Genomic DNA, 247,788 nt, shown 5'->3' with positions numbered 1-247,788 from the left:
TTATTTGTTTTTATTGAATTTATTGAGGTGACATTGGTTAATAAAATTATATAGGTTTCAGGTGTACAATTCTATAACACATCATCTGTATGTTGTATTGTGTGCTCACCACTCCAAGTCAAGTCTCCTTCCATCACCATTTATACCCCTTTCACCCCTTCTTCCTCTCCCACCCTGCTTTCTCTCTGGTAATCACCATGTGGTTGTCTGTGTCTATGAGGACTTTTTCTTAATTCTTTCATCAACTTTTTCACTTAGCCACCTAACCCTCCTTTCTCTGACAGCAGTCAGTCTGTTCTCTGTATGAGCCTGTTTCTATTTTGTTGAGGACAACACATTTCTGATAGCTAGATGATAGCTAGATAAAACTTTTTTGAGAACAAGAACAACCTCTCTAAACAGTTACTCAATGAGCCTATCCCCAGTCTTCACATTGCAGTCTTGGTCATGAAGCAGATTCCAACAGCTGCTTCAGAGAAACAGTGGCCTCCGCAATGTTCCTCTTCTAGCTTTTCCTTGTCATGCAAAAAAATGCGTAATTCGTTCCATTTCTCTTGAGGGTGACAAGCTTTCTTTTAGCCTTTGGTAGCGTGTATACAAACACACATGGAAATGATCTGTTATGTAATTATTTTATTAACATGTAATATAATCATGTAATGTTATATATTATAATTTTGTATTTAATTTATCTTTTTTTATTCTGGGCTTTTCAGTTAGGATTCCATAGAGGTGGGAAAGGCTGCTTTTTTTTTTGCTCTTTTTCTTATTCAAGGTTTCAAAGACAGAACTTTAAGCAAAAGCTTTCAATTTGGGTGTTGATTACACTGAACAGTGTTCAAGTTGGGAGTGGGTAGTTATATTATGGCTGGTATTTCAATGGATGATAAAAAGTTTTGGAGAGGAGAGGGGTTAATTGGGTGTGTTGAGATCTAGGTCATCAGACGAGAGGAGTTTAGTTTTGTTTTTTTTAAAGATTTTTAAGATTTGATTTTTAGAGAGAGGAAAGGAGAGAGGGAGAAACATTGATATGAGAAACAGATCGACTGCCTCCTGCACACCCCCTACTGGGGGCCTAGCCCACAACTGGGCATGTGTCCTGACTTGCAATGGACAGCAACCTCTTTGTGCATGGAATGACGCCTAACCAATTGAGCCACACTAGCCAGGGTAAGGGAGGAATTTAGTTTTCATCACCGGATTCTGTTATGGATCCATCTGCAGATTAGCTTGTCTGGCTGGTTTTATAGGAGTGAATTAGATGTTGATGGAATATCAGATTCTTCACTAGTGAATAGAAGTAAGAGATTGTTTCTCTCCTCCAGTAGCTCTGCTATGTTAGAATTGAGCTTGAACCCTGGCAACTTCTGAGCTGCTCAGCAGGAATTATTTAGAGCCAGAGAGATTCCAAATGAGAGGCAATAATCATAAGAGTGACCCTTTGCTGAGCACTTATGTCCCAGGCACTGTACTAAGTATACCCCTTACTGGAACCTCTCAGGAAAGCCTCATCATACTCTATAAGGTGGATAGTGTCTATAAGCCCTTTTTACAGATGAGAAAACAGAGGCATAATGAGGTCAAATGATTTGCTACAGTGTAGCTAGCTTCTCTGGTTTCATCTTCTCCAAAGGACAAAAGGAGGTGGTGTTTGGAACCTAGACTGCTCTGCAGACCTGGCTCCTGGCCAGGGCTCTTTGCAATGGACAAGAACCCCTACTGAAGCTGCTTGGCTCCCTGAGACCACCCAAGAGGGCACTGGGGAAGAGCAAGCTGGTTGCATCTGGCAAAGGGGCAACGTCCTTTTATAAGTTTGAGGACACAGCAACAGGCAAGAGCAGGGAAGGAAGCTGAAGCCTTCAAGAGGCACTGGCCAGGATGCTGGGCCTCAGAGCTCTCCCCAGGATGAATCAGCTCTCTTCTGGCTGCTGCCAATTTTTGAAGAGGAAAGAATTAATGCTGGGCAGAGACAGGGCCAAAGCTGATGGTTTTAAGAGAAGCTTCCCTGATGTGCATCCCTTTAACCCAACAGCTTCGAGCTCTCTGGGCTTTGAAAATGAGTCTGGGAAGGAAAATTGTTTACAACACAAACCGTCCCCTGACATGCATTACCTCCCTCAATTCTCACAAACACCTGGGACGCAGGGGCAAGAATTCCACTTCTACAGAGAAAGCAATGGAGACTCAGATTAAGGAAGCTTCCTAGAGTCACAGCCACCAAAGAGCATCAGTGGAGAGCGAAGTGTTGGCTGTCTGTTCTTGCCTCAGGCTGCCACAGATGGTACTAATTGTTGGGCTACAAAGCCTGGAAGAAGAAAATCTGTTCCCCCCAAGATTTTATCATCCTCTAGAAGGGTAAGACTGATATCCAAATGACCAGTAGGAATGGTGGACATTAATGGAGAGCTTTCTGGAACTGGAACTGCCTCATGTTTAGTAGCTCTAATAGGCTAACCATGGTTCTGTGAGGAAAGAATTGTTCCCATTTTACAGATGGAGAAACCGGGGCTCAGAGAAGCTAAGAAAGTTGCTCAAGTTTCCACAGCAAACAGTTGTCCCTTCCCAGCCAAGGGAGGCATCCAGAGAAGCACAGACAAGCCCTATGGGTGGAGATGGTTACATGTGGTGTGTGTGCAGCTCTAGCGTCATTCCAGACCTGAAATTAGTCATCTGCAAGTCACAGAGCCAGCCCCTCTAGACACACGATGAGGCTGTTTTATATATTAGGCAGAGCTGGGCCCAGAGAACGTGGTTCTAAGCAGAGAAGATGGCCTCATTCCAAAGGCATCCCCTCTATGGGCCCATGGGAGCTGGCCAGGCCTGGTGACCCTCGGAAGAGGTGATGCTGGGCTTCTTTCAGCTAAGAAACCCGTTGGCCTTCACCCGGTGATATGAACCAGATGTGGGGCACCTCATTCTGCAGGACAGAGGCCACTCCAGGACACCTCTCACCACCTCCCAGCTCCTCAGTGCCTGGGGCCCAGCCCCCCCTCTCCTGCTACCCTCACCCCCATATCCCATTCCTCATGGGCACCTTGCATCTTCCCTTCCCACCAACAGGAAATGACACTGGACAGATCTCAAAAGTCCATATGTCCTGGACAGTCTCTCTAGGAATTTTTTTGGCTTCCAGTTTCTTCTATGTGTCATATCCTTTCCACTCACGGCATTAAAAAAAAGAAAAAAGAAAAAAGAGTGAGTGTTCTTGCCCCCTTGTGATGTTGGGCAAATAATATTTTTATGTCTGCATGGACTCCTGGAGTCAATCGGTTACCATCCATTACTCTCATTACTTATTTTGTTAATGAAATTATTTCCATTTGGCTGGTTGCAGTGTCCTTTGGCTATAATCCGTCATTCTTTGAGCTTTCTAGCACAAGCTGTTCTAGGCTCATCTTGTATTTTTCCTGGCCCAGCCCTGGAATCAGTCGTTTCTCCAAGGAACCTGGTTTGGTTTTAGTTAAAATGGTATTTAGAAGTCAAGATCTGGATGCTGGTGTGCTCACTGCTATTAGAGGGAGACCTCCCAGTCCCTCTCAGTGGGCAGGGCATGGGAATGTGGCTATGTGTACACATGCACACACAAAATGACACACATGACACACAATCATTTACATCTGTGTTTAATGCTATTTTAAAAAAATATGTTTTTATTGATTTAAGATAGACAGGAAGGGGGAGAGAGAGAGATACAGAAACATCAATGATGAGAGAGAATCATTGATTGGCTACCTCCTGCATGCCCCCTGCCTGATATTGTACCCGAAACCCAGGCATGTGCCCTGACCGGGAATCAAACTATGACCTCCTGGTTCATGGATCTACACTCAACCACGAGCCACACCGGCGGGGCTGTTTATTATTATGATTTTAAAATATATTTTTATTGATTTCAGAGAGGAAGGAAGAGGGAGAGAGAGAGAGAGAGAGGGAGAGGGAGAGAGAGAGAGAGAAACATCAATGATGAGAGAATCGTTGGCTGCCTCCTGCATGCCCCTTACTGGGGATTCAGTTAGGTACCCTTGACTGGAATCAAACCCAGGACCCTTCAGTCTGCAGGTCGACGCTCTATTCACTGAGCCAAACCAGATATGGCTGTTTGTTATTTTTAAAAATTGTGGTAAAATACACAAAACATGAAATTTACCATCTTAACCATTCTTAAGTGTACAGTTTGGTGGCATTAAATACGTTTATGTTTTTGTACAACCATCGCCACCATTCATCTCCAAAATGCTTTTCATCTTGTAAAGCGGAAACTCAATACCTATTAAACATTCATCTCTAGGTTTGTTTTTAAATCTATCTGTATATACAAAAGCCTGAGTTCACACTGCTATGTCCAGTGTCTATCCAACATCACAGGGCTCATTCCAGCCTCTTCCTTTATGTATTTGTAACTCCCTTCTCTGACAGAGATGCTTTACCCCTCCATGGCCATGTCCTATGTGGACACTCTTCTCATCTTGTTGGGCTCTGCCTCACTTCCTCCCTGTGTGGGCACCCACCCTGGATTGCCACAGCTCCCTACCTCCTACCTTGGTTGCCTACCTTGCTTTGTCCCACCTACATTTTATTTTATTTTTTAAAATATATTTTATTGATTTTTTACAGAGAGGAAGGGAGAGAGATAGAGAGCTAGAAACATCGATGAGAGAGAAACATCGATCAGCTGCCTCCTGCACATCTCCCACTGGGGATGTGCCCGCAACCCAGGTACATGCCCTTGACTGGAATCGAACCTGGGACCCCTCAGTCCGCAGGCTGACGCTCCATCCACTGAGCCAAACCGGTTTCGGCCCACCTACATTTTAGGACTGTCTTCTTCAGGAAGGGGAAAGGGATATGAAGAAGAGCTATTAGTCTCATGATCTTTAAACGAAACTTACAGAATTGATGCATATCTCACCAGTTCTATCAATGGCCTCATTCATCCCAAGACCCAATCCAGGATACCATGTTGCATCGAGTTGTATCTTCATCTCCTTCACTATGGGACATTTTCCCAGTCCTCCTTGTTTTTCTTTATCTTGACACTTTTAAAGAGTACACACAGATATTTTGCATAATGTTCCCTAATTTGAGCTCATTGATGTTTTCTCATAATTAGACTGGGGATGTACATTTTTGGAAAGAATACCAAAGAGATGAAGCTTTATTCTATCATGTAACGGAATATGTGATATCAATGTGTATTGGTTACATTTTAAAGGTGTAGACACTGGGGCCCTGGCGGGTAGTTCATTTGCTTAGAGTGTTGTCCTGATATGCCAAGGTTGCGGGTTTGATCCCCTGGTCAGGGCACATACAAGAATCAAACCAATGATATGCATAAATAAGTAGAAGAACAAATTGATATCTCTCTCTCTCTCTCTCTCTCTCTCTCTCTCTCTCTCGTTCCGCCTTCTCTCTCTAAAATATAAATCAATAAAATAAATAGAGGGGTATACATTGGGATTCCAAAGCTGTCACCTGCCTAGAGTCCCACAGCAAGCAAATGGTAGAAGGAGGATTTGAAACTGAGCCATTCTGAGCTTTGTGCCATTTCCTTAGTTTGAGAGGAAGAGCTGTCTGATGGAGATGACTCAAGGCCCCTGGTATTGACGTGGAGGGTAGAAGGTGGGAGGTGGGAGACTTTACATCCATATTCGGTCCTTCAGCCAGAGCTGATTCACCTCTGTGGCCTCTTCCCAGTGCCCGGTCCAGTCTTGTCTTAAATTCCCTCTGTCTGCAGCAAGTAGCTCCTCTTCAAGTAGACCTGGCAAGACCATCTTTTGTCCATTAGATGAGATTGCCTGGTCTTTGTGCCTGTGGTGCCAGGATGAAAATAATCAGGTAATTCAGAAGAGATGTATTTTTCAGGAGCGTGGAGTTATAGGGGAATCCCATAGCAGTCTTCAGGCCATCTGGTACCCCCACCCCAGCCTCAGAGCTCCTGCCTGCACTTTGGGCTTCTCTCAGTGGCATGCCTGAGGAAGAAGTCATCCATCCACATGGGCCTGGCTTAAGGGTGTTGGTGACACTAGCTTTCCTTTGCCTGCTGTTGACCCCTTTGCCCAGCAGTTCTCAGCAAACTCACTGTCACTACATCAGAAACATCTGGGAGTTTCAGAGTAGATGTTCCAAACATGTCCTCTGAGCAGTGGTCACCTAGCATATGTGTTTCGTTTGGCCCTCACTTAATAAAATTAAAAATTTGTTTACAACATGAACAAATCAGGAGCTCATCATAAAAGTCTGCATTTTGGCTTCTCTTGAAAAATCAGATGTGGGAATAGATGGTCCACATTCCCACATGGCAGCACATGGCCAGAACGGAGCAGTGTCTGCCCCTTGAGGTGTGGCACTCGTGACCCATTTCACTCTCGTCCTCACTGCTCCCTACTGTTTCCACCCTCAACCTCCTTCATTTGTACTGTCTGCCTGGCCTCTGATGGCATTTAAGTCCACAACCCCCGTGTTAGATGTTTGCAGTTCACTCACTCAACAAACACAGAGCCCCCACTCAAATCAAGTTTTCTGCTGGGCTCCAAGATCAAGGGCACATACACTGGGGATTCTAGAACTGCATGGTAAGTCTCTGATAAGTCTATTGATGTGTGAGCATTGAAGAGGGACCTTGAAAAGTTCACCTTCTAAATTCAAGTGAGGTTTAGAGGGGAAAGCTGCTCCCTACACTTTGGGAACCCCTGTCCTGTGTTTATCTCGGGACCTGAGGTTCCAGGGAATGTGAGAAGGATAAGTGCAGGTTGCTTAGCTGTGGCACGAGTTGACATCAGGGCTGGAATGACCTATTATGTGAGTGATGGAGGCTCCATAACGCAGAAGACTTGGAGTCAGACAGGTTTGGTTGAAGTCCTGGTTTTGCCACTTACCTGCTATGTGATCATGTAGGGTTATTGACATTCACTGGGTGTCTGTTTCCGCCTCTAAAATGGGAACAATACTGTTTAATCACAAGGTTACTGTCAGTATTGTGTAATGTATGTAAAGTTCCAAGAGTAGTGTGGGGAATGTGGTACTCACCACCAAATAGACATTTATCATCATTTAAAAATAACATGTACTCCTTTTAAAAAAAAATGTATTGATTTTAGAGAGAGGAAGGGAAAGAGAGACATTTCTTGTTTCACTTATTTATGTTCATTGGTTTATTCTTGTATGTGCCCTGACCCGGGGTTGAACCTGCAACCTTGGCGTATTGGAAGGACACTCTAAGCAACTGAGCTACCCGGCTGGGGCATGCTCCTTTTATTATTATAATTTTTTTGGTGTGTAGTTCTATGAAATTTTATCACATGTGCAGACTCAAGTAACTATCCCCACAATCTGGATACAGAACTGGTCCATCACTACTAAGAAAACCTGTGTTAGTTACCCCTTCATAGTTGCATTCTCCCTCTAATCCTAACCCCTGGCAACCGCTGATCTAGTCTCTATCACTATAATTTTGTCACTTAAAAAATCAAACAATATGTAATTTTTTTTTGCAACGAACATATATTAGTTTTATTAAAATTAAAAAATGAGTATCTATACCAGGCAAAAAGGAGCAAAATAGCTTAAGGGCAGGGTTTAATAATAAAAAAAAAAAATGTATCTACACTAATAAAAGAGAAAAATGGTAATTGGCATACGACGATACCCTTTTCATTGGCTAATCAGGGCTATATGCAAATTAACTGCCAACTATGATTGGCAGTTAACTGCCAACAAGATGGCGGCTAATTTGCATATGTAGGCACAATGCAGGGAGGCGAAAGAGAAAGCAGGAAGAAGCCCCCTGCCACTGACAGTGATCAGAAACCCAGGGGGGAGCTAAGAGCTGGGGGGCAGGGCAAAGGCGGCCCTGGGGCCACCTTTGCCCTGCCCCCCAGCCATGATCGGAGAATCAGGTGCCTTTGCCGCCCTGGCCAGTGATAGCAGGAAGTAGGGGTGGAGCCAGCGATGGGAGCTGGGCACGGTCGAAGCTGGCAGTCCCGGGAACTAGGGGTCCCTTGCCTGGGCCTAAAGCGGAGCCCACGATCGCGGGGCCGCTGCAGCTGCGGGTCCCCGCTGCCCGGGCCGGACGCCTAGGCCAGAGGCAGTAGGCCTGGGCAGGAGCGGAGCCTGCAACCTCTTCCGGAGGCCTCAGGCCTGGTCAAGGGGCCGATCCGGTGATTGGTGATCGGAGGGTGATGAGGGTCAACTCCTCTGGCCGAGGCATCAGGCCTTGGCGGGGGGCTGAGCCGGGGATTGGGGGGATATGATGGTCCCCTTGCCCAGGCCTGAAGCCTGGGTCAGAAGCGTCAGGCTTGGGTGGGGGGTGGAGCAAGCAATCAGAGGGAGATGGGGGTCCCCTGCCCAGGCATGATTCCTGGGCCAGAGGCCTCAGGCCTGGGCAGGGGCCAGAGCCAGTGATCGGGGGGAGATGGGGTCCCCTGTCCAAGCCTGACACCTCTGGCGGAGGCGTCAGGCCTGGGCAAGAGTCCGATCAGGCGATTGGAGGGTGATGGGGACCTACGCCTCTGTCAGAGGCGTCAGGCCTGGGCAAGGGGCCGATCCTGCGATTGGAGGGTGATGGGGGTCAACGCCTGAGGGCTCCCAGTATGTGAGAGGGGGCAGACTGGGCTAAGGGACACTCCCCCCCCACACACACACACAGTGCACGAATTTCGTGCACCGGGCCCCTAGTATATATATATATATATACACACATACACACTAGGCCCAGTGCACGAATTCATGCACCTTGAAAGGAACTGTGGGCTGCAAGGCTGCAGTGGACACAGGGGTGGGTCTCGGCCCATCCTCCATGCCCCCCCAGCCCCTCCCGCCATGGCCGCTGGTCCCCTGTCTGCCGGCAGCCCTGCTCCCACTGCTGCTGCTCACACCCACTGAAGGTGCGGTGCAATTGGGGCCAGCGCCAGCAGCAGGTCAAGTGGGGCCAGCAGCATCAGTGGGTGCAAGTGACAGCTGCTGCCCTGATCGCCCCTCAGGAGTAGGGGGAGGTGGAGAAGCCCTCAAGGGCAATTGGGGCTGGCAGCCGCCATTCGCACCTGCTGATGGTGCTGAGCGATTGGGGCTGGCGCTGGGCACTGGCAGTAGGTGCTAGTGGTGGCTCTGGCAGCAGGTGTGAGCACCGGGCTGAGTGCCAGGCGGGACCGCAGTGTGCAGGGAGCAAAGAATTTTCTGTAACCACCAGAGGCTGGCCCCGATGACAGCATCCCGTGCCCCGCCTTGGTCTGGCACCCCCGCTCACCTGCTCCACCATCCCACCACGGCTGCTGCCCACCATGTTCTGCGCATGCCCCCTGGTGGTCAGCGCATGTCATAGCGACCGGTTGTTCGGTTGTTCTGCCTTTTGGTCTATTTGCATATTAAGGTTGTATGTGTGTGTGTGTGTATATACACACACACACACACACACACACACATACTAGTATATATATATATTTATTTCAGAGAGGGAGAGGTAGTAACAAATGATGAGAGAGAATCATTTATTGGCTGCCTCCTGCACACCCCTATTGGGGATCGAGCCCGCAACCTGGGCATGTGCCCTTGACTGGAATTGAACTCGGGACCCTTTAGTCCACAGGCCAATGCTCTATCCACTGAGCCAAACCAGCTAGGGTTAATTTATTCTTTCTTTTTTTTCTAGTTTTGTTGAAGTATGATTAAAAAATAAAAATTGTATATATTTAAGGTGTATGTAATGATTTGATATGTATGCATTGCAAAGTGATTACTGCAATCAAGCTAGTTAACATAGCTAGCATCTTCAGTATGTAACCTTTTGAGATTGTTTTTTTTCCACTCAGCATAAAGCCCTGAAATCCTCTTAAGTTGTTTCATGTATCAATGGCTCTTTCTTTTTTAATGCTGAGTAATATTCCATTGGGTGGATGTACACTGTTTGTCCATTCACCTGTTGAAACATTTGACTAGTTTCCAGTTTTTGACTTGTGATGATTACTATCATGTGTCAACTTGACTGGGCCATAGGAGGTGACTAGATATTTGGGCAAATCTTATTCTGTGAGGGTGTTTTTGGATGAATTTAACCTTTAAATCAATAGCTAAGTAAAGCAGATTGCTCTCCCTAATGTAGATGGGCCTCATCTAATCAATTGAAGGCTTGAATAGAACGAAAGGGCTGACCTTCTTCCAAATAAGAAAATTCGTCCTAGCTATCTTGAGCTGGGACACTGTTTTTTTGTTTGTTTGTTTTTCCTGCCTTCAAACTGCAACTGAAACATCAGCTCTTTCTGGGTTTCAGGCCTTTGGACTCAGACTGGAACTACACATTGGCTCTCTTCAGTTTGTCGACTGCAGATCTTGGGACTTGTCAGCCTCTATATTCACGTGAGCCAATTCTTTATTATAAATCTCTTTACATATTTACACATGACTGTTATAAGTAAAGGTGCTATAAACATTGATGCGTAGGATTTTGTATGAATATCAATTTTCATTTCTCTGGGATAAATACCCAGGAGTATAATTTCTGGATCTTATAGTAAATGTATGTTTAACTTTATAAGAAACTGACAAACTACTTTCTAGAATGGCTGTACCATTTTACATTCCCCATTGCTTTTATTATTTTCCTATAGTAGTTAAATTAGTTAACTTTGAAATGGGCTGGCATTTAGAAGGCTGGTCATACAGGCATTTTTGCTCACGTGTTCTATAATCATGGCTATCATGCATCCTTGTTTTAACTTTCATATTTATTAGCCAAACACAGAGGTCTGCAGGGTTAAAGACTTGAAATAACAAACCTGGCTGCCTCAGATTTTCTTGGCTGGCACTAGGTCTTGCCAGGCCTTTGAATCAGCTGGGTGCAGGGAAGGGTCACCAGGAAACTCAGGCTGCCGGACCCGACAGGAAGCGTGGGATGAAGCTTACTCGGGGTCTGGCTCGTGGTCAGCCCTGCTGGGGCCTGAGGCTTGCAGGCCAGCTCGCTGTGCACCGTCAGGAAATGGCCCGGGCTCTTTAAATCACCCCACCCCCGAAAAATAAATTTACAAACAAGGAACCTCTGAGCTCCTTCCTTTAAGAAATAGCATCTTAAAACCTTAAAGAAAATTGACTTACCAAGCAATTATGACCGTGTGTTCCTTGGGCTCAACATACCCATAAGTCAGTGACAAGCAGCTCTGGGGCTTCTTTTCTTGGATAAGCCTGCTGTGGCGTTATTTGCTGTTAATGCCATGGCCTTCTCCCTTCTACCCTTTCTGCATGCCTCCCCCAACTTCACATGGACAGAAGTATTTGTCTTGCCTATATCTATTATTGCCTAACACTAGAATTTTAGCACATTGCATTGGAGGGTTGATTCATAGATTCCATCAGAAATCACAACTGTGTGAACCTTTCTAGTTTGATGTCATCTCGCTGGAGTCTCCCAATAACTAATATGTGCAGGTGAACTGCTAACTCCATTTTATTAGGAATTTCCCAGCATGAGGATCAAGATTTACAACTATTAAGGCACTTTCCACAGGTTCTATGGTTTTAAGTGGGGGAGCTGGGGCCGGAAGCCAGGGGACCAATGCTGGTTCAGAGCCTCACTCCTCCTAGCCTGGAGCTGTCCAGTATGGAAGCCACGGATTGCGTGTGGTCCTTAAGCCTTTTTTTTTTAAATTGACTTTTTAGAGAGAGAGGAAGGGAGAAAGAAACATTGCTGTGAGAGTGAAATATCAATCAGCTCTTGCTGCATGCCCCCTATTGGGAGGGAGCCCGCAACCTGCATGTATGCCCTGATTGGTAATTGAACCTGCTCCCGTGCTGACCACACCCAACCAACTGAGCCACACCAGCCAGGGCCGCCATTGAGCCTTTTAATGTGGTGAGTCCTAATTGAGCTATGCTGCTAGTGCAAAACTCACATTGGCTTTTGAAGGCTTTGTATGAAAAAAATAATGAATGTAGACTCTCATTAATGATTTTTTAATACTGTTTACAAGCTGATATGATGTTTTGGATATGTTGGGTTAAAAAAATATCTTGCAAGAATGAATACCACCTGTTGTTTTTTAATGTGACAACTAGAAATGTAAAATTATACATGTCCCATGTTGTATTTCGATTGGACAGTGCTGCTTTAGACCACATCACAGGCAGTCTTTTTCATAGAGGAGCGTTTTAGACATATGATCTCATTATCTTGTAAAAGCATGTTCATCCCCAGTGTCTGCTCTCCGATGGCATTTATGCAGATTTCTCCCCACCATCTTTATTTATTTTTTTTTTTATATATTTTACTGATTTTTTACAGAGAGGAAGGGAGAGGGATAGCGAGTTAGAAACATCGATGAGAGAGAAACATCGATCAGCTGCCTCCTGCATGCCCTCTACTGGGGATATGCCAACAACCAAGGTACATGCCCTTGACCAGAATTGAACCTGGGACCCTTCAGTCCGCAGGCCGACGCTCTATCCACTGAGCCAAACCGGTTAGGGCTCCCCACCATCTTTAAATGTCACCCTCTCTGATAAATGTGGGGGATGGGAACTTGTTTCCTGGCTGTTCTGAGTGGTTACCTTCTTTTGTTTTGTTTTGTTTTTTATTGTATAATTTATTTTAAGCATTTTTATGTGTACAATACATTAGCATTAAGTACATTGTTTTTAAAAATATATATATATTTTATTGATTTTTTTTTTACAGAGAGAAAGGGAGAGAGATAGTTAGAAACATCGATGAGAGAGAAACATCGGTCAGCCGCTTCCTGCACACCCCCCACTGGGGATGTGCCCGCAACCCAGGTACATGCCCCTGACCAGAATCGAACCTGGGACCCTTCAGTCTGCAGGCTGATGCTCTATCCACTGAGCCAAACCGGTTTCGGCAGTACATTCTTAATACTATGCAACCATCAACCTGTCCATTCCCAGAACTTTTCATCATCCCAAATGGAAACTCTTTACTCATTAAACAGTAACTGCCCACTCCTCTTTCCCCGGCAGCTGTCAATCTCCATTATGTTTTCTGTCTCTATTAATTTGCCTATTCTAGTTACGTCATATAAGTGAAACCATATAATAATTGTCCTTTTGTATCTGGCTTGTTTTACTTAGCATAATGCTTTTTAGTTTTATCTATGTTGTAGCATGTATTAGAATTTCATTCCTTTTAAAGGCTGAATAATATTCTATTATATATACATACACACACACATGAACCACATTTATTTATCCATTCATCTGTTGATGGACATTTGAGTTGTTTCCACCTTTGGGCTATTATGAATAACTAGAGGCCCAGTGCACGAATTCATGCACAGGTGGGGTCTGGCCAGCCCACCCCGATTGGGGCTGATTGGGCCGGGCCAGCCAGGGGGAGGGGCCCTGGGTGGTTGGCGGGCCGGCCCTGCCCCTGATTGGGGTGTGGGGAGCCAATAGAGGGTGGGGCTGGCCGGGGGGTGCCCCTGAACTCTGGTCAAACTCCCAGTCAAGGGGACAATTTGCATATCACCCTTTTATTACATACTAGACACCCGGTGCACAAAAATTGTGCACTCGGGGGGGGGGGTCCCTCAGCCTGGCCTGTGGCCTCTTGTAGTCTGGGACCCATCGGGGGATGTCTACTTGCTGACTTAGGCCTGCTCTCGGGGGATCAAGCCTAAGCTGGCAGTCAGACGTCCTTAGTGCTGCTGAGGAGGCGGGAGAGGCTCCCGCCACCACCGCTGTGCTGGTAGCTGTCAGCCTGGCTTGTGGCTGAACAGAGCTCCCCCTGTGGGAGTGCACTGCCCACCAGGGGGCAGCTCCTGCGTTGAGCATCTGCCCCCTGGTGGTCAGTGTGTGTCATAGTGACCAGTCATTCCCAGTAGTTCTGCTGTTAGGGTCAATTTGCATATTATCCTTTTATTATATAGGATAGAGGCCTGGTGCATGGGTGGGGGCCGGCTTGTTTGCCCTGAAGGCTGTCCTGGATCAGGGTGGGGGTTCTGCTAGGGTGCCAGTCCAGCCTGTGTGAGGGGCTGATGGCTGTTTGCAGCCTGGCCACACCCCCCAGCAGGGACCCTCACCCCATGGGGGTGTGGCCAGCCTGGACGAGGGGCTGAGGGTGGGTTTCAGGCTGGCCACACCTTTTTCAGGGTGTAGATTCCTGCTGGGGTGCCTGGCCAGCCCGGGTGAGGGGCTGATGGCCGTTTTCAGGCTGGCAATGGCCGCGGGCTGGAAGCAGGTATCTGGGATTTATTTATCTTCTATAATTGAAACTTTGTAGCCTTGAGCGGAGCTCAGGGATGGCAGGGCAGGCGGGAAGCTTGGCTTCCTCCATTGCTGGGGGCAACCCAAGCCTCCTGCTCGCTCCAGCTCCGTGGCCGCCGCCACCTTAGCTGGGTTAATTTGCATATTTGCTCCTGATTGGCTTGTGGGTGTGGCAGAGGTATGGTCAATTTGCATGTTTCTCTTTTATTAGATTAGATAATGATGCCATGCACATCAGTGTACAAGTGTCTGTTTGAGTCCCTGTTTTCAGTTCTTTGGGGTTTATAACTAGCAGTGCAATTGCTGGATCATATGGTAATTCTGTGCTTTATTTTGGGGGGACCATCATTACTGTTTTCCACAGTGACTGCATCATTTTGTATTCCCACCAGGAAGGCATGAGGCTTCCAGATGAGTGGTTATCTTTCAAAGCATCTTTATTCTAAGTTCCAAATTAATGCATCCCCATTATAACAGGTCTAAACTGTATAGAAGAATAAAAAGGTAAGCGTTACTTGGTGGTCACTTCACTGAGTGTTGGCTCTGTTTCCATCTGAGCTTTATCTGTGCTTCCCCGTAGAAGGCTGTGTCACTCTCCCTGCCTCCATTCCTGTCCCCTTACACTGTATCCTGTGCACAAAGTCACAGTCGGCCTCTTAATACAAAGGGGAACTTATGGCTTCCTTCCTTGGAAACTTTCATGACTGGCACCTAGCCCCTAGCACCTAGCACCTAGCACCTAGCACCTAGCACCTAGCACTTAGCATCCAGCACCTACCATGGCTGGCTCCTAGCACCTGCCTGGAAACTTCCACGAGCGGCAACAGTCATCTTTCCAACTGCATCTCCCCCCTTCACTCTGTTTCAGCCACATTAACCTCCTTGCTATGGTTCAAATGCACCAAGCTTGTTCCCACCTCTGGATGTTTGTGCTTGTTGATGGCTGCAGAGATTATTATAGCTCCCACTCCTGTCATTGGTTCTCTGCTCAGTGTCATCCTCTCAGAGAAGTGGACCCTGAATGTCCCATCTGCTATCTGATATTTGATTCCCTCACCCTGCTCTTTTTGCCAGTATAGCATTTATGATCACCTGCCTCATGTGATATATGTTCATTTTCAGTCTCCCTGATCAAAGTAGGGCTTGTTTCTGTGTTGTTCATCTTGCCCTCCCAGTGCCCAGAACAGTGCCTGGCACATAGTAGGTACTCATTTGTTAGGTGCATCTATTTGTTAGAGGGATGGATAAATTAATGAATGCACACATGTATAATATGCACATTTTTGCTTACAAGTGTTTTAGATATTTGAAATAAAACTGTACTCATATCTGCTTGCAAAAGAAGTGAAAATGATTGCATATCAACAGACTATCACCGATCATTGTGACATGACTATGGCAGTTTTATAAGTAAGCTAGAGGCCCGGTGCATGAAATTCATGCACGGGGCAGTCGGGGTGGCGGGGAGAAGGTCCCTCAACCTGGCCTGCATCTTCTTGCAGTCCAGGACCCCTCAGGGGTGTTGGGTCTAAACAGGCAGTCGGACATCCCTCTCACAATCTGGGACGCTGCATGTACCAGTGACCATACTTTTCGTACAGGTGAAAGGCATCTTACTGTTGTATGGGCAGCTACTTTTTTTGCCCTGATTATAAAAAATAGTACATAACATGATCCTTCTGAAGCAGTAGTACCATTTCCCCCATCTTATGGGTGGAAAAACTGAAGCAGAGAGAAGTTAAGTAATTGGTTTTGTCACACAATTATAAGTATCAGAATCAGGGCTGACCACAAAATGTGCAAGCCAGAGTCCATGCATGTCATTGCTACATCATCCTGTTTTTTCAGTGTTAGAGTAGTCTTGCCAGGTTTTAATTTTTAAATCTAAGAGAATGTTCTCAATATATAGGGTAGGGTCCCTAGGCCTGGCTGGCAATCAGGGCCATCTGTGGGGTGACCGGCAGGCGGGGCTATCAGGGGGCCCCCTGCTGGCACCCACCTTGGCTGGCGGCCTGGCACTGCCTCCCCTGATCACTGCCGCCAGTAGGCTCCCTCTCAGGGGGCAAACACTCAAACACTCCCTGGAAAGTTTCCAGGGAGGGAAGCCATAAGTTCCCCTTTGTATTAAGTTCCCCCAGTTGGGGGCATCTCCTGTGTTGAGCGTCTGCCCCTGGTGGTCAGTGTGCATCATCATTGTAACTGGTCATTTCGCTTGTTGTTCTGCTGGTCGGTTGATTTGCATATTAGGGTTTTATTATATAGGAGGATTCAGGGCAATTGCACAGGTCAAAAATATGCAGAGACTTTTTAAATCATCACATTCCCTCCAGAGATCATTTGTTTCCTGTAATCAGCACGTGTTTTGCTTGGCTATAGGATAAAGAGGCAAACACTCTTGATGCCATACTGCAGCCTGTAAAACAGGGTTCCAACTTCATTTCCTCATGGTCTTTGTGGGAGGACAAGCCTCTGAGCAACTGCCAAGTCATGCGCCCATATGCTGTCCTGACCCCCTCCAGGGAGACGGGGAGGAGCAGAGCAGGCCACAGACTCCAACGCAGGATCTTTAATGTGTTTTCTTAAATTGAAGTATATTCATGTACCATAAAATTGACCCTTTTAAAATGTATGATTCAGTACTTTTTGTATATTTACATTTATGCAGCTATCACCACTATCTAATTTTGGAACATTTCGTCACTCCAAAAAGAAACTCAGTGCCCAATTAGCAGTCACTCCCCACTTACCCTCCCCTCCAGCCATGTCTATGGATCTGCCTATTCTGCACATTTCATACAAATGGGATCAGACAGTATGTGGAATTTTGTGTTGGCTTCTTTCACTTAGCATAATTCTTTCTAGGTTCATCCATGTTGTAGCATTTGTCCATTCTTCATTTATTTTTATTTTTATTTTTTTGTTAATCCTCACCTGAGGCTATTTTTCCATTGACTTTTAGAGAGAGTGGAAAGGATGGGGGCGGGGGGGAGAGAAACATTAATGTGAGAGAGAGACATCGATTGGTTACCTCCCACATGGCCCCAACTAGAGCTTGGGATCGAACCTTCAACCGAGATATGTGCCCTTGACCAGAATCGATCCCGGGACCCTTCAGTCCACAGGCTGATACTCTATCTACTGAGCTAGGGCACTTCTTCATTTATTTTTATTGCCAAATAATATTCTATTGTACTAGAGGCCTGGTGCATGAAATTCATGCATGAAATTTGTGCACGGGTAGGGTGCTAGGCCTGGCTGGAGATCAGGGCCGATTTGGGCCTTCTGGCTGCCCACAGGGGCATTCCTTTTCTCCACGCCGCCCTCTGGTGCTTAGTGCATATCATAGCAAGTGATTGAACTCCCGGTCTCCCAGTCGAACTCCTGAGGGGACACTTTGCATATTAGCCTTTTATATATATATATATATATATATATATATATATATATATATATATATATATATATATATATATATATATATAGACTAGAAGCCTGGTGCACAAAAATTCATGCACTTGGTGGGTCCCTCAGCCCGGCCTTACCCGCTTGCAGTCCAGGACTCCTCGGGGGATGTCCACCTGCCAGCTTAGGCCCACTTCCCGGGGATCGATCCTAAGCTGACAGTCAGAATCCCTCTGGCAGCCTGGGAGCCCTTGGGAGATGTCGGACATCCTTAGTGCTGCTGAGGAGGTGCTGCACTTGCAGCCATCAGCCTGGCTTGTGGCTGAGTGGCGCTCCCCCTGTGGGAGAGCACTGACCACTAGGGGGCAGCTCCTGCATTGAGCGTCTGTCCTCTGGTGGTCAGTGCGCGTCATAGCGACTGGTTGTTCCTGGTTGTTCCTGGTTGTTCTGCCGTTAGGGTCAATTTGAATATTACCCTTTTATTATATAGAATGGCTATATTACATTTTGTTTATCCATTTATCAGTTGATGGACATTTGGATTATTTCCACTTTTTGGCTATTATGAATAATGCTGCTATGAATATTTGTGTACATGTGTTTATGTGAACATATGTTTTCAGTTTTCTTGGGTATATAACTAGAAGTGGAATTGTTGAGTTGCAGGGCAACTCTATGCTTAAGATTTTGAGGAACTGTCAAATGCTTTCCAAAGTAGCTGTACTACTTACATTCCCACTAGCAATGTATGAGGGTTCCGATTTTTCCACATCCTCACCAATACATCTTATTATCCATCTAGCTGAGTATAGCCATCTAGTGGGTGTGAGGTGTATCTCATGTTTTTGATTTGCATTTCCCTAATGACTATTGATGTTGTTAGTGTTTTCCAAGTGCTTATTGGCCACTGGTATATCTTCTTTGGAGAAATGTCTATTCAGATTCTTTGTCCATTTTCTAAATGGATTATTTGTCATTGTATTGTTGAGTTGTAATAGTTATTTATATATTTTGGATACTAGGCCCTTATCAAATATAGAATTTGCAAATATTTTCTCCCATTCTGTGGGTTGTCCTTTCACACCCACCCTGCTCCTTTGTCACCTGGATTCCTGCTGCTGTCACTTCTTTCCACTTTCTTTTTTGTTGTTGTTGTTGTTGTTAATCATCACCAGAGGATATTTTCCCATTGATTTTTAGAGAGAGAGGAAGGAAGGAAGGAAGGAAGGGGGAGAGACAGAGAGAGAGAGAAACATTGATGTGAGAGCAACACATCAATTGGTTGCCTTCCACATGCACCCTGACCGGGGTGGAGATCAAGCCTGCAACTGAGGTACGTGCCTTTGACCAGAATCAAACCCAAGACCCTTCAGTCCACGGGCTGGCTCTCCATCCACTGAGCCAAGCCTCCTTGAAGGAAGCAGTGGGCATGGAATGGGTCAGGTGTCATCAATGGGATTTGGTGGCATTATAGTCATTCAACTTATCAGGAGTGGCATGGGATGAAGGGCAGGTGGAAGATAAGGCTCTAGGACTTGGAGTGACTCGGGCACTTAGATACTACGTCAATAATGGCCATTATACAGCTTGTGGAGTCTCTTGTGTCTACTGTCATAACTAGGAAGAATACGTAGGGAAAAGGAAAAACTGAAAGCGGTGGATTTCGAACTGAAAATGCAGTGGACAGTGAGAGAGGCTTGGTGGCAGCTGTGAAGGAACCCGATCCTTTGCCCTTACAGAGTGTATATGGCTGAAGACTGGGCCCATGGCTTCACTGTACATGTAGCAGAAATTAAATGCTCAGGGGAGGGCCCAGCAGGGAAGTAGTGGGACCCCAAGACTTACAATGGGAGCACCTAGAAAGTCACAGACAAGGCTGAGAGGTTTGAAGTCTCAAATCCCCCTGAACGTCCCTATCATCCAGGGAACCAACTGGTCCTGCCTAAGAGCCTTCCACGATTGCATTCAGCACAGTTGTTTCACAAAAGGGATGTCAAACCTCCTCCTCAAACCTCCAAGCCCAAAAGGAGAGTTTGATCCCAACGTAGCCCAGATGGGGAAGTACAAGCCCTGCTCCAGGAAGAGATGGACTATATTTAGGGTGCCTCCAAAAAGGTACACACACACACTTGGAATAATTATACAGGCAGTGTTTATTAAAATACATTTCATTTTCAAAATTGAGCTACCAGCTATTAAAGTGTGTATACATTTTTTGGGACACCTTATATGTGGAATGAGTTGCAGGACCTAGCCAATTTAAATCCAGAGTCTTGAGAACATGTCTGGGAATGAACTCCATGCATTATAGCTCGAGGAGGATAAATTCAAGGCTTGATTGGGCTGAATTCGCTGACATGGATATACTCATCCAGGTTTGGGCATTGGAGTTTGGCATATATAATCTCCTGCAATGAAGAACGCTAATTCTAATTCAGACTAGATTCAGTAGTGACCTAAAGTTAATGAGGTTGACATGCTGAAAATTCCCTGGCATGCTGTGTGCAGAGGAAGGAGTCTGAAAGCTCAAAGAAATAGGAATGTCTAAGTGCATTAATTCTATGCGACCTCTCAGCCATCCCTGACCATAGCTCCCTTCCCCCACCCCAAGGCCTGAGCATATTTCCTTTACATCCTTCGGGAGTGCTGTGATGCCACTGTGGGCTGGAGATGAGGTCAGAAATGCTATGAAGAAATCAGAGTCCTTGATCTCAATGAGAATAACCAAGTTCCAGGAGGGTAGAGGCCAGGTGGGATGCTGGGTTAATAAACCAGGCTGCTTATGGTGGGAGACACCCACCAGGCCAGGCCTCCCCTGGCTGCCCGAAGAACAGAGGGGGGGGTCACCTTTTTGGCTCACCTGTCATTCGTTTGCCCCTAGATGTGGCTCTTTTGACTTGTCTATACAACGTGAGGAGAAATAATGTGCTCAAACTCCCCGGCTGTCCCTTTTCTTTTACATGATTATTTAGAAAATTACAAGCAATGAAAGGCACCCATGGGTCACGTGTGACCCCAAGTAGGCAGCCTGCAGCTCCAAGGCAATTACTGATGAGCCTAGAGGTTGTTGGAGTCACACAGTCTTGGGTTCAAATCAGATTCACGATCCTGTGGCCCCCAAGGTGAAGACTTGAACTTCATTGGTCTCAGTTTTCTTATCTGTAAATGGTGTGAGGATGCAAGGAGCAATGATAATTAGATCTAGGGCGTTCCGTGGCCCAGAGGAGGGCTTTGGCACACAGAGGCTGCATGTTGCTCTCCGTCTCCCTCTCTGCCTGCCTTTCCTCCTCCTCCTGTTCTTGCTGTGCTGTTCCTCCTCCTTTCCTTTCACTTTCTGGGTTGCTTCTGTCTTAAGCAGGACTCAAGTGACCACTAGTGAGTTTTACCTAAGGCTGCCTTTAGGAGGCAGACTGGGGTCCCTGGCCAAAAATGCTTCTCCCTCCTACAAAAATGCTTCTTTAAGAGAGTCTCTCATCATGGGGCCACTGACTGCAGAGAAATTCCCACAGACAGTTGTGACTAAGTCCGACGTTGTGACCCGTCAGGCCGTCTCTTCAGTGTGGCCATCTGCCTTCTCTTTCTCTCTTTCCCCCGGGCAGCCCAGGACAGGGAGCTGGTGCCCTGGTGAGCCAGTGGTGAGGCACAGCCAGCAGGGGAGAGTGACAGCCAGGGCTGTCCCTGGCTTTTGGGACATCAAATCTTGACGGAAGGCCACCCACTCTTCGTGTTACTCTGGGGAGCTTGTTCCTGGGGGTTGCAGTCCATGGTTAAGACTTTCTTGGAGAATGCATGAGGGAATAAAAGAAAAACAGAGAGGGGAGGACACAGGAGCCAAATGGCCCTTCTCCTGGAAGGGAGCTGAGGCCCCCAACTCTGAGTCCCTCTTTCGGCAGCGGGGAGCCCGGCTTCCTGTGGTGGCCTCCCTTCTCAGACGCGAGTTCCTCCCCAGCTCTGAAGGTCCCAGATCACCTCACCCCTCCCTGAGAATGCAACCTCTTGTGCAGCCACATAAAGGTAACCAGTGTCTGGTGGCTTGACGGGACAGACTTGCAGGGACTTCCTGCCTTTGATGCATGCCATTCCCGTGAGTTGGGCTGGGCCTCTGAAGATGAGAGAACCCTCTCGACTTCCTGAGTGTCTCAGCATGCAGACTCCTGGGGTTTGTGGTCTGAGATGCTGGCATGAACATTGTGTTCTATAAAGCGTGCCCTCTGGGTCCTTCAAGTTAACAAGCACAGCTTTGTGCAACGCCCGCCCCCACCCCCAGCCCCTGCCCTAACCAAACTGACTAAGAGGGTCTGAAAGGCCCTTGACCTTGCTGACATTGGGGGAGAATGAGTGAGCAGCTGCATGGATCAAGAGGCCAGGGAAATTGCCTGGGCTAGGGGGTGGGGACAGCATGCCCCTCTGCCGAGCCAGCCCCTGCACTCCTCTCTGGCACCTCAGAGCAGACATATGTCACCACATTCCATTCCTCTTCCCACTTACAGATGAGGAACTAGGGCCCAATTAGGTGAGGTGACTGCCCCCAGGACACACAGAGGGAGGACTGGAACTCAGATTCAAGGTTGTTGTGCCTCAGCAGACCGCCTCCCCTCAGTTTTGTGGTGTCCAGCGAAGTCAGGAACACAAGACACGCTCTTTCTTCTGGAATCACCTGGCTGAGGTCGTGTTGTCAGGTTTCTCCATGTAAAGTTACTTTTTACGCCCTTTCCAGACTGTGCCCTTTGTGAGGAAGTCACGATGCACAGTCAGGAACCGGGGAGTTCCGCTCCTCTGCCTGGGTGTGGAGTAACTACATCAATTATTTGGAATTCCTCTGTATGGGAAGTTTAGCTTTTGTTTTCCATTCATTTATTTATGCAATAATTTATTTTTTAAAGTGTCTGCTATTTTTTAAAAATTGATTTCAGAGAAGAAGGGAGAGGGGGAGAGAGATAGAAACATCAATGATGAGAGAGAATCATTGATCGGCTGCCTCCTGCACATCCCCTACTGGGGATCGAGCCCGCAACCCGGGCATGTGCCCTGATCGGGAATAAAACTGTGAGCCACACTAGCTGGGCAAAAGTACCTTTAAATTGAAATTATTGGGTTTAATCGTTAAGCCAAAAAAGTACAATATGTGTACCACAGAATATCCAGAAAGTCTGAAAACACAGGGAAATTTGTGTATTATGTATTTCCCCATTGGTTTAAACATAGAGTTATTCAAACATGTGGAGCATGTTATTTGAAAGTGTCCCTGATTATACTCCTTAAACGTACGTTTATCCTGGTCTCTGACTGTGCAGGCCCTGAGCGTGTCTCCACGGGGAAGGAGTGGAGTCCGTCCTCCCTGTCAGTGGCTCCTCCTCTCCTGGGGTCTGTCTGGTTCCCGTTGGAGGATACCAACACTCAGGTGGGAGAAAAAGCTGCAGGTCTTCTCCCAGGCGGATCGTTTTCCTGATCCCACAGACTGGGCTAGGGGAAGGTCTGGGAGCCACTTCATTTGGTGACACATTAGAGAATCTGGGGAGAAGCTGTGACTGGCTCAGACACGTACAGGCTTTGCAGAGCGACCTGAGCTGACCCCCTTCCTGGTGGATGGCTCTCAGCCTCCCAGGCATCCATCTCCCGTCCTGGCGATTGTTTCCAGGGTGGGTTTAAGCAGGCTCAGTCAATGAGAATCTCTGAGCGTGCCTTCCAGAAACTTCCAGCCTGACCTTGGTGGATCTGTGAAAAGGGGATCTCCAGCAGCTTAGTCAGGATTGACCACACCCTCCCGACCCCATAATTCTGGGAATAGGGGGACCAACCCTCCTGGTTTCACTGAGACTGTCCTGGTTTTAAAACCCAGTCACGTGTCCCAGGAAAACCCTCTCACTTTCAGGCCAACCAGGAGGGTGGTTCCCTCTGCCAGGGAGATGATTGCTTTGCCTTCCATCTCCAGTTCCTAAAAGGAACAAGTGAGGTGGGAGCAAAGTGAGGGGAAGTTGCGAGAGCGGGAGCAATAGACAGCTAAGAGGGGGCACCCTCCCCACCTTTTTTTTTAAAAATATATTTTATTGATTTTTTACAGAGAGGAAGGGAGAGAGATAGAGAGTTAGAAACATCGATGAGAGAGAAACATCGATCAGCTGCCTCCTGCACATCCCCCACTGGGGATGTGCCCGCAACCCAGGTACATGCCCTTGACCGGAATCGAACCTGGGACCCTTCAGTCCGCAGGCTGACGCTCTATCCACTGAGCCAAACTGGTTTCAGCCTTCCCCACCTTTTTGACTGTCACATGAAAGAGGGGGTTCAGACAAAGATGGGCCAGTTTCTGCTTCACATGAGAAAGTGCTGGGGTGGTGAGCCCCTTGTGTGGGGATGTGAACAGGTCATTTAGCAGAGTGGATGTCTGCTTGTGGGCCCACCTTCAGGCCACCCCAAGATGACTAGTTTCTTAGTTTATAGGAAGCACATAGAAGGGTGTAGATGTATATACAACACATATACCACCAATATATATATGAGCTCACCAGGCATTGCTTAAGCAAAAAAACCAGGTTGCAGGATGGTTTGTGCCATCTGAACACTTTTCTGTAAACAAAAAAGCAGCCTGCAGGATGACACCTCCTGCTAGCTTTAATCTCTTATCATAAACAAGCTTAAAGATGCTTGTTTTGGTTTTCAGAGAGGAAGAACAAAAATGCTGCAGCTTTTATGACAGTAATTGTAGTGCTCATAAGTCACCTTCCCAGCTTTGAGCTGCTCACTGCATTTCACCATAAACAGAAGGCCCAGAGCTCATCTGGAGATTTCTGTGGTCACACAGCGTGTGGGGAGTTTTTTTTTTTTTTCTTTTTCTGTTCTTCTGGGAACTTAAATTGATGCATCTGCCATTTCCATGCTGAGCCCTGGGTTTGTGGTTTTTTTCTTAAACAGCCACGTTGTTTTTCATCAAGTTTCCTGCTATGGGTTTTATGACATTAATGCCTATTGGCCAAAACGCAGAGTCCACATCTTAGCGCCCACCAAGGCAGAGCTGCTGTGGAGAGCCTGTAGGCACTGTTTCTCTCGCTTCTGCTGCGAAAAAAGACGTCAGGCCACGGCCTCCGTGGTGCTGAGGCTGGAGAACCTCCATAAAGCTGGGAGAGCCCACTGCCGGGATGCCTGAGCGTGAGGTCCCAGGGATGGGCAGGCCATGCTCGCTTCTTTGCCCACTCCTGAGGAAGGTACTGAAAGCTAGAGAACCCCAGGCAATAGCTTTCTAAACCATCTAACCTCTGACCTCAAATCAAGGAAGACAAGACTGGTCAGAGAACCTGCCAGAAAGCCACTCCCTCTGACAGTTCCTGCAGAGCCTTAAACACAGGCGCTCTTTCCTCTCCCTGGCCCTGAGTATTCCTCTCTGCAGCAGTAGGCACGGCATTAAGACCTGCTGCCTTGCCCAGCCAGTGTGGCTCAGTGGTTGAGCATCGACCTATGAACCAAGGGGTCACAGTTTGATTCCCAGTCAGGGTACGTGCCTGGGTTGCAAGCTCAGTCCCCACTGTGGGGCGTGCAGGAGGCAGCCAATCAATGATTCTCTCTCATCATTGATGTTTCTCTCCCTTCCTCTCTGAAATCAATAAAAAGAAAAAGAAAAAAGACCTGCTACCATGTCAAGTGCTCGTTTTCTCATCCCCATCATCCCGGGAAGATGCTGGCACAGAAGCAGGTTATTCTCTCAGCCCACCTGAGCTGGCTGTGGGCTTGGCATGGGCATCCTCTCCCTGTCAGCATCCAGTCACCCAAGCTGGGAACCCCAAAGGAGGAAACACCTGTCTGCTCTGTCTTAGGGATGGGCTGCGAATTCCCCGAGATACAGACTGAGTCACCCCGGGATCATGCAGCGGAATTTACTCATCCCCCAGGAATGGACCCTTGGAAGGCTCCAGAATGACTGGCCTCAAGTGTTCTGTCTCAGGCACAGCGTATTTTCCCCCACCCCGAACCGTGTCTGCAGTCACTTCCTCTCTGGACACATCCTGTTTCTGGGAGCAGGCGACTTGCCAGGCAGATCGCAGGCTCTGCTGCTGGGAGCAGACGGGCGGGCGGAGACATCCTTCCTCTCATTTCTAGTTCCTAATCCCATCTTCCTCCCCAGTCAGAGATACCAATCAGCATCTCCGCTTTTCCCAAGTCCCCGCACGCCAGGAAGGGAGAGTATAAAAGGAGCATGTTTCTATTGGCAACTCGAACTCACTGGAGGTGCTGAGAAACCACTGCTTCTCAGGCACAGGTAATGAGTAAAAGATCTAGGGCAAGGATCCCTCCATCCGTTCATTCATTCATACAATAAATATTTATTGTACCTACTACGTGCCAAACCCTATTCTAAATGCTGGGCTACGGAGGTAAACAACAAAACATAAAAATCAATGTCCTCATCGCCATTACGTTCACTGGGAAGGACAGCTGATAAGTAAGATAAAAAATATAAAACATTATGGCATGTAAGATAGTGATAAATGCTAAGCTGAGAAAACAAAGCTGGGGAAACAAATACAAAATGTTGACGATGGGAGGAAGCATGGAACGCTAAACAAGGTGGCTGGAGACATCCTTGCTGGGAAAGGATATATTTGCCTTAAATATATTTTTATTGATTTCAGAGAGGAAGGGAGCGGGAGAGAGAGAAGGAGAGAGAAACATCACTGATGAGAGAGGATCATTGATCAGCTGCCTCCTGCATGCCCTCCCACCAGGGATTAAGCCCACAATCTGGGCATCTGCCCTGACCAGGAATCAAACTGTGACCTCCTGGTTAATAGGTCGGCGCTTAACCACTGAGCCATGATGGCCGGGCAGGAAAGGATATTTTGAGTAAAGATCTGAAGGGAGCAAGGGAGCAAGCTGTGGGAGCAGGGACATTCTAGGCAGAGGGAACAGCAAGTGCAAAGGCCCTGAGATGGGACTGTCTGGTGAACAGGAGACAGGCCAGTGTGGCTAAAGAAGAGAGGGGCAGGCAGAAGAGTTAAGGAGCCATATCATGCTCTGAGTGTAGTATGTTCACCCAGCGTTATGGAAAGCCACAGGAGATTTTAAATAGAGAAGGGTCAGGATCTAACTTATGTTTCAACAGGATCTCTTGACAAACTGCACAGATAGTAGCCTGAAGAGGTGGAGGCAGGATGTGAAAGCCAGATAATGGTGGCCCAGAAAGGTAGTGGCAGGGGTGTGATGAGCAGTGGTTCCAGAATATTCTGAAGGTAGAGCTCACAGGGTCTGCTGATAGATAGGATATGAGGTGTGAAAAAATACAAGGAAATAAAGATAACACCAATTGCACCAACATTTTCAGCCCAAGTAAATGGAAGGACAGTGCTGCCATCAGTTAAGATGGGAACCCTGTCGGAGGACTTGGCTTTGGTCATAGAGAGTTTGAGGTGCCTATTAGACATCCTCATGGAGTTGTCAGGTGGGCTCTGGACTCATGAATCTGTGGTTCAGAGTAGTGGTCCTGGCTACAGATACCAGTTTGGAGTCATGCTTTTCATGCTGGCACTGACGAGCTTGGGTTTCATTTCATATGAGCATTTTAAAAAATGTAATCTTAACAAAGGTCTAAGGTGATCCTCCTGTAAAGAGGTAGGCTAAGTTATGTGATTTCTCTACTTTAAACCTTCAAACAACTTCTCTTTCTCCTCAGACTAAAACTGAGGAGGGTCGGCCTATGGACGGAAGGGTCTTGGGTTTGATTCCAGTCAAGGGCATGTATCTTGATTGCAGGCTCCTCCCCGTCCTGGGCCCTGGTCAGGGCACATGCAGGAGGCAACCAATCGATGTGTTTCTCTCATATCAAATAACATCCCCTACCACTCTTGTCCCTTCCCCTCTTTCTTCCACTCTCTAAAAATCAATGGAAAAATGTCCTCAGGTGAAGATATAATAAACAAACAAACAAATAAATAAATAAAATAAAATGCAATGTCCCAAGATAGTTTAGCAGCATCTTCTGAAGCCCAGTGATACCACCCTGAATATCTACTCAACTGAGACGCACACTCAGGTGCTCCAAAGACACGGATAAGAATACTCATAGCAATATTATTTGAAATAGCCCCTGATGGGGGGCGGGGGGGGGTGGTAAGAGATCAACCGAAAGACTTGTATGCATGCATATAAGCATAACAAATAGACACAAGATACATGAGGGGTAGGGGAGGCCAGGGGATTGTCAAGGGCGAAAAAAAAGGAGACATATGTAATACTCTTTGTAATACTTTAAGCAATAAAACAATTTTAAAAAGAAAGAAATAAATAAAAACAAACAAACAAACAACAACAACAACAACAAGAAATAGCCCCTGAGTCTTAGCCAGTTTGGCTCAGTGGATAGAGCGTCAGCCTGCAGACTGAAGGGTTCTAGGTTTGATTCCAGTCAAGGGCACATACCCGGGTTGCGTGCTCCATCCCCAGTGTGGGGCATGCAGGAGGCAGCCGATCAATGATTCTCTCTCATCATTGATGTTTCTATATTCCTTTCCCTCTTCCTTCCTCTCTGAAATCAATAAAAATATAAAAACTAACAAACAAAAAGAAATAGCCCCCGAATTGAAAGCAATCCAAATGTTGATCAGTGGTAGAATGGAGAGATAAATTGTGGTTTTTTATACAGTGCAATACTACACTATAATGAAGAAAAAAAAAGAGCAATGACTATACCCGAAGACATAAAGTAATCTCACAAACAAAACATTAAGCAAATAAAGCCAAACACCAAAGGGTAATATTGTATGATTTCATTTACATGAAGTTCAAAATCAGGTAAGATTAATTTGTGGTAATAAGCATTAAAATAGTAGTTATCCTTGGGGGATAATGACAGAGGAGGCAGAAGAGAGGCTTCAGGGCTGCTGGCATTGTTCTATAGCTCAGTTGGGATGGATATTTAAGTAGGTGGTCCACTGAGTGAAAATTCATTGAGTTGTACATTTATGATGTGTGTGCTTTTCTCTACATGTGTTATATTTCCTTTAGAAGCTTACACAAAGTCCTTGTCCTGCATGATAATGCCACTCCCTCTCCCCAACCCCATTTCCAGCTGAACCCCAACTTTGCTCACTCCATTCTTTTTTTTTAATTCTCACCCAAGAACATGCTGAGAGAGAGAGAGAGAGAGAGAGAGAGAGAGAGAGAGAGAGAGGAGGGAAGGGAAGGGGAGGGAAGGGAAGGGAAGGGAAGGGAAGGGAAGGGAAGGGAAGGGAAGGGAAGAGAATGGTTGTCTTCTCTATATGCCCTGACTCGGGATCAAACCCACAACCTAGGTATGTGCCCTGACCGGGGGAACCAGCAACCTTTTGGTTCACAGGAGCCCACCGAGCAACTCCCGCTGGGCTCACTCCACTCTTATGACAATTTTCTCATTACTGTTCTCCAACATATCAATGTTGGTTGTTCCTTGAGGATTTTGCACTGACAGCTCCATCTATTCCCAGATATCCCTGTAGCCCACTCTCTCGCCTAATTCAAGTCTCTGCCTGAACTTCTCTTTATCAGAGCAATTTCTCCTGATGAACCTATGTGAAATAACATCCCCTGCCACTCTTGTCCCTTACCCTCTTTATTCTTCTTTTTTAAAAAAATATATTTTATTGGTTTTTTACAGAGAGGAAGGGAGAGGAATAGAGAGTTAGAAACATCGATGAGAGAGAAACATCGATCAGCCGCCTCCTGCACACCTCCCACTGGGGATGTGCCCACAACCAAGGTACATGCCCTTGACCGGAATCGAACCCCGGGACCCTTCAGTCCGCAGGCTGACGCTCTATCCACTGAGCCAAACCAGCCAGGGCACTCTTTATTCTTCTTAAGCATTTTTCACTGTTTCACATATTATGGGTTTATTTGTTCATTTATTTATTGCCTGTTTCTCTTACTGGAGTCTGAGCTCTATGAAAATAGATACTTTGTTCATTGTTGAATCTCCAGTGCTTGAATTAGGATCTGGCACACAGTGGTGCTCAGTAAATATTTACTTGATGAATGAACGTAATATGCAGCAGCAAATAAGACAGACGTGGTTCCTGCTTTTCTCAAGAAAAGAATACTTAGATCTTTAAAAGATCTATGAATAGTCTAGCTGACTCTGAGATGGGAGTTGTATTTCTTTTTTCTTTCTTTGTTTTTTTTTTCCATAGGGTCTAGGACAGGGACTGACCCATACAGTGGAATTTCAGTGAATGATTATTGTGGTCTTTAAAGCTATGTTTCTGAGCTAAGAAATTTATTCTTTCAAAGAAAGAATAAAGACAGCTGATAGAATGAATGAATGAATGAATGAATGGTTTTAGCTCTATTTGGTTTTCAAGCCATAGAAAAGAGGCTGGATCTAAACCCACCAGCAGTTTCTTGAAATCAGGTGTGTGTGTGTGTGTGTGTGTGTGTGTGTGTATGCATGCACATTGCACTCCTGAGTAGATGCAACTGCCAACATCATCAATTTATTGGAGATAATGAAATTGTACCACATTTCTATATCTTGAGAAGACCATTGCATTCTGAGCAGCAACTCTAGGGCATCAGAGCTCCCAATACATGGAGACTGGACTTGTCTTTTTTGTTGTTGTTAATCCTCACCCAAGGATATTTTTCCATTGTTTTTTAGGGAGAGTGGATGAGGGAAAGACAGAGGGAAACATCGATGCGAGAGACACAGATTGATTGGTTGCCTTCTGCACATGCCCCAACCAAGGCCTGGGCTGGGGAGAAGCCTGCAACTAAAGTATGTGCCCTTGACCAGAATCGAACCCGGGACCCCTTGGTCCACAGGCCAACGCTCCTTCCACTGAGCCAAACCGGCTAGGTCTGAACTTGTTTTGATAAGTAGGAGCAAGGCAGGGCAGTGAGGGGTTCTAGATGAGAGTTTAAGACAGGGCTCCAGATCTGGGGATGAATAAGGGTACTGAGTGGGAGACCAAGGAAGACATGTGACTGGCTCTATAGGGAGTAGCTGCCCAAGGATGTGCCTGGGCTGGCGTCCCGGCTAGGAGTCTTACACCCATTCATAGCTGCACAGTTGACCACACCTGCCCTGTTCTTACAAAGATGCAAGCATTTGACCAAGCCTGCTTTAGGCTGCACCTGCAGCTGCCCAGCTAGAAACCCGAGTGCTGACCTTCTGGGTGCATGAGAGGATCACAGGATTTAAAGGGTTACTTGACTGGTAGTAACCCTCCTCCTGCCTATTGGATCTTTTATTCCACCAGCTCACATACATTCTCAAACAGTAATTAACCTCCCCGCAGCCCCAAGTGGAAGCTAGAGATGTTAAATACAAGTGTTCCTTGTTCAGTTGGGAGAAGAGGCAAGAGCACTTCTAAGTGTCTTGGCTCAAGGGCACACACAGTGAGTCAGAGATGTCTCCCAGGAGGGGAGTCTGGAGTCCTGTCCACAAGTGACATGTTTTATTTTAATCACCACCCCACCCAGCGTCTTCTGGTTCCTTCACAGTTCTGTGGTGTCTGTGACCACTCCTCCATGAGCTTGCCCTCTCCCAAAACGTGTTGGAATTTTTCAACCATGAGATCTTTCTCTTCTCTCTCTCTCTCTCTCTCTCTCTCTCTCTCTCTCTCTGTAAGTTTATAATATTTTTATTTCTTTACTATCATATTAGTGAGTTCTTCAGAGGGGAAAAAAACCATGTGGACAATCTGCCATTATTAAAAAATATATTTAAAAATTATGCTGATACCACCACTTTACAGAAAATTCAGAAGAAAAATGTGGGGGGGGAATCTCTTGTCTGTCATCCCAACAAAACCATTATTATCCTTCTGGTGTATTGCTCATGTGACTCTTTGCTGCACATGCTTTCTCAGTGTGGTCATTCTCAGTTTGCATTAAGTTTTTCTCTTTCCGTTTCCACTTGTCATTTGCATCAGAAGCATTTCCCCTGTGTTTTGACATAATCTTTAAGGTGTTCCTGATATTGATTTAACAATGTAATGGAGAAGGGGGATGAAATGAAGTGCCTACACCCAGTATTTTTTTAACACTCAAGTAAAGAAACTATCTTTTAATGTTGCCAGTGAAATTTAATATAGGATAATGGTGTATAAATTAGTGGGAAAATGTAGATAATTTTTAAAAAATAGTGTTGAGGACAACTAAATAGCCATCTGGGGGAAAACACTTAAAACCATATCTTTTACTGGGATAAATTTCAAATGCACCAAATATTTAGATGTCCAAAACCAAACCAAAACAAAACACCACAAAATAAAACAAAACAAAAACACACACAAAAAAGGACTATTAAAGTACTTGAAAATCCATTGAAGAATATTGTTTTATTTTATAAGTGGAAATGTTGTCCAAGTATGATACTAAGTCCAGAATCCATAAAATAAAAATGGATAAGTATGATTACATAGCCCTACCGGGGTGGCTCAGTGGTTGAGCGTCAACCTATGAACCAGGAGGTCATGGTTCAATTCCAAGTCAGGGCACATGCCTGGGTTGCAGGCTCGTTCCCCACTATGGGGCATGCAGAAGGCAGCCGATCAATGATTCTCTCTTATCATTGATGTTTCTATCTTTCTCCCTCTCTCTTCCTCTCTGAAATCAATAAAAATATATATTAAAAAATATCTTACATAATAAAAAGCTAATATGCAAATTGTCCCCTCAACCAGGAGTTCGACCAGGGGGTGGGGCTGGCCAGACACTGCCCTCCACCCGATGGGGTGGGCTGGCCGGACCCCACCCATGTACCGGGCCTCTAGTGATTACATAAAAGTCTAATTTCTTCATGGCAGAAATTACTATACATGCAATCAAAAGACAAGTGACAAACTAGAAAAAATTTTTTAATTCCAAACACAGAAAGGACTAATTTCTCTAATATACAAAGCATTCCTGCCCTAGCTGGTTTGGCTCAGTGGATAGAGTGTCAGCCTGTGGACTAAAGGGTTCCAGGTTCAATTCCAGTCAAGGGCATATGCTTGCCTTGTGGGCTTAATCCCCAGTAGGGGGCCTGCAGAAGGCAGCTGATCAATGACTTTCATCATTGATGTTTCTCTCTCTCTCTCTCCCTCTCTGAAATCAATAAAAATATATTTAAAAGGGGAAAAAATCTTTTTTAAAAAAAGAGTTCCTACAAACTGGTAAGGGAACAAACCAATAACTGTGGAAAAATGGGCAAAGACTATGTACAGGCAATTCACAGAAAAGGAAACACAAATCATTTTAAATATATAAAAAAAAGTGTTCACTTTCTTTCACTAAGAGAAATTCACATGAAAACTATGCAGACATATTAGTATTATTTCTCAGAATGGCAAAGGTCAGCTAGGCCATTTCACCTAGTGGTTAGAAGCCTGACTTGTGGCGTGGAGGACCTGAGTTTGAATTCAAGGTTCGCTACCTCCAGGCTAGGTGAGTTATTAAACTTCTGTGGAGAGCAAATTGGTGATGTCTACCCAAATTTAAAGTATATATACCCTTTAATTGAGCATTTAATTCATTAATTTATCACGAGCAATGATGCTTTTGTGATATGGTGATTTATAACATAGAAAATATATTGGGTCTTTTCCCTGTTTGTGATACAGGGCTGCTAAAAATCCCTTAGAATTCCCTAAGTGATGAAAGCAAAATGTGTCTTTTGATATGTTAATAAGATTACTTTTGCCCTATACCTAAGGATGGGGCCTGGTTGGTACAGGAGACTCAATCATATGATTTGAGATTAGAACTTACCTGGTATAGTTTGACCTCCAGACCTTCCAGGAGAGAAAAGGGGCTGGAGATTGAGTTCAATTACCATTGGTCAATTATTTAATCAATCATGTCTGACCTGGCTGGTGAGCATTGACCTATGAACCAGGAGGTCACAGTTTGATTCCCAACCAGGAGGTCACATACCCGGTTTGCAGGCTCATTCCCCAGTGTGGGGCATGCAGCCGATTAATGATTCTTTCTCATCATTGATGTTTCTGTCTCCCCCTCTCTAAAATCAATAAAAATACATTAAAAAAAATCAATCGTGTCTATGTAATAATATGCATTTGAGTTGCCTGGCCATCTTTTTAAACTGCACATTTTGGTTTAGTAGGTCTAGACTGGCCCTGAGATCCAGCACTTTCCTAATGGGTTCCCAATTCCTCCATGCTGTGGTTCCATGGCCCACACTTTGAGGAGCAGGTTCAGCGCCAGTATATCTTCTGCTCATTCAAACTACTAAAAAAGCCTTCCTTTTATCTCAAGGTCTGTTCTTAATAGAATTCCAATCCTAGTTTCAGCACACTGGTCATAGTTCGTCCTGTAAAAGTGCATGGACAAGTTTAATTCACCGGAATGTGTTATTTTAAGGCAGCTGATGTGTTCCTCAGCTTTCTTTCTCAGCTTTTCCAAGCATTCTGCATGGGACATGACTTGAAGCTCCTCAGCATTTTAATTTTTTTATCCTCACCTGATTTCTGCATTGATTTTTTTTTTTTTTGGAGAGAGTGGAGGGAAAGGAGGAAGGAGAGAGACAGAGAGAAACATCGATGTGAGAGAGATACATTGACTGGTTGCCCCCTGTATGCCCGCAACTGAGGCATGTGCCCTTGACTGGGAATTGAAACCAAGACCCTTTGGTCTGAGGGCTGATGCTCTAACCACTTAGAAAACCAGCCAGGCCCCCCTTAGCATTTTTTATTCCATTACCCCTTATCCTTTGTATAGTACAGCACCCAAAGTATTGCTATAGTGTGGACTGATGGGCTACAAGTAGAGGGGGACTATAATGACCCTCATTCCCAATAGAATGCTGCTCTGAATTCAGCTAAAAGTCCATGTCACTAGAATGACTCATGCTGAGCCCATTGTCAATTAAGATCCTGAAGTTATTTCCACAGCTGCTGTTGATTCACATCTCCCTCAAGTTGTACTTGAGCAATTGATTATTTGGACTCAAGTTCAAGTTACCCAAGGAACCCCTCTTAAGCTCCAGTTACTCTATTGAATTTGACATGGGCTGTTCTTGTCTCAGAGAAAGATGCTATGACTACAGGAAGGGGGCAGTGTTGAGTCAGAGAATCCCACCACCATTTGGACCAATATAAAGGTGTCACTGGTATTTGCAAATTATACCTTTATTGGCTTATTTAGGAATCCTGCTACTGAAAATCAGACATTTCTGAAGAAAGAATCTATAGCAATTGATGATAATGCAGAAGTTTTTATTTTTAGTTTATTGAAAGGACCTTTCTCCTAACTATGTAACCATTTTTTTCCTCCTGCCCATTCATTCAATATGTGGTGAGATTATATACATCAGTAATATATAGTATGATTTTAACATATGCCCTTTGTGGAAAATTAAGAAAACATCAAAGTTAAAGAGGAAAATGAAAATCCCATGTGATGCCATCATCTAGTGGTAACCATTGTTGACATTTGGTTCATTTTTTTAAAAAAATATATATATTTTATTGATTTTTTACAGAGAGGAAGGGAGAGGGATAGAGAGTTAGAAACATCCATGAGAGAGAAACATCAATCAGCTGCCTCCTGCACACCCCCTACTGGGTATGTGCCCGCAACCAAGGTACATGCCCTTGACCGGAATTGAACCTGGGACCCTTCAGCCCGCAGGCCGACGCTCTATCCACTGAGCCAAACCGGTTAGGGCTCATTTTCTTTATTTGTATAATTTTAGCTTGCTAAAACCCAATATTTTTACTGTGTTATTACATGTAATAGAGGCTTATTATAGAAAGTGGAAAACACAAATATATGAAAAAAGAAGAAATAGAAATCCCCATTATCTAGAAAAAACCTCTAGTTACATTTTGATGTGTTTCTTTTAAGATGTTTAAATATGCATTTATTTTGTTTTTCTTTTAAGAAATGAATTTATACAGTAATATTATAAAGCTTTTTTCTTTTGACAGCATGCTTAAAGTATTTTCCCATGTCAAGAAGTAGACATATTATCACTTCTCAGCCTTTTGGCTACAATCAAGTGAAGAAATAGACATATGACTAATATGTTTATATATTATATATGCTATGTATCTTATACTTAAAATATATTTCTATAATATTTTAATGGGTGTGGGTATTCTATAATATGAATGTGCCATAATTTATTTAACTGATCCTATATGATTAGATATTCAGATAGTTTAAACTTTCTTGCTGGAATACAACCTTTTTATTCTAAACAGAATCACTCCACTAGGTCATGTGTTTTTAACTTCTTTGTTAATACTTACTATTAACAAAGAAGTTAAAAACAACCTCATAAGTCAGTGTGTAAAACCTAACTCAATGATGCCTAACTCAATGTTCTTAAACATTTTTATAACTTTATTACAAATATACATTTCAGTGTATTAATGTAGTTTAACGGCCCATATGGCCATCTTTTAATGGCCCATATGGCCATCTATTAGTTGAATATATCATAAATTGCTTAGCTGTAACGTAATCATGAATGGCACATTAGAAATTGCTGTTTTCAACAAGAAAGTTCACAATGAACATTAAATAATACAGTAAATGTCTTTTGTTTTTATTTTCTATATTTCTATATTCTATATATTTTCTATAGTCATATTCATGAACATTTTCTATATCTGTGCCTCTTCTCAAACTGCAGAAGTAGAGATAATTCAAGCCAATAGGACCTCTACTTTCAGGCTCCTCTACCTGAGGGCTAGGTGATTTGACCTTGGTTTGCTTGAGTTCTCTCATGTATCTCCCGGATAAGGAAGCAGGAGAGGAATTCCCTCTGTAGTAGTGACTCAATCACTTTTCATGGCTTCGCTTCTACGGAAAACTATTTTAGAGACCATTTAGTGAACTTTGTATGTTTTCACATTGTGAGGATTTACTCTGTAAGAATATTATTTCACCTGTATGTAGAGAAAGTTGCTTGTTTTGGCAATTCCTCTTTTGTTATGAGAATTCGCATGAGCCAAATTCCACTTTCAGAAATGCTGTGGGCCAAGCTTCATGCTGTGTAAGTTCATACCTAGACTGTAAATTTCTGAATGGGTTCATAAGATGAAATTCAACTTGCTTGTGCGCACTGCCTTTCCTTAGAAATTAAGGGAATGTTTTAAATGCCTACATACAACCATAGATTTAAACTGCTAATGATAGCAGTGGATGAATTCAGAAAAAAGATATCAATATTTTCAGATAGATTAGACCACATGTTTTAATAATTTTGCACATAAAGAAATTCTGATATTAGGGAAAACTTTCTTGGTTCCTAAAAAGATAACACAAGTCCTTCTGAAGGATATTTTTAAAGACAGCAACTTGATAAGTAAGAATTTATTCATTTCACATTTGACAGAGTTTGTTACAAAAAATATTTGCTGGATGAATGTATAGCTTATATTTACCAGGATAGTAGAAAATATGTCTCTGGTCTCTTTATTATCATATGGAATGTTTTTTGGGGGAGGGTGACACAAATTGGTGGTGCAATTTTGTCCTTGGGTTTAAATATTTGGCTTGCAGATGCTCTCCGCATGTTTTCTTATCCCAGCCTCAATCCACAGTGCTGCTTTTCTAACACTCTATACTAAATCCGTGTCCCACCTTTTGATGTTATCTGCCACGTCTAGTTAAGAGTTTTTGTCATCTGGGAGTCTAGATAATGTGTTGGTCATAAAATAGGCCAACCTATTTAAACTACAAATATGGGAACGGGGCATAATGTCCAAGTGTTACAGCATCAATCTTTTTGTGGAATGAGGAAAGAAAATCCTTTTTCACCTCAGTCCCTAGTCAAAAAGTTACTCTTCCTAGATCTGAGCTAGTTCTCAGGAGTTCTTACATATTTTCACTCTCCTTCTTGGCACTCTGCTGGAGAATGAGAGACCACGTGGAGCTAAGGGAAGCCATCTACCTGAGGCCTTCTTAGACCAGCCAGTCTCCAGTTGATCTGCTAGCTAACTGGCAACTAACCAAAGATGTGTGGGTGAATCCATCTGAGCCCATAGCCCAGTTCACATTGATGACCCATATAATTGTGAACTGAGTAAATTACTGTGGTTTTACACACTGTCTTACGAGGTTGTTTGTTGTACAGCAAAGGCTCAGACCTGTTAGGGAGGTCTGGTCACATCACAGGTTTAATAACTGGCTCAATTTTACTTGATTATGAGGCAACCTTTGGAGCTATCCTGCTCTTCCCTAACATCTTCAGCTCTACAATAGCCCTTTAGTGTGCTGGTGGAGGAAGTGCGCACTGTAGTCTCAGACCTGGAACTGAATCCAGCCCTTTTTACTTATTAGTTGTATGACCTTGGGCAAGTCACTTTCCTCTCTCTGAACTTTATTTTCTCATCTATAATAATGAAAAAGAATATCACTAAGTAATATCAGTTGTGGTTGCTTATGCAATATCCATTCCTGGTTTTTAACAGAACCCTGATTTCACTCAGGTATTCATATATCATCCACATCCTCCTCAGTACTCTACATAAATAACCTAGATCAGGAGGGGATTCCTCATTCGTCTCAGCTAATGTTGGAAAGTCCATTGCTCTTTCCAGTGATTAGTTTGAGAGTGGGCATATGATCAAATTCTGACCAATGAGAGATGAGAGGGAAAGATGCTGATGTGGAAGGGGCTTCTGAAAAAGATGTCTTCACTTGTAAGAAGCAGAGAGAGGAAGAGATGATCTGTTTCTGCTGAATATTGTTTTGTTGGGATGAGAGGTCTGGGACTGCAGTAGCCATCTTGTGGTCATGGAGGGAGTTACCTGGAGGCAAAGCCAAGCCCAGAGGAAGGCAGAGGCATGAGATGGAAAGAACCTGGGTCCTGAACATATCACTAAACCACTGAAACTCCAATGATGGAATCAATCTATCCCAGAACTACTTGTTATATGAAATAACAAGTCTTCTCTATTATTTAAGTTTATCTGAGCCAGCTTTTCTGTCCCCTGCTAACCAAAGCATTCTAAATGATACGTTCATTAGCACAGCATCTAGCACACAGTGAGCCCTCAATAAATATTAGTTCTTTTTTTAATTGTATTGGCTTCTTTCCCTAAATTATTAAATGGCTTCAGAGTTCACAGATCTTGGAAAAACACTGAATTCTACTGGCCCTTTCTTCCAGGAATGGTACTGGTCTTTTTACTTATGGCTCTAGATCTAGAGCAGGGGTTGGCACGATGGCCAGCTGTCCAAAACTAGCCCACTGCTGGCTTTTACAAATAAAGCTTATAAAACTATGCACATTCATATATGGATGCTTTTGCATTACAACAGTTGAGTAGTTGAGGGGCTGGTAAAGCCTAAAATATTTACTCTGGTCCCTTATAGAAAAAGTTTGCCAGCCTGTGTTCTCCAGCCAAGTCTTCACCTCCTCAATGATTATTCACATGGGGACCTAGTTAACAATGCAGATTGCAGCTTCCACCCAAGATTCTGCTTCATTGGATGTGTTAGTTAGAACTCTTTGTGGGCAAGTGACTGAAAATTTGACCCAACTACATGGTAGCTTTAGGAATGGCTGGATACAGGGACTTAGATGGGATCATCAGAATCAAATTGCATTCTCCATCTCTTGGCCCCCCTTCTTCTGTATTGACTTCAATCTTAGACATTATCTGCCATGGAGGGCCACAATATGGCATAGCAATTTCTGTCCTTTCTAGCTCGTGTCTAATGTGAAGAAGTAAAATCTTTCCTAAAAAAAATATTTTTTAATTGATTTCAGAGAGGAAGGGAGAGGGAAAGAGAGATAGAAACATCAATGATGAGAGAATCATTGATCGGCTGCCTCCTGTATGCCCCCTACTGGGGATCAAGCCTGCAATCCAGAATTGAACCCAGGACCCTTCAGTCCGCAGGGTTCAATTTGCTCTATTTACTGAGCCAAACCAGCTGGGCGAGGTAAAATCTTTCTTAACATTTCAGTTAAACTTTGGAGAATCACTGGGATTGTTTTGACTTAAACATTGAAAATACACTCTAGAAAGCAACAGATAATACTGTTTTACTCTTTGTATTTTATGTATTGTTTTCTTGTTGGTTGTCTTCCTCCACTAGTTAGCTGTGCTCAACAGCTAACATATGCTTAGTAAACATCATTTTGAATGAATGCATAAGTATATTTATTTAAAAATTGGGATCATTCTTCACATATATTTTTGTTTTCTGCTTTTTGAAAGTTTATATATTTAAATCATGAACATTCCTTTATGTCATTAAAGCTGTTTGGATTGGCTGCTAAAGGCAATGAGCAGCCATTGAAAGTTTTTAAGCAATGGTTGACATTGACCCATTGGCTTATGAGCCATGTTGATCTCATTTTGGCCCATAGTCTCTGCATTACCCATGAAGACTGCATCATACAAGTATTTCCACATCTCCTCCCATCCTGCCCTTAGAGAATCGTGTTGTAGCTACTACAGTTTTTATTTTGAAGATGATTGGATATGAGTATTTTTTTGTGCCTGCTCATGTTGCTCAGTTGTCCAAAGTAGTTGCAGTTGAGTGATGCGCCCGCTCCCTTTCCCCCGGGGGCTGGGGCTGCTACCTCATCCTGAAAAGATGTGTTGTTTCACGATATCAGCTTACAGCAAACCATGCACAGATAACTTCTCAAACATTTAATTGTAATACTTCCATGCTTAAATCACCAAATTGGCTTTGGGAAATATGCAAGCTCTTCAAATTATATCCTCTTTTAACTCAGAATTCACAATGTAACAGGGCAGTCGGCATACTTAAGACATTTGAAAATGGGTGCATAAAAATGGCCTAGGTTTACAGGGTTTTCTATTTTTTAAGAAGCACAGTATTGTACATGCAGCAAATAATGAAAATCAACGATGCTGTGTGCTTTTTCACTTGTACTGTGTATAATATAATACAGCGCGGAAGGGACTTAGAGGTTGTATTAGTTGCCGAGGGCTCCTGTGACAAAGTATAACAAACAGGATGCTGAAAACAACAGAAGTTTTTACTCATAGTTCTGAAGGTCTACATTTCAAAATTAAGGTGTTGGCAAGACCATGCTTTCTCTGACACTGGGTAGATTCCTTCCTTGCGTCTTCCCAGCTTCTGGTGGTTGCCAGCAACCCTTGGTGTTCCTTGGCTTGCAGCTACACACTCCAATCTCTGTCCCTGTTGTCACATGACATTCTTCCTGTGTGTCTCTGTCTTCACATGGTGTTTTCCTCTTATTATAGAGATACCAGTCACATTGAATTAGGACCCACCCTACTGGCCTGATCTTAACTTGGTTACATTTTCAAAGACTTATTTTTCAAGTAAGGCCACATTTACTGTTACAGAGGATGCAGTTTAGAATTTAAACTTAACCTTTGAAGAATATCTTCCCATTCTCACTGGGGTGAGATAGTTACTGTTGAACTGACCTAGCTATAGAAATTGGTTGGAGGGCTGGGTGGGTAACATAAGGTCTAAAGAGTGATGCAGGGGAAGTCTGGTGCTGGGCAGAGCACAGAGCCCACTGATGGGGGAATCCAGCTGGTGGCAAACATTAAGGAGGTAGATGGGTGGGATGGTCATCATCCTCTAGATCACCACTGTACGATTGAAGTATAAGTGAGTCACAGTTGTAGTTTCAAAATTTCCAGTAGTCATATTAGAAAAAGTAAAAAGAAATGGGGAAATTAACTTTAATATTATATTTTATCTAACCCAATATATCCCATATATTATCATTTCAATGTCATCAGTATAAAAAAATTAAAATATTTTGCTTTCTTTTTCCCCCTACTAAATCTTCAAAACCCAATATGCATTTTATACTTGCAGCACATCACTAGGCATATTTCAAGAGCACGAGAGCCATATGTATTAGACTGCTCTAGGTTCTAGAAGTGCGGCCCCTCGGTGGGAGGATCCAAGTCACCAGCTGGGTTGCAGGTAAGGCTCAGCTCTGGGGAAGAACACAAGCAGAAGCAAGGCAAGTGATTGAGGGTTTTTGGGGAAGAGCTTAGAACAGGCCTGAAGGTGAAACAGGCCCAGTGTTCCAACTAGAGACAAAGTGAATGCAAGGGACAGGGATCCACTGAAGCTTGTCAAAGTCAGGGGGAGGGGGAGTTAGGTGGCCATTCTGCACCGTGAGATCCCTTGGAAATAAATTGTAAGAAGGCACACCTGGCCCAGGAGTATGGGCAGGAAATCTGTCAGACAATCACTCTCTTTGTCTCCCTCTTTGGGGTTATGAAGTCTTTTGTCTCCACTTTTCTCTGTCTAGTTTTTAGTATTTTCTACACACTCATTTCCTCTTTGGTTTATCTACTTGAACTTAAAATGGCTTTCTCAGCTGCTACCTCTGTGACCTCTCAACCCAGCTGCCCACCACTAACTCCGTGTCCCAGCGTCCCCATTTCAAGTTCCAAGGAGAGAAAATGTTATTGGCCTCTTGGTGAGCCATCCACCTTTGGCTCAGTTAGTTGAGGCCAAGCTGAGCTATTACAAACAGAGCCGTCGGAGTTCATCCCCGGTGTAAGGCAGTGGTTCTCAAAGTAGGGTTTCCCCACCAGCAGCATTAGAAATGCAAATTCATGGGCCCCACCGCAAGCTGTTGAATCAGTAACTGTAGGGATGGAGCCTAGGACACTATGTTAGAGCAATAGATGGGGACCTCTTTAGAAGAGGATGTGGGTAAGGACTACCATCTTGGTACGCCAAGGTAGAGGCTGAGAAGCAAGAGCCAAGGAGAGTGGCATGGGGGAGCCCAGACACAGGTCTGGAGAGACACAGGTCTTGGATGTGACCTCAGTTTCCGTCACTGGGGACCAGATCTGCAGGGAAGGGGACAGGGAAAGGGTCACAGAAAATGGCCTGGAATGTGACCTAATCTTAAACCATGTCGGGACAGGGACTGCACATGAGGGTTTTTGGTGATCCTAACTTTGAGGGCCTGGGAAGGCAAAGGAAATCAGTGGAAATGGGGAGGAAGGGCCCGATTGACAACTGCAAGTACTTGGGGGCTATGCTTGGCTGCTTCATCAGTTATAAGCTGATTTGGAGGAAGCTAGAACTAAATATTAAATTCAATTCATGACATTTTAAACATTAAAGAAAGATGAATTTTTCAGCAGGGGTAGAAATTGCTGCGTGCCTGATGTTTGCTTTTTCCATGGCACATAAATGGCATTAAATTTGAAATTTGTACTATAAAAATAGCTTCACAGGAGTACCGTTATTAACATAACCTTACCTCAGACAGATTTTTTATTACTGGAGACAACTCTTTTATGTAAAAAATATATTAATGGCTGGAGCAGAAGAAAAATACCAACTACAGATGGTAAGCATTTGCTTGCAAAGTTACATCAAATTTAACATTAGCCTTGGAAAATAGACATGTTTTAAACAAAAGGTTTTAAATATTCTTATAACCTGGTATTGATTTTTACCTCTGGTTTAGGATACATCATAAAGAGTGCAACATTACGTGATCAATAATAAAAAAGTTGAAAACTTTTGCTCAAAAATGCTATTTAATGAGTTGTTACAGCATTTTTACTGGAAGGTTCTATGTAGTGACATCCATGGAAAAAGACATTTTATCGGTATGAATTAGGTGGAGTTTGTGTAATTGAGACAGATGCCTAAACCAATGGTTTGATAAAGGCACACAATTCAACCGAGAGCAAATTAGAAGAAATAAGGGAATAAAAAGGCTTTGAAATATTTTCTGTAATTCCCATACCCATTAGTGACATGTATAGGTAGTAGGTTTCTATTTCAGGAAGAAAGAAAAAGGTAAATTTCCTAAGAATTGTTATTCTTCCCTTTTTTCCTTCAAAAATATGACTAAAGTTATGATGATGCCAATGCTACACATCTAATGCTAAAACTTAATTCAATGAAAGGTTAGCTCTCCTTAACGTATGAATGGTTTTAAAGTATTCTTATTGGAATCTTTTGTTTTAAGCAGTAAGATTTACACTTACACATAGGCAAGCCTAAACAGAGTCTTCCCTGCATATTAAGCATGTGTGCGTTTTTCTGCAGTGTCTCTTATAGCTGAATGCACTGCTTTGAATTTCACAACAGACTGTCTCCCCAGCTCTCCCATCACGTTCTGAAATCCCAACTTCTACCTAATACAAATCTGCAAATTACTTTAGTGGGTGGTTGGGAACCAAGTGTTTGCCATAAGAATAAGGCAAAAGTGTATGTGTATATCAGTTTGCTAACTTTTACTTCCGTTATCCATCTAGTCTCTTAAATTGTGATAGCGGCTATTGTTCGAATTGATTAGTGTATCTTCAGAGCTTCTGTAGTAAAAGAAGCACTTAAAAAGGGTCTTGTTCACTCTTTGGCACATGGTAGGCATTTAGTATTTGCCTAGTATTTCTAGAGCTTGATATGATTTTTGGATCACTTTAATTGCAGGTTGTACTCAGACTGATGCGATGCTTTTGGAGGTAACTTCATCTGCATCATGAAGTGACATCACTGATGAGTTCGAAATAACTGACACTAATTTAAGATGAAAAGATCTTAGACTTTATTAAACATTTAAAATTGCATTAATGTTATACCAGCCTTAAACAAAGCATACAAAAAAAAAAAAAAACACACACACACACAACAAAAACCACTCCATGCTGTAATCCTTAGTTTTCACTGTGCTGGACACTTTTGCATGCATACACATAACTTTTTATTGTGCTTTTAAACTCTGATAATTTGTAAACTCTTCCATAATATATGATCTTTACAACTGCCATGTGAATGGCTGCACAAACCCCCATGCGGATGATGCAATATAATCACCAGGCTGTTTGCTCAATCCACCTTTTGTTATGAACCAAACTCTGCAAAGAACATCTTCTGTATTATTATTCGTCAAGAATAAGTTTCTAAGAGTGCAATGACAGAGACAAAAGATAAGGTACACTTATTTTTGTGTTGCCCTCCTGAGATGACGACACACAGTACTGTATGCCAAGCGTTTCCCACATTTCTCTCCAAGGTTTGTCTTGTTAATAATCCGGTAAGGAAGGCAGTGTCATTATCCTCCTATCCTTGCGCTACAGCTGGAAAGAGCCCGAGCAGGCAGGTATCCTGATCTCTCTCACCAGGTGAGTCCTGGATGGACGTGGCAGCTGCGATACCAGGAGCAAAACACCTGGGGGCATTTGCTGGAATCCGCGGTATGGAAATTGTGTCCCTTCCCTCCGCGACGCTACGCCCCCAGAGCGCAGCGGTGCTAACTCTGTTCGCCCCACCTCTCGGCGCGCTGCACGCAGTGGGCGCCTGGTGAATGCAGTCCGCGTCGCGCGGACAGAAGCGCTCCCTGACGTGGCCCGGGCACGACGCCGCTCCTGGTGCCGGAGAGCTGTGCGCCCACACTTTCTCTGCGGGGGCCCCTCAAGTTCGGCCTGGGACCCGGCGGACCGCGGGCGCCCGCCCGGGCAGAGCCCAGCCTCGCGCCCCGAGCCCCCGCGCGCGCCCGCCCATGCCCCGCCCACTCCCCGCCCATCAGTCCTGACCCCGCCCCCGCCCCTTCCTCCCCCCGCGTCTGCTCCCTGCCCCCCGCAGCCGACGAGTGGCCGCGGCGGCCGCAGGACCCGGTTCGCTCAGACAAGAGGGCGGGTGGAGGAGGAAGCGGCCGATCCCCGAGTCTGCTCCGGCGCCGCCGAGCACCGCCCGCCGCAGCCGACCAGCCCCATCGGCTCCGGGTCCCGCCACGCCGAGAGGAGGGACAGGCGCAGGCGGCTGCGTGGAGGCGGCGGGGGCGCGGGCGCGGGCCGAGGCGGCGCGGCCGGCCGCGGCTGCCGCTTTGTTGTGCGGCCGGGGCAGAGGAAGGAGAAGTGGGAGGAGGGGGGAGCTCGGCGTCCCGCTCCCTCCGCGGCTCATGGCGACGACGCTCGGCACATCCGGGACCCTCCGGCCGTGGCGGCCGCGGCGCCGGCTGCTCGGGCCCCAGCCCCGGCCGCTGTGGTGACTCCGCCGCGCCTCGCCGTCGCCCCCGCCCGCCGCCCGCCGGCCCGGGCCCCGCGCCGCGGCCGCAGCTCCGCCGCCCCCGCCGCCGGGGACATGTCTAACCCCGGGGGCCGGAGGAACGGGCCCGTCAAGCTGCGCCTGACAGGTGAGGGGGCAGGGCGGGCCCGGCTGGGCAGCCGCGGGTGGGCGAGCCGGCGGGGGGTGCCTGTGGCCTTGGGAAGGGCCGGGGTCGCGATCAGTGGTGAGTTGGGGGGTCGGGGACGTGGGAAGGCCTAGCTCAGGGAGAGTGAGCGCCACACCACTCGCCCTTGTTGGGAAATTCCTGAGAAAGCTAAAGGTGACTCGGGGTCTTTTGTTGAGGGGAGGGGACCCGGTTGGCATTCCAGGCGGATCTGAGGGCGAAGAGCCATGGCCGAACAACACGACTCTCCCCCGGGCCTCGGGGAGCGGCCCTGGGAGGCGGCCCAGGTGGGGTCGGCGCGGGGATTCCTGAACCCGGCGGCGGGCTGCGCGCCGTCAGCACTCCTTAAAGATGGAGCGCTTAACGGGAGGGGGTGTGTGTCCCCGGCGGCTCGCTTGTTCGCCCACTCGTGGCTCCGTGCAAACCCCGCGCGCTGCTGCCAGCCCGGGAGCCCGTCCACACACCTGGCCGCACGTCCCGGGGAGGGAGGACACCGCGGGGCACCGTCCGGCGTGCCCGCCGCCCGCCGCCCCGGCTCCTGCACCCTGTGTTTTGGGAGCGTTTGATTGCAGGGCGGCGTGCTCGGGGCTGCTCCTGTAGGCCGCACAACTGTCTCCCTGCGAACTCCAGGCCGGCTTTACAAACACACTTTCTTTTTTGTGTGCACGTCTAAGTATGTGCTCATACACACTTTCAACCGAAGTTTCCTTTCTCTCCTCAACCTCCCCCCCTGCCCTCCTCTAGATGGAAAAGAATGTCCGGAGGGGTTGCTAGATGGAAGGCTTCCCTTGCAAAGTGTCCATGCGTCCAGGGTCACTGAATCTTTAACATCACAGATCCGTTTTGCTCACCATGCCATTGTTGGCATGCTTACACAGCCGTGTTACACGTTTTAAGGAAACATTAATTCTTGGTTTGAAAAGTGTAGCTGAAATCAGCGTCGTTATCCGCGATTTACCATTCACTTATGCGTACATTCCCCACGTTGATTTTCGGATGTGTGGTGAGAAAGATGGTTTTTCCTTAATGTGTGTGTGTGTGTGTGTGTGTGTGTGTGTGTGTGTGTGTAAGAGTAAACTGTAATTATGTTTGCCTACACTAGACTTTGAGATTTATATGGACTAATTTTTGTAATTGTATGCTTGTGTGTCACATCCCAGACCACTGGCTGAACTTTCGAGATACAAACTTGCAGTGAATTTGCTATTTGAGAAGTTAGCCTCTGTTGGCTGCAGTTTAAAAAATATATTACTTTAATGACAGTTTTACTTTCCCTAGGGAAAATTGCAAAGAATCATTAACTGAGTGGTTCTTAATGGAAAACCTGGACTGGGGGAATGCCTATCTGTCTCCCCTGTTTCCCCCATTCAGCTTCCTTATTTTCTTATGAATCAATGGAAACCTTTATAAGGGATCTTTGTTGCTTTTTTATCTACTGCTGTTCCTCTCCGAGTCAGTCCTGAGTCAGTGATTATGAAAAGAACCTGTGATTCCAGGTGTGCAGAAAGCATCAGAAATAGGCTGTTGGCCATTTACTTCCTTCTAGTCAATATACATGATGAAAAAAAGAGGGAGAAAACAGGGATTTTGATTTTCTGCAGATAAAATAAGTTTGAGGTTTTTGTGTGTGACTCATTAGATCTCAAAGTATTTATCTGTGGTTTCTTGACTGCATATGATATATTATAAAAATTCATACACAAAGTTAGGAGAAAAGATTACTTATTATTTTTGGGGGGGAAGAGGGAAGGACAGGAACACTGGACTAAATTTATAGAATGATTTTGTATTTTTAGATTTTTCTGAGGAATTTTAAATATACTGTGTCCCCTTACTAGTAATTGTAAAAACAGTTAAGGTACTCTGAATTTCATAAAACCATTGGGAATTTGTCTCTGTCGTATTTTAAGAGAAAAATATTCAAATATTAAAAAAACACTGCTCTTTCCCTTTTGGTTACATGTGATGGATTTTCTTCTGTTTTGCCAGGAAAGTTAACATATATTTTTTTCTTTTTTGTTCATTTACAAATTAGATGGTATATATTTTAACAAATAGATCTCAAGAGCTGGATTCAATTAGCAGCTTTTTAGGACATAAACATTAAAGGGTTAGATGGAAAAGATTGTTTTGACTGACTGGATAAATGACAGGGCTGTGTTTGATGTGCGTCCAGGAATTGGTCTGGAGCTGGTGCCCAACTTTTCAGTCCATCTTGAGAAGCCAAATAAAATATTTAACCTAGGCCTCATTTTGTTTTCTGGAAAAAAAAAAAAAGTTGGTTCTTTGTTAAGACCTTAAGAAATGTTTGGCATACCTTTAGACTAAGTGTTTAACAATTCATTTAGATCCGAATTCCATAATAGAGGAAAATCGCTAAAAAAAAAAAAAAAAAAAAAAAAAAAAAAAAAAGGCAGATCACACAGTGAGTTTTTATACGTTTTACAATACACTGGATCTGTTAGATGCTTTAGATTATTGTTCTTTGCTTTATGTTAATACAATACCAGCATTTTAAATGTACAGTGTCTTTGATTTCAAGGTGCTTTATGAACTGTAGTTACTCAATTATATTGTTAATGTAGAGATGCCCCTTTACTGAAAGGTGTAAACAATTCTTACGTGGTGACACACACCCTCACTCACTTACTAGTACACATACACACAAACTGAAGGAGAAGAAATATTTGAAGTATGAGATCTCTGCCCGCAACAGATATTAGATTTTTCCACCTATTCTGAAGACCACATCAACTAGTGAACAGTTTGGTACTTGTTGATGCTAAGAAGGTAGGGCTAATTTAAACCCAAATTTGAGATTCCTCAGGCCATTAGTGGTTAAAATCAGATTGAGTCCATTAAGCTACTTCTGATGAACTTTATGACGAATTAATATTTGTTCATTACAATGAATTCTGTGGTAAAGATATCAATTTTAACAAGTATTTCTAGGCCAAATTGATTATAAAATTTATATACAGTACACTTATGAATATCTGATAACAGGCTTTTCTTACATATTCTTTGTATTTGGTTATAGTAAAATGTTGGGGGTACTTTTTTAATATTTGTTTTTTTTCCATTCATTGTTTTTGAGAACCAACGAATGTTTGACCCTAGCTATTTGGAAAAAGCAGTTTAATATAATTGTAATATTTAAAATTCTTAGATATGGAGAAGTAATAGATGACGTTTCCAGACCTTTTTGTAATTTAAATGTTTTTGTATGCTGCTCCTCAATATTATTAATTTATAAAACCCTTGGCAGTAATGAGGTTAACCTTGTCTTGCTAATAAAAAATTAACTTTAGCCCTAGCTGGTTTGGCTCAGTGGATAGAGCGTCGGCCTGTGGACTGAAGGGTCCCAGGTTCGATTCTGGTCAGGGCGCATGCCTGGATTGCGGGCTTGATCTCCAGTGGGGGGCATGCAGGAGGCAGCCAATCAATGGTTCTCTCTTTCCATTGATGTTTCTATCTCTCTCTCCCTCTCCCTTCCTCTCTGAAATCAATAAAAATGTTTAAAAAAAATGAAAAGTTAACTTTAAAAACCTCACTTTAGATATGCTGGTATGTTAGTATTGTTTTCCTGCATATTTTATTGATTCAAGACTTTAAAAATTACAATCTGATTATATCTCACAGGTTTCTGAGTAGGAAAGTGCCTATATACCATAATGAATTATTCTAGTGGTATTAGTGATTTGAATATCCCCAATTCATTTTATTTTCTTGGTTTCTGAGGAGGAAGCCAATCTAGTTTACCTCCTTCCTTTTCTCTTTAAGTTATTTCGTCTACTCTAACCTTTAGACAGGCCTAGCTGCTACATGTAGTTTGGTTTTCATTGGCATGTAAAGTGTGTGTGTGTGTGTGTGTGTGTGTGTGTGTGTGTGTGTGTGTTTTAATCATGGATTGTACTTTTTTCCTCTTGGTTGAATTTTAACTATCACAGCATACTAACGTGTCATTTATTTAGCATATAATTTAGTGTATTTCTCATATCACTAAATTTTCAATGTAAATGAAGGACTATACTTTAGGCAACAAGATTTTTATTTTTGCTATTTTTTAAAAAATATATATTTAATATTTTTACAGAGAGGAAGGGAGAGGGATAGAGAGTTAGAAACATCGACGAGAGAGAAACATTGATCAGCTGCCTCCTGCACACTCCCTACTGGGGATGTGCCCGCAACCAAGGTACATGCCCTTGACTGGAATCGAACTTGGGACCCTTGAGTCCACAGGCCCACGCTCTATCCACTGAGCCAAACGGTCAGGGCTTATTTTAGCTATTTTTGATGTCTTAAAGATTTTGAAGGCTTTTAAAGATGTAATATGTCCTACTCCTTAAAATAGACCATACTTATCAGAACTTAGTGTTTTCTTTATGATTCATGAGTATAAATTATTTATCAGGGCTACCCTGGTCTTGTTTACTGTTACTTCTTTGTTCTAAGAGTGCTGGACCCTTGAAATATACTTTTGTAATCAGCATTGTTATGTTTCCATATGACTGACATGTATTGAATGCTTATTAAGTGCCAGATACTGTTATCAGCTTTAATTCTCACAATAGCTCCAAGAGATAGAAAGTTGGAGAGGTTAACTTGGAATTGTCTATATAGAAAGTCTCTTACAAACTTACAAGATTTTGTGTGGAAACACAAATACTTTCCATTTATTTGGAATTACACTTGCCATCCTTGCCAGTCTTTTATTTTATTTTTTAAATATATTTTATTGATTTCTTACAGAGAGGAAGGGAGAGGGATAGAGAGCCAGAAACATTGATGAGAGAGAAACATTGATCAGCTGCCTCCTGCACGCCCCCCACTGGGGATGTGCCTGCAACCAAGGTACATGCCCTTGACCGGAATCGAACCCAGGACCCTTGAGTCCGCAGGCCGAAGCTTTATCCACTGAGCCAAACCGGTTCTGGCCTTGCCAGTCTTTTAAGATTCAAGTTCAGGATTACCCTTATCCTTATAACTTTTCTTGACCTGAGTTGACCTTTCCTCTGTAACTCACAGAGGGGCATTTGTTGTTTCTATCTGTAAAATCCATGACGGCAGAATCCTTGTTTCAACATGGATTAAGAGCATTTTGGCATTTTATTGAACCAACTAGTGGCCCGACGCATGAAAATCACTCACTGTGTGTGTGTGTGTGGGGGGGGGGGCGCGAGGGGAGAAACACCCCTCAGCCCAGCCTGCACCCTCTCACAGTTGGGACTCTTTAGGGCAGCGGTTCTCAACCTGTGGGTCGCGACCCCTTTGGCGGTCAAACGACCCTTTCACAGGGGTTGCCTAAGACCATCCTGCATATCAGATATTTACATTACGATTCATAGCAGTAGCAACATTACAGAAGTAGCAACGACAATAATTTTATGGTTGGGTCACAACATGAGAAACTGTATGTAAAGGGCCAGAAAGTTGAGAACCACTGCTTTAGGGGATGTCCACCTGTCCGCAGTCAGACATTCATTCCTCTTATACTCCGGGGCTCTTGAAGTCCGGGCTGCCCCTCCTTACTGCCCACCTGCAGCCGAGGCAGGAGAGGGTCCCGCCACTGCCTCTGTGCTGGCCAACTGTGAGCCCGGCATCTTGCTAAGTGGTGCTCCCTCCGTGGGAGCACACTGACCACTAGGGCGCAGCTCCTGCATGGGGCCAGGGAGGGACGTGGGAGGTTGGCCAGCAAGGAAGGGACTGTGGAGGGATCCAGGGCGTGTTCGGCCCATCTTGCTTGGAGCCGATTGGCCAGACCCCAGCAGCGAGCTCACCTACCGGTCGGAGTGTCTGTCCCCTGGTGGTCAGTGCATGTCATAGCGACTGGTTGACTGTCTCCCTGTCTCCCCCCCACACACCCCCCCCCCCCCCGTGGTCAGTGCAAATCATATGGAGCGGCTGAGTGACCTTAGCATATCATTAGCATATTATGCTTTGATTGGTTGAATGGCCACCCAGGCACTTAGCATATTGGGCTTTTATTATATAGGACTAGAGGCCCGGTGCACAAAAATTTGTGCACTCAGGGGGGAAGAGGGGGGTCCCTCAGCCTGGCCTGTGCCCTCTCGCAGTCTGGGACCCCTCGGGAGATATCGCCCTGCTGGCTTAGGCCTGCTCCCGGGTGGCAGAGGGCAGGCCCAATCCCTAGGTGCAGCCCCTGGTCGGGCTCAGAGCAGGGCTGATTGGGGAGTTGGGGCGCCGCCCCCTGTCATGCACAGAGCAGGGCTGATTGGGAGGTTGTGATGCCACCCTCAGTCACGCTCAGGGTAGGGCTGATTGGAGGGTTAGGGCACCGCCCCCTGTCACACTCAAGGCAGGGTCGATGGGGAGGTTGCAGCGCCACCCCCTGTCATGCACAGAGCAGGGCCAATCAGGGGGTTGGGGTGCTGCCCCCTGTCATGCACAGAGCAGGGCCCATCAGGGGAGTTGGGGCTCCTTACCCTGTCACGCACAGAGCAGGGTCGATCAGGGGGTTGGGGAGCTCCCCCCTGTCACGCACAGAGCAGGGCCCATCAGGGGGGTGGGGGAGCTTCCCCCTGTCACGCACAGAGCAGGGCCCATCAGGGGGTGGGGGAGCTTCCCCCTGTCACGCACAGAGCAGGGTCGATCAGGGGGTTGGGGGAGCTTCCCCCTGTCACTCACAGAGTAGGGCCGATAGGGGAGTTGGGGCACCGCCCCCTGTCATACACAGAGCAGGGCGGATCAGGGGGTTGGGGCGCCGCCCTCTATCACCCACAGAGCAGGGCCGATCAGGGGGTTGGGGCGCCACCACTGTCACACTCAGGGCAGGGCCGAATGGGAGGTTATGGCTCTACCCCATCACACACAGAGCAGGGCCCCTGGGAGGGGGGTTGGGGCGCCGCCCTCTATCACCCACAGAGCAGGGCCGATCAGGGGATTGGGGCGCCGCCACTCTCACACTCAGGGCAGGGCTGATGGGGAGGTTATGGCTCTACCCTGTCACACACAGAGCAGGGCCCATGTGGGGTGGGGGGGGTTGGGGCGCCGCACCCTGTCACACACAGAGCTGCAGGGCGATCAGGGGGTTGGGGAGCTCCCCCCGTATCAGGCACAGAGCAGGGCTGATCAGGAGGTTGGGGCGCCTTCCCCTGTCACGAACAGAGCAGGGCAGATAGGGAGGTTGTGGCCCCGCCCCCTGTCACACACAGAGCCGCAGGGCGATCAGGGGGTTTGGGCGCTGCCCCCTGTCCCACTGATCCCTGTGCCGGGAGGCCTCTCGGCTCCGCTGATCCTGGTGCTGGGAGGCCTCGCACCTCTGCTGATTCCAGTGCTGGCAGGCATGTTACCCTTTTACTATATAGGATAGAGGCCTGGTGCATGGGTGGGGCTGGCTGGTTTGCCCTGAAGGGTGTCCTGGATCAGGGTGGGGGTCCCCACATGGGTGCCTGGCCAGCCTGGGTGAGGGGATGATGGCTGTTTGCAGCTGGTCACACACCCTTCAGGGTGGGGGTCCCCACTGGGGTGCCTGGCTTGTCTGGGTGAGGGGCTGAGGGCTGTTTTCAGGCTGGCGGGTGACTGAAGCTCCCAACTGCTCCTTTTTTTCTTTTTTTTTTTTTTATTCTGGGCCAGCTTTAACTCTGGCTCCAGCTCTGAGGCCTCTGCTGCTGAAAGCAGGTATCTGGTTTGTTTGGGTTCTATAATTGAAACAATGTATCACTCCAGCTCTGAGATCCTGGATCGCTGAAAGCAGGTTTCTGGGGTTTTGTTTAGCTTCTATATTTGTTACAATGTTTCAAACTGCAGGCTCAGAGGCCGGCAAGGCAGGCGGGGAACGTTGGTTTCCTCCGTCACTGAAGCAAGCAAGCGTCATGTTAGTTTCAAGCTGCCTGGCTGCTGGCGGCCCTCTTGGCTGGCAGTTAATTTGCATATCTTGCTGATTAGCCAATGGGAAGGGTAGCGGTCGTACGCTAATTACCATGTTTCTCTTTTATTAGATAGGATGATGGAGACACAGAAGTGGTTCTATGTAATTTTCTATGTGTTCTTTGTGACTAATGCATTGAATGTGAGTGGCAAGACATGAAGCAACAGATAGGGACAAACCCATTTAAGACCCTGTTATATTTTGCCAAGAAGTTTGATTTGTTTTTTAAGGTGGTGAGGATTATAAGCTTTGGTATATTTGATGTTTAGTAACATTAATCTTGGGGCAATAAGGAGGATGGACTGGGATGGGAATGGTGAAGACTGATTTTTTAGGATAACCAGTTAAGAGGATGCCACAAAAACTATTGTTCATGAGATTTTCTTCTTTTCACTTTTATTTCCCAATGTTGTTATTACAGATAATTGCTGTAAACATCTTGATGTAGATAACTTTTTGTTTTAAGGATTATTTTCTTAGGATATTTTATAGAAAGAGTGCAATTGTGTTAAAGGGTATGGATACTTTTAAGGTTCTTGATTAATTTTTCTCAGTCTGCTTCCTGAAAGAATTGTGCCTATTTTAGAGCAGCAATGGATAAGTAAATCTCTCTTTTTATTATTCTATTACAAGCATTAACTCTTATTTAAAAAATTAAAAATATCCTCACCCTTTCACTTGAGGACAATTTTTTATTGATTTTTAGAGAGAGGGAGGGAGGAAGGAAAGGAGAAATAAAGAGAGAAAGAAACATAGATCAGTTGCCTCCCATATGTGCCCAACTGGGGATGGAACCCACATCTTAGGTATATGCCTTGATTGGGAATCGAATCCACAACCTTTGTTGTTGTTGGTATGGATGATGCTTCAACCAACTGTGCCACCCGGTCAGGAGTTGGCATATAGTTTTAAACATTTGTGAAGTTGAATATTTTCCTTTCTGTTTCCTAATTATATTTCTCTTTGTTGACTTGTTTGGCTTTGTCCTAGTTATCTGTTAGGGTTTTAGTTTTTTCTTATTGATTTGCCTGAGAATTAAAAAGATATTAGTCTGTTGTCATATTTGCTACAAACATTTTCCCCAGTCTGTTATTTGTCTTTTAATTTTGACCATTTTTGGACACGCAGAAATTTGTTATTTTTAGGAGTCAAATCTGTCCAACTTTTCTTTTGTTTTTCCTATTATTTCTATACTTAGGAAGGCCTTTTTCTTCAAGAGGCTTAGTAAATATTTAAGTACGTTTTATTTTAGTGTCTTTTTTTTTTTTATTGCTTAAAGTATTACAAAGGGTATTACATATGTATCCATTTTATCCCCCCGCCCTAGACAGTCCCCTAGCCTCCCCTATCACCCAGTGTCTTATGTCCATTGGTTATGCTTATATGCATGCATACAAGTCCTTTAGTTGATCTCTTACCCCCCTACCTCCTGCCCCCCAACCCTCCCCGGCCTTCCCGCTGCAGTTTGACAATCTGTTTGAGGCAGCTCTGCCTCTGTATCTATTTTAGTGTCTTAAAAAAATGGTTTAGGAGGCTCTTTCCTCCCAAATTGCTATTTAGTCACCTCATCATTATTTATTAACCAGTTCTTCCTTTCCACAGTGATATGATATCTTTTTAGTTACGTTAAATTAGTTATGGTAGAATCAGGTTATCTCTTGTTCTGTGCCATATTTTTTCATTATAGTAGTTTTATAATTTAGTTTAATATTTTTTGGTATTTTATATATTTGCTTTTCTAGATGAATATTAAACTTGTTAAATTTATAAAGAAATTTCATTGGGATTGTAATTAGAATTGCATTACTTTGGGAGAAGGAGGTATTTAAGTGCAGTTTTTAGTTTTCTCACCTAGGAGCGTTTTATGTTTTTATACTTACTTAAGCATTTGTCTGTATTGCTCAGAATAGTTTAATAGTTTTCTTCCTATGCTTTTTAAAAATATATTTTTATTGATTTCAGAGAGGAAGGGAGAGGGAGAGAGAGAGACAAACATCAATGATGAGAGAGAATCATTGACTGGCTGCATCCTGCACGCCCCCTACTGAGGATCAAGCCCTCAACCCAGGCATGTGTCCTTGACTGGAATTGAACCTGAGACCATTCAGTCCACAGGCCAACAACACTGTAGCCACTGAGCCAAACTGACTAGGGCTCTTCCTATGTTTTAATGTAATTCCAGCTAATTTATATTTGTGGCATTTCATTGTATTTTCTGGTCTTCATTATGGTTTATATGTAGGAATGCCATCATGCATATTTCTGCTTCATTAGAGTTTTGCAGAACATGAAGCCTCTTAATTTTTCACTTGATGCCAATTGTCTGGGTATCAGTATCTGGCAGTTTTTGCAGTTGAATGTTAACATTTTTCTTCTCTTTTAGGTTTTCCCACTAATGTATAATTAGTATAAAAAGAGGAATTTTATGTTAATTTGTTTTAGAGGAACTTCTGAAAGTATTGAATGCTTTAAAAAAAAACTACATTGAACAAGGCTTTAAGTATCAACATGTATCTCAAGTTTGGCAGTTTAACTTCTTACTAAAAATTGACAGCAGACATAAAACTTCAGTTTTAAAATAAATCTTGCATTCATTCTAGTAGGAATTACTACATAGATGATTGCACAAAGGGTATTTCTTTCTTCCCACAGAGTTTCCTTGTGCCCTCGCATAGCCAGTCTCCTTCTCCCATCTCTAGTCCTTGGCAACCACTAGTTTCCTTTCTGTCACTAGAGTTTTGCTTTCTCTAAAATTTTATGTAAATGGAATCGGGCTTCTTTCACTTAGCATAGTGCTTTTGAGGTCCATTCATGTGTATCAGTTGTTCCTATTTACTCCTGAGAAATGTTGCATTGTATACATATATCCCATTTTGTTTATTTGTTCACATATATTCACAGACATTTGTTGTTTTGGGACTTTAGACATGAAAAGTCACTATGACCTTTTGAGTACACCTCTCTTTATGAATGTTTTTATTTCCAATGATTAGGATTGTTGGGTTGTATGGTAAATATGTATTTAAGTTTAAAAAAATTTGCTAAAGCCCTAGCTGGTTTGGCTCAGTGGATAGAGCGTTGGCCTGCAGACTGAAGGGTCCCAGGTTCGATTCTGGCCAAGGGCATATGCCTGGGTTGCCGGCTTGATCCCCAGTAGGGGGCATGCAGGAGGCAGCCGATCAATGATTCTCTCTCATCACTGATGTTTCTATCTCTCTATCCCTCTCCCTTCCTCTCTAAAATCAATAAAAATATATTAAAAAAATTGCTAAACTATTTTTCATAGATGTACAGTTTTGCATTTTTATCAGAAGTGTATGAGAGCATGGGAAAACATACTTGTCAGTGTTATATGAGATAAGGGCCTAATCTCCAAAATTTATAGGGAACTCATACATATTAACAAAAGGAAGATAAGCAATCCAATAAAAAAATGGGCAAAGGACAAATAGACACTTTTTGGAAGTGGACATATGGAAGGCCAAGAGACATATGAAAACATGCTCAAAGTTGCTAATCATCTGAGAGATGCAAATCAAAATGACAATGAGGTACCATCTCACACCTGTCAGAATGGCTGTCATCAACAAATCGACAAATGACAGGTGCTGGCGAGGATGTGGGAATGCTGGTGGGAATGCAAGACTGGTGCAGTCACTGTGGAAAACAGTATGGAGTTTCCTCAAAAAATTAAAAATGGAACTCCCATTTGACCCAGTAATCCCACTTCTAGGAATATATCCCAAGAGATCAGAAACACCAATCAGAAAGGATATATGCATCCCTATGTTCATAACAGCACAATTTATAATAGCTAAGATTTGGTAACAGCCTAAGTGCCCATCTGCAGATGAGTGGATTAAAAAACTGTGATACATCTACACAATGGAATAGTATGTTGCTGTAAAAAAGAAAGAAATCTTACCACCATTCGCAACAGCATGGATGGACATGGAGAGTGTTATGCTAAGTGAAATAAGCCAGTTGGAGAAAGCTAAATATCACATGATCTCACTCATCTGTGGAATATAATGAACAGCATAAGCTGATGAACAAAAATAGATCCAGAGACAGAAGCATCAAACAGACCATCAGACTTCAGAGGGAAGGTAGGGGAGGGTGAGGGTTGGGGGAGGGGGGGTAAGAGATCAACCAAAGGACTTACATGCATCTGCTGGTGGGAATGCAGACTGGTGCAGCCACTATGGAAGACAGTATGGAGTTTCCTTAAAAAACTGAAAATGGAACTCCCATTTGACCCTGTGATCCCACTTCTAGGAATATATCCCAAGAAACCAGAAACACCAATCAGAAAGGATATATGCACCCCTATGTTCATAGCAGCACAATTCACCATAGCTAAGATCTGGAAACAGCCTAAGTGCCCATCAGTAGATGAATGGATTAGAAAACTGTGGTACATCTACACGATGGAATACTATGCTGCTGTAAAAAGGAAGGAACTCTTACCATTTGCAACGTCATGGATGGAACTGGAGAGCATTATGCTAAGTGAAATAAGCCAGTCAATAAAGGAAAAATACCACATGATCTCACTCATTCATGGACAATAGAGACCATTATAAACTTTTGAACAATAATAGATACAGAGGCAGAGCTGCCTCAAACAGATTGTCAAACTGCAGCGGGAAGGCCGGGGAGGGTTGGGGGGCAGGAGGTAGGGGGGTAAGAGATCAACTAAAGGACTTGTATGCATGCATATAAGCATAACCAATGGACATAAGACACGGGGTGATAGGGGAGGCTAGGGGACTGTCTAGGGCGGGGGGATAAAATGGATACATATGTAATACCCTTTGTAATACTTTAAGCAATAAAAAAAAAATAAAGTTAGCAATAAAAAAAAAAAAGGACTTACATGCATGCATATAAGCATAACCAATGGACACAGACAGTAAGGGGGTGAGGGCATGTGCTGGAGGGAGGGAGTGGTCGGGGAGAGGTCAATGGGGGGAAAAGGAGACATATGTAATAATGCTATATGTCAATGGTTCTCAATCTTCTGGCCCTTTAAATACAGTTCATCATGTTGTGACCCAACCATAAAATTATTTTCGTTGATACTTCATAACTGTAATGTTGCTACTGCTATGAATCGTAATGTAAATATCTGATATGCAGGATGGTCTTAGGCTACCCCTGTGAAAGGGTTGTTCGACCACCAAAGGGGTCGCGACCCACAGGTTGAGAACCGCTGTGTATGTAGTACTTTAAACAATAAAGAATTTTTTAAAAAATGTATGAGAGTTCCTATTGCTCCCAAACTTAGCACTTGCTGTTGTCAGTCTTTGATTATAGCTATTCTAATTGGTATGTAGAGATATTTTAATATAGCTTTAATTGTAATTTTCTTATTGACCTACAGTGTTAAGCATCTTTTTCATGGACTGGTTATCCTTGTTAATAGCTATTCAAATCTTTTGCTCATAGTTTAATGTGCTTTTTAAAAATTTATTTCAGAGAGAAGAAGGGAGAGGGATAGAGAAATGGAAACATCAATGATAGAATCATTGATCGGCTGCCTTTTGCACGCCCCCTAATGGTGAACAAGCCTGAAACCCAGGCATGTGCCCTGACGGGGAATGGACCCATGACCTCTTGTTTATGGGTTGATGCTTAACCACTGAGCCATATCTGCTGGGCTTTTGCTCATAGTTTTAAAATTGGGCTGTGTTCTTACTGAGATTTGAGAATTCTTTTTGTATTCCAGATATAAGTCCTTTATCAGATATGTGTTTTACAAGTATTTTCTTTTATATTGTGACTTTTCCTCCCTCAGTAGTATCTTGAAGAGCAGAAGTTTTGGTTTTGACTAAACCCTGTTTGTCATTTTTTTCTTTTATGGTTTAGCTTTTTATGTCATAGCTAAGAAATTTTTTCCTAATTCTCAGTGCTAAGGATTTTCTTCTATATTTTCTTCTGCATTATTTAGAATATTAGTTATTATATTTAGATCTATGACTCTTCTAAAGTTAATTTTTTAATATAACGTGAGAGGTAGGAATCACAGTTCTTTATATATATATATATATATATATATATATATATATATATATATATATGGCTGGCACTATTTGTTAAAAATATTTTTATTTTCTCTATTGAATTATCTTGGCACTTTGGCTGAAACATCAATTGATAATATACATGTAGTTTTATTTCTGGACTCTCTTCTGTTCCTTTTATCTATAATTCTATTTATAAGTTTATCATTTATAATCCACACTTTATTTTTGTAGCTTTCACATAAGTCTTCTGATTTCGAACATTGATGTAGAAGCTTTTCATAAACATTTTTATAAGAATAGATTAATAGCATAATTGCATCTTTTAAATTTAGAATCTTATAATGATTTAAAATCTTGTAATGTTCTAGAGCCTTTATTTTGTTTAATCAGCCAACAAATGTTTACCAGTTTCTTTTTTTTTAAAATTCTTTATTAGTTAAGGTATTACAAATGTGTCCTTAACCCCCCATTAACCCCCCCCCCCCACTCATGTTCTCATCCCCCTGTTGTCCGTGTCCATTGGTTTGGCTTATATGCATGCATACAAGTCCTTTGGTTGATCTCTTCCCCTTCCCCGCTCCCTCCCCTACTTTCCCTCTGGGGAGTGATAGTCTGATCACTGTTTCTCTGCCTTTGGATCTGTCCCTGTTTATCAGTCTATGTTGTTCTCTATAATCCACAAATGAGTGAGATCATGTGGTATTTATCTTTCTCTGACTGGCTTATTTCACTTAGCAAGTGTACCAGTTTCTTGACATGTGTCAGACATGATATAAGAAATCAGAATATACCTAGATTGGATTCTCTTTTTCTTTTCAAAATTTCTATTAAGGACCTTTAAAAAATTTATTAATTTTTTTCTCTTGCTGGCTGAAAATGAATTGCAGTGGAGGAGAAACTAAGATGGCAGCATAGGTAAACACCTGAAATTGCTGCCTCGCACAACCACTTCAAAAATACAACTAAAAGACAAAACGGACATCATCCAGAACCACAGGAAGGCTGGCTGAGTGGAAATTCTACAACTAGAAGGAAAGAGACAAGCACACTGAGACTCAGAGGAGATGCAGAAGTAAAGTGCAGAGCTGGGCCTCATCTGGGCACCTCCAAACCCCAAACAAGAGGAATCTGCAGATCTCTCCGTAGCTCCTGCTGGATAGCCTCAGGCAGAGGCTAAATTAGCACCTCCTTAGAGATCCAAGAGCCAGTGTACCCAGTGGTCAGAGTGGGACCATCCAGATTACAACTCCTCAGAACCATAAGGGACACACTCGGGGGCAGACGCAGAGAGCACCAAAGCCCCACTGAAGCAAGTCTTGCCCCATAAGGGTGTCTCCAGCACAGACGTTCTCCCACTGTAGACACAGCTGAATCTTACAGCCAGTTGGCCTGGAGGTCAATTCCTCCCACTGATACCAACAACAATCAAGGCTTAACTACAACAAGACTGTGCACAAAGCCCACAAAGGGATGCACCAAGAGTGTCCACCTCAGGTAATTGGGGAGTCTGAGTCACTGGGCCCTATAGGACACCTAGCACCGAGAGCCACGCTATCAACACAGGGAAGCAGCCAAAATGCAGAGACAAAGAAACAGGTCACAAATGACAGAAATGGAGGAAAGCAAACTACTGGATATAGAGTTCAAAACCACGGTTATAAGGTTTTTCAAGAATTTTCTAGAAACCGCCGACAAAATTTAGTGAGACCCTCGAGGATATGAAAAAGGACCAACTAGAAATTAAGCATACACTGACTGAAATAAAGAATATTATACAGAGACCCAAAAGCAGACTAGAGAACTGCAAGAATCAAGTGAAAGATTTGAAATACAAAGAAGCAAAAAACACCCAACTGGATAAGCAAAAAGAAAAAAGAATCCAAAAATATGAAGATAGTGTAAGGAGCCTCTGGGACAACTTCAAGTGTACCAACATCCGAATTATGGGGGTGCTAGAAGAAGAGAGAGAGCAAGATATTGAAAACGTATTTGAAGAAATAATGACAGAAAACTTCCCCTACCTGGTGAAAGAAATAGACTTACAAGTCCAGGAAGCGCAGAGAACCCCAAACAAAAGGAATCCAAAGAGGACCACACCAAGACACATCATAATTAAAATGCCAAGAGCAAAAGACAGAGAGAGAATCTTAAAAACAGCAAGAGAAAAACAGTTACCTACAAGGGAGTACCCATACGATTATCAGCTGATTTCTCAACAGAAACTATGCAGGCCAGAAGGGAGTGGCAAGAAATATTTAAAGTGAGGAATAGCAAGAACCTACAACCAGCCCTGACCAGTTTGTCTCAGTGGATAGAGCGTTGGCCTGTGGACTCAAGGGTCCCGGGTTCGATTCCAGTCAAGGGCATGTACCTTGGTTGCGGGCACATCCCCAGTGGGGTGTGTGCAGGAGGCAGCTGATCCATGTTTCTCTCTCATTGATGTTTCTAACTCCCTATCCCTCTCCCTTCCTCTCTGTAAAAAATCAGTAAAATATATTTAAAAAAAAGAAAAAGAACCTACAACCAAATTTACTTTACCCAGCAAAGCTATATGAAGGTCAGATAGAGTTTCACAGATAAGAAAAAGCTAAAGGAGTTCATCACCACCAAACCAGTATTATATGAAATGCTGAAAGGTATTCTTTAAGAAGAGGAAGAAGAAGAAAAAGGTAAAGATAAAAATTATGAACAAGTACATATCAACAAGTGAATCTAAAAATCAAGTGAATAAAAAATCTGATGAACAGAATAAACTGGTGAATATAATAGAATCAGGGGCATAGAAAGGGAGTAGACTAACAGTTCTCAGGGGGAAAGGGGTGTGAGGGGATGCGGGAAGAGAATGGACAAAAATCGTACACCTATGGACGAGGACGGGGGGTGGGGTGGGGTAAGGGCAGAGGGTGGTGTGGGAACCGGGTGGAGGGGAGCTATGGGGGGAAAAAAGAGGAACAACTGTAATAATCTGAACAATAAAGATTTAATTAAAAAAAAAAAGAAAATGAATTGCAACAAACATGACTTAATAGGATTTGCCTATTTACCTGTTATCCATCCTCCTCAATTCATATTTGGAAAAGCTGAGATAAAAGAATAAACATCTCTAAAATGTGGCAGTAGAAAAGAAAGGATATAATTGTTTTATTAAACATGAATTGGATTCTAGTTTTCAAATTTGTATTTTATATTATGATCTACACTAATAAAAGAGAAACATGGTAATTGGCGTAGGACTGCTACCCTTTTCATTGGCTAATCAGCGAGATATGCAAATTAACTGTCAGCCAACATGGCGGCCGGCAGCCAGGCAGCTTGAAACTAGCATGAGGCTTGGTTGCCTCAGTGACGGAGGAAACCAAAGTTCCCCGACTGCGGCTGCAGGCCTCTGAGCCTGCAGTTTGAAACATTTTAACAAATACCACCGGACTTCAGCCAGCAGATTCGCAACATTGTATGCAAAGGCCAGAAACCTACTTTCAGGAGCGGAGGTCTAAGAGCTGGAGCCAAGCCTCCAGCTAAAGCTGGCCCAGAATAAAAAAAAAAAAAAGGAAAAAAGGAGTGTTTGGGAGTTCAGTCACCCCCAGCCTGAAAACAGCCCTCAGCCCCTCACCCAGACTTGCCAGGCACCCCAGTGGGGACCCCCACCCTGAAGGGTGTGTGACCAGCTGCAAAAAGCCATCATCCCCTCACCCAGGCTGGCCAGGCACCCCAGTGGGGACCCCCACCCTGATCCAGGACACCCTTCAGGGCAAACCAGCCGGCCCCCACCCGTGCACCAGGCCTCTATTCTATATAGTAAAAGGGTAATATGCCTCCCAGCACCGGGATCAGCGGAGCCGCGAGGCCTCCCGGCACCGGGATCATCATGACGGGGCAGCGCCCAAACACCCTGATCGGCCCTGCTCTGTGTGTGACAGGGGGTGGGGCCACAACCCCCCCCCCCCCCCCCCGGCCCTGCTCTGTGTGTGACCGGGTAGAGCCATAACCTCCCCATCAGCCCTGCCCTGAGTGTGAGAGTGGCGGCGCCCCAATCCCCTGATCGGGGATTGCTCTGTGGGTGATAGAGGATGGTGCCCCAACCCCTCCGCCCCCCCATGGGCCCTGCTCTGTGTGTGACGGGGTAGAGCCATGACCTCCCCATCAGCCCTGGCCTGAGTGTGACAGTGGCAGGGCCCAACCCCCTGATCGGCTCTGCTCTGTGGGTGATAGAGGGCGGCGCCCCAACCCACTGATCCGTCCTGCTCTGTGTGTGACAGGGGACGGTGCCCCAACTCCCCTATCGGACCTACTCTGTGAGTGACAGGGGGGAGCTCCTCAACCCCTGATGGGCCCTGCTCTGTGCATGACAGGGTACGGAGCCCCAACCCCCCTGATGGGCCCTGCTCTGTGTGTGACAGGGGGCAGTGCCCCAACCCCCGGATTGGCCCTGCTCTGTGCGTGACAGGGGGTCATGTTGCAACCTCCCCATCGACCCTGCCTTGAGTGTGACAGGGGGTGGTGCCCCAACCCCCCAATCGGCCCTGCTCTGAGCCTGACCAGGGCCTGCACCTAGGGATTGGGCCTGCCCTCTGCCACCCGGGAGCAGGCCTAAGCCAGCAGGTCGTTATCTCCCGAGGGGTCCCAGACTGCGAGAGGGCACAGGGACCCCCCCTTCCCCCCGAGTGCACAAATTTTTGTGCACCGGGCCTCTAGTCATGTATGTTTTTCTATATGACAAAAGAAAGGAAGAAACTTAATTTTATTAAAATTCAAGTAGGCTTTTATTTGACCACTTTGCATTTCTCGGAACTGTCAAAGCAGATATCATAATGTAGACATCATCTTATTTACTGTGAAAGATATAGGTGGTAATTTTGTGGGAGGCAGTTGGGATGTTGTAGAAAGAATGTAGAACTTGGAGGCAGAAAATTTGGATTCAGATACTAGTCATGCCACTGATGAGTTTTGTGCCGTCAAGCAAATCACTTACTTTCTTGGTGCCTCTGCTTTTAGTTATAAATGCATTCTTTAAATTACAGTATATTTATTTTAGAATTCTAATGGGAAAGATATAATGTATATGAAAAATATTGTTTAAGCTGTAAGGTATCATGTTAATGTGTTTTGTCATTTTTTACCAAAGACTGTGTTTTAAATAATTTAGTCGTAACTAATTATATGCTGTGTTTTATAGGAGCAAGTACAACATTGATGTAGGTATTGATTTAGATGATATCAAGTCTTATGACAGAGGTATAAATGTCTTACCCACTTTGGGGTATTAGTGTATCATAAAGAATTTATATAATTAAATTAGCTATTGTGATAATTTTTATCTTTAAATAATATAGACAATGCTTAGAAAATTAACTGTATTTTCCCCTCTCTTTTTTTTGAAAGAAAGAACAGTTTGAATGGCTTAGGATTTTGGAGGTGGGGGAACTGTTTGGACCCAAGTCTTAAATACATTTCCCTGTAGCTTGTTGGCACTTTCAAAAATAGTAAACTGATGAACAAAAATAGAGCCAGAGTCAGAAGCATCGAACAGACCTCAAAGTGAAAGTGGGGGAGGTGGGAAGGTAAGAGATCAACCAAAGGACTTGTATGCATGCATGCATATGAGCATAACCAATGGACACAGACAGTAGGTGGGAGGTGAGGGCATGTGCTGGGGGGTGGGAGTGGCTGGGGAGAAGTCAATGGGGGAAAAAGGAGACTTATGTAATTCTTTAAACAATAAAGAATTTAAATTAAAAAAAAAATAGCCTGTAGTTTCACCTCTTCCCAGTAGATGGGATTATTTCTGTACAGGTAGGTGTCAAGAGTGAGTAAAGACCTATAAAACTGGGACTATCTAAATGAGGGTACGCACTTCAAATAAATGGAGTTGGAGAATTGAAACTACCAAAGGTGATGCTAGCTTCTAATACAAATTCATACTTTAGGATAAACTTTTTTATATAAACTATATGCTACATATAGTTTTTATTATATTCTTATGTCATTAGGCTTTAAATATAACTTTCTTGCCCAGCTGGAGTGGTTCAGTGGTTGAGCATCGACCTATGAACCAGGAAGTCATGGTTTGATTTTCGGTCAGGGCACATGCCCGGGTTGCTGGCTTGATTCGCAGTAGGGGCTCGCAGGAGACAGCTGATCAATGGTTCTCTCTCATTGTTGATGTTTCTGTTGCTCTCTACCTCTCCTTTTCTCTCTGAATTCAATAAAGATAGCCTATATAATAAAAGACCAGCGACTGAATGGTGGAATGACCAGAACAACTGGTTGACCAGTCACTATGATGCGCACTGACCACCAGGGAGCAGACATTCAATGTAGGAGCTGCCCCCGATGGTCAGCGTGCTACCACAGTGGGAGTGCCGCTCCGCTGACCGTGATGAGCAGCTGCTCCCACTGCAAGCCCCTGGTCGACGGGCGATCGTGGCCTCCTCGCCCTAGGCTCCTCCGCCTCGCTCCCTGCCATCTCCTCCAGATACCCACAGGCTGTTCAGCCTGGCGGCCAGGCTCGTAGAGCTGACCCTGGAGGCTGGGAGGTGGGTTCATGGCTGCCGCAGGACTGAGGCCTACTCTGCTGCCTCTCAGTGCTATTGTCCTTGGGCCAGACTCTGACCGGGTCCCCTGGAGAGGCGAGTGCTCTGGCTCCACAGAAGATGCCGGACCAGGGAGCAGCTTCTCAGAGGGCAGGTCCATAGCTTCTTGGCTGACCAGGATGAGTGGCGCTTCCACAGTGGGCTGATCCCCGCAAGCGATGCCCCCACACCAGTGCATTAATCCCGTGCACCAGGCCTCTAGTATTTTAATAAAAGAGAAGTCAAGTAAATGCTATTACTTTCCAGAAAGTTAAAAAAATCATGATACATTATTGGCATATAAATTAAAGAATTAAAAATATTTGACATTGCTATAATAAAACTCTCCTGCTTATTTATGTGAATTAGTTTTCTTAGCACTTATATTTATAATAATGAAAAATAGGAGTAGAATAGGAATAGAGTATTTACAATAAACAATATTTACTCATAGATACATGAACTAATGGAAAATAAGAAAGCCTTATCCATCTCATGAAGAGATGCATTTTAAATTTGTTTCCTCCTCTCCCCCTTCCCATATTTGAATAATTGGTTTGTTCCAATTAGAATACAGAAAAGGTCTATTTGGTTGGTATGTCTCAAATCTCCTTTAAACTATAGCCTCCCCCCTTTTTTCTTTGAATTTTCTTTGAATTTATTTATTACAGAAACCAGGTCTATTAAATACCTTAATCTAAAAACTTTATAATTTGATTCTAACATTGTTTCTCATTATATCTGTGTTCCCATCATACTCCTATGTTACACCACTCTGAACTCACCTTTTCTTATTCTTTTCACATTCTCTCATGTCTCCAAGGTTGTTGTTTTTTAATTAAAATATATTTTTATTGATTTCAGAGAGGAAGGGAGCGGGAGAGAAAAATCAATGATGACAGTGATGACAGAGAATCATTGATTGACTGCCTCCTGCACACCCCACACTGGGGATCAAGCCTGCAACCCAGGCATGTGCCCTGCCGGGAATTGAACTGTGACCTCCTGATTCACAGGCCGACACTCAACCACTGAGCCACACCGGCCAGGCTGTCTCCAAGTTTTTGACAGTGTTATTTCCTTAGACTCTATTACCTTCCTTCCTTCCTTCCTTTTCTGCCAAATCTACTCTCTTTTAGAGTCTTCCCAGACTTTTCCAGTCTGAGTTAGGTACCCTTCTTCATTAGTTAGGGTTCAAATAGGAAACAGTTAACATCCCCACAATAGGTGAAAGGGAATGTCCTGAAGGGACTACTTACAGTGAATGGCAGGGATAAGGGAATCCAACAAGGAAGTGCAGCACCCAGGAACTAGCAAAGATAGGAAGGAAGTTGTACCATCTTTGGGCCAGCATGAACAAAAGGAGCTAGTATTACGGGAACCAGAAATACCTCACTGTTGCTTCTGATTTACTGAACCCAATTTGAATCCAGAGGGCAAGGGAGCCCTGTTTATGTAGTTCATAAAGGTAAGCCTCCTAGGACACTAAGCATTGGATAAAGGAAGGAGAATGGTTCTGGAGGAGCAAGTAAACATCCAGCACATCCTATTTATACTCCTGTAATACTTTAGCATACTTCATTGTATCGTTTGTCATATTGACTGAAAATTCATTGCTTGTATTAATGTTTCCCCATAGCACCATGAACTTCTTTACAGCTATGAACTGTCTCTTACTTATATTTGTATAACCACAGTACTCATTAGATATTTGTTAATTAAATGAATGAAAGTATAAAAAAGATGGATGAGATGCATAATTTAAAAGGTCTGTCTTACTTAGTGGTAAAGTGTGGTCATTCTTTGTGTGTGGTGATTCTTTGTTCAGAAGAGAGTAAATCTAATAATATTTGCTTTGTTTGGCAGTTTTGATGCTTCTGCAATAACTGGCTCATTCATTTTGGTTGAAGAGAGGCCAGAGATTAATTTAGGCCATAATAGGTTACTACATTTAGAAGAATTATAATGCAGGACTCTGAGTTGATTGCTCAGTGGCCTGGTTAGTATATTTATGCACTTTCTTTTCTATAGAAAAATCATGATGCAGGAAAAGAATCTGTAGAGTCTGTAAGATAAAAATGTTGACTTCAGGAAGAGTGTGCCTTATTACATAGCTTTTTCAAATCTCATAAATATGTGAAAGCTGGTCTCTATCTGGAAAATTCACCCCTATTGAAAACCACCCTTATTGATTGAAATTCTTTCCTCCCCCCAAGTAGTTGAATTAATTATCATATATTTGCTATAAAGGCTTATTTTTATTGCATGAAAAATTACTCCAAAACATAGAGGCCTAAGACAATACTTTTTATTATCTCATAGTTTCTGTGGGATATAAGTTTGGGAAGAGCTCTGCTGGAAGTTTTTGGCTCAGGGTCTCGTCTGTGTTTTATTCAGATGGTGGCTAGAGCTGGAATAGCTGAGGGTTGGCTGAGCATTTCTCTCTCTTCAGGTGGTCTGTCTGCATGGGCTAGTTTATGGCAGTTACACTGCTAATTATGGCCGGCCCAGGGCACCAACACGAATTGCCCACTGAGCAAGGTGAAAGCTGCATCTCCTTTCCACCTTAGCATAGAAGTCCTTGCCATATCTTATTGGTTACAAGCAAGTTAGTTAGTTACAAGTTCTAGAGTCAAGTGGCAAGAGGATAGACCCCATCTCTTTCTTTACAAATAGATTTTTATTGATTTCAGAGAGGGAGAGAGAGATATATAAATCTCAATGATGAGAGAGAATCATTGATTGGCTTCTGCATGGCCCCCACTGGGGATCAAGCCTGCAACCCCGGCATTTACCCTGATTGGGAATTGAACCGTGACCTCCTGGTTCATAGGTTGATGCTTAACCACTTAGCCATGCTGGCAGGGTCTTTTTTTTTTTTTTTACCCCATCTCTTGAGTCTGCAGGCCAACGCTCTATCCATTGAGCCAAACCGGTTAGGGCTACCCCATCTCTTAATGGAAAAAGTATCAAGAATTTGCAGTCATTTAAAAATATTATAGCCCGAGCCAGTTTGGCTCAGTGGATAGAGGGTGGCCTGTGGACTGAAGGGTCCTGGGTTCGATTCCAGTCAAAGGCACATGCCTGGGTTGCGGGCTTGATCCCCAGTAGGGGGCGTGCAGGAGGCAGCAGATCAATGATTCTCATTATTGATGTCTCTCTCTCTTTCTCTCTCCCTCCCTCTCCCTTCCTCTCTGAAATCAATAAAAAAAACAAAAAATAAAAATTTTATAGATGGCAGCAACAGTGGCTGCTGCTACTGCTATCTTTTGATTTTTGGGTCAGACTACATACTCTTTGGTATCCTAATCTAATAGATACCATTTCCAAGATTTTATAATTTAGTTGTTATGTTCTGTCTTTGAAGTTTCTAGGAATTTTTTTTTATAGAGCACTTTAATGGCATAAAAAGTTTTAACATCTTTTAGAAAAGTTATGATAGTTTATTATTAAAGTATAAAAATCCATAAATTATTTTGGTAAATAATAAAGATACTCAATGGAAACAGAAGCAGACTGGTAAAAAGAAAGAAGGCATACATTTTTATTCAAATGAAATAATTTTATTCAAATAAAATAATTCTCTGTAATTATTTTTATAATTAAAAATATTATAATTCAGGCTTAAGAATAAAATAATTGTAGTGCTTCCCCATTGGGTCTGCGTTGTTTTTCTTTAGCCCTCTACAATCCATTCTCCACAGAGCAGCTTCATTTAAAAAAAAAAATTGGCTAATTGGGTGCAGGTGGTATATGAAGCTGAAAACTTCTGTACATACCTCAAAGCAGGCAGCCTGGTGACTGTTCTTCCTCAACCCTCACAAAAAATTAGACTTATTTTGTGGAGGAAGTTAACCAAACTGGTTTTAGACCCAGGATATCTGGCACTGTAGAAGGTAGGAGGGTAAGGGCTCACCTGAAAATGAGGGGACTGGCAACGTCTTAAATAGTGAAACTTTCAGCACTTTCACTGCTCAGCTTCAAGAACACTAGCAGCCAATTGTGTCTTTTATCCTTTATGGAAAAAATGAGACAATTAACAGAAAACACTTATTGCCCTAACCGGTTTGGCTCAGTGCATAGAGCGTCAGCCTGCGGACTGAAGGGTCCCAGGTTGGATTCCGGTCAAGGGTATGTACCTTGGTTGCGGGCACATCCCCAGTAGGGAGTGTGTAGGAGGCATCTCATCGATGTTTCTAACTCTCTATCCCTCTCCCTTTCTCTCTCTAAAAAATCAATAAAATACGTTTTTTAAAAAAGAAAACACAAATACTGATATGTAAAGTCTCCTTAGCTAGATCACCCCGCCAAACACCCCACAGTGAAATTTATCAGTTCACAGGTGGGGATCGAGAGTCCGACCACTCAGTCTTTAAACTTCATATGAACAATTAGAAATGGCCCTAAATTCTCAACAGGAGTAAGAGAGTGGAACAATGCCTTCAGAATTCTGAGGGAAGATGATTTCTGGCCTAGAACCCAACCATTTGATCAGTCAAGTGTGAAGGCAGAATAAAGGCATTCAGATCTCAAAACGTTATTTCCACTTGTTCCTTTTTAGGAAGCTACTGAAGGATATAGTATCTCCCAAAGAGAGGGAGCACACTGTCAAAGAGGAACACACAGATGATTGTATCCCTGTACACAAAGGAAAAGGCAGAGAGAGGCGAAGGGAAGTCCCAGACAATGAATCTAAAGTTTAGGGCAAGAGACTGAAATTCTATGCAACATTTTGTATATATTTTCTTGGGAGACAGTCTGCATTGGGGCTCTTGTTAAGGATGACCAAAAGCCAAACTCATGCATTGCCAGCCATGAACATTATCAACTTTTTAGTTTTTGACAATTTTGTGGGTGAGTGAAATGGTATGTTTAAAAATTTGAGTTTGAAAGTCTTTTATTAAAAGTTGATTACTTTCATTATCAGCTTTTTTTTCTTTTTATCTGCTTTGCCAATTACTTTATGGATATATTGCTAAAATACTCATAGAAATGCTCAAGTTTTAGAGCTGGCTGAGAAACAAGTGGTTACCTTAACCTGGGATATGTAGACCTTTCAAAAATCTGTGGATTGGCTCCTGGGACTGTGTAGAATTTATGAATCCCCTGGGTTGTATGTAAATTTGTATATGCGGACAGGTTTTTGTTCTCCCCCCCTGCCCCCCCCCCCCCATGGCATAGGGTTCAATTTCAGATCACACAAGCTTAGAAAGGTTCAGGGGCTTACTCAACAGTGATGTTCTGACTCCTATTTTGATGTACATTCCCTGTTATATCATGCTGTCTTCAGGGTTCTGAATTAGTATAGTTTTTGTTGCGTGATCACTTAAATTTCTTGAACATTGTATAATAAATAAGATGAATCTAAGAACCAATGAGTTTCTTTTGAGTATTATAGTACAATGTTAAAACACCTTAAAGTTAAAAAAGTGACAGCCTAAAATAGACATTTCAAATAGTCCTTAGCATTATGGAGAACAAAATTTTTACACGTTTCTGTTTGTGAAGGAAAAGAACTGTGAAGAAAAATTCCTAAAGTATTAAAGTACACATCTTTCTCACACACACATTTTATAAATATATTATAGAATTGTTGAAGAATGAGTATTTAGGGACAACTTGGGTTGTCTTATCTGCTGTGTTGAAATTTTTTCTAAAATGTAAATCTCCTTTTTTGCCCTAGTTAGTAATGTCTTCAAGGCTGTTCCATGATCTCCCACTCTTGCAGTTTGAATGTCAGTTTGAATACATGTTAGCATTGAGGCCTTAAGTAATGTAGGAAATTGGGTTGAATACATGGTGCAGATACATTTTAGAAATTTTGAAAATTACTGTTAAGTACTAGAAAAGTAAAGTAAATCATTACCCCAAGATTACCTTACATTTTGGATTATATTTAAACATTTTCTTTGTTTAATAGTTTTTGGCCCAGAAATGTTCTTGAATGGGGAAATTATGGTACTTTTCCCCTCTAAGTTTAAAAATAGATTTATATTGATATGCAGTCAAGAAATTTCTTTTTTTCTCCCTCTCTATTTAAAAGTTTCCTTCCTTCCTTCCTTCCTTCCTTCCTTCCTTCCTTCCTTCCTTCCTTCCTTCCTTCCTTCCTTCCTTCCTTCCTTCCTTCCTTCCCTCCCCCCTCTCTCTCTCTCAACTTTGCTACACAGTGAGCGAGGGAAGGATTAGAATTATCTTGGGGTAATGTTTTTTTGGCTTGAACTATGTTCTTGATATTGTGATTGAGTTGAGGTGACTTAAAAAAGTTGTTACCCAGTTTCTGTGTCTTTCGTGCACGATTTAAAAAAGTTAAAGAAATAGAATAAGCTAAAATGTTTATATACATGGCAAATTTAGCTTGTACAGAGACTGTACAGTGAAAAGATTAATTTATATGTGTGCCTAGTTTCTCAACGTCCTCCCCCAGATGTAATGTTACTAGTTTCACCTACTTTGCAAATTGCTAACTGCTAAATTAGAGGATGCTTGTGGTTTTGCCCCTTCTGTTGGTAACTTATTCTTTTTCTTTTAGGAACCTCTTCTGTCTCACTCACAGTCCAAGTAATTCCACTGGTCTAAGCCCACTTCATTGACTCAAGCTGTTCTAATCTCCAGGTGTAGAGAGATGCATGAGCAAAAAAAGCACAAGCTATAAAATACCAAGTTATGTATATGGAGTAGGCGGGGCGGGGTGGTGGTGGTGCAAAAAAGGAACACCTGGTCAGATTGTACAGTGACTTGAATGATAGGCTAAGGAGCCTGGATTTTATCCAGTAGGTAGCCAGGAGTTAAACATTTCCAAACAAGGGGAAAATTTGTAATTAATTTCCCATTCCTCTCAGCCCTAATGGTCAAATCCTACTTTTTCTCCTTTGAAAACTCTCTTAACGTATCCCTTCCTTTTCCATTCTTAATCATTCCAATACCATCATTCAGTCCTTCTTATATCAGACAGATTGCTGTCGTAGTTAATAAATGATTTCTCAGCTTTAAAGCCCTTTGTCCTGCAGCCCATTCCGGACACCAGTATTAGATTAATCTTACTTAGAGCTTCATTTTGATCATATATTTCTCCTTCTCAGAAACCTTTAGTATCTCTCCCTGTTGTTGATAGGATGAGATCCAGACTTCTTAGCCATTCAAGGCATTCCAAAAATTAATCCAGTCAACCTTTTAAGCCTTACCTTTCCCCTTTATTTAACCTAGATTTTAGCGAACTTGGAATTATCCTTTTACCCTCTCATGTTTCTAGCCCCATTCCATTTATTAATTTTGTCTATTTCTTTCTCTTGGGTCATCCTTTCTCTAGTCTTATCTCTACTGGTTAAAAATTATGCCTATCCTAAGAGTTCAGTTAACATTGTGCCTCCTTGTAGAGCTTCTTCAAATAATTTGGAAGCTAATTTGAGTTCTTTGCTCTGAAATCTCAGAACTCTTTGCTTGTACTTAAGGCACTTGTCACTTACTGCTTTCTATTGTTGCTTGTCTTAACAGCCTTGCTAGATTATATAACATTAGTGGCCCAGTGCATGAATTCGTGCACATTGAAAGGAAATTAATTAGAAGAAATATTTTAATATCGCTATTCGCCCTTTCTCTATAATAGAAGTGTCAACCAAATTCACGATCGACAATGACAGATGGAAACACACATGTATGACTGGCACCAGTGAGAGCTTTATATGTATCATGTATGTGAGAATTAACTTAGCCTTTTATATATATAGAATAAACTTGCTTAATTAGACCTGCTTTCTGATTTAGCTAAACTTTTTCCAGCCCAGTGAAGCATGCAAACTTCTCTTTCAGGTAATTGTCAGCAACACAGCAGTAAATATCAGCATGAAGCAGATTATTATTGCAGATCATGCAGGGAGAACAAAGGGTAAAATATTTAACTGTGGCAGCGTTTGACTATATTCTGCGCAATGAGAAAACCTGAAGTCATTTTCAAGGTCCACCATTTCTTACTTCTTTTTAGTCGGGTCAAGTTTCTAAGTTTTCTAAATCTCCGTTTTTTGGCTAATGAAAAGAAAATAGGATTCCACCAAATCTCCTATTTACCTACTCCAGGACTTCTGTGAGGGTCAAATGAGATGAGGCATGGGAAAACGCTTCACAGACATTTGGTTAAAGTGTGGAAAGTTTGTACCTGGCTATAAAGCAAGTCGTGTTCCTGGGCTGAAGAAACTGCAAGGAGGCTAGTTGTCGCTAGGGAGAGGAAGCTGGGTGTTGCTATGTGACGTCATTACCCGGATGGACACTTAGCATATCCTATCTAATAAAAGAGAAACATGGTAAGTAGCATACGACCGCTATCCTTCCCATTGGCTAATCAGGGCAATATGCAAATTAACTGTCAGCCAAGATGGCGGCAGGCAGCCAGGCAGCTTGAAACTAACATGAGGCTTGCTTGCTTCAGTGACGGAGGACTCCAATGTTCCCCGCCTGCTGCTGCCGGCCTCTGAGCTGCAACTCTAAGCAACTATGTTACAAATATAGAAGCTAAACAAAACCCCAGAAACCTGCTTTAGTCTGTAGGGCTTCAGCCAGCAGGATCGCAACATTGTTTCAAATACAGAAGGTAAACAAAGGCCAGAAACCTGCTTTTAGCAGCGGAGGCCTAAGAGCTGGAGCCAAGCCTCAAAGCTAAAGCTGGCCCAGAATAAAAAAAAAAGAAAAAAAGGAGCGGTTGGGAGCTTCAGTCACTCGCCAGCCTGAAAACAGCCCTCAGCCCCTCACCCAGACTGGCCAGGCACCCCAGTGGGGACCCCCACCCTGAAGGGTGTGTGACCAGCTGCAAACAGCCATCATCCCCTCACCCAGGCTGGCCAGGCACCCCAGTGGGGACCCCCACCCTGATCCAGGACACCCTTCAGGGCAAACCAGCCAGCCCCCACCCGTGCACCAGGCCTCTATTCTATATAGTAAAAGGGTAATATGCCTCCCAGCACCGGGATCAGCGGAGCCGAGAGGCCTCCTGGCACCGGGATCAGTGTGACAGGGGGCAGCGCCCAAACCCCCTGATCGCCCTGTGGCTCTGTGTGTGACAGGGGGCGGGGCCACAACCTCCCTATCCGCCCTGCTCTGTTCATGACAGGGGAAGGCGCCCCAACCTCCTGATCAGCCCTGCTCTGTGCCTGATACGGGGGAGCTCCCCAACCCCCTGATCGCCCTGCAGCTCTGTGTGTGATAGGGTGCAGCGCCCCAATCCCCCCACCCCCACAGGCCCTGCTCTGTGTGTGACGGGGTAGACCCATAACCTCCCCATCGGCCCTGCCCTGAGTGTGAGAGTGGCTGCGCCCCAAACCCCCAATCGGCCCTACCCTGAGCGTGACTGAGGGTGGCATCGCAATCTCCCAATCTGCCCTGCTCTGTGCATGACAGGGGGCAGTGCCCCAACTCCCCAATCGGCCATGCTCTGAGCCCGACCAGGGGCTGCACCTAGGGATTGGGCCTGCCCTCTGCCACCTGGGAGCAGGCCTAAGCCAGCAGGTCGTTATCTCCCGAGGGGTCCCAGACTGCGAGAGGGCACAGGCCGGGCTGAGGGACCCCCCCCTCCCCCCCGAGTGCACAAATTTTTGTGCACCGGGCCTCTAGTTAGCTTTATATATATAGATAGATAGTTATGGTGTTTATTTCCCATGCACACTTCTTTTATGTACTTGTGGTTGATAAATATTCTGTTAATTGAACTTTTCTATTTTGGACTACCTTTTGTGCACTAAATTGATGGTAGTTTTATGTCTTTTATTCTTTTTATTTCAAATATATTTTTATTGATTTCAGAGAGGAAGGGAGAGGGAGAGAGAGAGAGATAAAAACATCAATGATGAGAGATAATCATTGATTGGCTGCCTTCTGCATGCCCCTTACTGGGGAATTGAGCCTGCAACCCGAGCATGTGCCCTTGACTGGAATCAACCTTGGGACCCTTCAGTCCGCCTGCCAACACTGTCCACTGAGTCAAACCAGCTATGGCAGGTTTATGATTTTTAATCATGGCTTCTCTACTAGACTATAAAATTCTTAAGGGCAGGAAATATGTCTGATGTATACTTTCAGAATCCTATAATGTATACATAATATACTTTTAAAAAGCTCATTTTTAACAGATTTTTAAAAATATTTGCCAATTTGGTTGGTTAAAAATGTTATCATTAGCCCTGGCCAGGTGGTTCAGCTGGCTGGAGGGTCATCCCATGCACTGAAGGGTTTAGGGTTCAATTCCTCGTCAGGGCATATATCCAAGTTGCATGAGAGAGGCAACCAATTGATGTTTTTCTCCCTCTCTTCCCCCTGCCTCCCTCCTTCCCTTCCTCTCTCTCTAAAATAAATAAGCATATCCTCTGGTGAGGATTTTTAAAAAAAAGATATTTAATTTCTTTGATTCTTAGTGTGGAAATCATGTTTTTATATTTTTATTTGTCATTTCTACCTCTGTGAAGTCCATGTTTTTATTTATTTATTTTTATTTTTTTGGCAGAATTTTATGATTTTATTAACACAAATACAATGTGTACACAATCTGTCTACCATTTTCTTCGCTGCGCAGCCTGGCATTGGGATTAGTGACTCTGATGGCCAGCTAGCCTGCTCTTTTCACAGGGGCTTTGCGGTTCTTTGAGGAGACGTTGTGAGCAATCACAGCATAGTGAGATTTATTGCACTTCAGCAGCACTTCAAGCTCCTTGACGTTATGGACCAGAAACTTCCGAAAGCCACTGGGCAGCATGTGCTTTGTTTTCTTGTTGCTCCCATAACCATTGTTGGGCATCAAGATCTGGCCCTTGAATCTTCTATGCACCCTGTTGTCAGTGCCTCTGGGTTTCTGCCAGTTCTGTTTAATTTTGACATATCAGTCTGACTGGTGCCGGATGAACTTCTTGGTCCTCTTTTTGACAATCTTGGGTTTCACGAGGGGTCTGAGGGCAGCCATGGTGCCAAGTAGGAGATGGCTGCCACCTCCATAGGCAACGCCAAGGAAGAGCTGAAGTCCCTGTATGTATGTGTGTGTGTGTATATATATATTGTTGTTGTTGCTATTATTGATACTCACCAGAGGATTGTAAATAAATACTAAGGGATTTATGGAAATGGTTATTTTAATATCTTTATTATTACTAACAATAAATTTATTATAATTTACATGTTAATAATAATAAAGTTACTATTTTTACCCAGCTAATACAAACATTTCACCTGGGATGGAATGATACTTGGGTGGGTGTGGAGGAGTCAATGGGAAGGGAGTTTCTTGCCTCTATTTCTGTTTTATACACTTTGAAGTTCTTGTCCCTTTGCTTCAATTTAAGGGATCCTGATCAACTCCCAATACTTGGGATACAGAGGAATCTGTCGTTAGGTATTCTTCCTTTTATTATAATAGTAAATATCAAGTACCTCTATTTGCCGACTATTAAATTCTTTACCTAAATCATTTCATTTAATTCTCAAAGTAATCCTATGAAATAGGTGGCTACAAATATTAACAGCAAACACTGATCTTAGAGAGGTTAAGTAATTTGTCCAAGGGCTCAAAGCTAGTAAGTGGAGGGAGCTAGAATTTGAAAACAGATGTGTTTTTCTCTCATTTCTAAGCTCTGTGTTACACTGTCTCCTAAATTGTTTAAGATCTCTTGACAGAGAGGTCTGGAGGCTTTTGAACAGTTTTTCCGCCTAAGCAGTTCCTTTTTGTGTCAGTTTTCCCTCCAGCTAAAAAAAGAAAAGAAAAGGGAGACAGAAGCGTTTGTAACTTCCTTAGAACCAGGTTTTAGGTCAGATAGGCTGAGTGAGTGTTTTGGATTAAGAGAAGTTTGTTTTTTCTCTGCCCATGTCTCTTTTGACAGCTGACTGAATGTTAAGTCAGTTGGAGATTCATTTTGTTTAACTGGCAAATATTCCCTGGGAAGACTGATTGTTGGAGTATGTTGGGGTGTGGTGAGTTATTAACCATGTGGTGTGGATTACACAGGATACTTTGACCACTGTACCTTTAGACTTCTAAGCTAATGGAGACATTTGTGATTAATGTGCCAAAACTTAATCAAGTCAAAGCTTGCGGAGATTGAAAGTGTTGCCTATCCCCCCTTTTTAAAAAAGAGAGGCTTAGAGGAAAACTAGAATGATGGGTAGTTAACAGATAGTCACAGTAAAGCGCAACCTCACTGTGTGGCTGTTCTCCAAACCTTATTTTTCTTTTGTAGAATGGGAAAAATATTATTAATCCAGAGAACTTAATGAGCTAATCATATATAAAGTACTTGGGAAGTAGTAAATGCTCAATGAATATTAGTTATTATTGTGTAAATACTTTTTACACTCAATAAATAGGGTGTGAAATGAGTTCAGAAGTAGAATTTAGGATCTTGTGAGGGCATTGGTTAAGTGCATTTGGTGTCATGAAAGAGTAGGTCATAGGAACATGAGTGGGTTTTCAAAGAACACCTGTCACGGTGTGTTCCACATCAAGGCAATTAATTTTCCTTCTGGGATCTGGAACTTTGCCCTATCAAGTACATTTTTCTATTTCTTTCAGAATTTAAATATTCACATGTGCTTTCCATATTAAAAAGTCCTTCAGGCCATTTTCTTTAACTCCTGCATTCTTTTTTAAAAATATGTTTTTTATTGATTTTGGTCGGGGCGGGGGGGGTGGGGAGAGAGGAGAGAAGAGAGAGGAGAGAGAGAGAGAGAGAGAGATATCAGTGAGAGAGGAACATTGATTGGTTCTGCCTACTGCAGGCCCCCTCTCAGGACTGAGCCCGAAACTTGGGCATGTGCTCTGACCTGGAATTGAACCAGTGTCCTCTCAGCACATGGGATGACACTCAACCAATTGAGCCACACTGGCCAGGGCTTTTGTGTTTATTCTTTTCAAGTTTGACTTTTAGAAAAGAGTAGTCTACTCTCATTTCTATCCACATTTCCCACCTTTCATTTAAGTGCTAATTCAGTGTTTGTTCGGTACTCTTATAAAGCTGCTTTTGGTGAGGATACTAGTTCCCTCATTGATAAAATGTGTGGAGACTTTTCTGTTTTACCTTTCTTGACCTCACCATGTACTTCGTTTGACTAGTAGTTGCTTTTTAAGGTCATCCTAGAGCTAGTTAAGTGCTGTTGAAAGTAGGGCCTCAGGGGGTATTTAAAATTTTCCCCAATCATCCAAGGAAAATTCTTACCTGGATCTTTCAAGGAGCTTGTAAAGCAACTTATTCTTATCTTTATCAGTTCAGCTAATGAGAAGCAAACTCTGGGTGCTTTTATAGTTTTCTAAGGACAGTTTAAAAAAACCAATTTGGCTCAGTTTGTTTCAACTGAGGATGGACCATCATTTGTTTTCTCTCCCCTGATGATTGTCTTAGAGCCTGTAGAAATTTTAGGTGGAACAGTATTAAGAGGTAGTTCTGTCTTACTGCTTATACCAACCTGTTGCACCAGTTTGGGTGTGGTGGCAGCAACTCATTTATTGTGTTTGGGCAGATTAGCTTTCTGCTCACTTGCAGAGTAACATCTTTTGTGACATTTAATTTGATTGGGATTGTATATTTTAGAAATTCCCAGTTGACTGAAAATCTCTCAAGTGAAGTGGTTTTCTACTTGATGCAGGTATGAAGACTTTGGAAGTTTATAAAATAAATTGACAAACCAGCAAAAGCTTCTAAGATTTTTGCTGTTCAGTTAATCTGCATTAAGTTTATATTTCACTACCTAAGGGTAAAAGCAGATGATTATTCTCTCCAATCACCTCAAGTGGCTGGTCTTTCCTTGTCATTCATTATCCCTTTTTGTAAAACCACCCTTTTCACCGAGATCAGGTAAACAGTTAATCTTCATATTACTAGAGCATTTCTGGGTTCAAACTACATATACTTTCATGTCTCTCAGGTTGACCCTTGTTTCAAATATTAAATAGTTCTTTCCAGGTACCTTTTGTGATTTCTCAGGTCATTCTTCTAAACCTAACTAACACTTAAGCGTTATTGTCTTTATAAGTTGTCTCTACATCTTCTGGGCCTAACCCTTTATTTTCTCTACCAGTAGTCTAGGTTTCTGGATAAGTATTTTTCTTGCAGTCAATTCATCAAATTAATTTCCTGTAGACTTTAGGCCGAAATTCTTGTGTCAAGGCAGCCTTTTTGGTGAGTGTTCTAGGCTCTTTCAGTAGGAGGTTTCTGAATAGACCTACTTTGGTTCTGGATAGTTTACCTGTTTGTTATCAAGATTGCTTTTCCTGGCCTCTGTTCTCTTAGCTCTGTTTTTCTGTTTGCTTCTGTTTCCTTTTGCTGTGTTTTTAAAATTCTACTAACATGCTGTTCATCTTAGCCTCTTTTCCTATTAAAAAAAATGTTTTTATTGATTTTTTTTTTTTTAAGAGAGAGAAACATCATCGATCAGCTGCCTCTTGCATGCCACCCACAGGGGATTGAATCAGCGGCCTCTTAGTTCTGTCAGGCTTAGCCTCTTTTCTTAAATTTCGCTTACCTGTCGTTCGCTCTAGCCTTTTTACTGCAGTGTTACTAAAAAGTTGTCTTCAAGATTCTGCCCTGGGACATTAGTCTCAGCCTCTAAGATTCTTTCCCAGGACATCAGTTGATTCCTTTAGAAACTTCATCTCTTTAGAAACTCGTGGTTTACCTTGGTCTGGTTTTTCTTTTAATTCCAGTGCAGTGATAATTGCTCTAATTTGCCTTATGTGTTCTTTTTTTAAAATATATTTTATTGATTTTTTACAGAGAGGAAGGGAGAAGGATAGAGAGTTAGAAACATCGATGAGAGAGAAACATCGATCAGCTGCCTCCTGCACACTCCCCACTGGGGATGTGCCCGCAACCAAGGTACATGCTCTTGACCGGAATCGATCCTGGGACCCCTGAGTCCACAGGCTGACGCTCTATACACTGAGCCAAACAGGTTAGGGTGCCTTATGTGTTCTTAAATACCCTTTACAATTTATAATGAGGTTTTGGGTGGGGATAAAACAGTACATGAAGGGAGCTATTTTCTCTCTAGATTCTACCTATAAATAAACAGCTAAACATAATGGGAAGAGTATGGATCTTGAACTGAGAAAAATTTGAATTTATATCTTCCTATTCTACATGGTAGTTTTGAAACTCTGAGTCTCAGTTTCCTCATCAGTAAAATTATATATTCCTCATATAATTTTTGTGGGACTAAAAGGACAGTTTATATAAAAGATGATGTCTAGAAGATACTGAGCATCTACATACAAAAGGTTTTATTCCCTCTTGAAAAATGGACCTCAGTTAACTAAGCTTTCTGTGGTAATTATTTTGCAAAATATATGTATATTAAATCATCATGTTGTACACCTTAAACTTACACAATGTTATATGTCAATAATGTCTCAATAAAACTGGTTGGGGGTAAGAGAAACAGAGACAGTCTAGCATACTGAGAGCATCAATCAGTAAAGAATTATTTATTGGGTACTTGTTAAGAGTCAGGCACTATGATAGCAGAAGAGGTTTAAGAAGATATTATCTTTGATTTTAAGGTAGCTTACAGTGTGGTATTTTAATATGATAGAGATTAAAGTACTGTGAAGAGACTAAGAAAGGAAGAGTGAACTTGGCCAGGTTGGTAGAGGTCTGAGTAGGTGTTAAGGATCACTTTTTGCTGGGAAGTGATGGTTTTGCTCAATTTTTAAGGCTTAGTAGGATTTAACCAGGTATGTAAGTTGGAGGTTAGTGAAGAAGGCGTTCTGTATTGAAAGTGTATAGTGGATGAAGGGTGTTTGTGAGTGTGTAGGAAGATTAGGCTGGACCAAATTATAAAGTACTGTGTGTGCTAAGGTGTTTTGGCAAGCCATTGAAAGATTTTAAGCAAGTAAGTGATGTAGTCTGAGTTCTGTTTTAGAAAATTTGCTATGGAAAGTATATGGATAATAGGTAAATTTCTAGGCTTCCTTGATGACTATGTGTATTGGTGATGCTGTTAAACGAAGGAGAGAGGGAAAGATGAATAAGAATTTAATAGTGGGGAACCCTAGAAACAGTTACTAAAGAGAAAAACAAAGGCTATTAGAGAACAAAAAATAAGCATTGCCAAGCAAGGAACCGGATCTAGCAGAGTCTAGGTAGGCTGGGGACAACTTTTTGGGAAGGAGAAATAGAGTAGCTAGAAGACCTTGAGGTTCTCTGGTTTATATAATTCTCTGGTTTATATATTAGGAAAGCAAAGTCCCTGAGTGTTTTTGATAGGCTGGTGACATATGGATTTGTTGGTCAGACAAAGAGTGTATCAGCCAGAAGTGGTCTGTGTATATGTTTTGAGTATATACATATGTACCTGTCTTGCGATTATGGTGTATAGGTAGCTGCCAAGGCACAGGCTAATCTGAAAACACGTTTGAAGTGTATCAGGAATTAAACATAGTTAAGCTCATTTCCACTAAACTAAGAGAAAACAACATCACTTTATATTTAAATTAAATCACCAGAAAAATATTATAGCAGTCCTTTTTAATCAGTTAACTGCCACGATATTTTGAATTTAATTTAAAAAGAGCCGCTGCTTGCGTCTATAGGTGCTTATGGCATACAGATGGTTAAAAAAAAGAACATATAATTCTGTTGTGTTCCAAAATCTTGTGCAGCATCTGTCAGTATATGTAGTTATGAACTTGAGCTGGTTGTGTTCCAAAATCTTGTGCAGCATCTGTCAGTGTATGTATTATGAACTTGAGCTGCAGTTTTGGGGCAAGTTGTGTGTTTCTTGGAGTCATCTGCTTCCGAGTCCTTTTAATTAGACTCAGTTTAAGATCACTTGGGCATGGAAATCTGGTGGTCTGGATCGGTAGCTTGTTTTTACTGTGACACATAAACCTATGTGTCAGCACTTTGAAGCTTGACTGTTGTAGCTGTTGACAGGAGGACCTGAAAATGATCCCTTTAGGTGAGATCCTTTCTAGAGAAGAAAGGTGTAACTTACACTTGTTCAGTATAAGACTGAGTAAATCAGGTTAGTCTCTGACATTACTTAGTTAGGTTTTCATGTAAGAGTACAGAATAAGTTTTTAGTGGAATTGATCCCGTTTGCATTGGGCACATTATAATGATTTCATAGGTAGAAATCATTCCCTCAGCTCTGAGGGAACAACTACATGGCCATTAGTGCAAGTGGCAAAACTTCAGGCTGGGAAACATGAAAAGTTTCTGAAACTTTGAGGATGATATGAACAGTGGAATTTCTGTGTTAAGAGAGGCTATTACCCAGTTTGTGGTTAATTAACTCCTCCAGTGAAACAAACTTCTTGGTCATTTGACAGGAACGTAGGGACTCCCCAAGTTTCATTAAGCAGTGAACCTGCTTCAGAGGCTGCATGTTTAATGGTAACAGTGTATCCTGCACAGGAAATGCCCTTATTTATTTATTTTTGGTTATTTTAAAGATAAGTCATTCCACAGACAATATTAAATCAGAGGTGACAATAGGAGGTAGTTTTAGGATTAGAGCTGGGCATATTAATTTTTGAGTTATTGCTAAATAATCATGTAGTTCCTGTTCATCTAAAGAGGGAGTACTGTTGCAAAATTAAGTTTTGAATAAAGAGTTGAAGAGTGCTATGCAAAGTGAACAGAAAAGGATTTAATAAAAAAGGACTTCAGTTGACAAATTATTGAATGTTGCTTAGAAGTAATAAGAATTGCATAGCATGTGGGATCCATAGAGTGAGTAGAAAAGTGCCACCAAATGCAAGCAGGGAGGGTATGTCTTAGCAAGATATGCAGTAGGCTTCTGGTGTGAACACTGCTGTTCGATTTCTTATGGAAGGAATGGAGGATCAGGAGGGGTTTGGTTAAGAGCTACAGGAATTCTAAGCATCACAAATCTTTTGATTGCCCTGAAAACTTGAATGAGTCTGTAGTTTTTTCCATTAATTTTAAAAAAAATAAGTTTTATTGATTTTTTACAGAGCGGAAGTGAGAGAGATAGAGAGTTAGAAACATCGATGAGAGAGAAAAACATAGATCAGCTGCCTCCTGCACATCTCCCACTGGGGATGTGCCCGCAACCAAGGTACATGCCCTTGACCGGAATCGAACCTGGGACCCTTCAGTCTGCAGGCCGATGCTCTATCCACTGAGCCAAACCGGTTTCGGCTCCATTAATTTTCTAAAGGAGCAATAGGGGAGTATTACAAAAGACTTATTACAATAAGCCTTTCTTCTAATAAAGACTCAATGTGAAATTTATTCCTGATAATCATTTAAGGTTTAAATGAATATTGGAGCAACCAAGCAGAGCTTTGTAAGGATCAATTTGAAGTCCTAGTAGGGTCAGCACCATATATTCTATCATAAGATATTTAGTCCAGAGTACAGGTATTGGATGCAACATTGGGTTGGGAAAGGCCAATATGCACAAGAAAACAAGGGCTTCTAGGGCTGCTATAATTTTGTTTTGTGCTCATTTTTCCTTTGGAATCTCTAAATATATGCCTCTGTAAAGCATTTAACTTGACAGTGCTATCTACAGACAAGCCTTAACCTAGTAAGTTAGCCAGAGTAAAGGTCACACTATACAAATGTGTCTTCCTTTTGGTCAGTAGTGAGTAGCTTTCTTTTTCCTTACAGAAACTATCTCTAAAAAATAAGCTGTCACAAATTATTTAGTCAATATTTTAATTAAATTGTAGATACAAAGTTTAATAGAACCGTCAACACTAATAAAAGAGAAAAATGGTAATTGGCGTACGAGCTACCCTTTTCATTGGCTAATCAGGGCTATATGCAAATTAACTGCCAACTAAGATTGGCAGTTAACTGCCAACAAGATGGCGGTTAATTTGCATATGTAGGCACAATGCAGGGAGGCAAAAGGGAAAGCAGGAAGAAGCCCCCTGCCACTGACAGTGATCGGAAACCCAGGGGGGAGCTAAGAGCTGGGGGGCAGGGCAAAGGCGGCCCTGGGGCCACCTTTGCCCTGCCCCCCAGCCATGATCGGAGAATCAGGCGCCTTTTCCACCCTGGCCAGTGATAGCAGGAAGTAGGGGTGGAGCCAGCGATGGGAGCTGGGCACGGTCGAAGCTGGCAGTCCCAGGAGCTAGGGGTCCCTTGCCTGGGCCTAAAGCGAAGCCCACGATCGTGGGGCCGCTGCAGCTGCGGGTCCCCGCTGCCCGGGCCGGACGCCTCAGCCAGAGGCGTCAGGCCTGGGCAAGGGGCCGATCCTGCAATTGGAGGGTGATGGGGGTCAACGCCTGAGGGCTCCCAGTATGTGAGAGGGGGCAGGCTGGGCTGAGGGACACTCCCCCCCCCACACACACACCCAGTGCACGAATTTCGTGCACCAGGCCCCTAGTCTTATTATAATCTTGGCTTATTTTTGCATGTAATTGGATAGATTGTGGAAACATGCCTTCAAATTGTAATCAAACCCTATACACATAAGACAGTATATGTTATGCTTTTTTCTTTCTACATATTTACAGATTTATAAAAAGATATTGATAGGTTTCAGGTGCTTTATTTTACATGCATACTAACTGGGTGTTTGAGGGGGCATTATGTATAAACAGGTATCAGTGAATTTCTGGCACTTTCATTGTCAGTGATTTTTCTTCTGCCAATGTTGATAAGAATTTGGCATTGTGCCTTTCATTTAAACTACACATAGCAAGTTAAAATGATCATTTGAATAGAGCTTGGGCAGAATGATGTAAATGGCAGTATGCCATTATAGAAAAAAATCTAGGAAATGTGATGCTTAGTCCTTTGCACTGGAAATTTTCCTGGGGAATACTTAACACACGTTTGGCTTGCAGTGGAATAAGAGGGAGGAGCAGTGGAAAAAGGAAGCCTTTTGTTTACTGTAAAACAATGCAGTGAATTAGACATAGCGATGTTAGAACAGGAGTCTAAGTATGATAAATCTAGGCAGATTCCATTGGAATGGCAAGTTATGTTGTGACTCAATCCTGAGCCCTGCTATAGAGCTTTAGAATGTCTGAGACTTTGGTATCTATAGTAGTTACTGAATTGTGTACTCTGTGCATGGTGTTTTAGGCTCTGGGGATGCAATGGAGTTAAAAATTAAGTTCTTGACCTCATGGAGTTTAATGTTGTAGTTGAGGAAGACCTTAGGAACTGAAGGGTTAATATTGGCTTAACTGTTCGTTTGAAAAATGTGGGTCTTTATGAATGTTTAAATTTGGTAATTCCTCGGCCCTCCTGGAGAAATGACTGTTTCCTGGGCTGGGCCAGGGAACATATGAGATAAGCCGATAGCTTTTTCTAGAGTTAGAAAGCATGGAAGTGTGCTTCTTTCTCCCCAGTGATGTGGGTATGTCAAAGGAACACAGGAACCAATGGTAATAGCTCCCAATACCAAAGTTAAAATAATTTGAGCAATAAAATAAAGTAGAATTGGATTATAACCCAAAGTATAAAATAAATATTTATGAATCTATACTGATATAAATAAGTGATTGAAAAAAAGTAGATAAATGGAAGAGGGTAAACAGATTTCCCATGCAGAATTACAAATAATTTATGTAGCCATTTCATTGTTAAGGAGGGGGAGAATAACTCCCTGGTTCTTAATATGGACTGCACATGGTGACTTCCATCCAAAGAGTACAGTATGTGAAGGAGGATAAAAGGATAACTTTACAGTGGAGAGACCTTAAAAACACAACTTGAGTCAGGTCAAAGTTAATATCAACAGTGGTAAGTCATGTTGATAGTATATACCCTTGATAGGATATTGTGAAAACGATACTGTTACCTTTTGTGGTTTTTCCTCTAACCTATGAACCCAGAATAACCATGAAAAATCAGACAAATTTAATTGAGGGGCATTCTACAAAACGACCATTGTTCTTAAAAACTGTCAAGGTCATTAATAACAAGTCTGAGAAACAATAAAAAAATCTGAGAAACTGTCATAGCCAAGGGGAGTCTAAGGAGACATGATGACTAAATGTAATATGGTGTCCTCATTGGGATCTTTAAACAGATAAAAGATGTGACAACTTAGGACATTTGAATAAAATATGAACTTCAGTTAATAGGTATCAATATTAGTTCATTAAAGTGTGACAAGTGTAAAATATTAATAGGATAAATGGGTGTGCGTATATGAAAACATTGTACTATCTTTGTAACTTTTCTGTAAATCTAAAATTATTCTAAAAGAAAAAATTTATTAAATTTAGTAATTCCCTATTAACACAGGAAATACTTCAAAATCATGAAGTTATAGCCTGGCTCAGTGGTTGAATGTTGACCCATGAACCAAGAGGTTGTTGGTTCAATTCCCAGTCAGGGCACATACCCAGGTTGCAGGCTCAATCCTTAGGGGGGAGGTGGGGTGGTGGTGGTGGTGGTGGTGCAGGAGGCAGTCGATCAATGATTCTCATCATTGATGTTTTTATATCTCTCTCTCCCCCTCTCTTCCTCTATCTGAAATCAATAAAAACATATTTTTAAAAAGTATGAAGTTAAGTTTTTTTTGAATATATATTTTAAACAACAAAAATGGCTCACTTATATCAAATGTATGAAGATTTTAGTCAAAAAGTTTCCCAGTAAGTGTAGTTTTTAACTGAATAAAACTGAAACAAGATTAGGATATACACAAAGCTATTTTTAAGTTAAGTGCAAATTTATTAACTTTCTCAACACAAAAACAATGCTCTACTTTGATACAATAAATGCAGATATAGTTTATTCTAGCCAGCCACAACTGTAAATGGTTACCTTATAGAGATCAGAGGTAACTTTAAAAGAAAGCTTCTCTTAGGAACATAATAATCACGTTCTGGTGTAAATTCACGTTAAAAAATAAGGTTCAGCTAAAGCCAAGCAAGACATTCAGCACGAAATAAATGCAAAGCAAGTAGTCTAGGTGCCTGGCATATAGCAGGCACACTGTGGAAGCTATTACTGCACTATCTGAAAGCATTTCAGCTATATGTCTTGTAATTCTGTAACTTCATTTCTCCAACTTGAGGATGAAAGCACGTAAAAGTACTTTCATTCACTATGACTTAAGAATCTCCTATGCTAATTGTAGACTGAACACTATCCTGACTAGTGCTATTGGAGACTCAGCCACTCACCACCTTCTCTTTACTGGTCACCTTCATTCAAACAGACCCACTTCCTTATTGATGACTAGAGACCCGATGCACGAATTTGTGCACGGGTGGGGTCCCTCGGGGTGGCCTATAGAGATCGGGCCCCAGCTTGTGCCCCCAACCTCGCAGCCCCGCAGTCCCGCCTGGCACCCGGCCTTGGCCTGGCGCTGCTCCCTCAACTGCTCCACCATCCCGTCTGCGGGGCAATCGATTGGGGCCACTCCCCCCACCCCATCTCCCTCAGTGCCTGGGAGCTGGGCAGTGGCCTCACCCCCTGCTGCCGCCATTTCTGGGACTATTGACAGGGCGATCAGACCCTCGGTTGCACCCGCCTTGGCCTGGTACTTCCTGCTCACCTGCTCCACCATCCCACCACAGTCCAGCTCTCATCAGGGCCCTATCGGGGGCCAGCAGCACCTCCACTGCTGCCCACTGCCAGCACTGTGTCGCTGATGCCCACCATGGCCCGCCCCCGCCCCCTAGTGGTCAGCACATGTCATAGCAAGTGGTTGAACTCGGTCTTCTGGTCAAACGACCGCCTGAGGGGACAATTTGCTTATTAGACTTTTATTATATAGGACTAGGGGCCCGGTGCACGAAATTCGTGCACTGTGTGTGTGTGTGTGTGTGTGGGGGGGGGGGGGGGGAGTGTCCCTCAGCCCAGCCTGCCCCCTCTCACATACTGGGAGCCCTCAGGCGTTGACCCCCATCACCCTCCAATCGCAGGATCGGCCCCTTGCCCAGGCCGGACGCCTCTGGCCTAGGCGTCCGGCCAGGACAGCGGGGACCCGAAGTGGCAGCGGGTGGAGCTGCGATTGTGCAGGCTCTGCCCCTGCCCCTGCAGGACGCCTCCGGCTGAGGCGTCCGGCCCGGGCAGCGGGGACCCACAGCTGCAGCGGCCCCGCGATCGTGGGCTTCGCTTTAGGCCCAGGCAAGGGACCCCTAGCTCCTGGGACTGCCAGCTTTGACCGTGCCCAGCTCCCATCGCTGGCTCTACCCCTACTTCCTGCTATCACTGGCCAGGGCGGAAAAGGCACCTGATTCTCCGATCATGGCTGGGGGGCAGGGCAAAGGTGGCCCCAGGGCCGCCTTTGCCCTGCCCCCCAGCTCTTAGCTCCCCCCTGGGTTTCCGATCACTGTCAGTGGCAGGGGCTTCTTCCTGCTTTCCCTTTCGCCTCCCTGCATTGTGCCTACATATGCAAATTAACCGCCATCTTGTTGGCAGTTAACTGCCAATCTTAGTTGGCAGTTAACTGTCAATCTTAGTTGGCAGTTAACTGCCAATCATAGTTGGCAGTTAATTTGCATATAGCCCTGATTAGCCAATGAAAAGGGTAGCTAGTACGCAAATTACCATTTTTCTCTTTTATTAGTGTTGATGACTGCTCAAGAGATTTGATACAGTATATCTAAATTTAGCCACACAATAATTTACTTTCTTCGTGGGAACACCAAGAGAAAGAAACCTTATATGATTCAAGTAAATAGTTGCAGTGAAGCCACAACACTATTCTATATGTAGGGAGGAAATTGCGTCACTTTCTGGCCATTCCTAAGTTTTTCTCCTTTGCCTTCTTTTTCTATAGACACTCATAAAAGACAGCATAGTTTAGTGTTAAGCTATAAGACTATATAAAGTTAGCCGAAACCGGTTTGGCTCAGTGGATAGAGCGTCGGCCTGCGGACTGAAAGGTCCCAGGTTCGATTCCGGTCAAGGGCATGTACCTGGGATACAGGCACATCCCCAGTGGGAGATGTGCAGGAGGCAGCTGATGGATGCTTCTCTCTCATCGATGTTTCTAACTCTCTATCTCTCTCCCTTCCTCTCTGTAAAAAATCAGTAAAATATATTTAAAAAAAGAAAGACTATATAAAGTTAAACACTTAGAGTCAGATGCCTGGGTTTTACTGTCACTTATTAACTTGTGACCAACTACTTAATAGCTCTTTATCTCAGATATCTGTAAAAATGAAGATACTATGAGACAGATACCTAAAATAGTGCCGATTTAAAGATTAAATAAATTGAAATATAAAACACTTAGAATATTACCTGATATACAATAAGTGCTCAATAAATATCAGCTATTGTTATTCCTCTATTCTAAAATTTAAAATAAAATTAATCCACCAGGTTGCAAGAATCTTAAAGAGCAAGAAAGGGATCTTCTCACAACCAGGCGAGAAGCCTGTTTTCGTTTGGGCTGCTGTAACACAAAGGTGGCTTAACATTTATCTCCCACAGTTCTGGAGGCTCAGAAGACCAAGATCAAGGTGCCAGCAGATTCAATGCCTGGTGAAGGCCCTCTTCCTATTCTGTAGACAGCCACCTTCTTGCTATATCCTCACGTGGCCAAGAAAATGGTGACCTCTCTTAAGTCTCTTCTTATAAGGGCACAAATCCAAATTTAAGAACTTCACCCTCTGGACCTAATTACCTCCCCAAAGCCCCACCCTCAAATGTCATCACATTGAGGATTGGGGCTTCAACATATGAAATTCGGGGACACAAATATTCAATCAATAACAAAGTTTATGCATCTTGTAAGCTTTCAGTAAACATGAATAAGTACATCTAAATCTATATTTCTCAAAAAAACACAAAACTCTGTATGTCTAGCCTCACTCCTCTCTCAAGCTCAGAGCCCACATTTCAAATCGACTACCACACACCCACTTTGAAATCTCACCAGCACTTCAACTTATATTTATTCAAAGTTGAATTAATCAGCTTCCCTAGTGAACCAGCTCTTCTTTCTTTTGACTTCTCTGGTTCTGTGAACTGCACCACATGCTTCCCATTATCCAGAAAGCAAATGTCTTCCTTATCTCTCCCTCTCCCTGACCACCCCACATCTAAAGCATTTGCCAGATTACATCAAGTATCACATATCTCTCTGCCTATTTCCATTTCCAGTATTCACATTTAAATAATATATCTATTTTATAATGTGCCAAAAGACCTCCACACACAGTTTCTTGCTTGATCCTTAAAAGTTTGTGAGTTATGTTTAATATCCACAGAAAAGGAAATTACAGCTAAGAGTTGTGGCTTGCCCTAACCTGTCACCTAGTAAAAGGAGCATTCTGAATCCAGGCTCCATCCTCTTTTTCTATAGATTCCTCACACAAAAGGCTATCAATGATCCCAGCCGTCTCTCTCATAAACCTCTAGAGTGAAAATCTGAACCTCTTTGTTCCCACTAATAAGCCCAGGACTTTTCTGCCTTTGCCTTTATTCAAAATATTCCCCTCATCTCAAGTGCTATTATTCTAACCACTGACCTTCAAAATCTTGTCCATTTATTATTTTTTTGGTTTTGTTTATTAATCCTCACCTGAGGATATTTTTCCATTGATTTTTAGAGAGAGTAGAAGGAAGGGGGAGACACAGAGAGAAACAAGAATGTGAGAGAGACACATCAATTGGTTGCCTCCTGCATGAGGCCTGGCCAGGGCTGGGGATGGAGCCTGCAACTGAGGTATGTGCCCTTGACCTGAATCAAACCCCGAGACCCTTCAGTCCACAGGCCCACCCTCTATCCACTGAGCCAAACTGGCTAAGGCTAGAAAGGTCATTTTTAATTGGTTAACTTGAGAACCAGTTTTGCCTTTGGTGAAATATTTAAGTGCTGATATTGCTTATTGTTTTAGTAAGAATATTTATCTCATTGTGGTAGAACCTGTCTTTTAATACATCATCTTATACACTAATTAAATTACCTGCCAGATACTAAGTACAGTAAGTTAAACTTAGAGGTCCAGTTTGTTTTGCAGCATGAATTGCCTAAAATTCCTTGATTAGATGGCATTGTAGCAAGATATTTAGCTAAAAGTAGGTCTAATATGGTTATAGAGGGTAAACTATTATATCTATTGAAAGAGGAAAATTCTTAGGTGTTTTTTAAAAATAATTTATTAGAGTTTATTTGAGCCAAACAGAGGGTATATCTGGAAGCAAGATCTCAACAGACTGAGAACAATGCTTCCCAGAATAACAGTTTGCAGTTTCTTTTCTGCATTTGGAATTAAGGAGGGAAGATTACATGAAGGTGGGAGAAAACTCTTATGTTTTAGAGAAGGCTCTTCTGCAATCTAGGTTTTTATTAACCATTTTTTGAAACTGTATCACCAATAATTGCTTTAAGTTGCTTTGAAAAGGAAGAGCTGACCTTAGGGACTATTTCATTTTATATATGACTAGGGGCCCGGTGCGCGAAATTCGTGCACTGGGTGTGTGTGTGGAGGGAGTGTCCCTCAGCCCAGCCTGCCCCCTCTCACATACTGGGAGCCCTCAGGCGTTGACCCCCATCACCCTCCAATCACAGGATCGGCCCCTTGCCCAGGCCTGACGCCTCTGACAGAGGTGTCAGGCCTGGGCAGGGGACCCTCATTTCCCCCCATCACTGGTTCTGCCCCCAGCCCAGGCCTGATGCCTCTGGCCCAGGCATCAGGCCTGGGCAGGGGACCCCCAGACCTCTCCGATTGCTGGCTCTGCCCCTTGCCCAGGCCTGATGCCTCAGCCAGAGGCGTAGACCCCCATCACCCTCCGATCACCTGATCGGCCCCTTGCCCAGGCCTGACGCCTCTGCCAGAGGTGTCAAGCTTGGACAGGGGACCCCCATCTCCCCCCGATCACTGGCTCTGGCCCCCGCCCAGGCCTGAGGCCTCTGGCCCAGGAATCATGCCTGGGCAGGGGACCCCCATCTCCCTCTGATTGCTTGCTCCACCCCCCGCCCAAGCCTGACGCCTCTGACCCAGGCTTTAGGCCTGGGCAAGGGGACCATCATATCCCCCCAATCCCCGGCTCCGCCCCCCGCCCAGGCCTGATGCCTCGGCCAGAGGAGTTGACCCTCATCACCCTCCGATCACCAATCACTGGATCGGCCCCTTGATCAGGCCTGAGGCCTCCGGCAGAGGTGTCAGGCCTGGGCAGGGGACCCCCAGCTCCCCGCGGTTGCAGGCTCCGCCCCTGCCCAGGGCTAATGCCTCTGGCTGAGGTGTCCGGCTCGGGCAGGGGGGACCCGCAGCTGCAGCGGCCCCGCGATCGTGGGCTCCGCTTTAGGCCCAGGCAAGGGACCCCTAGCTCCCGGGACTGCCAGCTTAGACCGTGTCCAGCTCCCATCGCTGGCTCCAACCCTGCTTCCTGCTATCACTGGCCAGGGCGGCAAAGGCGCCTGATTCTCTGATCATGGCTGGGGGGCAGGGCAAAGGCGGCCCCAGGGCTGCCTTTGCCCTGCCCCCCAGCTCTTAGCTCCCCGCTGGGTTTCCGATCACTGTCAGTGGCAGGGGGCTTCTTCCTGCTTTCCCTTTCGCCTCCCTGCATTGTGCCTACATATGCAAATTAGCCGCCATCTTGTTGGCAGTTAACTGCCAATCATAGTTGGCAGTTAATTTGCATATAGCCCTGATTAGCCAATGAAAAGGGTATCATCGTACGCCAATTACCATTTTTCTCTTTTATTAGTGTTGATGGTTAAGAGTTTGGGTTCTGTAATTAAATTAATTTGACTTGGAATGTAAACTCTAGAACTCAGTGTAATCTTTGGCAAGTCTTTTATGCCTGAACTTTAGTTTCTTTATTTCTAAAATGTAGGTGATACAAACATAAATAAATAAAATGTAGGTGATACTATTGACTTCACAGAGTGGTTGATATATACTTGCACATAGTAAATATTCAGTAAATGTTATACAATCTTTTTATATTCCCTACTAAAATTACATTGTACTAAATGTACTATTTGTAAATGGACTTTTAACCTTTTTAAAAATGCTTTTATTGATTTCAGAGAGAGGAAGGGAGAGGGAGAGAGAAATAGAAACATCAATGATGAGAGAGAATCATTGATGTGCTGCCTTCTGCATGCCCTCTACTGGGGATCCAGCCCCCAACCTGTGCATGTGCCCTGACCAGGAATCAAACCTCCTGGTTCATGGGTCAATGCTCAACCACCAGACCACACCGGCCAGGGTTGGACTTTTATTCTTTTTTATTTTTATTTTTATTTTTTTTATTGCTTAAAGTATTACAAAGGGTATTACATATGTGTCCTTCCCCCCCCCCCCCCGCCCTTGACAATCCCCTGGCCTCCCCTACCCCTCAGTGTCTTATGTCCATTGGTTATGCTTATGTGCATGCATACAAGTCCTTCGGTTGATCTCTTACCCCCCTCCCTCCTGCCTCCCCAACCCTGCCCGGCCTTCCCGCTGCAGTTTGACAATCTGTTTGAGGCAGCTCTGCCTCTGTATCTATTATTGTTCAAAAGTTTATAATGGTCTCTATTATCCATGAATGAGTGAGATCATGTGGTATTTTTCCTTCATTGACTGGCTTATTTCACTTAGCATAATGCTCTCCAGTTCCATCCATGCTGTTGCAAATGGTAAGAGTTCCTTCTTTTTTACAGCAGCATAGTATTCCATCGTGTAGATGTACCACAGTTTTCTAATCCATTCATCTACTGATGGGCACTTAGGCTGTTTCCAGATCTTAGCTATGGTGAATTGTGCTGCTATGAACATAGGGGTGCATATATCCTTTCTGATTGGTGTTTCTGGTTTCTTGGGATATATTCCTAGAAGTGGGATCACGGGGTCAAATGGGAGTTCCATTTTTAGTTTTTTGAGGAAACTCCATGTGGAGAAAAAGGAACACTCGTGCACTGCTGGTGGGAATGCAGACTGGTGCAGCCACTATGGAAGACTTTTATTCTTAATAGCATGTTAAGAAAATATTTTGTCAGTAAACATATTTACATAATTTTAATGGCTCTGTAATATTTCAAGATGCTGCTTGTTATCCTTATCTGTTTGATTATTATTGGGCAAATAGGGTTGTATCTGATATTTTTGCTCATTGCAACATCTATAATAATAAAAGGGTAATATGCTAATTAGACCAGACATCTTCCGGACATCATTCTTAACAAAGCCCGGCTGGAGGGAAGCCAGCCCGGGTCCTGAGTGCCTGTGGGCAGCCTGAGGGAAGCCAGCCCGGGTCCTGGGTGCCTGCCTGCGGGTGGCCAGAGGAGGGAAGCAGCCCGGGTCTTGGGTGCTGGAGGGAAGCTGGTGCCGGCAGCTGGGGGAGGGCCTACTCTTGCACGAATTTTCGTGCATGGGGCCTCTAGTTTTATAATAATGCTCTTGAATGTGGCTCTTTGTGCAGTGCCTCTGTTTCAAGCAACAATAACTACTAAAACACATACCTATAAAAATTATACTGTGTACAATTTTCTGTAGAACTTATTTCATTTTCACTTCACATTTAAGAGTTGAGGTAGAGGTTGTTTCTTGGAGCAGAAAAATCTAAATTGCTGTTATGTGCCAGCAATCAGGAAGGGTGCATATTAGTAGACATTTTTAAAACACTAGCCCATCTTGTTGGAATTTGCATAGGAGTGTTATCCTGAACTTCAGTTTTATTTTACAATGATAATATAAGTTCAAAGAAAACCCAGAGAATTCTACTCTGTTCAAAAATTGCCTGTACAACTTTTGAGTTGCAAGAACAGTATTATAAAATCTGTTTTTGTACAGTGAAGGAAGACGGGATGTCTGAGTGTTTCTTTTTCCTCTCTCTCAAGCAGTCTCATTCCAATCAGCAGTGTAATTGGAATGCAACTCCAATCTGGAGGAGGAAGGGGAATTTTTGGCAAGAAGACATTGAGCAGTTGGGAGTTTTATTCAGATGAAGCATAGACAGCCATTCATTATGAGTACAACTCAGTAAGAACAGCAATAGCATTCTATTTCTACAGCTGGGATTTATACTCTGATATTATTACATAGTGTTTTGCATGTAGTAACTCCTTTTCATCCAGAAAAGAATTATTGACTTAAGTGAAATGGTAATATTTATTACATCTGCACTTCTGCAAATGATTTCCTCTAGTTACTGCCTCAAATAAAAGTTACTAAAAGGGGATCTTTGCAAAATTTGAGAACATTTCTTGAGAAAACAACAACAAAGCATTTATAGAATATTTGAATTATACTTGACTTACAGGCTCTGAGGGCAAAGGACTACATCTTATTTATCTGTGTATCTGCAGAATCTATCATAGCACTTGGCTCGAAGTGGGTGCTCAGGAATTGTTGAATGAAAGAATGAATGCCAGCGGTTCTCAACCTGTGGGTCGCGACCATCGGAAAACACATATAGCATATCAGATATTTACATTAAAATTCATAACAGTAACAAAATTACAGTTATGAAGTAGCAACGAAAATAATTTTATGGTTGGGGGTCACCACAACATGAGGAACTGTATTAAAGGGTCGCGGCATTAGGAAGGTTGAGAACCACTGATAGGCAATGCTCCCTTCTCATTAAGCATCTCACGATGGTCACATCAGCATCTGTGTGAAATAGGAGTTACCAGTATACCAATGAGGCCAACCTTAGCTTATTTTGATAATCTCCTCCACCTATTTCAAACCATCTATCTGTAGAAGGGGTGATTAGAATAGCTAGAACAGGATAGGTTTAAGGAGTGTAAACTTAAGAATGAGAAATGCTTTGAAGGGATTTGAGAAAGGTACACGATTAAAGTAGTCTAGTAAGATTAATCTAGTGCAAATCTATAGGCCATGTGAGACATGGTCCCTAATGGATTCTGGAGTAATGGCGTTGTGCTGGTGTAATGCCACATTTGTAGTTAGCATTAATCAAATTGACACATGACTGCTACATAAATATCTAGAGTCCAGTTTAATGTTTTGTTTTAGTACAAAAAATTGTGAAAATTTATTGAATTATATACTTAAGATTTTTGCACCTTTCTGTATATGTTACTTCAGTAGAAAGCTTACTAAACATTAAAATTATTCAAGTATTGGTAACTATTTAGGAGAAAGTCTATACTCTCTAGCCTTTGCTCTGGCCCCATCTACCTTACAGGCTTTCTCTCCTGTTAGTCCCTTCTAGTAGCTTAGTCTGGCATTTCTCAAAATTACTTTTACCTTTCTCCTGTAATAATCATTTAGAAAACTAAAATGAAAGTTCTTCCACACTGCTACCCCTCCCTAGCTCCATGATTTCCAATCTTGTTTCAACTTTCGATAGTATCTATTACAAAAGATGTTAAATTTACAAATACAAATTTATACAAATATAAATATAAATTGTTACAAATATAAAGTTACATTATAATATGATGCATACATTCCCCAGGAGCAGTGGTTCTCAACCTGTGGGTCGCGACCCCTTTGGGGGTCGAATGACCCTTTCACAGGGGTTGCCTAAATACATCCTGCATATCAGATATTTACATTACAATTCATAACAGTAGCAAAATTACAGTTATGAAGTAGCAACGAAAATAATTTTATGGTTGGGGGTCACTACAACATGAGGAACTGTATTAAAGGGTCGCGGCATTAGGAAGGTTGAGAACCACTGCCCAGGAGATTCTGATATATACAGTACCTCCTTAGTTGAGAATTTATTATGGTGACAAATTAGATTTGTCCTATTAATACATTAACTCTCGCCCTAGCTGGTTTGGCTCGGTGGATAGAGCATCAGCCTGTGGACTGAAGGGTCCCAGGTTCAATTCCGGTCAAGGGCACATGCCTAGGTTGTGGGCTTGGTCCAACCTGCAAGAGGCAGCCAATCAGTGATTTCCCCTCAGCATTGATGTTTCTATCTCTCTCTTCCTCTTCCTTCCTCTCTGAAATCAATAAAAATATTTATTAAAAAAATACATTAACTCTCTTGAGTATTATCTGAGCTCTTATAATTGGTACTAAGGATGGAAAGAGCAATGGGCGCTGGTTCAAGTACCCAGAATATAGTCTTAAGAAAAAGAACAGTGCAATAAAGACTCCAAGGCATGAAAATAATTTATCTATGCAAATAAATTACCAAATCTCAAATTATGTTTAAGAATCAGTCTTTTGGGACCCTTTACCCCTCCTCACGTGGGAGTCTGTACTTGTTCTTTAATAAATTTCCACCTTTGCTATACCGCCAAAAAAAAAAAAAAAAAAAAAAAGAATCAGTCTTTTAAAATATACAACTGAGAGGTTTTTTTTTTTTTTTCTTTTAGAGTATAAAATAATTTAAGGAAAAACTGGCTGGCCCTGGTCGGTATGGCTCATTTGCTTGGGCGTCATTCCATGCAGCAAAAGGTTGATGGTTCGATTTCTGGTCAGGGCACATGCCTGGGTTGTAGCTCAATCCCTGGTTGGGAATGTGCAGGAGGCAGTCTATCAGTGTCTCAATGTTTCTCTTTCCCTCTCCCCTCCTCTCTCTCTGAAAATCAATAAAAAATCTTAAAACAAAATTGGTTGGAGCTGTCTATCTAGTGTTAAGGTTAGCAGTCTGACCAATCCTGGTATTTCTTTATGTTTTAAATTAACCTTTAAATGAACCTCTCGTAGGACCCTGTTTTATCTTCCCTGGTCTCTGGGTTACTGAAATTCAGTTTTTCTTCATAAACTTTAAACTTGATTTTAAAATTCTTTGTTTTGATTTTTCAGTTGCCCTTCGAAACTTTTTTATATATTAGCAACATCTTATTTGTGATTTTTAAAAGAAGATGAGTATGTTTTAAATAAAGGAATACACTAAAAATAGGATTTCATAAGTCAAAATCATGATGATTTGAGAATTGGTAATTTATCATATAGAATAAAAGTTCCTCTTTCAGTGAAATTATTTTAGATTTTTTTGAAGTCTGTTTCATTCATTCAACAAGTATTTATTGAGGGCCCATCAAATGCCTGGCAATGTGTACTTGATGCTGGAAGTACAAAGAAATGAGGCAGACATGGAGTTTTGCTGTATGGAGTTTTCCAGCTCTATAGTTATAAGCAACATTCTACACTTAAACAATTATAATGAAGTGTGATAAATGCTTGTGATAGCAATGGGCTTCTGTGAAAATACAAGTGGGCGGAGGGTTGAGAGAGACATGTTCTAAAAGGCTTTCTTCCCTTTTGAGACCTAAAAGATGAGAAGGTGAAGCCTGAGAAAAATGTGTCAGGCCTGGGAAGGTTGTGGGTGAGAGAGTGTACATTTAAGAAAGTGAAAGTTTAGAGTGGCTGGATCTTGGACTTGAGGGCTTGGAAGCGAGAGATGGTGATGAAAGCTGAAGTCAGAGGGGTAAGCAGGAGCCAAGGCCAGAAGGGTATTGTAAACCAAAGTAAAGTTTGGGCCTGAAGACCTTGGGAATGTTTTAAGGATGAAGGTCAGCAGAGGAGAGAGAGACAAGGTCCCTAAGGAAGGGATAGGTTGGGTATGAGCTACAGAGCACAGGCAAAAGGATAGTTTTGAGGAATGCTTTAAGGATGCTTTGGAATATTAGAAGGAGGGGAAATGGATGGAAGGACTTAATCATATTTTTAGGAAGATCACTTTGGGTCCAGTGTGGAGAACTGATTGAAGGGGGGTGAGGCAGGAGATTGATTGGGAGGCTACTGTAATGACCTAGATCAGTGATGTCGAACCTATGACACGCATGTCAGAGGTGACACGCGAACTCATTTTTTTGGTTGATTTTTCTTTGTTAAATGGTATTTAAATATATAAAATAAATATAAAAAATATAAGTCTTTGTTTTACTATGGTTGCAAATATCAAAAAATTTCTATATGTGACACGGCACCCGAGTTAAGTTAGGGTTTTTCAAAATGCTGACACGCCGAGCTCAAAAGGTTTGCCATCACTGACCTAGATAGTGGTTGATGTGGCCTGGACTAGGGTGGTGGCACTGATAATAGAAGTGGCCAGATGAAGGGTATTAGTTAGAAATGGAAATTGCTGGGAGGTGAGGTGAGGGAGGAGTAGTGAAGGCTGCTGTGAAGGTTTTTGTCTGAGGCAATGGAGTGGAAAGCAAAGCTATTTATTGAAAAAAAGTAAATGGGAAGTTTGGGGGGAGAGGGACGATGGGGATTTTATTTTGGGGATATATTTAGTTTGCCTGTGTGGACCTGGAGTTCAGGAGAGAGCAAAGGTTTGGGTTTATAGATTTAGGTGTCATTAAAATGGTACAGACCAGGGAGGAATATATGGGAAAATGGCCTTTCAGATGTATATTTTGAGAGGGAAGAGACTTGTGAGTCTATTAAAGTATGAACTTCCTCCCAGAAAAAAAAAAAGTGAGTTCTTTCATGTACATATAACAGTTTACAAATAATTCTAATGTTTACAAATATGAGCATCTGTGTTCCTCAGGTTATAGATTTAAAGAAACTTAGGGCAAAACCATGAAGAGCCTTAACTTTCATGGATGGTACATAGGAAAAAAAAAATCTGGCAAGGGAGACTTAGAATGAGTTTTATGACCTACTGTAAAACCAGGTGGATGTGGTGTTAAACAGAACCAAAAAGAAGAGAGAGGTGCCAGAGGAGGGAGTAGTCAGTAGAGGCAAATGCCCTTCAGGGAACAAATGTAATAAAGAATGAAAAGTGTCCATTGGATGCATTTAGTTATTAGGTTCCCAGGGCTTTGGAGAAGCAGTGTAGGGAAATGGTGGGAGAGGAAGCCCTATACAGTGGGAGGTAAAGAAGTGGAGCCACAAAGTGTAGACAGTTCTTTAAAGTAGTTTCATTATGAAGGAGAAGAGGTTGGATGGTGGCTGGAAGTAGGAGACATGGGTGAGACTTGAGTATGTTTAAGTGCTGATGAGAGGAGAGATAATATCCTTGAGAAAGTGGTGAGTTGGCTATAAGAGCCAGAGCAAAGGCAGTAGAGTAGAGTTAGGCGGGAGAGTAGAGTGGACATTGTAAGTGAAAGGAAGAAAAAAAAAATGAGTATCAAAGCATTAAGTTTGTAGGCTTAGTAATGAGAAGTTGAGAGAATTTGCATATTTTTCTCTTTCTCTGAAGTAGGATGTGAAATCATTTCGCTTCTTGAATTATGATCACCTCTTTAATACTGAAGATTATAATTTGTATTTATATTGTATATGTGTTGATCCTAAGTATTCTATTTAGTTTATATGATGATAATAAAAATTTGGAGAAGACTTCCAATCAAGTTTGTGATTTGGTACTTAGTTATGGCCATAGTTTTCATGATTGAGTTATTATGATTTGAAAAATAAAACTGTTTCTAAGAGACTTTGCTTAGTAAATCTGTACCTTGTGCTTACTTAATAATTTTATTCATTTACTAATGGCCTCTGTCTTCAAAATGACTTTTATTTGAACTTGAAAAGTGATTAGTTATATTTAGATTTGTTCCCAAGGTTTATAATGTTAATGAATTTTTACACACTGAACTTCCAATAATTGTAACTAATTGAATAGACTATTTAATGGTGAGTAGAAGTAGGTAGAAATTAATCAGCCATTACTTTCATAGATATTTTATAAATTGTAAACCATAAATACATGGAAATTGATGTTTCCCCTTCACTTGTATTGGGCTTGAATTAAAAAAGTGAAGTTTATGACTCTGTATAGGCAATAATGTTTTAATTTAAATATAATTCCCATGCTATAAAATTCACCCCTTTATAGTGTGTAATTCAATAGTGTTATTTTTTTAAAATTGATTTTTAGAGAGAGGTAGAGGGAGGAAAGAGAGAGAGAGAGAAAGAGAAAGAAATACCGATGTGTGAGAGAAACATCAGTTGGTTGCCTCCCATATGTGCCCCGACTGGGCGGTCGGACCCACAACCTAGCTGTGTACGCAGGCTGTGAATCGAACCCCAGACCTTTTGGTGTTATAGGATGGCACTTCAACCAACTTGAGCCACCTGGCCAGGGCTGCAATTCAGTGGTTTTAATATATTAACAAGATTGTGCATCTATCACCCTATAAATAATAATTTAATACAACGTAATCAAGAGAATGTAGATTTGGGATATCTAGCTCAGTATATTAACTTTTATTTTTTGTTAAGATATGGTAGATCTATCTTGTCACCTATATATATAAAAGCCTAAGTGACCAGCTGTCCATTCGACTGTCTGACTGACCAACTGGCCAGTACATCTGACATGCACTGGCAATTTAAAAAATAAATGTTGAATCGTGCTTGCGTGATACATATAAAGCTCTCAGAATGGATATTATTGAAATCCCCTGTGAAATGATTTGTAATGGATCTATTGTTGAAGCTACCTTTGGAAATAGTATACCTATAGATAATATTAAAAATATATTTAAAGATGCGATTCTTTGTCCTAAAAATGAGCACGTTCATAAATTAAATGAAGACATTTTGGATATACTTGGAGTTTTTCACACCTATTTGAGTGATGATTCCATTGATTCGACAGATGATGCCAGAATGGAAAATTTTCCCATCGAATTTCTTAATAGTATTACCCCTTTGGGAATGCCGTGTCATAAATTAAAATTGAAAGTGGGTGCAATCATCATGCTACTGAGAAATCTTAATAGTAAATGGGGTCTTTGTAATGGTACTAGGTTTATTATCAAAAGATTGCAACCTAACATAATCGAAGTTGAAGTATTAACAGGATCTGTGGAAGGAGAGGTAGTTCTGATTCCAAGAATTGATTTGTCCCCGTCTGACACTGGCCTCCCATTTAAATTAATTCAAAGATAGTTTCCTGTGAGCCAACATTTGCAATGACTATTAATAAATTACAAGGACAAACTCTAGACAGAGTAGGAATATTTCTACCTGAACCCCTTTTCAGACATGGTCAGTTATATGTTACTTTCTCTCGAGTTTGAAGAGCGTGTGACGTTAAAGTTGTAAATTTCATCACAAGGGAAATTAGTCAAGCACTCTGAAAGTGTTTTTACTCTTAATGTGGTATACAGGGAGATATTAGAATAAGTTTAATCAATTTATCAGTCATTGTTTTTATCAGTGTTTTTATATAATATTTTGTTTTTATATCATGTTTTAGTTGTTTTTATATCATGTCTGTTGTTATGGCATGTTATTGTTTATTAATCAATTTACATTTTATTATCATATACATTTTACTAATTTTCTTTCATTTCTGACACTTCTATTATAGAGAAAGGGTGAATAGCGATATTAAAATATTTCTTCTAATTAATTTCCTTTTAATGTGCACAAATTTGTGCACTGGGCCACTAGTTGAGCTGGTAATTTAGAAGGTAATTTATCTCTCCTGTAAAGTTTCTGTGGCATTTAGATGCAGGGTATATAACAGTGTTATTTTTAAAAAAACTCATCTATATCAGGGAAGCTTTATTTTATTTATGATCTTCTTAAGCATAAAATTATCTCCTAAACTAGTGGTCGCCAATCCTTTGGACCTCACAGACCACCAGTGGTCTGCGGACCACCAGTTGACAACCACTGTCCTAAAATATATGCCAACCCGAATTTACATATTTCTGCCTTAGAACTGTTTTTCCCCTTGCCACCAGGCTACCCTGAGAACAGATCTTGGTGGAAGATAGGAATTGGGTTGTTATTAGAATACCAGATTTACAAACTTTTTGTCCTCAGCTGTTACATTGCTAAAGATGCAACCACTGGTTCAACTGTCTTCTGCTAGTCTTTTAATGAAAGTTTGTGATCATATTTCATACATTGCTGTAGTTAGTGTTTATTATTCAGTGGTGTTTTCAGTGTTTAAAAATGACACTTTTGACAATGCAGTCTTACCATTTTATTTTAATTTTCCTTTGTATTTTTTGTTTCCTTTACAGTACTCTGTGCAAAAAACTTGGTGAAAAAGGATTTTTTCCGTAAGTAAAATTAACTTTAAATCTTGTATGTTGTGTGTGAATTTTTTGGGTAGCATTTTCAGAATTGTCTGACTTAGGACTTTTTCTATTCAGAAATATACTCAGTGTTGTTGTTGTTTTTTTGGTTCAGAGCCTTTTGGCATCACTTTTTCTGTTTTGTTTTGTTTTTTAAATATATATTTTTTATTGATTTTAGAGAGGAAGGGAGAGGAAGAGAGAGATAGAAACATTAATGATGAGAATCATTGATAAACTGCCTCCTGCATGCCCCCCACTCGGGTTCAGGCCCACCATTCGGGCATGTGCCCTTGATCAGAATTGAACCTGGGCTTTTCAATTTGCAGGCCGACACTCTATCTACTGAGCCAAACCGGCTAGGGCACTTTTTCTGTTTTTGGAGGATTTTGATCTTTTTAGTTTAACCCCTTTCCCTTTAGTCACCCCTCCCATATATTTGTGTGAAATGTGTATGTGTGTGTGCATGTGCGCATGTGCGCGTGGTGCTGTGTATATGCAGATGTGTGTAATGTATATTAAAGGTGTTCATGCTACTAGATTTCTAGAAAAAGTTTGAGATTATGTTGTGAACACTTTCCCCCCTAACATTTTATAGCAAATTTTACCCATGCATTCAGGATTCCTTGGAAAGTAGCAAAGTCATTCAGCTTGCTTGGAGTTTCCAGGCTGTAGGAAAGAAATCTATGTCACATTTGATCATAGATGCTCTTGTTTCAGACTCCAAAGTGGACATTTGGTTCCCGTATTTGCAGTCTTTTTGCTGATCTGTTGTGAATTTTCTTGTGGCTTTATTTAGGATTAAGGTTTGTGAAGGAGGATTGTGGGTAGCTTTAATTTATTGAGTAAAACATGATAAAATTTTTATTAAAAACTCTAAGCCAACAAAATTTTATATGTAAAGTATTTGAAGTTAGAAATAAAGAATTATTAGATTTTTAAATTCATGTCCTAGCCCTAGCTGGTTTTGCTCAGTGGGTAGAGCATCGGCCTGTATACTGAAGGATCCCAGGTTCGATTCTGGTCAGGGCCACATGCCCAGGGGTTGCAGGCTTGATCCTCAGTAGGGGTCGTGCAGGAGGCAGCTGATCAATAATTCTCTCTCATCATTGATGTTTTCTATCTCTCTCCCTCTCCCTTCCTCTCTGAAATCAATTAAAATGTATTAAAAAAAACTCATGTCCTACCAGCCAGCAAAAACTAGCTATAAGTGCTACTTTAATATGACATTAGATAATTCTTGAGGGTTTGGTTAAAAGAAATAATAAGCTCTTGATATATTTTTAAATCGTACTTAATTCATTCCACTTGAAATTTTATTACTTCCAATCTTCCTAGTGTAGAATCTGAATTAAAGCTTATAAAATAACTTCTTATAAAACTCTATAATTAAAATTTGTATGGTGTCTGTGCTGCTAAAGGACATAGCTAAGAATAAAGATATAACCAGTTGATGTTCCATGTACCCTATGCCCCAATTTTGTACCCAGTGGTCTTTCTCTGGGCTACCACTAATTACTATTGTCTTCACCAGCTGGTGCTGGACTTCTCACCTCAATCAACCCTATCTTTAATAACCTAGTAATGGGTGTGTATTCTTTTTTTTTAAAAATATATTTTTATTGATTTCAGAGAGGAAGGGAGAGGGAGAGAGATGATAGGAACATCAATGATAAGAGAGAATCATTGATTGGTTGCCTCCTGCATGCTTCCTATTGGGGATTAAACCCATAGCCCAGGCATGTGCCCTGACCAGAAATCGAACCGTGACCTCCTGGTTCATAGGTGGAGGCTCAACCACGGAGCCACGCCAGCTGGGCCAGTGTGTACTCTTTTTACCCTTCTTAAGGTTGCTCTGAGGTAGGATTTATCCTAGTAGGACTGCAGTATGGCGGGTAGGATTGGATAGGTTGGTGACAAGGAGAAAAGGATGGGGAAGTGAGGACTGCACATGTTCAGCTGCATACTTCCCAAGACATCTGCTCTGGTTTTAAAGATAAAATCTTCAGTTTTGTCTTCCAGCCTTCCTCCCCAAATTGTTTTCCTTCCTTCAGAGCCCCAAGATACACTTTCTCCAATGAAATATCCAGATAGCCTTGTCTCAGTTTTCCTAGGAAATCTATAGGGATCTTACTTTAATTCTTTGTAAACCTCTAAGACAGCGGTTCTCAACCTGTGGGAACATATAAAGAATTTTACAGTGAAAACTCACCATTTGATTTTACTATTAACTTTATCCATATATCCATTATGTTTATTTTTAAAAGAATGCTATTAGCATCAAATTATTTTTTCTTTTATGCAACATTTAAATACAATATCTGTGTGTAACATATTCTGTTGAGATGTTGTATAGGTGCCATACTGAAGTCACTCAACCAAGATTGGTTAGCTGAATTATTTTTTCTTCCCCTAATCAAAAACAAAGCTTTCTTTTCTCTAGTAAGTAACTCAGTTTTAAGTTGAAATTTTTATTTTATTATTAACTTCAGCTCATTAAGTAAATTTGTGTAGTGAAAAAGTTCTTGAACTTTAGCTATTTTATATGACTCAGGAGTGATGGGGAGAATTGAGAAATTTAAAAAAATACAGAAAATATTTTACCCACTTTATATTTACCACTCTTAGAGGTCTCACTAACTTCAGCAAATTTGATAGCTCTTGACCACATTAGATTAACTTGGCTCTGAAGTGAAAATTCTGTAGAATAATATAATTAGGTAAGTTGAAAAAGGTATTTTTTGGTTAGGATATAGAGCTTGTATTTTGTGTTCTTTAACAGAAGAGAGAAATAGGAAGGTGAGATTCAGGCATTCATACTTTTTAAAAAAAACTTTATTTTTAGGTGTTGACACCATTACAGATGTCCCCATTCCCCTTCCCCCTTGCCCATCTCTACCCATCCCCCACTTCCTCTTCCCTCAGGCCATCACCTCACTGTTGTCTATGGGTTATACATATAACACACCTAGTGTTTTTGTGTGGAAAAAGTTGTTTTTCTTAATCCTCAATGTGATTTTTTGTTTGTTTTTGCTTACAATCATATATTTATATGTTTATATGCTTATATTGAAGAATCAAAAGAACAAGATAGAGTACATTACTCCCAGGAGAAAATACTTAATGTTAGTGAATGTAGAGGGAAAAGTATTTTCTGTTGAACACATTTACAAATTGTTAGGCATTATGGAAATAATATGAACAGCAGTAAACTTCAAGAACAATATCCTATATAATAAAACCCTAATATGCAAATCGACTGAATGGCAGAACGACTGGTCACTATGATGCACACTGACCATCAGGGGGCAGACCCTCAATGCAGGAGCTGCCCCCAGTGGACAGTGCACTCCCACAGGGGCAGCGCCGCTCAGCCAGAAGCCCTGAGCCAGGCTCATGGCTGGCAAGCACAGCGGTGGTGGCGGGAGCCTCTTTTGCCTCCGTAGGCGGGCGGTAAGGAGCGAGGGGTCTCAGACTGCGAGAGCCCTGGACTGTGAGAGGGATGTCTGCCTGCCAGCTTAGGCCTGATCCCCCTAGGGGGGATCTAGTAAGCTGGCAGGCAGACATCCCCCAAGGGGTCCCAGACTGTAAGAGGGTGCAGGCTGGGCTGAGGGACCCCCCCTACCTACCCCCCCCCCCCCGCCAAGTGCACGAATTTCATGCACCAGACCTCTAGTAGTTAAATAAATTGATACCCTAATTTACCAAGTTTCTTCTTAAATACTTAACACTCTTAGGTTAGGTCTTCTCTCATTATTTTTGAAGTTGCAGATCACAGAAGCATAGAATTGGAACTGGCTAGGTGATTTCTATCTGACCTTGAATCATGGCATGTTAGTATCATGACTTTAAAAAGAAACTAGCATAGATGTCTAGGTGCAAAGTTTCTCCAATTATTAACACTTATCAAATTTTGTTGAAGTATTTTCAGCTGTCCATAGGAAATCTATACCATCCCAATATGTCTCACATCTAAACGGTCATTTTTGTCTTTTTAATATTTTATTTAGCTCTACTTTCTCCTAATGTTTTTTGGTCAAAAAGGCTACTATTTAAAGTGTTGTCTGGGCTGAAAAATGTAGTGTCATTTTTTGATATTAGTTTCTTATGAATTATACTAGAGGCCCGGTGCACAAAAATTTGTGCACTCGGGGGGGAGGGGGGGTCCCTCAGCCCGGCCTGTGCACTCTCCCAGTCTGGGAACCCTCGGGAGATAACGACCTGCTGGCTTAGGCCTGCTCCCGGGTGGCAGAGGGCAGGCCCAATCCCTAGGTGCAGCCCCTGGTCGGGCTCAGAGCAGGGCCATTTGGGGAGTTGGGGCACTGCCCCATGTCATGCACAGAGCAGGGAGGATCAGGAGGTTGCGATGCCACCCTCAGTCACGCTCAGGGTAGGGCCGATTGGGGGATTGGGGCACCGCCCCCTGTCACACTCAAGGCAGGGTCGATGGGGAGGTTGCGGTGCAACCCCCTGTCACGCACAGAGCAGGGCCAATCAGGGGGTTGGGGCGCTGGCCCCTGTCACTCACAGAGCAGAGCCCATCAGAGGGGTTGGGGCGCCGCCACTCTCACACTCAGGGCAGGGCCGAAGGGGAGGTTATGGCTCTACCCCGTCACACACAGAGCAGGACCCGTTGGGGGGGGGGGGGCAGAGGGGGGGCGGGGGTTGGGGCACCACACCCTGTCACACACAGAGCAGGGCCGATCAGGGGGTTGGGGCACTGCACCCTGTCACACACAGAGCCGCAGAGCGATCAGGGGGTTGGGCAGCTCCCCCCTATCAGGTACAGAGCAGGGCTGATCAGGGGGTTGGGGCGCCTTCCCCTGTCCCGAACAGAGCAGGGCGGATAGGGAGGTTGTGGCCCCGCCCCCTGTCGCACACAGAGCCGCAGGGCGATCAGGGGGTTCAGGGGGTTTGGGCACTGCCCCCTGTCACACTGATGCCAGTGCCGGGAGGCCTCGCGGCTCCGCTGATCCCCGTGCACTGGGTGTGTGTGTGTGGGGGGAGTGTCCCTCAGCCCAGCCTGCCCCCTCTCACATACTGGGAGCCCTCAGGCATTGACCCCCATCACCCTCCAATCGCAGGATCGGCCCCTTGCCCAGGCCTGATGCCTCTGGCCTAGGCGTTCGGCCCGGGCAGCGGGGACCCGCAGCTGCAGCGGCCCCACGATCGTGGGCTTTGCTTTAGGCCCAGGCAAGGGACCCCTAGCTCCTGGGACTGCCAGCTTCGACCGGTGCCCAGCTCCCATCGCTGGCTCCACCCCTACTTCCTGCTATCACTGGCCAGGGCGGAAAAGGCACCTGATTCTCTGATCATGGCTGGGGGGCAGGGCAAAGGCGGCCCCAGGGCCGCCTTTGCCCTGCCCCCCACCTCTTAGCTCCCCGCTGGGTTTCCATCACTGTCAGTGGCAGGGGGCTTCTTCCTGCTTTCCCTTTGGCCTCCCTGCATTGTGCCTACATATGCAAATTAACCGCCATCTTGTTCGCAGTTAACTGCCATCTCAGTTGGCAGTTAATTTGCATATAGCCCTGATTAGCCAATGAAAAGGGTAGCTCGTACGCCAATTACCATTTTTCTCTTTTATTAGTGTTGATTAGATCTTTGAGAGTAGCTTTCTTCACTTCATTTCCTTTTCTTTTCCATGTGACTTCGCTAGTTCAGAGTCTACTCGTCTTAGTGTTCTTTATGCTGCTTAGTCCATCTGAATACCACTAGTAGAAATTATGAAAATGTATTCACAGCCAGCTCAGGAACCTAAAATGGCTCCCTGCTATCTACCTCAGTCACTCTGAGCCTGGATTTTCTGACTTTTAAGCCTCTCTTGGATCAGTCTTATCTCTCCAACCATATTTTTCACACCTTAGCACAAACCCTTTGGTTAGACTCCTCTGAACCCTTCAGAAATTATCATACTCTCCTTGGTGCTCTTCCTACTTATTCTTTAAAGCCCAAATGAGCCCCATCCCCTCAAAAGAAAATAAAAGCTTTTCTTTACTGTTCAAACTCAAACTGTTTTCTTTTTTGAAGCTCTTGTACAGACTGGTGAATCACATAGTAAGAGAGAGGTATAGTACAGCATAGTAGTTAAAAGCATGAAATCAAGAAGCAGACTGTGTGTGTTTGGGTTTAGAATCTAAACTTTAGACCCTGGCTTTGTCATTTACTACTGTAACTTTGGACTAGTTAATTACCCTTTGTGCCTCAGTTTCCTTATAGATAAAATAGAGGTAATAGTATTATTTACTCCACAGGGTTATTGTGAGGATTAAGAGATTTAATACATATGTAAAACATTCATCATATTGCAGATCAGTACAATCAAACATTTTATTCTCAGGGCTGTGTGTGTGTGTGTGTGTGTGGCATTCTTATTTCCCCAATTAGATATTAATGTCTTTTAAGGCAGGGTATTAGATTTTTTGTTTCAATTTCTCACACTCATGGAAGTTACTCGGTAAAACTTTTTGGCTAGTTTAATTTCTCTATGGCCCATGTTCCTGTGTGAAAACCTTTAGTAAGCTCTTTCTTTAAATAAGCTACCCAGGGAGACCTTGGGAAAGCTATGAGAGCCAGGAGTGTTTTAAGCGTTCTCCTTTCTGGGGTCAAAAATAAAGATCTACAAAAATTCCATATTTGAGGTAACCTCTAGACCTCGGTAGTTCACAGCTGAGAATGTTTTCAGATAAGAATAAGAAAAAATGTAGTTTTTGGTATTTAACGTAGAATTAACTTTAATCTTAGTTTTCAAAATGGATCACTTTTATAAGTAAACATTAAACTTTTATAAAGAATGAAGTAATCTTTGTAGCAAATAATAATCTTCATGTAATTATTCTATCTTCCATGTCAAATATTTTTTAATAAAAAAAATCATCTCCTTTTTCACAGGACTTCCAGACCCATTTGCTAAGGTGGTGGTTGATGGATCTGGGCAATGCCATTCTACAGATACTGTGAAGAATACACTCGATCCAAAGTGGAATCAGCATTATGACCTGTAGGTTTAAATGATTAATCTAAAATGAAACATAGAAATCAGTATTATTTGATAAAGTCTTGGAAAAGAATCACTAAAAAAGATCTGAGTTTGATCTGTGGTATAATTTGGCCTTCACCAAGGGATATAAAACCTACTGAGAAGGTACTTTGGTTAATTTATAGCTGGTTTTGGAAGATGAAGTAACCTTTATGACTCTATGAAGAACAAAATGTTTACACAGTATAGAGCTGTTCCCCTCCCTCCACTTTTATCAATTAAATGAAGGTATTCACTTTAGGCCAATATAAGTATAAAACCAGAAATCATAATTGGGGTTCACTTATAGGCATTCTTTTTGCTTCTATATGGATGGTTTATTTCCTTTAAATTTTATTTTAATCATAATAATACTAGAGGCCTGGTGCATGAATTCGTGCACCTGTGGGGTCCCTCAGCCTGGCCTGCAGGATCGGGCCGAAACCGGCTCCCCGACATCCCTTGAGGGGTCCCAGATTGCAGGCCAAGCTGAGGGACCCCACTGGTGCACGACTGGGGCCGGGGAGGGGTGTGGGAGGTTGGCTAGCCAGGGAGGGACCGTGGGAGGGCTCTGGGGTGTGTCTAGTCTGTCTCGCTCAGTCCCGATCAGCCAGAACCCAGCAGCAAGCTAACCTACTAGTCAGAGCATCTTCCCCCTAGTAGTCAGTGCACATCGTAGCTACTGGTCTACCGGTTGACTCTCTGCCCCCTGGTGGTCAGTGCATGTGATAGTGAGTGGTTGAGTGGCCTTAGCATATCATTAGCATATTACGCTTTGATTGGTTGAACGGACAACCTAACACTTAGCATATTAGGCTTTTATTATATAGGATAGGAAATGTACTTTTTCAAAATGGCAAGTGATACTACTGTGGGACTTTTAATGGGAAAATGCAATTCTCTGCTTCCTTCTTATTTCTGCTCTCACATTTTGAACTTCCAGGTAAGAGCCAGAGTTCATACTGTGGCTGACAAGGCCCTTTATGACTTGTCCTCTCTATTGATTAGAGCAGACAACATCAAATTTTCATTGGCTTAATACAGTAGAAGTGTATTTTATGTATAAAGTCCATTTGTCAGGGAGGTGAGACACTGTCATACAGTCATTCAGGAATACAGGCTGACAGAAGCTTCCCTGTTTGTAGTGTGTGGTCTCAGGGTCTCTATGGGCCTTGACATCTAGCCTCCTAACAGGCTACTTCAGCCATGGTGGGCTGTTCTCAAACCTGAGGGAATCAGTATGTTAGTGTTCCTATAAATCAGCTTCCCAGTTGGGAAACTGATTTAATGTGATTTTTAAAAAAATGTTTGGTTTGGGATATTTAGCTATTTAATACCTGATCTGGTTCTAGAATCTCAACATGTCATGTGGTAGATACTGGTCATGTTAGGTCTGTTAGGTCTTTTTGAAAATCGGTACATTCATACTGAGTGATACCTTAGTTCAGATATTTTATTTCAAGCAACAGACATGAAATTCAAATTGGCCTAATTAAAAAGAGAATGTAGAAGCTTGCTTAATTAAAAGTTAGGGGGTTGGGTGGGCATGCTTTAAAGACAGCTGGACCCAGGACCACACATGTGGCTTCCATGTTCCTCATGTAAAAGTTTTAGTCCTCACTTGCTGGTTTAGGCTTTTTAATGTATTAGGTGAATTTTTCTGAATTTGCTGCTTTATTAATGACATTAAGATCAAGGTTGCTGGACCAAAAATTTGACCTCTTTGAGACACTGAAATACAGTTAGGGTCCTGCTGATAGAATTATGTTATCTTACTATATTTTTGCATGGGATGACACCATGTGAACAATTGGCTGTGGTAGAGCTTTTACATGCTTTCAGGTATATGCAGACAAGTGTAGTAACGCTTTTCCCTGCTCTGCTTGTCTGCAGGCAGTGAAGTGAAATCTGCAAGAGTCCTGCTCGCTCAAGGCCTGCATACAGGAAAGAAGCAGGGAAAAAGCGTTACAGTCAGCTTTTGTTCTACAGCATTTAAAAACATAACAGGTATGTCAGATTTTTGGTCTGTCAGCCTTGACACTGCCCCTTGAGAATGAACGAGTACTCTATGAGGTAGCAGGTCATACCATTGAGATATATTTAAAATGTGACTATAAAGATGTTCTTACAAGATTTTGTTCTTGGAAGGAAATAACCATACACTCTCATGGTGTTATTTAACACCAGTTACTAAAAATAGTTTTTTTCACTAACAAAAAGTGTTACTCAACCTGAGAGTGGCAGATGTGATAAGGATATATTAAAAATTCTTTTTAGCCCTGGCTGGTGTGGCTCAGTTGGTTGGAGCATCATTCCATGCACCAAAAGTTTGCGGGTTCGATCCCCAGTTGGGACACTTACGGAAAGCAACACATCAATGTTTTTCTCTCTTTTCCCCTTCCTCTCTTTAAAAAGCAATCTAAAAACCAATTCATTTTAGCTTTTACTCTTAAGATTTAAAAAAATATTTAAATTCAGTACTGTGGATTGATTGAATTCAAAACATGTTTTACATTACCTAGCCATACTCTGAAACATTTGTGACTCTAGGCTACAAAAGCAAAATAAAGATTTTATACTGCTTACTTATAATTGCCAAGTTACTCATGTAGTCATTTTGTGTTTTTAGGTACATTGGAAAGTCTGATTCAGTTACTATCAGTGTATGGAATCACAAGAAGATCCATAAAAAACAAGGTGCTGGATTTCTTGGTTGTGTTCGTCTTCTTTCCAATGCCATCAACCGCCTCAAAGACACTGGTTGTGAGTAGATACTAGTACTTTTAAAAATGTGCATATATACCTACACATACATACATGTTTGGGGGAGGAGCTCAAAAACTTCTGTGTATGTTTGAAACACTGGTTATAATTCCTGGTCTAAATTTATTAGATATTATTTTTAAAAAGCAACGAAACATTTTAGATATGTGAATCCTAGAACTGAATCAGAGCTGGTGCTAGGTTTCCAGTGAATATGTAAAGGTTCAGAAATGATTGCTCTCCAGAGAGTAATAAGATGTCAGAATACATGTGCCTTTTTTATTTCTTAGCACCCTTCTCTGGTTTTGGTGGATTTTTGAGATAAAGTGAGTTTTATTTAGGCAATTGGAGTGTTTAAGATGGTAGTTAAAGGGGAATTATTAGTGAATAAAAATGATATATAAAACTTGCCAAACCGGTTTGGCTCTGTGGATAGAGTGTCGGCCTGCGGACTGAAAGGTCCCAGGTTCGATTCCGGTCAAGGGCATGTACCTTGGTTGCGGGCACATCCCCAGTAGGAGGTGTGCAGGAGGCAGCTGGTCGATGTTTCTCTCTCATCGAAGTTTCTAGCTCTCTATCCCTCTCCCTTCCTTTCTGTAAAAAATCAATAAAATATATTAAAAAAAATGATATATAAAACTGAAAAAAATTAAAGTTATAGAAAGGTAAACATTATAGATGAGACATGAGAGAATGAGTTGACCCTACATGAGTTAGTAGCAGAACTGACTCAGACCCTTATCTTACAGTTAATACTTGGCTGCTTGTTAGTACTTACTTTGTGTGTGGTGGTTGGTGGGGGGAGGGGGGTGTTTGAAATGGTTAGAGAGAAAAACAATGACACTAACATTTATTGAATGTTAGAGATGAATTGTTAAGAACAACAACTCGAGCCAAGACACAGACTCAAGTGGTCTGAAATCTTTGGAGAGAAAATAATTGCATATTGGCAGTATCACACCAGTGTCTCATGGTTTTTGAAATCTAAATTTATCAAAACTTTTGTTGAGACATTTATATTAATTATATATACAGTCAGAAAATTTAAAACATGTTTCATCATTAAAACATGATTAATTCTTTAAATCAAGCATGTCAACAAACTCAGCCTGCTGGCGAGTTTGACATGCTTACTTTAAATGACAGGCCTGATTTCCAGTGGATTGTGGAAATTTGCTATCACTTAATAGATGTTAGAATTTCTGATACCAGACTCTTTTTTCATTACTTTTTGTTGTTGTTGATTTGAAATAGATCAGAGGTTGGATCTCTGCAAACTTGGGCCAAATGACAATGATACAGTTAGAGGACAGATAGTAGGTAAGTGTGGAACTCAAAGTTACATGAATTTTTGCCTTCATTTAAGCTGACCTAAACTCTAAATACCTTTTAAATAAAAGTGCAGCCCTGGCTGGTGTGGTTCAATTGGTAGAGCACATCCCATGCATAGGAAGGTCATGGGTTCGATGCCCAGTCAGGGCACATAGATACATTTCTATAGCATTTTAAAATTTTGTTTGGTAGTCTGTTTGGGCACATAGATACATTTCTATAGCATTTTAAAATTTTGTTTGGTAGTCTGTGGTAATTAGTTACAATTAGTAGTAAGGGATTTTTTAGTTAGTAAAAAATAACTAATTTAACCAGTCTTTATTGTTGGATATTTAGGTTGTTTCTGATGTTTTAATACTGTGAGCAGTGCTGTGATAAACATAGTTTTTCTATGACTTATTTTATATATTGTTAGAATTAGGCTACTTAAAATCAGAATATCATCTAAAAATTTCTTAGGTCTTTTGTAAGACAGCATTCTGGAGATGTACATTGAAGCTTATAAAATCCTATAGCTTTGATCCTTAATATTATTCTAAACAAAGCTAATGAGAAAATAACCTTGTTTGTGCCGTAATTGTATTGTGGTAAGCATTTCACTTAGCTTTTCTGATATAGTTTTCTAGTACAATTCTAACACTAATGTCTTATTTGCATTCACTGAGAAGGTGTGTTAGGGTATTGTCTCCTGTAAATGGAACAATGCATTGAACTGTCTGATTGTTCAAAATTTTTACAGACCTGGAAAATTTCAGAATTTTGAGACCCTTCCTAGAAGGGTCGTAAGTTGTCATACTTTATATAGTGTTCTTTTAAGAAGTTGGGCTGTAGTCAAGTTTCCTATATCCCTTCTAGATTTGAGAGAGTTGCCAAAAATACAATCTATAATAATAAAAGTGTAATATACTAATTAGACCAGACATCCTTCCGGGTGAAGCTGGGCTGCGAGGGAAGCCTGGGTCCCAGGTGCCGGAGGGAAGCCTGTGCCGGCAGCCAGGGGAAGGAAGGTCTACTCTTGCATGAATTTTGTGCATCGGGCCTCTAAAGAATAATAAAACAGCAAGGATTTCAGGCATATTATTTAGCCAGACTTCCTCATTATTCAGATTGGGATTATCTTACCCTCAAAAACTTAAGTGTTTTGTTCAAGGTCACAGAGCTAAACTAGTTGCTATAGCCTGGTTTAGAGTTCACATCTCTTGCTGCCAAGTTTATAGTGATAGTTTTATACTACACTGGATGATGATGTACTGTTTTAACTCATGGAATTCAGATTGCCCAATGCCGGAATCTAGTGTATTTTTAAAAAAGACGAGTCAAGAATTAAACTGAAATTAATGTGATCTTTTCAAATTCTTCTGTACATGAATATACCGTTCATGTGTTCTGCCTCTTAAATGAAGTAGTAGCTTTGCATTGCCCATTATAATGGAAAAAAGTAATTAGACTCTTCTCCATGAACATGAGAAAGCGTAGAAAACCTTAAAATTCTAATATCACTCGTAAAGGAAAAAATCTCATGGAAAAATAAATTACTAAAGAGTTCATTCTAAAATATTAAACTAAGCCAGATGTCTTATGAAATTGTAACAATTCTTTATTATCTATGACTCTTAGTAATGCTTCTGTTGTTTAATAGTAAGTCTTCAGTCCAGAGACCGGATAGGCACAGGAGGACAAGTTGTGGACTGCAGTCGCTTGTTTGATAACGATTTACCAGATGGGTAAGCTAAAATCATTAGAGAAACATGTGGATAACATCCTTAAAATAATGAGAAAGAAGTTGGTGTTTATTGTATACGTAACTTTAAAAATTTGCGGATCAATTTCAAAATCTAGGTTTTCCTTGTACTTGGAAAATTAGTAAGGGATCTTGTCATAAATTTATAAAATAAACCACGAATTAGATGTTAAATTTGGTTTTTAAGAGTTTTGATTAGGAAACGAATTTTTGGCAAATAGAACTCTTGAAAATATTATATATTTAAAAAAACACATTTTTTGTTTTATTAAATTACTCAAGCCTGGCCGATGTAGGTCAGTGGTTGAGCATCAACCTATGAACCAGGAAGTCACGGTTTGATTTCCGGTCAGGGCACATGCCTGGGTTGCAGGCTCGAAACCCATTGTGGAGTGTGCAGGAGGCAGTTGATCAGTGATTCTCTCTCATCACTGATGTTTCTATCTCTCTTTCCCTTTCCTTTCCTCTCTGAAATCAATAAAAGTATATGTTAAAAAATTACTCAAAACTGGGTATATACTAGTAAGTACTGAATCTGAGACATTGCTCTGTTTAGAGGTATAGGATTGAGAATCCATGTAATAGTAATTATAACATAGTAACATTTATTGAGCATACATGTGTCAGATACTGTTAAAAGCACTTTATATAATGCATTTATATAATTCTCATAGTATATGGTTCTGGAATTAGACCATCTGATATCTAATCCTTACTCTTCTGCTTACTAGCTGTATGAATATAATGAATTTATTTAATTCTGTAAGTTTTGGTTTATATCCTATCTAATAAAAGAGAAAAATGGTAATTGGCGTACGATGATACCCTTTTCATTGGCTAATCAGGGCTATATGCAAATTAACTGCCAACTATGATTGGCAGTTAACTGCCAACTAAGATTGGCAGTTAACTGCCAACAAGATGGCAGTTAATTTGCATATGTAGGCACAATGCAGGGAGGGGAAAGGGAAAGCAGGAAGAAGCCCCCTGCCACTGACAGTGATCGGAAACCCAGCGGGGAGCTAAGAGGTGGGGGGCAGGGCAAAGGCGGCCCTAGGGCCGCCTTTGCCCTGCCCCCCAGCCATGATCGGAGAATCAGGTGCCTTTGCCGCCCTGGCCAGTGATAGCAGGAAGTAGGGGTGGAGCCAGCAATGGGAGCTGGGCACGGTCGAAGCTGGCAGTCCCAGGAGCTAGGGGTCCCTTGCCTGGGCCTAAAGCGGAGCCCACGATCGCGGGGCCGCTGCAGCTGCGGGTCCCCGCTGCCTGGGCCAGATGCCTCAACCAGAGGCGTTAGGCCTGGGCAGGGGCGGAGCCTGCAACCGCGGGGAGCTGGGGGTCCCCTGCCCAGGCCTGACACCTCTGCCGGAGGCCTCAGGCCTGGTCAAGGGGCCGATCCGGTGATTGGTGATCGGAGGGTGATGAGGGTCAACTCCTCTGGCCGAGGCATCAGGCCTGGGTGGGGGGCAGAGCCGGGGATTGGGGGGATATGATGGTCCCCTTGCCCAGGCCTGAAGCCTGGGTCAGAGGCGTCAGGCTTGGGCAGGGGGTGGAGCAAGCGATCAGAGGGAGATGGGGGTCCCCTGCCCAGGCATGATTCCTGGGCCAGAGGCCTCAGGCCTGGGCGGGGGCCAGAGCCAGTGATCAGGGGGAGATGGGGGTCCCCTGTCCAAACCTGACACCTCTGGCGGAGGTGTCAGGCCTGGGCAAGGGGCCGATCAGGCGATCGGAGGGTGATGGGGGTCTATGCCTCTGGCTGAGGCATCAGGCCTGGGCAAGGGGCCGATCCTGCGATTGGAGGGTGATGGGGGTCAACGCCTGAGGGCTCCCAGTATGTGAGAGGGGGCAGGCTGGGCTGAGGGACACTCCCCTCCCCACACACACACACACACACACACACACACACAACCAGTGCACGAATTTCGTGCACCGGGCCCCTAGTCTATTTATAAAAGAGGATGATGATAATAGTACATATGACATAAATTATTGTGCGGACTAAATGAAATCATTTGTGTAAATCACTTAGCACAATGTCTTGCATATAGTAAGTGTTTAATAAATAATTAGCTACTGCCCTAGACCATTTGGCTCAGAGTGTTGGCCTGCGGACTGAAGGGTCCCAGGTTTGATTGCAGCCAAGGGCATATGTCCAGGTTGGGGGATTGATCCCCAATAGGGGTTGTGCAGGAGGCAGACGATCAATGATTCCCTGTCATCACTGATGTTTCTCTCTCCCTCTCCCTTTCTCTCTAAAATCAATAAAGAAATATGTATATACTAGGGGCCCGGTGCACGAAATTCGTGCACTGGGTGGGGGGGGGGGGTCCCTCAGCCCAGCCTGCCCCCTCTCACATACTGGGAGCCCTCAGGCGTTGACCCCCATCAGCCTCCAATCGCAGGATCGGCCCCTTGCCCAGGCCTGATGCCTCTGGCCTAGGCGTCTGGCCCAAGCAGCGGGAACCTGCAGTGGCAGCGGGGGGTGCCGTGATCGCGCAGGCTCCGCCCCTGCTCCTGCAGGATGCCTCTCACTGAGATGTCGGCCTGGGCAGCGGGGACCCACGGCTGCAGCGGCCCCGCGATCGTGGGCTCCGCTTTAGGCCCAGGCAAGGGGCCCCTAGCTCCTGGGACTGCCAGCTTCGACCGGTGCCCAGCTCCCATCGCTGGCTCCACCCCTACTTCCTGCTATCACTGGCCAGGGCGGAAAAGGCACCTGATTCTCCGATCATGGCTGGGGGGCAGGGCAAAGGCGGCCCCAGGGCCGCCTTTGCCCTGCCCCCCAGCTCTTAGCTCCCCGCTGGGTTTCCGATCACTGTCAGTGGCAGGGGGCTTCTTCCTGCTTTCCCTTTAGCCTCCCTGCATTGTGCCTACGTATGCAAATTAACCGCCATCTTGTTGGCAGTTAACTGCCAATCTTAGTTGGCAGTTAATTTGCATATAACCCTGATTAGCCAATGAAAAGGGTAGCTCGTACGCCAATTACCATTTTTCTCTTTTATTAGTGTTGATATACACGCACACACATATATATATATATATACATATATAAAAATTTAAAAAATAGCATTATTATTACTGCTGCTACTATCCTTGTTACGCTCATTCATTTCACAGATTAAAAAACCGAAACTCAGGAAATTATGTAACTTGCCGAAGGCCACATGGTAGATGGCAAGAGCTGGAACATAAATCTAAATTTTATTCCAAAGCTCATGCTTATTTATCATTCTTCTCTTTCTTTGATACTAGTTCTGACACTTTTCTGATTTTATTTTTAGCTTTCAAAGTATTTTTAATTAACTTCAATGAGGAGCAGTTTATATTCTATAGATTATATCCATATAAAGTGTATAAGTGGCTGAGTTGTGATTTAAATTATTTTTGACATGACATTTGACATCCAAGCTGTGGCATTTGCTCATTTTAGTTAAACTGGTAAAAATTGCTATAACTTAAGTTTGTCCAATTTATAGATCTCTTTTGCTTCTTGATATATCCATTAACTTTTATGGATGTGAGGTAGATTATGGTAGTTTTTAAGGGGAAGTTTAAGGTGAAATAACTAATCAATATTGAGAGATTACAACAATCTAAGGCTTAATTATTCTAAACTTGCTTTATATTATACTATATAATTGTAATCACAGGGAAGAGATCATGTTAACATCTCCTTATTTTCTTTTTTAAAAAAAATATTTTTTTGATTTCAGAGAGGAAGGGAGAGGGAGAGATAGAAACATCCATGATGAGAGGGAATCATCGATCGGCTGCCTCCTGCACACCCCACACTGGGGATTGAGCCTGCATTCGGGGCATGTGCCCTGACCAGGAATTGAACCATGACCTCCTGGTTCATGGGTTGACGCTCAACCACTGAGCCACGCTGGCCAGGCCTTATTTCCCATTTTTTAAGGCCTTCAAATGTCTGCCAATGTTTTAGTGGAAATATTAACATTACTGCATCTCTATAGTCATTAGACTATTTTTTGTTATGTAAATAAGATATTGAGGAAAAGGTGGCATTCTTGCTTTTTAAAAAATTAGTTTGAGTAGGTTAAATGCTTTAAAAAGCTTTTATATATTTTCTTAAATTAAATATTTAAAAAATTATGTAATTTTTAGTTGGTCTGCACCTCCCTCCCCACTAAATTCTGGGTAAATTAGTGTAATTTAATTGAACCTTCTTGACATTATTGAAAAATTCTCAATTTGGCTGATGGGAAATATTAATTACACCTCAATGTAAATATATTAGAAGCTTCAGAATTCCAGAAAATATATTGTACATTTTAAGAATAAGTTGAAAAAATTCCTATGTCTGTGACTTGATCTTTCAATTTGTCATTCTTGATTCATACTCACATCTTTTCCTGGCTTGGTTATTGCACTAAAAACATTTTCTATCCAGCTTCCTACTAATACCTTATTTTTCAATATTTTTATTTAAGCTGGGAAGAAAGGAGAACTGCCTCTGGAAGAATCCAGTATCTAAACCACATAACAAGAACTACGCAATGGGAACGCCCAACACGGTAAGAACATACAAATATCTTCCCATGGTCTATGTTGTTCACTCTCCTGAAGGCGTTCCTTTCTGTTTAGCTATCAGCTTTACCAGATTTCCTATCTTGGTTTATACTGCTCTAGATCAGTAGATCTTATAGCAAGTGCCATTATTATTTTTACAAGTAATTTTCAATAAGGATTGTTTAGCAGGTTATCCTGTTATTGTAGCTGCAGGGCCTGCGATGATACTCAATCTATATTTATTAAATAAAGTAAATGAATAAATTGAGAAGTCATCTTATTTCTAGGACTCTTAAAATTTTTTGAGCCCATTATTGAATGGCTGTAACAAAGTATGTATACAGGATCTACATTTGTTCAGTCATGTAAGGGGATGAATGTATTATAATGCGTCCAGTAAGGTCTGTAATCAGGATAAGAACCAAATGCTCTGAGATTATATGGAGGGGCACCTGGCTTAGAATGGGGGACAAGGGGATGGTGGAACTTGCAGAGGAAAACTCTGAAGGAGCAGAATCTCTGAACTAAATCCTGAAAAATGTTAGGATTTAGCTAGGTAAGGGGAAGGTGATAAAAAGTGTTCAGGGTAGTAGTGCTCACAGCTATCGTTCAGTGCACCAAATGGTTATGTGCCGGGCACTGTGCTCAGCATTTGGGCTGTAACATTGAACACATTGGAAAGACCTTCATGGAGCTTAATGTGTAAAGACAGGGATGCAAGATACTTTTTGGAAAGTCCGAGGGAGTGCTTTATAAGTAACTGAAAATGAATAGGATAAGTGGCTGAATACTTTTTTATTTTCTTAAAAGAACTAAGTTCAATAACAACAAAAGAAAGTAAGAACAAAGTTTATTTGCTACCTGTACTCAGTGTTTGTTTTGCCCCCACCCTTTTAATTTTTTTTCCCCCGAGCAGGCCTGGCTGGCACCAGACACAGAACATCAAATGCTTCTCATTAGCTATACGTACTGTTATTTGCTAAGAATTGTTTAACTCATTGGATCACAGTTTTCCCTATTGTGATTCTTGGTTAAACACTTAGCTCATGTTGCTATTTTAAAAAATGCTTGATAGCACAAATGAGCAAATTAACATTTTGGTTTTTGTGTCAGGTTATTGTCCTGGACTTTCAGAGTCTAGCAGAAATTTTTTTTCTGCTGTTAGAATTTACTTCCATGCCCAGCCTTCACTCTGTTTATCAGACTTGCCTTTCTGAAATAAAAGCCTACCTCAGTCTCTTAAAAAAAAAAATGCTTGAGAGTTGAATTAAGTGACCAAGGTTTTTATTGAAGTCAGATAGCCGTTTTTATTATATCTGAGTGTAAACGAATGTGTACTTATGTCAGTGTTTTAGCGAAATCCGTTTCCTTCTACTTCATACAAACTGATAAAATTGACTTTAATTTCAACATGTATAAAGTTGATTGTGTTGTAAGTGTTAGTTTAAAAATTAACTCTTGATTATCCTCTTATTTTGGATGACCTTCAATAGACTGGAAGCTCTTTGAAGAGACAGACTATTTTCTTTCCTTTATTCATTCAATACTTATTGAGCTGCTCTTACATGTATGCCAAGCTCTATTCTGGGTGTGGGGGTATGTGTAGTGGGGAACAAACTACGCACTCTAGTCTCTCAGTAAGTATTCAAGTGCGGGAAGACAGACGGAACAAGGATGCAAATAAGAAAAATATCAGAAATAATTGCCATGCTGATGAAGTAGGGTGATGTACTATCAAATGCTGGTGATTACTTCAGATTCTAATGTCAGGAAGGACCTCTTCAAGGCCACATTTAAGCTAAAGCTACGATTTGAATGATACACACACACACACACACACACACACACACGAAAATAAAGGAGCCTGGCCTAGATGGAATAGGAAAAAACCCACATTTTAGGTAGAAGGAGGAGCTTACTGTCTAGAACTAAAGGTAGCCGACCTGTGCAGGTTCAGGGAGCAGCGAGAATGTGAATGTGGCAGAAGCAGAGTGGGAGAATGGTGGGAAGTCAGGTCTGAGAGGTGGGCTGTAGCTAAGTCAAGTAGTGCTTGGTGAACTAATACTCATATCTACTGATATATGTGGATTTCATATAAACTGTAATTAAAATAAATATTAAATGATTTAAAGACATACTAGTAATTGACATTCTGCTGATGAGTTGAGTTTCATTGGTGCTTAGAGGTTTCAGGTTTTTATTCAGAGTTTGTGAAATCATTATATTTGTATTAGTCATTCCATTTTCCTATAAGTGATGGTTACTGCAAGTGCATACGTTGTTTGGAGAGCTCTACTTTTAATACTTGAATTGAATAACTTTTTTCCCTGTTACTTTTCAATAGACCGGCTTCTGAATATTCTAGTCCTGGCAGACCGCTTAGCTGCTTTGTTGATGAGAACACTCCAATTAGTGGAACAAATGGTGCAACATGTGGACAATCTTCAGATCCCAGACTGGCAGAGAGGAGAGTCAGGTCACAGCGACATAGAAATTACATGAGCAGGACACATTTACATACGCCTCCAGACCTACCAGAAGGCTATGGTATGACAACTAGCAAAGGAAAAATAAAGTGTGGTTTACTAATTTCAGCTTGCTAAGAAATCTGGAAAATCAACTTTTTAAATAAGTTATTAATCTGGGTTTAGGAATTCTGCATGAAAATAAATGTAAAACCTCCCAACTTTGAAAAGTCTTTGAAGTGGTAAAAGACTGCCTAACCAACAGTTGACCTTGGGCTAGTCATTTAACCTCAGCCTTTTTGCTCTTTTATGTTTTTTATTTTTATTTTTTTTAAAGTTATTTTTATTGGTTTCAGAGAATAAGGGAAAGGGAGAGAGAGAAACATCAATAATGAGAATCATTGACTGGCTGACTCCTGCGTGCCCCCAACTGGGGATTGAGCCCACAACCTGGGTATGTGTCCTTGACAGGAATCAAACCCGGGACTCTTCAGTCCGCAGGCCGGCGCTCTGTCCACTGAGCCAAACCAGACAGGGCCTTTTTGCTTTTTTATAATGAAACTAGAGGCCTAGTGCACAAAAATTTGTGCACTCGGGGGGGGGGGGTCTATCAGCCTGGCCTGTGCCCTCTCACAGTCTGGGAACTCTCAGGGGATGACCACCTGCTGGCTTAGGCCTGCTCCCTGGAGGATTGGGCCTAAGATGGCAATCAGACATCCCACTGGCAGCCTGGGAGCCCTTGGGGAATGTCCACTTGCCAGTGGGGAGCAGGCCTAAGCTGCAGTCGGACATCCTTAGTGCTGCTAAGGAGGCGGGAGAGGTTCCCACCACCACCGCTGTACTGGAAGCTGTCAGTCTGGCTTGTGGCTGAGCAGAGCTCCCCCTGTGGGAGCACACTGACCACCAGGGGGTAGCTCCTGCATTGATCGTCTGTCCCCTGGTGGTCAGTGTGTGTCATAGTGATCAGTCATTCCCAGCCTTTCTGCTGTTAGGGTCAGTTCGCATATTACCCTTTTATTATATAGGATAGAGACCTGGTGCACGGGTGGGGGCCAGCTGGTTTGCCCTGAAGGGTGACCTGGATCAGGGTGGGGGTCCCGCTGGGGTGCCTGGCCAGCCTGGGTGAGGGGCTGATGGGTCTTTGCAGGCTGGTCACACCCCCTTCAGGGTGGGGGTCCCCTGGGGTGCCTGGCCAGCCTTAGTTAGGGGCTGATGGCTGTTTGCAGGCTGGTCAAGCCCCCCCCCCCCCAGTGGGGACCCTCACCCCATGGAGGTTTGGCCAGCCTGGGAGAGGGGCTGATGGCTGTTTTCAGGCTGGCCACACCCCCTTTAGGGTGGGGGATTCCCACTGGGGTGCCTCGCCAGTCTGGGTGAGGAGCTGAGGGCCATTTTCAGGCCGACCAAGGCCCCCGGCGATGTAACCTCCCAGCCTCTCCTTTTTTTCTTTTTTTCTTTTTTTCTGGGATATATTTACCTATTATAATTGAAACTTTGTTGCCTTCAGTGGAGGTCAGAGCCGGCCAGGGCAGATAGGAGGGAAGCTTGGCTTCCTCCATCACTGGAGCAACCAAGTTTCCTGCTCGCTCCAGCTCCGTGGTTGCCGGCCACCATCTTGGTTGGGTTAATTTTCATATAGTCGCTCTGATTGGCTGGTGGGCATGGCTTAAGGCATAGTGAAGGTATGGTCAATTTGCATGTTTGTCTTTTATTAGATTAGATAGATCACAAAAGCATCATGAGTAACATATGAAATAATTTACTTCTTTGTAAATAGGCACTGTATAAAGGTAAGATGGTATTGTTATTGATAATTGAAATCTACAGTCAGACCTAAAATGTAATTTTCTAGACATACATATTTAGAAATAATTTCAAAAGTATATTTCTAACGGTATTTATATATTTGTATTGCCTATAATTTTGAGTTATCTGAGTAATTGGGTTATTGTTATAAATGATTTAGTCATTTCTGTTTGTATAACATTATAATCTTATATAATTTCCTGAATTGTAGAATTTCATGTGAGGATGACATGAATCTTCTGGTTGAATACGAAACTTTCTAAATCATAACTTGTGAACACTCTTGCAGATAGTATGAACTCAACTGTCCTCTCCTTTCTTGCTAAATGCTAATCAGTTACTTACATCCTTGTGCTCTCAACAGCCTGCCCATAAACTGTCCTGGACTGCTGGTGACGCCTAGTGGCCAATATTGGGAATCGCCTGATCCTACTTTTATTTTTAATGTAGGATATTTTTTAAACTTTTCTGCAGACACATGATTTTAACTTTATTTTTTAACGTATTTGAACTCTTTACTTAAATTTTAAAAACCCTGTTTTTCCACTGTGCTATGCTTCACAGGTGAACTTACAGCACAGCTTGGGCTTGGGAGACAGGCAGGCATGGTTTATACCCTGGCTTGGCCACATATTAGTTGTGTAATAGTGGGCACATTATTAACCTCTCTGAACCCATTTTATCTTCTATAAAAAGAGGAAAATAATAGTAACAACCATGTAGACTTGTTACAAGAAATAAGTGGTAATTTCATTTGAAGTGCCTGACACAATTTCTGGCATAGAAAGCACTTAGTAAATTGTAGCTGCTATGATTAATGCTCAGACCTCAGAATAAAGTATTTCTTGCCATTTCTTTTTAATTGAGATTATAAGGCAAGCTGTTTGGAGTGGAGGTGGTTATACTTTTATAATATTTGTATGATATGGATTAAAATTTTTAAAAATCCAACCAAAACATAGGAGTAAAGTGGGTACCAAGGCTAAAATCTTTGGAGCTGTCTTATATAGCCAATTTTAAATATTTTTATGTTTATAATTTTAAAAAGTGTAAATTCATTGACTTAATTATGTTTATAAGCAAATTTATACTAATAAATATTAGCAATAGTGTTGTCATTTAATATGTTGGAATTTTTCATTAGATTTTGTTTAAAAAAATGGATAAATAAAGACCAAAACCACCAGTGAAGGAACCTTTCATAGACCCCCTCTCTGCCCTTGGCTTCCTCACTCCCCAATATGCACGCTGCTGTTTAGTCCTCATCTTTGCCTATTTTTGACTATAGAGTGAGAGTCTCCCCTGTATTCCATCCTTTTTGCTTCTCGTTAAGTCCAAATGTAGTCGAGAATACACCTCTCTAAAGAGAAGAATTAGGCATAAGGAAAAAAACCCCATTACTGTCCTGCAAATCCTTTGAAAGTTTCTGAAAGTTCCTCAGAATCTTCCCAAAGTTGGCTAGCCTCTTTCTCTGAGCCTTCTCTTGTTCCCTCACGCTCCACATTCAAGACAAATAAAGGATCATTTCTTCACGTTTGTCTTGTTGAATTCTATTTTGCATTGCACCATGGTTAGTATTTGAGCCATGTTATAAGTGTAGTTGGCTTTAAATAGCTGGCCTGTGACCCCTCATCACTACTTACAAGATTGTTTTTAGGAGAACATGTATTCTCCAGGAGTTCAGAACAAATGATTTGTGAAACAAAGTTGTTGTAATGATACAGATTGGTCATTTGGATAACTTACTTATTAATATAATATTCTCATGTCTATAGCTGTCTTTGATTTGGACATTCTGAATATATCTTTATTATTAGTATTTCTTAATTTTACAGAACAGAGGACAACACAACAAGGTCAGGTGTATTTCTTACATACTCAAACTGGCGTGAGCACGTGGCATGATCCAAGAGTGCCTAGGTAAGAACACATTCTAAATGTTCCTCATACCATTGAATCTCCATTTTACTTGGGATTTCTTTGATTATTTAATCTTTACTGTCTTAAAATAGCTTATGTAAAAGATTGGCTCTTTCTAATACTCATTTCAGTTTGACGTTTGTAGAAAGTCTTACTTACCTCTCTGCTATCCTACCCCAGTGCCCTATCCCCTAACCAGTCCTTCTCCACTCCGTTTTAAAAAGTCTGGGCAAAATGCCTGGCCAGTGTGGCTTAGTAGTTGAGCTTCTACCTGTGAACGAGATCAGTGTGCAATTCCCAGGCAGGGCACATGCCCCAGTTGCAGGCTAAATCCCTAGTAGGGGGCAGCCGATCAATGATTCTCTCTCATCATTGATGTTTCTCTCTCTCTCTCTTCCTTCCTCTCTGGAATCAATAAAAATACATTAAATTTTTTTTAAAATAATAAAAAGTCTGGGCAAAAACATGAGTCTTTTAGGAGTTTGAAAACTGACCTGGGGAAAAAAACATACAAAATCTTACAAAAAACATACCCATTTTTTAAAGGGTAGTAAATTGATATTTTTATTTCTGGTTAGGCTTTTTTACAAAAGGTTTATTTATTTTAACTTTATATGAGTGTATCCAGTGTTCTTTTGTGTGTTCCTTAATAAAGCTTCATTTTAATATAGAAAATAAATAACCTAATTAAATTAAATTTCTATTAAATGCCAAAGCTTATACTCAGAGCTCTATTTGTCAAGATTCATGTCAAAACCAGATGTGACTAGCTGATCTTGGATTGCTTTGATACCCTCTCTTTATTTATAACTAAAGCAAAGTAATAAAAATATTTTACTTTCTAATAGAACTTGATTAGAGTCTTTTGAGGTTGGCAACCAAAGAAATGTGCTATCACTAACTTTTGTATCAAGATTGCCATTTCTCTGTCTTGGTAATATAAGTTTTTAGTTTAAAAAAAGTAGTGAGGACGAAATTTTTGTTTTATTAGTAAGCTCATTGAAAAAAATCCATGGGCTTAACTTTTAGCAACAAGACTTTTATTATGTAAATTATAAAAAGTGGTATGGATTCTGTTTATCCAGTTGAAGGTCAATGACAAGCTTTTCAATAAAATAATTTAAAATCATTAGAAGGAAATGTATAGAAGAAAGTGATTTTAAAAAATTAAATGTTTTACAGTAGTGAGAAAGTAGACCTTAAGTTATCTGTTGAAAGAACAGCATGTAAGCTGGCATCAGAAGATGAAATAGAGAGAGGTCTTGGCAGCACTGTTGGTAATATGTTCTTATTCCTAAGGAAATGTGTCAGTTTTTCATTAACATATACATGATTTCAGTAAAGGTTTAAGAATATTTCATGTTGAGGACTGAATAATGGCTTTATGAAACTATGCTCTGCATTATTTTTCTTCTCCTTAATCTCTACACTCCAAATTGTTATCTTAACAATCATATCTTCATATCATCATATCTGTATATATAAAAGGCTAATATGCTAACTGTCCGTCCGGGTAATGACATCACATAGCAACACCCGGCTTCCTTTCCCTAGCAACTAGCCTCCTTGGAGTTTCTTCAGCCCAGGAATACGACTTGCTTTATAGCCAGGTGGAAACATTTTACACTTTAACCAAATGTCTGTGAAGCATTTCCCATGCCTCATCTCATTTGATCCTCACAGAAGTCCTGGAGTAGGTAGATAGGAGACTTGGTGGAATCCTATTTTCTTTTCATTAGCCAGAAAACGGAGATTTAGAAAGCTTAGAAACTTGACCTGACTGAAAAGAAGTAAGAAATGGTAGACCTTGAAAATGACTTCAGGTTTTCTCACTGTGCAGAATATAGTCAAACACTGCTTCAGTTAAATATTTTACCCTTTGTTCTCCCTGCATGATCTACAATAATAATCTGCTTCATGTTGATATTTACTGCTGTGTTGCTGACAATTACCTGAAAAAGAAGTTGGGGTGTTTCACTGGGCTGGAAAAAGTTAGCTAAATCAGAAAGCAGGTCTAATTAAGCAAGTTTATTCTATATATATAAAAGGCTAAGTTAACTCGCACATGCATGATACATATAAAGCTCTCACTGGCGCCAATCATATGTGTGTGTTTCCATCTGTCATTGGTTGACACTTCTATTATAGAGAAAGGGCGAATAGTGATATTAAAATATTTCTTCTAATTAATTTCCTTTCAATGTGCATGAATTTGCGCACCAGGCCACTAGTATCATCATATCTTTTGTTTTTGGAGGATCCTTTAGTAAACATGCTGTTTGCATGGAGGATCTTTTATCAAAGCAGACTATTTAAATATGTAGATTCTATTAAAATACTACTATTCAGCCCTAGCTGGTTTGGCTCCGTGGATAGAGTGTCGTCTTGTGGACTGAAAGGTCCTGGTTCAATTCCAGTCAAGGGCACATACCTGGGTTGCGGGCTCAATCCCCAGTAGGGGGCATGCAGGAGGCAGCCGATCAATGATTCTCTCATCATTGATGTTTCTATCTCTCTCTCCCCTCTCCTTTCCTCTCTGAAATCAATAAAAGTATATTTTTTAAAAATCACTATTCAAAGATATTTATAAAATAGTGTAACTCAGATACTTCTTTTAAAGATATCCAGTAAACTTAGATTTATCTGAGAATTCCCATTTCATCAAGTTCTGCATATCTCTTTAAAACAGTGATTAATGCCATTGCATCCTGACTGTGTAGTCTTGAAATACAGCTCTGTATTACTTTTTATGGCTGTGAAACATTTTTCTTCAATCATTTTCCAAGTGGAAATAAAGATTGTTCCCAGTTTTCTGCTCTTTTAATCAATTCTTTAGAGCTCTCCATGTATGACTGTAGATTTATAAAGTTCTAAATAAAAGTAAATAAAATTCTGCATTATATCAAGATTATTCTTTGATTTCAGTATTTGCTTTTCATTTCTAAAAGCTCCACTTAAAAATCCAGCTGTTCATTTTTAATAATCTCTCATTGATAGTTTGCCTTTGTAATTGTTCACTTATTTTATTATTTTTTTTCTCTTTTTTTTTAATGTCGCATGTCATAGCTGTTCTCTGATCTCTGACAGTACTTGGGGATCTGATTCTGTGGTTTATTGTTTCCACTGACTCTCAGCATGACTTTCTTTTCTGAAGTGTTTGGTGATCTGTGTGAATTTATTTGATCTTCATTGGTTTGAGTTCTGTGGACCTAAGTTGGAATTTAGGAAGTTTTCCTGGGATTCCTTTGTTTTCTTTTTTAGTTTTCAGCTCAGGGAGGAAGTGTCAGATTTGCTTTTCCAACCTTGCTGCTGGCCTGAGGCTGTTTTCCAATTAACAGCTACCCACCAGCAGTCCTACCCCTCGTACCCCTGTGCCTTCCTGCCACTCAGGTACCAGCTTCATTTCAGTCTACTTTATTTTTTAATCCTCACCCAAGGATATTTTTTCCCATTGATTTTTAGAGAGAGTGGAAGAAATATTGGGAGGGAGAGAGAGAGAGAAAGTGAGAGGGAGAGAAACATCCATGTGAGAGAGAAACACAGATTGGTTGCCTCCTGCATGTGCCCTGACTAGGGCTGGGGATTGAGCCTGCAACCCAGGTACTTGGCCTTCACTGGGAATCAAACTCTTGACCCTCTGGTGCGTGGGATGACGCTCTAACCACTGAGCCGTGTCAGCTAGGGCAAGCTCAATCCACTTTTTCTTTTAAATTTGAGAAGGATTTTTAGAACTTTCCCCCTTGTCTCTTTTGAGACTAGCAGTGTCTCAAATAGTGTGTTCTTGTCAAGCTATAGTTCTGTAGCAGGAGTCTCTTGAAGCACCCATAAGCAGAAGTCAGAATTATGGTTTCAACAAATCTATTGGTGCTTATATGTGCCCATAGCTGTGTTTCATTATGACCAGGCAAAATTTTTTTCTAGTTCAACTTTTAAAACATGATTTTGAAGATATTTGTCATTATAATTATCTGTTATAGTTTAAGTTTACATTAGACATGCTGCTCTTATTTTATTCTTAAAGTCTTGTAAATCTTAAAGTCTTTGTATATAAAATTCTTAAAGTCTTTGTATATAATAATATTTAAGAATGTGTGATACATAACAATGGTCTTTGGTCCATTGAAAGTCTTTCTGCTTTTTTTTTTTTTTTAATTGTAGCAGCAAGCCTTAGACTATTCTTCCTTACATATCTTTTTTTTAAAATTAAATCTTTATTGTTCAGATTATTACATTTGTTCCTCTTTTTCCCCCCCCATAACTCCCCTCCTCCCAGTTCCTACCCCACCCTCCGCCTTCACTCCCCACCCACTGTCCTCATCCATAGGTGTACGATTTTTGTCCAGTCTCTTCCTGCATCTCCCACACCCCTTTCCCCCTCAAGAATAGTCAGTCCATTCCCTTTCTATGTCCCTGATTCTATTATAATCACCAGTTCATTCTGTTCATCAGATGATTTATTCACTTGATTCTTAGATTCACTTGTTGATAGATGCATATTTGTTGTTCATAATTTGTATCTTTACCTTTTTCTTCTTCCTCTTCTTAAAGGATACCTTTCAGCATTTCATATAATACTGGTTTGGTGGTGATGAACTCCTTTAGCTTTTCCTTATCTGTGAAGCTCTTTATCTGACCTTCAATTCTGAATGATAGCTTTGCTGGATAAAGTAATCTTGGTTGTAGGTTCTTGGTATTCATCACTTTGAATATTTCTTGCCACTCCCTTCTGGCCTGCAAAGTTTCTGTTGAGAAATCAGCTGACAGTCGTATGGGTACTCCCTTGTAGGTAATTGACTGTCTTTCTCTTGCTGCTTTTAAGAGTCTCTCTTTGTCTTTTGCTCTTGGCAGTTTAATGATGATGTGTCTTGCTGTGGTCCTCTTTGTTTTCCTTTTGTTTGGGGTTCTCTGCGCTTCTTGGACCTGTAAGTCTATTTCTTTCACCAGGTGGGGGAAGTTTTCTGTCATTATTTCTTCAAATAGGTTTTCAATATCTTGCTTTCTCTCATCTTCTGGCACCCCTGTAATTTGGATGTTGGTACACTTGAAGCTGTCCCAGAGGCTCCTTACACTATCTTCGTATTTTCGGATTCTTTTTTCATTTTGCTTTTCCGGTTGGGTGTTTTTTGCTTCTTCGCATTTCATATCTTTGCCTTGATTCTTGTGCTCCTCTGGTCTGTTGTTGGGAGTCTGTATAATATTTTTTATTTCAGTCAGTGTATGCTTAATTTCTAGTTGGTTCTTTATCACAACATTGAGGGTCTCATTAGATTTCTTGTACATCTCATTAAGTTTATCGGCAGTCTCTAGAAGACTCTTGAAAGACCTCAAAAGTGTGGTTTTGAATTCTATATCCAGCAGCCTGCTTTCCTCTAGTTCTGTCATTTGTGTCCTGTTTCTTTGTCTCGGCATTTTTTATGCTTCACTGTGTCAATAGAGTGGCTTTCTGTGCTAAGTGTCCCAATTACCTGAGGTAGACACTCTTGGTGCACCCCCTTGTGGTCTTTGTGCGCAGTATTGTTGTAGCTAAGCCTTGATTGTTGTAGGTAACACTGGGAGGGATTTGACCTCCAGGCCAGCTGGCTGTGAGAATCAGCTGTGTCTGCAGTGGGAGAACTTCTGTCCTCTAGGGAGGTGCTAGTCTAGCCTTTGCCTGAGGCTATCCCGCAAATGCCTCTGTGCAGGGCTTGGGTGGGGCGGGTCCCAGGGGATCAACAGGGCGGGCGGAGCGAGCAGTTATGGCTGCTCTCAGTCCCGTCCCTAGAGGCTCTGCCTCTCAGTGTCCCAGCAACCACTGCAAACCTCGGAGAGAAAGCTGCCCTCGAGTTCCGACCTCCGACCGATGCCAGAAAGTCCCACTTCTCCCGTTTGAATCTGGGTCCCTAGAGACTCGCCTGGAGCTGGAGCTCAGAGCCTGAGACTCCCTCCCGATTGAAACAGACAACCGCACCCTCAGCCGCCAGCCCGCTCTGCGCGCACCTCCGCACCTTAGTATTTCACTTCCGCACTGTGCGCCTCCTCTGAGTCTCGGTATGCTTTTCTCTTTCCTTCTAGTTGTGGAATTTCCACTCAGCCAGCCTTCCTGTGTTCTGGGTGATGCCTGTTCCGTCTTTTAGTTGTATTTTTGAAGTGGTTGTGCAAGGCAGCAATCTCCGGTGTTTACCTATGCCGCCATCTTGGTTTCTCCAGAACCCCTTACGTATCTTAAACAGGTTCTTCATTTACTAGCTTCCAAATTCAAAATGCAGACGTTATTCATTAAAATATATACTGTGATTATTTTAAGGATCTGAATTTTAATATAATTTATAGTTTTGTTTTGTTGGAGAGTTTAAAATTAAAAATGGAATGAACATTGATTTACCCACATTTTACAGTGTAGTAATGAAAGAAAAATTGAAGGGAAATTTTAGAAAACATCTCATTCCTTATACCACTGACATTTGTAAAACAATATTTTGTCAGATAAGGATTGAAGTACAGTTTATGTTGGCAAGTATTGTGTTTGCTTTTATATTAATTTAAAATCTGTGTCACATTTAAGCCCAGGAACAAACTTTTTAAAAATGTAGGCTATGTGATAAGTTTCTGGGCCATTTATGGATTGAGTTTTGAGTATGCAAGTTTGTTAAACCATTGGGAATTAAAGATTCCAGCTGAACATCTCAAGTTTCTGAAACAATACATTTTCTCAGACTTCATGAAATTGTTCTGTGTCATTTATACTTGCTTGGCTCAGCAGGCCCAGCAATGAGGTATTTTTTATTTTTTATTTGTTTTTGCAGGGATCTTAGCAACATCAATTGTGAAGAGCTTGGTCCATTGCCTCCTGGATGGGAGATCCGTAATACAGCAACAGGCAGAGTTTATTTTGTTGACCATAACAACAGAACAACACAGTTCACAGATCCTCGGCTTTCTGCTAACTTGCATTTAGTTTTAAAGTAAGTTTTTGAAACAATATGTGTGAAAATGAGAGTCTGAACAAGAGAAGACTGATGATGCTTTTTGTAATAAGTGGTATAGACTCCTGTCTTCAATTATTACTTTCATTGAACAGAATGTTATATGAGAGTATGACAAGTTTTACTTTGATATATGAGTATTTTAATCCTGCTGTGCTAAAGCAGCAATGTGCACCGTGGCACACCTGAAGAGACAGGCTGCTTTATGGGGTAGATGGATAAAACTCCATACATTCATACGGATTCTCAGAAATAAACTTTGGAGCTAGTTTATCGTTGTCAAAAATGACAAGCCAAGAACACAGTAAGGTGTGGAAATGATATAGTAGATTTATTTTATGATTGGTGGCTATTTTAAATGTGTAATTATAATCTTTTTCGTTTAATAGTATTTTTGTTTACTTCTAGTCGGCAGAATCAGTTGAAAGATCAACAGCAACAGCAGGTGGTATCCTTATGCCCTGAAGACACTGAGTGTCTGACGGTCCCACGCTACAAGCGAGACCTGGTCCAGAAACTAAAAATTTTGCGGCAAGAACTTTCCCAACAACAGCCTCAGGCTGGCCATTGCCGCATTGAGGTTTCCAGGGAAGAGATTTTTGAGGTAAACTTTCAAGTCTTATTGAAAAACTAGAGGCCTGGTGCACAAAAATTTGTGCACTCGGCGGGGAGGGGGGGGTGGCCCTCAGCCCGGCCTGTGCCCTCTCGCAGTCTGGGACCCCTTGGGAGATAACAACCTGCTGGCTTAGGCCGCTCCCGGGTGGCAGAGGGCAGGCCCAATCCCTAGGTGCAGCCCCTGGTCGGGCTCAGAGTAGGGCCGATTGGGGAGTTGGGGCGCCTTCCCCTGTCATGCACAGAGCAGGGCGGATTGGGAGGTTGTGATGCCACCCTCAGTCACGCTCAGGGTAGGGCCGATTGGGGGGTTGGGGCACCGCCCCCTGTCACACTCAAGGCAGAGTCGATGAGGAGGTTGTGGTGCCACCCCGTCACGCACAGAGCAGGACTGATCAGGGGGTTGGGGAGCTCCCCCCTGTCACGCACCAAGCAGGGCCAATCAGGGGGTTGAGGAGCTCCCCCCTGTCATGCACAGAGCAGGGCCCATCAGGGGGTTGAGGAGCTCCCCCGTCACTCACAGAGTAGGGCCAATAGGGGAGTTGGCACACCGCCCCCTGTCACACACAGAGCAGGGTGGATCAGGGGGTTTGGGGCACCGCCCTCTATCACCCACAGAGCAGGTCTGATCAGTGGGTTGGGGCGCCACCAATGTCACACTCAGGGCAGGGCCGATGGGGAGGTTATGGCTCTACCCCATCACACACAGAGAAGGGCCGATCAGGGGGTTGGGGCGCCGCACCCTGTCACACACAGAGCCGCAGGGCAATCAGGGGGTTTGGGCGCTGCCTCCTGTCACACTGATCCCGGTGCTGGGAGGCATATTACCCTTTTACTATATAGAATAGAGGCCTGGTGCAGGGGTGGGGGCCGGCTGGTTTGCCCTGAAGGGTGTCCTGGATCAGGGTGGGGGTCCCCACTGGGGTGCCTGGCCAGCCTGGATGAGGGGATGATGGCTGTTTGCAGCTGGTCACACACCCTTCAGGGTGGGAGTCCCCACTGGGGTGCCTGCCCAGTCTGGGTGAGGGGCTGAGGGCTGTTTTCAGGCTGGGACTGAAGCTCCCAACTGCTCCTTTTTTTCTTTTTTTTTTTTTATTCTGGGCCAGCTTTAGCTCTGAGGCTCCAGCTCTTAGGCCTCCGCTCCTGAAAGCAGGTATCTGGTTTGTTTCGGTTCTTGAAACTCTGTATCAACTCCAGCTCTGAGATCCCAGCGGGCTGAAAGCTGGTTTCTGGGCATCTATATTTGTTACAATGTTTGAAACTGCAGGCTCAGAGGCCTGCAGCGGCCGGCGGGGAACGTTGGAGTCCTCCGTCACTGAAGCAAGCAAGCCTCATGTTAGTTTCAAGCTGCCTGGCTGCCGGCCGCCATCTTGGCTGACAGTTAATTTGCATATTGCCCTGATTAGCCAATGGGAAGGGTAGCGGTTGTACGCCAATTACCATGTTTCTCTTTTATTAGTGTAGATAACATTTTAGTGTTTTGCTCTGTTTTCCAATGAACTTTTTGAGACTTTTTAGAATGAGAGAGTTTTCATTAATTTCTTTTTCAATTGTGGGGATTAAGGGCAATAACATGGGAGAGATTTAATGTAGAAGGTACAAATTTAAATAGGATGAAGAGTGTTTGGTGTTCCAGGTGGTTCAGCTTGGCCTCTCCATTGCCAGTGTTTGTTAATAATGAGTTTTGAAAGACCATAAGTATCATCCACCTCTTACTTTCTAATGCTTCCAAAAGGTGAGGGGCTTTTAACTCAGAAAATCATTTTGTTTCATTACTATTGGACTATTTCCTTCGTTTATTGAAAATCCTCCTTCGTGCCCTGACCGGTTTGGCTCAGTGGATAGAGCATCGGCCTGCGGACTCAAGGGTCCCAGGTTCGATTCCGGTCAAGGGCATGTACCTTGGTTGCGGGCATATCCCCAATGGGAGGTGTGCAGGAGGCAGCTGATTGATGTTTCTCTCTCATCGATGTTTCCAACACTCTATCCCTCTCCCTTCCTCTCTGTAAAAAATCAATAAAATATATTTAAAAAAATAGAAAGAAAGAAAGAAAGAAAAAAAAGGAAATCCTCCTTCCTACTATACTCTTTACCTTTGGAGTTTATACCCCTAACACCACCTTCAGAGTTCTTACAGAATTGGTGGCAGAGCTCCAAGGCAGGCACTTCCCACTCTAGAGGATTCCTGGGCAAGAGGTTTGGGGACTTGAGAACCCTTTTCCCAAAAGATGAACTTTTTTTCTTTCAGAACAGTTCTGGCCTTGTCTGTAGTCCATCATTTGTATTTTAAAGTAATAACATTGTTGATTTAATGAAGAGAGCACTAATGATTACTGATATTCTTTTGGAATTTTCTTTTTCTTACCTTTACTTTCTATTGTTGCCTGTGACCTACCTAGATTTAGGTCAACCAACTTGAAAAATTTTGGTACTTCTATCAAATTCTGTTTTTAATATGAGTGAAATCATTGCTGTGGTTCATAGAACTTAACTACGGAGTTTTGCACTTAGTAGGCTTTAATATAATATTTATCACGTGAATTGGTTTCAGTAGCATTAAGCTATATTCATTTTGTTTTTAGAACTTCCAAGAGGTTTCAAACACTTGGAGTTTAATCATTGATTTGATTGTTGAATTTCACCTTATTTATAAACATGCTCTGTAGGTAGAATGGGAGGGAGAGTTTAAATAACAGGTTAAAAGCACCTAGTAATTTTAGTATATTAATTTTTTTTTTTTTTTTTAGGAATCTTATCGACAGGTCATGAAAATGAGACCAAAAGATCTTTGGAAGCGATTGATGATAAAATTTCGTGGAGAAGAAGGTCTTGATTATGGAGGGGTTGCCAGGTAAAGACTCGCTCATTAGGAAATGCCATATGAATCCTAATATATACAAATTTAAGATACTCCCTGTGGTGTAACCTTCTCATTGATATTTATTTTCTAGTATAATATTCCCTAAAGTTTACAATAGGAGGATATCCTAATCAATACATTCATAATGAGGTTAGGGTAGTACTTTCACCAGAAGAGAACAGTAATGATTACTTACATTTTTTTGGACTTTCCGTTTGGGACTCCTTCATGGATCATAGAGCCCAATGGAACACCCTCTGAAAACTAGCTGCAGCCATACATGGACTGTTGGTGGACCATAGGCCCTGTATTTTCTTCATCTCCCCTTTAGTGTGTGTTCTTCCCTCTGCTTTATATTGTCAGGGACAGTCTTCAGGCTTTAATGACATAATCTAAATGGAGTACTGCTCCCTTTGCTTTCATTGCCATGCTTTTTAACCTTGTTAAAGGAGTGTGTGTGTGTGTGTGTGTGTGTGTGTGTGTGTGTGTGTGTATCCTCAGTGGTCCTAATGTTATATTCATAAACAAAGTATTTTTTTAGGTGTGAAAATTCACTTTATATAAATGTAGCAGAAACATTATAGCTCTGTATTGAAACATTCTAAAGGACCATCATGATAATTCCACTTACCCGAATCTAAATCCAGGCTTAATTAAATTGTATTTTCACCAAGTCCCATAATTATTACTTAGCATTACTTGTTTTTACCTGTAGCCTTTTTTGATTCTGCAACCTTTTTACCTGCAAATGGAAGTTCCTTTAATTTGGATTTTTAGAATTGATCCCTTGTACATCATACTTAGGACTTGATAGTTTCTGTGGAATTCTTATGATTTATTTATAACTTGGTTTTTAATGCTTATTGTGAAAGCTTATTAATTACCTGCTGATGGGATCTAAATGCTATAATTATATGTATAAGCTAAATAAATCGTTTTTTGTTATTTCTTAACCTCACTACCCTCAGGGTTTGGGATGTGGCAGTGAACTGCTTTTTCTGATCTAATTCCATGCTAGAAGCCAAAAGTAGGGTTCTGCTTTCATGTGTGTTCTAAATACTTGGTGAAACAAAACAAAAATTAGGATTTTCTTTAAAAAATACACAAGACACGTATAAGGCACGTCTGTGGGTGTTACCTGTTGTGAATGTTCTTATATGGAGACCTCCCTTTCGTTTTAATCTCGAGTTTTTCAAATATTACCTCAATGGTGGTGATGTGAGCTAGACTTCATCACATTATAGAACTGAAAACATGTTTCTTTAACTTTTTATTAAAAGTATTTCACTGTATTTCCTTAAAGTGTATTATTCAATGTGTTTATTTCATAATAACAGAACATATCATTTAAATACCTTTCCTAGGTGAGGAAGGACAGGAATCGGGATGAGAACTACATCTGTGATAGCCTAGTGATTGTATTTCAGTTTCCTCAAAATGAGTGTTATCTTTCATCCTTTGAAAAATATGAAGGATTTAATAAATTTAAGGTGATAGTGCTACTTATTATGAGGTTTTAAAAATATTTACACTTGAAACCAAGAAGTGGTAAGGAACACACCAAAAAATACAGGTTAGGACAAACATGTATTTTTTGGTATGTTCTATACCACGTCTTGGTTTTAGGTGAACACTTACACTTTTATCACGCCACATTTCAAGGTTTACACAAAAAAGATGATGGAATGGATAATGGAATTTCCTTTTAAAACAATACCAACAGCAAGCACACCCTAGCCCAGTGGTTGGCAAACTCATTAGTCAACAGAGCCAAATATCAAGAGTACAACAATCAAAATTTCTTTTGAGAGCCAAATTTTTTAAACTTAAACTATATAGGTAGGTACATTGTTATTAACTTAATTAGGGTACTCCTAAGCTGGCCTTTGCTAAAAATGTCCTCAATCTGATTGATGTATGTTCGCTGAGGTCGACCCCTTTCAACTCTCCCATCCACATTCGTATACTTGTTTTGTCTATCTCCTTTCGTTCATCCTCTCTATATGTCCAAACCATCTCAACATACCTTTCTCAATCCTCGACACTACATCTTCTTTCACTCCACAACGTTCCCTGTACATGTGCGCCTGCACGTGGTATTTTGAGCCACACTCAAGGGGCCAAAGAGCCGCATGTGGCTCGCGAGCCGTGGTTTGCTGACCACTGCCCTAGCCGAAAGCGAGAGTGGATTACTGCTGTGTCTATGCTACTGAGTACATTTTGAACCATACCCTTCCCTTTATTTTATATTTATGATGGATTAAAAATTTATTTAGCAATTAAAAGGAGCAGACTGCTGGGAGGCATTATGTAATTAGTAGTTGGTACTTTTGGGTAATACCTTTATACTCTGCTGCTATGTCATAAAGTTGCCTGCGTGAGTGAGAAGTGACTGCATAATAATAAAACAAGCATTTCCATTTGCTTTTTGGGCATGGTAGATTTTTCTAGTGTGATCTATAACTAGTTAGTGCTTTATTTTCTTTTATTTAAAAAATTCTTTGCTAAAATGATCAATAGCATATTTTAATAAAAATAAATTCTTTAACAAAAAATTCCTTTGTCATGTCTTGTTTTCTAGGGAGTGGTTATATCTCTTGTCGCATGAAATGTTGAATCCATACTATGGCCTCTTCCAGTATTCAAGAGATGATATCTATACATTGCAGATCAATCCTGATTCTGCAGTTAACCCGGTATGGTTGCTGTTCTGGTGACTTGAATTAACAAGTGACCTACAATACTTGTCATCTTTAAATGTCAATTAGTTTGGATTACTTTCCTTGTCCTAGTCACAGCCTTGGACTTAGCAGTTCCTCTTTAGAAAATTTTCTCAAGTAAATGCTTATGGATATGTTCAGCAGTTTGGGCCTAGGGACATTGACTGCATCTTTGTTTGTAGTAGCCCCAATTCGAAAGAGGATCACTGTCCATAAGCAGAGGGTTGATTACATTGTGACATGAAGCAGAATGACATTAGCAGTTACAAAACAGATTCTGGAGTTAGACATGAGATCATAACCAGGTCCCATTACTTAAGCTTTGTGACCTTGGGCAAATTCATTGACTTGAGCTTCAATTTTATTATTGCTAAAAATAATAAATAGAGTTTGTACCTCAGAGAAGGGTTGTGAGAATTTAATGAGATCTTGCACATTAACTATTTAGCATAGTGCTCTACATTATTAACTGTATAAATATTATTCATCACTCAATAAAAGTTAGCAGCTGTTACTAATTTGTTTCTACATTATTTCCATTAGTTATCCATACAAGGGCATATTAGCCTCTAAAATGACATTGTGGGATGAAAGTTAATGACATGTTAAGATGGTATTTGTGATGTATTAAGTGAAAAGAGGGTTGGAAAATATAGTATGATACAATTTTGGTAAATAGGTATATATTTCAACATCGAAAGGCTCTACCCTATAATATGACATTAGTTACTTCTGGGTATTAGACTATGGGGAGTGAACATATATTACTTTTTACAAAGAAACAAATGCTGTTTTTAAGATAAGAGGGGGGTTAAAGGTCACTTACTAAATAGAGAAATAAAAGAAGTTTAAAATACTAATTAACAAAACAATTTATCAGGAAAGACCAGATATACCCAAACATGGTAGGAATGTTAGATTCATTGCAGGCAGTCCTTCACAAAGGGAAGATTTTCAGGCGAAGGTTCTGCTTGGGGTTCCATTACTGCCATTGTAGTTGTAGTGATAACAGTTCATGTTCGTTGAGCTTTTACCCTCTGCCAGCTCCAGTGCCACGGGCTCCATCATCTTTTACTCCTCACAGAGATCCTTTTTAGATACTATTATTACCCTTATTTTTCCAGATGTGGAAAATCAATCCTATAGGAATTAAGTAATTTGCTCAAGTATGCATAGCTAGTAACTGGCAGAATCGGGACTCAAGTCCAAGTTAGACATGAAATCTGTGCCCTAAATCTGTGAGGTTTTGAATTTCAGTTTCTGGTTAGGTCAGGGAAATAGGGAGGCTTAGGGTTGAAAGCTTTTTTTTTCTCTCTCTCTCTATGACAGCCAAGATTGTAAAGGGCTTAGCAGGATGTGAGAGGAAGAGAACAGGATCTATGGGTGGTTTAATGAAGCTGCAGTGGGACTCTTGTCTGGACTTAATTTCTAAAGATGAATTTTACAAAGTGATTGTATCCTTTGAGAGAGGCATTGACTCTGGTGTAACATTTTATAACAATGTAGGGAATCTTGAGCATGCCCAATAGAAACTCTCCCTAATGATTACTGAGTTTTGGTATGATAGCCTATTCCATTGAAATAGTTGTAAATTAGAGTATAAGTTGATATAAAAAGATTAATGTTGCTTAAATTTTAATTTTTTATTAAAAATTCCCTGAACGGTGTCTAACTTCAGTATTTATATAAACTCTTTTCAATTTCAGGAACACTTATCATATTTCCACTTTGTTGGACGAATAATGGGAATGGCTGTGTTTCATGGACATTATATTGATGGTGGCTTCACATTGCCGTTTTATAAACAGCTGCTTGGGAAGTCAATTACTTTGGATGACATGGAGTTAGTTGATCCAGATCTTCATAACAGTTTAGTGTGGATACTGTATGTATTGAGTCTTGTTCATTATAGTTAGAATCTGAGCTTTTAAAAAATATCCTGTCTCAATGGATGTACTTCTTTAAAATTTAAAAAACGCAGAAAATACCAGGAGTGACTATTTGAATGATAGAACCACATTAGATTTTTCCTTTTTTTACTGCTTCCCTGTATATTTCGAATTCCTAAAAGTTAGTCAACGTTATTACTTTAAAAAGGAAAAAAAATATCTAGTATGCCCTATTCTAAAAAGTACTACTATCTGTAAGTGATTTTCCCAAAGTGATGCAAGTTTGTTTCCCGTCCTGCATGTGTTACAATAACAGATTCCTGCAGAAGTGATGATTGTTGAAGCTGTACTTTAAGAAGGGGCGTCTGTAAGAACCAGTTCTGTGTTGTGGGAGGGCATTAGCTTATGAAGGTATATTAGCTATACTTACTTGCCAAACCAATGAGACTCAAGTAGGGCCTCTTACCTGCAGGCCAAACACAACTGAAGTTTCCCCGTAAAGCCCGGCCGTGGCCAGTGCCCTTTCTTGTGGCTCAGGAAGTGAAATGCTCCTGGTGTTGATGAGGGTTAAAGCTCTGACTTTTCTGCCCCAGAACTAGGTTTAGAGTATAGGAATATTCAGAGGAATCTGACCTTACATTTGTCATGCCATAAACTGTTCTAGTTTTATTCGTCTCACAGTTAATAAATCTGTGTTTTAGATTTCCCAGTTAAGTATCTTTCCTTTTCTTTCCTTTCTAGTGAGAATGATATTACAGGTGTTTTGGACCATACCTTCTGTGTTGAACATAATGCATATGGGGAAATTATTCAGCATGAACTTAAGCCAAATGGCAAGAGTATCCCCGTTACCGAAGAAAATAAAAAGGAATATGTCAGGTAACACTTCTGTGTTCCCAAGACTGAGAATTGTTTGAATGTTCTAGAATAGCAGAACAGAAAAACATGTTAGTATTTAGGTCATGTTACTTATTGCTACAAAACAGGTTTCTGCAGAAATTTGTGGCTTAAAAACAACTATTTTATTCTTGCTCAGTCCTGAGGGTTAGGAGTTAGGATAAACAACAGCATAGCACACAGCTCCTCTGCGTGGTGTTGGTGGGGACAGAAACGTCAAGATGGCCTCCTCACTCACATGTCTGATGACTCAGTCGGGGGCTCCGAGGGCTGGGGCTGGCTGGACCAGCCACTGGGGCCTCATTCTCACTGTTGGCTGGGTTCCATGGTTACACCCACGTGGAATCAGAGGTCTCTCACTTTCCCCGTGGCCTCTCTCTCCCCAGCAAGGTAGAGGGGTGGTTGGCTAGTTTCCCAGAGCACAAGAGAAGTTGTCGGAGCTTTTTAAGGCCTAAGCCTAGAACTGGCCAGCGCCACCTCTGTGCTGTATATTTTTGGTTAGAGCCAGTCACATGCCAACCCAGGTTCAGTGTGGAGGAGACTGTAGAGGCACAGATACCAGGAAACACTGCACAGGCGTGTGCTGCGAGCTACCAGGGCTGGCTATGCAGAAGCACTTCTGTGCTGTATTCTAGTACCTGCCCTGTTGCAAATAAGCATGTTGTGAGGTTAAGGGTAGATATAAGAAGATGTTCACCAAGTTTTATAAAATCACCTGTTGATGGAGGAATTTAAAAGTAGTGGGTTAGATCATTTGACTATGGCAACTAAAGTTCTCCTGAACATAAAACTCTGGTAATCAAATGAGGAGTGTAAACAAAAACATGCATTATACTACTTTATGTAGATTATGTCCCCAAGTCTTAACTGGCTAAAATGTTCCCACTTTATACACAAGGCCCATCAGTCTCACAGATGGTTGATGGGCGTGAGCATTGAGTTAGCTTTTTTTGGAAAGCAGTTTGATAATAGCTTCCAAAATAAAAATGTGTATGCTTTTTAACTAGAAGCCCCAGCTTTAGGAATCTATGCTGTGGAAACACATGTAATTAGATAATTACGAGAAAGGATGTTCAACTAAATATTACTTGTAAAAAATTAAAAAGTGCTAAATGTTTTTAGAGGAGAATGATTAAATACATATATTTGGCAGAATAGTATGTGGATTTTTAAAAGGAAGAGAGACTCTGTATAAGCTGTCAGATTTAAAAAGCAAGTCTTAGAAAAATTATCTAGGGACATTCTGTGTTTTATAATTATATGGAAGATGTTCAGAAAGGCTGTTCACCAAATAAAGTGTTTGGGATGAGGGAGTGGAGGTGCCGGGTCTGGGAGTAGAGAAGGAAAAGAGAGTAAAATAATGGACTTTCAGCTTTTACTCTGTCTCCACAGTTAGGGTTTTTTTTTTTCTTTTCTTTACCTAACAAGCATTTATTATATTTCTAATTAAAAAATGAAAGAATGGATGGGCATTTCCTGAATTTGTTGTGCGTCACTTCCAGGACCTGGTGTGGACTGCTCAGCCCCTGGCCGTGTTTATAGTGCTTAGTAATATCCCTCATCCAGTAGAGTTTTGAGACAAAGAAAACCTTTTTGCAGATGAGCAGTTTTGGTGTCCCCTTAACCAAACACACAAAAATAAGGTCCCCCAAAGGATATAATGTTAAGTAACTTATTTCTTAAAGTAGAGAACTATTTCTCCAAATTTGGGAAAGGATATGTTGACAAACTTGGAAGATGAATAGTTCTGAGATGTGTGAGATGGAGAGGTTTTCCTGGGTAGATTTTTTAAAAAGCAATTCACTTATAAAGTTACAAGTCAAAAGCATAAGAAAAGCTACACATTGGGTGTAGTGTACTTTTTGTTGGTAAATTACATCTTCTGGGGGTTTTAAAGCCTCCAGGGAACAATGAATATTTAACTAAAAAGTGCTTACTATTGGCTTTTACTATTTCTCCTCATTCTCTTTACCTCTTCCCTCATCTACTGCTCCCAAAATATAAACAAAACACCTAACATATTCAGACCATATTTTCAAGTGAAACCAGAAAAATAGTGATTTTTGTTGAATGGGCTCTTGTCTGTGGCTCTTGGCTAGAAGTTCTGAAGGAAGTTTCATCCAGATTGTGACTTCAGACCCATCCGAGCTCCAGCCAACTTCCAGTTTACTCAGAATTTCTCTGATGGGAAGAGTTGCTTTGTTGATGCAGCTTTTGTTAGTGGAAGGTTGCCACCTTGTAATGTTGCTAAAGTAGAGATTCATCATAATGACCAAATCTGAACATATTGGATCATAGGAAACCCCCGCCCCATGTTTCTAGGCTCTATGTGAACTGGAGGTTTTTACGAGGCATCGAGGCTCAGTTCCTGGCTCTGCAGAAAGGATTTAATGAAGTCATTCCACAGCATCTGCTGAAGACATTTGATGAGAAGGAGTTAGAGGTCAGTATATTAATGTCATGACATCATCTAGTGTAGCAAGGAAAGGTTAGGAATTTTCTCTTAGTTCAGAGGAAAGTTGTATTTCTGGCACTTTTGAAGTTTCATGGTGCAGGACTGTGAGCACTCTTATTCATAGGAAGTCCATCTTGCTGTGGAATTTCTACAAATGAGCAATCTCCCTTATATTGTGGACATTTTTTTTTTCATATTATTCGTTCTTGTTTTCAACAGATTTCATGTCTTATGTGTAACTTCTTCCAATGTTGTTTTCTATTGAAATTTATTTGGAATGAAATCCTAAGCTCAGTCGATTTACACAAAGCTTTGCAAGAAGGCATTTGGTAAACAAGATCATAGAGGAAATAATTAAAACACTTAGGATAAACTGTGTCTAAACATCCTCAGTCTCTTTGGAAATATTCATTATTAAAAGTAGCAGTAATAAAGTTAACTTTTTTTTTTTTGGTTTTGTTTTCTTTTAAAGCTGGTCCTTAAAGCACCTTAGGTCTGGTTTTTTAAGTAAGACATTTAACAAATACATCTGAATTTTCATTGAACTACTTTGTAAAAAAAAATCGAGGTTTTATTCTACCAGAGGTTCCAAATTTAACTATGGAGAGCATAAATATTCAGTGTCTACATGATTTATTAATTAACCTCAGTGTCTTTAAAACTAAATCTGTTAACAAACCTGTTAGTAAACAAGTCTAAAAATGGGTTTGACTCAGTACCATCCCTTTCCTCTTTGTGATTGAACTGCTTAACAGTGAATGGTCAAGAGGAGGAAGAAAACAGTATCGACAATAAAGCTGAAATACAGTGCATTTTCATTAGTTCATACAATGAATGAGGAATTTGGCCTTATAATTACCACTTCTGAAGAAAAGAATTTAGGAGTTACCTTTTTGGTATAAATACTTCTGTGATCCTATTTGGATAGCCACTTCCCTCTTCAGTGTGGCTGTGGCTCCATAATCCTCGGAACCCTATAGAAGCTTTGTTGGAGATTTTACTCAATAGAGATAGGGTTTATTATATAGCTTCTGCTGCTAATGAAATTTAAAATTTTTATATATTTTACAAAAATATATAATTTATCTTAGTGTTATACTGGGTTAATAGAATGATAGGATTTGCAAGTTATGTTTTACACTACACACTATCCTAATTCACTGTTAGAAACACGTTACTGAGATGAGCTAGCATTGGACCCGAAGGACCCTAAGTATGAATAGCATCTAGGTGATGTTGATGGCGTTCACCTCCACTGACCCTGCATCAGGACGCCACACAGAGCACTAGATCAGTGCTTTTATGTATTTTGTACTTTGATACAATTGTGAGATTATCAAACATATTGCATCACTTTTTCAACACATTTCTTGAGTTCCTGTATGCCATGGGTTGCTGTCAAGGATGCAGTGAAATAGATGTTACTGCCATAGGGAACTAATTACTGGCCAAGGGATGTACTGAATTGTTCAGAATCCCCAAGCTAGTAAGTGTTGAAACTAGAATATGATGCAGGTCTTAAGGAAGGCACATATAAATTGTATTTACTTGTGGAGTCTAGTTTCTGTCCATTAAAATAAAAAAAGTAGAATTATGTGAAATTATAGAACTTCATCTTGCCGAGTCGCTCACAGGGATGGTTCTCAGACTCTGGGTGGGTAATCTGAAAGTGAATATAGGTGCCTGTAGAGCTTTTTAAAACACAGCTTCTGAGTATCACCCCAATCCACAGAATTAAAATCTCTGCACATAGGACCTGGTGTGTGTATTTTGAAAAACTTTCAAGATGATTCTGGTGTGTACCCTCGAATTTAAGAATCACCCTATGAGAGCCAACACTACAAATCTGAAGTTCTATTTTGAGGAATTTTTGGCTTAATTTGGGTTTCCGTTGGCTCATGCTTTGTGCAATATTTTAACAGCTCATTATTTGTGGACTTGGAAAGATAGATGTTAACGACTGGAAGGTCAACACCCGGTTGAAACACTGCACACCGGACAGCAATGTGGTCAAGTGGTTCTGGAAAGCCGTGGAGTTCTTTGATGAAGAGCAGCGAGCACGGTTGCTTCAGTTTGTGACGGGATCGTCTCGAGTGCCTCTGCAGGGCTTCAAAGCTTTACAAGGTAGCCGGCCTGTCTCCACACGATTGGGGGAGGGATCTGTATTTGGGTTATCTAGCTGGTTTACAACCAGGTGCTTATCAATAGATTCTCTTTTCACCCTCTTTCTGATCTGTAACTCTCACATCTTGATCCCTTCTTCTCCTTCTTTCTCTTTGTTCCCCTCCCAAGAGCTTTTTCTGCTGGGGTTCTCTGTGATTGTAGTGAGTGCCGCACGCTCGATTGTGTGTGGTGATGCTCTGCCTTTCCATGCCCCTTGCTTTCGATTCTGCTGCACATTCCTGTGGGGGAAGTCTGTCCACCGCCATCTCCACATCTCAGCCTGGCAGAACGTTTACCCCCACATCCCCCCTGGGCGCCTCTCCCCTCTCCTTTTTCATCCTTTAACAGAAAGAGGCAGCATGAGTTGTGGAAGCCATTTGTTGGGTCAGCGCATGTGCATTGCATGGCGTCAGCCTGCTTATTTACAGCCATATTCAGTGCTAAACCATAGTTTTCTGTGGAGTAGCTGCTTGCTTTTTGGATGAGTTCGCAATATTGCTAATGACTGGACGATGGCGCTTCACTGGATGGCAGTGCTTTATCTTTGAAGCTCTTCATTTTCCAAGTTGCTGCTGCTGCTGATGACTGAGGATATACAAAGCCAGACAGTACATGCTCCTACAGTGTTGCCCACAGCGCAGTGTCAGAAGTCCCTGGGGAAAGCATACTCGGAGTTGTGTGACAGTCCCTACTTGGAGAACTCATCCTTATCAGACTGCCCATAAAGTGAAGTTGTATTTCTACATATATTTGTATGGGCTGTCTTATGTTAACAAATTTATTCTGTAGACTGCTGATCTTTTACTCTCAGCCAAGACTGAGCCATTAAAACCTAAATTTGCATTTAGGCCATCATCTTTCTGAATGGTGTATATTTAATCGTGGATTTGCCCATTTACTTTTCTTCTCGTGCTTTTGGGACATTGATATCCTATATAAGAAAGAAGTTGGCAGAGGATTTCAATCCTGAACTTTTTCTCAAATTTGAAATGCTAGGATATTAAGGAATCCAGCCTATCCAAGGTCAATTCCAGCTTTCAAACCCAGATTCTTTTCCTGGGAAAAGAATTTTTTTTGGCAGCTTGTGTGGAGTCACCAGTGTTCCTCTATCCCTAGACCCTGTGGTTTATGTACCAGTTTCATCCTGATGTTTTAGAGATGAATACAGGCACCTGCAGTGAACTGACCCATGTTTACTCCTTTGGCAGGTGCTGCAGGCCCACGACTCTTTACCATCCACCAAATTGATGCCTGCACTAACAACCTGCCCAAAGCCCACACGTGGTGAGTTATTTTTGTAGCTTTCCCCTCTTATTCCATGTGTGTTGTAGTTTTAAACAGGTGGCTTTTCATTTATTGTTCTTACTATTAAATGGACCTTTAAAAGGAATGATAAGCAACTCTGAGTGATTTAAGATTATTCTGACGTTGGTAGGAACACCCACAAGTGGTAATCTCTGCTCTACAGAAATATAACCTTATTCCTTTACTTCTCTGTGTGACACAAAGAGCGATGTGGCTATTGGAGGCTGGTTTGCTTATCTTGAAGGAACTGTGTTAAATCTGATGTGCTTATTTACAGCTTCAATCGAATCGACATTCCACCCTATGAGAGCTATGAAAAGTTATATGAGAAGCTGCTAACAGCCATCGAAGAAACGTGTGGATTTGCTGTGGAATGACAGACTTCAAGGTTCTACCCAGGACTATTTATGCTCGACAGCCTCCTCTCAGCAGTGTCAAGGAATGCTGAAATACAGGAACATGCCCCCCTCCCTTTTTAAAATTTTAGGACACTGTGAGGGGAAAGGACAATTTTGAAATTCCTTTTCAAGGAAAAAAACAGGTCTTTATGCATTGCCATGAGGCCGCATTCAGCTGCTATTTAAAATTAATATCTTGAACCTAAAGAATGCTGACTTTTCCTACATTTCCAGAGTTAGGCAGTATTCTACACTTAAAGACTACTACTATTTTTATAAAAGGTAACCTATTCACATCGCTTCACAGATTTCAAGTCTCAGACATCAAGACAACTTCAGCAGGCGGTACAAGTCACATTTCATTTTGATTGAATACATGATTTTGAACAGCTCCTGTACTTGCTCTTTGTAAAAAAATGAAATAAAATTATTTTGAATTATTCTACCTTTGTAAACAATTGGCTAAAAGAATCATTGTCTTTAAAAAAGTAAGCCATTTACACGTTTAATTACATTTTTCTATAGCAAAGTATTATATTTTAAAAGCATTATATGTTTCAATCTAGCCTAGGTGAGTCTTTTTTATATTTTTTCAAGTACAAATTACCTGGAATACAGCTATATAATTTTGGTTGTCAAATTCCTAATGCAACCATTTAGTCTAAACTTAGTAGCTTATTTGCTACATAAGATGCTTTCAGGGGCTCCCTATTTTTAAGAGACTTTAAAAACAAATCCTAATTTTTTATCTTGAATCAATATGACCAGGTGTTTTGGATTTTACTTTTCACCTTAAATGAAATTCTGCATTTTTATAGCTTCTCAGATAATGTGGATGGGATAGGATTTTAACTCTTTTGCTGGGTCAACTTAACTTTAATAGATATACTATTTCTTGTAAACCAAAGTCTCCTCTGACCAGTACACCTAGTTTATATTATATTTTAATTATGGTGTAAGTTTCTATCAAGCAAATCATCCTAAATCTTTATTCAGCTGCTCATGATATTTTAATCAGCTAAAGTTATGAAAAGAAAAAAATTTGCTCTAAAGATTATTTAGCAAACTTAAAACATCCTGCTTTTATTTAACAAAATGAAGTGGGGCTGGTGCGGCTGGTGGGGCAGGGGATGTGATTACTAAAGAAACAGTGATTCTAACTCTATAGTATAAATTACTTTAAACCGAAGAGTGAATTTTGGAAGTAAGGGAATCCCAGTTCCCTTGGTGTTGAAGATCAGCATCTGATTTTGAAATATCCAGATTTAGCTTTCAGGGTGAGGCATGTTGCATGATCCAGAAGGCAACCAAAATTCTGGAGTGAGGGACTGGAAAAACCTGAAATCATGGGCAGGTTTTTTAAAATTCAGCCATTAGAAATCTGAACTATTCTTTTTTCAATATATTGATGTGAAACCAACAATAGCAAATTTTGATGATATAGCTTTGTTTAAATTTTGTGGCTTATCAAATGAATAATAGGCCCGTGTGTTCTTTCATGGGATGGATTGGGTTTCCGTCTGTTCGTAGAGCGAAGGGGTGCCTCAGAGGTGCCTCAGGATAGAGGTTTGCGAGAAGAGGGACGGAGTGAGGGAGCGGAAAGGACTAGTTGGTATCCAGCAGGGCTTCTGACTCCCCACGCCCTTTTCTCAGAGCAGCTCCAGATTTTCTCTCATATATTGGAATTCCAAGTAAGCTTTCACAGGGTAGGGGGAGGATAAAAGAAATAGAAACCTGCTTTTTAAAAAAAGTTGAAAACTACTTGTGTAGTTTCTAAAAATTTAAATTCATTGTATTCAGCCAAATTTGACTGCTACATGCAAACCTAGTCATAATCTTCACTGTGCTTTTGCTGACCTTTTTCTTCCCACTTTGTGCTTTCCCTCTGCATTCTTAGTAGTACGGAAGAACATCTTGAAAGGTACAGAAAAGGTTTGTATATTATTTGATAATCAGTTGCAGGTCCATCTCTCTCATATTACAGCACTAGTGCAGTGTCATTGTGCCTACTCTTAGAATCTTTCGGTAAAAATTAAGTACATGAACACTTTAGAGAAATCATAGCTGATGGAGGCAGTGCTAATGAAATGCTACTGTCATAAAGTACAATATCAAGCAGGCAAATACCATCGCTTTCTCAGTGCCTTTTAAAATTTTATAAAAATTACTTAATAGAGCTTTAAATAAATAAATTACCCTAATAGTCTGTGGTATCACCAATGTAATTTATAAAAACATGATTTAGATTTCATTTTCAAAAGTATGTTACCTAATTATTTCCAAATAGGTGCTAAGCAAACAAAACCCTCCAATGTGTCCTTGAACCTTAGACTTGCACCTCATGTTTAATGTGAATATTTATTTCCACATGTCCCTCTTAACTGGGTTTTTTCCTAATCCTCTAGTGTTATTTCAGATATGTGCTGTTGTGTATCCGTGCATTGCCTTTCCATCATGAATTCTTAATTATGAACAGTGGTTACTTTGTAGAGCTCATATGCAGTACAGAGGTGAGTTTTATTTCAGAGGGTCTTATTTCTTGGTGTAAAGAGTTTTTAAATAGTGCTGTGTATAATGTACATCTTGTTTTGCACATAGTTTGTTGCCCTGAATGAGTTTTATTTTTATTGTCATTTTTTTCTTGTATTTACAATCCAGAGCACAAGTTTCCTTTCTTTTAAATACAATGTAATTTGCTTTATTTTACAACACTAAGTCCGCTTTGAACTTCTGGTGCATTGAGCTGATTGCATTGATGGGAGTTAGAGGTTGTCCAGCCAACTTTTCATTGACAGAGCAGCCTCCGCTTCTGTTTGTAAGCTGCAGCACCACACATGGGTGCCGTTTGTGGTGTTTAACCTTCTTCTGTTAGGGTGATGATTGTACCAAATGCTGAGTTGTTTTGTTTCTCGATGTAATTAGTTCACTTAATGTAATATTCTTCCTTCTCCCAAACTGACTTTAAAAACAAAGTTTTATCATTTTCATTGTATTTATTACAGAGTGTTTTAGCTTTGATATTCTTTGTATTTTCACTCAGTTGTTACATGAGCTTTATCAATAACATCTGTATAAATGGTTTTTAAAAATTAACTATGTATGTGCCCATGCCGAAGTTGAGCAATAAAATGAATGCTGTTTGCACTGTCACAGCATCAAAGTTTTTAAAGAAGATTGAGTTTATAATGAGTTGTTTTGAAAAAACTTGATTGGCTCTATGAAAGGTGACAGCATGTGAACCATAAAGTGAGAAGTTTAGGAAGTTTCACACACCTTCCTTAGTTGATGCCTCTGTCACTTTGGAGAGCTGGAGCTTCAGAGCGCTCAGGACCTCCTTTCCAGGTAAAGCAGGGAAGGTGCCAATGGCATTTCTGCTGCCGTGGCCAATGGATTGGTCAGTAGTGGCTGTTGGGGGCAGGGTCATGTAGAGATGGATTTCTGAGGCCAACACAGGCTTGTTGGGGAAGTGTTCCAGTCCAGCACCAATGTGCCAGGGCTCTGGAGGGCAGAGCTGCAGTAGGGGCTTCACTTCCTACCCTGGTGTTGATCAGTAGAATCCTCAGAATGAAAAGAAGCCATGACTTTAAGGGTAATTATTGACAACTCTACATGGTAGTGGATGAAAGTCCAGCTTAAATATATGGGTGAGAAAAAGAATGGAGATAATGCTTTTTCATCCACAATGTAGTCTGTGTTGTCTCTCCACAGTAAAGGTCTGGGAAATACAGTGAAGTAGCAGCAGCATATTAAAGTTCCAAGAGTGGGCGTACTGTCCATTTTTATCCTTTTGAAATTTATTTTTTGCTTTGTCTCATATTACCACGTTTACTGTTTATTATCTAAAATTTGTAAAATTCATCCTAACCAAATTGGCTCAGTGGATAGAGCATTGGCCTGAGGAATGAAGGGTCCCAGGTTCGATTCTGGTTAAAAGCATATGCTCAGGTTGTGGGCTTGATCTCCTTTCCTCTCTGAAAGCAATAAAATACACACACATATATATGTGTGTGTATATATATATATATATATATATATATATATATATATATATATATATATAATTTTAATACATTAAGAATTTAGTAGTATTATCTATACTAGAGACCCTGTGCATGAATTCGTGCATGGCTGGGGTCCCTTTGCCTGGCTGGCGTTCAGAGCTGATAGAGGCCATCTTGCCCAGTCCCCATGGGGGCTGGCCGGCCGGGGAGAGGGACCGTGAGAGGTTGGCTGGCTGCAGCAGGTTGGCTGTGGGAGTGCACTGACCACCAGAGGGCAGCTCCTGCGTTGTCTGCCCGCCCCCTGGTGGTCCGTGTGTGTCATAGAGACCCTTCAACTGGTTGACGGGTCGCTATGATGTGCACTGACCACCAGGGGGCAGACGCTCAACGCAGGAGCTGCCCCCTGGTGGTCAGTGCACTCCCACAGCGGGAGTGCCGCTCCACTGACTGCCGGGCACCAGACGCAGGGCTCCCGGCTGGCTGCCGCAGCCTGGAGACGGCAGCAGAGCTGCAGCGAGCCTACCAAACGGCAGCGGCAGCAGGTGCAGCGGGGCCAGGATGAGCAGGAGTGGCAGGCAGGAGCGGCAGGCGGCGTTGGACTGCTGGTTTCGGCCCGATCCCCGCAAGTCACGCCGAGGGACCACACCAGTGCACAAATCCGTGCATTAGGCTTCTTAGCTATAAATTACCCAAAAGTTTGATTTGACTAATACGTGATGTTTTTCTGTGTGGTGACCTGAAAGGTTTGTCCTTTCATTATAATGAAGGTTAACCTTGGCACCCACTGCATTTATTTGTCCTAAATACTTATAGTAGGAAATACACAACAGAACAAGAGCCTACTGACAGGATGGTTAATTATACAGAAAAAGGGTTACATTCCTACATTAATATTCTTAGCTAAATAGACAAAGCAGATTTTAAAGTTACATTGTATTAAAAGGTATTTGCCCTAAATGTGACTTGTTCGTTCATTCAGCAGATAACTACTATGCTACTACTATGTGTCAAGCTCTGTACTAGCTTAGGATGGTTGTTAGAAGCTGAAGTTCAAACTTAGGTACTCACAACTCAGTTTGTGTACAGCAAAGAAGTCCGACATGATGGGAGCACAGGATTAAATACCTTTCTTCAGCAAGGCCTCGAGTGCCAGGCTTGGTATTTAAAACAACTGTTTTTGTTCTCCTACCTCCTGCCCTCATGGTACTTCAGATCCTAGAGACACTGGTCTCCAGGACAGGTAGCTCCTTCCTTGTGTTCATGCTCATCATACAGTTGGCTGCATTTCCAAGGTAATGTGCTCAACTCTTGAATAGCATACCTCTTATGAATGTTTGGGTTGGGGTTTATCTAGGTTATCAATTAGTCTCTAATATGAGCTGTAAACCCTACTTCTGTCTCCCTTATGGTGAGTGTTTTATAAGTAAAAGTGGAGAGGCAAATGCAGCAGCCCGTGGGGTAGGCAAGGGACCCTTCCAAGATGTTTTTCCTGCCTAAAGTGTTCATGAAGTTGTCTCACTTTCAGCCCCGGAATTGGGAGTGAAGATGGAGAGCACATCAGATTCAACCTTTCAGACCACTCACTCCCTCAAAGACAATGCTGGCATGGCCAGGTGGTGGAGAACCATCGAGACCAAAAAGGTATTTCTTTTCATTGAAGTGTAATTGACATATAACATTAGTGTCAGGTGTACAACATAATATTTTGTATATATTCTGAAATGATCATCACAATAAGTCTAGTTAACACCCATCACCATACATAGTTGCAAATTTTTTTGGGTGTGAAAGGAACTTTTATGCCATACAGTATTGTTAACAATGGTCTCTATTCTGTACATCACATCTCATAACTGGAAGTTTGGACCTTTTGATCTCTTTCACTAACCTCCCCAGCCCCTTCTGGCAACCATCAATCTGTTATTTGTATCTATGAGCTCAGTTTTTTTGTTTTCCACATATATGTGAGATCATATGGTATTTGTCTTCTCTGACTTCATTTAGCATAATGCCCTCAAGGTCCACCTTGTTATCATAAATGGCAAAATTTCCTTTTTTCAAGGCTGCATAATATTCCACTGTATACATATACACCAGTTCTTCATTCATCTGCTGATGGACACTTGTTCTCATCTTGACTATTGTAAGTAATACTGCAGGGAACATGGGTGGGGTGTGTAGATATCTTTTCCAGTTAGTGTTTGTTTTCTTTAGATAAATACCCAGAGTGGAATTGCTAGGTAGTTCTATTTTGAATATTTTGAGGAACTTAATGTTTTCCATCCATTTACATTCCCACTAGTAGTGCACAGGGCTCCTTTTTCTTGATGCCCTCAACATTTATTTCTTATCTTTTTGGTAGCAGCCATTCTAATAATTGTGAGGTGATATCTCCTTGTGGCTTTGATTTGCATTTCCCAGATGAGTAGTGATGTTGAGCATCTTTTCATATACCTTTGGTCATCTTTATGTCTTCTTTGGAAAAATGTTAAGTTCCTCTGCCCATTTTTTAATAGGATTGATTTTTTGCTATTGAGTTGCATGAGTTCTCTATTATTTTGGATAGTAACCCCTTATCAGATATCTGATTTGCAAAAAAACATTCTCTATTCCATAGGTGCCTTTTCATTTTGTTGGGTTTCCTTTGTTTTGCAGAAGCTGTTTAGTTTGATATAGTTCCACTTTTTCATTATGTTTTTGCGTCAAATCCAAAAAATCATTGTCAAGGAGTTTACCGCCTATGTTTTCTTTGAGTTTTATGTTGAAGTCTTTAACCCACTTTGAGTTAATTTTTGTGTATAGTGTAAGCTCTGCTGGTCCAGTGTCCTTCTTTCCCATTTTATTATCCAGTTTGCCCAACATTTAAAGACTGTCCTTTCCCCATATTCTTGGCTCACTTGTTATAATCGATCATATATGTGCGGGCTGTTCTGTTCCACTGACCATTGTTCATATGCTCATCACCTATTTTTATTGATTTCAGAGGGGGAGAGATAGAAACATCAATGAGAAGAGAGAATCATTGATCGGCTGCCTCCTGCATGCCCCCTACTGGGGAATCGAGCTCACAACCCCAGCATGTGCCTTGACTGGAATCAAACCCAGGACCCTATAGTCCGCAGGCCAACGCTCTATCTACTGAGCCAAACCAGCTAGGGCGCCATGCTACTTTCTACATGCCCTAATGGGAATCTCTCTTCTCCCTTCCACTCCTTTCCTTGTGTCCTCTGCCATTCCATGGCTTTGATCAGCAAAAGTCCCCACATCCTCAACTGCTCTGAAGCCTTCCTCCAGTTCTTGGCCTTCATTGAAGCCCTCTTCTCCATGAAAGACATCACCCCAACTGGGTTCTTTTTTCTCATGTCCCCCACACTAGGGTTGGTGTACTCCTGCTTGCTTCAAGTCCATTATGCCTCTTTCCTACCTGCCAACACTGATTTGCTTTTGAGACACACACCAGATAGCCTTCTGCTTTGGCCTCTCCTCATGCTATCCTCTACCAACTGCTAGAAACCATATGCATAAATTCTCATCATTTAGCCACCACGTGAAAAAAGAATTGAACCTGTCTTTAAGGTTTACTCCTATGTCCCATCTCTGATGACAAGCTCACACTTCTCTTTTTTGAATTGGAGAGTTTTTTGGTCCTCCAGCACTCCCCCCACCCCCTTTCTATTTTTGTTGACCCACAATAGGCTTCAGGAGCTGGCTGCTTAATCAAGGCTTGTTGATTGCTTTAGTACAAATGACTAATGAAGAATGTGTGCCTTTAAGGTTTCAGGTCATAAATTCAAGAGCAATATATTTTAAGAAAACAATTTTTATTTAAAACGTTACTTCATTAAAAGTATTGGAATGAATATGTAGACAAGACATTTAGAAATGATTCTTTTGGTTTAGTTTACTTACTCAATTCTAAGTCTGCCCTGGTCAAGTCTTCCAGACTTGGCCACTTATGGAAGTAGCCTCAGGGGAAGGGCCTTTTACTGTACTGAAAGGAAGCCAGGTGAAGCCGAGATTTGAAGCGCTCAGCTTCTAATTCCCGGAAGAAAGCATCTTCGTCGTTCTGCGTGATCATGTACTGCAGTTGTTGAATTTCCTTCTCCATCTTAGATCTCAGCTCCCTCTTCACCTTATATAATGTCTAAAAGAGAATTCATGTCATCCTGCTATTCAGAACATATAGCCAGGCCACCCTCGTCTATCTATTTTTATTCCCTCTCCAACTTCCACCTGATCAAACTCCTGCAATAATTTTAATAATTTAATATACAGAGGCCTTAGTAGGTAAAGTTAAAGTCACAGGATAAATGTTTTGGACCATAGATGAACCTTCTTACTAGTATTCTCTCTGTTCCCCTTAAGGTGTAATATAATTTTTTTTTACTTCTTAAAAGTGTAAATAAATGATTTCTATCCTGTTAATCATTACCTGGGTCTGGGATTTTTCTCTGGCTTTGAGTTCTTGATGTTCCTGTGATATGGCTTCTGCCAGCAATGAAAACTGTTTACAGGGAAGGAAAAAAAAAATCAAATACTTTATTTGTAGTCTAAATATAGTTCTATATTTTTATTTTAATAGAAATAGGGCAATATAGAACCTGTACTTTAGTTAAGCACTAGCTTATTTAATCTTAAATTTCAATCTTGAAAATGGGTTAGTCTAACCTGTACAGTCACAAGTTCTGAATTAATACGTAGAGTTACTGTTTAGCAGACTGAGCAGACTTTTGACAGGGTGGTCAGTACTAAGCACATGAGAATGTAAGCAGGCAGCAGTAAACCCACCTGGTCTTTATAGTAGTTCTCCATCGAGTACAGTTCATTCTGGTGCTGTTTCTTTTGTTCATCTCGCTTTTCTTTGGCATAGTTTCTTAAGTCTCGTAATCTTTGCTTTTGAATTTGTAAGCCTTCTTCAAACAGTTTCTTAAATATCTGTCAGTTATTTAATCAGAAAAATTAAGTTATGCTGAACTTTTCATGGAGGAATATAATCATTTTACCCAAATAGAGGTATATACTCATTGTATTTCACACAGGTTTTTAAAAAAAATATATTTTTTATTGATTTCAGCGAGGAAGAGGAGGTAGAGAGAGAGAGAAACATAAATGATGAGAGAGAATCATGGATTGCCTGCCTCTTGCACACCTCCCACTGGGGATCAAGCCCTCAACTGAGATGTGCCCCTGCCCAGAATCAAACCCGGGACCCTTCAGTCCACAGGCTGACCACTGAGCCAAACCAGCTAGGGCACAAATATTTTTTTAAGTAACGGATTTATTGAGACAATTCACATACCATAAAGTTCACCTTCTGAAGATGTATAATTCAGTAAGGCTTTATTATATTCATAGTTGTGCAACCATTAATTTCAGAACATTTTCGTCACTACAAAAAGAAATCCTACTCCCCATTCTGCCCTCCCCAGGCAACCACTAATCTACTTTCTATGTCTACAGATTTGCCTATTTTGGGCATTTCATATAAATGGAATCATATACTATGTGACCTTTTGTATCTGGCTTCTTTCACTTAGCATGTCTTCAGGGTTCATCTAGATCATAGCATGTATCAATGTGTCACTCCTTTTTATTGCCAAAGTTTATTCTACTGTATGAATATCATATTCTGTTTAACCACTCATCAGCTGATAGCATTTAGGTTATTTCCTTTTTTTGGCTACTATAAATAGTGCTTCTGCAAACACTTGTATATAAGTTATCTTCGTGGATAGATACCTAGGAGTGAAATTGCTGAGTGATATGGTATGTCTATGTTAACCTTTTGAGGAACCCCCAGGCTGTTCCAAAGTCATTGTACCATTTTATAGCCCCACCAGCACTGCATGAGGGTTCCAAGTTCACATCCTTGCCAACACTTGTCTTTTTTATTTCAGCCATCTTAGTGGGTGTGCTGGTATGTCAGTGTGGTTTTGATTTATATTTCTGTTTTGACTAATGATGTTTCAGCATCTTTTCCTGGAGCCCAAAGATTCTTTATTGCTTTCAGAAAAGATATCTAAAGCAGCCATGTATATAGGGCACGAACTCCAAAGCAGAAACAAATGTTGCATCTACACTTGTGAATAACCGAGGGTGATGTTGATTAGCACATAACAGGCCACAGGAAAACAAACTGTTCAACAGATTTGAATATGCCCACTTTTCCTCCATTGATTAAAGAATTCTTGATCAAGAACTGGTTCTTAGAGCCATGTATGCACTAGCCAGCCATATTACCTGACTCAAGTCACTCAACCTCTCAAAGCCTTAATAGTATCTTCTAGAGCATTTTAGCTTGATTTGGATGAGACAGCAAATACTTTGCGGAAACATCTCAAGCATATCTGCCCTATGTCTTTTCCTGATTTTATGTGCAAACCTAGGTCATCTAATCACATCTTAAGTTCCTGTCTTTGATAACATGCCCCCAAACCCCTAAAGCCGTTTTATGGGAGAAGTACCTGTGTGCACAAGGTCAAAGGGAATTTGGATGAGGGCAGTGGAGACTGAGAAGAGACTGGGATGTACTATTGGGGTAATAATATGAGGTATGGTCAAGTCTGAACTCTCACAGCCAGGATTTTAGGACTTGTATTTGAACGTTGGATTCAAACTGGGACAAGAGTTACAAACAAAGACGGTGGTCCAGAAAGGTAACAGACAAAATTCACCTTAACAGGGTTAGCTAGAAAAGCCATACTTACCATTTCTTCTCGGGTCCTCATTCTCATCATTTTTGCACGCAACTGAACTCGATAATCATCATAATATTTTCGGGCTCGAACAATCTGCTGTCGACTTTCTTTTATTTTTGATTGGGTCAACTTCTGCCTATGAATGCAGTCCTTGAAGTCTTGCTGGGAAAGGGAGGGAAAGGGAAAGAGAAGTAAGGATAAGAGGAATACAGACTCCAGCATTCTCATCTGTCCCACTCCGCACCACAGTGTCTTCCAGCAGGCAGCCGGGTATGGAGGACCAGTGGCCTACTGCCTGAGCACAGAGTGTGAAAGACTCAGCCCCAGACGTCTTCTAGCCTTTGGTGGTTCATCACCTCAGTCCTGAGAACCGCCTCAATGAGCCCCCTCCGCTGCAGAGAGGAGCAGAGACCTGGTGGAGCTGAGGATCCCATCTTCCCATTCCACACCCACATGCCAGCTTAGGAGCAGAAAAATGGCTCTCTTTCAAGCAAAATTTGAGTCACCAAGAGTATTTACATCAATACTAAGGAAATTAGGCAGTATCTTCTTACGAAGTAGTGAGGATGAAATGAGGTCATGTATATAAACCCTTTAACTAGGTGTTCAGGTATCTGCTTCCTTTCCCTCATATCAAAGTACTACATGCAGTTCCTAAGATGGCTTCCCCTTCTTTTGAAATGTCTGGGATTATGGTTCTCATTGCTTATCTCTACATTCAGCCAGTGGTTTTTAAATCTTTCTCTGGCATATTGTCTCTGACCTCTGTTCTTTCCCTTCATTATACTCAACAGAGGATGATGTGCTGTGTACGATTCTCTATCCAAATTATAATGGAGGCTGATAAACTACCTCATCTCTATCTGGGACCTGAGAAGATGGGAGTAGGCTAAAGAACTAGTTACAACGACGTGGTACCTCTAAGGGGCCATGAAGGTAGGGACAGACCTGGATTAAAATCTCCACCTTGCTCCTTACTGATTATGGTGGGATCCAGGGCAAGTTAACATCTGAAAGCCTTGGGTTTTTCATTTCATAGAAAATGTGTCCATCTTGTTACAATAAAGACTAAATGAAACTATATTAGAAAGCACCTAGCAACTTCCCCACTATTCAGTTTTGGTTCAAGCCCCAGATGCTTCCACAGGCAAGTGTTCAAGGTAACAATCTGTGCGGCTACTGCCCAGCTGGTACAAATAAAAGTAATTAATATAAGTTATAAATTCAAAGTTATACCCAACTTGCTCTTGACATACCAATCTCTTGTCATGTTCATATTCTTTCTTGACAAGTGCAGTAAGCAGGTCATGCCTTCTTAAGGCTTCTTCTATCTTTAAGTGAAACCAAAGGGAAGGAGGTTAATAATTCTGTTCACTAAATTTTCAGGGATAAACTCTTTCCCTTTTTGGTTATATTCCTACACTTAAAATTGACAGCTTACTTCATCCTGGAGTTTCTTCTTTGATCGATCTTCTCTATATGCGTCTTTTTTGAGCTGTTCAACCTGTGCAATTTGCTGTTTCCACATTTTGCTTAGTGTTTGGCCAGAAACATGGAGAAATGGAAACTGCTCAAGCATCAGGGGCAGGAGACTGTGTTCATTTACTTTCACTGCAAGGTAAAGAGGAAAAAAAGGCTCAATCTGAGACTTGCTGACAGCTTTTAATAAGAACTCTCATCCCACCTTCCTGATAGATCAGTGGTTCTCAACCTTCTGGCCCTTTAAATACAGTTCATGTTGTGACCCAACTATAAAATTATTTTCGTTGCTACTTCATAACTGTAATGTTGCTACTGTTATGAATCGTAATGTAATTATCTGATATGCAGGATGGTCTTAGGCGACCCCTGTGAAAGGGTCGTTTGACTGCCAAAGGGGTCGCGACCCACAGGTTGAGAACCGCTGTGATAGATCAAAGCTTACCTAAATGATGTGGTTCTGATCCTGAAAAGAACAATTCTAAAAGTATGTTATTACTTTTGCATCCCTTCTTTGATCAGAGTAAGCCAACTACTAGTACAAATGAAAATAAGCTCAACAGATCTGATTGATGACAAGCTGGTCTTGTGAAGTCCATCCTAACTGCTCAGCTGACTCGGCTGCCTTGGGTGGATGCTCTGTGTGTGGTCACACAGACTCCTCAGCCCTACTGGGAGGCAAAGAGTGTGTCTGATGGAATTTAGTTAGGCCAGCCGTCTTTGAAACCGCACCTTGGCATTTCATATGACCTCATTTTCCTTGTAACAGAACTCTAGCACTCACTGGCACCAACTGTCAATATAATAGGAGCTGGACAGGCCATCTGCTTGCTTTGGCACATCCCTCTGATTCTACCAACTTCCCAGAAACAAAGAAAAGGCAGCCAGGATGAATGAGCAGAATAAAGCTAAAGCCGGAGCAGCAGGTAGTGAGTGGCCCTAGTATTCCTTAGAGTGGCTTATATCCTGGCACTAAAGATATTATTGAAGAGTTTTAAATAAATGCCTTATTGAAGAGTTTTATCTCTTTACAGAAATCTAGCGCATGGCAGTGATAAAAGAGGAAACTTTCTCCAACTAACTTGTGGATGTCAGTTTCAGTGTGTGTCCTTGAGATGTAGCACACACTTTTAAAGGATGCCAGTGTTCCACAAAGTACAATTTTGTGGTTCTTACTTGGAACTACTTTGTTTGCTTTTGGCAAGCCACCTCTTGGACTTGGAGTTATGGTGTTTCTAGAGTAAATCTTCCAGGGTTGACTGTGTTTTGGAGTTCTTTTATGACCAGCTTCTCTGTATATTTTTTCCTTAAAAGCAGATACAAAACAGAATAGAAATAAGACAGAAGTCTAATAACTTGTTAATACATCATCTTAAATATTACATATTGACAAAAATAGCTAACTAATCTTGAGCCAAACCATTTTACTTTAGATTTCTAAAATCTGCTTAGTATTTATCTACTCTAAGTATAAAGAATCTTTTGACTTCCAGCATCCTCTGGAATTTGAAAAAGGATTGAATTTTTTTAAAATTTCAGTCGCCATATTCCCACACACTAAATACAACTAATAATGTTTTGATGTACTTGTTTCTTTTTAAATCTACATGGAAAAGTTGTCAAAGTTCCCAATGTTTAGTTGTAACCATATTGTATTTTATATCCTGTTTTATTTATTGAACATTTTAGCATAAGCATTTTTTCCATGCTTTCAGTTTCTATAACCATCCTTTTGAAAGGCAATGGAAACTGATGCTTTGGGTTTCTTCCCACCAGGTATATAACAACTGAGATTTCCTGTCTTTTCTTACGTCCCTTTAACTTGTCAGCCTAGACCCGTGGTCAGCAAACTGTGGCTCGCAAGCCACAAGCGGCTCTTTGCCCCTTGAGTGTGGCTCTTCCTAAGCATTAGGAGTACCCTAATAAAGTTAATAACAATGTACCTACCTATATAGTTTAAGTTTAAAAAATTTGGCTCTCAAAAGAAATTTCAATTGTTGTACTGTTGATATTTGGCTCTGTTGACTAATGTGTTTGCCGACCACTGGCCTAGACTATCTATTAGACCTTTGGTGAACTGCTAAGCAATAGAACCCCTTAAAAACTGAGGGAAGTTTTAGGCAGGAAGGAAAAATGCTCGTGTTCTCTGGTACCATGTCTTGCTACATTCAGTAACTTGGATACCCTATAAATAAGAGAAAATCCCACATCATGAAATGAAATCCTGCCTTTTTCTAAGTAGAAGAGCTAATGCCCTGCTGGTTCTTTTTTCATATTAAAAAGTTCATTTCTCTGTACTTTCCACTGATCTGATCAAATGGCATTTATTACAGTAGAGACTTTTACCCACTGTTTCCTCCTCATTTGTTTCTGGAGGTCCAATATTCTCTTGAACTTTATTTCTTCTTAGTTCCCTTTCAAATGCCTCAGTTAGTGCCTACACAGGAAAAGGCCATATAACATTTAGTTATAAAAAAACATACAAATGAAAATGAAGGAAAAAAATTCATCTAAGATCCTGCCATTGTATTCACTTCTTTAAAAAGTTCTTTTCATGATCTATATCACAAATATACATTATTTAATAGACATGTACTTGAGACATAAAATGAAATTCTACGTAATGTATTTTTTTGTTCTAATAGTTCTTGAAATTATTTTGATACTCCCTTGAGTGGAATTTACATGTTGAATTGAAGTTACATGCTATTGTAACTCATCTATATATCTATATAAAAGCCTAAGCCAGCAATCGCCATCGGTGGTCCATGAGGTCCGAAAGGTTGGCGACCACTGGCCTAAATGACCGTTACCACTGGACGGTAGGTATGATGCGCACTGACCACCAGGGGGTAGACGCTCAATGCAGGAGCTGCCCCCTGGTGGTCAGTGCCAATCTCCCCTGGCTGGCCGGCCCCCATTGGGACTGAGCAAGATAGCCATGATCGTCGGCCAGGCTGAGGGACCCCACTGTGCACGAATTCGTGCACTGGGCCTCTAGTGTGAATTATAAAACACTATAGAGGCCTGGTGCACGAAATACATGCATGGATCCGGTCCCTAGGCCTGGCCAGCGATCAAAGCATGAGCGTCTGGCGTGGAAGGGCAGGTCCCAGCTGACCTCTGGGTCCTGGGCAAAACCTGGGCCCCCGGGCCTCCATGTGCCCTTCTCTGCCTTAGTTACAGCACCCAAGTCCCCATGGGGTGGGCAGCACACTCTCTCCCAGCTGGCCTTGCAGACTGGCTCCTGCGCAAACCCACGAGGAGCCCGACGGGCCCCTGCGGTCCTGGTGGCTATGGCCCAGCTCACCCAAAAGAGGCCGTGCGGGTGTGGGGTGTGAGAGTGAGAGTGAGCTCGGTGAACATCCGCATTCTTACTGCACCTCTGTCCCCGTCACCCCTGCCCCCAGGTAGCCTGCGAGAGGTCGCAGTGGGTCGCCAACTCCCACCATTTTCCACACTGTCCCCTGGTGGTCAATGCACATCATAGCGAACGGTCAAACTCCCGGTAGAATGACCGCCCGAGGGGACAATTTGCATATTAGGCTTTCATTATATAGGAAACTATAGAAAACAACTTAAGCGTTCTAAATTTATATTACATTTCAAAATCCCTACTCCATAGCAGAAAGTCTTCCTTGGTAATCATACATTCTCCTTGTTGAATCCTAACCACCTCCTCTCATTTCTGTCTTGGTTACTTTCATCCTATCTGTACCTCAAATGGCCTGTCACATTTAATCTACCTCAAATTCCGTTAATCTCTAAAGGTCTCTCTGAAACTATCAATCCTTACTGACCTACTCTTTCTTAATTTCCTTCAGTACTGATCTATATCTGACAAGGTTAGTCTTAAAATTTTGTGAGCACAAGTTTTATGCTCCCTAATGAGGGACATAAAAGCCATGTCACATAATTTCCTATCATCTACTTAGCTCAAGAATATTAAATGCATTTTAGCCTTTAATCAACAGCATGTTCACTGTAGCATCTGGCTGAGGGTAAATGGTACTGCCTGCTGTCCAATGGTAGTCAAGAGATGGAATATACCTTAGCTTGGAATCGGCGGATATCTGTTTCTTTTGGCTTTCTCTGCTTTTTTCTTTCCATATGGAACTGTTTGTTTTTGTTAACTGGAGATGGAGAGAGCGAATGAGATCTGTAGGGTGGCTTTCTAGGTGTGGAAAGTCCTACAACACAGAAGAGACATATACCATTAGTTCCTGACAACCAGAAATGTTAAATTGGAGACCAAATAGTTGATTTTCACCAAATCCAAAGGGAGTGGCTGTGACTGCTAAGTGTACTCTAAATGGACTCTCCTATGACTAATTTGTATTTGTATCTTTAGTCCTACCAAATAAACAGACAACTGCACATAAATGTGCACTGTCTCAAAGTACTTAGGTTCTATACTCAACTTGGGGTTGAACATGGAGCAAAATGTGGGATGCCAGCTGTACACAAAAGCCGATAAAGCGCTCTTAGTGGTAGAGGAAGAAAGAAAATGTTTAGCCATCTGAGTTATGTCTGCTATCCTTTTACTTACCCAAATCTTATCCTTATAAAGCAGTGCACTTATCAGCAAAAGTTAACATATTTTAGCTTTTTCTAAGCAGTCCTGGTATTTCCTACTTAGCCATCTAGCCATCCTAATTCCACACTACCTACGATCTAACAAATCACTTCTCTTCACAAACCGTTTTATGTTCCATTGTTTATAGCTGTGCTTGGACATCTAACAGTTGTGAAGAGGGGGACTCTGTGCCTTTTTGGAAAAGTGGAATAATTCAATATAGTTCTAAGGTCAAGGAAATTAGTTTAATATATTTCTAAATAAAATTTCCCAGAGAAATCAAACTTCCCTGAGCTTTTATTTTTCCTTTCACTCTTATTTCAAATCTTCTTAATTCATTTCGAATTCTGATGTTAAGAAAAATTGAATTGCACAATCTATTTAAAATGACATTTTACTACAGCCATAATGTAGTCTCCTTTAGACACTGAACATCTAGCTAAAATAACATTTTAGCTTATAATGTTTTGAAAACTGACTACCATATGGATGTGTATAGTAAGAGAACATGTAGGTTACTGGGTTAGGGTTCTAGAGATTACCAGAGCCAAGTGTAAAGGAAGAGATACAATAATCACAAGAAGGAAAAAATACTCTTGGAGTAAAAAAAAAACACACACACCAAAAAACAACAACTGAAAATGTTCAGGAAGTTTTAGATGAGAAGTACTGTTTCTAGAGAAAAAAGGATGGCCAAAGTAGATAAAAGGGAATGGAAAATATGCAGAATTCTAGTTGGTGGAAGACAAGATAATTACTTGAATTTGAACAAACAGTAGGAAGTATCTGCAAAAATGTGGCAAACAGGAAACTGTCATGCATTGCTGAGATGAATATAAACTGGTGCAGTCACTTTGGAGGGAAATCTGATAATGGTGCAAAAGTGTAAACCCCATGATCCAGTAATTCTAATAGATGTAGATCCTAGATAAACTTGTTAAGGTTGTTCATAGCAGAACTGTTTGTAGTTATGGAAACAATCCACATGTCCTACAATAGGGGAAATGGTGAGAAATATATACACAAACCCAAATGGGATAAATTGTATGACCTTAGTTACATAATAGTTAAAATGAATTAACTGAATGTATAAGTATCAACATTGATTTCCAAAACAATGTTAACCAAAAAGGCAAGTTTCCAAATAATATATACAGTATCTATGTAAACTGTTTTAAAAAAATAAAACTAACATATTTAGACAGGTAACACAGGCTATTAAAGTATAAACACAGGGTTAAAAGGGTTCCTGTTGAAGATGGCAGTATAGGAGTGACGTCAGCATCATTGTGGAGTAGGAAGACCCCTATGTATCTACCCTTAAATTTACAACTAATCAGACATCTATAACCCAACAAAGGTACTGTTTAACACTACCATGCCTGAGAGATCCACACATTGGTACATCTGAAGGTGGGTGTATTAGATAGAATGTATAGGGGAGGAAGAGTGGGGGTAAGGACAAGGATGATGCCTACAGATGCAGTTCCCTGCTGCTGTGGCTCGCTAGACCCATGGCTCCAGCTAACACAACAGTGGTGGCAGTGGTGTAGTAGGGGTGCAGCCCACACATTACAGCCTGGCAGAGGGTAAGAGGGCCAGAAGCAGTGTCTGTACCTGAGAATCCGCTCCCTCCCCCGACTGCAGTGGGCCATGCAGCAGCAGTGGAGACATGTCTACAGCCTCTTGGCTACAGCACAGTGGTGCCAAGCAGCCACAGGGAACCAGGTAGCGGTGTAGCAGGCTCGAAAACCCAGCCTATCCCCTCATGTCACATCTCCCCACCATGATGGCGATGTCTGGAGATCCAGGTGACTAAGACACAGCAGGGACACACACACAGTCACCCAGGTGGAGACTCCTACAACCACACAACCCCACAAACCACAACCCCAGAGGGTGCAAAGTAGCACACCTAAGAGAAAACAAAAACTTGTGCTATAGTACCACCTACTGGGGGGGAAAAGAAAGATCTAATTATCAACCTGCTGAATTGTTAAAATCAAGACTGTACCTAAATAAAGGTGTTCACTACTTCAAATATGCCAGCAGAGGAATAAACCATCAAATACCATGAATAACCAAGGTCACAGGTAGCAGAAAGAAAATGGCAATTCTCCAGAAACCACAAAGTGATGGAACATTGTCATTTAAATGAGAGTTCAAGACAGTGTGGTTGCTGAGGACTTGGGGCCACAGTGCTGGGGGCTGGTTTGTTTGCTACTTTCACACATGTAGTAATGTAAAAGATATCTATATCTCCACGTGAAAAGTAGTAGTATTACAACAGCCAAGACATGCAAACAACCTAAGTGTCCACTGACAGATAAATGGATGAGGAATGCATATAAATGCAATGCAATGCAATATTATTCAACCATAAAAAAGAAGGAAATCCTGCCATTGTGGCAACATAGATGGGCATTGAGGGCATTATGCTAAATGAAATATGTCAGACAAAAAAGATAAATGCTGTATTTTCTCACTCGTATGTATAATCTAACAAAACCCCACTCAGATACGGAGAACAGATTTGCAGGTGACAAAGGTGGGGGTTAGGAGTGGGCGAAATGTGTGGAGGTGGACAAAAGGTACAAACTTCCTGTTATAAGTTCTGCGGATGTAATATTCTTCATGGAGACTTTAGTTAAAAATACTGTATTGCATATTTGAAAGTTGCTAAGAGATTAGATCTTAAAGGTTATATGTTAACTAAACTTGTGGAAATCATTTTGCAGTATATACACATATCAAATCATCAAGATGTACATCTTAAATTAATACAATGATATATGTCAATTATATCTCAATAAAACTGGAAAGAAAAAATAAAAATAGGAATAAGAAAAAAATATGCCAATTTTGAGAGTGGTTTCTTTGAGGGAAGGGAAAAGAATTGACTGTGGGAAGGACAGATAAGGTATTTCAATTCTTACTTCAATGCAGAGGTATAAAGTATAACTATTAACATCTGCTACTTCTAGATGGTGAAGATACAGGTATTTGATATTATTTTTTATCCTTTTTATATTTATGAACTATTTAAAACAAGAAAGCCAGTCATTATAAACCCATAGAAGTGCCTATGTGGTTCCCTAGCCTGTCCTCATCCTGCCCCTCTGGGATAGGTACCTGGCTTTCGCTTCTTTGGCCCACACTCCATGACGCCGTCACTGTGCTGGGACAGTGTCTCAAAATTTCCACTCTTCACCTCTTCATTTCCAGTATCTTCTTTGTGGTGAGTCTTTTCTTTAATTCGATCACCCAGGGCACTTTTTAACATCTACCAATGAAATTCAACAGCTTTTCATTGATTTTAGCAGAAAGTAAGTTGGAAAGACAGGACAAACGCAACCTTTAGAAAGCTTCCCTGATAATCAGGCACTATTAACAAGTTTTCAGATGTTTATGCATGTTTAATTTCTAAAGAGTGTATACCAGTGCTTTGGACTATTCAGTTTCAATAAACTTTAGAGTAATTCAATAAGGATTTAATACATTTATTCAATGATACCCCCAAACTATTATATTGTATTTTGTGAGAATCAGAGATCCATATAATTTTATTGACAAAAGGAAACTATATTACAGATGTATCAAAAGATAAATGATTTAGCTCAGCCAGTGTGGCTCAGTGGTTGAGTGTGGAGCTATGAACCAGGTCATGCACGGTTCAATTCCTGGTCAGGGCACATGCCCAGGTTGTGGGTTGGATCCCCGTTTGGGGCGGGGGGGAGGGGGGGGTGTGCAGGAGGCAGCCAATCAATGGTTCTCTCTCATCACTGATGTTTCTCTCTCTTTCCCTCTCCCTTCCTCTCTGACATCAATACAAATGTATTTAAAAACAAAGAAGATAAATGATTTCATGTAATTACTTATGTTAAGTGGTTCGTTTTCATCAGAATTCAATAAAAATTTGGGTAAATCTGTACCAAATTTGGTTATATCATGAAAGGCTAGATTGTTTTTCATCCTATGTTCTGTCTTATTTAAGAACATTTTCACAGCAACTAAAACACAAGTAGCTTTCCAGCTTTTTAGCTTAGCTTTCACTTTCAATTATAAAATGACTTAAATGCTCACCAACTATGGCAATATCAATATAGATAAAAACAAGACTTGCCCAATCTAGTTCAGAGAGCCGTTGAGAGAGTTTCTCTGATACTGCATGTAATTCTTGTCCTGTTAACCTATCTTCTGGCTTCTGAGAGAAAGGTGAATCCCAGGATGATGAGACTGCAGCTTTGTTTTCATATCTGTAATAAAAATGACCATGGATATTTAGGTAGCCAAGTGTACATTACTTAGTTTAAAATAATTGTAATATGTGCTTTAACAAATATTTCATACCGGTCTTCACAGCTAAATTTGGAGAGTATAGCCCTAACTTCAAATCCCTTTACCAGACTGTAAACAATGAAGCCTGCAATAATGTTACCTTTTTCCTTTAGGAAGCTTCCTTGTCCTAGGGCTTTGGACTTGAGTTGGACATGTTTCCTGTTTGTTATCTTCAGGCAATTTGGAAGTTAAGAAAACTCTATTATCTGGTTCCTATTAAAAACAAAAGAGAGTTGATTTGAAAAGCTATAAAGAAGACACACAAAAATAACATTTTGAGTGTGGGGGAAGGGGAGGATCTATTTCACAAAACTAGGTCCCTTTATTCTCCATGTTTTGCTTTTTTAAAAAAATTGAGAATTTGTCAAATACTCTATGGATCCTCAATACTAAAAGAATGGAGCAATGTCTGTAAACTTGTACTCAGAGAAAAAGTGTGGCTCAGGGTGCCATTCAACTATAAAGGCAGGTGAGGTATTCGCAAATATGAAAATTCAGGGATTATGGCTAAACCTGAACAATGCAAAATGATCAAATCACAAGTGGAAAGTATTAAAGTCATTATCTTTCATATCAAGAAGTCAATATAAATTGTCCAAAATTGAAACAGTTAAAGACAAAACCTCTTAAAATATGAATGTAAATTCCTAATATTTTAACAAGTTATTTCTTAACCTCAGAGGGAATCTTATAGAAAATATTTCTTGTGGTAAAGGAATATTTGATATTTAACAATGTCTTTAGTTTCACTTCAGTATCTTTTTCTTCTATTGAAGTTAAACTTAGTATTTTTTAGTAAATAACTATAATATTTTTATTTTAAAGACTTTTCTTTTTTAGTGTATTTTATTGATTTTTTACAGAGAGGAAAGGAGAGGGATACAGAGTTAGAAACATCGATGAGAGAGAAACATCGATCAGCTGCCTCCTGCACACTCCCTACTGGGGATGTGTCTGCAACCAAGGTACATGCCCTTGACTGGAATCGAACCTGGGACCCTTGAGTCCGCAGGCTGACCCTCTATCCACTGAGCCAAACCAGTTAGGGCTAAAAAACTTTTTAATTGAAGTTTAAGTGTCCCGCTCAACTGCCACTCAGGTCAAGAAATGGAGTATTACCAGCAACTCATAAGTCCTTTCACCACCACCCCCAAGCCTCTTCCAAATGCAATCATTGTCCTATGATTCCTTTTTTCTCTCTTTTCTTTCATCCACCCTCCTCTCTGAATAGATACATAGAATGTTTAAAATGATGGTTACCTAATGCTAATGATGGTCATTTTGTCTCTGTACTTTTTCTGTATTGTTTGACTTTTTCAAAATGAGAATATATCATTATTTATAAATTTACTCTTTGCATATACTTACCTGTTCTTATTTCTAGGAAGATAAAGGACAGGTTAACTCTTATGAAGAATTTTTTTTTTTTTTTTTAAAATAAGAGTGGAAGCAAATAGGCCAAGATATTAATAGTAGTGCATGCTGGATAAAAGGACTATGGATAAAAGGTTTTTTTCACACCTTTTATACTTTTAAACATTTTAATTTACTTAATCAGGGACATACAATGTGGGTTCTGAAACCAGAATACCTGAGTTCAAATCCTGGCTCTACAATTGCTGTGTGCCTGGGACAAGATACTAAAGCTCTATCAGCTTCCCCATGGGAAATAAAAATAATATCTACTCCCAGAGCTGTGTTGAGAAGAGTAAATTATTCACTATTTGTAAAGTACCTAGAACTGTGCCTGGTACAAAGTAAACGTGTTGGCTCTTATTATTTCCCTTTTTATACATTCATCCTGCCCCTATATTCCTAAAATAAGACCATTAGGAGTATGCAGAGGTAAAGTTTAAGAAGTACAGTGCTCTGATTAGTGTAATATCCTTGACTACTATTCTAGCAGAGACTTCTTTAAATCTATAGACATCTAACCAATTGAAAGCAAGCTTTTCTACTTACCACAAAAAATTCTGTGCCCTCTCCAGTAGAATTCATGGCAGGGGAGCAATGACTTGAACGCAAGTATTCTTTTCCTATGGGATAGGGTGCTCGAGGCTCTGAAGGCTGATAAGGTGGATGTAAAGGAATAGCTGATCGGATAGGCTCCCCTAGCTTCCTAGCACTTGGAGTCATTTCCACAGAAGGAATTTCTGCTAGTTGGATGAATTTAAGTGGATGTTAAAATGAAACTCTAAGAAATAAATCATCTTATATATACATATACCTATGTAAACATATTCATAATACTACTTAAAAATATATTTTAACTTGATTTTTTTTAAAAAGCACACAAAAAAACAAATCAGGGACTCATCCTCAGTAAACAAGTAGGGATCTAATTAAATTAGGAAGAATATAATTTTAATTATTATGATAAAAGTTTCCTGAAAAGTTATTTAAAAGCAATGAAAAACCCACTAAAAACCCTAAATAGCTTGAAGAATAATTATATAAATTATGGTTGTCCACATGTTATAAAGGCAGTCATTAACAATGGTTTTATGCAGTGGTTCTCAACCTTCCTAATGCCACGACCCTTCAATAGAGTTCCTCATGTTGTGGTGACCCCCAACTATAAAATTATTATTATTTTTTTAATTTTTTATTTTATTTTAATTTTGTTTTATTTCTTAAAGTATTACAAAGAGTATTATACATGTCTCCTTTTTTCCCCCCCCTTGACATTTCCCTGGCCTCCCCTCCCCTCCCCCTCCCCCCCAGTGTCTTGTGTCCATTTGTTATTCTTATATGCATGCATACAAGTCATTCGGTTGATCTCTTACCTCCCACAACCCTCTCCAGGCTTCCCACTGTAGTTTGACAGTCTGTTCAATGCTGCTCTGCCTTTGTATCTATTTTTGTTCATCAGTTTATAATGGTCTTTTTTTTTTTTTAAATATATTTTATTGATTTTTTACAGAGAGGAAGGGAGAGAGATAGAGAGTTAGAAACATCGATGAGAGAGAAACATCGATCAGCTGCCTCCTGCACATCCCCCACTGGGGAAATGCCTGCAACCCAGGTACATGCCCTTGACCGGAATCGAACCTGGGACCTTTCAGTCCACAGGCCGACGCTCTATCCGCTGAGCCAAACCGGCTTTGGCTATAATGGTCTTTATTATCCATAAATGAGTGAGATCATGTGGTATTTTTCTCGGCTTCCCAGGGGCTGTTGCAGCCTCGCAGGGGCTGTCCCGGCCTCACCGGGGCCGTCTCAGCCTCACGGGGGCCGTCATGGTCTCACAGGGACTGTCTCAGCCTCATGGGGGCTGTCTCAGCAACACGAAGTTTGGCGTTCTGTCTTGTTGGGCAGCTCCTTGCTGGCCAAAATCTCCAGGCGTTCTTGCTGGCTGAATTTCTGGTATGCTTGCTTGGATTTTGTTTTCTACTAAGTGCACAGACTGCTTGTCTGCCGTCTCCCGGCGTCCCATGTGAGACTGGATCTGGTGGACCTGTTCGTGCGTTTGCTGGTATAGCGGTTCCATGTTGCCGGCCCAGCCGGGTCCGGTTCCGGCTTCCTCCGAACCTGATTCTGCTTCTTGAGTGTGTCCCTTATGGATGCGAGGAGTTGAAATCTGCAGTTTGTTGGGTTATGCTGTAAAAGCGCCAGTGGTTCCTTTTGTGCCTCTGGCATAGCTTGGCAGGGATGTAAATTGAGTAGGGCGGGGTCTCAGGGAGTCACCAGGGCGGAGCAAACAGCAATGGAGTCTCTGCGACTCCTTGCCTCTCCGTGACTCGTGTCTCCATGTCCCTGCCAGCGAGCAGCTCCGCGAGAAAGCCACTCTTGCTTTCCGACCCACTGCAAGGCCGTCCCGCCTCTCCCCATAGTGGTCTGGGACCTCAGAATCCCGCCCCAAACAAGCTCATTGGATTCAAGAGTTTGTAACCCCTTTTGATTGAAAAAAACCGCCTGGCGCGCGACTCCGTACCTCTGTTCTTGGCGCCTCTGCATATCCTACTCAGTCTCAATGCTCTTCTTTCTTTCCTTCCAGTTGTAGAACTTCCACTGGGCCAGCTTTCCCATGGTTCTGAATGATAGCTGTTTTGTCTTATAGTTGGTATTTTCAATGTTGTGGGAGGCAGCACGCACAGGTCTGTACTTTACGCCGCCATCTTGGTTCTACTCCATAAAATTATTTTCATTGCTACTTCATAAGTGTAATTTTGCTACTGTTATGAATCGTTATGTAAATATCTGATATGCAGGATGTATTTTCCTTGTTACAAATTGAACATAATTAAAGCATAGTGATTAATCACAAAAACAATATGTAATTATATATGTGTTTTCCGATGGTCTTAGGTGACCCTGTGAAAGGGTCGTTCGACCCCCAAAGGGGTTGCAACGCACAGGTTGAGAACCGCTCGTTTTATATAATATTAACCACATGAAAATCCCAGATATAACAATAAGAAACACTATTTTTCAAGGTACTATATTTTGTCATTCACTAATAATTTGAATACTACCACCTGATAAACTAATATATCAGGGACTCTTACTATCTTAAAGTCTTTGAGAAGAGAGGACTTAGATTATAAAATAGTGGATACAAAATGTATGCCCAAAAACCATCTTAAAAAGAAATCAGAGCTCATACTTAATAGCGAACATTCTATATAATAATCTATATAATAAAAGGCTAATATGCAAATAGACCGAATGGTGAAACAACCGAACAACCAGTCGCTATGATGTGTGCTGACCACCAGGGGGCATGTGCGGAAGATGGCGGGCAACAGCTGCGGTGGGATAGTGGAGCAGATGAGCAGGGGCATCAGACCAAGGCAGGGCACTGGTTGCTGTCATTGGAGTGAACCTCTGGTGGTTACTGAAAATTCTTTGCTCCCACGTGCCATAGTCCTGCCTGGTGCTTGCACCTGCTGCCAGCGCCTGGCGCCGGTCCCGATTGCTTGGCGCTGTCAGCAGGTGTGAGCGGCAGCTGGCGGCCCCACTCACCCCTCAGGACTTCTCCCCCTCCCCCTGCTCCCAAGGGGCAATCGGGGCTGGCAGCTGCCTCTTGCACCTGCTGCCAGCAACAGCCCTGCTCGCACCCACTGCCGGTCCCCAGCGCTGGTCCCAATCGCTCAGCGCCATGAGCAGGTATGAGCAGCTGCTGCCAGCCCTGATTGCCTCTTAGGGTTTCTCCACCTCCCCCTGTTCCTGAGGGGCGATCGGGGCAGCAGGCACTGCTCGCACTCATTGACGGCGCCGGCCCCCCATGCTCACACTGCTGCTGGCGCTGGCCCCAATCGCTCTGTGCTGTCAGTGGATATGAGTGGGGCTGGCACCATCAGCACATGGGAATGGCGGCAGCGGGACCGAGGCTGCTGGCAGAGAGGGGACTGGAGCCTGTGGCAGGAGGGGCCAGGCAGCGACGCGGAGGATGGGCTGAGACCCACCCCTGTGCTCACTGCACCCTCACGGCCCATAGTTCCTTTCAAGGTGCACGAATTTGTGCACTGGTCCCCTAGTCCTATATAATAAAAGGCTAATGTGAAAATCGACTGAAGGACGGAATGACCGGTCACTATGATGCACACTGACCACCAAGGGGCAGATGCTCAATGCAAGAGCTGCCCCCTGGTGGTCAATATGCTCCCACGGGGGGTTAGGGGGGGTGGGCACTGCTCAACCAGAAGCTGGGCTCATGGCTGGCGAGCGCAGGGGCAGTGGCAGGAGCCTCTCCCTCCTCTGTGGCGGTGCTAAGGATGTCCAAATGCCAAGCGGGCCTAAGCCATCAGTTGGACATCCCCCGAGGGCTCCCAGACTGCGAGAGGGCACAGACCAGGCTGAAGGCCCCCCCGAGTGCACAATTTTCATGCACCAGGCCTCTAATTTACAAATAAGATCATGTAAAACCAAAAGAACTGCATGACGTGTAGAGCAACAAAAGTAAAAAGGCTAATAGCAACAGCATTGTCCCAGGAACTAATTATTATCTCCAACTCATAGAAATTGTCCAAGAACTAATAACATTACTACTCACTGTCTTTAAGAAAGTATGTCTTACTCTTGGACAAAAAACTGGGTGAGAGAGGGTTCAACACTTCTTCACGTGACTTTGAACATGGTACAGTTGAGGACTGTTCAGAATGCATTCTGTTAGGATCTTGGGTACCTAGAAAATATTAAAGGTACATTTTTAAAATTGTGAATGTCATACTGAAACAAGCATTTTGTACCCAGAAGATAAAAAAAATCTCAGGAATGACATAATCATAGAACCATGTTGGTGTGATTGCTCAAAATAACGATTACTTTTAATGACTATCAGATAGCAAGAAGTAGTTCTGTAGCCCAGAATCATGTATAGAACTTGAAAGGTAAGTTTTACACAATGTTTCATTAGTTTGCTTTATAAAAATATATGCCAGAGTTGTAGAAATGCCAACTGTTGTGTAGGTATAGCTCTGAGCTACGAGTCTTGGCTGATACCATAATCAAAGATTTATAGATCAAGCAAATTATCCACTTTGCTCCTTTATAAATCTTCCATACACAAACTTTGCATAAATGAAGTGGATTCATGACTTCTCCTCTCCTGACTTTTTAATCCCTTTTTCAATTTTTATTTTTAAAATTATTTAAATTTTTAATGTTGACACTATTGTAGTTATCTCCTTTCCCCCCTTATTTGTTCCACTTATTTATGCATTCATTGGCTGATCCATGTATGTGCCCTAACTGGGATTGAAGCCAAAACCTTGGTTCCAAGTTACTGAGCTACCCAGCCAGGGTCTCTGTGCATTTAAAAAATATATATATTTTTTATTGATTTCAGAGAGGGAGAAACATCAATGATGAGAATCATTGATTGGCTGCCTCTTGCATGCCCCTCACTGGGGATTGAGCCCCACCACCTGGGCATGTGCCCTTGACCAGAAATGAACTCAGGACCCTTCAGTCTGCAGGGTGACGCTCTACTCACTGAGCCAAACTGGCTAGAGCTGTGCATTTTTTTAAAAAAATTTTTTAAATTAATTTCAGAGAGAAAGGGAGAGAGAGATAGAAACACCAATGAATCATTGATCAGCTGCTTCCTGCACGCCCACACTTGGGATCGAGCCTGCACCTGGGCTGTGCCCTTGACCAGAATCAAACCTGGGACCCTTTAGTTCACAGGCTGATGCTCTATCCACACTGAACCAAACCAACTAGGGCAGCTGTGCATTTTTTAATTGGAATTTTGTTGTTACGTTGTAGTAGTTCTTTGTATATTTTGAATTTTTTTTGTTAATCCTCATCTGAGGATATACTTCCATTGATTTTTAGGGAGAGTGGAAGAGATAGGGAAAGACAAAGAGAAGCATCCGATTTGAGAGACACACATTGATTGGTTGCCTTCTGCATGAGCCCTGACCAGGGACCGGGCCAGGGAGGAGCCTGCAACCAATGTACATGTCCTTGACTGGAATTGAAACCAGACCCTTCAGTTGGCAACCCGACACTCTATCCACTGAGTCAAACTGGCTAAGGCTGTATATTCTGAATATTAATTCTTATTGGATCTGCCATTGGTGAATATATTCTCATATTCAGTAGGTTATCTTTTCGTTTTGTAGGTGGTTTCCTTTACTGTTCAAAAATTTAGTTTGATGTAGTCTCACTTTTTTTTCTTTTATTTCCCTTGTTTAAGGAGAGGTATACAAAAAAATATTACTAAGAGCGTTATCAGTTACTGCTTGTTTACTTCTAGGAGTTTTAGTTTCAGGTCTTAGATTTAAGTCTTTAATTCATTTTGAGTTTATATTCTGGTATATGGTGTAAGTAAGTGGTCTAGTTTCAGTTTTTGCTTGTCCAGTTTTCCCAATGCCATTCATTGAAGACACTGTCATTGTATATTCTTGCCTCCTTTTTCATAGATTAATTGATGATATAGGTGCGGGTTTATTTCTGGGCTCCTTATTTTTCCATTGATCTATGTGTCTGTTTTTATGTGAGTACTATATTGTTTTATTATGGCCTTGTAGTATAGTTTGTTATCAGGGAGCATGATATGATACCTCCAACTTTTCTTTTTCAAGATTGCTGTGGTGCCCTAACCAGTTTGGCTCAGCGGATAGAGCATCGGCCTGTGAACTTAAGGGTCCCAGGTTCGATTCCGGTCAGGGGCATGTGCCTTGATTGCGGGCACATCCCCGGGGGGAGGGGGGGTGCGTGCAAGAGGCAGCTGATCGATGTTTCTAGCTCTCTATCCCTCTCCCCTCCTCTCTGTAGAGAATCAATAAAATATATTTTTTAAAAAAAGGTTGCTGTGGTTATTTTGGGGTCTTTAGTGGTTCCTTATAAATTTTAGGATTATTTGTTCTAGTTCTGTGAAAAATGCCATTGGTATTTTGATAGGGATTGTAGTGAATCTATAGATTGCTTTGGGTAGTGTGGACATTTAAACAATTTTAATTCTTCCTATCCATGAGCATAGTATATCCTTCATTTATTTGTATCTCCTTTAACAGATAACAAGCGAAATCTTACAATTTTCTAAGTACAGGTCTTTTACCTTGGTTGAATTTATTCCTAGGTTTCTCATTTTATTTTATGCAATTATAAATGGGATTGTTTTCTCTCTCTGGTAGTTCGTTATTAGTATATAAAAATGCAACTAATCCCCTGGCTGGGTGGCTCAGTTGGTTGGGGATCCTCCCATACATGAAAGGGTTGTGGGTTTGATCCCCAGTTTGGATGTGTATAGGAGGCAACTTACCCATGTTTCTCTTTCACATTGATGTTTTTCTTTCTCTCGCCCTTCTACTCTCTCTAAAAAAATCAATAAATATATCCTTGGCAAAGATTTAAAAAAATGCAACTTATTTCTGATTATTAATTTTGTAACATGCTACTTTATTGAATTCATTTATCAAATCTAATAGGTGTTTTGTTGAAATATTTAGGGTTCTCTAGATATAGTATCCTATCATCTACAGATCATGAGTTTTACTTCTCCTGTCCTATTTCGATGCCTTTTATTTCTTTTTCTTGTCTGACTGCTATGGCTAGGATTTCCAATACAAAGGAAAATACTGTTAGCTTTTCACCATTGAGTATGATGTTAGCTGTGACTCTGTCATGGCTCTTATAATGTTGAGGTATGTTCTCTCTATTCTCACTTTGCTGAGTTTTTAACACAAATGTTTTATGTTGTCAAATGCTTAATCTGAATCTATTGATTTGATCATGATTTTTATCCTTTGTTTACATGGCATATCACTTTAATAGATTTATGGTATCACAGGAAAAAATCCCATTTGATCATGGTGTATCTTATTAACATAATGATGAATTCATTTTGCTGATATTTTGTTAGGGATTTTTGCATTATGTTCACAGTAATACTGTGATATATATATATACATACATATTTTATAATGTCTTTATCTAGTTTTGGAATTAGAGTAATAGTGGTCTTATAAAATGAGCTTGAGAGCCTTTTTTTTTTTTTTATTCCAAAAACTCCTTTTCAATTTTTTGGAAGTTTGTGAAGGATAATGGTTAATAGTTTGAATGTTTGGTAAATTCACCTGTGATACCATCTGGTTCAGAACTTTTGTTTGTTGGGAGTTTTTGATTACTGATTTGATTTTATTAGTAATTAGTCTGTTCAGATTTTCTGTTTCTTCTCATTTTAGTCTTAAAAGGTGGAATGTCTCTAAAAATTTACCCATTTCTCCCAGTTGTCCAATTTGTTGGCATATAACTAATTATCCTAGTATTTTCTTATAATCCTTTGTATTTCTGTGCTGCCAGTTGTCACTTCTCTTGCATTTCAGATTTTATTTATTTGGGTTCTCTCTTTTTCTTGATGAGTTTGCTTAAAGGTTTATTGTTTTTATCTTTTCAAACAATCAGCTCTTGGTTTCACTGATTGTACTATTTTTTAGACTCTATTTTATTTGCACTATGATCTTTATTATTTCCTTCCTCCTACTCACTTTGGTTTTGTTTGCTCCCCTTTTTCTAGTTCCTTTAGGTGTAAGGAATTAAGATTGTTTATTTGAGATTTTTCTTGTTTGTTGAGGCAGCCCTGTATTAATATGAATTTCCCTCTCGGAACTGCTTTGGCTGCATCCCATAGATTTTTGGGTCATGTTTTCATGTCTTAAGGTATCTTTTGATGTTTTCCTCAATCTTATTATTAACCCATTCATTTAGTAGCATGCTATTTTGCCTTCATCCATTTGTTTTTCAGTTTTCTTTTTGTAGTTGATTTCTAGTTTCATATCATCATGATTGGAGAAGATGCCTGATAGGATTTGAATTTTCTTAAATTGAGATTTGTTTTGTGGCTTAACATGTGGTCTATCCTGGGAAATGTTCCATATGCATTTTAAAAGAATATATATTCTGCTGGTTTTGACTGAAATGTTCTAAAAATATCATTTAAGTCTATCTGTTTTAATGTGTATTTTAAGGCAAGTTTCCTTGTTAATTTTCTGTTTAGATGATCTACTCATTGATGTTAACGTGATGTTAAAGTTTCTTATACTATAACTGTATTACTGCCTATGTCTCCTTTTATGTCTGTCAATATTTGCTTTATATATTTAGATGCTTCTATGTTGGGTATGTAAATGTTTACAAGGATTATATCCCCTTGTTTATCATTATGAAATGTCCTTCTTTACTGAGTGAATGTGATATGGCTACTGTTCTTGGAACTTACAGTTAATATAATAGAAAAACTCAAAGTTAATATGCAAAGTGAAAATGGTGTTACCACCAAGCCTGGCCTGTGTTGCTTAGTGGTTGAGCATCAACTTATGAACCTGGAGGTCATGGTTTGATTCCTGATCAGGGCACTTGCCCAGTTGTGGGCTTGATCCCCAGTAGGGAGCATGCAGGAGGCAGACAATTAATGATTCTCTCTAATAATTTGTGTTTCTCTCTCTCTCTCTCTCTCTCTCTCTCTCTCTCTCTCTCTCTCTCTCTCTCCCTATCCCTATCCCTTCCTCTCTCTCTAAAATGAATAAAAACACATTTAAAAAAATTATAAAATGGTGTTACCAAAATAAGGTGGGGGCTATACTGAGGGTTAAAGAGCCTCAGAGCCTGAGGCAGGTCAGGGAGAGACTCAATTTTGTATGGTGAGTTTTCCAGGAATAGAAAGGAAGAGCATCTCTGCAGAAGAAACAATATAATGTCAGAGAAGAGCATGGCAATCAATTGGACAGCACAGGGAATTGGGATGGTTGGAGGAGAGTAAGGAGAAAGGCTCAAAATGGGCTTGAAAGATATTCAGGTTTATTGTATATAAGCAGTAGATTGTAGGATATGTGTGGCCTGAAGCCTGAGAGAAAAAACTGCCACTGGATGTACAGTCCTGTTGGTTGAAACCATGAAAAAAAAGAGTCACCCAGTTCAGGAAACTATACTTAAGGGATAGCCTGAGTGTGACTAGATTGTTAAGTTGCATCTATAATTCCATTCCCATGGCATCAAGTCCCACATATTACAGGACAAACTTGCATTCACCTATTTGCCCATGTGCCTATGATTCCCACTTCATTAATTTCAGAGAACTGTTCATTATTTAGTGGGTAATGGTGGTATTCAGGGATTTCAATTCTTAAGTCCAGTTAGAGCTCTCTATATTCTCAACTTTAAATACTTCTAAATATAATTATTTACATTTTAACAGTTGTATGCTGAATAACAATAACTTATATTTAAAGTTTAACTACTCACCATTACTTCTTAGAGAAAAGGTGTGTGCTGTGTCTCCAAGTCTAATTATTTCACCAGTAGATTCTACTTCATCTCCATCCCAAGAAGGGTCCAAAGCCTCAGATGACCAGGAACACCTGAAAGAGTTCCCTTACTTACTCAGGGCCCAGCCTGACCATAGAGGGCCCCTCCCATGAGAACCCCAAGAGCTGCTTCAAGCAGCCTTGCCTGTGAGTATTCAGATTGCTTATTGCTATACACAGAAAGAGAAAGACACTCCCTTCTATCACGTATCACTTCTTGATATTTATCTGAGAATCAGATATTTAAAAGAAAGTAATATTATAATGTTCAACATCTAGTTAGCAGAAGTACAATCAAGCCTGTAATAATTATTTTCTCTATGAAAGTAGCACAAATTTTAAACTCTAATATTGGTCAGTGATATTGGTACACGAGGGTTCAGTAACCCAGCACTTTCATCCTGCTAGTGGGTGTATAATCAGTCATGACCTTTTGGGAAAGCAATTTAACAACTTTTGACAGCCTTGTAGCATTTATACTCTTTGACTCTGAATGCAACTTAAAGATACTGGGAGGGAAGGGGAAGAAAGAATAAACAAAGGTACAGATCACATTTAAAAAATATAAACACATGCCTGAGTTGCGGGCTCCATCCTTGATTGGTGCGTGAGGGGCAGTCAATCAATGTTGCACTCTCACATCAATGTTTTTTTCCTCTCCCCCCCACACCCAATCAATCAACTATTCTTTAAAATATATATATAAAATTAAAAAGAAAAGACACACAGGAACAGCCACCTCCACTTTAGAGAAGTGGTTTAGTAAATTATGATACACCCGTAAGAATGGTATGTTATCACAGTGATTAAAAATGATTATAAAGAGTTTAATAACTTGGAAAAAGACTTGATATGCTAATTTTAAAATGCAGGAAACAAAATTATATAAACAATATAACTAAATAAAAAAACATAATAAGGAAGACTGAAGTATAACAAAATGTTAAAGTAGCTATTTATTCTAAATGGTAGATTTCTTTCTTTCTTTTATTTCTCTTCTTTTTGCAAGGGATGTAAGCTACTTTGAAGGTGGTGGAAAAATTAAAAAATTAAGTAGGTAGTTAATGCTGAGAATTAAGCACTGTATATAGCTCAAGGTTCTTAAAACTCCCTCAGAGAGGTCTACAAGTTAGTAAAATTTTCACATTAGCTTTGTGTGTGTGTATGTTTTTTTTTTGTTTTTTTTTCTGGTATACTGTGTACAATTTTAATTCTTAGGAGAAGGAAAAAGTGTAACTTGTAATGATTAAATTCAGACATTGAGTGGTACCTCCCAGAAGAAACTCTTTTCCATGATGATTTGGATTCTTTAATACTTTCTGACTCTTCCAAAGGTTCTTCTCCATGGGATTCTTTAAAACCCTCTCCAGTTTCACCTGTTTAGAATAGATAAAAACAATACCAAAAACCCAACACACAAAACCCCAAGTTAATATACTACTGTTTCTATACAGGAGTGGGTAAAGGTAAGAACAGTAAGGCACCCTCAACTCTTCCTGGTAAACTGGGCTCTTGCAAAAGGGAAATTTGAAAGCACCAAATCATCACCTATAATGAGAATGTATTATCTGGGTAACAAAGAAACAATACAAGTATTGTTAGTTTTTGTGTGTTTTTTTGTTTTTTTTTTAATTTTCATTGATTTCAGAGAGGAAGGGAATAGGAGAGAGAGAAAGAGACATCAATGATGAGAGAGAATCAATGATAGGCTGCATCCTGCACACCCGCTACTGAGTATCAAGCCTACAACCCAGGCATGTGCCTTTGACCGGAATTGAACTTGGGACCCCTCAGTCCAAAGGCTGACACTCTATCCACTGAACCAAATCAGCTAGGGCACAAGTAGTGTTTTAAAGCAGGGTCTAGCCAGCCGTGGGCAAACTACAGCCCGCGGGCCGAATCCGGCCCGTTCGGCTATTCTATCCGGCCCGCAGAGCCGAAAGAGCGGAGGGTTCTCTTGCTCTCCCCTCCGCTCCTTCACCAGCAGCAGTGTTAACATGGCAACGTTGGGAAACACGGCCGCAGCTCCTTCTTCTGAGTCCAGTTTAAGAACCCATGGTGGCCCTCGAGTCAAAAAGTTTGCCCACCACTGCTGGTCTGGCTTAGTGAATTGAGCGTCAGCCCTTGGACTGAAGGGTCCTGGGTTTGATTCCGGTTCAGGGCACGTACCTTAGTTGCAGGTTTCCTGGCCCTGGATGGGGTGTGTGCAGGAGGCAACTAATCGATGTGTCTCTCTCACACAGATGTTTTTCTTTCCTTCTCCCTTGCACTTTTTCTAAAAATCAATGCAAAAATATCCTTGGGTGAGGATTAACAACAATAAAAAAAGGTGGGTCTACAGTTGTATTAGCAATGTTCTATTATTTAAGTTAGGTAGCAGATTTATTTATATTTATTATTATTATTATTATTATACTTCTCTATCTGTAAGGGATGTCTGAGGCAAGATGACTAGGGTGTGGCTTCAGAAAAAAATGACTGTGTCAGCCTACCTTAAGCTCTAAGAATGAGATCACATCAAGTCTTGGATAATATTTTCCTTAGGACTATCAACCTTTTTTCTACCCCAACATACATGAGGAATACACTTTCACTAAAGGCATTAACTCACCAGGGGAGGGATTTCAGGAGGTACGTGGGTGAAACGTCCTATGATTCAGATCTACCCCTCTGTATTTACCAAGCAACATTTTAATAACATTAGGTAACAATCATTGTGCATTTATTCTGAGCTAGTCTTGGTGCTAAACCATTTATGCATATCTATTTACTTAACCTTCTTTACAACTGTAAGTGAATTTCAGATAGAAAACAGGCTTAGAGAGCTTCAGTCATACAGTGAATGGCACTTAGCCCACGGCCTGCCTTCAAATACCTTTTAATCATTGGTAAGTGAAATGCTAGCTCAGGTACCGAAGCAGCTGCTCTGCAACCAGATGCGACTAATGTTAATAAAGACTTATTTCCCATCATTAACTGGTGTTTTGAGGAATCTGCTCAGCTATAGATAATACTGCCATATAAACCTAGACCTGCAAAGGTAACAAATCAGACTTTAGAAAACACTGTCCAACTAAGGTACTACTACATAGGGAGGCCCAAATATAAAAGGCAAAAAGGGACATAATAAAACTAAACCAAATTTCTGTTCTTAAACTTACTTTTCTCGTGAGATGCTTCGCTGATGTGTTCTGTAAGATACTCCAGCAATCCATCAAATATTTCTAGGAGATTCTTAATAGATTCTTTATCTCCTTTCATTATATTTTCTCCTGGACACAGAATACAGAGCTATTAAAAAATTTAACCAAGAAATCAAAAGCCTCATAATTTTGAAATGGATATAACACTATGAAAATATTGTTCAAGATACAAGGGTTATAAACCAAATCTGGGGGAACAATGTAATACTATTGACCCTGAACAACACAGATTTGAACTGCATGGATCCACTTACACAGATTTTTTTCCCCCAATAAATATACAGTCAGCCCGCTGTATCCTCGGGTTTTGCATCTGCGAATTTAACCAAACCCAGTTTGAAAACAGTATTTTCTATCTGTGGTTGGGAATCTGCATATGTGGAGTGCTAACTTAAGTTATATCTGAATTTTTGACTGCGCAAGGATTGGCACTCCTAACCCCTGTGTTGCTCAAGGATTACTGTATTAAAAACATCAATTTCCTGATACCTGATTATATCTGAAGAAACAAAGAGGGTAGGTTTCAATATGGTGTTTGATAATTCATTGGCATATTCCCTCCTTTATCAAGAAGCAAAAAATGGACTTAAGAAAACATGCTCAGATAACATTTATACCAAAGTATAAAACAGCTAAGCAGAACTTTATTTAGCTGGTGAAAAAAAAATGACAGAACACTGTTTCAGATTGTGGAATCCTCCTAGATGGTAGTTTTTTTGGAAGGTAATAGCAATAAAGAAATATAAAAAGAAAACAATAAAAAATGTGTTGGGATACTTTAATCAGATTTCCTAATTTTTTCAAATACGTTAATTCCTATTCATTGTATATAGATCATACCATTTTTTTTAAATTAAAAACTGTAAATGGGCCCTGGCTGGTGTGGCTCAGTGGTAGAGTGTTGGCATGCACACCACTGAAGGGCGGAGGGTTCAATTCAGGGTCATGTGTACATACCTGGGTTGCCGATTTATCCCAGGCCCCAGTCAGGATGCTTGCTGGAGGCGACTGATTGATGTGTCTGTCTCACATCAATGCTTCTCTCTCTCTTTCTCTACCCCACCCCTTCCACTCTCTAAAAATCAATGGAAAAAATATCCTCAGGTGGGAATTACCAAAAAAACAAAACAAAAACAAACTATCAATGGACCCTGGTAGTGTGGCTCAGTTAGTTTGAGCCTCGTCTCCGTACACCAAAAACCAAAGGTGGTAGGTTTGATTACTGGTTAGGGTTGATGTTGCTCTTTCTGAAATCAATAAAAACAAACAACAAACCGCCAATGGCTCCCAACATATAAAACACTTTTTAAAATCTATCTATCTATCTATCTATCTATCTATCTATCTATCTATCTATACACACACACACACACACACACACACACACACACACACACACACACACATTAGAAGCCTGGTGCACGAAAATCAGTGCACTGGGCAGGGCGGGGGGGGTCCTCTGCCTGGCCTGCCCCCTCTCATAGTCTGGGAGCCCTCAGGGGTTGTCCCATGGGGAGTGGGCCTAAACTGCAGTCTGGCCTCCCTCTGCGGGAGGCAACCAGCCGATCAGGGGAAGGCCATGCCCCCATCATGCCTCTGCTACAGCCACTGCCAGCTAACGTGGCTTGCCTGAACCTTGGCCCGGCCCTTGTTGTCTGAGCTTCGGGCCCGCAGTGGCAGCCGCCATCCGCAGCCTGCCTGAGCCTTGGACCAGCCCTGGCAGCAGCAGCTGCCATCTGCAGCTTGCCTGAGCCTCGGGCCCTCCCAGCGGCAGCCGCTATCTGTGGCCTGCCTGAGCCTTGGGCAGCCTTGTCCGGAAGGATGCCCGGAAGAAGTCTGCCTTAATTAGCATATTACCCTTTTATTAGTGTGTGTGTGTGTGTGTGTATTGCTTTCAGAGAGAGGGAGAGGGAGAAACATCAATGATGAGAATCATTGATTGGCTGCCTCCTGCACGCCCCCTACTGGAGATCAAGCCTGCAACCCAGGCATGTGCACTTTACCGGAATCGAACCCAGGACCCTTCAGTCCGCAGACTGGCGCTCTATCCACTGGGCCAAACCAGCTAGGACTGTAAAACCCTTTTTAATCTCACCTCTCCAGCTTCATCTCCCACCCAAACCACTTTATGCCCAGAAGTTAATCCTGAAATAGTACCTAGCACACCACCTGGCCCATAATAGATTTTTAATAAAAGTTAAATTGTAAATGTTGACAAGAAACGGGTTTCTTAAAGCATGGAAACTTGGACGTGTTAAATGTCCCCTAAGATAGACTCCAGTCAACATCAGGTATGGAGAGACTTAATTCTTGAGACACTCAAGAGGGAGATCAAGCCTGGCCTTCTCATGCGCTCACAGCAGCATGAAGAAGCAGAGTGGAAATTTGATATTTGAGAGAATCTAGCTGTTTATAACTTTTGTTATGATGCAAAACAAATCAGAAACTTAATGTTTTGCAATACTGCTAGTCAAACAACGTTTGACAGATTTTTGTGTGTTTAAAACAACTAAACAGAAGTCTTACAGCTTTATGTTTTTCTGGCTTAACAAGATACACAGGTATACCCAAGGGCATACTTAGGACTTCACAGTTTCCAGGAAGGGGAGTATACTCTGCCAACCCAGCAACTACGACTGCCTGCCAGAATTCAGTAATTCATGGAAACTGATTTAAACAAAACCCAAGGAGTAAAAAGCTGCTTTGCAGTCTACTGGAGGAGGTAAGCAGTTCTGCAACTTTTCATGGGGTGGGTATGAGTTATCAGGGGAAGTTCTACAATAAAAAAAGTTCTGTAAGCGACACAGCTTTGCTATATAGTATGTTTAAAAAGCAAAAATACTAGAAATTGCCCTGCTCTAGTGATAAAGCAATTCTAAGTTGCAAAAGAACAGGGAAACAAACCCCAGGATTATCCCTCAAAATAAATTATTTCCAAACTAATTTACCACATTTACTCACCTGTATTCAAAAACTTTAGTATTTTTACAAAAATTTGTTCTTGTCAATATCAAATTAAGAGATGTAAATGACATAACCTGATTACCATTTATCTCCTTTAACTACTGTCAAAGAATAGATCAACAATATAAACCTTCTCTTGGCGATTTAAATATAGTTTCAAGTCTCCAAGATACCCTGTTTGTTAGCTGGAAATAATTTACTCTATTTAAGAGAAAGGTTCAAGAACAATTTACAGTTTCATTTATTTTGAATAGGTAACATATTCACGCTTCAAAATTTAAAAAATATAAAAAACACACAATGAAAAGTTTCATTTCTCCCTTGTCCTGGAGCCCTTTAGTTCCTCTTATTGGAGGCAAACAGTATCATGGGTTTCTTGTATATGCTTCTAGAGAGTCCTTCTGCATGAAATCAACTGCATATACGTATGTTGTCCCTACCTTTGTATTTACAAATAACAGCATACTCTACATATTGTCATTGTAACTACACCACATTTTTCTCACACTCTACTGGAGATTATTTCACTAACATGGAACACTGTACATAGAGAGCATAATAATTACCTGCAAAGTAGTTCCCTCTATGGAGCTACCATAATTTACTTAACCTGTTGCCATTAATGGACATCTAAGTGTTTCTTAGCTACTACAAACAAGCAGCATTGGTAGCTTTAAAATAAAAAATAACACTTCAAACTACCAGCTAGGACTATGGATCCAGATAAATTATAAACTCAATGTCTGACTGTCCTGGAAAAGCTCTCAAGGGTGGCTGCCTTAACTATACCCAGTCAGCTGTCTTGGCTCATTCTTGCTGTCTGGTCTATATAAGCTTACTCATTTTGCTAAACAATGTCTAGGGTTCTACACAAGTTATGTTAGTAGAATGCAAAATTATCTGATGGTTAAGTATATACCAACCTGTTATATGAGACAAGCTGACCTGCAGGTAATCCAAGGCCAAAGAATCAATTACTGCTTGTACATTGTGAGCTTCATCCTCTTGACTCCTGGGACAAGTTATGAGGTCTGGGGGGAGGAGAGGGGAGAGGGAGAAAGCTACATGACTTTGCATCTATGAAGGTCCACATTTTCATCTGTCTCTGATTAGGCTTCTAAATAAGCTCACCTACCACAAAAGTAAACTCTGTCCCAAATAAAACAGGTTTTTAAAAGTACAGGTAAAGTTAACAGAGCATACGTGAATTCCACATAGAATCTTTATTGGTTGACTATTTATTGATTGAATATAGTTTAGTAAATATATGAACACAAGAGGCCCAGTGCATGAAATTCGTGCATGGGTAGGGTCCCTAGGCCTGGCCGGCAATCAGGGCCAATTGGGGCCTTCCTTCTCCTGGCTGCTGGCTGGGCCTTCCTTCGTTCCCTGCCACCCCCTGGTGGTCAGCGCACATCATAGTGAGCAGTTGAACTCCCAAGGGAACAATTTGCATATTAGCCTTATATTATATAGGATGCTCTACATTAAGCACCATGCTAAAAAAAGATAAAGAGGTCCCTAAATTCAAGAAGATGATATAATCTATAATAATAAAAGGATAATATGCTAATTAGACTGAGCGTCCTTCCTGACGAAGCTGGGCCGGAGGGAAGCTGGATCGGGTCCCAGGTGCCTGCCGGCGGCCGGAGGAGAGAGCCCAGGTCCTGGAGGGAAGCCAGTGCTGGCAGCTGGGGGAAGGAAGGCCTACTCTTGCACAAATTTTCATGCATCGGGCCTCTAGTATGATAATAAGCGAGGCAATACATGAGGGTGAGACTTGAACCAATAATCATAGGCTCCTTTCAATGAGAGAAAAAAACCCCACAACAGGTGTGAAAGGAGGCTTAATGAATGTCCAAGGATATAGTACAAATACCAATTCTTATCCATAATATTGGTTAAGAGAGAACCTGACAAATATCTAAGTTCCACTCAATTTTAGAATCTCTTTAGGTACATTTACAGAAAAGGTGTGACTTTCACAGAGCATTTAGCATGATTAAACAGATCTGACCAAGGCAGTTATTATGGCTTGGTCTCATAAGGTATCATTACAGAAAAAAATGCAATAATTTAGAAGGAATAACATGTACACAAAGAGAAAACTCAAGGTTTTATAAATACTATAGGTTCTAACCAAAGGCACTAGAAACTTCTGGCTCAAAATACAAACATTATTACTTCCACTTTTTAAAAAAAATATGTTATTGATTTTTTACAAAGAGGAAAGGAGAGGGATAGAGAGTTAGAAACATCGATCAGCTGCCTCCTGCACACCCCCTATTGGGGATGTGCCCACAACCAAGGTACATGCCCTTGACGGGAATCGAACCTGGGACCCTTCAGTCAGCAGGCCGATGGTCTACCCACTGAGCCAAACCAGTGAGGGCTATTACTCCCACTTTTTAGTATCCTTACCTGGTACCTTTTCTCCCAAAATGGATTGATAAAGAGCAATAAAGACATTAGCATCACAATCTTCTAGTTCATGTATCCTCAGATGTATGTGACATTTCAGGAGAAGGTTATTGGCAACTGTTACCCACTCTGTTGGGAAAGATAGGGAAAAGTTCAGCTTTAAATACCACTAGAAAAAGTCATACATTTTTAAAACACTAATCCTCACAAAACTGTCAAAGAATAGGAATTGAACTCTGTATAAGAAATTTGATTATGACAGAATTTCAAAGACCCTCCAAGGCATGATTTTTTAATGTCTTGGAATGTCTTCCAGACTGCTATAATTTCAGTGCAGTCAAAAACATGATGCAAATCCAATATTCACTGTTTGGAACCTAAAATCTTGTTATTTACAGTAGTTCCTATTTTACAAGCCATACTTCCGTGTTTTTTTTTATTTAGAACAAGTAAATGGGAATATTATGTCCCAAACAAGACGGGTTGTTAATGATATTGAGGCTACTAGAAACTAATTAATGGATGTTGTTTCAAATTCCCAATAGCATTAGTCATAGTTTTATCCAATTATCTTGTGCAAGACAGAATTTCTCTGGTGCCCAAATAGGTAGTGATTAACTTAGGCTAAGTACTGGAGTAACGACACCAATATTAGTGCATTTGCTAGTTTTTCTTATATTTGGTTATATTAAAGAAAATATGGAAAATACACACCCAAAGTCCATAAATTCAGAATTAGCATATTGCCAATACTGTTTACATTTCCTGTGCACCCCCCTCTCCCCCCACCCATATTGTTGGAATTTGCAAAGTTATTTCAAAGGTTTCTCGACCAAGGTAGTTTAAAAACCTTGAAATGTGTTCCCTGAAGTGATTGGTGATTAAAGGGAAAGTTGATTTATTCTGTATTCGATTACCTTCAGTATGTTCCAGACATGTGTGTGATTGTGTGTTAGACACACATTATCTCCCTCCCTCCCGTGCCCGTTTCTCACATAGGACCAAACCATGGCAACTGGTTTGAACGCTGTCCGGGAGAAAAGGATGAAAGCGTCCTAGACAACCGAACCAAGTCGCTTTCCAGAGGGGTGCCAGACAGAGACGGTAACCCCATAGGGCACGAAAGAGAAAACCCACAACCATCTACTTTGGCAGGGGCGCCTACAGATCTGTCTTGTACGTGCCATTCCTTGTAAGTTCAGACGCAGGCACGACCTCTGTCCGCACAATGAAGAGCAGAGGTGCTTGGCAGCGGCCAGATTCCGCAGAGAAATACGAGTCCGGGGCAGAAACTTTCCGCCTGCTTTTTGCAGCCAGGATGCGGGTGTACCACGGGTCTCCTCTCCCCCGATCCCCAAATCGCACTCCCAGAGAGCTGGGCTGAGAGACCCTATGCAGAGAACACGCCCACCACGACGGGAGATCGTCCCGAGCCAGACCCAGTAGAGCTGGCCGGAGGTCTCCATAGAAAGCGGGCAGGGGCGTCCGGGACCTGGGAAAGCTTTAGTCCACACAAACCCGGACTCCAGACCGAGACTCACCAGCCTCTGAGCCCGCCATGTCGCGGAGGCCGGTCGCCGCCGGACTCCGAGCTGGGCGCGCGAGGGACGGTGTCCGAGAAGGGTCGCACGGCGCCCACACCGAAACGAGAGGAGGGGAAGGAGAGGAGGGGTGAGAGAGGGAGGAACGGTAAAACGACTTCTCGCTGCTGATTGGTCTTCGGAGCACTTCCTCTCGCCGCGCGCGCCGAGGCGGCGGTTTGGGGGCCTTAGATACTATTCTCCTCGGACGAGATCGAGCTGAGGGATTCTCAGGTGGGTGGGTTTGACGGGGCGGGTCACCAACAGCCCCTGGTGGTCTCCCCGCGGCATTAGCGCGGCTTTAGCGCTGCATTAGCGGGAACTTCCGGTGAGCTTTTCGTTTTGTATTCCTCCGCCGACTCCAATTGAGGAAATAGTGCGGCCCTCTCACCCGGTGGGCGGGGCATCCACGTGACAATACGGGCTCCGCCTTCTCGTCGCATTTGGTTCTGGGCGTGAAGGCTCTTTGGAGACGTAAACAACTCCGAGGAGGCGGAGTGGGTTGTCTTGCGTTGGCCATTTTATCGCCAGGGTTGGACCTGAAAAAGGGTGGTGTGGCGTCCTCGAGGTGTCGAAAGACGAGAAAAAGGTGCAGTCAAGAGAGTGCCGGCTGAGGCATCGCGGTGGTGGGTGGGCCCAGGCAAGAAGGGGCCAAAAAACGGGCGAATCTGAGGGAGGGGCTGTTGGGGGAGGGGCGAGAACATGGCGGATTCCGGAACGCCGGCGGGCGTTGCGGCCTCTGCGCAGGGGCGGGGTGATTAGGTCATAGAGCGGTTCCCAGCATCCTCTGCGGCCGAGGAGGCGGTCCAGCCTATAAAACCGGCTGCCGGGACGCGGCCGGCACCTCATTCATTTCCACCGGCCTGTAGGCGAGCAGCTCCGGCTCCTATCATCGCCGTCCTTCCGCCGCTGCCGCCCCCGCAAGGCTTCGCTATCGCCGAAGCCGCCTCCAGCGACTCGTCGCACCCGATTCTCTCCACTTCGTTCCCCGCCAACCGCAATCATTGACGCCATGTCGGGCTATTCGAGTGACCGGGACCGCGGCCGGGATCGAGGGTGAGTGTGGGAACAGACCTGTCAGGCCCGGCGGGTGGGGGATGGGAGGCCGATGAGGTAATGAGGGGTGGGCAGCGACGGGAACCTATTTTTTCAACCTAATTTTTGGGCCTCATCCGTCGAAGGATTGCGCCATTTCGATATTTGCCCAAAGCTGACTGAAAAATTTTTCTGTTAACGGCCGTCGACTTCGCCTTTAGTTTGGGAGGGGGCTTTGGGGCCTCGGCGATGAGGCCGCTGTGGAGAGAATTCGGAGGAACGTATTGCAAAAGGGAGGGAGACGCGACGCTTCGAGGCGGGCGAAGTCGCCGCTGCTAGGTGCTACTTTCGAGAGGCGTTTTAGGGGCCCCGGGAATTCTGTGGGAGCGGAGAGGGCCGCCTCCGAAGCCATGGGTGCGGCGGGGGCAGGACGGGGGGCCAGCGCCACGGGATTCGGCCATGTGGCGGGGCCGCGGGTACAAAATGCCGCTGCCGGACATGGCGGCGCCTTTGTTACCCCGCCCGGCGGAGGAGCTCAAAATGGCAGCGGCGAGAAAATGTGGCGCAGAGAGAAATGCGAGACAAAGGGGGAAGCGCCGCCCCAGCGGGAACGCCGCCCGGCCGACTCCGCCCGGGCCGCGACTCCTCCCCCGGTAGTCGCCGGCTCCTCCTCCTCTCTATTTTTTTTTTTTTTGTTATATAATTTTGCTACCGGGATCGGGAGCCCTTCCGCGGGATTCCCCTAGTCGATTGGCTTTCCTAAGTGTCCCAGAGACCCCCGCCGTCCACGTTCTGCTCTCCTTGACTGTTCTGGCCCGTTATTCATGAAAACCAAGGCTCTTGGCTTGAAAACAGCTGGTAAAGAATATCACCGCTAAGCTCTTCCCGTCTTGTATTGTCTCCCAGATACTTAATTCCCGAGCTCGTGGGAAAGACTGGTAGCCACAAGCTGTAGTCTATCCGTGTAATCTAAGCTTTTGGCCTTTGGGCAGCCAGTTTCCGACCTGATAAATCCTGGGCTATTGACTTGGCTTCTGTAGTGTGTACCTCGGACAAGGGGAAGTGAAACCTGGGGTGCTAATAGTTTGCAGAATGGTCATCACTAACGACAGGGCTCTCTCTCACAACTACAAGTCTTTTATTGATCTTTGGGGTGTGCCGAGCGGATGGTAGGTTGGTGTGTATACACATTGCTATGTAGACATTTGAAAGCATTAGGTTTTCTTGGTTTGTTTTGTTTTTAATTTCAGGTTTGGTGCACCTCGATTTGGAGGAAGTAGGGCAGGGCCTCTATCAGGAAAGAAGTTTGGAAACCCTGGGGAGAAACTAGTTAAAAAGAAGTGGAATCTTGATGAGCTGCCCAAATTTGAGAAGAATTTTTACCAAGAACATCCTGATTTGGCCAGGCGCACAGCGGTGAGTAATTTCATGTAGCTTCATCAAGCTTACCTAAAAAATAACATAGTAAATCAAAATCAGAAAAGAAATGTCTTCCAAATGACCCAATTGTTGGAAATTCATGCTAATTTGTTGGGGAAGAAGTGTTACTCACTTTTGGAAACATGGCTTTGAATTTTTTCTACTTAGGATGATTGAGTATAACATAGTAAGTGCTTTGTGTGTAAAATGAGGTTTTCATATGTGGATCCAGATTTAAAATGGCCATGTTGAAGTATCTAATAATTTATATACTTAGGGGTTTACTAGTTGCATATTTAAGTTAGGGGAACTGTTACAAGATTTAACTAAATTGTTTGTTTTGTAGCAAGAGGTAGAGACATACAGAAGAAGCAAGGAAATTACAGTTAGAGGACACAACTGCCCAAAGCCAGTTCTGAATTTTTATGAAGCAAACTTCCCTGGTAAGTGCTAGTTTTGAGTTTTCTTCCTTTTTAAAAACCTTTCTCTTGGCAATACTAATTTTTCTAAATTGCTACTAATTGCAGCAAACATCATGGATGTGATTGCAAGACAGAACTTTACTGAACCCACTGCTATTCAAGCTCAGGGATGGCCAGTTGCCCTAAGTGGATTGGATATGGTTGGAGTAGCACAGACTGGATCTGGGAAAACATTGTCTGTAAGTTTGGAGAACGTTTGAGATGTTTGGAAGGAATGGATTGGGAATCAAAAGAAACCAGAAGTATTTTAACATACCTTCTGTTCTCTGTTACCCCTTAAATAGTATTTGCTGCCTGCCATTGTCCACATCAATCATCAGCCGTTCCTAGAGAGAGGTGATGGGCCTATTGTAAGTATATTTTTTTCTTGCAATTTTTGGCCAGAAGTTTAGCGTGGAGATCTTGTAGAATATATAACAAAGGACACAATTTGTGGTTTTATGTACAGATACTAATTATCTTACTCGCTTTAGTTGGATATTGTCATCTGGTGGTATAACAATTAGTTTAAAAGTAGGCTCCAGGATTCTGCTAAAAGCTGCTTTTACTTCTTGTTCCTCTTTAGTGCTTGGTGCTGGCACCAACTCGGGAACTGGCCCAGCAGGTGCAGCAAGTGGCTGCTGAATACTGTAGAGCATGCCGATTGAAGTCTACTTGCATCTATGGTGGTGCTCCCAAGGGACCACAAATACGAGATTTGGAGAGAGGCACGTAACAAAAAACAAGATTCTTTTTGTCACTTGATGCTATGAAAAGTTCTGGATGTCTTAGTCTCTGTGTTTCATTGAAGGTGTGGAAATCTGTATTGCAACACCTGGAAGACTGATTGACTTTTTAGAGTGTGGAAAAACAAATCTGAGAAGAACCACCTACCTTGTTCTTGATGAAGCAGATAGAATGCTTGATATGGGTTTCGAACCCCAAATAAGAAAGATTGTGGATCAGATAAGAGTAAGTGCCCAAACATATATTTCTTCAAACTTAGCTCTAAGTTTATTCTTAGAATACAAGATTGGTTTTTGTTTGTTTGTTTGTTCTTCTAATTCAAAATTCTTTAGCCTGACAGGCAAACCCTAATGTGGAGTGCAACTTGGCCAAAAGAAGTAAGACAGCTTGCTGAAGATTTCCTGAAAGACTATATTCATATAAACATTGGTGCACTGGAACTGAGTGCAAACCACAACATTCTTCAGATTGTGGATGTGTGTCATGATGTAGAAAAGGATGAAAAGTAAGTTATGTCTTACATAAAAACAAATGCTGTGTAAATTCAGTTCCTGTTTTATAGGTTATCTTAAAGTGACTTTCAGATGGGTGTAACCTGGATATGTTAATTTAAAACTAGCCTGTCAGTCTTTCTAAAAATTATTGCTTTCTTTATTCAGATAATTGGCTATCACTACAGAATTCCTGTAGGACATGGAACTCAAGTGTCCTGTGGTTTATTTAAGGGCAAAGGGTATAATTGCTTGATAAGTGATTACTAATCAGGTGTCTCCCTTTTTATTTGTAGCTATTTACATTGACCATAAATTCATGGTCACACCATGGACTTTTAAAATTGACCAATCTTTTTTTTTCTTTCAAGACTTATTCGTCTGATGGAAGAGATCATGAGTGAGAAGGAGAATAAAACCATTGTCTTTGTTGAAACCAAAAGAAGATGTGATGAACTTACTAGAAAAATGAGGAGAGACGGGTATGTGGGCTTCCTCCATTGGAGCAGATGTATTAAGAGCTGAGTTTAGGGGAAGGACAAACTTAGATCAGGAGTGATGGATTTGCGTTTTGTGGATGGGAATCATCTTGTAGGTAAAACTATAACATTATTTCAGGTGAAATTGGAGGGATCTGTGACCCCCAAAATGGCTAGGTGTTAAACTAAAATCTATCAGGTGTTACTGTATATGTGAGTCTACTAATATAATTTCTCTCTAATTTAGGTGGCCTGCCATGGGTATTCATGGTGACAAGAGTCAACAGGAACGTGATTGGGTTCTAAATGGTAAGGATTTCAAATGAAGATCCCCTCCTCACACCTAGGGTTTTTCTCAGATTAATGATCATATATATACCTTGTTTTGCAGAATTCAAACATGGAAAAGCTCCTATTCTGATTGCTACAGATGTGGCTTCCAGAGGGCTAGGTTAGTACAAACTCGAATTCATGGCTTAGTTTTCCGGAAGATCTCCATACAATTTTTAAAGAAAGTTTATTGCTTTCTTTAACCTCTGCATTTTTCTAAGTTTTTTTTTCATATAAAGGTGCAGTCTTTGTGGCAAGGCCTAGGCATGACAATCGGAGGACTCGAGGGGGATGGAGGACTAGTGATCGGCTGGCTGCTTCCAGTCGATTAGAGAGGTGAAAACTGAAAGTGTGCCAGTAATCTTCAAAAGGCAGAACATACCACCTCTGCCGCATAAACTGTTCTCTCCGGGGGAAAAAAAAATGGAAGTTATCCTCACAGTTCACTGCCGTGGTATTTCTTCTGTCCCATGCTTTGCATGACTGCCATGGTACTGCATTGTTTCAGACTGTTTACTGTGATCTGTGAGTCTTTGAGTTTCAGTGAGTTTGCTGAAATGTCGAAGAAATATTTCCAAACTTCAATGTTCAATGACATTTTTGTTCAAGTTTGAAATGGAGAGAGCAGCTTTAAAAGGTACTAAAAGCCTTTTACAAATTGGTGAGTACTGGCACATGAGCCTCCAGAGCAGGAACAACTTCCCACACTTAGTCAGTGGGAAAATAAAACAATGCTTTGAAAGTTCCTCCCTCACCTACACAGTAGTCGTCATGTCGAGACCTGCCAGAGAGAGAGACATTCTCAAGTGAATCCTGGCTTCTTGGAAGTGCTTGCCTAGACGAGACACAGTGCATAAAAACAACTTTTTGGGGACAGGTATGTTTTTCTTGCAGCTGCAGTTGTAAGGTCTTGGCAAGACAAGCAGTGTGGCCAGAATTTTGAACTTGTGATGAGTGTGTAATGCAAAGGACCATGTACATTTTTGTTTAAAGGTCCTCAAAATGAGCACATGAAGAGGTTGCTGTGAACCTTTAAGTGGCCCTACTGCACAGAAGCATTCAGATGTCACTTGATGACCTATACGGGGACTTACTGATTTGGGGATGTGTTAGGGAATACACATCCTTTTGACAGGTGCTATCATTGGGTGGGCAATGCTTTTTTTTTTTTCCTCCCTTTTTTTCCCCCCCAACCTCAATGGTATTCCTTCAGGGAACGGATAACCATTTTAACTATTTTTTGCAGCCCGTACCTTCTTGGGAATACAAATGTCTAACTTTTTATTTTTGATCTGGCTGTTGTGGTGTGCAAAACTCCATACATTGCTATTTTGCCACACTGCAACACCTTACAGATGTGGAAGATGTGAAATTTGTCATCAATTATGACTACCCTAACTCCTCAGAGGATTATATTCATCGAATTGGAAGAACTGCTCGCAGTACCAAAACAGGCACAGCATACACTTTCTTTACACCTAATAATATAAAGCAAGTGAGCGACCTTATCTCTGTGCTTCGTGAAGCTAATCAAGCAATTAATCCCAAGTTGCTTCAGTTGGTTGAAGACAGAGGTTCAGGTAAGACTATAATCTTCAATAAGAAATGTTGGTGGTTTTGTGTTTCATAATTGTCTACAAACCCATTTTTAAAAGGGATTGGCAGGTGAGTGAAACGGGTATGACACAAGTAGAAAGTGATCCTCATCTATAGTGAGAGGTACCTAATTCCTTCTGTGTTAGAAATTATTTGTGCCACAGAAATAATCAGCTTACAATTATTTTTTCTTAACAGGTCGTTCCAGGGGTAGAGGAGGCATGAAGGATGACCGTCGGGACAGATACTCTGCAGGCAAAAGGGGTGGATTTAATACCTTTAGAGACAGGGAAAATTATGACAGGGGTTACTCTAGTCTGCTTAAGAGAGATTTTGGGGCAAAGACCCAGAATGGTGTTTACAGTGCTGCAAATTACACCAATGGGAGCTTTGGAAGTAATTTTGTGTCTGCTGGTATACAGACCAGTTTTAGGACTGGTAATCCAACAGGGACTTACCAGAATGGTTATGATAGCACTCAGCAATATGGAAGTAATGTTCCAAATATGCACAATGGTATGAACCAACAGGCATATGCATATCCTGCTACTGCAGCTGCACCTATGATTGGTTATCCAATGCCAACAGGATATTCTCAATAAGACTTTAGAAGTATATGTAAATGTCTGTTTTTCATAATTGCTCTTTATATTGTGTGTTATCAGACAAGATAGTTATTTAAGAAACATGGGAAATGCAGAAATGACTGCAGTGCAGCAGTAATTATGGTGCACTTTTTCGCTATTTAAGTTGGATATTTCTCTACATTCCTGAAACAATTTTTAGGTTTTTTTTGTACTAGAAAATGCAGGCAGTGTTTTCACAAAGTAAATGTACAGTGATTTGAAATACAATGAATGAAGGCAATGCATGGCCTTCCAATAAAAAATATTTGAAGACTGAATTAAGTGGAAATTGTACTTTATTTTACATATATAATGTCATGTAAAACTGCTTAGGTGGTCTGTTGGTTTTGTGTTGTTTTTCTTTGTTTTTTTAAATAAAAAACTATCCATAATTTAGTTTGGGGAAGTGGGGAGATCAGAAAGCCTTTGAAGTCATCTATTTATATTGCAAGAATTAAAATGAGATTTAGGTTAATTTATAATTCTAGGCTAAATTGTGTAATGGCATTCTGTCAGTACCTCCCAACATAATAAGGTGAGTCATTTAGTAGCCTAATTGTTTGAATGGTGAAATGAGATATTAAAGTAGATAGGAAATAATCAACTAACTGTATTGCCCCACCTTCAAACTGGTTAGTGTGGGAACATAGATGACTGTTCCTTTTGCAAAATTTATTTAATAGCTCCAAAAACTTTTTTGAAGATTATATTCATGCTCTTGTCTATTGTGAATTACTGGAATGTTGAGCAAAGCTAAGACTACCTTTAAAGATAAGGTTGGCAGGAGCTGTTTTAATTTGTTTTCTTAGTGCAGATTCTAGTCTTCACAGGCTCCCAGGGACTCTTAATTGCAGTCACACTGGGAGTCATTGAATGTCTTTCCAATTATCCAGGGAACTCTACAGCACTTCAAACTAAGGTCTATTCATCTTTGAACACACAAAAAAAATCCTTATCAGAATTAATGGTTAACCAAGAGGAAGTAACATAATCAAAAGCACAGTGACTATAGTACAAGTCTTGTTAGTGTCAACATGGGTTTATTGCTAGAAAGATCCAGGAACTAGCTCTAGATTTAACTTCGGCTCACCAATATTATTTGTTTCACTAATAACTAGAAGTAGGTCTGATTGTCTACCCAGAAAGTGGTATATACGTTCTTTTTGCCAGGAGAGAAGTCTTAAGATATTTAAATTCTGATAATTAAACTGAGGCTTTAATTGGTGTTAATGCCTTATCTCTGAAATAGAGTTTGTGGGGGGGAGGGAAGTATTTTTAGGACTAATACATTGAAAACTGATAAACCTTTAACAGTTTTCAATAGCATGGTAGGTCAAATTTGTAATGACAATTCATAACCTTTCAGGGTAGGTTGGAATTAACATATTTTACTGTTTAATGTCTACTGTGGGCCTTTAAATTTGTAAACACTTAATTGAAATGATTGTGGGGCTGTGGGAAACATTTATCTATTTACCTTTGAAGTAAATTTTAAAAGACAGTCCACTTTTTAGCATGTGTGTTGTGTCCAGCCTGTGGTTGTCTTTAATAAATGTTTTTTTTTTCTCCCCATTCTCTCTCTGATTTATTTGCGTATAGGCCTCTTTGGTGCGTTTCTTGAGTGTGGGAAACGTACATTAATAGTGCCCAGCTTTGCAGTTAATGTAATTGCTTCCTACCAATCGTTTTCATTTTCTAGTTTCTCTTTTTATAAACTTGCACACTTACTGTATGGAATGATATAGTCTGAGGTCCCACAACACTATTGCGATGAAAAATTTTAGCTGTTCTATATTACTGTTAATTGCTAAGCTATTACCCTTCTCCACAAACTGCCCCTCCTGGTAGCTTAGTGTGGAACCTAGTAAATTTTACATGAATTCATTTTTCAAGGTTTTCCTAACCAAACTTGAAGGGAACCTGGAGGACGGGAATCATGGGTTTGGGGGTGAGCCATTTTCACCTTTTACACTTTTTGGGCAATTTTCTTAAGGGCTTTTACTGTTAAAATGGAGATTGTAAAATTAACAGGCCTGGTAGGCAATCCTGGATCTCTGTTTTAAACTGGTGGTCAAGTTTTATTTATTGCATGTTTTGATGAAGCCTAAAAGGAACTTCTGGTAGAGCAACTTATAGGTTCTCAGTTGTAGGAACACATTCACATGCAGACTTAAAACATTGCGGAGTCCCTCCGCAGGTTAAGGTTCCCAAGTGGTGCAGGTGGTACTGGCCCGGCACTGCCCTTTGAGACAGTAAAGTGACCCCACCTCTTCCAAGTTACAACCCCATTCACATCCAGGAGAGAACTGCTCTGATGGGTAGGTAACGCTGGTAGTGCATTTGGAAGACCTGGGTTTCTAAACCACCATAAAGGACTAAGACTTAAAAAATGGGAACCAACGTATATTTTCGTTAGCTCTTAGATGTTCTTCACATCACCTCAATCTTAAGTATTTTCACGTCTGATGCGCAAGAGAATGGAGAAGGAAAGTGAAGCTGATGGTAGCAGTGGCTACCGCACGATAGTGAAAAGCAGATGGGGATGCCCCTTATCTGTGATGACATGAAAACACTGGCTGGGCCCTAACTGGTTTGGCTCAGTGGGTAGAGCATCGGCCTGCGGACTTAAGGGCCCCAGGTTCGATTCTGGTCAAGGGTATGTACCTTGGTTGTGGGCACATCCCCAGTAGGGAGTGTGCAGGAGGCAGCTGATGGATGTTTCTAGCTCTCCCTCCCTCTACCTTCCTCTGTAAAAAATCAATAAAATACATTAAAAAACACACACAAAAAAACACTGGCTGGGGCACCTGGCTTGACGAAGGGAGAAGGGCCTGTCCTGCCCGGGCGAGCGAGGTAGGCCCTGGGCGGCTGCGGCTGCGGCCGGGACCCTGACGTGCTTCCGTGGGCGGGGCCAGCTGCACGCAAGCTCACTTCCGACGCGGCTGCGAAGTTCCGGGTTCTTACGGTTGCGGCTGTTTGTAGGGGTTGCTAGCTAATAGACTGTGTGCTTTAACTGCCGAGGGCGATGCGCTCTGGTGCAGTCGTCAGGGTCTGCCAGAAAGCCTGCAGATGCCTGTTGTCTGGTTTTGGGGGTCGAGTAGATGGGGGCCAGCCAGAGCGGTTGACGGAAGGGAGTAGCCTCCTTGGAGAGCCCCCGAGGTCGCCCGCGGAGCTGCCTGGGGGGAGCGAACCAAGAGAAGCCCCAGAGTCTGGAGAGGGGAGCGAAGCGCTGGTAGAGATCTGTCAGAGAAGGCATTTCCTCAATGGCACCCAGCGGCGGGTTAGCCGAGATTCTCTCCTGAGCGGGTGCCACGCCGGCTTTGGCCCCTTGGGCTTAGAGTTGCGCAAGAACTTGGTGGCAGAATGGTGGTCCTCCGTGGTGGTGTTCAGGGAACAGGTCTTTCCGGTAGACGCCCTCCACCATGAATCGGGCCCTTCGCTGCCCGGGGACAATGCCTTCAGGTTAGTTTCCGCAGAAACTCTACGCGAAATCCTGCAAGACAAAGAACTGAGTAAGGAACAGCTAGTAGCATTTCTTGAGAACTTATTAAAAACTTCTGGGAAACTACGGGAGAACCTCCTTCACGGTATGCTTCATGATTTCATGCTTCAAAATAGGTGTCGGGGTGGAAAGGCAATCTCGCGCGATTCTGCGAATTGCAACTGGCCCTTTACTCACGTGGAAAGGAGATTATGTGGTTCTCACTTTTTGAGGTAGTTGGGTGTATTGACAGTGCTTCTGCGCTGGAGAAAACTGGCCATGTAATCTTTACTGTTACTTAAAAGAATCTGACCGAAGCACCAACCTGGTAATGCTCTTCATTTCACAGAGCAACCCCTATAATTTTAGAGTTAATTGAGCAGCCCTAGAATTAGGACCTAAATTAAAGCCTGTATTTCAATCATTTGTTCATCGTTACTAAAATGCTTGTAAATACGTCCACAGTCACCCTTCAGTTTTACACAAAATCAAAACTCATTTTTCTAGAGCAAAAAGAAAATGCCCTTCCCTGGTTTTTCTGATCTACAGTCTGTTGTTTCGAGAGTCATGTAGGCAAAACAGGGCTAATCAAGCTTTACAAGTGACTTTTGAGTGGATACGCAAACTTATTGAGGTCCATTTGCCTTTAAAGTCAAATAGAACATGATTGCTGAGATGCTGAAAACAAAACAACTCGGGTTCTTTATAGGACCAACTTGCAGCCACAGCATCTCATCTTTGCAAAATGCTATCCTTGCCATTTTTCATTAAGTGGTACTATAAAGTAATTTAAAATAAACAATGTCCATGGTTCTCTGAAAATCAGTACCTACATTATAAATTGTTAAAGATTTCCTTAAGGGAATAAATCAAATGGAAACAAACGAATAAGTGTGATAATTTTTATTTACACTACTTTATTCCATGGTTTTATTTTGGGGGAGTTAAACCACTGCTCATTACCATGCCCTCCCCCTCAATCAATCTTTTCTTCCTTATTAGAAAATGAAACTTAGCTCTCTTAGATGCCCACCCATCAAAGCATCTATGTTGTGTCAGACTTTTTGTTGCCTGTAGGAAACTTAATCCATCTATTTGCCAAATCCTTTGGTTATCTAGTGTTAGAGTTACCCGGTTTGCCCTTGCTTTCTGTTTCCAATAACCTTTTTGTTTTGTTTTGTTTTAATATATTGATTTCAGAGAAGGAGAGAGAGAGAGAGAGAAACATCAATGATGAGAGAGAATCATTGATTGGCTGCCTCCTGCTTGTCCCCCACTGGGGATCCTGCCGGCAACCCTGGAATTGCCCTGTGCATGTGCCCTGACCAGGAATTGAACCTTGACCTTCTGGTTCATAGGTCGATGCTCAACCACTGAGTCACACTGGCTGGGCACCCTTTCTTACTTTATGATTGGTTTTTTAAAATTCTTGGCCATTATGTCTTCAAATATTTTTACTCATTCTCTTCTGCCTTTCTGTGATAATTACCATATTTTAGTTAAACACAATCCCATTTTAAAGTCCATGTCCAGTAACTCATAATTTTCTGTTTCTACTATCTGTTTTTCTCTGGGCTTTTGGTCATTTGGACTTTCCTGATATTCTAGATTAAGTTGTGAAAAATGGTAGAGATAAATTGAAGCTTTGAGTGGTGTTTTCTTCCTTCTGGAAGGTTTTACTTCTTTTTCTTTTGGCAGGCAGCTAGGGTGGGAGCATATCCTCTTAATAACAATCCAGGATTAAGTTTATTTGGAGGCTGGGCTGTCTTTTCAGTCATCTCTACCTCTAGAGCAGTGGTTCTCAACCTTCCTAATGCCACGACCCTTTAATACAGTTCCTCATGTTGTGGTGACTCCCAACCATAAAATTATTTTCGTTGCTACTTCATAACTGTAATTTTGCTACTGTTATGAATCGTAATGTACATATCTGATATGCAGGATGTATTTTCATTGTTACAAATTGAACATAATTAAAGCATAGTGATTAATCACAAAAACAATAATTATATATGTGTTTTCCGATGGTCTTAGACAACCCCTGTGAAAGGGTCGTTCGACCCCCAAAGGGGTCGCGACCCACAGATTGGTGACTCACAGGTTTAGAACCGCTGCTTTAGAGTGTAGTGTCCCTAGTGAAAGTTGTGGGTATTTACCAGGGCCCCTCCTTGATGAACCAGGAACTATAATTTTATATATATATTAGAGGCCTGGTGCATGACATTCATGCACTAGGGGGTGGGGGTGGGGGTTTCCCAGCCTGGCCTGCGGCCTCTCGCAGTCCAGGACCCCTCTGGGGATGTCCACCTACCGGCTTAGGCCCGCTCCTTGGCTTAGAGGTCCTTAGTGCTGCTGCAGAGGTGGGAGAGGCTCCCACCACCGCCTCTGCGTTTGCCAGCTGTGAGCCTGGTTTTGGCTGAGCAGAGCTACCCCTGTGGGAGCACACTGACCACTAGGGGGCAGCTCCTGCGTTGAGCGTCTGCTCCCTGGTGGTCAGTGCGCATCATAGCAACTGGTCATTCTGCTGTTTGGTTGATTTGCATGTTACCCTTTTATTATATAGGAGATATATATATATATATATATATATATATATATATATATATATATATATATTTCAGAGAGGAAGGGAGAGGGAGAGAGAGAGAGAGAGAGAGAGAGAGAGAAACATCAATGATGAGGGAGAATCATTGATCGGCTGCCTCCTGCACATCCCCTATTGGGATTGAGCCCACAACCTGGGCATGTGCCCTTGACCAGAATTGAACCCGGGACCCTTGAGTTCACAGGCCAACACTCTATCCACTGGACCAAACCGGCTAGGGCAGGAACTGTAATTTTTGTACTTTCCAGTCACATCAAATGTCAGGAAGCTTTGCTCAGCTCTGCTACTTGAGAATTGGAAAAGTAGCACTGAAAGGGACAATATGCTCTTCCCTTTTCTCCAAAATTTGGACCCTCACGTCCTTACTGCCTTGATAGTTCTCCTGTGTCTTTTTAAAAATATATATATTTTTATTGATTTCAAAGAGGAAGGGAGAGGGAGAGAGATAGAAACATCAATAATGAGAGAAAATCATTGATCGGTTGCCTCTTGCATGCCCCTCACTGGGGATTGAGCCTGCAACCTGGGCATGTGCCCTTGACTGGAATCGAACCCGGGACCCTTCAATCCACAGGTCAGTGCTCTAGCCACTGAGCCAAACCACCTAAGGTGTTCTCCCGTGTCTTTAAACAGATTTTTTTTTTTTAAGTTTCTGGACCAGCTATCAATAAGCTAGTGGGAATCTCAAGTAACTTTTGAACACATTCCTGTCATTTAGTGGGATATAATCTTTTATATAACTAGCATAGACAACTACAAAGAAATTTTGAACTTAGGTTTACTCTAAATAGGAATGTTGGAATTGTAACTGAGGACATTTCATATATATTATGGGATAGAGCAAATAGATTAATGTTCTTAGAAACCAGGATTTTCTCAGTAATAGAAAAGAGATGCAAATATAAAAGAAAAAAAAGGAAAAAAATATAAGACGAATACATTTTTTAATGTTAAATTTGAATTGGCAATATCAGTATGAACTCAGGATAAAAAAAAAATTTCCTAACTTTCTTCATTGAAAGGGCCTAGAAGCAATGACAATAGCAATGAGTACACCTAGTACCCAACGTTTGGTTTCTAAAGTAAACCAGTGCTTGGAGAAATGGCTGATTCCAGGTCCAGGGCAGGGAAAATACAAGGTGAGTTTGGGACATTTTATGGTGCTAGAAAGCAAGGAATTACTTGAAGACTTGTGGGATCATGTCAAAAGGACACATGTTGGCTTGAAGGAGACTCTCTCCCACTGGCTAAATTTGAGACAAATTGAACATTAAAGTAAATATTGATGGTAATGGATCATAACACATTAAATAAAATTTAAAATAATTAAACCATAGTGTTAACGAAAGAAATAAATGATTGAGGTTGCTGTTGGAGGGAAAAGTAGAGAAAATTAATGTTTTTACTAGTACATAAACTGTGCAATAAATGTAGAAGGAAAGATTGATTAGAAAAATCACCATGCGCCCTAACTGGTTTGGCTCAGTGGCTAGAGCGTCAGCCTGCGGACTGAAAGGTCCCAGGTTCTATTCCTGTCAAGGGCATGTACCTTGGTTGCGGGCACATCCCCAGTAGGAGTTGTGCAAGAGGCACCTGATCGATGTTTCTCTCTCATCGATGTTTCTAACTCTCTATCCCCTCTCCCTTCTTCTCTGTAAAAAAAATCAATAAAATAAATAAAAATAAAATAACAAATAAATAAAATGAATTATTTAAAAAAGAAAAATCACCATGGTATGATTTTATAATCCCCAAAGGTATAATTGATTCAAGCAAGGATCATTAGTGGATTCTAAAATATAGGTGGAAGATTGTGGGGGAGCAGGGTTTTGTTAGGAAATGGATTACCTTAATCAAGTAATCACATTTGTTTCATTAATAGGATAATTTGATATTTTGTTCCTCCTGTTAAGATGCACTAAGACATTCACATCGACTATGTAGTATTATTTCTGCTAAAAATAATTAACCCAAATTAAATCATAAGGAAGCAATCAGACAAATCTCTAATGTGAGATAATCTATGACTGGCTTGGACTCAAAAGTCAATGTCATTAAAAGCAAAGTTAGAGAGGGAGGAGTCAGGGGAAATGTTCTAGATTCAAAGAGATTAAAGAGATGTGGTCAAAATGGTGTTTGAACCTTATGGAGAAAGAGAACAGCAATAAATGACATGGGTGATAATTGGACAAAATAAGGATATTGACCATATGTTAGATGAAATTATGGTATGATTAATTTTATTGTTTAATGGTAACAGAAAATTAGGAGATGAATGCTGAAATGTTTTTGGGGTGAACAAAAAAAGTGGCAAAATGTTGGTAATGGGTGAATGTCAGTAAAAGGTTTACAGATATTTGTTTATTGTACTATTTCAACTTCCTTGTAGATTTGAAAATCTTCAAACTGAAAAGTTGGGGGAAAGCTACCTAAAATTAAGTGGTAATTAAGATCTGCCTTAATAAATAGCTCCATGCTACTTGTACTGTTGTGTTAGCATTAATATATTATTAATTTGCCTGTGAATTGACCAAAATGATTTGGGTTTATAGAATAGTTTTATATGATGATTGATTTACCTTTTGACAGGGGCCTTGGAGCACTATGTTAATTGCCTGGATCTGGTAAACAAGAGGCTGCCTTATGGCCTCGCTCAGATTGGAGTGTGTTTTCATCCTGCTTCTGATACTAAGCAGACATCTAATGGTGTTAAAAGGTACAGAAAAATGGCTTGTGTTTAAATAGTCAAGAATCAGTCATTTTCACTTTGAGATAGATTATATAATTTTCAAATAAGTAACTATTTGATATTTCTGATATTCAAAGAATCGGTGAGACGACGGAAGCTTCACTGGTATGGTTTACTTCAGCAAGAACTGCCAGCCAGTGGCTTGATTTCTGGTTACGTCATCGACTCCTGTGGTGGAGAAAGGTACTACAGTAATCACCCTTAATTCAATAGTTAATAAGTATGTTGTCTTAATGTGTCAGAGGTAATATTTCTCTTTAATAAATGAAAAATTTTGATGGAGCTATATTATATTTATAAGATACAGCTATACTAAATCAACAAATACAAATAAAAAACTCTAATGATTTTCATTGTTCCATATAACAAAGTTACTTCGGTAAAGACATCTGTTAATATTTCTCTCTTGCTCAGAAGCCTTTGTTGATAAGCTTTTACATTCAAGGTAAAGTTCACATTCCTCACCTGGCATTCCTGGCTGGTATGAATTTGACCCTTGTCCGCTCGTACGGCTTTAACTTTTGTTCCCTATCTCCACGAATTCTCCATATTAGTCAAAATGATTCTATAAATTTGTAATCAAGTTTTAGTGTACGCTGAAGATGAAAGAGTTGAAGTAAGCATTTTTGTCTCCCCATTTCTCCAACTCTTAAAATCCCCAAACACCTACCTAAATTAAGTAGAATAATCACAATCAAGCTCTTTATAAAAGGATAAGAATGGTATGTGATACTTCTTCATCTCACTTAGTTCTTGGTTGCCTTCCCCTCCTATTAATTAGGATAATATATATGATCATCAACAGTTTTTCTCTGTAGTTTGGATTTGGGCTTGACCATTTTTATTCAGCTGCTGCATAATAGCCTTAGGCAACTTACTTTTCAACACTTACTGTAATAAGTTAATAAGACAAATGAACTTTCTTTTTCAGTTTGCTGTGAGTCCATCTAACTTCAGCAGCAGTGACTGTCAGGATGAAGAGGGACGAAAAGGAAACAAACTTTACTACAATTTTCCCTGGGGAAAGGAGCCAATAGAAACCCTGTGGAATCTAGGAGATCAGGAACTTTTACACATGTATCCTGGAAATGTGTCTCAATTACATGTATGTATTACCTTGAACTTGTAATGTATCCTTTACCCAGATTCTCTGTGATCAGTTTTGGACCATTTGAATGAAGATAAGCTGCAAACATGTACACATGATCTCTTAATACTTCAGTATGTGTTTCTCGAGTGGAAGGACACTCGCCTATGTAACCACAGTGCAACCATCAAAATGAGGAAAGTACTGGTAAGAGTAATTCAGGATTACCATCCCATCAGAGAACCCTTCAAATGTAACCGATTATTCCAGTATGCCTTTATAGGTCCTGGACCTTATCAAGTCACATACTTCATACAGTTGTGTATCCTTATAGTCTCCTTCAAATGAATAATTCCTTGTGTCTTTTCCTTATCTCTCATGATCTTGATGTTCTTGAAGAGTACAGGCCAGTTCCTTTGTAGGATGTTCTTTAGTTTGAGTTTTTTTCATGTTTCTTCAGCCACAGAAATGGTGCTGCCCATTCATTATATCATAGAAGTCTTGTGATATAAATTGGTTATTGGCGATATTAACTTTTATCACTTGGTTAACATGTTGCTAGATGTTGCTAAGCATGCTGGGTTTCTCCAATGTAAAGTATTTATTAATTGATAAGTAATTAACAAGTCTTTTATGGGCAGGTACTTAAAGACTATTTGCTTTTCACAAAATTTTGACCTACCAGTTGCAGCTTCTATTGATGATTCTTGCCCAAATCAATTATTACCACAAAGGGTTGCCAAATGGTGATTTAAAAATAATTAATGTTATCATTTTTTCTAGATTTATTGGTCAGTTTATGTTCTGATTTTGTAAGTCTAAAATGTGTAATTTTAAAAGATAGCTCTGCTAAATGATACTTTGTTTTTGCTCTACTTTTCTGTAAAGGGCCGAGATGGACGAAAAAATGTGGTTCCTTCTGTCTTATCTATAAATGGAGATCTGGACCGAGGCATGCTGGCTTACCTCTACGATTCTTTCCAGCTAACAGAGAACTCCTTTACAAGAAAGAAAAATCTTCATAGAAAGGTGCTTTTGATATTTCAGAGATAGACTTGGGAAACAAAATATATGTTTCCCTCCTTTTTTTAAGGTTAATGTGCTTGGTTTCTAACATAAAGTCTGAAAAATAAAATTTTCTTTAGTGCAAGTAATTTGAGTATTTTTCAGTGTTTTTTTTTTTTTTTTTTTTAATCTGGCTGCAGGAATAATAAGCAGGTGCTCACAGAATAGAACAAGACATTTCTATTGGGTAATTCCAAAGGCATTTGTGTTTCATCTTAGGGAACTAGACAGCTATCTCTGATTTTTAGCCTCTAAGCCTTTCCATTGATAGCTCCCATTTGCCTCAGAAGCTGAGTGTTAAGTAAGAGTAAATAAGACAGACAAGGTCAAAACTGTGGTGTTGACCTCTGCTTCTGGTCTGATCCCGAGTGGCTGATCACTGGATCATAGGGATTAGATATGGGCCTGGGTTAAGGGAAAGGCTTATTTTAGGACAAACAATTTTTTGGGGGGGGGAGGTGAGGGAATCAAATCAAGAGGCAGGAGGGGTTAATGCTATAGGAAAGAAATTACTAAAGAGTAAGATTTGGGGAGTCAGTGGGGGAAAAAAGAACATCTGTAATACTTTCAATAATAAAGATGAATTTTTTTTTAAGTAAAATTTTGGAAGAAACAGGAAGAATTAAGACAGAATCAAGAGTATAGGTGGAGGGATTTGAAAAGGAGTTATTTGAAACAGGGAGGAAAGAAATGATGGTATAGATATAAATAGGCTACCAGGACTGGTTAGCCTTTGCAGGAAGTTTTGTTCATACACTGTATTTTCTTAGGGAATTAGGAGGCAAGTATTTGCTTAAAATGTGGAGGAGTAGGGATTTAAGTGGCAAGAGTTTAGAATAGTCATATTCCCCTTGAATGTGAAAGGCAGCTGTCCCAAATCAAAAGTTTTAACATGTTGAGTGTTCAACTGGATTTGGAAAATGAGTTTGTAGCACCACTCTGTGTAGTTAAGTGATTGATTATGCAGTGCTCGGTTAACCTATGGCCATAAGTCAGATTATGAAACTGCTCTGGGGATGGGATTTATAGGGTGTCTGTAGCATACAAGCAAGGTGGATCCTTTCTCTTATACCCCACATCGAACCACCAGCAAAACCTATTAGACTTTGCCTTCAAAATATATCCTGAATCTGACCATTTCTTCCCACCTCCACTCTTTCTAAGTGGTAAGTCCATATGGCCCCAGCTGAGTGGGAAAACGATGCCAGGAGGCATTTTATCTGACAAAAAATAGAGTTGTCAGGAAAATAGGAGAGTATCAGGCGAACTCATTTCTGCAGAACATCTGGAGAAATCCATGAGCAGCTGGATATACACAACTGAAGACATTGTTACAGGTTTTTGTGCGGCCCCAGCTAGCTTCCATTTTCACACAGAAAATTTTACTGTTTAAGAAGCCCATGTTTGTTAGTGCTTGTATTTCAAGATGTATTGTTCTCCCACCCCTTTCATTTGCTTTAGGTACTTAAGCTTCACCCTTGTCTAGCCCCTATTAAGGTTGCTTTGGATATGGGAAAAGGCCCAACAGTGGAACTAAGACAGGTGGGTTAAATGAGTTCTGATGTCATTATTTTAATTATAACCATTATTTCAAGTAAATGAGTTTGCCATTTAGAATTTTATTTTGATTCATTTACTTTTTAAAAAAATATTTTTCTTCAAGTAGGACACTTTGGATTGTCACAGTGGGGAAGGGGTGCTACTGGAATCGATCTAATGGAGGCCAGGGATGCTTCCAAACATATTATGTCAGCAGAGCCGAATGGGAGAAATCCTACTCTAATGTTTTAGCTCTAGATTGTTAAGGGTGTTTAAAAAAACACACACAAAAACAACACTTTTTTTTTGTTAATCCTCACGGGAGGATATTTTTTTTCCCCATTTTTTTTTCAGGGAGGGTGAAAGGGAGAGAGGAAGAAAGAAACATTGATGTGAGAGAGACACATTGACTGGTTGCCTCCTGAACCCACAACCCAGGTATATGCCCTTGACCGGAAATTGAACAGGAGACCTTTGGGTGCTTGGCCGACGCTCCAACCACTAAATAACACTGGCCAGGGCAGGGGCGTTTAAAATTTTGCTTCATTTTGCTTCACCATTGCTTGTTAAGAAAACAGTAAATTTACTATGTCATTGACTCATTATTATGTGTGTATTTTCAGTCAGGCTTTTGTCTCCAGCATTCCACTGTAACTAATCAATCATCTTTTCTTTTCGAAGCATTTTCTTTAGTTTGCTCCAAGAATACTCCTCTCGAAGTTGTTCTCATTCTTCTCTGGTGGCTTCTCCTTAGTTTCCCTTTCCTTGCTCTTTTTTCTCTTGCTGACATGATAGTAAAAACTTTCGGACTCAGTTTCTCAACTCAAATGACTTTAGAGTGGACATAGATAGCCCTTTGGACTTATGTTTTTCTCTGACAAAACCTGTTTTGAATGATGATGATAAAAATTCTTATATTTGGTATAAAATTTTCTCTCAGAAGATTTGCATTTAATATTCATCTTTGCGGGGCTTAATTTCTTTATTTTCAGAGAAAGTATACAATTTTAAGTGTACAATATGTAAATTATAAGCAATATTATCACATAATTAAAGGAATTTATGCCCATTTTTAAGATTGAAAAAGGTGACTTGTGGTTTCAAAAAAATAGAGTAATCACTCTAGCTACTTTTATTTCTTTCATATTTGAATTTTTTTTCCAGGTTTGTCAAGGGCTGTTTAATGAATTACTAGAAAGTGGAATTTCTGTGTGGCCTGGTTATTTGGAAACTGCACAATCCTCATTGGAACAACTTTATTCAAAGTAAGAATTGTCTTCCTTTCGATAAAACAGTATTTTTTTCAGAGTTGTTTTTTTAGATGTTTCTTCTTTATTTTATGAGTAACAGATCTCGCTTCTAAACATATCTTTATATAATGTAACTTGAAAGTATTCCTAATTTTCCCATTTACCGAACCACATGCCCATAGTTAATTGCTACAGCAGGAAACACTCTTCATCAGGCATACTTGAGTACATACCATGTGCAACTTCAAGACTTAATGTCATGAAGTATGTATACCTGAGTTTATCAATTTACCAGGATTGGAATTATATACATTGGATGCATTTATTGAATAGAGTGCCTTCTCCTTACTGGAGTTGTGGTTTATTTTGAGGTTGAGTGGAAAATAATTCCATCCCAGAGGACAGAAAACTAGTCTCCTCAGTGATTGGCATCTCTGTTTACCTGGTCGCTCAAGATTAAAACCCGGGTGTCATCCTTAGCTCCTCCCCCTTCCTTATTCTCCACATTCATTAAATGTTGCTCCCTGCTTCTTAGATACATTTCAAATCCACATCTCTCCATTTTCACTGCTACTACCCAAGTGAAGGTCACCAATATCTCTTGCCTGGATTATTGAAGTAATCTCCTAATTGACCTTCCTGTCTCTAGTTTTAAAACTTCTGTTTTTCAATAAAGGAATTCATTCTTTCCTCTGGATTTATTTTGTGATTTTATGTAGCTTTTTGTGTTGAATACATACCTGTTGGGTGAAAAGTTGTCAAACTTTGTGTTTTTCTCCTTAGTTCTCTAATAATTGGTTAAAATACACCTTTAAGATGATGTAAAAAGAAAAGTAGGTTGTTATGGGTAAGATAAACCAAAATGAAGGGATGGTATTTAAACTTTTCAGTCCTCTCGGTTCTAGAATCATATCCTTTGAGTCATGTGGACGTTATCAAATTATAGTTTTTCTTGATACAGTAAAGGCTTTATTGTTTTAGGTTATTTTTATCCAAATATTTATTAAGCGCTTAGTGTGTTTTCTATACTTTGATATAGCAATAAAAAAGGCAGAGAAGTTTCCTGTTCTTATGCAGCTTATATTCTAGTGGGATAAAATAGACAGTAAACAAGTAAATAGATAAATAAGGTAATGTTGATAAGAGTCTAACAAAGCAAAGAAACAATGAGATAGTGTGACTGGCTAAAAAGCTATTAGCCTACAAAGTTACATATCAAGCATTATTTTGGTATGATATATTGTGCACTGGACTTTTATTATGGTAGCATTATAAGAGACTTTCATCTAAAACAATTTTCTTGGACTGCATTAAAGTACCAAAAGGCGGAGGTTATTCTGAGGTTTACCCATAATATCACCCCAAATGGTATTTTGATTATTTCTCAGATTTTATTTTCTTTTTATGACTTTTCAGCTATTACAGTAAGTCAGAAACTTTCTGAAAATTTTACTTTGAATGCGATTCAGAAACTTGAAAAAGGTGGTTTTGGTCTAGCCCTCCAGCCTTGCTTTGAGTTTCGTGACCCTGAAAGTAGCATGGGTTCTAAAGTATTTAAAGCTGCTAATGTGGTGCATTTACAATTTATGTTTGTGTGCATGTATTTTGTTTAACTACCTTTTTTCTTAGATATGATGAAATGAGTATCCTCTTCACAGTTTTGATTACTGATGCTACTTTGGAGAATGGATTAATACATCTGAGAAGTAGAGACACCACTATGAAGGAAATGATGCATATATCCAAAGTAAAAGACTTTTTAACCAAGTATATATCATCAGCTAAGAATGTATAAATTTCAATATTGGTGTAATAAATGTTTGTGTTTTTTAATTTGGGTGTCATATTAATTTATTGAAATTAGTTGTTAGCTCTCTTATCCTATAGATTCATTCCCCCCCCCCCCCCCCCCCCCGCTCAGAATTGGATTATTACCGGGTTTTTTACTGTTTGGATTTTATTTATTACATCCCCAGGATGTAGTTTATTTAACCTGTTCCTCTAGGTTGGAAATTGAATCCAGCGGCTTGATCAGCTTTTAAGTTCAATTTTTGTGGCAAGATTATTTAGGTTGTTGTGATCGCCCATCAGGAGTCATTAATATCTGGTTGTTTCTTTCTTTCTTTCTTTCTTTCTTTCTTTCTTTCTTTCTTTCTTTCTTTCTTTCTTTCTTTCTTTCTTTCTTTCTTTTTATTTTTTTTACTGAGAGGAAGGAAGAGGGAGAGGGATAGCGAGTTAGAAACATCGATGAGAAACATCGATTCAGCTGCCTCTTGCATGCCCCCTACTGGGGATGTGCCCGCAACCCAGGTACATGCCCTTGACTGGAATCAAACCTGAGACCCTTGAGTCCGCAGGCAGATGCTCTATCTGCTGAGCCAAACCAGCTAGGGCTGGTTGTTTCTTTTGAGGGGATGCTAGCAGTCATTGATCAATGCCTAGATCAGTCAGTTCATTAGAGATGGCAAAGTGGTGATATTCTGATTCTGTCTTCTTCTTTTGTTGGCTAGAATCCTATTTAATAAAAGGCTGATATGCAAATTGACCAAATGGCGGAATGACTGGTCATTCTGATGTGCACTGACCACCAGGGGGCAGATGCTCAATGCAGGAGCTGCCCCCTGGTGATCAGCGTACTCCCACAGGGGGAGCGCTGCTCAGCCAGAAGCCCTGAGCCGGGCTCACAGCTGGCGAGTGCAGCGGCGGTGGCGGGAGCCTCTCCCGCTTCTGCAGCAGCACCAAGGACATCCCCCAAGGGCTCCTGAACTGCGATAGGGTGCAGGGCGCAGGCCGGGCTGAGGAACCTCCAGAGTGCACGAATCCTGTGTACCGGGCCTCTAGTCCTATATAATAAAAGGCTAATATGCAAATTGTCCCTACGGATGGGAGTTCATCCTTCCTGGGAGTTAGATGTACGGTGACCACCAGGGGGCAGTGCGGAACATGGTGGATGTCGGCAACACAGTGCTGGCAGTGGAGGTGCTGCCACCCTGATGAAAGCGGGACTGGGGCAGATCAGTGGAGCAGGTGAGTGGGTGGTGCCAGGCCAAGGTGGGTGCGAAGGGAGGCCCCGGCTGGCAGGCAGAGCCAGCAGCTGCTAGGGACCGTAACCATGCATGAATTTTGTGCACTGGGCCTCTAGTAATTCTATAAAGGAGAATGTTTCATCTACTGTTTGCTTAGACTGCAGCGGTTCTCAACCTGTGGGTCGCAACCCCTTTGGGGGTCGAATGACCCTTTCACAGGGGTCGCCTAAGACCATCAGAAAACACATATATAATTACATATTGTTTTTGTGATTAATCACTATGCTTTAATTATGTTCAATTTGTAACAATGAAATTGGGGGTCACCACAACATGAGGAACTGTAATAAAGGGTCGTGGCATTAGGAAGGTTGAGAACCACTGGCTTAGAGGTATGGAAAAAGTTTGGGATAAATGTTGGATTCATCACCTTTAAAGTTAATTTTTTGGATGCTAAATTGGATGCCTTTTCAGTGTTTAGAGCTAGCAAACAAATCTGTGTGTGTGTGCATTTCCCCACAAATGAAAAAATTAATGAATTCACACTGATATTTTCTTACTTTCTTTTTTTTTTAATCCTCACCCAAGGACATTTTTCCATTGATTTTTAGAGAGAGTTGAAGAGAGAAGGAAAGACAGAAATATCGATGTGAGAGAAACACCTCGATTGGTTGCCTCCTGCACGTGCCCCAACCAGGGAGGAGCCTGCAACCACAGTATGTGCTCTTGATCGGAATCGAACCCGGGACCCTTTGGTCCACAGGCCGGCACTCTATCCACTGAGCCAAAATGGCTAAGGCCACACTGATATTTTCAATTTAAATTCAGGATTGCAAAATGTGTGTGTTTTTAAATCAACTTTATTAATATAATTTACATACAATCAATTGACCTATTTTAAAGGTACAAATACAGGTTTTGAGAAATGTGTATCCACCACCATAATGACAATATAGAACATTTCCATCACTGAGAAAAAGTCCCTTCGTGCCTCTTTAGCACTTTAGGGTTTTTACTTAACTCTTCTATCATACGTTGTATCTCCTCTCATGACAAGAATCCCAGTTCTCAAGAATGTTGAGGATACTGGAATGCCATGCCATGCTCATTTGCTTTGTCTCATAGTAATCACAGCAGTCTCAGAATTGAAAGACCAATATTACCATCATATGTCTATCTAAAATTTTCAATTTTATTTTTGTAGTTTGAGGTTCAATACTTTGTTTTAATGTAACTATGAGAAACTTAAAAGTTTATTTTTTACAAGTGATTTTTCTGAAGACAATCTTAGTTCTCCCCAAAGGTACTTTTATTCAGATACTTTGTCTTAGGGACTTTAGCCTTCACAGGAGGATTGTATTCATGGTGTCTGATCATAGAATGCTATCTCAGGCAACATAGAACCACTTTGGAAAATAGTGTGGCTCTAGTCAGTTTGGCTCAGTGGCGAGCATCAGCCTGCAAACTGAAAGGTCCCAGGTTTGATTCCAGTCAAGGGCACGTGCCCGGGTTGTGGGCTCAATCCCCAGTAGGGGACTTGCAGGAGGCAGCCAATTCAATTCATGATTCTTTCTCATCATGGATGTTTCTATCTCCCTCTCCCTCTTCTTCCTCTCTGAAATCAATACAAATATTTTTTTTTTAAAAAAGAAAAATCTGTCTTTATCAAAAAACACTTCATGTGTGCATTCCAAATAAAATTACTAAAGATGAATATTAAAATCCAACAATGCTCTAATTAAAAGTTAAAAAAAGGAAAGAAAATAGTGTGGCTTTGTCTGCTTATACTGGAGATAAACATACCTCATGACCCATTCGTACGTATATTCAACATGATTGCATGCGCATGGGAACCAGGAGACATGCAATAAGAGTAGTCATAGCCTCATTTTTTTATCTTTTTAAAAAAATATATCTTTTTATTGATTTCAGAGAAGGGAGAGGGAGAGAGAGAGAAACATCAATGATGAGAGAGAATCATTGATCAGCTGCCTTCTGCACGCCCCCTACTGGGGATTGAACCCGAAACCCAGGCATGTACCCTGATGAGGAATCAAACTGTGACTTCCTGATTCACAGGTCAATGCTCACCCACTGAGCCACGCCAAGCAGGCATAGCCCCATTATTTGTAACAGCCCCAAACTCACAATCACCTAAATATCCCATAAAAGAGTAGTAGTTAAGTTGGGGAGGTGAGGTTGTGATTGGGAAGAGACCTGCCAAGGGTTTCTGGGATGCTGGTGACATTTCATCACTAGTGTTCACTTGATATAATTTATTAAACTGCATATATATTTTTATTCATCTCCATATAATGTGTGCTGTAATTCACAACAAAAAATATTGAAAAGATTGGTGGAGCCGAAACTGGTTTGGCTCAGTGGATAGAGCGTCGGCCTGCAGACTGAAAGGTCCCAGGTTCGATTCCAGTCAAGGGCATGTACCTGGGTTGCGGGCATATCCCCAGTGGGAGATGTGCAGGAGGCAGCTGATCGATGTTTCTCTCTCATCGATGTTTCTAACTCTCTATCTCTCTCCCTTCCTCTCTGTAAAAAATCAATAAAATATATTTAAAAAAAAAAAAAAAGAAAAGATTGGTGGATTTGTAAAAGAATCAAAGTGAAACTTCTGGACATGGAAAAAAGTAGGTACTGAAATGAAAATCCAGTAGGTTCTCCTCTTCCTTTTCTTCTTCCCTTCCTACACAATTCAATCCAGAAGCCATGGTGGGTGGCACATGGCAGGGGTTGCTGATGTCTGTGCAGGGCTGAGGTGGAGCTGGGGGAGGAGGGGGTTTTGAGGATTACATGAGGATAAGTGCAGGAAGCACTGAAGTACCTGGAACCTTCTACATGCTCAACACATGATCGTTATTGTCCTTAAGGTTGTTTGAGAGATGGCATAACAGCCGCCTCTGTGTCCTGTGTCACATCCTCTGGGCCTCACCTCCTACTCCAGCTGCATCTGTGACTTCACTCACTTTGTGTTGACAGTTTCATGCTTCAAATGTACAACACATACCACTCCTTTTCTGCCCTGGGTCTTCCCAGTGTCCTGGGTGAGACACTAATGGAAGACTGCTTGGAATGCCCACATGCATAGCCCAGAAGTCAGGCTGGGGGGCGGGGGTAGTGGGTGCCTCACCTCCTGGGGTGGCCCTCAGCCAATGGATACATGCTTCTCACTATGTTCCTCAAGTGGACAATTCTGAGAGACACCTTTTTCATTCCTCAGCAGGTTCCAGTGGGATCAAGCCCCAGTGGCCCACAGCAGTGCTCAACACAGCAATACATCCTTGGACTAGCTTTTCCTCCAGTCCCTCATGCCTGTTTCCTCACAAATAAATTATTTGCCCGAAAGGTCTTTTTAAAAAATATATTTTTATTGATTTTTATAGATCAAGGAAGGGAGAGAAACATTGATAAGAGAGGGAAACATCGATTACATGCCTCCTACACACCCCCTACCGAGGATTGAGCCCACAACCGGGGCATGTGCCCTGACTGGGAATCGAACCAGCAAACTCTTAATCCTTAGGATAATGCTTAAGCAACTGAGCAACACTGGCCAGGGCTTGCCAGAAGATCTTATCTCAGGCCCTGCCTTCAGGGCTAGCCCAGGATAAGACAGGGTATTAGAAGGTCCTAGAAATCAGCCCTGGGAAAGGGAATTACTTCCTGGATGGAAGTAAGGGGAGTGGTGATAACCCTTATACACCATAGCTTCATACTTACTAAGATTTTCCACTGCAGAAGTAGATAGTGAGCACTAGGTTATGCAATAGTTCTAGCACTTGGAAGACACAGGGCAATGGTAATTATATGGATGGTGGTGTTGGTTGGCTTTACTAACTGCTTTAGAAGCTTTGCAAGGACAAAATGAGAGGCTATTGATAGTTTGAGGGCAAGCTGTGGAATCCAGCAGCATTCTGCACTTCAAGACCTTGGGAGGTCTAGATAGGACCAAATCCAGTTACCAGTATGGTCACTCATTTGCTAGCCCCTCCCTACCCTTTTTTTTTTTATAGTCTAACGTTTTAGATATGTCTCCTCCTCTCCCCATTGACTCCCCCCCACCCCAAGCCATTCCCACCCAGGGCAAGCCCCCACCGCCCCAGTGTCTGTCCATTGGTCATGTTAATAATATGCATGCATCCAAGTCCTTTTGTTGCTCTCTAATTCCCCACCTCCCCTGCCATTTGTCTCTGGATTTATTTTTGTTCATCACATTATGTTGATCATTATATCCCACATATAAGTGAGATCATGTGATATTTATCTTTCTCTGACTGGCTTATTTCGCTTAGCATAATGCTCTCCAGTTCCATCCATGCTGTTGCAAATGGTAAAAGTTCCTTCTTTTTTATAGCGGCATAGTATTCCATTGTGTAGATGTAGCCCTTCCCTGCCCTTTGTGTTGCCTTCTTTTCCTTCCCTGTTTCTCTCTCCCTGAACTCTCCTGCTCCCTGGGATCACCTCCCATATAAACAACTTGCACCCATGCCTTGTCTCAGCTCTGCTTCAGGAAGGAGCTCAGGTTAAGACGTGAAGAAGCCTGAATTGGCCAAAACCGGTTTGGCTCAGTGGATAGAGTGTCAGCCTGCGGAATGAAAGGTCCCAGGTTCGATTCCGGTCAAGGGCATGTACCTTGGTTGCGGGCATATCCCCAGTAGGAGATGTGCAGGAGGCAGCTGATCGATGTTTCTCTCTCATCGATGTTTCTGACTATCTCCCTTCCTCTCTGTAAAAAATCAATAAAAAAAAAAAAAGAAGCCTGAATTGACTCTCACAGAAGCTCCATGACATAGGTTTTATTTCTCTCTCATTTGTCCCCTATAGTGGGCTGAATAGTGACTCCCCAAAAACATATGTCCAAGTCCTAACTCCTGGAACCTGTGAATGTCACCTTATTTGGAAAAAGTGTTTGCAGATGAAATTAGGTTAAGGATTTTAAGATGAGGTCATTCTGGATTATCCAGGTGGTTCCTAAATCTTGTGACCAGTTTTTCTATAAGAGAATCGCAGAGGCCACGTGAAGACAGAGGCAGAGATTGGAGTGATGCTGCCACGAACCAAGAACCACAAGGAACCACCAGATACGGAGAGGCAGGCAAGGATTCTCCCATATAGCTTTGGAGGGAGTGTGGGCCTGCTGACACCTTGATTTTGGATTTCTGGCCTCCAGAACTGTGAGAAAAAAATTTCTGTTTTAATTCACCAGTTAATGATAATTGGTTACCACAGTCCTAGAAAACTAATCCATTCTTTCTTCTCCACCAACTCAACTCTGGGCTGTTCTCTCCACAGAACACTGATTGGATATGCAACACATATAGGCATGCCTTTGACATTAGCTCAGTCTTGAGGACTGAGAAAATCCCTGAAAAATCAATATAAATATTTTTGCAGCCTAACCTGGTGTGGCTCAGCGGTTGAGCCTTGACCCAAGAACCAAGAGGTCACTGGTTTGATTTTGGTCAGGGCATATGCCCGGATGGGGGCTCAATCCCCAGTAAGGGCATGTAGGAGGGAGCTTATCAATGATTCTCTCTCATCACTGATGTTTCTATCTCTCCCTCTCTGAAATAAATAAAAATATAAAAATGTTTGCAGCCTCTGAAAATCTGAGAACAAGTTTCAATGGCAGTGAGTAACAAGCACGTACTTGTTAAGTAATCTTGCCTGCCTTTCATGGTGACTGCAGGCACTGTTTTCCTCAGACACATTTTCAAGGTCACTGTTTTTTGTTTTAGAATTCAGACCTTTGTGTTTTTGCTTTAATGGGCACGGGGCCAGGGAAACCAGAAAGATGACCATAATGTTTTCAGGATGCATTTATGAAAAGCACAGTGGCCTAACAGTTATTCTTTTTTAAGTGATGTGGAAATGGGGAGAACGGTTCATGCCTAAAAATAGCAAAAGCATTTAAGAACTGTCACCAGTCAGGATCCCACCTGACAAAGCTGTTGTCTGATGACAAGATTGGCAGTACCTGAATGTGCCACAGGGATAGTGTTTAATCATAAAAATCAGTGATTCACTGTAGGTAACCAGGAGAGACATTTTTTTTTTGGTCCATGGGCCATGCCTATATGCATACAGGGTCCTTGGTTGATTATCTCCCACCTACTCCCCCTCCCCCACCTTCCCTCCAAGATTCCGCACTCTGTTCCAGTCTTGGAGTCTCTGGATCCACTCCATGCATTAGTTTATTTTGTTACTGAGATTCCACATATGAGTGAGATCATGGGATATCTTTCTCTGACTGACTTATTTCACTTAGCATAATACTCCAGGAAGACATTTTTTAAAAAAATTGATTTCAGAGAGGGAGAGATAGAAATATCAATGAGAGAGAATCATTAATCGGCTGTCTCCTACATGCCCCCTACTGGGGATCGAGCCTACAACCTGGTCATGTGCTCTGACTGGAATTAAACCGTGACCTCCTGATTCATAGGTGGAGGCTCATTTGCTGAGCCACACCAGCTGGGCAAGAGAGATGTTTTAAAGTGTCAATCAAGCCCAGCCGGTGTGGCTCAGTGGTTGAACATCAACCTATTAACTAGAGGTCATGGTTCAATTCCTGGTCAGGGCAAATGCCTGGGTTGTGGGCTCAATCCCCAGTGCGGAGTCAGCTGATCAATGATTCTCTCTCATCATTGATGTTTCTATATGTCTCCCTCTCCCTTCCTCTCTGAAACCAATACAAACATATTTAAAGTGTCAATCAAGTTTGCTTTTTCTTCATGTAAATCAGCTTTGTAAAAATTATCTTACCCTGAGATGTAGTTTGTATCTTTAAATTTCATAAGCTGAGTTCAGCATAGACACATCCAGTTTTATTATCATTATGGGCTTCTGAAATATAAAAGAAGAAATGATTTAGTAAAATTAGAATATATACCCATAGAGTCGCATAAATTTTTTTATTTTAATAGCAAGGTGAAATGACAAACAAATATTAACTTTTTTTCCTGGACTATATCAAAGTAAATTTTTATTTAAAAATAAAATTATTTTTCAATTACAGTTTACATTTAATATTATTTTGTACTAGGTTTAGGTATATAGCACAGTGGTTAGATAATCATATACTTTACATTGTGTTCTCCTGATATTTCTAGTAGCCACCTGACACCAGACATAGTTATTATAATATTACTGTCTCTATTCTCTATACTTTACATCTGCATGATTATTTTGTAACTACCAATTTGTACTTCTTAATCCCTTCACCTTTTTCAAGTAATTTGTTATTGAAAATGGGTTCGAAGTGCCCCTGCATCCTCCTCTCGATGTTTTATGTGATACTCTCTCTGTCCCATCGTGATACTGATTACTCTTGGTCTCCTGGGTGTGCATGTGGTCCCCATCCACCCCGTTTTTGGGCTCCTAGAGTCCTGGAATATGGTGGCCTCACAGGGACCGCTGTCTCATTCAATAGTATCTCTTATCCCAAACTGTGGCTCACCTGGTATCACCTCCAGGAACATGGGGGTGGCATAATGTATCTCATGAGAATGTTCAGTTTCTGGGCAAAAGACAAGAAACAGAGTTATTGGGCCTACAAATGGAATCTCTGGTCACTCGAGGGCAGTGGCTCAGCTAGCTGCCCTCGCAATGGCATGTAGCCTCTGGACTTGGCAGAGAGTGCTTACCATCTTGGGCTGTGGACACACACTGTCTTGGTACTGAGCCTGGCACAGGCTCATCTGTAAAATGGGAATGACATAAATTGGGAGTTAGGGCCGTTTATGTTGCACAGGGCAGGTACATCCAGGTGTTTACTGGATTTGTTCTTGTTGGCCAAGGCTGTGGGTCTTTTTACCGTAAAGCAGTGTATGATGGCTGCTTTGAGAGGTGATCATAGCCCAGTCAGTGTGGCTCAATTGGTTGACCATCGCCCCATGCACCAAGAGGTACCAGTTCAATTCCAGGTCAGGGCTAAGTTCCCAGTAGGGGGCCTACAGGAGGCAGCAAATCAATGTTTCTATCTCTCTCCCTCTCCCTTCCTCTCTCTCTAAAATCAATTAAAAAAAAAAAAGTGCCTAGCCACGTGGCTCAGTGGTTGAGCATTGACCTGTGAAACAGGAGGTAATGGTTTGATTCCCGGTTGGGGCACCTGCCTGGGTTGCAGGCTCAATCCCCAGTGTGGGGGCGTGCAGAAGGCAGCCAATCAATGATTCTCTCTCATCCTTGATGGTTTTTTTTCTCTCTCTCTCTCTCCCTCTCCTTCCCTTTCTGAAATATGTATATATTTAAAAAGTGATCATAAAGGGATTTGGGGCACAGTGAAGATCATTCCAAACTGATATAAAAAAATTTCTGAGGTATGTTCTTAAGTGGAAAAAAAATCAAGATGTAGAATAGCCTCTCTGTGACATGCTGCCATTTCTGCCATGTGTTTAGATGTCAGCATACGCATAGACTATCTGTAGAAAGATTTTAAAAACTGGTTATTGTCCCTGGAAAGTGGGACTGGGCATCAGGGGTGGGAAGGAAACATCTGTATGACCTTAAAAATATAAGATGAAAACCAACCAACCAAACCAATGAAAATACCTCAAAAGTTATCTTACCTGCTTGATTTTCATGGACATTTGCATATATTCCAACTTCTATGGGTGTATTTCCATAGTCTCTGGGTGCCTTATCTCTCATAGCTTTTCCTGTGTAAATTGTGCAGAATTAATTAAATTAAACCAATCCAGCCACATTTTTCTGATCTCCTCTGCCAAGGAGTAGAATTCCCCAAAGTTCTGAAACAAAGAATGAGCTGCTCCAATGGCCTTGTTATCTATTAAAGGAAAAATGTGGACTCAGCAAGGTGTCCATTGTACCTGCTTTCCCAAGCCAAGAACCCTCCTGATTTATTCTCCCAGCTCAGCAAGTGACATCCTTTGCCTATCAGATTATGCTTGAGATGGCCAGAGACACATTTTCTTACTTATTTAAAAATATATATATTTTATTGATTTTTTTACACAGAGGAAGGGAGAGGGATAGAGAGTTAGAAACTCTAACTTCCAGAGAGAAACATCGATTAGCTGCCTCCTGCACACCCCCTACTGGGGATGTGCCTGCAACCAAGGTACATGCCCTTGACCCGAATAGAACCTGGGACCCTTCAGTCCTCAGGCCGACGCTCTATCCACTGAGCCAAACCGGTTAGGGCCACATTTTCTTTCCTTCGCTGAAAAGCACAGTCTGTCAAAAGCTTTGTAATATCTGCAGGAGATAGTAAATTACCCAGCTGAGTTCTCTTTAGCTGAGGCCAGTACTCAAAGAATATTAATTCCACTTTTGCAAATCTCTAGGCTTTTTTGTAAGAAGGGAGACAGGTTTTAAAAATGTATGAGATGTCTGCCTTGGCTGGATGGTTCAGTTGGTTGGAGTGTCGTGTATGGGAGGCAACTGATCGATATTTCTCTATCATATCAGTGTTTTTTTCCCTCTCTCTTTCCCTTTCTCTCTAAATCAATAAAAAACATATCCTCCGGTGAGGAGAAAACACACACATATGAGATGTGTGTGTAAAAAAGAAAAAAAAGTGTATGAGGTGTATACATTTTGACATCTGCTTTTTAATATGTATATATTTTTAAAATAAATATATTTTTCATTGATTTCAGAGAGGAAAGGAGAGGGAGAGAGATAGAAACATCAATGATGAGAGAGAATCATTGATAAGCTGCCTCCTGCACACCCCCTATTGGGGATCGAGCCTGTAACCCAGGCATGTGACCTTGACCAGAATTGAACCAGGGACCCTTCAGTCCGCAGGCCGACGCTCTATCCAATGAGCCAAACCAGCGGGGGCTTGAGATCTATTTTCAAGTTTCATACCAACTGAGTCCCTGACTTCTCTGAATTATAATCCAGAGGTGGAGGAGGCGCTGGAGCCTAACATTTATCGCTTAGTTCTCTCCCCAGTTGTGACAGTTTCTCCCGCGACCCCATTCTACAGGTCAGAATGCTGGGGCTCAGGCAGGTTCACTGGTGGGTGCCAGTGCTGAGACACAAAGTGTCTTTTGTGCAGATCTCCATATTCCTCTACAGTTGTGTGCCCAATGAAAAGGCCATTTTGAAATCTTAACTAGAGTTAGCCATAAGGCGAGGGATTGACACAGCACTTAAGGTGGAGCAGAGAGGAAGGCTGCTCGTGTTTGTCTTCATGTACGGGGTGTCCTCCGAGCGGCTGAAAAATACAGGACAAAGCTTTTGCCTTCGAGGAGTTGGCACTCAGGACCGCTCTGTCATTTGCAGGGCTCGGGGCAAAGTAAAAATGTGAGGCCTCTTGTTAAAAATTATTAATATTTATATACTTATGTTCATAGCACACTATTCACGATAGCCCAAAGGTGGAATAACCCAAGAGCACAACCTGGATGAGCCTTGAGGACATTATGCTAGTAACATAAACTAGTTACAAAAGGACAGATTCTCTATGATTCCATTTATATATAAGGTCCTCCCTAGAGTAGACAAGCAGAATGTTAGTGGCCCGGGACTAGGAGGAGGGGGAAGTGACTGGTGAGTTAGTGTTTGATGGGGGCAGAGTTTCAATTTTACAAGATGAGAAAAGTGCTGGGGATAGATGGTGGTGCTGGTTGCACAACAATGAGAGTACTCGATGCCTCTGAACTGTATACTTAACCTGATTAAGATGGTACATTTTATGGTCTTATATATTTTACCACAATTTAAAAAGTAATTTTGTTGAGCCGGTGTCCCTCAGTGGTTGAGTGTCGACCTATGAACCAGGTCACAGTTTGATTCCCGGTCAGGACATATGACTGGGTTGCAGATTTGATCCCCAATAGGGGGTGTGCAGGAGGCAGCCCATTAATGATTCTCTATCATCACTGTTGTTTCTATCTCTCTCTTCCTCTCTGAAATCAATAAAAATACATATTTTTAAATATATTTTATTGACTTTTTACAGAGAGGAAGGGAGAGGGATAGAATTAGAAACATCGAGGAGAGAGAAACATCTGATCAGCTGCCTCCTGCACACCTCCCCACTGGGGATGTGCCCACAACCAAGGTACATGACCTTGACTGGAATCAAACCTGGGACTTTTCAGTCTGCAGGCCAACGCTCTGTCCACTAAGCCAAACCGGTTAGGGCAAAAATACATATATTTTTAAAAAGTAATTTTAAAAAGTAAAAAGAAAAGTATTAAGCATTCCAATCCAGTGACAGCCAAGGAGCATTAAACCAAGTGTGGGGCTCTTCTTAGCCCAGACCTTGTGTGACTACACAGGGCCCACACGGGTGAGCAATCTAAATAAGAAAAGCTCTTACCCAATAACCACAGCAAGTCTGTTTCATTTACCTTTCCCCTTTCTCAGCTTTTTCTTCTCTTTTTATTTCTTCACATCCATTTCTGATTCCTCTTTCCCTTCCTCCTCACCTTCTCCCCTGCGGCCTGTATCCAAAACCCATGGAAAACAATGGAAAATAGAACTTACTGGCTTTGTATTTCTGTCGTATCCAAAATGCCAGAAGTAGGATTATGATTAGCATCAGTAATAACAGCGGAAGCAGTAGCGGCAGGCAGAGTGGACAGCTGTCTCCACCTGGAGGAAGACAGCATTCACCAGTCAGCACACAGCTTTCTTTCTCAATGACAGTGGACTGTGAATTGTTCTGGAAAGGGCGATTGCGGCTGTCTCCCATGGTAACCCATGTATTGTGCACCTTAGCCCTGCACTGCTGTGGACACCTGCAACTCCCAGTGAAGTTCTTAAAGTCATGACCAAGTGCATTTTCCACAGGGGTCACACAAGGAGACAACACAGTATTTAACAGACCAAATCGTGGCTACAATGTTAGGGTCATAAGCTTCAGAATGGCCTGGTCACTTATTGGACAAAGCCCTTAGTCATGTTGGCGTAATTTACAACACCCAAACAGCTACCATTTATTATTAACTACACTAGAGGCCCGGTGCACAAAAATTTGTGCACTCGGGGGGGAGGGGGAGTCCCTCAGCCCGGCCTGTGCCCTCTAGCAGTCTGGGACCCCTTGGGAGATAACAACCTGCTGGCTTAGGCCTGCTCCCGGGTGGCAGAGGGCAGGCCCAATCCCTAGGTGCAGCCCCTGGTTGGTCTCAGAGCAGGGCCGATTGGGGAGTTGGGGCGCCGCCCCCTGTCATGCAAAGAGCAGGGCAGATTGGGAGGTTGCGATGCCACCCTCAGTCACGCTCAGGGTAGGGCCGATTGGGGGGTTGGGGCACCGCCTTCTGTCACACTCAAGGCAGAGTCGATGGGGAGGTTGTGGCGCCACCCCCTGTGACGCACAGAGCAGGGCCAATCAGGGGGTTGAGGAGCTCCCCCCTGTCACTCACAGAGCAGGGCCCATCAGGGGGTTGAGGAGCTCCCCCCTGTCACTCACAGAGTAGGGCCAATAGGGGAGTTGGCACACCGCCCCCTGTCACACACAGAGCAGGGTGGATCAGGGGGTTGGGGCGCCGCCACTGTCACACTCAGGGCAGGGCCGATGGGGAGGTTATGGCTCTACCCCATCACACACAGAGCAGGGCCCGTGGGAGGAGGAGGGGTTGGGGCGCCGCCCTCTATCACCCACAGAGCAGGGCTGATCAGGGGGTTGGGGCGCCTTCACCTGTCACGAACAGAGCAAGGCCGATAGGGAGGTTGTGGCTCTGCCCCCCATCACACACAGAGCAGGGCCCGTGGGGGGTGGGTTGGGGCGCCGCACCCTGTCACACACAGAGCCGCAGGGCAATCAGGGGGTTTGGGTGCTGCCCCCTGTCACACTGATCTCGGTGCCGGGAGGCCTCGTGACTCTGCTGATCCCAGTGTTGGGAAGCATATTACCCTTTTACTATATAGAATAGCGGCCTGGTGCACGGGTGGGGGCTGGCTGGTTTGCCCTGAAAGGTGTCCTGGATCAGGGTGGGGGTCCCCACTGGGGTGCCTGGCCAGCCTGGATGAGGGGATGATGGCTGTTTGCAGCTGGTCACACACCCTTCAAGGTGGGGGTCCCCACTGGGGTGCCTGGCCAGTCTGGGTGAGGGGCTGAGGGCTGTTTTCAGGCTGGGACTGAAGCTCCCAACTGCTCCTTTTTTTCTTTTTTATTCTGAGCCAGCTTTAGCTCTGAGGCTCCAGCTCTTAGGCCTCCGCTCCTGAAAGCAGGTATCTGGTTTGTTTAGGTTCTACAATCGAAACTCTGTATCAACTCCAGGTCTGAGATCCCGGCTAGCTGAAAGCTGGTTTCTGGGGTTTTGTTTACCTTCTATATTTGTTACAATGTTTGAAACTGCAGGCTCAGAGTCCTGCAGCGGCTGGCGGGGAACATTGGAGTCCTCCGTCACTGAAGCAAACAAGCCTCATGTTAGTTTCAAACTGCCTGGCTGCCGGCCGCCATCTTGGCTGACAGTTAATTTGCATATTGCCCTGATTAGCCAATGGGAAGGGTAGCGGTCGTACGCCAATTACCATGTTTCTCTTTTATTAGTGTAGATGTCAGACACTGAGTTAAGCACTTTACAGGCATTGCCTTACTTGTCTTATTAGTATCACTCCCATTTTACAAATGAGTAGAGTAAAGCTCAGAAAGGGTTAAGTGACTTTCTAAGGTCACACAGCTAGTAGACGGAAAGGCTGTGATTTGTGGGCAAAAGCCTGCTTCTGGGTTCTGACTCCCACAGTCTGCCTCACTTTTTAGGACTTAAGGCTAGCGTGTGGGCTCTTCTGAGGATGAGTCTGGGTGGAGTGTTAATGCCCAAGTGTGCCTATTGCCTTTGCTAACCTAACTTTTGGCCAGGTTTGAATCTAGAATAATCAGGCTCCTTGGAGTTCTGTACTGGAACATGGCAGCATGGGTGAGAGCCAGCCCCAGTTCCAGCCTGACCCCCTTCACACCCAGGCTCTGACCTGCACCCTAAGGGACCTAGCATGCATGTGGACCCCGGCCTGCATGTCCAGAAGCCATTCACAACCCCCACAAGCAGCTCCCTTAGCTTGCATCCAGGAATGCTCACATCCTCACTGTGGCCCACCCTTGGGAGACTGAACTGGGAAAGAGACTTGTGCTGGCCCTGTGGGTGGGTTCTGATCTGATTGGGTAGGGAATTTGGACCCAGGTACCAAGAGTGTGGTGTAAAAAAGTGGGGATAGAGGGTCCAGGTGGGCATTTTCCCATGGCCCCCTGGACTCCTCAGCTTGTGGGAATGTGCATGGCCAAGATGCACCAGAGCAGTACCCTCCAAAACCCAGGGAAGGGACGGGGGCCCCTCTTGCCCCAAGCCAAGGGTGGCACTGAAAGTCTAGACTCACCAAGTGTTAGCAGTGGGGCAATAAATAGCCAAGTAGGCGTTAGAAGTCACCGAAAAAGCAAAAGAAAAGAGACCTGGCAGCTCCAAGAGAGATGCAAATTCTAGTGTGATTGCTCAGAACCCGGGCAGTGGAAGGTCAAGGCAAGAAGCAGGGTCCAGTCAGGAAGTCTCATTGCAAGGTCCCTTCCTGCCACAGTGTCTAGGCTTTTCTATGACTTTTTTTGTTCTGTTTTTATGGTAGAAAGCAATCCCATTACAGTTCATATGGACCCTACCAAAGGAAAAGCACTTGGAAGCAGGTGGCCAAAGTGGGAAGTGGACAGGCAGAAGTTCCTGGAAGCAAATCCAGACCTGTTGAAAGAGCTCAGGTAGTCCTTACTTGTTGAAGGCATGGTGGCGGGATAACTGTATCTTGCGTTGTCAGGCAGGCTGTTTTTAGCTTCACAACGATACTCTTTCCCTTCTCCAGTGTTGCTCTTGGTTAAATTAAATTCAGCAGGCTCCCTTACATGCTTGGAAATAACTGGTGATAAGGCGATGCCTTTTTCAAAGAAAGTATAATTGATGGGCAGAGAACCGTTGAAGGAGATGCAGCGTAGTGTTATATAAAGGTTTGTCTGTTTTTGAACAATTTTCAGCACTGGAGTGGTCACTGGATCTAGAAAAATGAAAGTGCCTGTTACAGGGGTAATCAGATTGGGTTCACTCACTCAGTCCACAAATGTGGATCGAACCCCCCGTACTCTATTCCCCAGTGTGGTCCCAGGGATGAATGACACCCTTCTTGAGAAGTCAGGAAGCTTGCACCCAGTGGGAAAGGCCAGTGACCACTCTATCATTAGATGGTTAAAACGGTTATAATCTAAGAAGCTAAGAACCACTGACCGAGAGCAGAAGCGTCCAGGAGAACTTTCGGTAATGATGGAAATGTTCTATGTCTGTGTTGTCTAATATGGCAGCCACCTGTGGCTACTGAACACTTGAAATGTGACTAAGGAGACTGAGGAACTAAGTTGTTTATTCCATATAATTTTAATTAATTAGAATTTAAATTTAAATAGCCATGTGTGACTAATGGCTACCATAATGGAGAGCATAGATCTAGAGAACCACTCAAAGATTTGACCAGTATCAGGGCATCTATGTTTAGAAGAATCCAGGTACACTGTACATGTATTACCTGGAAACCCTCTCTCCAAGGAGTTTATTATCAAGGTCATCTTCATAGAGGAGCCCATTAATGCTAGGTTGTGAGAGGCTTAGGGTGGGAAGATGGGAGAGAAAAATATAGAAGTAGTAAGATGTAGTTGGGCAGGAAGAACATGGGCTGATGGGGCACCTGGTGGGTGGTCACTGCAAAGGGAAGAGGTGGGCAAAGCCTAGGGCTTTGGAGACCCTTGTCACCAGGCCCAACACTGATTCTCAGACTTCTCACTCGAATCTGCAGAGAAAAAGCATTTTTGCCTACCGGATGGGAATCCGAGAGTAAAGCCTCTAGAAAAGATTTCAATAATTTTCCAAATTGTTGAAGTAAGACTTTTTGTCTTAGATAACCAGCCTATTATTATCTGAAATAGCCCAAAAGTCTTTGGGAGGAAAGTGAAATGGAATTATCCTATTTAATAGAAGGCTAATATGCATATTGTCCCCTCTACTGGGAGTTCAATTGGGAGGCGGGGCCAGCTGGCCAACCGCCTATGGCCCCTCCCCTCGCCAGCCCTGCCCAATTGCCCCAATTGGGGAGGGCCGGCCGGACCCCACCTGTGCATGAATTCATGCACCAGGCCTCTAGTTAAGAATAAAGATCTCAGTGACATACTTTTCAGGCTCTTGAGTGAGTGCTTGCAAGGGGAACAGAGAGTCCATTGTAGAATAGGAAAGGGTCCTACCCGTCACAGGGCCCCATGGAATGAGTGCTCTACTTACCCATAATTGTGAAGTTGAACTTGTGACTGTATGTTGAACAGTTGGAAATGTTGGCTTTGCATTGGTAGGGCCCCGAATCACGGGCTTCTGAGATGCTTAGGTTAAAAATCACAGGTTTTCCTTTGCTATTCTGGGTTCCCATGTAATCCTTATCCCGAAACAAAGAATAGGTGATTTGTAGTGATTTGTTCTGGTGGGAACAACTTAGAGATACATTTTGACCCTTCCTGACTATATTCGTTTTTGATTGCAAATATGGAGAAATGAATTCTGGAAAACAAAATAACACAAGAGAAAGTTCTTGTTAATGTCCCTTGATAATAACCGTCTGGTCACATTTTGTGGATCAAAGTGGTGGAGATAATGTTTTGGCAAACTTTCGTAAGGGGGCGTTTCTTGCCTACACAGCCTGGCTGATCAGTGTGTGAGGAAGCCTCAGGGCCTACAGAGGCCCCATCCAATGAGAGGTGGTGGCCTCGACAAGCCTTTTTGCGCTTGCTATCTCTCTGGCCAGTAAGAGCCTGAAGTGGACCCACTAAAGCAGCGGTTCTCAACCTATGGGTCGTGACCCCTTTGGCGGTCGAACAACCCTTTCACAGGGGTCGCCTAAGACCATCCTGCATATCAGATATTCACATTATGATTCATAACAGTAGCAACATTACAGTTATGAAGTAGCAACGAAAATAATAATTTTATGGTTGGGTCACAACATGAGGAACTGTATTTAAAGGGCCAGAAGGTTGAGAACCACTGCAAAGACTGGCTATGCTGACTTAGAAATATTAAAGTTCTAGGTTCTATGACCAACCATTATGTCTGGTAGCTTGTTTTGTCCATTATTTATTTTAAAGTTCTTATTTTGGGAAATAAGAACTTTCAAATAATAGTGGAGAAGAGAGTACAATGATCCCCCATGGGCCTATCACCCAGCTTCAATAATGATCAACTCATGGTCCATCCTGTCTCATCTGCCTCTCACCCCTTTCCATTATTTTAAAGAAAATCCCAGACCACATGTTATTGCACCCATAAATTTCAGTATTGAGAAAGAGAAAAACAGCCCCTGACAGTAGGGGACTGGCTTGGCTAGGAACTGACCTGTCACTCACAGCTAGAATACCAATACCAAACAAGGCCACTCACTCTATGACCATGTTGGATTAAGACAAAAACAAGACAACTCCATGATCATATCTGGACACAGATCAGAATTATTAACATACCCAATTATATCATTATTCCCACTTTCTAATTGGATCCAATCCAGAGTAGAGGCTACTGCTTTGAATCTTTCTCCAAACCACCTAACACAGATCTAAATCTTATCATAAGACCTTTCTATCACCCTCCTGCTGAGACATCCCATGATTTTATTGGTATACATTTTCTCCCCCAAATCAGCTTTGTTCAACTACATGTGTATCCTTGGTGATCTTTGGCTAGAGGATGTTGGTAGTTTGTATGGCTAAAAGATAAGGACTCTTTTGTGAACATACCAATTACCATTATCACTCCTAACAATTCACAATAATTTATCTCTGAGTCTCAGAAAAGATACTCCAACCCCCTCCCTAAAATCACTTCATTTTAAACAGCAGGTAATAGAAAAGACTTTGCTCTGGTTATTCATCTAAAAGCATAGAAAAACTTATTCATGAAAGATCATGTTTAAAGCTGACCATCCACTGTTTTGGTAAAGACGGTTTTAGTACAAGAGAGAGAAGTAAATGAAACTTACTGTTTGTTTTTTTCATTGTCTCACAGTCCAGTTCTGCTTTTAGAGTCAAAAGAGAGAAAAGAAACACAAAAAAACTCTTTTTCCACATCACAGTTTGGTTTTGAGATACAGGCCTTAGATGTGACAGAAGAAAAATGCCCTAGTCTTCATATGGCTCCGAATTCTCCCGAATGAAATGGAAGAAGAGGCCAAAGGAGGTGTGGTGGCACCATAGTGGTGAGTCACTTAGAGAACTTCCTTATTTTAGACCAAGTTATACAGATCACAGTTGTCTGCATAAGCTTTGGCATAATACGACTGGTTGGCTTGTCCAACATGTGTTCCTCAATGATTCTTGTAAGAAGAGAGAGAGATGTAGGAGGTTACGCTAACTCAGGTTGGAAGGGAAGTTGAACTGTGTGTGTGTGTGTGGGGGGGGGTGGTGGTGGTGGTGGTGGTAAAAATATGACTATTGTGTTGTCTTTGTGAAAACCCACCTGATCATCTCTCTTTGGATTTGGCCTGTTTCAAAAGGAACTTAATGGAAGTTTGCTTTAGTCTTGGGAAACAAGTATTGACTATCTAGAGCAGACATATACAAGCATGGCATGATTTTGTGAAATGTAGATTCCTAGGCCCTATTCCACACTTACTGGGGATGAAACCTGGGACTCTGAATTTTAACAAGGACCCCAGCGGTCTCAGAGTCTCTAACTTACATCCCAGAATGCACTGTGGTTCACTTCTACCTGATCCAGAATTCTCCGGGCTCTGTGAAGTGTACACAGATAAAACCACATATTCCGGTGTCCCCACTCTGAAGTGAGGCCTGGGAAGTGCTGAGGGGCTTCCCAAGTGGAGGGGACTGTGACTGGGCCGCTTGGGTTTCTGATTCTGGTTGCCACCCCGGGTTGGCCTCGTAGGTCCCGCACGTTCCTGTGGCCAGGTGCCCTCTCTGTGGGGAAGCCAGGCCCCTGCCCGGGTATGGGTTGTTCTAGAACAGGGGTGGGGAACGTCCAGCCTGAGGGCTACATAAGACCCACAAAATCATTTGGTCTGGCCCTGCCGAGGTATTAGGGGTGAGTTAATTACATGTTTGACCAAATATAGCAGGCTAATGTTTAAGTTGATCATTTTGTATGGCTTGTGAATGACGTTATAAATATCCAAATGACCCTTGGCAGAAAAAAGGTTTCCCACCCCTGCTCTAGGACATTATCCAACCTCTACTATCAACTATGGTGATCATTCATTCCCAGTCCCGCACCTAGCCACCACTGGGGTCTGAACGGAGCCAGGGCCAGCTGCTGCCACTCCTACTTCTTCCCTAGCTGCCACTACTGTCTGGAAGCAGATCCTCTTATGTAGCCCTCAGTTTGCAAAAGGCCCTAATTCCCTTCTGACAGTCAACTCTCCTACTGGGCACCAACTCTCCTAAGAAAGACGGCACTCAGTGGTTGATGGTGATTTCCACATTGTGATATTATTGGCAATTTCTTTCACTAAAGGAAGGGAAAGAACCCCACAAATTTGATCTCAGGTAAGATGACCCTGGAAATGCCAGAGTTTCTGCATCCAAGGGAGTTGGAGGTTTTGTTCTTGACACTTTACCCACCAGCATCTCATCCATCCGTGCCTGGGCAGAGGGCTGGACCCCTGAGAGCCATCGTGCCTGGGAAGACTGGGGGCCTTTCAGAAAAGCTGACGTGGCTGGGGCCGTTGTGTATGTGGAACATTTCAGCTGGGGCAGGAAGCTTGCAGACCACAGCTTAGACACAAGTATAGCAGAGGAAACCAGAGGAAGTGCTACTTACAGCTGTTAGTAAACGTTGCTAAGAGCACTGTAGTGAGGCCCCAGGAAAAGGGACATATCTTGCCAGAAGTTACACAATAAACCAGAAGTGACAGCTGAAATGGAAAAAAACAAAGTTCGTACATGGACGGGGCACATTCCTGGAGGCCCATATCATGCCAAATCCACATTGTCGTGGTCCATCGTAACTCACCATATTGGTAAGATTGGTAATAACAATAAATATAGTCATACAAACAGGAAAGGTACTATATTCCTTCCTGTTGTGTAAGCCTTACACTGATCTTGCATTGTCTTTCTGTAATACCTATAATTTTAATCCCTGTAAAACTGCTATGAGGTATTATTATTATTATTATTTTAAAATATATTTTTATTGATTTCAGAGGGGAAAGGAGAGGGAGAGAAAGAGAGATAGAAACATCAATGATGAGAGAGAATCATTGATTGGCTGCTCCGGCATGCCCCCCACTGGGGATCAAGCCCCACAACCCGGGCAAAGTGCCCTTGACCAGAATCTAACTCAGGACCTTTCAGTCCGCAGGCCAACACTCTATCCACTCCAGTGGTCGGCAAACTGCGGCTCGGCAAACCACTGCTTGCGAGCCACATGTGACTCTTTGGCCCCTTGAGCGTGGCTCTTCCACAAAATACCGGGTCTTCCACAAAATACCGAGTTCTGCGCATGGGCCACAAAGTTTCAATCACACTGTACGTGTGCGCCCGCACGTGGTATTTTGTGGAAGAGCCACACTCAAGGGGCCAAAGAGCCGCATGTGGCTCGCGAGCCGCGTTTTGCCGACCACGGCAAACCAAACCATCTAGGGCCAGAGGTATTAAAATATTTAACAACCAGTATATATATAACTTAATGCATGGATCAAAAAAATTTTAATATATTCCATCACCACTCCTTGTCTTTAGAAAACTAAACCATCTTTCTCTCCTCCCCTATCCATGGTCACTGAGGGGAACACGGGTCCATCTACAACAGAAAATGTACTTTAGCACATTACAACCTTTATATTCTGGGAAGAAATTTGAAGTGGCTTCTACCACACCAGTGAACACCCAAATCCCTGCATTCGTATCCAGAGCTGGCTTGTGTAGACCTAGAATCTTCCCTCTACAGCAGTGGTTCTCAACCTTCTGGCCCTTTAAATACAGTTCCTTATGTTGTGACCCAACCATAATTTTTTTTTCGTTGCTACTTCATAACTGTAATGTTGCTACTGTTATGAGTCATAATGTAAATATCTGATATGCAGGATGGTCTTAGGTGACCCCTGTGAAAGGGTCGTTCGACCGCCAAAGGGGTTGTGACCCACAGGTTGAGAACCGCTGCTCTATATCGACAGAGGTGCAAAGATAGGCATAAGCCATCCATGCAGCTTTGCTTATAATCATGAAAAACTGCAAAGTGCCCATCAATTGGGAACTAGTAATTTGAATTATGGGAGCCCTTACAATGGGACATTTTTTGACATCTGTGCTTTTTGATAAAAAGCTTTTTTGAGATATAATTCATATGCCATAAAATTTAAAGTATATAGTTCAGTGTTTTTTAGTAACCATTAACACAATCTAGTTTTAGAACAATTTTATTTACCCGAAAAGAAATTCCACACATGATGAGATATTTTGAAGCCATTTTTAAAAAAAAATGGGAGAACCAAGATGGCGACATAGGTTAACGCCGGAGTTTGCTGCTTTGAACAACTACTTCAAAAGTGAAACTAAAAGACGGAAGGGACATCACCCAGAACCACAGGAAGGCTGGCTGAGTGGAAGTCCTACAACTAGGAGGAAAGAGAAACGCATACGGACACTCAGAGGAGGCGCAGTGCTGAAGTCAAATTCTGAGGTGCGGAGTGCGCGGAGCGGGCTGGCGGCGGAGGGCGCGGTTGGCGTTTTCAATCGGGAGGGAGTCACAGACTCTGAGCTCCAGATACAGGCGAGTCTTTAGAGACCCAGACTCAAACGGGAGAAGCGGGACTGTCTGGCTTCGGTCAGAGCGAGTGCAGCTTTCTCTCTGAGCTTTGCAGCGGGTGCTGGGACTCAGAGAGGCAGAGCCCCTGGGGACAGGACTGAGAGCCGCCATAACTGCTCTCTCTAGCCCACCCTGTTGATCCTGTTCAACCCGCCCTGCCCAAGCCCTGCACAGAGGCATTTGCCAGATAGCCTCAGGCAAAGGCTAGATTAGCACCTCCCTAGAGGACAGAAGTTCTCTCACTGCTGACACAGCTGATTCTCATAGCCACTTGGCCTGGAGGTCAAACCCTCCCTGGTATTAGCTATAACAATCAAGGTTTAACTATAAGACTGCGAACAAAGACCACTAGGGGGTGCACCAAGGAAGCATAACAAAATGCGGAGACAAAGAAACAGGACAAAATTGTCAATGGAAGATATAGAGTTCAGAACCACACTTTTAAGGTCTCTCAAGAACTGTTTAGAAGCCGTTGATAAACTTAATGAGATCTACACAAAAACTAATAAGACCCTCGATCTTATACTGGGGAACCAACTAGAAATTAAGCACACACAGACTGAAATAACGAATATTATACAGACGCCCGACAGCAGACCAGAGGAGCGCAAGAATCAAGTCAATGATTTGAAATGCGAGGAAGCAAAAAACACCCAACCGGAAAAGCAAAATGAAAAAAGAATCCAAAAATGTGAGGATAGTGTAAGGAGCCTCTGGGACAGCTTCAAGCGTACCAACATCAGAATTATAGGGGTGCCAGAAGATGAGAGAGACCAAGATATTGAAAACCTATTTGAAGAAATAATGACAGAAAACTTCCCCCACCTGGTGAAAGAAATGGACTTACAGGTCCAAGAAGCGCGGAGAACCCCAAACAAAAGGAATCCAAAGAGGACCACACCAAGACACATCATAATTAAAATGCCAAGAGCAAAAGACAAAGAGAGAATCTTAAAAGCAGCAAGAGAAAGAAACCGAGTTACCTACAAGGGAATACCCATACGACTGTCAGCTGATTTCTCAACAGAAACTTTGCAGGCCAGAAGGGAATGGCAAGAAATATTCAAAGTGATGAATACCAAGAACCTACAACCAAGATTACTTTATCCAGCAAAGCTATCATTCAGAATTGAAGGTCAGATAAAGAGCTTCACAGATAAGGAAAAGCTAAAGGAGTTCATCACCACCAAACCAGGATTATATGAAATGCTGAAAGGTATCCTTTAAGAAGAGGAAGAGGAAGAAAAAGGTAAAGATACAAATTATGAACAACAAATATGCATCTATCAACAAATGAATCTAAGAATCATGTGAATAAATAATCTGATGAACAGAAAAAAAAAATAAAAATAAAAAAAAAATGAGGAAGCCCAGCTGGTGTGGCTCAGTGGTTGAGCATCAAACTATGAACCAGGGGGTCATGGTTCAATTCCTGGTCAAGGCACATGCCTGGGTTGCAGGTTCGATCCCCAGTGTGGGTTGTGCAGGAGGCAGTGATCAATGATTCTCTCTCATCATTGATGTTTCTATCTCTTCCTCTCCCTTCCTCTCTGAAATCAATAAAAAAAATTTTTTTAAGAATAAAAACACAAAAAAATGAAGTGGTTCTCTGTATTTAAGTGAAAATATACTATGATAGGCAAAAAACAAAAAACAAAAACACAGCCCTAGCCGGTTTGGCTCAGTGGATAGAGCGTCAGCCTGCGGACTGAAAGGTCCCGGGTTCGATTCCATTCAGGGGCGTGTATCTTGGTTGCAGGCACATCCCCAGTAGGAGGTGTGCAGGAGGCAGCTGATTGATGTTTCTCTCTCATCGATGTTTCTAATTCTCTATGTCTCTCCCTTCCTCTCTGTAAAAAATCAATAAAATATATTAAAAAAAACACAGCATGTTGCTGAAAATATATAATACACAGCCCATTTATTTATAAAGTGTATGTATACACACATAAATATATAGAGATGTTTATGTATTTGTTCATTTATTTGTATATGTATATATATCTGGAGAAATAAATGGGGAAGTTTTCAATATTTTATACTATTTTCATATACTTTTTTTTACATTGATAGTATGTTCCTGCTGTAAATTATAACTTCAAGGTGACGTAAATAATGGGGACATCCAAAGCTGATAAAGAGGTGTTTAAAAGAAGCTGCTGTTGCTAAAACAAATTTTAAAGAAAAAATGGTTTTTAACCTAACCTTCCATTAGATGGCGTTGTTGCTGTATTTCTGTAGTTTCAAATGAGCCTGAGAAGGAACCCAACAGCCCATTTTTTCTGCCTGTAAAGACTATTTTTGCTTGCTTTTTTTTTTTTTTAAGTCACTTAAAAAAAAAAAGATGAAAGCTTTTTGGGGGTCTGCAGTCTGTCTCTATAGAGTTGAGGAAGGCTGCATTTTTAAGCAGAGAGATTCAGCTGTTATACAACTTAGTTTATTTATTTATTTTTTAAAATATATATTGTATTGATTTCAGAGAGGAAGGGAGAGGGAGAGGGAGATAGGAACATCAGTGATGAGAGAGAGTCATTGATAGGCTGCCTCCTGCAGGCCCCACACTGGGGATCGAGCCTGCAATCGGGGCCTGTGCCTAGACGGGGAATTGAACCGTGACCTCCTGGTTCATAGGTTGATGCTCAACCACTGAGCCACAATTTAGTTTAAAATCAAGGTATTTACATGAAGAGTTTGGTTTCACTTTTTCAAGCGAAACCACAGAGGAGACTGGCTGCCTAGGGTGGTGTGGTTTGCCTTCTGCCATCGGAGTGGCGTTGGTTTTGCAGGTATGTGGGATATTTGAATCTCTTGGTGTTTACAGACCACAGGGATAACCCAGCTGGGGCCTAGCAGTGAGGGTGGGGACCCTTTCCAGGCCCAGCCAGGGCAAGGCAGGAGGTTGGGAGGTGCTCTCAGGAGAGCAGAAGGGCCCATTCAAGGACGCTGCTGCGTGCTCCACTGGCAAAATGCTGCTTCTTAGCTACCTGGGTTCAGTCTTGAAATATTTAGTGAAGTGTCAAGGTGCCTAGCCCTGTGTCTGTTGTATAAATGGTAGCTTGAAAACAGCTGTCCATGAATTCAGAGTTCATTTGACGTGTCCATTCAGTGTTCATATTGCTGAACATTCGCAGAGGGCTGAAGCATCTCCATCTGAAGATATGCATGGAAGATGGCCCCTGCTTTAGGAAAATTAATTCATTAGCAGCTGATGTTTACTGACTACTAACCATGTGCTAGAGTTTTCTAAGTGCTTTATGTGTGTTAACATCTAATCCTCGCAAATGCAATAAGGCAGATACTACCACTCTCCCCATCTTGCCTATGAGAAAGCGGAGGCCCAGAGAGGTTAAGTCAGTCCCTCAAGGGCACACAGCTAGGGTGGGCCTAGAGGAGCCTTTTCTTACCACTACTCTGTGCTCACCATATGGTGTGGCAAGGTGTCTGAGCCACTGGGAAGGAGGAGCCAGGCATCTCCCTCGGGGAGTTAACGGATCAAAGAGTCAGAGAACAGCATTCCAAGCAGAGGGAACAGCATATGAAAAGGCATGAGAACATGGCACGATGAAGAGTGACCAATGCGGCTTGGAACAAATAACATTTCAGAGCATTAAAAAAAATATCCTTGAATTTTCCTTAGGAAAAAAGTCTGATTTTGGCAAGAGAGAGTCTCAGATGAGAGCCCTGAAGACCTTCAGTAGTGCCTTGTGGCAACCATCTCTACTTGATGAGTTGTTTCTGGCCAATCACTCTCCCTCACCTGGTCAGTTCTGCCATTAAAAGGCTAATAATACCCATGCTGTGGGGCACAATGTAAGTTAATGAAATGGAATAGTGTAGGTGGCATACACTGTATAAGAGCTTTAAAGTCAGCAGATGGCCACCCATGTATGACACAGTGCTGGGCCCACTGAGTCGCCCAGGCACCTGTACCTGATGTATACCTTTAAGAGTAGCCGGAACCCCTCTCCTCCCGCTCTCAGTGGCCAGGGATTTTCAGTATTGATTTCCATCTGGCAGAGGCCTCCTCGTTCTTCCTCTACCTGTGGTTCTGGAGGGTCAGCCTGGAGAGGTGCCAGGTGTCTAACCGGCTCTGGAGTGAGGAATGTGTTTGCAGCAGAGGGAAAAGTCCTCCTGCTGACGCTCTGCTCTGTCGCTGGCTTCCTGCGGATTGATCACCATGGAAACCCAGCTCCCTTCCTCTCTGCCGCTGGCTGGTTGGGGGCACACATTGTCATTGTTGATGCCTTTGCTGCACAGATCAGAAGTTCCTTCCTCTTTCCTGTTGCAGAAATGCCACAGTCACTACTGTCGTCTGTCCTAGAACTGCAGCTCACACCTGAAGAGCCTGAGCCTGGGAAAAACAATCTCATTTGATTCCCCAGGGGCCCTGGGGGCCTTCAGGGTAAGCGGGAGGCCTGAGAACAATGCTGGTGTGAGAACAATGGCTGAGCTGGGGGCCCGCTCTTCCCCTTCCCTGGGCTCTCCTCGCCACATTTTTAAAATGGCTTTCTAGGCAGGCGCAGGTAATATTGTGTTCGCTTTTGTGGCCAAAGCCTTCCGTGCAGGCAGGGCAGATGCGATTCCAGGCAGGGCATCACAGACCTCCCTTCCTCCGCGTGTGCCTACCCCCTGCGGAGACCCCAAGAGAAATCCCTTCTTGGAGGGTCAGCCTTACAGATGGAGGGCACGTGTGGATACGGGAGAGGGGAGCTGCAGGTGGAATTGAGATGCCGATGGAAGGGAGATTGGTGTTCAGAGCACAATGCACTCCTGCATCATCAGTCACTTCCTCATTCACAGGAGTTTCAGGTGTTCTCAGCTGGAGGCAGGAGAGAGCTGAGGCTGCTGGATTTGGTGCTGGATTTGGCCCAGCACTCAGGACATTCCTTAGAGGCCAGTGCCTGCATCAGATACCTGTCCTGACCAGGTATCAAACCTGCAACCTTGGTGTATCAGGATGATGCTCTAACCAGCTGAGCTACCTGGCCAGGGCCCTCTTTTGTCCTTTTATAGCCATACCCACTTCCTTCCCTGTCCTCATCCCCAACCTCTGGAAACTGCTAATCTGTCCTCCATGTCTAAAATGTTGTTATTTCCAAAATGTGTTGTAAATAGAACCATATTTGGGGGGTTGGCCTTTTTGCTCAGCAAGCATATTTCCCTGGAGTCTCACCAAGATGTTGCATGATCTTTTGCTCCTTCCTTTTTATTGCTGAGGAATATTCCATGGCATGGATGAACCACAGTGTGCTGAACCATTCGGCCATTGGAGGACACCTGGGCTGCTTCCCTTCCAGTTTTCCAAGAAAGCTGGAAGGACTAATAAAGCCGTGTCAACATTCAGATCCAGATTTTAGTGTGAACATAACGTTTTGTGAGTGTTTTTTAAAATTTATTTGGGGGAACTGGTCCATTTTTACAAACAGCTCTAATTAAAGCAGATCCTTGAGGTTTGTGAGGGATTCATTTGGAGACCTCCATATGTTCTCACATCCTCAATATTAGAAACTAGTAGCCCGGTGCATGAAATTCGTGCACTGGGGTGGGGGGGGGGAAAGGGGCCCCTCAGTCTGGCCTTCACCCTCTCCAATCTGAGACCCCTCAGGGAATGTCTAACTACCTGTTTGTGCCCACACTTTTAACAGATAACAGCTCCATTGTTGTTTCTTTCTTATGCTTAAAACCGTTGGAATTAGTAGGTATTCAAAGTGTGTATACATTTTGGGGGGACACCCTGTATATCTCTAGTCAGCGGTAAAAGAAACCAACAGCAGATTTGGAACCCCCAGACAGGGAACCTCGCTCACTCCCCACATGTCTCCCCACTTCACTTTCCACTTTCATGGGCAGCAGGAGAATCAACATTTTCTCTCATTAATTCGGAAAAGCATGTCTTGTCACCCGCTGCCCAGCAGGAGTGCGCTAGGTCCCAAGCAAGTGAGGCTCAGTCAGGGCAGCCTTCGCTCATGGGTGCTGGCACCCAAAGTGCACATTCCTCCTCTACAGTCACCCCGACTATCCCACTGTTTCACTGAGAGGATGGAATTCCTCTTTGCCTCTGGGTTCTTGATCTTGAACACTGACTGAAGGCACCTCAGCGAGGGCTGCCCGTGCCCACCAGGTGTGTCTATCTGCACCTGCTCCTGCCTCAGCACCTGCATTAACCCCCCAGAGGTGATCTCGTAGCTGCACTGGCCTCCGTGGGAACAGGGCATCACCACTCCGCCCTCTCACTGTCATCTCACAGGCGCCCACCCTCAGCACCCAGAACACCCAGACACTCTCCAAAGGACGTGAGTGCATCAGAGGGGATGTGTGCACATCCTGTGGGGGTGTTAGGCATGCTGGGTTGATGGAAATGTGGTGGAGAGGCGGGGGGAACTTGTGCACGCCTTGGTTTGCGACTGTTGCAGGCGTGGGAGGGTCACAGTGTGCTGGGGAATGTCCGCACGCCAGGGGGGGATGTGCACACTGGAGGCCTCTGGCTTTGCAGATCTGCAAACCCCCGTGGTGTGGCCAGGAGGACGGCAGTCTGGCCCGCCACAGTGGCTGTCCCTGCGATCCTGCACCTTCTGGGCCAAGAGGTGGATCTTGCGCAGCTACTCCTGGGCACTGATGGCCTGCAGGCACTACTTCAGCTCAGCCTGCAGGCTACACTTGGCGCGCTCACAGCTGTCACCACCGCCATGTGGGGAGTACAGGCCGCCCTCCGCCGGCCTGCCTCCCCTGTCCAGAGACTCTCTGTGCTGCTCACCTGCCCAGAGTGACTGGGGCTGGGCGGAAGCCAGGCATCCTGCCCTGCCCAACCCTGGCCAATCCGCCCCTGTGCGAGCTGCCGCCCCGCCGGGAAGGGTCATGGATCCAGGTCCTGGGACCGCGGACAGCCTCAAGCACTGCCCCCCGCCTGGCAGGGTCACAGATCTGGGTCCCAGACCGCGGACAGCCTTGCCTGCTGCCGCCTGCCTTCAGTATGCAAATTAGCTGCCATCTTGTTGCTTCAGGGTGGGGGTCCCCACTGGGGTGCCTGGCCAGCCTGGATGAGGGGATGATGGCTGTTTGCAGCTGGTCACACCCCCTTCAGGGTGGGAGTCCCCACTGGGGTGCCTGGCCAGTCTGGGTGAGGGGCTGAGGGCCATTTTCAGGCTGGCGGGCGACTGAAGCTCCCAACCTCTCCTTTTTTTCTTTTTTTTTTTTTATTCTGGGATTTATTTACCTTCTATGGCTGTCACTGGAGCTGAGAGCCGGCTTTAGCTCTGAGGCTCGGCTCCAGCTCTGAGACCTCGGCTGCTGAAAGCAGGCACTGGGTTTGTTTGGGTTCTATAATTGAAACACTGTTGCGGTCCTGCTGGCTGAAGCCTGGCTGGCTGAAAGCAGGTTTCTGGAGTTTGTTTAGGTTCTATAATTGCAACATTGTTTCTTAGAGTGCAAGCTCAGAGCCCAGCAGCGGCAGGCGGGGAACCTTGGCTTCCTCCATCACTGGAGCAAGCAAGGCTCCTGTTCACTTTAGCTGCCTGGCTGCCGGCCGCCATCTTGGTTGGTAGTTAATTTGCATATCCTGCTGATTAGCCAATGGGAAGGGTGTTGGGGTTATGGTCAATTTGCATCTTTCTCTTTTATTAGATAGGATGTTTGTACAGATTCTTGGCTTGGTCCTAACTCACACAAATCTCAGGTCTGCTAGAAGCACCATTTCCTGTGCATATTCTCATGACCAGCTTGGCTGCCTTTCGTATTTGGATGTATCTAGTGCAGCGGTTCTCAACCTGTGGGTTGCAACCCCTTTGGGGGTCGAACGACCCTTTCACAGGGGTCGCCTAAGACCATCGGAAAACACATATATAATTACATATTGTTTTTGTGATTAATCACTATGCTTTAATTATGTTCAATTTGTAACAATGAAATTGGGAGTCACCACAACATGAGGAACTGTATTAAAGGGTCACAACATTAGGAAGGTTGAGAAACACTGATCTAGTCATTCTAATTGTGTTTAAATCAGGTAATGAAGCTGTAAAGAACAGGAAACATTAAGACAGTTGTATAGAACAAATTGAAGGATGACGTCCGAGAATAACCTTGGTGAATAAATACTTCATATTCTGTGTACTTCAACTTTTTCAGATTTTGACCCCGTCAGCCTTTGTTCTGAGCCAAAGATTTTCCTATTGTGGGGCAATCAAAATGTTTTTCTTCTAGAGACGCTGTGCAAAAACTTAAGGGCTCAGCGCTAGAGTCGGACAGCCAGGGCTCCGATGAACTTACCACTGAAACTAGCTGTGGGGCCTGGGGCAAGTGTACTAACCTCTCTGAGGGTCTTGTTTCTCTCCTGTACAGTGAGGATACATGTGGTTCCTAGGATCCAAGGAGGCATTGGAAAACACCGAATGCTCCATACATTTCAGCAGCAACCCCACTGAGACAACACAGCCCTTTGAGGAAGGTGGTTTGAAGGGGGCTACCTGAGGGGGGCTGCGAGGGAAGCATTGTATCACACTTTCCAGAGAAAATCAAGTTCCCGCTGTTCCTCACAACGTCAGCCAGTATGTCTCACTCTGTCACGCTCACACCCAGATGGGCTCCTTTCTTCCTCAGCTCTGTGTCCCATCCGTGGCGTGTATCATTCTTCTGCCCTTAAGTCCCCAGGATGAAGACTGTGAGCACTTGGGCCGCATTTTGTTTTCCTTCTCGTTTTCTTGGTCCCTGTCACACTTGCTATTCGGTTGGTCAGTGGATGTGCTCAGGCTTCCACGAAGGGGAATGCCATCTGGTTGGTCCTTCATAAGCTCCACAAACAAAGTCACGGCTCTTCTCAGCATCAAACCAGAACCGTGATCCCAGCGCACAATAAACAGGGCTACTAATTACCTCTGCAAAGACTGATGACAACGGTCTCTTTCCCTTTTCTTTTAAAAATATATTTTATTGATTTTAGAGAGGGAGAGAGAGATAGAAACATCAATGATGAGAATCACTGATTGGCTGCCTCCTGCACACCCCCTACTGGGGATCGAGCCCACAACCCAGGCATGTGCTCTTGGCCGGAATCAAACCTGGGTCCCTTCAGTCCATAGGCTGACGCTCTATCCATTGAGCCAAACCAGCTAAGGCCCCTTTTTCTTTTATCTTCAACTCAGGTGATCACTTCATCCCCAGGACCATTTCTCTGACTCATGGCTTTGGTTTAGACTAAGATTTGCCTCCTTAGCAGCTTCATCAATAAGGTGAAGAGATGTTCGGTAGCC

General features: G+C 42.1%; 5 protein-coding genes, 1 long non-coding RNA gene and 1 pseudogene across 25 annotated transcripts; 4 read left to right on the top strand and 3 right to left on the bottom strand.

Moving 5' to 3' along the window:
- The first annotated feature begins 45,090 nt into the window (after window positions 1-45,090).
- SMURF2 (SMAD specific E3 ubiquitin protein ligase 2) lies at window positions 45,091-152,939 on the top strand. 4 transcript variants are annotated; one of them, XM_059670000.1, is made up of 19 exons: window positions 45,091-45,664; window positions 103,912-103,950; window positions 110,854-110,962; window positions 113,610-113,743; window positions 114,998-115,063; window positions 116,715-116,799; window positions 121,262-121,345; window positions 123,685-123,887; window positions 127,444-127,528; window positions 134,311-134,469; window positions 134,899-135,094; window positions 137,850-137,953; window positions 140,544-140,658; window positions 142,389-142,567; window positions 143,313-143,450; window positions 145,791-145,911; window positions 147,846-148,047; window positions 149,295-149,370; window positions 149,669-152,939. In XM_059670000.1, exons 1-19 carry the CDS (start codon window positions 45,613-45,615, stop codon window positions 149,766-149,768), a joined length of 2,247 nt encoding a protein of 748 aa, XP_059525983.1. In that variant the 5' UTR covers window positions 45,091-45,612; the 3' UTR covers window positions 149,769-152,939. The 4 variants fall into 4 exon arrangements, with proteins under 4 accessions (XP_059525983.1, XP_059525982.1, XP_059525984.1 ...); XM_059669999.1 differs by having other exon boundaries at window positions 145,767-145,911; XM_059670001.1 differs by lacking the exon at window positions 134,311-134,469 and having other exon boundaries at window positions 145,767-145,911.
- Window positions 76,676-77,173, bottom strand: LOC132218589 (large ribosomal subunit protein eL32-like; annotated as a pseudogene).
- Window positions 152,940-155,176: 2,237 nt separating the features above from the next.
- On the top strand, window positions 155,177-192,769 carry LOC132218588 (uncharacterized). The gene is made up of 3 exons (XR_009449220.1): window positions 155,177-155,431; window positions 188,391-188,559; window positions 192,222-192,769. It is a non-coding gene; the product is annotated as an uncharacterized LOC132218588 (long non-coding RNA).
- On the bottom strand, window positions 157,595-192,894 carry CEP95 (centrosomal protein 95). 10 transcript variants are annotated; one of them, XM_059669992.1, is made up of 20 exons: window positions 192,764-192,894; window positions 191,223-191,351; window positions 189,725-189,832; window positions 185,796-185,906; window positions 183,905-184,010; window positions 182,573-182,688; window positions 176,877-177,008; window positions 172,844-173,037; window positions 170,982-171,094; window positions 170,667-170,799; window positions 169,676-169,826; window positions 166,018-166,157; window positions 164,318-164,404; window positions 163,144-163,273; window positions 161,930-162,099; window positions 161,745-161,819; window positions 160,498-160,650; window positions 158,579-158,725; window positions 158,223-158,294; window positions 157,595-157,934 (listed from the first exon to the last, which is right to left on the bottom strand). In XM_059669992.1, exons 1-20 carry the CDS (start codon window positions 192,780-192,782, stop codon window positions 157,758-157,760), a joined length of 2,463 nt encoding a protein of 820 aa, XP_059525975.1. In that variant the 5' UTR covers window positions 192,783-192,894; the 3' UTR covers window positions 157,595-157,757. The 10 variants fall into 10 exon arrangements, with proteins under 10 accessions (XP_059525975.1, XP_059525969.1, XP_059525970.1 ...); XM_059669986.1 differs by having other exon boundaries at window positions 172,844-173,034; XM_059669987.1 differs by having other exon boundaries at window positions 176,901-177,008.
- Window positions 192,895-193,245: 351 nt separating this feature from the next.
- DDX5 (DEAD-box helicase 5) lies at window positions 193,246-200,264 on the top strand. Of its 2 annotated transcripts, XM_059669997.1 has the most exons (14): window positions 193,246-193,391; window positions 193,672-193,858; window positions 195,088-195,253; window positions 195,603-195,699; window positions 195,784-195,917; window positions 196,023-196,088; window positions 196,304-196,445; window positions 196,529-196,689; window positions 196,797-196,969; window positions 197,327-197,437; window positions 197,682-197,743; window positions 197,826-197,885; window positions 199,120-199,344; window positions 199,559-200,264. In XM_059669997.1, exons 2-14 carry the CDS (start codon window positions 193,815-193,817, stop codon window positions 199,960-199,962), a joined length of 1,845 nt encoding a protein of 614 aa, XP_059525980.1. In that variant the 5' UTR covers window positions 193,246-193,391; window positions 193,672-193,814; the 3' UTR covers window positions 199,963-200,264. The 2 variants fall into 2 exon arrangements, with proteins under 2 accessions (XP_059525980.1, XP_059525981.1); XM_059669998.1 differs by lacking the exon at window positions 193,246-193,391 and having other exon boundaries at window positions 193,634-193,858.
- Window positions 200,265-202,821: 2,557 nt separating this feature from the next.
- On the top strand, window positions 202,822-215,595 carry POLG2 (DNA polymerase gamma 2, accessory subunit). 4 transcript variants are annotated; one of them, XM_059669978.1, is made up of 8 exons: window positions 202,823-203,573; window positions 208,662-208,788; window positions 208,899-209,004; window positions 209,753-209,926; window positions 210,797-210,937; window positions 212,435-212,515; window positions 213,677-213,777; window positions 214,298-215,595. In XM_059669978.1, the coding sequence occupies exons 1-8, from the start codon at window positions 203,012-203,014 to the stop codon at window positions 214,377-214,379; spliced, it is 1,374 nt and encodes a 457-aa protein (XP_059525961.1). In that variant the 5' UTR covers window positions 202,823-203,011; the 3' UTR covers window positions 214,380-215,595. The 4 variants fall into 4 exon arrangements, with proteins under 4 accessions (XP_059525960.1, XP_059525961.1, XP_059525962.1 ...); XM_059669979.1 differs by having other exon boundaries at window positions 202,825-203,573; window positions 215,421-215,595; XM_059669976.1 differs by having other exon boundaries at window positions 202,825-203,573; window positions 215,392-215,595.
- A 3,454-nt stretch (window positions 215,596-219,049) lies between these two features.
- On the bottom strand, window positions 219,050-235,089 carry MILR1 (mast cell immunoglobulin like receptor 1). 4 transcript variants are annotated; one of them, XM_059669981.1, is made up of 9 exons: window positions 234,762-235,087; window positions 233,021-233,290; window positions 231,474-231,752; window positions 228,267-228,374; window positions 225,371-225,460; window positions 224,450-224,503; window positions 224,263-224,322; window positions 223,569-223,649; window positions 219,050-219,567 (listed from the first exon to the last, which is right to left on the bottom strand). In XM_059669981.1, the coding sequence occupies exons 1-8, from the start codon at window positions 234,847-234,849 to the stop codon at window positions 223,597-223,599; spliced, it is 1,002 nt and encodes a 333-aa protein (XP_059525964.1). In that variant the 5' UTR covers window positions 234,850-235,087; the 3' UTR covers window positions 219,050-219,567; window positions 223,569-223,596. The 4 variants fall into 4 exon arrangements, with proteins under 4 accessions (XP_059525964.1, XP_059525963.1, XP_059525966.1 ...); XM_059669980.1 differs by lacking the exon at window positions 219,050-219,567 and adding an exon at window positions 221,563-221,975 and having other exon boundaries at window positions 234,762-235,086; XM_059669983.1 differs by lacking the exon at window positions 219,050-219,567 and adding an exon at window positions 221,563-221,975 and having other exon boundaries at window positions 233,021-233,168; window positions 234,762-235,086.
- Window positions 235,090-247,788: the final 12,699 nt, after the last annotated feature.

Source organism: Myotis daubentonii, chromosome 16 (assembly GCF_963259705.1).
Source record: "Myotis daubentonii chromosome 16, mMyoDau2.1, whole genome shotgun sequence".
In the NCBI taxonomy this organism is placed as follows: Eukaryota; Metazoa; Chordata; class Mammalia; order Chiroptera; family Vespertilionidae; genus Myotis; species Myotis daubentonii.
This window is presented reverse-complemented; position numbering and strand designations above follow the sequence as displayed.

Excerpts from the sequence above, each read along its gene's own strand:
- SMURF2 (XM_059669999.1), top strand. The coding sequence starts at position 45,613 with ATGTCTAACCCCGGGGGCCGGAGGAACGGGCCCGTCAAGCTGCGCCTG. Across the intron at positions 123,888-127,443 it reads AGACCTACCAGAAGGCTATG|AACAGAGGACAACACAACAA; the intron begins GTATGACAACTA and ends TTAATTTTACAG. Across the intron at positions 143,451-145,766 it reads AATAAAAAGGAATATGTCAG|GAAACCCCCGCCCCATGTTT; the intron begins GTAACACTTCTG and ends ATTGGATCATAG.
- CEP95 (XM_059669992.1), bottom strand. Across the intron at positions 173,038-176,876 it reads GACATACTTTCTTAAAGACA|CAGAAATTCCTTCTGTGGAA; the intron begins GTGAGTAGTAAT and ends TCATCCAACTAG. Across the intron at positions 158,726-160,497 it reads TGAGGACCCGAGAAGAAATG|ATATTTAAGAAACTGTTTGA; the intron begins GTAAGTATGGCT and ends AATAACTGACAG.
- DDX5 (XM_059669997.1), top strand. The coding sequence starts at position 193,815 with ATGTCGGGCTATTCGAGTGACCGGGACCGCGGCCGGGATCGAGG. Across the intron at positions 197,438-197,681 it reads AGAAAAATGAGGAGAGACGG|GTGGCCTGCCATGGGTATTC; the intron begins GTATGTGGGCTT and ends TCTCTAATTTAG. Across the intron at positions 197,886-199,119 it reads TGTGGCTTCCAGAGGGCTAG|ATGTGGAAGATGTGAAATTT; the intron begins GTTAGTACAAAC and ends AACACCTTACAG.
- POLG2 (XM_059669976.1), top strand. The coding sequence starts at position 203,012 with ATGCGCTCTGGTGCAGTCGTCAGGGTCTGCCAGAAAGCCTGCAGATGC. Across the intron at positions 203,574-208,661 it reads ACGGGAGAACCTCCTTCACG|GGGCCTTGGAGCACTATGTT; the intron begins GTATGCTTCATG and ends ACCTTTTGACAG. Across the intron at positions 210,938-212,434 it reads AGAAAAATCTTCATAGAAAG|GTACTTAAGCTTCACCCTTG; the intron begins GTGCTTTTGATA and ends CATTTGCTTTAG.
- MILR1 (XM_059669981.1), bottom strand. The coding sequence starts at position 234,849 with ATGTGGAAAAAGAGTTTTTTTGTGTTTCTTTTCTCTCTTTTGACTCTA. Across the intron at positions 231,753-233,020 it reads GTTCAACTTCACAATTATGG|ATCCAGTGACCACTCCAGTG; the intron begins GTAAGTAGAGCA and ends TCATTTTTCTAG. Across the intron at positions 228,375-231,473 it reads CGCCACCATGCCTTCAACAA|GTGGAGACAGCTGTCCACTC; the intron begins GTAAGGACTACC and ends GTCTTCCTCCAG.